At 46.6% G+C, this 259,463-nt stretch overlaps 1 protein-coding gene across 1 annotated transcript; it reads left to right on the forward strand.

The window, feature by feature from the left end:
• Positions 1–36,376: 36,376 nt before the first annotated feature.
• Positions 36,377–243,573, forward strand: CFAP107 (cilia and flagella associated protein 107). The gene is made up of 4 exons (XM_085615135.1): positions 36,377–36,626; positions 178,228–178,341; positions 226,182–226,353; positions 242,796–243,573. Exons 1-4 carry the CDS (start codon positions 36,522–36,524, stop codon positions 243,077–243,079), a joined length of 675 nt encoding a protein of 224 aa, XP_085471261.1. The 5' UTR covers positions 36,377–36,521; the 3' UTR covers positions 243,080–243,573.
• The last annotated feature ends 15,890 nt before the right edge of the window (positions 243,574–259,463 follow it).

Consider the following 259,463-nt stretch of genomic DNA (forward strand, 5'->3'; position numbering starts at 1 on the left):
CCCAGGGAAAACATGGTTGTTCAAAGAGCGAGGAGGCAACAAAAGTAGGGCTTCAATGGCAAACACTGTAATGTGGCGCTAATGTGTTTAGGTGTGAATAAATCAATATGGCCACCTTGCTTTAGTTAGTTATTTTTCATATTTTGAATGTTTTATTTCTCTCTACCCTGAGGCTGCACTTAGAAATTGGAAAATGTCAGCAAAAGACTATGTTTCCAGCAAGTGTTTTTCTTTTTTGGATCCATTTCACAAGGAAGCAAATAAACGAAAGGAGGAAAGAGAAGGTAATACCTGTTTCTTGAAGTCTCCGACCGGTTTTTACTACATGAGGAGGAGCGAGACAGAGAGGAAAGAGGGGGAACAAAGGAGGGGGGAGACAGGTGCCAGCACCGGGAGAACTGGACTCAAGCAGTGACTTACGACAGAGCACATCTCACAATCGGTTGAACATTATGAACTATCTATCTATAGCACCTACTGAGACTTAATGCCCATTGCTTATATCATTAAGAAACGAAAGCAGGATGGTTTAAAAAGACCACGTTTGTGAATACAGAGCCGCGCGCGCAGTATGCATTTTATTTTCCAATGCACGCAAAAACATTCTTCAAAGAGCGAGGAGGCAGTCGCGAGGGGGGGCGGTTGCGAGGGGGGGTCGCGCGGGGGGGGGTCGCACAGGAGAATACAATTAAAATTAAGACGAAAACTTACCTGACCGCCTCTGCTCCTGGTCTGTGTTGGCGCCTCTGCCCTCTTCAAACAGGAACAGCACGTCAGCACTGGAGTGGCAACCCCTCAGCCAATCCTGGCGCTGCTGCAGCGCCAGGATTGGCTGAGGGCACAGCTTACGTGCGCATGACTGGGCACGGGCTAAAAATTAGCTCACCTTGCCCACTCATGCGCACTTGTGCTGCAGTGCTGCCTGTCCCTGGCTGGTCTGACAATGCATGTCAGTCAACATGACGCCGGACCGCCCACGGTCCGCTGTCATGCTGACTGACATGCATTGTCAGTTCTCCCTCGGCGTCTCGGAACTTAAGTAAACTAAGTTCAGAGATGCCGAGGGAGCTGCGGGCGCGGGCGGGGGGGGCAACGCCCCAATGGAGGCACCGCCACTACGCTGCCGTCAAACCTGCACTTTCCGGTATTGCCCAAATCAGCAGTCTGGGTGCATAAGGCGTGCTTCGTCTATCTTTGCAGACATTTAGAGCCATATGCAATAATGCACTGTCCGTGTCCGACAGCGAACATCGTCAAAGAACCTGTTCAAAAGGGGCCAGACCGCCAGTCCATCTTGGATTCCTGTACATTGAAGTGGTGGTGCAACACCAAGCCATTGCATCAGCCACTGTAACTGGGCCGCAGCATAAAACAGTTCATAATCCAGGGCACTGAGACCCGCCCTCTTCCAAGGGCGAAAATAATTTACTGAGTGCCGCCCGTCACCCCCTTTCAAGCTTGTCAAAACACCCCGTAGATCCTTAAAGAAAGTCTTCCATATAATAAATGTGAGTGCACCAAAGAGGGGACTAAAGTGGACAGACGATTGGCTAGAATTTTGCCAAGAACCTTGTAATCAAGGTTTAAGAGGGACAGAGAGTAATAAGAGGTCACATTTAAAGGGTCACATCTAGGTTTGGGAAAGACAACAAACACTGCTTCCTTCATGGAAGCGGGAAAGGTCCCACCAACCACAGCTCTCTCATACCCCTTCAGCAGATGAGGGGCCAACTGGACAAGGTAGTGCGCATAGAATTCAATCAGAAACCCATCAGTGCCTGGCACCTTCTCACGGGTTATCTGTGCTATCGCCCCTTTCACTTTTTCTAACGTAAGTAGGCTATCTATCTCCTGTCGATGAAGGGGGCTAACCGTGGGGGTGTTTATGTGTGCTAAATACGCAGACAGCTCATCTGGTCTTACCACTGTGGAGTTCCTATACAGACCTCTGTAATAGTTTTCAAACGCTCCATTAATCACTACTTGAGTATTCACCACCCGCCCCGTCTGGAGTCAGAATGCAGCAATCGGGCTTCTGGGGGTCTCTGAATGCAATACCTGTGCCAATAGTTGGCCGGATTTGTCCCCATGTTCATGTTGTTACTGCAGATAGACCTTATAATGAAAGTTGGATTACCTGCCCACTTGCTGTCTGTGTTCTTTATGCAGGGCTGATATGGCTACATGCCGATTACAGTCAGTCAGACACTCTTTCCCTAGCCCCCATGGCAGTCCTCTACATTAGTCACTTCTGCATTCAACCCCTTTCGCACATCATACACTGTCTTCATGCACAGTCCTCGTAAAACCACTTAGGATGCATCCCATTAAACCAGGGCATCCATGGCCGTCCCTTCATTATCCTGGAAATAGTGGCCTATGAGTTCACCGATCTGGGAACTGAACCCTGCATCATCCAAGGCAGTGGTAGGTAAGCGCCAAGTGGGAATCTTCTGCCTGGACCTGTCCCACCCAAGTGAGATCAGTAAAGGATTTTGATTCAAGGTATTCTGCTCATGTATACTGTGTGACCCACACTGGTGGCGCAAAGACCATGTCCAGTCTAGAGTGTAATTAGTGCATGTACTGCCGAAAAATTGGTAGTACTCCCTATCAGCTAGGTGCAATAGTCGCCAGATCTCCCTCACATGTAGATCACGAGTCCATGGTGTTCAGGTGTTGTGAGATGGTACAGGATTGCACCCCTGGAAGGGGGCATGTGGATCTATCTACTGCTACATCTGGGACCCCAATGTAGTCCCGACACCAAAGTGTGTGTGCCTGTGGGTCCGCCAACAGGGCGGTGTCAAAGTCATGAAGAAGGCTGCCTGACCTTCGGTTGGGGCATATACTGCCACCTGAGTTAAGGGAAGCCCGTCCAGTGCCCCTCCCACCACTGCATAGCGACCCTCCGGGTCTATTTTAGTGTGGGACACCATAAAAGGCACCACTGGGGCCACCCACACCAGCAGTGAGTTCCAATGTTGTGAGGTGTGGCTACTGGAGACAAACTTAATGGACCATGCACTGCTGCAAATAAGAATAAATCCTGTTAACATATGAGCCCATGCCTCTCACGTTCCACGTAAGGAGCCTATATTCCTGCAATACCATGGGTAAAGTACCCTACATCTACAGGTCATCCCCAGTTGTAGAAGCCAAAAGTGAGGCGCCAACATCCACAGACATACACATGCGTATCCAAACATAAGCAGTACATCAAATTCCCTTCCACAGAACACCGTGTAACAGTGCACCACCTGGCCACAAACCCCATAAAGTATTTAAAACAAACAGAGAAACAGTCCTGCAAATGGTGTGGGGTAATACGTGGTAACCAGAGAGTGTCTCAAAAATAACCATAGCACCTCAACCATTACAGAACTCATCCCACCCGACTGCCACAGCATGTCACGGTCACCACTGTGAAATCTGGAGCAGTCATTGCAACAATAGCAGCAACCTTCCCCACACCAAGAAAAGGATATGGTAACAACAGAGCCTTCAGCGACGCGCGAGCGCGCGATCCAAGATGGCCACCGCCTGAAAGTCTTTGCGCGTTTTAAGCCTGTTTTCCGGTCAAAAACGCCGATTTCTGTCAGAAAATTGCCCTGGAGGAGGTCGCTGCATTTATAAAGGACTTACCAGTATTGTGGAGCAATTTCAAGAGTTTCTGCACAGCGGAAGTGGGTCGTTTCACCGCCTGGTTCCTGCTCCTTGCACAGCATTCAGGTACAGCCAGGCTTTCTGTCAAGAGAGCGGAGCGAGCTTTCAGGAAAGGGCCTGGCTTGGGCCTAGCCACTCCCCCAACCCATTTTAGCTGCTGCACCAGTCATTTCTTGGTTATTTCCACAGCTTTCACTTTTTCATTCGTTATTTTGCTTCTGCACTTATAATTCTAACTCCTTTTCACTTGAAAATGTAAAATAAAAGTTCTATTAATAAAAGGAGGCAGCAAGTTTCTCCTCCTCCTGCTAAATCTAAATTAGTGGAGTCTTCTGAACCCTCACTATCTTTAATATTGAAGGAAATTCAGGCACTTCGTGTCAATACAGACACTATTGCATCTGAAGTAAAAAAAAAACATGGCCAGCCTGTCAATGAATATATGAGATAATTCCATCAAAATACAGGATAATAAGGTCAAAATTGACTCATTTACTCCACTTGTGGCAAACATTTCACCTATGTGCTCAACATTATTGGACTTGGAAAATTGTAACAGACAATATAATCTACGCATATTTAATTTACTTGAAAATGTTGAGGGAGATAACTGTAGACTATATTTGGAGAACTTATTACCTGGTCTTTTACAAATTAAATTTTCAGAAAAGTTTGAAATTGATAAAGCTCATAGGACTCCCTCACATAGGAACCCTAAACACACAAAACCGCGACAAATGATTTTCAAAGTTCTTCGACACCACCATTTGGTTCTAATCAGAAAAGCAGCTAGAGAAATACCTTAATTGATGGTCAATGGGAATAGAATATTTATTAATCAAGACTTCGCCAAAGAGACTGTCTCAATTCGCAAAGAATTCACTGCTCTTCGTCCTCAACTACGAATTCTAGGCTACAAATATGGTCTCTTTGATGCATCGACGATGCGCATTTGGAAGGAAAGTTTTTCGAAATCTTTTCAGCATCCAGAAGATTTGAGACATGTTTTGGATCATCAGTCACAGCACTCTATGGATACCAATGACTCTGCTACTTGATTTTTGCCAGTTATGCCTTTTCTGACACAGTACTGAAATTTCTCTATGATATGCTCCAGTGGTTCCGCTCATGCTTGTAAAGCGTGTGTGCATTTCACATTTCACATTAATGTCTTCTGTTTGTCGTTTTTCCATGTTTTTTTATTTTTCCTTTCCTTCTTCCTTATCTGGAGCTACCTTTTTCTCATTCTCTTGACCTTCTTTTATCTTCTTCTTCTTGAACTCTTTATTCCTTTGTTCTATTATGGCTAATATACATAATATTAAAGTAGTTTCATTAAATGTTAAAGGATTGCGCCATCCGGTTAAGCGTACAAAAATTCTAGGTTATCTAGGTAGTTACAAAGCTGATGTTTGTTTTATACAAGAGACTCATATAGATGATAACATTTTAGATTATATGAAGAAGAAATGGGTAGATGCTATTGTCTCTTCGCCTGCCAATGGTAAAAAAAAAATGGTGTAGCTATTTTCTTTGCAAAAAAACTACACTGTCAAATTTTGAGTAAAACTTCTGATAAGGATGGTAGATATATACTCGTTAAAATTAAAGTTCATGACTCATTTCTATTTTTATTAAATGTTTATGGTCCTACAGCAGAGGACCCAGTTTATTGGACTACTCTTCCAACTGAGGTTCTAAAGGTCGGCAATGCCCCTTTAATTGTTGGAGGTGATTTTAATGTTATCTTTGACCCTTTATTAGATAGATTATCTCTTACTAAGTTTCACTCTTCTAAAGTTTATTTCGCTTTCAAATCATTTATTCAAGCCACTAAGTTAGTTGATATTTGGAGGTTACATTTTCCTACAGAAAAATGTTTTACATTCTTCTCAAATCCTCATAATTCCCATTCTCGAATTGATTGTTTATTGGTCTCCAGGCAACTAATTAGTTCAATAACTACTCCTAGTATTGGTAACATTGATATCTCAGATCATGCTATGATTTCTTTTGGTTTTGAATTTGGAATCAACTTATACTAAACAATCTAGATGGCGAATGAACACTGGTATAATTTTAAATTAGTATAACAAGCCAAAACTTTTAGCTGCCATTCAAGAATATTTTATACTTAATCCTGAAGGTTCTGCTTCTATGATTAATAGATGGGATGCTTTCAAAGCTTATATTAGGGGTGTAACAATATCTATTATGGCTCACGAAAATAAATCCTTTCATGCTAATGCTAAAAACATACAAAAACAGATTGCGAAATTTGAACGGCTTTTTACTGCATCCAACAATCCTCAATATAAATTTAAACTACAAAAATTGCGTTATGAATTTAATTCAATCCTTAGTAAAAGAGCAGGTATTCAAATCTCTAATGCCAAAGCCAGATTTAGCTTTAATGCCAATAGATCCGGAAGACTATTAGCTAATTATTTGCGCATAAAAAAAGATAAAACTCAAATCAATTCAATTCATGGTCCACATGGTAAAATTGCTCTCTCTCACAATGAAATTGTTAATGAATTTTTGAATTTCTATTCTGCATTATATAATAAACCCGATTTTCAGGTTTCCTTAATCGATTCCTTTTTAAATTCCCGTGAGTTACACAAGATTTCACAATCAGATAAAATTGGACTTGATGCACCCATTACTAAAGATGAAATCCTATCAGCTATAAAATCTCTTAAAAAGAACAAATCTCCGGGTCCTGATGGAATTCCAGCGGAATTCTACAAAGAATTTCAGTCACACCTTTTACCTTTTTTATACCAACTTTTTACATTTTTTGGATCCACAGGATCTACTTCTGGTTCTTTTACAGAAGCTTTAATTATAGTACTTCAGAAACCAGATAAAGATCCCACCCTTGTGTCTAATTATCGTCCTATATCCTTAATTAATCAAGACTGTAAATTATATGCTAAAATACTTGCTACTAGATTGGGCCCCATATTAGCTTCTATTATACACCCTGACCAATCTGGTTTTATGAAGAATAGATACTCTGCTAATAATACGAGAACTTTGCTACATATTATTGAACATAGTCCTACTTTATCGGTGCTATCTGGAATTTTAGCCTTAGATGCTGAAAAGGCATTTGATAAACTCCATTGGCAATTTTTATTTCATATGTGTTAGACCTGTCAGCCCTTTGGGTGGTCCCTCCTCATCATTATTTATTTTGTCCCACTTTTGCCTCAAACCCTGTTATAATTTTTCCTTTTTGGGAACCACCAGACTTTTTAGTGTTGATGCAGGGTCAGGGAGCCATTTTCCCTACCCCTGGAACTTCTGTCTGAGGGCCTGAGACACAAAATGGTGGCCACCCATTGTCACCTGTGACATTACCAGAACCTCCTGGAACATTCTAGAACCCTGTGACAGTGGGAGGCAGTTTAGAATGTTGGGAGGCCATCTCAGAGTGGCAGTTGGCATCTGACTAGAGAAGAGAGAGGACAGATATAGAAGGAGGTCGGAGTAAGGCAGCAGGGGTGGAAACCAGTGCTTGGAGTGGGGTTCAGAAACCCACCCTTGATACTAGTCCCTACTGACCAAGCCCAGCCTAAAGCCCTGTGTGGGACCAAGACCAGAAGAACCATCTTAAGGAACTGAACATTTGAAACAGGCCTTAAAGAGGAAGAACAGCAAGTTCCTGACCTGTTCAGTGGTGTCCTCCTGGAGTCCTGACGTCGAGAAGCCTGGAGACCTGGGGCCTGAGGTAGAGAAGCGGCGCTGACAGAAAGCAGACGTCGTACCCGGAGCCGCCAGAGGTCGAGTGAGGGCGCCGACGGAGGTCGTGGAGCGGCGCCGGAGGTCGAGTGGAGATTCACCCGAGGTCGAGGTGAGGGCGCCGACGGAGGTCGTGGAGAGGCGCCGGAGATCGAGTGGAGATTCACCCGAGGTCGAGGTGAGGCGTCGACGGGGGAGTGAAGTCCGCCCACCGGAGACGCCGGAAACTGAGGTGAAGCGCGCCGGAGGTCGGAAGTGGAGATCGCACTCCGGAGACACCCGGAAGCGGGGAGGTCGTGTCCCTGCGACGCCGGAAGGCGACATCGAGACGAGGCCGCCCAGCGACATCGAGTCGAGACCGCCCAGCGACATCGAGTCGAGACCGCCCAGCGACATCGAGTCGAGACCGCCCAGCAACATCGAGACGAGGCCGCCCAGCGACATCGAGCCGGAGCCGCCTCACGACATCGACACGGCGCCGAGCGGAGCCGATCATCGTGAAAAGGGCAGTAAGTGGTAGAGGGGGCGTCTGAGGCCCCGTGGAGCCCTAAAAAGACCATTCTAGGGGCTAGAGGGGTGTTAGAACCAGCCTGGGAGTGCCAGGGGTGAACTAAGACTGGTGCAGTGACATCTGTGAGGGGCTGTGTAGTTTGGAGGGCCAGATCTTTAGGTTACCCTGGTTCTGCCTCAGCTTAGGCCCCAGCCTTGACCAATCTAGGTGGGACACCCCCATGCCATCCAAATGACCACAAGCTGTGTATGGGCAAAGTAAGACCAAGTTACCTCATGAAAATGATCTGATCTGTAATTGTCATTGATTGTTTTACCTTATTTATTGAGGGTGCTTTATTTATTGTCTTCCACTAATTTATTCCTGCACTGTATTTATTGTCTGACTGTATTTATTTGCCATCTGTATTTATTGCACATCTATTTATTCTTTGCTTAATGAGGACCTGAATCTATTTATTGAAATTCCAAAGTAGCATTGTTTGTTTGACCTGCTCTTTTAAAGGAAAATCGTATGGTATTGTATTTATGTAATGAAACCTGCAACTAAGAGAAAATGAGATAAAGACATATATATTTTCAACTTGACTTGCATAATTTTTACGGTGTAGTGTCGTTTTTGGAACGGATGAACGCATGGTTATTGTGAGGGTGTGACGTACGCTTAACACGGTGCCTGACCCCCAACCGCTCGAGCCAAGCTACCACTGTGCTGGGAACCTGGTGACTGCTAACCCGGTTGCCCGGTTTCCAACATAAAATTGGTGTTCAGCGGTGGGATAGAGCTGTGCTTGCGTCTACTCGACAATAACTATGGGTAGTCCATAGGCCTACACCGGGAGTTTTCTCCAAGCGGACTTCCTAATTTTGAGTTTTGTTTTTTCCAAATTTACTTCTGGTGGTGGGAGGAGGTATTACAAAAGGTACCCCCCTGCATAGCTTCTGTAAGCAACTGTCTTCTATCCTGAGTGGGCAAAATGGAGTTTGTGTTGGAGGATGTGGAAACTTACACTGTGGCCCAACTCAGAGAGTTTTGTGAGCGAGAGGGGGTGTTTTGTCCCCAAGGTGCAAAGAAGGGTGAGCTCCAGACCATCTTAAGGGCTTGGGGGGAGGCATGACGAGAAAGTAAGGTTGAGAAGGAGGATAGGGATGGAGAGCCTGTCAGCGAGGGGGCTGGTTTGTACCAATCTGAGGTGGGGAACCTATTAGAGGGGCCCAGAACACTTTCAAGGAAGGGCAGCAGTGTCTCTAGTGGCGGCTTATCAGAAGCAGTATTAACTGACCGGAGGGAGAAAAGACAGCTCACATGGGAGTTGGCGAAGCTGGAGAAAGAAAAGGAGGAACGGAGGATGGCTCACGAGTTGAGGCTCAGGGAGATAGATCTCCAGATCCTACGGGTCGGGGCACACACTGTTCCTAATGGTGGCAGCGAAGAGAGAGAAATCACCAGGGAACCCAAACCCTATCTGCCAAAAGACATAGTAGCCAGCTATAGTGCGGGAGATGATATCCGCCAAGTGGCTAGCGGCTTATGAGGTCTCTTTAAGAGCCCATGGGGTTCCAGAGAAATATTGGGGAGGGGGATTGTATAAATACATGCCTCCAGCTGGCAGGGATACATTATTGGCCCTAGAGCAGGATTAGCAGACCCACTACCCCATCATGAAAGTGGCGCTCGTGAGGAAGTTTGGACTAACACCCGAGAAGTACAGACAGAAGTTCCGGGGTAGCCACAAACTGGGCACACAGAATTGGGTGGATTTCCTGGACTATGCAAAGAAGGCATTAGAGGGTTGGATACAAGGCAGCGAGGTGAGGGACTACAAGGGGTTGTTTGATTTGATGTTGAAGGAACACCTGCTTGAAAAATGTTTCCCTGACCTGCGTCAACACCTGGTGGATAGCAAGCTGACCAATCCCCGGAAGCTTGCTGAGGAGGCGGACATTTGGGCTAGTACCCGGGTGTCCACAAGGGGGACTGGAGGGGACTCTCAAAAGACCAGACAGGGCGCCCCCCAGAAGAAAGAGGGAGGGGAAAAGAAAACGGAGTTCTCTAAAGGCCCCCAAAATAGTTTCCAAGGGAAGGGAACGGGATTCACCCCTAGGGATAACCCACCCAGAAACCCTAATCCTGGCCAGAGTCAGCAGCCAAGGGTTGTCCATTGCTTCGAGTGCGGTGGTGTCGGACACTATAAGGGAGATGTGAAGTGCCCGAAAAGACCACCCCCTCCCATCGGAGGAAAGGCCCCCGGAGTAGCTAGTGTAGTGCTCGGGGAGGAGATGCCCTTAGATAAGGGAAGGGAGTGGGCGGCTGTCACTTTAGTGTCCCTGGGAGAACGGGAGATGGTTCCTAAGATCCAGGTGCCCACAAATACCACAAAGTATGGGCAGTGGGTCACCATCAACGGCCAAAGAGGGGAGGCTCTGAGAGACACAGGAGCCAGTATGACTATGGTACGTAGCCAACTGGTGTCTCCAGAGCAGGTGATTCCCGATGTACTCCACCCTGCCGCGATGGCTGACGGCAGAATGGGCCACTATCCGGTGGCCGAAGTTCCATTTGAATGGGAAGGGGTTGCAGGGTTGCTTCGAGTTGCCGTAAGCCCTGCCGTGCCAGTCGATTGTCTGCTGGGGAATGACATGGAGCATAATGCTTGGAAGGAGGTGGAATACCGGACTCATGCTGAGATGCTGGGTACACCTGACTGGGCCTGTGTCAGCACAGGGTCTGCGACTACCCGGAGGGGGAGTTCGTTTAGGCGGGAGCCTGGAACAAAGGCACCGCCGGCTGCCGACCAAGGGAAGAACCGAGCGCAGGAGGAGCCTGCCTCGGCATCCGCGCCCCGTGTGACGGATAGGCCACCGGAGGTGGTGGACCAGGAGTCCGCGGAGGGGGATGTTACCGAACTGGAGAACCTACCCATCCCGGCCGAGTGGCACGTGGAGGGAGGGCCGACCAGGGAGGAATTCTGCAAGGGCCAGAGGGAGTGTCCTACCCTTGAGGGACTGAGGCGACAGGCCGAAGCCCAGGCAGCAGGGAACGTTGAGGGGAACTACAATATTTACTGGGAGGATGGCCTCCTCTACAGTGAACCCAAGGCACCCATGCACGGATCGTCAAGGGCCTTGGTAGTCCCTCAACGTTATCGAGCCTTCCTCCTGGAATTGGCTCATGAGATCCCCTTGGCAGGACACCTGGGGCAAGACAAGACCTTTGCCCGGCTTGTCCCGCACTTTTATTGGTCTCAGATGAAAGTGTCGTCCGACACCTATTGCCGGACGTGTGTGTCTTGTCAAGCCAGTGGGAAAACAGGGGTGAAGCTGAAAGCTCCCCTGGAACCACTTCCTGTCGTTAGCACCCCCTTTGAAAGGGTGGGCATCGACATTGTGGGTCCATTAGATCCGCCTACTACAGCTGGTCACAGGTTTATCCTGGTTCTGGTGGATCATGCCACACGGTACCCAGAGGCTATACCTCTGAGGACCATTACTGCACCTGTTGTGGCCAGGGCCCTGATGGTAATCTTTACCCGAGTGGGTTTTCCCAAGGAAGTTGTGTCCGACAGGGGGACCAACTTCATGTCAGCATATATGCGGGCGATGTGGAAGGAGTGTGGAGTGACCTACCGGTTCACCACTCTTTACCACCCCCAGACCAATGGTCTGGTGGAGAGGTTCAATAAAACCTTGAAAGGCATGATCAGAAGTCTGCCTGAAAGCCTGCGGAGGAAATGGGACGTCCTCCTACCCTGTCTATTGTTTTCTTACAGGGAAGTGCCACAGAAGGGAGTGGGCTTCAGCCCCTTCGAGCTTCTGTATGGGCACCCTGTGCGTGGACCTCTCAGCCTGGTGAGAGACGGATGGGAAAGAACTCCCAGAAAGCTTCCCCAGGATGTGGTGAGCTACATGCTGGCCTTCCGGAGCCAAATGGCTAAGTTGTGGAAGCAAGCTTCTGACAACTTGGAAGCCAGCCAAGCAGTAATGAAGGCGTGGTATGACCACAATGCTCACCCGGTGGATTTGGAGCCTGGCCAGAAGGTGTGGGTGATCGAACCAGGAGAGCTTAGCGCCCTCCAGGATCGCTGGTCAGGACCCTTTGAGGAGTTGGAGAAGAAGGGTAAGGCTACCTACTTGGTGGATCTGAAGACCCCTCGCCAGCCCCTACGGGTGCTGCATGCCAACCGCCTCAAACCCCACCATGAGAGGCCCGAAGTCATATTGCTGATGGTGACTGACGGAGCAAAGGACGTGGAAAGCGAGCCTCTCCCCGACTTATTTGCGTCTCAAGAGAAGGATGGGTTGGTGGAGGGAGTGATTCTCTCCCCGTCCCTAACTCCTGAACAGCAGGAGGACTGCCGCCAGGTCCCGGGGCAGTACTCTTCGTTGTTCTCCCTTGTTCCGGGTAGGACTCACCTGTGCGTCCATGATGTGGACACAGGAGACAGCCCACCTGTGAAGTCAAAGATCTACCGGATGACAGACAAGGTGAAGGCCAGCATTCACAGTGAAGTCACTAAGATGCTGGAGCTAGGAGTGATTGAACCTTCTAGCAGCTCCTGGTCCAGTCCGGTGGTATTAGTACCAAAAGCTGCACCACCGGGAGCCCAACCGGAACTGAGGTTCTGTGTGGACTACCGGGGACTGAACTCAGTAACCAAGACTGATGCTCATCCGATCCCGAGAGCGGATGAATTGATTGAACGGCTGGGAGCTGCCCAATATCTGAGTACCTTTGACCTTACTTCCGGGTACTGGCAGATCTCTCTGACTGATGGAGCTAAGGAAAGGTCAGCCTTCTCCACGCCCAAGGGCCACTACCAGTTCTGCGTGATGCCCTTTGGGCTCAAGAACGCACCTGCCACGTTTCAGCGTCTGGTGAACCAGATCCTCACTGGAATGGAGAGTTTCTCTGCTGCTTATCTGGACGACATTGCCGTCTTCAGTAACAGCTGGGAGGATCACTTGCGTCACCTGCAAGCTGTTCTCCAGGCCCTGAAACACGCTGGTTTAACGATCAAGGCCAGTAAATGCCAGATCGGGCAGGGGTCGGTAGTGTACCTTGGACACTTGGTGGGTAGGGGAGCGGTGCAACCCCTCCAGGCGAAAATCGAGGCTATCATGGCCTGGGAACCCCCCAAGACTCAGACTGAGGTCCGAGCTTTTCTGGGCCTCACCAGATATTACCGCCGCTTTGTGAAGGGGTATGGTACCATTGTGGCCCCCCTCACGGAGCTCACGTCCAAGAAGCAACCTCGACGGGTAGTCTGGACGGAGGCTTGTCAGCAGGCCTTTGTGAAACTGAAGCAAGCCATGTGCGAGGCCCCGGTCTTAAGGGCCCCAGACTTTTCCAAGGAGTTCATTGTCCAGACGGATGCATCGGAACATGGCATTGGGGCAGTGTTATCGCAACTCAATGAAGAGGGTCTGGATCAACCCGTGGTCTTCCTATCCCGGAGACTACTTCCCAGGGAACAGAAGTGGAGTGCAATAGAGCGTGAAGCCTTTGCAGTGGTATGGGCTCTGAAGAAGTTGCGGCCATACCTGTTTGGCTCGCACTTCCTAGTTCAGACCGACCACAGACCCCTTCGGTGGCTGATGCAGATGAAGGGGGAGAATCCCAAGTTGCTAAGGTGGTCTATCTCCCTACAGGGAATGAACTTTCAGGTGGAACATCGGCCTGGAGTGGACCATGCCAATGCAGACGGTCTCTCAAGGTATTTCCGCCTTAGTGATGAGAACTCCCAAGGGGTTGGGTAGCTCTCCCCACTTTCAGCTGGGGGGGACGCGTGTTAGACCTGTCAGCCCTTTGGGTGGTCCCTCCTCATCATTATTTATTTTGTCCCACTTTTGCCTCAAACCCTGTTATAATTTTTCCTTTTTGGGAACCACCAGACTTTTTAGTGTTGATGCAGGGTCAGGGAGCCATTTTCCCTACCCCTGGAACTTCTGTCTGAGGGCCTGAGACACAAAATGGTGGCCACCCATTGTCACCTGTGACATCACCAGAACCTCCTGGAACATTCTAGAACCCTGTGACAGTGGGAGGCAGTTTAGAATGTTGGGAGGCCATCTCAGAGTGGCAGTTGGCATCTGACTAGAGAAGAGAGAGGACAGATATAGAAGGAGGTCGGAGTAAGGCAGCAGGGGTGGAAACCAGTGCTTGGAGTGGGGTCCAGAAACCCACCCTTGATGCTAGTCCCTACTGACCAAGCCCAGCCTAAAGCCCTGTGTGGGACCAAGACCAGAAGAACCATCTTAAGGAACTGAACATTTGAAACAGGCCTTAAAGAGGAAGAACAGCAAGTTCCTGACCTGTTCAGTGGTGTCCTCCTGGAGTCCTGACGTCGAGAAGCCTGGAGACCTGGGGCCTGAGGTAGAGAAGCGGCGCTGACAGAAAGCAGACGTCGTACCCGGAGCCGCCAGAGGTCGAGTGAGGGCGCCGACGGAGGTCGTGGAGAGGTGCCGGAGGTCGAGTGGAGATTCACCCGAGGTCGAGGTGAGGGCGCCGACGGAGGTCGTGGAGAGGCGCCGGAGATCGAGTGGAGATTCACCCGAGGTCGAGGTGAGGCGTCGACGGGGGAGTGAAGTCCGCCCACCGGAGACGCCGGAAACTGAGGTGAAGCGCGCCGGAGGTCAGGAGTGGAGATCGCACTCCGGAGACACCCGGAAGCGGGGAGGTCGTGTCCCTGCGACGCCGGAAGGCGACATCGAGACGAGGCCGCCCAGCGACATCGAGTCGAGACTGCCCAGCGACATCGAGTCGAGACCGCCCAGCGACATCGAGTCGAGACCGCCCAGCAACATCGAGACGAGGCCGCCCAGTGACATCGAGCCGGAGCCGCCTCACGACATCGACACGGCGCCGAGCGGAGCCGATCATCGTTAAAAGGGCAGTAAGTGGTAGAGGGGGCGTCTGAGGCCCTGTGGAGCCCTAAAAAGACCATTCTAGGGGCTAGAGGGGTGTTAGAACCAGCCTGGGAGTGCCAGGGGTGAACTAAGACTGGTGCAGTGACATCTGTGAGGGGCTGTGTAGTTTGGAGGGCCAGATCTTTAGGTTACCCTGGTTCTGCCTCAGCTTAGGCCCCAGCCTTGACCAATCTAGGTGGGACACCCCCATGCCATCCAAATGACCACAAGCTGTGTATGGGCAAAGTAAGACCAAGTTACCTCATGAAAATGATCTGATCTGTAATTGTCATTGATTGTTTTACCTTATTTATTGAGGGTGCTTTATTTATTGTCTTCCACTAATTTATTCCTGCACTGTATTTATTGTCTGACTGTATTTATTTGCCGTCTGTATTTATTGCACATCTATTTATTCTTTGCTTAATGAGGACCTGAATCTATTTATTGAAATTCCAAAGTAGCATTGTTTGTTTGACCTGCTCTTTTAAAGGAAAATCGTATGGTATTGTATTTATGTAATGAAACCTGCAACTAAGAGAAAATAAGATAAAGACATATATATGTTCAACTTGACTTGCATAATTTTTACGGTGTAGTGTCGTTTTTTGAACGAATGAACGCATGGTTATTGTGAGGGTGTGACGTACGCTTAACACGGTGCCTGACCCCCAACCGCTCGAGCCAAGCTACCACTGTGCTGGGAACCTGGTGACTGCTAACCCGGTTGCCCGGTTTCCAACAATATGCTATCCTCATTTAATTTTGGAGACACTTTTATTCGCATGATTTCAGCTCTATATTTTGCCCCTACTGCTCGTTTATTTATTAATGACCAAGTTTCAACTCAATTTTCACTTTTTAGAGGTACAAGACAAGGATGTCCTCTTTCTCCTCTCTTATTTTTAATTGGCATTGAACCTTTTCTTAACTTAATAAGAAATTGTGATAATATTAAAGGAGTGATTATTAAGGATGTTACTGTTAAAACCCTTGCTTATGCGGATGATGTGCTTTTATTTGTTAGTGACCATATATCTTCTTTGCCTTCATTAATGGATATTATAACAAAGTATTCTACAGTTTCTGGATACACTTTAAACACCAACAAAACTGATTTTTTCCCCTTAAATGTTTATTGCACTCCTGATATGCTTCCCATGCATGAAATTATTTGGCAAAAGAATAAGTTAAAATATCTTGGAATTTTATTTTCCTCATCCATAAAATCGACAATAAATTTAAATTGTGATTTCATCCTAAATTATATTAAAGACAAAATGTCTAAATGGTCATCATTACATCTTTCATGGTGGGGTAGGATGGATTCTATTAAAATGACTATATCTCCCAAAATCTTCTATACCCTTGCCATGGTTCCTACTCAATTTCCTTTAAAGTTTTATAAAGATGTTGATACATTTTTGTCAAAGTTTTTATGAAACAACAAATCTCCTTGTATTAATTATAAAAAATTAAAAGTTCCTAAACTTAATGCTGGATTCGGTATCCCAGACTTTTTTCTTTATCATAAAGCTTTTATTTTAAAACAAAGCTCATTATGGTTTAATCGCTCCTTTTTAAATAATCCTCCTGCATGGCTTTGTATTGAGAAATCAATAGTACATCCATTTCCATTACCTACTTTGGTGTCCATGCATAACAATACTCCATTTTTTCAAAAATCAGTTATTATTAAATCCACTAAAATGTTATTTAATGATCTTGACTTAATTTTTCTTTTTCCCATGAACAATACTGATGAGTTATCACTATGGTATAGTAATGTTATTAAATTAAACAGAAATATTAGTTTCTGGTTTTCATGGATTAAGTCTGGTATTTTTAATCTCAAAGATGTTTATTCCAATAATACTTTGATTTCGTTTGAAATGTTGCAAACAAGATTTGGTTTATTTAAGTCTGACCTTATTAAGTATCAATATTTGTGCAATTCGATTTTAGATTCCTTCCCCAATGCTATTCCTTCTAATGTTACAGCTGATTTAGCAATTTATATTCAAACAGTTTCAAAATCATCTCATGGGGTTTCTATTTTATATAAAAAATTATCAGATACTCTAGGTAGCAATATAGAGATGATTTCCACTTTTTGGAACAATGAACTTTCACTTCCTTTATCTACTGACACATGGAAAGATATTTGGCTTAGTAGTATATCTGGTTGGCTGCCTGTTTCAATCTACCAAACTAATTCTTATATCCTCTACAATCGTTTATGGACTCCATCACGTTTATTCCAAGCTAAACATCTCCCCTCTCCAGATTGTTGGCATTGTAAATTACATCCAGGTACATTACAACATATGCTTTTTGATTGTCCTTCGGTTTTTAAATTTTGGTCTGAAGTTTGGGATATCATAAAAAAGATTTTTAAACTTCAAATTGATGTTTCCTATCAATTAATAATTTGTAAATCTGCTATTCTATCACAAAATTTACATGATTTAGAAAGCAAACTTTTCAATTTCCTTACCTCAGCTGCTTTAAAATTCATTACTTTTTGTTGGAAAGATGTTTCTATATTATCTGTTAACGCTTGGTGGTCATGGGTTATTTTTTCTAGAAGAGGTGCTCAATTATCCATGAATGGTATTACTCACAATTCTTTCTCTTATCAATCTTTTTGGTTTCCGGTTGATGTATATTTATCCTTTTAATATTGTATTAATAATTTTAATTCAGATTTTTACTCAACCAGATTATTCTTATTATGAAATATAGTAGCTCTGTATTCATCTTATGCATTAGTTGTAATATTTGTCGCCTCCCTCCCCCTCCTTCCCTTTTCCCTTTATGTATCTTTTGAATATGTAATCTCTCACTACCTATTGTAATTTTTTAACGACTTTGGTTACGGTATGCATTGTTATTTAGGTATTTTATGTATTGTCTTTATTAGTTGTATATGAACAAAATTCAATAAAATATTTTGAACTAAAAAATAAATAAAAGAAAAATAAACAAAGCCTTCAGATCAGATCAGTCATCATCTGGGTGACCTCAGGTCCCTCTCTCTGTCTCTGGCAGGGAGCCACCCAGTGAGTGTGTCTTTGAAGAATCCCGGGCGCCACTGCTGGTGCCAGAGTTGAGGGAACCTACCTGCACCTGCGCAGTCACCACCAGAGCTCTCTCTTTTGCTGCCTGTTCCCGGGAAGGGCGAGAGTAGGACTTGCTAGTCGATCCACACCAATTCCGTGCCAGAGTCCACCCTTCTTCAATGTTTGGCTGGTGTGATGGAGGATGTTTCCCTTTGGACTCCAACCAGTCCCAGGTCTCATGTGCATATTGGAAAAGGAGTGCCCTATCCCAGTCCATGACCTTGAGTTTAGCTGGAAAAATCAATGCGTATTTGAGCTCTATCTCTCTAAATCAAATTTTCACTGTGTAAGAGGACGCCCTTAATTTTTGAACATCAGCAGGTTATTCCTGAAATATTGTAATCACCTTGTTTCCACTTGCTATGGGCCTTTGGTGCAGGTGATCTGTAGTATATTATCTCTCTCATGATAGTTGAACAGGTGTGCCACCACCGGGTGTGGAGGCGCACCTGGCAGAGGTGACCAGGCTAGCACACAGTGTGCCCATTCCACTGAGAAGAAGATAGAGGTTTTCCTCCCAAGAATTGTTTGTGCCAGCCATTGTTCCAGATACAGATCCATACTCTGCCCCTCAATCTTCTCAGGCAGACCCACCAACCTAATGTAATTCCGGCATGGTCGTCATTCTGCGTCATCAGCCCTGCATTTCAGGAGGTCCACTTCCCACTGCAGAGCCACTATCTTGGTATGTGTTTTCGACACAACAGGTTTCATCTCCGTTATGGTTGCCTCATGTTTGGATACCCTCGCTGTCAATTTGTTATGGTGTTCACAGATATGGCCCATGTCGATATTCAAAGTGTCCAGTTTTGCTGTACAGCAGCAAGTAGTTCTGTGAACTTGGTGTTAGAGACCAGTAACATAAGGTCAGTGTTGAGGGGTGTCCCCGCTGGGGCAGTACCCGGCTCTGACAAGGAAGGATTCTGTAAGGTGTCCCTAATTTGGAACTTTTAGGGCGTACCATCATGATGCTGACAGAAGAAGCTATGGAACAGGGAAAGAAACTCACGGGCCATCTGCAACGTTTTGCAGTTGGAAGGGCACAGTCTCTCTTCCGCCCTGTGCGACAGTACAGCTCCAAAGGGAAAGCAAGGCCCCTGGCATGGCCGGTGATGGGACTAAGACCAACCCTCAATTCGGTACGTAGGCCTCTCCGTAAAAATGCAGTGGGACACACACTGTACCAGAATGTACACACCCGGACCCAAGGGTGGCAGCGGCTTATTGGTAGAGTCCAAGCCTCTCATGGCTGTCCCCTCAATGGCTCCCTGAGGGCCAGATGGTCACTTCACCAGCACACACTCCCCCATTAACAGTGGTCCCCCCCAAAAATAAGGTGGTAATTAAACATGGGACCCTCCAGATAGCACCCTCAAGCAGGATCGCCCCCAGTTCAGTCGCTCATCCCAACTAAGTATACAGCAGTTACATCTGCAAGGGGGAGGGGGAAAGCACAACTCACCACTGCAGTCCACACTTTCCTTCTAATGACACAATAGCTCGTGTGACTTCCCTGATTAAGAGGCTCGCTCCCACACACCCATAAAAATGTCCCAACAGAGGACTGTCCAGTGTTCTGGTGGGGGTGCCAACCAGTGTGCCCCCTCCACACGCTCTCTAGCAAAGTTGGGTGTATCTGTAAGGAGCCCCTCAGCCGCAGGCCTGATCCACAACAAAGACAATGGGGATTCAGGGGCCTCGAAGTCCAGAGTGCCAGCTGTGTGCGGTCAATTCTCACCAGGCCTCAAAGAAGCCCCCACTTTCACGTTGAGGGGCCACATATGCAGTTAGACCAAGGCATTAGGGGATAAACGTAGGCCACAGGCACCCCCAGATGTCATAGTGAAAGGGGGAGGGGGAATAGGGCCGACTCACTGCACAGGCCCGCGGCCCGCTCCTGGCAGCAATGTGCTCCTTGCTTCCCACCAACTCCTCAGGCACTCCGCTTGTCACCATCTGCAACGGGGGCCTGCAGCAGCCTGCCGAGAATAGTGCTGCATCACACCTGTTACGGTTGCCGATGCTTGCGGCTCAGCACCGCCTCGTCTCCTTCAACACCACAGGGAGTGCAGCTGAGACATCGATTGTAAAGCATTGAAGATAATGGACTCTCCAAGGTGTTGAACTCACACATTGTTGTTCTTCAATATTAGTACTGTGCGGTTCCTCGCCTCCGCAGAGGTGGACTACCTATGGAACTGCTGGTTGAGAGGTGTGAGGCAAGATTGATAACGACCTAATAACAGGATTATAGATGATGCAATAACCAGAACACTTCCAGGTGACACGTGTTAAATTTGTCCATTGGTAACTTATAGATATCTGTCTCACGGCTTTCTATGTTGGAGCCTCTTTGATGCATCTGTCGATATTGCTATGTTATGCAGTATACTAATGATGACGGAAGTTGTAATCTTGTGGAAACCAATAAAGTTTGTTTAAATAAAAAATAAATAAAAAAATAAGACATTTTTGAAAGACACAAAAAAAAAAAAAACCACAGGGAGTGCACCGTAAATCTAACCCTCCCCAGAGCAGCCACAAGGTGGGCACTGTTTAGGGCAAGATTTGCGGCAGGTGCTGGGAGCTTGCGTCTATGCGACGGCTTCTGCCACTATCTTGGCCATGCCCCCTTGTTTGGCCCACTTAACACGATAATTAGGCAAGCGCACTGAGTCCTAGGCCTGCTCATGATGATTGATTATAGTGCTTGACAGACCTTTTTCTCTGGGTTCAGGCAGAGTGCAGTTCCACAGACCCAGTTGTGTAAAGCTCTGCCACCTAGACCCTTGTACTGATATCCCAGGCACATGTGGAGTGTGTGTACATGAAGTGTAGATAGTAGCAGGACTCTGTGTTGTTGTAGGTAGATTGGAACTGAGACCAGCTTGCTCCATTATGGATTGCTCTTGGTTTTACACTGTACAAAAGGAAGGATAGAGATTAGCCAGTCCGTGGATGTGCATTGCTATAATTCCTGAAGCTGATGGGAGGAGCCCTAGGCACTGAAGTGTAGGAAGTGGGAGACTGGGCTGCTTTTAGAAATTCTGTGAGAACCTTTTAGCAGGGGATTGCTGATTAGTTCTTCTGGAGCACCACCATTTGATTACTGGTGGGGGTAAGAGAGTGAGTGAACACATTTTGTTGATAGAGAGGGAAGTTACTAGGCAGGTCATGTCCCTTTGGCCTATTGCTGAATGCTACTTCGGGAAGGTTGACAGCAAGGTGCCGAGGTTGCACATTCATTGTGCTCATGTTTTGGGTGCTCATGTTTGAAGCCAGCTTTGTCACTGCCTACGGTGAGAGCCATCACTTTTCACCTAGACTGTATCTGTACTGCAGCTAGAAAATTGAATTTAAAAAAGCAACCTCTCCAAATAATTTTCTATTCTTTGGGCACTGGAACAACATCATTTGTTTGGAAAAAACAATCTAAATGTGGGGTCCAAATCATCTCACTTTGTTCCAGTTCCAAGGAAAGAGTGCTCTGTAGAGTACTTGAAGAGCTACTGTGATCAAGGGCTGATCTGTTGTCTGAGAGCCAGTCTCCCAGAGGTGAGGGAACATCACCTAATGTCAGAACAACTTGCTAGAGAGCTATGGGTCTGCCGTGTGGCCAGAAGCCTGCCTGCCTGACTGCTCAGAGAGGGTAGGAGTGTGTCTTGTCCTGCAAGCGAAGAAACCCCTGTATTTCCTGAATGGTTTCTAAGGCAAACTATGTGAAACATTGTCAACTGCAAGCAACAACATGCTTTCCGGCACTACCCGAGAGACCTGTTTTGCTACTGCCCTTAATATGCTGTGACTCCTGCGAGGCGGGACAACACTGTAGTATTTGAGGAGCCCATCACTCTGGAGGCTGAGACTGCCAAAGATGAGTGACCACTGTAAAGGTCTGCTATGCTGTTCTGCATTCAGCATCAAACCCAAAGAGGCAGGGCCATTGCTTGCAATCCTAACTGGTCGACCTCCAAAAGTGCCCCCCCAACCCCTGCAGTGGACTGCATCCAAGCAAATAGGTAACATTAGCCCTGAATATAGAAAGTGAGAGCGTGTGTCTTAGAAAAATAATGTACATATTAGGGAAATGAATGATTGTCTTTAAGAATTCTTTTTGATCAAGTCACAAAGTGACCTATAGGTTTCTGAACACAGAAGTTGCTTGCATAGTGTAATTGTGAGCTCACACCTGTGGCAGATTCTTGCCTAAGATCTTTTTAATTGCTTCTAGAACTAAATAGTGTGGTATGAGATATCTGTAAAACTTTGTGTTAGACCTGGCACCTTGGCGTGAGTTTCCCTTCCACTTTTTGCTGATGTGCCTCATTGTGTTTTGTTGGTGTTAGCCGCTCAGGGCACTGTACCACTGCTAATCAGTGCCACAGTGCAAGTGCTCCCTTTTGAAAAGTGTATACATTGATTGGTGTCCATGTTTGGCTTATTTGGTTTACTATCAGCCCCTTGTGAAGTGCACCAGGAGTGCCAGGGCTTGTAAACACAAATGCTGCTGGTGGGCTTGCAGCACTGGTTGTGCCACCCACAGAAGCGGCCTAGTAAAATGTGTCTAAGGTCTGCCACTGCAGAACCTGCGTGCAGTCTAGTACTGTCGCGCTGACTGCGCAAGTGCACCCACTTGCCAGTCCCTAAAACCTTCCCTTAACTACATATTAGTCACCCCTCTGGTAGGCCCAAGGGCAGGGTGCATTGTAGGTATAAGGTAGGACATGCCCTGATGTGTGTGGCATGTCCTAATAGTGAATTACAGCCATTTTCGTTTTTCACTATTGAAGGCTACCTGCTCTCTATAGGCCAGAATGGGCTGCTGGAATTACTACACGTTGTAATCCCAGTGGACTCAGAGAGCATGGTAGAAAGTCAAGTTTAGTATGCCTGAACTCAGAATAATAAAATACTTCTTTTAGTAAAGTTTATTTTAATATCCTGTGTTTGTAAATACTACTTTTAGAAAGTTAGTATTTACTGACCTGGCCATTTCAGTCCGCCTCTGCTGTGTGTGTGTTCTGCCTAGTAACAGTAAAGGAGCAGGGCTGGGGAATTCCAGGAGACAGGCTGGCTGCCAGGTGGTGGGTAGAGAGATTACACCAGGATGGGTGGGAGGAGTACACCTTTGACTCTGAATAGACCTGTGCTCTGCCACCACAATGCCGGCTCCGCTCCCTGTGGAGCGGCTGATGTCTCTGCCCTGCTGCTGAAAGGAAAGAGCAGAGTCACCACAACAAAGTGCTCCAAAACTGGACTGAGCCAGGCCCAGGCCCCCTGGTGACAAAGAACAAAAGAATTGTGCTATAAAAGAAGGAGCCCTGCTCCTAAGAAATCAGATCCTGTTTACGCCAAGAAGAACCTCTGCCCGAAGAGAAGGACCTGGGAAAGCTACATGGAGGACTACTGTCTCTGACCTGGGAGACTGGCCTGTGGTGGGTGCCTTGCTGCAAGAAGGAGAGGAATAGACTGAGAAGGACTCTTTGAATCAACTTGTGCTTTGTGAACAATCTCCAAGGGCTTGCTTGTGAACTTGCCCCCTGAACTGAGCCCCAGGACCACTGGGCTCTCTCCCCCTTCAAAAACGAGCTGCTGGACTGCCTGTGCTCGTGCCCCGCTGTTGCCGTTGCTGAGTGTGCCTTGCAACCGTTGTTTTGCCCTGAAGTGCCTCGAGTCCGTGCTGGTGCCACCCGACCCTGCGGGCCTCCACTGAGTAAGCCGTAGCCTGCACCGTGTCCCACTGAGGCCGCCCTGTATCTGACTCGCTCTCCCCTTCACGTCTGAGCCGCACCGCCACTGCCGACAGCCGCCACGACCTCGCAGCGCAAGTCCGAGAAGACGACTCTGTGCGTGCACCTACAAGCGTATCTCCGCACTGTGTCTCGTCCCTCAAGGCCGCGCCGCACCTGAAGAGCCGCCCTGTACGACCCGTACCGGCCGCTAAGTGCCGCCTTGCTGCCCCGGGTGAAGTAGCCTCTGCCCTGAAGGAATCTCCCCCTTTGCTGGACTTTGCCGCAGCCTGACTCCGCCGCAGCTCCTCCGGAGGTCCCGCCCCAACGCCCCGCATCGCGGCGCTGCTGAGAGCCGGACCCGCCTGTGAGCTGCCGACGACCGCCCGTTCGTGGCCCCGCATCGTCCCAAGTCACTGCCAGGTATTTTGTGCCCCCGCATTGGAAAGTACGCGCCGCGGATCAGAAGGTCCGTAACACAGAGACCCGCTCTGCACAGAACCTGACACGAAGCATTTCTTAAGAGAACTCTTGATCCAAACCAGTATTGTGTGCATCTAAAAACGTTATTGACGGTCTTGTACTTAAGCCTGAATAAGAATATATCTATTTTCATAAAGTCTACATATTTTTATAAAAACCCGACTGGTGTCCCTCTGTGGTACAACTGATGTGTTTGCTGTGTGGATGCTCTCAAATGCTTAACCGTATACCGCCTGGGGATTAGCCTTGTCTGCTCGCGCCACGCAACCTTAAGGGTGAGCAGGGGTTATTCTTAGGGGTAATCCTACGCCCTGACTAGAGGTGACGGATCCCTGCTTGTCGCCAGCACTACCAACGCCAACCAGGGGATCCCATTTCTAACATTGGTGGCAGCGGTGAGGATTTCTCGAATTTGCATTTGGTGTTTACACACAGTAAATAATTAGTGTCCACATAGTGAGTTCAGACCAAATAACGCAGCCACATACTGTTGAACGTTTCTGTTGCTTTGCCAAGAACCTCCATTTATTTTTGAATCATGCCTGGCTCCAAGTCTGCAGAGAAAGCGCCATCCATAGTCCTTAGTGTGAGTGACATGGAAGACTTAGAGTGGGATGAAGAGAAATTGGAAAGCTATACGGTGGCACAGCTGAAAGGCTTTTGCAACAAATTTGGAATCTCCAAAACTGAATTTAGGCACAAAGCTCAATACTTAAAGGCGCTGAGGGCCTGGATTGAATCAAGGGTTACACCTCAGGAGGTGGTACCAGTGGAACCAGCAGAGAGCATTCATAGTTTGGGCAGAGGCCTGTCAGCAGAGGAGCTGGCAGACAGACAAGCCACCAGGGATCATGAAATGAAATTGGCCGAGCTGAAATTAAATGGCCAGTTGGAACTAGAAAACAAAAAGATGGCTCTAGAAGAAAGGAAAATTCAGATGGAGCACAACATGAAAATGAGGGAGTTGGAGCTGAAAGCCAAAAGTTTGGAAAACACTCCCTCTGGTGGCAGCGCAACGCCGGTGCAGGTAGAGTCAAGGGTGTACGTGCCCAAAGATGTAGTTAAAGAGTATTTCAAGAATGATGACATAGGGCAATGGTTCCGGGCCTATGAGGTAGCCATGTCCTCCCACCGGGTCTCTGAGAAAGATTGGGGAGCGGGGCTGTGGGGGCGGTTCCTCAGTGAGGGGCGGGACACACTCTTAGATTTGCCCTCTGATGTCTATAACTCTTACCCCCACATGAAGGAAGCTTTAATGACCAGGTTTGGGCTTACCCCTGAATTGTATAGACAGAGGTTCAGGGGGTGTACCAAGATTGTGGGGAGTACGTATGTGGAGTATGTAACCCTTTTCTGCAGAGCACTGGATGGCTGGGTGAAGGGTAGCAAAGTGAATGATTACCAAGGTCTCTTTGATTTAATTGCATGGGAGCACTTGTCCCTTAATTGTTTTCCTGAGCTGCGCCAACACCTGATAGATAGAAAGCTGACTAACCCTAGGAAGCTTGCTGAAGAGGCGGACTGCTGGGTCAGCACCAGGGTCCACAAGGGTCAAGTGGGAGACTCCGCCAAGGGTGGGCAGGGTCCCCAGCAGAAGAGTGGGGGGGGACAGGGGAAAACAGAAAGGGTTTCCAAAAGGCCCCCAAAGTAATACCCAAGGGAACCAGTAGAAAGGTTCTCAGCCTCCCCCACCCCTGAAGCCGACAGGGGCCCCGACAGGTAAACCTGTTCCCAAGGGGTCCCCTCAATGTTATAAATGCGGTGAACTAGGTCACTTTGCCAGTGATCCCAAATGTCGCCAGTATGTGAAACCAGCACCCACTGGTGCTCTACCGAAGCAAGTGGCTACAGTAGCCTTTGGGGAGGAGGTAGAAGTCCCAGGTGGGTGGGACCCCGTCCAACTGACCTTAGTCTCACTAGGAGACAGTGAGATGGTCCCAAATGCCGACTTGCCCTCTAACACTAAGAAATATGGGCAAGTGGTGACCGTCAATGGGAAGAAGGTAGAGGCTCTTAGAGACACAGGAGCCAGCATGACTGCAGTGCGGCCTGGTATCTCAAGAGCAGGTCGTACCCCATGCCTATTGTCGGGTTGTCAATGCTGACACCACAGAGAGTCATTGTCCAATGGCTCAAGTTCCCTTTGAGTGAGGGGGGTCTCTGGTACTCTGCAAGTCGCTGTGAGAACTGCCATGCCTGTAGACTGTCTCCTAGGGAATGATTTGGAGAGCTCCCCTTGGGAAAAGGTGGAGAAGACAGCTCACCTGCAGATGGTGGGCTTACCTGATTGGGCGTGCGTGACCACCCGGTCGATGGCAGCCAGTAGGGGTGTTGAAGGGACCCTGGAGCCTGGGGGAGAGGCCCAGGATCCGGCTTTAGGGAGAGGGCACAGGAGGCACGGGAAACCGGCTCCTAAAGTTCCCACGGCCCAGGAGGAAGCAGACCTTGAGGGGGATGCCCTGGAGCCTACCGGGGAACAGATAGCCGAACTGGGGGACCAGCCTGCGCTGACCCATTGGCAGCAGGAAGGAGGCCCCACCAGGGAGGAATTCTGCCGGGAGCAGAAAGAGTGCCCCTCTCTAGTGGGTATGCGGCAGCAGGCTGCAGCCCAGGCCAATGGTGATCAGTCCGGTACTCACTTAATCTACTGGGAGAACGACCTCCTGTACTCCGAGCCTAAGGTTGCTGAACCTGGGTCAGCCCGTGCGCTGGTGGTACCCCAGAAGTTCAGAGCCTTCCTACTGGGGCTGGCTCATGACGTTCCGCTAGCAGGGCATTTGGGGCAGGACAAGACCTTCGAAAGGCTTGTCACCCACTTTTATTGGCCTCAAATGCGCAGGAGTTCTGACACTCACTGCAGGACATGCCAGACTTGCCAGGCAAGTGGCAAGAGTGGAAGGAAGCTGAAGGCTCCACTCCAACCTTTCCCTGTGGTCAGTACCCCATTCCAGCGAGTGGGGATTGACATTGTGGGGCCACTGGACCCCAAGACAGCCATGGGCAACAGGTTTATCCTGGTCTTGGTGGACCATGCCACCCGGTACCCTGAAGCCATCCCTTTGAGGACAGTGACGGCCCCCGTGGTGGGACGGGCACTGATGGGAATTTTCTCACGAGTAGGATTCCCTCTAGAGGTGGTGTCTGACAGGGGGACCAATTTCATATCGAAATATATGAAATCCCTTTGGCAAGAGTGTGGTGTGACATACAAATTCACCACCCCTTACCATCCCCAAGGAAATGGGTTGGTTGAGAGATTCAACCGAACCCTAAAGGGCATGATTATGGGTCTTGAGGAACCCATGAGGTGTAAGTGGGACGTCCTCTTACCATGCCTTCTCTTTGCGTACCGTGAGGTGCCACAGAAGTCTCTGGGGTTCAGTCCCTTTGAGCTTCTGTATGGCCACCCCGTACGAGGGCCTCTTAGTCTGGTCAAGGAAGGCTGGGAGCAATCTCCCAGGAAACCTCCCCAGAATGTATATAGTTACATGCTGTCCTTTCGGAACCAGACTAGGCGTTTCAGGCAACTTGCTGAGGCAAATCTGGAAGTCAGCCAGGAGGAAATGAAGCGGTGGTATGACCAGAATGCCACTCTGGTTGAGCTTCAACCTGGTCAAAAGGTATGGGTCCTGGCCCCTGTGGAGCCTTGTGCACTCCAGGACAAGTGGACAGGACCCTTTGATATTGTGGAGCGCAAGAGTTCTGTCACCTACTTGGTGGACTTGCAGTCTCCTAGGAACCCCTTGAGGGTCCTCCATGTCAATCGACTGAAGCCCCACTTGGAGAGGTCCGAAGTGGGCATGCTCTTGGCCACTGATGATGGGACGGAGGAGGAGTCTGAGCCTATTCCTGACCTCCTGGTAGCCTCAGAGCGAGACGGGTCAGTGGATGGAGTTAACCTCTCACCCACCCTGACCCCTGAGCAACAGGATGACTGCCGCCAGCTGCTGGGGCAGTTTCCTGACCTGTTCTCCCTGGTTCCTGGTATCACAGATTGGTGCGTCCATGATGTGGATACAGGAGACAGCTTACCTGTGAAGCACAAGGCTTACAGGGTAACTGACAGGGTCAGAGCCTGCATCAAAGAGGAGGTCTCAAAGATGCTTGCTCTTGGGGTAGTTGAGTCCTCCAGCAGTCCTTGGGCCAGCCCAGTGGTCTTGGTCCCAAAGGCTGCAGCGCCGGGTGCCACACCCGAACTCCGGTTCTGTGTGGACTACAGAGGACACAATTCAGTCACAAAGACTGACGCACACCCCATCCCCAGAGCTGATGAGCTCATCGATCGGTTAGGGGCTGCACGGTACCTCAGCACGTTTGATTTAACGTCTGGGTACTGGCAGATCGCCTTGACTGATGGGGTCACAGAGAGGTCCACATTCTCCACACCAGATGGGCACTACCAGTTCCGGGTTATGCCATTTGGGATGAAGAATGCCCCTGCCACCTTCCAGAGGTTGGTCAACCAGGTGTTGGCTGGGCTGACCGAGTTCAGCGCCGCATACCTGGATGACATCGCAGTGTTCAGTGGCACATGGAAAGAACACCTGCAACATCTCTGGGAAGTGTTGATGGCACTGCGCAAGGCAGGCCTTACGATCAAGGCAAGCAAGTGTCAGATCGGGCAGGGTTCCGTGGTGTACTAGGGACACCAAGTAGGGAGCGGCCAGGTGGCGCCCCTACAACCCAAGATCAAAACCATCCTGGCTTGGGAGCCCCCAAAGACCCAGACGGAGGTGAGGGCCTTTTTAGGACTCACAGGTTACGACATGAGGTTTGTCAAGGGGTATGGCAGCATCGTTGCCCCCTTGACAGAGCTGACTTCGAAGAAGCAGCCCAGAAAAGTGATATGGACTGACACCTGTCAGAAGGCCTTTGACACCCTGAAAACTGCCATGTGCACGGCGCCCGTGCTCTTGGCTCCTGACTTCTCCAAAGAATTCCTAGTGCAGACAGACGCATCAGAGCATGGTGTAGAGGCTGTTCTCTCACAGATAACTGAGGAGGGCTGGGACCAACCTGTAGCCTTCATAAGTAGGAGGTTACTTCCACGGGAACAAAGGTGGAGTGCGATAGAGCGAGAAGCGTTTGCTGTGGTTTGGGCGCTGAAGAAGCTGAGGCCCTACTTGTTTGGGACTCACTTCCGGGTTCAGACCGACCACAGGCCCCTCAGATGGTTGATGCAAATGAGGGGTGAGAACCCAAAACTGTTGAGGTGGTCCATCTCCCTACAGGGTAAGGACTTTACGGTGGAGCATCGCCCTGGCACAGATCACGCCAATGCTGACGGTCTGTCCAGGTTTTTCCGCCTTAGTGAAGAGGAACTCCCTGGGGTAGGGTAGTTCCCCCCACATTTCAGCTGGAGGGGACACGTGTTAGACCTGGCACCTTGGCGTGAGTTTCCCTTCCACTTTTTGCTGATGTGCCTCATTGTGTTTTGTTGGTGTTAGCCGCTCAGGGCACTGTACCACTGCTAATTAGTGCCACAGTGCAAGTGCTCCCTTTTGAAAAGTGTATACATTGATTGGTGTCCATGTTTGGCTTATTTGGTTTACTATCAGCCCCTAGTAAAGTGCACTAGGAGTGCCAGGGCTTGTAAACCCAAATGCTGCTGGTGGGCTTGCAGCACTGGTTGTGCCACCCACAGAAGCGGCCTAGTAAAATGTGCCTAAGGTCTGCTACTGCAGAACCTGCGTGCAGTCTGGTACTGTCGCGCTGACTGCGCAAGTGCACCCACTTGCCAGTCCCTAAAACCTTCCCTTAACTACATATTAGTCACCCCTCTGGTAGGCCCAAGGGCAGGGTGCATTGTAGGTATAAGGTAGGACATGCCCTGATGTGTGTGGCATGTCCTAATAGTGAATTACAGCCATTTTCGTTTTTCACTATTGAAGGCTACCTGCTCTCCATAGGCCAGAATGGGCTGCTGGAATTACTACACGCTGTAATCCCAGTGGACTCAGAGAGCATGGTAGAAAGTCAAGTTTAGTATGCCTGAACTCAGAATAATAAAATACTTCTTTTAGTAAAGTTTATTTTAATATCCTGTGTTTGTAAATACTACTTTTAGAAAGTTAGTATTTACTGACCTGGCCATTTCAGTCCGCCTCTGCTGTGTGTGTGTGTTCTGCCTAGTAACAGTAAAGGAGCAGGGCTAGGGGAATTCCAGGAGACAGGCTGGCTGCCAGGTGGTGGGTAGAGAGATTACACCAGGATGGGTGGGAGGAGTACACCTTTGACTCTGAATAGACCTGTGCTCTGCCACCACAATGCCGGCTCCACCCCTGTGGAGCGGCTGATGTCTCTGCCCTGCTGCTGAAAGGAAAGAGCAGTCACCACAACAAAGTGCTCCAAAACTGGACTGAGCCAGGCCCAGGCCCCCTGGCGACAAAGAACAAAATAATTGTGCTATAAAAGAAGGAGCCCTGCTCCTAAGAAATCAGATCCTGATTACGCCAAGAAGAACCTCTGCCCGAAGAGAAGTACCTGGGAAAGCTACATGGAGGACTATTGTCTCTGACCGTGGAGACTGGCCTGTGGTGGGTGCCTTGCTGCAAGAAGGAGAGGAATAGACTGAGAAGGACTCTTTGAATCAACTTGTGCTTTGTGAACAATCTCCAAGGGCTTGCTTGTGAACTTGCCCCCTGAACTGAGCCCCAGGACCATTGGGCTCTCTCCCCCTTCAAAAACGAGCTGCTGGACTGCCTGTGCTCGTGCCCCGCTGTTGCCGTTGCTGAGTGTGCCTTGCAACCGTTGTTTTGCCCTGAAGTGCCTCGAGTCCGTGCTGGTGCCGCCCGACCCTGCGGGCCTCCACTGAGTAAGCCGTAGCCTGCACCGTGTCCCGCTGAGGCCGCCCTGCACCTGACTCGCTCTCCCCTTCACGCCTGAGCCGCACCGCCACTGCCGACAGCCGCCACGACCTCGCAGCGCAAGTCCGAGAAGACGACCCTGTGCGTGCACCTACAAGCGTATCTCCGCACTGTGTCTCGTCCCTCAAGGCCGCGCCGCACCTGAAGAGCCGCCCTGTACGACCCGTACCGGCCGCTAAGTGCCGCCTTGCCGCCCCGGGTGAAGTAGCCTCGACCCTGAAGGAATCTCTCCCTTTGCTGGACTTTGCCGCAGCCTGACTCCGCCGCAGCTCCTCCGGAGGTCCCGCCCCAACGCCCCGCATCGCGGCGCTGCTGAGAGCCGGACCCGCCTGTGAGCTGCCGACTACCGCCCGTTCATGGCCCTGCATCGTCCCAAGTCACTGCCAGGTATTTTGTGCCCCCGCATTGGAAAGTGCGCGCCGCGGATCAGAAGGTCCGTAACACAGAGACCCGCTCTGCACAGAACCTGACACGAAGCATTTCTTAAGAGAACTCTTGATCCAAACCAGTATTGTGTGCATCTCAAAACGTTATTGACGGTCTTGTACTTAAGCCTGAATAAGAATATATCTATTTTCATAAAGTGTACATATTTTTATAAAAACCCGACTGGTGTCCCTCTGTGGTACAACTGATGTGTTTGCTGTGTGGATGCTCTCAAATGCTTAACCGTATACCGCCTGGGGATTAGCCTTGTCTGCTCGCGCCACGCAACCTTAAGGGTGAGCAGGGGTTATTTTTAGGGGTAATCCTACGCCCTGACTAGAGGTGACGGATCTCTGCTTGTCGCCGGCACTACCAACGCCAACCAGGGGTTCCCATTTCTAACACTTTGCTTGAGCCCAAAGTTGTGTTTTGCAGAACACTGTAACTGAACTCCCTTTGATGTGTGGATTATTTTGTTTTGCTGTGAGATTAAAGTATTTCTCTTTTTAAAAAGACAACCATTGTACTAGACATTGAATAATTGCATCTGTTGTTTGACTCATTTTGTTTTAAGTCTGTACCTCCCAACAGTTACTCCTGAGACACCTTTGACTGGTATTGTTCAGTACCCTGAGATTCAAGTGTAAAAGGGGTGTACTAGTCTTAGTATGAAGAACCACATTCTTATCTTAATTTAAAACACGGGAACCTCCAGTGAGAAAGCACCAAGGGGCATATTTACAAGGGCACTGCACCATAGGAGAGCAATTTTGTACGAAGCTGCGGTGGAGCAATGCTCTGCTCCACTCTAAACTGTCTACTAAGAAATGCTCGATACTCTCTGTTAGACCTGTCAGTCCTTTGGGTGGTCCCTCCTCATCATTATTTATTTTGTCCCACTTTTGCCTCAAAACCCTGTTAGTATTTTTCCTTTTTGGGAACCACCAGACTTTTTTTTTAGTGTTGATGCAGGGTCAGGGAGCCATTTTCCCTACCCCTGGAACTTCTGTCTGAGGGCCTGAAACACAAAATGGTGGCCACCCATTGTCACCTGTGACATCACTGGAACCTACTAGTACCTTCCAGAACATTCTAGAACCCTGTGGCAGTGTGAGGCAGGTTTAGAATGTTGGGAATCCAGCTCAGAGTTGGCAGTTGGAGTTGGCAGTTGGCACCTGACTGGTGAAGGGAGAGCAGCACAACACTGAAGGAGGAAGGAGTGAGGCAGCAGGGGTGGAAACTTGTGCCTGGAGTGGGGTTCAGAAACCCACCCTTGATACTAGTCCCTACTGACTGAGCCCAGCCTAGAGCCCTGTGTGGGATAAAGTTAAGAAGAACCAATTCAAGGACCTGAACAGCCGGAACAAGCCTTGAAAGTAAAGAACAGCAAGTTCCTGACCTGTCTATTGGTATCTTCCTGGAGTCCGACGCCGAGAAGCCTAGAGACCTGGGGCCGGAGGTGAAGAAGCGGCGCTGACTGGAAAGCAGACGTCGTACCCGGAGCCGCCAGAGGTCGAGAGAGGGCGCCGACGGAGGTCGTGGAGACACCAGAGGTCGAGGAGGAAGTCACCTGAGGTCGAGTGTGCGGCGTCGGCGGGGGAGTGAAGTCCGCCCTCCGGAGTCGCCGGAGACCGAGGTGAATCGTGCCGGAGGTCGGGAGTGGAGATCGCACTCCGGAGTCGCCGGAACCTGAGGAAAGGAGCACCGGAGGTCGGGAGTGGAGATCGCACTCCGGAGTCGCCGGAACCTGAAGGGAAGAGCACCAGAATCCGGGAGTGGAGGTCGCACTCCGGAGACACCCGGAAGTAGGGAGATCGTGTCCCTGTGACGCCGGAGACCGACATCGAATCGAGGCTGCCCACTGACATCGAGCCGAGGCCGCCCGCCGACATCAATCCGGAACCACCTCACGGCGTCGACAGGAACTGACATCGAGCCGAGGCCGTCCGCCGACATCGATCCGGAACCGCCTCACGGCGTCGACAAGAACTGACATCGAGCCGAGGCCGGCTAGCGACATCGTACCGGAACCGCCTCACGGCGTCGACACGACTCCGGCGGAGTCGGAAGTTCATAAAGAGGGCAGTAAGTGGAATAGAGGGCGCCTAAGGCCCTGTGGAGCCCTAAGAGACCATCCTAGGGGCTAGAGAGGTGTTAGGACCAGCCTGGGAGTGCCACGGGTGGACTGAGACTGATACAGTGACCTGTGTGAGGGGTTGTGTAGTTTGGGAGAGCCAGATTCCTAGATTACCCTTGATCTACCTCAGTTTTAGCCTCAGCCTTATCCAAGCTAGGTGAGACACCCTCAGGCCATCCACATAACCACAAGCTGTGATTGGGCCAAATCAACCCTTAGTACCTCACAAATGTGACTTGATTTGAAAGTGTACTGATGGCTTATATTTATTGAGAGTATTGTATTCTTTGTATTTATCCTATTTATTGTCTCACAGTATTTATTGTCTCACAGTATTTATTGTCTCACAGTATTTATTCCCTTACAGTATTTATTTGCCTATGTATTTTATGCACATCTATTTATTCATTGATTATTTATGATCTGAGCTTATTTATTTGACCTACCCTTTTTACAGAAGAAGATTTGTGTACTGTAAGTGTGTTATTATTTATTTAACCTGCAACTAAGAGAAAACAAGATAAACACAGAGATATTTTCATAAATTTTTACGGTGTAGAGTCGTTTTTGGAACGGATGAACGCATGGTTATTGTGAGGGTGTGACGTACGCTTAACACGGTGCCTGACCCCCGACCGCTCGCGCCAAGCTACCCCTTGTGCTAGGAAACACCGGGTGACTGCTAAACCCCGGTTGCCCGGGGTTTTTTAACACTCTCTAAGAACAAACATCACATCCACGACCTTCTCACTGACGTAAACCAGAAATACTATTCATAACTGAATCATGATTGAGAGATGATATGGCTCCAGTCCTAAAGCTGTTCCTCTAGGCTATCAAAGGATTACCCAAAATCAAATAGGAAGTTAAGGAGGTGGCCTAACAGGCAAACATTACATATCACTAAAGTTAATAACATCTCCATAAACAATTGTGAGGCCCTTTTCACCAGATGCAATCCTACACTGTCTTCCTCCTGTGACTTCCTTCTCCCTTACATACCTCCACCTAGAAAGGGGGGTTAATGGGGCAATCCGGTGCTCAATCTATGTCTCCCCAATTTTATAACTCTGGATGTAGGTAGTGCTCTAAGGGAAAGGGTGTCACCCCAGCACACTAGATATTCTTAAATAGAAACCTAGGCCCTGAGCACATACACATGAGTGTCCAAAAATTTGTATCCAAAATGGTCTCCACAACTTTAATCTTTTCAGGCAGACTTTATTTTATTCATGTAGTCACATCAGCCTCACACCAGTCGACACGTGTTTCGTCTTTGGGTTCAAGTCACCCTACGACTTCTTCAGGTTTTGATGACAAGTCTGATCTACTATTGCTAGGCTTTGGGTCAAAAATTAACACAAAGACGTTATCACGTGAACATGTCTTTATTTCTAAAAAAAAAAAACACGTTGCATGTGTGCTGCAGTGCACAACACACATCCTAAGGTGGGGTCTTTCTAAGTTTGTCTAGGCAAAAGAGTTTGTACTGTAAAAATCCTGTGCTAAACAGTGCACATTCACCTCTGTTCCATGATTTATGGGCATATTAACAAGGAACAGGGAAAATTAACACTAAGGGCGCTTAGCTTTACGTTTTTCAACGCCCGCTATTGCTGGATAATATCGCCTGGTTATCGCGTTATTAACAACGCTAAATGCCTAGGCGATAAAAAATCCAGCGATAGCGGCATTTTGGGAGGTTATCACTGGTAATGCAGCGATAAAACTACAAGGATAGGGATATCCTTGTTGATATCCCATGGTGGACTTAGCCATGTAATCCACCTCCCATTGGATTACATGGCTAAGTCTGAAAATTAGCAGACGTAAAAAAGCAGCGTTAACCGTGGTTAGCGCTGCTTTGTTTGTCTCTAACAGGGTTAGCGTGAAGCTTGATAATAGGAGAAATTCTCCTATTATTTTGCTCTGGAACGCCCACTTCGCATCTCATTAGAGATGCAAAGGGAAGCGTAGTGAAAAAGGGTGCTAACATGAGATTTTGCACGTTAGCACCCTATTGTTGATAGGGCGATATTTTTATCTCCGATTCTTTGGCTTTTAAAGCCAAAAAAGCGGAGATAAAGCCCTTGTTAATATGCCCCTTTAGCCTTTATTCTTTGATGCGTCGATCGTATACACTCTACGTCATGGTATAGGTTCCCCTCAACCCTATCACGTCCTCCCACCATGTCTGCTGCTGCTCCATGTTGTGTTTACTTTTCCACCTTGTATTTTTATGATGTGCTCATTCCTTGTAACAGGTCTCGCGACCTTCCTCGCGCTGTCCCCTGGTCGCGAGCCTTTGCCCATGGTTCTATGACGTTGTGGAACCTTGGGCGAGGGTGGCGGTTGGGAGACAGTTGGAGAAAGACTGTCGTTCGTAGCAGACGCCTATTGGTGTCAGGGCTTTTACCACAATAAAGACTGCTTCACGTAACTGTTCATCTTCGAGTGGTCTTTACACTCCATCCTAATTAGAAGCTCTAAGAGTTTGAAATGGAATCTCCGAGGACATACCTGGCTTTTCACCTTTTTAAGTTATTTTAAAAGAATGTTCCACCGTTGCGTATTGGTGAATGGTACGGTACTAGAAATCAGCACGATAACGGTATAAAAAAACAAATAATTATTTGTATTTCGGAGGGAGCCCAGGTGAGTGCCTGTCCTGCAGTTTGTACATTCGAGAGAAGTATGTTCAAAGATCAGAGCACGCCGTGGCCTGCAGTGTGTTTTGGCTCTTTCCGTTGCCATGGAAACTGTAAACAATACCATCATGAATGGAGCGGAACACCAGAGAGCTTTGCTAGATGCGGCCTAGAGCGTATGTGCGAGGCATCGAGTCCGGTGCATATCTATAGACCACCGTCGGCTATTGAGATCGAAGACACTTTTCCAGCTCACCGAGGCAATACACAGCTTCAATATGGAAAGAGCTGTCTGTCCACAGCTCTCCCTTCCTGGATGGAGAGTAGAACAGAAGTACTCCAACAAAGTCCTGGTTGGAAACTGGGTGGAAGAAAGACACGAGGTAAGCTCCCTGAAATGCATTAGCCATTATTAGCAGTCCCAATTTATTTGGGGCACACACACCACAGCTGCTAGAGTGGTCAACCGCCCCGTTTTCTCTGGGCTTGCCCCCCGTTTGAGTGGCCTGTCCACAGTATAACCAAGGATTTTCGGGGCCCTTACCAATATATAAATTTAAACGCTGCAGTTTTGAACAAATTTGATTTTTAATACAGATATCCTAATTCAAGCCTGCAATGTGCCAAAATATTGAATTTTACTTAAACTTTCAGAAATGGGGTCACACAAAACAGCTGAAATATGTCTTGCTCAGGGGCCCCAAAAATCGAGAGAGAGAGAGAGAATGAATGAATGAATAAATAAATACTGGGAGAAATCTAACTTCTTGTGGGGGCCCTAAGAAATTATTCACTTTGCCATGCCTCAAAATGTCTTTTCCTGTCCCACAACCCAAACTGAGCAGGTGTAGGACCCCAAATGTCCCACTTTTTGCCATTCACAAGTAAGTTAAAAGAAATTCTAATTAGGAAAACTCTAACTGGCCATGTGGGATCTTGAGCAGCTTGGCAGTGTGTCTATTCTGTCTTTCATTCCTAAATGACCTGTAAAAGAGGTGCGCAGGGCCGGCTTTAGCACTGTTGGCGCCCGGTGCGACAATCATTTTTAGCGCCCCCACACCCCAAGACCGCCTCATTGGATTCTCTCACTACCATTGGCAAAAGTGCCCCTCAAGTCTCTAATCATAAGTTATTGCTAAACACATCAACCCCCCTGAGGACAGCGCCCTCTCCATAGGTCAGTGCCCAGTGCGGCTGCACCAGTTGCACTGCCCTAAAGCCGGCCCAAGAGGTGCCTGTTTGTGACTCAGACCGGTCCTAGGAATTTTCATCTGGATGGGCCAAGGGTTACTTCAGGTGGGCCAATACGGGCCCAATTTTTGTCAACTCTGTATGTAGCCTTCAAACCTAAGATTTTCATTATGTCTTCTTCCAAACAGTCATACAGTGCGTCTAGAGAGTTATTTGAGAGTAAGAGCTGATGTCTATACTCAACAGCCCAACTCATAATTTCCAGCAGGCTAGGCTTTAGCACCAGCACCAGGATTCCAAGCAGACTGTAATAGTAGTTAAATGTTAAGGAGGTCCCTGTTAAAACACCTAAGCCATGACATTTTGCAATTAGGAAGACTGGCCCTGAAAGCTTAACCCGGGTTTGAGCCTGAAGCCGGGCTCTGGTTCAGCTTTAGGTCCTGTTGGAACTTCGAGCCCATAATGAGCCAAGCTTTCATGTACCTTGTGCATGCCGCCCTCAATCTACCCAGGATGTGGCATTACGGCAAGAGCTTCCAAGTTTGGAACTGAACAAGCTAGTTTTGAGTCTTGTGGTTTGCTCAACATCTTGTGATTACAGGCAAATCTTCAGTTCCTAAAAGAAATGCATTTGACCTTGTAGAATGTAACTGGTGTTCATGTAAAGCAATTCAATATCTCCAGGCCGAGTTCACACTATATAAAACAAGCATTTGCAATTCAAACGGTCTTGCCTTTGGGACCTTATATGTATTTAGCTATGCAGCACATTAGCCGGGGTACTGAAACATCTACTGTTCTTTACATGGAGGAAAAGTAAGCACCAAACTGCGTGACACGTCAGGTATGGGAACACACGGAGAGAAATATTGCCTGTTTTTAATATAAAATCAGGGCCTTCGGTGGTCATATCATTGAAAATACAAGATTTGAAAAAAAGATTATTGTCTATGGGTGCTCGTGGAAGACAATTTCTATGGACTGGAATCTAAAGAATGCTAAAGTGATTCTGGTATTTTACTGACCTCTGCTGGTCGTTTTCTATCAAGAAAGTTAAATAGAGGCAGTTGACAACATTTAAAAAAAAAAAAAAGTCCCACAGCAGAAAGCAATTCTGGTATTTTACTGACCTCTACTGGTCCTTTTCTATTAAGACAGTTAAATAGAGGCAGTTAAACAGAAAAAAAGTCCCTAAGCGGACGCAGGCAAGTCCTAGGGCTGATCTCCAGAGCCCAGTACATACTCATATAAGTATATACTAATATACAAGTATATACTAAAGTATATACAAGAGTTCTCGAATGCTCAACCTAAATGGCAGAAAACTGCACAAAGTTGTAAAAAACAAAGCATTACGTAAAAAAGAGAGACACATAGGTAGCATTTAGTGGCTGATTTGCACAAAGTGAAAAAATAAAACCTGGATAAACTGGAGCTTCCCCACTCGAATTGTGGGAGCCTGGGCAAATATTTTATTTCACCAAAACTTGTTTTTCTTGATATTTGCGCATGAAAGCACATTCAAATACACAAATCAGAAAACCAACTATACAAAAACCTATTGTGTTTGATTTAATAGACTAATGTTGCTGTATAATAATCTGGGCCACCTACAAGTTCCACATGACAACTGTCTTCCCTCTTGGTTCACTAATGGCACTGTTACCAGTGTGAGGACGGGGTAGGAATGACTGTAAGCTCACTTTTAATAAGTACTTCTCAGTGCAGCACTATAATGTGACATTAATGTCAAAGCTTCCATGTGTTAAAGAAATTTAAAAAGAAAATTAATTTTGAAGAGATTGTATAATGTTTGATATGATGTTTGTTGTATGGTTCACATAGCAAATATTTTCAGGGCTCAGCTTGTGCATGGGCTCTAAGGTCCAAGCCAGAGCCTTAGCTCGACTCTCCCTGTTAAATTATTTTCTCACACACCCCTACCCCCAAAACACACCACTCAATTTCAGTTTTAAAGACAGTGGACAAAACATTTCGACATTCTGACGTTGAAATTGAGGAAGCACTTAAGAGGTGCCTTCTCTATGCCCTCTTCTGCAGTGACAAGATGGGCCAAAGGTCATGTTTGGGTGGGCCTAGGCCACCCTGCCCCCCTGCTAGAACCGGGCCTGTTGTGACTGGGAGGAAAAAGATTCAGCACAAGTGGGTCCTGCCCAATGGTACTTTAAAAGGTTTTCCCTTTAAAGGTGGCCCCTGTAAAAAAAGCTAATACACAATGTGGACACCTGCAGTGACAAGGCCATGAATGTGTCAATGAAAGGCTGGGGACCTGGCCTCAAACTATGCCTTTCCATCAAGCCTGTTTCAAAGTGCTAATGTATTGTCTGATAAATGGACAAGAGCAGAGGATCAGTATGACTTGCCCAAGATCAAACAGTTCGTTAAAGTAAGCGACCCCACACTCCAGCATAGTAGTAGTTGGTCAAAGGCTACAACTTTACCATCATATTATGTATCAGAGAATAGAAAAAGAGCCTGGGTATTGTACCACTTCTCTAGGTAACAGCCAGTCCAGTTTTCTAACCGTACACTTACCAGAAGTGTTTAGACTGATTCTGTATACTCCAAACCTTTCCCAAAAAGTAAGTGAAGTGATAGCCAACAGCACACACGAGTTGGCCAAATCAGGAGACTGGGATGGAAAACCATGTATCCTAGTTCCCCACTTTGAAACTAATCGATCAGACCACAACTGGTATGCAGCGATTCTGAAAGCAAGGCCAAGAAACATTCCTTCAACCCTTTTGGAAGAAATGTCAGAATGTTAATGGCCTACCCAGATTACAATACAGGCCCACATTTACTAATATTTGGATTCCTAGTTACCAAGAATAACATGCACACCCTCCCCCCACACGGGTGAAATCGCATAGGAGTATGGACAATTGTGATCCGCAGAGAAAACTGTTTAGAACATGTTTGGATGTATGAGGAAACATCAGAGAATGTGGGATCCATGACATTAGTGAGCAGGCCTCAATGGGCAGGGATGAGGAAAGTAAACTTGCCCAAATGTCAATTACACATCTTCAACCTAGAGACTCTGATGAGGAGACTGCGGGAGAAGGGAGGGACTTGGATGCAGCAAACGTGATGTATTTCATAATACATACCACACCTTGTCTGATTGTATGCATAATACCTGTATTGATAAAAATAATAATCACCAGCGACTCTTAATTTGAGATGTCATCAGTGATGTCAGGAATGAAGTCACTGATCATGTCATGAGTGATGTAATTTGTGAAGTCATAAGCAATGCATTGTGGGTGAGTAAGTTATGGTTAGGCCCAGTAACTATAACTGCTGAATTTCACTGGTTTTGGATGCGTGAAATCTGAACCTATCTATAACATCCCTGCAACCTTTGGCTTTTTCTGTGATTTTTTAAGTTGTTTTCCATTCTATTTCTTAACTCTAACCTGTAACCTTTGAGAGTGGGTGTGTGAGGGGCTGTATAGGTCAGTGAGTGGGTGTGTGAGTGGCTGTATGGGCCTGTGAGTGGGTGTGTGAGTGGTCTTGTGGGTGTGTGAGTGTCTGTATAGGTGTGTGAGTGGTTGTATGGGTCTATGATTAGGCGTGTGAGTAGCTGTATGGGTCAGGTACTGGGTTTGTGAGTGGCTGTATGGGTCTGTAAGTAGGCATGTGAGTAGCTGTATGGGTCAGGTACTGAGTGTGTGATTGCTGTATGGGTATGTGAGTAGGTTTTTGAGTGTCTATATGGGTATATGACTGGGTGTGTGAGTAGTTTCGAGGGTGTGTGAGTGGCTATATTGGTGTGAGTGGGTGTATTGGTCTGTGAGTGGGTGTGTGAGTGGGTGTATGGGTCTGTGAGTGGGTGTGTGAGTGTCTGTATGGGGGTATGATTGGGTGCACTTAATTTTCAGGGTGTGTGAGTGGATTTGTAAGTTGGTGAGTGGGTGTGTGAATGGCTTTATGGGTCTGTGACTGGGGGTGTGAGTAGCTGTGTGGGTGTCTGAGTGTCTGTGTGGGTGTGTCTGCGAGGCTGTGTCAGTAGAGGTGTAAGTGACTGGGGCAGAACAGAGCCTCAAGAAGTACAAAATCTGCTGCCTATATATATATTTTTGGTTGGCAGAAATTCTCACCATCTTATAAATGCTCACTAAGAGTCTTAAAGGAGCCAAGAAACATATACAACTGTCACCATAACAGAGGCGGAATGGCATATATTAAACAACTTATACGAAAATGAGAGAACAGTGTTATGTTTGTAATTTTTATTGTTAAGTTTTAAAAACAAGAATTGGTCATATAATTTATTGTCAATTCTATGTCTGCTTACATATAACAAAAATAACGAAAATGAAAATCAGGCACCAAAAAATCTATGTAACAACCTCTGATCATACAATCACACCTTCACTCATTCATACATCATTCACATACAAAAAAGAAGCAACGTCACGAATAGTATCAATAGTCTGAAGAACAAAATATATAAAGTTTTCGAGAGAGCCTAGCGTTACCATCAATTCTTTCATTGGGGTAATAATAATGTTTCTCTAAATATCACAAATTGAGGATTTCTCCACAACCTCTGGTCCTCCCACCTTGTCTTCAGAGTTTGTGTCAGGACCAGCAGAGCAGGCGCAACAGTGATCCCCAAGCTAAAAGGAGTAAGATTGGAATCTAAGATGGCCGCCGCTGTTGGAACGTTTGGGCAGCAAGTTAGCGCTCTAGCGTTCCAGGTCAATCAATAGGATCCAGGTGTCAGCCCGGTGGAGAGGCGCACTTCACCGGAGTCGTGAGGAGAGAGAGTCGTAGTTTGTGCCATTCGTCTGAGAGGAGAATTCGACGTCAAGTTTGAGAGGAAAAATAAGTCCAAGTTTCCAGAGCACTAAGTAAGACTGTTCCGTAACTCCCCTCGGAGTATTCTAGTGAGAGTTACTTACCTACAAGAGTGAACTTAGCGGAGAAAGACGAACTCATGTTTATCTCGTTATACTAGAATAATCTGTCATAGTATCAGTACCTGTTTCTGAAGAGAAGCCTGTGAGGAGAATTTTCAGTGACAACGAGATTTGTAATAGTATCAGCACCTGTTTCTGAAGAGAAGTTTGTGAGGAGAATTTTCAGTGACAACGAGAAATGTAATTCTTATGTACCTCAGTAAGAAGTCCAGTCAGCAGTCTGAGAAGGAACCCGACTTTCTACCACACAGGGAATTGCCTTGAACTGATATTACCTCAGGGTAGTGAAATAATAGAGCAGTGCGCAAAATCAATATAGTGGGGCAGAACCCTTCAGAGTAGCGATAAAAGACTCCTAAGAAGCCTCTTAGGAATCCTTCCAGTTGAACAACTTCACGAGGAGGTATAAGAAACGAAAAGACATGGTAGCAGTACTCTTTAAGTAGAAGAAGAAGAAGTACTCCCCAACAGAATCCAGTTAGAGGCGCCGTCAGTGGTATTTAGGGTAAGCAAGTCAGTAGTAGCAAGAAATAAAAGCCAAGTAGAGGGAGAGAATAGGATAACTAAGAAAGATCATTTGTATTGCAGAAAAGCTACACCACAAGGCGACACACCACCACACAACAGAAGAGGAGCATCGGTCACTAACGCTAGGGTGGGTATAACCTAAGAAAGGTCACTTAGGGCATAGTAGAGAAGAGATTAGAGTAGGGCGCTTTTTAATCATTATTCTTTTCCTCACAGTACGTCCGCTTCTACCACAGCAGTGGAAGATAGGAAGAGCGACAACACTCAAGAAAGAAAAAGACGTAGTGACTGTCTCTTCTCTGTCCAATTCCCCTTTCCCCCCACCGGTTCACTTGGGCTTACTTGTATCAATCGACGAGTGGCCCAGAGAGCTGGGAAGGGGCGTTGGGAACTTTCTGCTCCCGAGCGAAACCGAAGAGCACTGAGCCTGACAGAGTGAAGTGCCCACGTTTTTTATTCGCTCTTGAGCAGAATGGCTGAAAGTTTGGACTTGAAAAAATTAGGAGAGGTTTTAGAAGGAATCCAAAGAGAGTTAATTTCCGTTAGGGAGGAGAATAGGGAATTGCGAAAGGAAACCACAGATTTAAACTTAAAAATGAGTGGCATAGCCTCGGACCCGAGTTTTAGGTACCCAGTTAATTCAGAAGGAACTACCAGTGAGTCTTCAGGCACTCAGCCTAAAGTAACGACACAAGTAATCCATTCCTTGTCACCTGTAATCCCCTTGGCGCCCCCAGAGCGTTTTAGTGGAGATCCCCAGAAGGCACAGGTATTTTTGACCCAATGCACGTTACATTTTATGTGTCGTCCGGCATTATTTCCTGATGCGCAGTCTAGAGTGGCCTTCATATTGTCGTACTTAAGTGGAGATGCGGCGTCATGGTCAATGCCTCTGGTCACCTGCAACGCTCCATTGTTATACGATCTGGATGAATTCAAGAAAGAATTCCTTCGCATTTTTGACAGAAGAAGAGTATCCCAGGCCACCGACAATGAACTATTGGAAATTAGACAGGGAAGCAGAGACCTAGTAGCTTACTTGGCTCAATTTAATAAGTTGGTGGTTGAAACGGAATGGCCAGACAACAAGAGAGCTGCTGTGTTTTATCGAGGCCTAAAGGACGAGTTGAAGGACGCATTAGCACAAGTACCCAATCGACCCACGGAGATATCAGCATTGATCGATCTAGTTTTAGAAATTGACTTCCGTCAAGGAGAGAGAAGAGGAGAAAGGAGGCGAGATTATCGTCCAAGTGTGCCTCGGTTTGATCGGGTGAGAACAGAAGGCAGTAAGGAAGGTGACGTTGCCCGTGGGGGAGAGCCCATGCAGATTGGGACAATTCGAGGTCCACTTACCAAGGAGGAGAAGGAAAGAAGGAGGCTGAACAAGCAATGTTTATATTGTGGAGGATCTGGGCATTTTGTTCGGGATTGCCAGAAGAAGCCCAAGCAGAAGCCGGCGGGAAACGCCTCGCACCACCAGTAAGCGGAGTTGGACTGGTGGTTGCAGATGAAGAAACAGCTCCAAATGCGCATACCCTGGCGAATACCTTGCAGTCAGCAGCTCCGCACTTAATCTTAATGATGACGCTACGTTACCGAGAACAAACGTTACGGCGAGTCGCAGTGATGTTAGACTCGGGAGCAACCGGCAACTTCTGTGACCTGAAGTTCGCGGAAAAGATTGGATTGAGGGCCATCAAGAAGGAAAGAAGTGAGGCTGTTCGAGCAGTAGATGGCACGAATCTTTCATCTGGACCCATAGTGAGTCATACTGAAGTCGTGGAGTTGGAATCTGAAGAAGGTCATCGAGAAGATATCCAATTCAATTTGATTGATGCTCCGCAGTTCCAACTAATCCTGGGGTTACCTTGGCTGACCGAACACAACCCTACAATAGATTGGGGAGCTCGAACGGTGTCCTTGAACTCCGAGTATTGCAAGGAGCACTGTTATTTGGGAGGTCCCGGACATCCAGAAAAAACCCAGGCCCTTCTTTTAAGTGAAGGAAAATCCACAATCTGTGTGATCAACACCGTAGAACTACCAGAGGAATATGAAGAGTACCAAGATGTATTTAGTGAAATGGAGGCGGAAAGACTCCCTCCGCATCGAAGCTTCGATTGCAAGATAGAGTTGGAACCCGGATCCAATCTTCCATGCAGTAGAATCTATGCTCTAACTGAGAAGGAGGATGAGCACTTGAAGGAGTATCTGCACAAATATCTGGAGAACGGTTTCATAAGACCGTCACAGTCCCCCGTGTCGTCGCCACTTTTTTTTATTCCAAAAAAAAGTGGGGAATTAAGAACCTGCATTGACTACAGGGCAATAAACAGAATAACGGTTAAGAATCGGTATCCCTTGCCCTTAATTTCTGTATTGCTGGATCAGGTGAAGGAAGCAAAAATTTATACAAAATTAGACTTGAGAGGGGCCTACCACCTGGTCCGAATACGGGAAGGGGATGAGTGGAAGACGGCATTTCGGACAAAACATGGCCTATTTGAATATCAAGTGATGCCGTATGGCCTATGTAATGCCCCAGCAGCTTTTCAGCATTTCATCAATGACGTTTTGAAGGAGTTTATCGATCGGCATGCATTGGTGTATATAGATGACATCCTCATTTATTCGAACAATGTGGAAGAGCATGAAGAGCATGTCAAGAAGGTGTTGCGGAAACTGCGAGAGCACCGTCTTTATGTCAAGCTGGAAAAATGCGCCTTTGGGGTATCATCCGTGGAATTCTTGGGTTTTGTGCTCGCCCCCAGTGGGGTGACTATGGACGAGAGTAAAATCAAGGCAGTGCTGGAGTGGGAATCTCCGAAGTCCGTGAAGGAAATCCAAAGCTTTATCGGATTTGCAAATTTTTACAGGAGGTTTATTCAAAATTTCTCTCAGAAGTTAATTCCAATGACAAGGCTGCTAAGGAAGGGCGTCAAATTTGAATGGTCAGAGGAGGCCGAAGAGTCATTCAAACAGTTAAAAAGAGATTTTACTTCCGCCCCAATTCTATTGCATCCAGATCCATCAGAGCCATTTTTTGTAGAGACAGATGCCTCCAATTGGGCCTTGGGAGGAGTGCTATCACAGAGACACAAATCAACTGGTCAACTGCACCCAGTGGCCTATCGTTCGAGGAAGTTGACGGCACCAGAAGTTAATTATACCATCACGGAGAAGGAGTTGTTGGCCATCAAGGATGCCTTCAAGGACTGGAGACACTACTTAATGGGGGCCAGACACGTGGTGACCGTCTACACGGATCATCGAAATCTGAAATTCTTGAAGTCTGCGAGAACTTTGACACCAAGACAATTGAGATGGTCATTATATTTTGCGGACTATGACTTCATAATTACTTACCGTCCTGGGGCTCAGAATGGTAAGGCGGATGCCCTATCTAGGAGGGGAACTGAAGAAGTCATGGAGGAGGTTAAGGATCAGACCATCATCCCTTCCGAGAAAATAATTGGAGCAGTTTTGCGAGAATCACAGGACAAGAAGAAGCAATTCGCTATGACCAAAGAGGAACTGGAAGAATGGGTGAGAGAAGATTCTGGTCGAGAGGTTCGGGAAGGCTTACCATATCATCATGGGGTCCTTTACTTGCCGACAACCGAAATGCAGCAACAGGCCTTGAAGGAAAGTCACGATGATCTGTTGGCAGGCCATAAAGGAATAACTAAGACTGAAGATCTTGTGAGGCGACGTTTTTGGTGGCCCAGTTTGGCAAAGGATGTGCGACAATATGTGGCCACTTGTGACATTTGCGCTAGAGGAAAGCCGGAAAGACAAGCTCCGCAAGGGTTACTGCAACCTTTGCCTACACCACCACACCCATGGCACACGATAACCTTGGATTTAATAGTAGATTTACCATCCAGTAAAGGTTATGATACCATTTTGGTGTGTGTAGACGCATTTACTAAGATGGCACATTTTGTACCATTGAAGGGAGTACCCACGGCCGTAATTCTGGCGCATGCCTTTAGCCAACACATAGTTCGAGCCCATGGCATACCCAGGGTGGTGATATCCGATAGGGGATCCCAATTTTTATCCCATTTCTGGAAGGCCTTCACTAAAAAATTAAGTATAGACTCTCGGTACACGACTAGTTATCACCCAGAGACAGATGGCCAAACGGAGCGCACAAACCAGGAGTTAGAGCAGTATCTAAGACTCTGCTTATTAGAACAGGAAGGAGACTGGCCGGATTATCTGTGGGCAGCGGAGTTTGCCCACAATAATGCAAAAAACATGTCCACAGGTTATTCCCCCTTTTATTTAAATACAGGAAGACATCCCCATCAAGCTGTAGATTTTCAAGAGGTAGATGTTCCAGCAGTAACAAATTTAGTTGATCACATGACAAGAGTGCATTCACTAGCCACAGACAATTTAACCAAGGCAAAGGCGACTTACAAATTCTATTCTGATAAAAGAAGAAGGAAGGAACCTGATTTACTAGTTGGAGAAAAGGTTTGGCTAAACACAAAGAACCTTAGGCTCAAGGGGGTTAGGAAGTTCCAACCCAGATTTATAGGGCCATATGAAATTGAGAAAAAACTAAGTACTGTAAACTATCAGTTGAAGTTACCCAAAGGATTGCGGGTGCATCCCGTTTTTCATGTCTCCTTATTGAAAAAGGTTTCAAGAGGCCTACGAGTTAAAATACCCCCAAAACCAATCCAAACTGAATTGGGGGAAGAATTTGAGGTACAGCGAGTCTTGGATTCCAAGATACGAAATGGCCAAATGTACTATTTATTGGATTGGAAAGGTTATGGGCCCGAAGAAAGAGCGTGGGAAGTTTCTTCAAACATCCATGCTCCTCGTCTGATTAGGGAATTTCACAGGAGATTTCCTAATAAGCCCAGGGTGGGAGGACGCCCTTTGAGAGGGGGTACTGTCAGGACCAGCAGAGCAGGCGCAACAGTGATCCCCAAGCTAAAAGGAGTAAGATTGGAATCTAAGATGGCCGCCGCTGTTGGAACGTTTGGGCAGCAAGTTAGCGCTCTAGCGTTCCAGGTCAATCAATAGGATCCAGGTGTCAGCCCGGTGGAGAGGCGCACTTCACCGGAGTCGTGAGGAGAGAGAGTCGTAGTTTGTGCCATTCGTCTGAGAGGAGAATTCGACGTCAAGTTTGAGAGGAAAAATAAGTCCAAGTTTCCAGAGCACTAAGTAAGACTGTTCCGTAACTCCCCTCGGAGTATTCTAGTGAGAGTTACTTACCTACAAGAGTGAACTTAGCGGAGAAAGACGAACTCATGTTTATCTCGTTATACTAGAATAATCTGTCATAGTATCAGTACCTGTTTCTGAAGAGAAGCCTGTGAGGAGAATTTTCAGTGACAACGAGATTTGTAATAGTATCAGCACCTGTTTCTGAAGAGAAGTTTGTGAGGAGAATTTTCAGTGACAACGAGAAATGTAATTCTTATGTACCTCAGTAAGAAGTCCAGTCAGCAGTCTGAGAAGGAACCCGACTTTCTACCACACAGGGAATTGCCTTGAACTGATATTACCTCAGGGTAGTGAAATAATAGAGCAGTGCGCAAAATCAATATAGTGGGGCAGAACCCTTCAGAGTAGCGATAAAAGACTCCTAAGAAGCCTCTTAGGAATCCTTCCAGTTGAACAACTTCACGAGGAGGTATAAGAAACGAAAAGACATGGTAGCAGTACTCTTTAAGTAGAAGAAGAAGAAGTACTCCCCAACAGAATCCAGTTAGAGGCGCCGTCAGTGGTATTTAGGGTAAGCAAGTCAGTAGTAGCAAGAAATAAAAGCCAAGTAGAGGGAGAGAATAGGATAACTAAGAAAGATCATTTGTATTGCAGAAAAGCTACACCACAAGGCGACACACCACCACACAACAGAAGAGGAGCATCGGTCACTAACGCTAGGGTGGGTATAACCTAAGAAAGGTCACTTAGGGCATAGTAGAGAAGAGATTAGAGTAGGGCGCTTTTTAATCATTATTCTTTTCCTCACAGTACGTCCGCTTCTACCACAGCAGTGGAAGATAGGAAGAGCGACAACACTCAAGAAAGAAAAAGACGTAGTGACTGTCTCTTCTCTGTCCAATTCCCCTTTCCCCCCACCGGTTCACTTGGGCTTACTTGTATCAATCGACGAGTGGCCCAGAGAGCTGGGAAGGGGCGTTGGGAACTTTCTGCTCCCGAGCGAAACCGAAGAGCACTGAGCCTGACAGTTTGCACCAACGCGCGTTTCAATGATTACCCCGAATCCAGGTAGCACCTTCCTCAGGGCTCTAAAAGCGTAAAATAGGTCAGAGGGTCTTGGTGATGTACAATAAATGAAAAATCTCTAATAGCAAAAACTTTAAAAATCAAGAAGATAATGAGACCATAGCCACAGAATGGGAATATCTTGGGAAGCAAAAATGGCTGTAGCGTCTCACATACACATGCAAAACTAGAAACAGCTGGGCACTTTCTTTGGGAAATTGCGTAAAGATTAATCAGCCGGCTCCAAAGTTATAAACATTTCAAAAAATGCTTTGACAATAGAAGCTAGGTCCTAACCATAACTTCCTACTGATGACCACCAGTAAGTCATAAATATATATACACACACACATCAATCAATCCTCCACCATCAAGGATGTCACATACTCTCCTGAAAGTTCAAGTAGCCGGAGTCTTGATCACGGTAGGGAAAGTGAAAGTGCCGTCAGTTCCACTTACCCTACCGTGATCAAGGCTACCGCTAAAATGCGTTGGTGAAGTTGATAATCTATATGGAAATAAATTAATTGAACTTTCAGGAGAGTCCATGACATCCTTGATGGTGGAGGATTGATTGGCGTGTTTATTAGGATTTCCAGAACCCGAAGCGGACCGCCGCTTTTAGAGCCCCTGGACTTCGCCTTTTCTCTGTGCGTATATATATATATGACCCTGTCGAAGGCTCAGGCCGAAACACCTAGGTCTCTCACTGCACTGTCGGTGGCTTAATATAAAATAAAGGACTTACTTTGAACCTGCAAGAACCTGGCTGTGCTGTTTTTCTTCCATGCCCTTGGAGTGGGGGGCTGCAGACGGTAAAGAAATCCTGGAGATATATATATATAATGTATATATATATATATGTAATGTATATATATAATGTGTGTGTTTATGTATATATATATATATATATATATATATATATAGACGTATTTCGCCACTGCAATCCACAGCAGAGAGACGATGCAGACCCAAAATCAGTGCTTGAAGTGATGTCTTTATTTAAGGACCCGTTTTGTCCGCCATGACGCGTTTCAGCCTGCAAGAGGGCTTGATCACATGACGCAAACATGAGGAGGTACCGTATTTAAAGTGCCAAGTGCATAGTTCAAACTGTCACATGTTTCATAGACATAGAAGAAAATTAAACTTATATGTCGGAAAGATTGTAAATCCATTGTATAAAATACATATAGATCCAAATGCCATTTTTAAGAATACATGTCCTTGTTTTCTAAATAGCAGAAGGCGCAGATGAATAATAAATAAATGTAAAATACATTAAATGCGCTTGAAGAATTTTTACAAAATGTGGATTGACTTATTTCACTCAAAATATTGTTAAGCAATATGGCCATGTTAGAATTTATAATCAGTTTAACATCATAGATATAAAATAATTAGACCCTAATGGGTATATAAATATGATGATAAAATTTGAGACCGGTAATAATCATGAGCTAAGAGACGGCTAAAATCATATATATTCAGCTGTTTCTATAAATACAAATAGGTGTTTAAAATTTGATATATATACACGAATAAATAAACACATAGATCTAAGTACATCAATATATATAAATAAATAAATACCTAGCCAACGTCTTCATAACAACACAGTTGGATATCAGAGAGTACATAAATAGACAATCAAATAAAGTCCAACATTAGAATCAGTACTGCAATGATTTCATGTCCCAATGTATATACATAGCCAGAAATATCCGAATGAAATAGAACTGCGCATGTTTATTCACAAATTGTCCAGCCACCGCCTAATATGGCAGATATGTAATGTGACATTGAAGATTATAAATGTTAAGTGGAGTGTGAATAATAAAAAAATAGAAAATACAAAAAATTATGTGTACTAAAAAATGTTTACACATGGGGGAGGCTGCATTGAAAGGTAAGAGATCTAAAAATTAAGCGCTATGTTGAAAATCCATTCGCTAGACAGACTATTTTATAGGCATGTAAAAACATCCTCGCTAGCGTTGAGCCCATTGGGGGTCTTGGTATCTAAGATCAGAATGTAACGAGTTTCCAATGCTCTAAGTTGAGCTTCACGATCACTACCACGTCTAAGTGGCATGATGGAATCAATCACAAAATATCTAAGGAGTTCCGAGTTGTTGTTATGGAACTCCTTGAAATGACGTGCCACCGGGTAAGTGGTGTTGTTACCCTTGATGGCCCTTATGTGCTGGAGTATCCTCTTGTGAACCTGCAATTTAGTACTCCCAACATAACGCAGGCCACAAGGACACTCCAGCACATAGACTGCAAACTCAGACTTGCAGGTGAGCAACTTTGGAATAGGAACAGGGGTATCTTTAAATGGAATAGAAACAGATGTTTTATTGATTCCCTGCCTGCAAGCTTTGCAGGAGGTGCATTTAAAGAATCCCTTCCTGCATTTGATCCAGGATCTGTTAGTCAACAGTTCAGGGCTACTTTTCACCAAGGCATCACTCATGGATCTAGCTTTACGAAAAACGATGTCTGGTGTGGCAGGCATCATCCTGCCTATGACAGGATCATTACGCACCAGGGTCCAATTTTTTCTGAAAATTTTACGTAGAGCCAGGTGTTGCCTATTGAATGTTAATATTAGTCTGGTAACTGTCTGGTCCTCTTTGTCTTGCATGGATTGTATAGATTGTTTATTCTTAAACTCCACATCCATCAATCTTCCATTAGCCCTACTTATTGCTTTAACCACCAATTGCTGCGAATACCCTCTTGCCAGAAACCTTTCTGTGCCATATTGCATTCAAGCTGAGTACTGCAAATACGTCTTATACGCAGCATTTCCCCGAAGGGGATGCTGCGTATAAGGTGGCCAGGATGGTGACTAGAGGCGTGGAGCACGGTGTTGCCTGCAGTGGATTTTCTATAGAGTCTAGTCTCCAATTTGTTGTTCAGGATGAAGACTTCTACATCTAAGAAACAAAGCCTAGTACTGCTGGTGTTACCTGTAAAGTGTAAGTTGATACAGTTATTATTGATAGTGTCAATAAAATGGAGGGCCTGCTGATTAGAACCTCTCCAGATTAAAAACACATAGTCAATGTATCTAACCAGTGTACCACCTTGTCAGAAAATTCCTCCCAAAGTCCCATATGAAGACAGGCATAACTTGGGGAGAAGCAAGCCTCCATGGCTACACCTCTGATCTGTTGGAATATTTGACCAGAAAACATAAAAAAGTTGTTGTTAAGGCAGGTTGTAATCATAGATAGAAGCATTTTGTTGTGATTAAAGAAATGCATAGACCTAGTACCCAAAAAGTGTTGCACTGCCTTGATACCATCCTGATGGTGTATGCACGTATACAGTACGGTAACATCCAATGTCATAAATAGATCATCTTCTTGCCACACGACCAATTTCAATTTTTGTAGAAAATCACCAGTGTCTTGTACAAAAGAAGGCAAAGATTTGACATGCTCCTGTAGGAATGCATCGACATATTTAGAAGTATACTCTGTAAGACTGAATTTCGCAGAAATAATAGGCCTTCCCGGCGGGTTTTCTATGTTTTTGTGTACTTTTGGAATAAAATACATCACCGGAATGACCGGATGATCATTTAAAAAAAATGTAAACTCGTCTTGACTCAACAGGCCCGCACTTTTCCAAGCCAATAGTTTGGCATAGAAGTCATACCAAGATTGCTTGACAGATCTAATGTCACTTGTTTTATAGCACTGTCGATCATTCAATTGGCTATAAGCCTCTTCCAGATATAAGTCACGAGGCCATAGTACTACGTTGCCTCCCTTGTCTGCTTGTCTTACAATTATGTTGTTGTTGGACTGGATCTTCTTCATTAATTGGATATAATTGTTATTCTGTACATTAAATTTATTGCGCACCCGGTTGATGGAGCATAATTTCTTTAGTTCCACAGTGGCAAGTTCATGAAAAATATCCAAATTATCATGGAGTGTAACAGGAGTGAAAGTAGATTCGGGTTTACATTTGGTAGTATCAGATTTATTCAAGATGTTACATTCTTCACTGCCTGTACTTTCCTCATGTAAAGATTGTAAGTCCTTTAACAACGACAGGTCATTAACCAATAATGCAGGTGACAACGACAGAGATGGGTTTTCTACATTAACCACTGAAGATGATTTGTTGCCTCTTAAGTGATGAAATTTGCGTAATTTTCATTTTCTAGTAAACTTAAAGAGGTCAATGCGAGTTTGTGCATAGTCAAAATCGCTGGCTGGGCTATAAGATAGCCCCAATGACAAAATTTGCAACTCAGTTGTACTCAAAGGTGTATTTGTAAGGTTGATGACAGAGTTGGACAGTGGACTTACTTGCGGTTCCATTTTTTCTTTGTAAACACTCGCTTGTTGTTTGTATTTGAGTTGCTGTTTGCGGTGACATTGCCTTCTATATATAATTAAGGCGGAAATTAAGACTGTTATGCATGTAAAAACTTGTGTTTATTTAAACAAATACTGGTTTGCACAAGTAAGCCCATCCAGGGCTATAAGTTTGTTGAAACAAATTTACGTTTTGATTCATCTATTTTGCTTTGTTGTAACAAACAACATGTTCAGTAATGGCCGACACCAATGACCAAAGTATGGTTGGTGTCCTTTGTTTATGTTTAACAGTGGATATTGATTTAAGCATGTCTCAGACCGGCGCCGGCTACCATTGACAAAGGCGATAGCTGAAACGCGTCTGGTCGTGTGAAGAACCCATTAATAAACCTTGGGTTATCCATTCCTGTGAGTGCTTGGTCCATTCATTTGTGCCGTGAGCTATGGATTGCTGATCCGTGTGGTTTCCGTCACCGCACTATTAAAGCACCCGATCGAGAGTGCAAGGGAGTTAAGGCGGGGATTGAGCTTGATATATATATATATATATATATATTATCTACTGGCGGTCGCCAGTAGATAGTTATAGTTAGGACCGTGTTTCCATAGGAAATCTCAAAATTCTATTTTGAATAACTTTGGCACCGATTGACGAATCTTCGCGAAATTTTCAAAACTAATGGGGCGCTCCGCTCCGCTCCTACCCTGAAAGTCTCGGGGTGATTCGTCAAGCGGGGGCCGAGAAAAAGGGGGGGTCCCAAAACTCATTTTCCCCATGGATTTTTCCATAGGGACTTTAGTCGCAGCTACAGCCCGAACGGCTGAACAGAATTACGTGAAATTTGGCAGAGAGGTAGCCATAAGGTCCATGAAGTGCCTTTTGCAGGTTTGGTGTAAATCTGTTCAGTATTTTCTGAGAAAATAGCATTTAAATCAATATATATATCTATACGCGCGCAGCGTGCGCGCTGGGTGCGCGCACCTTTCCGTGCGTGAGCGCAATTCTGATTGATTGGTAGATCTTAGTAAACATTCGAATCGGTCGAAACCAGGAAGTGTCGGCCGCCATTTTGTCTCTCGCACTCTGAGGGGGTGAAAAACTAATGTGGAGAACGTGAAAAGGGGGCAGCGTGGACACTTCCCGACCCCCTAGCCATGGTCAGGGGGTCCCAGAAGAACCATCCAAACAGAAAAAAATCTGCGAAGTTCGCGCAGCGTGCGCGCACTCTGCAATTTTGTGGAAAAAACAAAAAGCACGGCAAGAAGAGTTATAGTTGCCTGCACTAACTATAACGGGGGAATTTCATTGGTTTTTTATCAGTAAAATTTCCGCTAACTATAACATGTGTGAAACCTATGGTTTTTTCAGTGAATTTGCAAGGTTTTTTAAATGCTAATTCCTAACTATAACGTGTGTGAAACCTATGGTTTTTTCAGTGAATTTGTACGTTTTTTTAAATGCTAAGTTACTTTACGCCATTCGTGGCGTGCGCGCCCACTTAACGCAGTTCGTTCCGTGCGCGCACGGTGCGCTTCGCGCACCGTGCGCGCACAGTGAGCACTTTACGCAGTTAGTGCCGTGCACGCACGGTGGGCACACGGTGCGCTACGCGCACCGCGTGCCCACGTTACGCTAGATGGGCCATGTACGCACGATGTGCTTCGCGCACCGTGCGCACATGGAGGACATATGATGCACTTCGTTTTGAAAGGTAATATTTTAATTTTTCGTATATTTTATAAGCCATGCACAAATGGTGCCCTTCGGGCACCATTTACACACGGGGTGGAGAGAGTGTGGATAATTTTTTTTTATTATTTTTTTAAAAAATATTTTAGTTTATCTCATATCTAATAAGCCATGCACAATTGCACACGGGGTGGAGAGAGTGTGGATAATTTTTTTTTTTTGTAAAATTTTTTACCGTACGCGTACGGTAAGCGTAATCGGCGAAATTACCGAAAAAATAAAAATTCCGTTTTTGTCCTTGGGGGATCCTTGGGGACTCCCTCAACATGGCTATGTGTGTGGGAGCTGTCTAAACAGCCCCTTTACATGTTTTTGGGCTTTATATTTTAGAAATCACTCTCAGTGCGAGAGAGAAAATGGCGGCCGCCGCTTCCTGGTTTCGGCCAATTCGAATGTTTACTAAGATCTAAGAGCCAATCAGAATCGCGCTCGCGCACGCCACCGTACGCGTACGGTAAGCGTACCGTAAGCGCACCGTAAGCTGGCTCAGATATATATATTGATTTAAAGGCTATTTTCTCAGAATCTACTGAACAGATTTACACCAAACCTACAAAAGGCACTTCCTTGACCTGAGGACTACCTCTCTGCCAAATTTCTAGTAATTCTGTTCAGCCGTTCGGGCTGTAGCCCTGTCTAAAGGTCCTATGGAAAAATGCATGGGAAAAACACGTTTTGGGACCCCCCTTTTATCTCAGCCCCCGCTTGACGAATTCCCCCGAGACTTTCAGGGTAGGAGCGGAGCGTAGCGCCCCACCTATTTTGAAAAATTCGCGAGGATTCGTCGACCGGCGCCAAAGTTATTCAAAATAGAATGTTGCAGATTTCCTATGGAAACGTGGTCCTAACTATAACTACCTACTGGCGACCGCCAGTAGGTAATATATATATATATATATATATATATATATTCACTGAAAAAACCATAGGTTTCACACATGTTATAGTTAGCGGAAATTTTACTGATAAAAAACCAATGAAATTCCCCCGTTATAGTTAGTGCAGGCAACTATAACTCACGCGACCGCAATCCTCTGCTGATGCTAATACTGTATTTAGACACTTATTTGCCCATGTCTTCTTCCATACATTTTTAGCTATACATATATTACAAATATTTTTTTTTCATAAAGACACATATGTCATCAGCAGAAGATTGCGGTCGCGTGAGTTATAGTTGCCTGCACTAACTATAACGGGGGAATTTCATTGGTTTTTTATCAGTAAAATTTCCGCTAACTATAACATGTGTGAAACCTATGGTTTTTTCAGTGAATTTGCAAGGTTTTTTAAATGCTAATTCCTAACTATAACGTGTGTGAAACCTATGTTTTTTTCAGTGAATTTGTACGGTTTTTTAAATGCTAAGTTACTTTACGCCATTCGTGGTGTGCGCGCCCACTTAACGCAGTTCGTTCCATGCGCGCACGGTGCGCTTCGCGCACCGTGCACGCTCAGTGAGCACGCGGTGCGCTTCGCGCACCGCGCGCCCACTTTACGCAGTTAGTGCCGTGCACGCACGGTGGGCACGCGGTGCGATGACAAAGCAAGAAAGCACGTCAACAAATCTGTTTCTGCTTTCCTCCGTGACTATGGTATGGGTGCCATTTACCACAACAACTTGCGTTATGACATGCAAGACATTTATAGAGGAGATGGTGTGCACTTCAATGATGAAGGGAACAGAGTCTTCCTCTTGAACCTTAGACTCTGCATCGGTACTTACTTGTAGGTACCACTAATTAATCATTGCATAAACACAACGGCTCTTTTTAGAGCCCCCTAATATCTAAACACTTAAATCTGATTTTCATTTTTTTTTTTTTTTTTTTCTTCCGTACGCTTACCGTAAGCTTACCGTACGCGTACCCCGTGATTTTTTTTAAAATCAATAAATGTTTTCTTTGTACTTTACAGTCCTTCTTTGACCCCCTCTCAAATGTAAGGGGGTCTGTAACTCTCCTCATTGCCCCCTTTTCTTGTTTTCACTCTTTTTTTTCTGAGTGAAATACACAAAATGGCGGCCGCCGCTTCCTGGTTTCGGTCGATTCGAATGTTTACTAAGATCTAAGAGCCAATCAGAATCGCGCTCGCGCACGCCACCGTACGCTTACGGTAAGCGTACGGTAAGCGTACCGTAAGCGGGCTCAGATATATATATTGATTTAAAGGCTATTTTCTCAGAATCTACTGAACAGATTTACACCAAACCTACAAAAGGCACTTCCTTGACCTAGGGACTACCTCTCTGCCAAATTTCGAGTAATTCTGTTCAGCCGTTCGGGCTGTAGCTCGTTCTAAAGGTCCTATGGAAAAATGCATGGGGAAAACGCGTTTTGGGACCCCCCTTTTATCTCAGCCCCCGCTTGACGGATCCCCCCGAGACTTTCAGGGTAGGAGCGGAGCGTAGCGCCCCACCTATTTTGAGAAATTCGCGAGGATTCATCGACCGGCGCCAAAGTTATTCAAAATAGAATGTTGAGGTTTTCCTATGGAAAAGGGGTCCTAACTATAACTACCTACTGGCGACTCGTAAAAAACCAATGAAATTCCCCCGTTATAGTTAGTGCAGGCAAATATAACTCACGCGACCGCAATCCTCTGCTGATGACGTCAGATATTACACCACTGATGACATATGTGTCTTTATGAAAAATAAATATTTGTAATATATGTATAGCTAAAGATTAATGGAAGAAGACATGGGTAAATAAGTGTCTAAATACAGTGATGTAATATCTGACATCATCAGCAGAGGATTGCGGTCGCGTGAGTTATAGTTGCCTGCACTAACTATAACGGGGGAATTTCATTGTTTTTTTATGAGTGAAATGTCCAGCTAACTATAACATGTGTGAAACCTATGGTTTTTTAAGTATATTTTTAATATATATATTCACTGAAAAAACCATAGGTTTCAGGGGTTATATAGTTAGCAGGACTTTTCACTTGTACAAAACCATTGAAATTCCCCCGTTATAGTTAGTTCAGCTAACTATAACTCGCGGGCCCGCAATGCACTGCTGATGAAGTCACATATTACATCACTCATGACATGGTCAGTGACATCACTCATGACATCACTGATGACATCTCAAATAACATCACTGATGACATCATCCAGTGAATGTCTGTTTTTCTGAAAATTAAATATGTTTTATATATGTATATCTCAAGGTCGATGGAAGAATAAATGGGTATATAAGTGTCTAAATGGATGATTTGTTTTTGAAAAATTGATTGTGTAACTGACTGATTAACCCCTTGTGTGCCACGCCCGTTCCCCGCCCTGTGCCGGCCGTTACATTAGCGGGCGGGGTTCATGACGAGCTGGACTCGTCATGGGCACAGCGCAACCGCGGCCCATGACGAGTCCAGCTCGTCATGGGCACACAAGGGGTTAAGTGTATCATAGTGAATACATGGCTTAGTGAGTAATGTTTAAATATGTAAATATCTTTATCAGTCTCTCACTTTGTATATAAGTGGCTGCATGGGTTGGTGAGTAGCTACATGGGTGTCTATATAGGTTATTAGTTGTTTTTTTGAGTATCAGTCTGAGTGTCTGCATGATTCGGTGGGGGATATTACGTAGTGCATAGGTGCATGAATGAGTGACTCACTGTTTGTATGTGTTGAAGACAGCATGTGTACAGGACTGTATGGGTGGATGAGTGTGTGTATGGGTGTGTTAGTGAGTGAATGACTGTCTCAATAGTGTCTTTATGAGTAACTACATATGTTTTAAACTAGTATATTTGACTATTGGTGTATATAAGTGAGTATATGTGAGAGTGAGAGATTGAAAGAGTTCCTGTATGAATAAGTATGTGTTTCTAGAAGTGATTGTTTAAAAGACTAAGTATCTGTAAGTTTCCATAGAAGTAAGTGTGGTGGTGTGTGTATAACTGTATATGCAAGTAAATGTATGTTTGATTCTTTATTAGCATGAGTGACTATGTGTGTGAGTAACTCTATGGATGAGTGGCATTGTGTAACAGGATGTATAGGTGTATGAGTACATATGATGAGTGAGTACATGTATGAGTGACTGTATAGGACTGTTGGTGAATGAGTGGATGTGTATGTGGATCTTAGAATTACTGAAGAGGTTGTTGTAACTGGTATTGGTATGTCCATTGTTTTGAAAATTTTAGTCTCTATTTTTGAATGTGTGTATCAAAGGTTATATTAGGGTGAGAGGAGGTCTGCAACTCTATCACAAGGATGATGTCATCAGTGATGTCATCAGTGATGTCATTTGAGATGTCATCAGTGATGTAATGATTGATGTCACTGACCATGTCATGAGTGATGTAATATGTGACGTCATCAGCAGTGCATTGCGGGCGCGCGCGCGAGTTATAGTTAGCTGAACTAACTATAACGGGAGAATTTCAATGGTTTTGTACAAGTGAAAAGTCCAGCTAACTATAACACCCCTGAAACCTATGGTTTTTTCAGTGAATTTCTGAGGTTTTTTAAATGCTAATTCCTAACTATAACGTGCCTGAAACCTATGGTTTTTTCTGTGAATTTCAAAGGTTTTTTAAATGCTAATTTCTAACTATGCCTACAAAGATAGGACATGTGAAGAAAGAAGAAAAAATGCACAGAAAGAAAAAAAAGAAGTGCAGAAAGAAGCAACAGAAGTCCTCAAAGACGAAGAAAAGTGCAGGAAGATGGATAACGTGCAGAAAGAACAAAAAGAAGAGCAGAAAGAATCCTTGTTGCAAAATCATCCTGTACCCTCAACTTTTTCAGACGGGCACTGGTGGTAACTAAGTCTGACTAACCAGTCCTAGAGCCAGTGCTATGTTAAAAGACACTTAGAATACAGTGAAAACACCTACATACACTAGGGAACATTATGCGTTGGGGTCCCCCTGTGATTAGCATGACCTCCTCTGTAAGCCCCTAGTATATAATAGGACAGGGGGATTAAAACTACCTCTTAAAACAGGCTACAGGGCGTTTTTGCACACGTTAACTCAGGCCCCGTCCCCTCCCTTCACCACTGTGTAAACACGCCCTGTGTCCGTTTTTAGTTGGGAGATTAAGTTCATTTGAATCCTGAGGGTCCCTAGGGTCCAACTAGCCCACTAGGTACCTCCAGTAAGTGCCACAGAGCTGCATTGCAGAGAGGTGTAAAAAGTGGCAGAGCCTGGACCACCTCTCTGCAATGCAGCTCAGTGGCGCTTACTGGAAGCACTTGGTGGGCTAGTTAGCCCCCAGGGGCCCTCAGTATTGAAGGGAAATTATATCCCCAATTTAAAACGTGCCATAGTGCGTGTTTGCACACGTCACCTCAGGCCCCGTCCCCTCCCTTCACCACTGTGTAAACGCGCCCTGTGGCTGTTCTAAGTTGAGAGATTAAGTCCCCTTGAATCCTAAGAGTCCCTAGGGTCAAACTAGACCACTAGGTACCTCCATGAAAGCGCCACAGAGCTGCGTTGCAGAGAGGTGTAAAAAGGGGCTTGGCCTCAGAACACCTGTCTGCAGCGCAGCTCCCTGGCGCATACTGAAAATGCCTGTTGGGCTAGTTGGCCCTCAGAGACCCTCAGTATTGAAGAGGAATTAATTCCCCAACTTACAACTCGCCAGGGGGCGCGTTTGCAGAGTGCTGCAAGGAGGGGGCGTGGCCTCCGGTAAGATGCCAGTCTTTTATTTATTTTAATTTTTTAAGAAGGGGGGCTGTGTGGTTCCCCTTCTTATTCTAATTTATTGGCCCTGATGACCCCATCCCCCAGGGCCTGTCTCCTAATTATATTTTTTTGACCCCAATCCCCAGGGCTGGCCACTGTTTTTTATTATTTTTAAAAAATATATATTTATAGACACACCTAGGACATGCTGGACAAACCGTACGTACCTATCACCATGACGATTTGAGTGATATTCATTAAAAGGCGACTATGCATACAATGAATCCACATGGAATGTATTTACACCACTAGTGAAGCTCTGACATGTCTGATGCCCTACCGTGCCTAATCCCGGTAGCCACCCTTGTCGTTTATTTATACAAACATGGGTAGCTATTGACGGGCACATTTAATACACATGCACACCAAGCCATTCAAAGGGGATTCAACAAAAATTCGACCAAAACTATGTAAGAAACCCCTCTCACGGTTAATAAAACACACATCCACTGCCGGATGTGTAATACTTTTTATTTTACTCTCTGGAAAGGGGACGAACATCACTTGAGAGTCACAGCGCGCTCCTGGCAGAGCCCAATGCTGTGTTACACCCACCATTGCCTGCCGAGTGCCACACACCTCTATGTTGTATTCCACCAGCTAGTGCATATGCTATGACACTCTCTAGCCCATGTGCACTGTAACACCACCCCGTGAATATGTCATGCCACACTTGTCTTCGCACGGGTTATATTGCCCCATCTAACGTGCCTTCCTCGATGCCTATGTTATAACGCACAGTGCTATGCCATACATATTACAATCTGGGATCCATATCTTTGTCACAGTGCATATGCAACGTTATACTCCCCAGCACATATTTTATATTACAACTTTAGAGACTAGTTAGGTTACACAACACTGCCCTGTGCATATTACACTCCAAGGCGCACATCGCATAGCACGCGCTAGTGCCTGTGCTATCTCGCGCTCTCCAATGAATCTGTCATTGCGCACAATGTATTGCATATTATATTTCACGCACGGTTCATCTTATATCACACTTTTTGGTGCATAGTTTATACCATACACTATATCTAGTTTTCATTTTCAATCGTGCTCTCAGGACTATGTTCTATATAACACTGTGTTCACCTACCCTTTTCACGGGCATTACATTTTGCGATAGGGGGTGGAGGGTCAGGGTGTGTTTCTGCCAAGTGAGCCCGGAGTCACAGTCACAAACGTCCTCTTCTTCCTGAATAAAAGTGAGATTATGCTGCATACTTGTTCATATTTTAAGTAGTTCGCACAGACACACGTTTTAAAAACAATAAAGTTCCTAATACCCGCCTTCTCTGAACAGTTAGCTTGCTGCCCCATCCCCCTCCTCCCTATCCTCTGTTGTGTGAATCCATGGACTAGCCTCCTCCCTCCTGCCATGCATGGTCTCATGTGCTGCCACTGCCCTCAATTTAGTATGATGTACCAGTCCCCTCCTCCTGCCCTCCATTGCCCAATTCTATGCCCCATCATTGACATCCTGCTTAAACTCTGTGCTTAGCTTGCTGCCCCTATTCTCCTTCCCCCTGCCCTCCGATGTCTTTGTGCATGCCCCTGCTCCATCCTTTTTGCCCACTATGTTCCATGGACCTGCCACTCCTATCTACTCTGAGTGTTCTGTTGAGCTGCCACTCCCCTCCCACCTGCCTAGCATTGTCAGATGACTGTAACCTGTCCCTGCCACCTCCACCCTGCCTGTCCACATGCCATGCCCCTATCCTCTTCCTCCTGTCCTACATGGTCCATTGTACTGCCACACCCTTCTGCCCTCCCTGGTCTGTTGTGCTGCAACTGCTCCTCCTGCCTGCCCCGTGCGGTCTGTTGTGAGGCCCCTTCCCCTGAACTTTCTTGTCTGTGCACAGGTCCTGACCCTCCCTTCTATCCTCCATCGTCCTTTGTGCATGCCCCTGCACCCTCCTTCTTGCCCATCATAGCCATTGTGCTGCCACTAACCCTCCCACTTGCCATGCATGGTCTTCTGTGCTGCCATGGCCCCTCCCACCTTCCCTGTGTGGTCAGTTAGCTGCCCCTGACTCCCTCCCACCTTCCCTCCATGGTCTGTGTGTATGCCATCACAGTCTCACTGTTGCTCTTCATGGTGTGTCTTGGTTCTAGTGCCCATCCTGCCTGACCTCCATGGCTATCTTGCTGCTCCTGCCCTACCCCCTTGCCCCCAGCCCTCTGTTTACATGTGCAGACCCCTAGTCCCTCCCTCCTGGCTTGTCTGTTCCATTGTAATGCCCCTGATCCATCCCTCCTGCCCTTTATGGTCTGTTATGCTGCAGCTTTCTCTCCTGTCTGTCCATTATGGTCAGCTAGCTACCATTGCCTCTTGCCCCTCTGTTCTCTGTTGTCCATGTGCATGGTCCTGTCCCCTCCCTCTTGCTTTCTATGGATTGTTGTGCTGCACTCCCGTCCCGCATGCCCTGTGTGGTGTATTGTGCTGCTGCAACCCCTGATGCCCGCCCTGCAGGGTCAGTTTGGTGCACCTCTCCATGTCCCTCCTGTCTTCTGTTATCCAAGTCCATGTCCCTACCCCATTTCCTTCCATGATCCAATGTACCATACTTGCGAACATTTTGAACTTGGTAAGAGGGAGATTTTGGAAAAAAACTGGGGTATTGATTTTCCCCTTTGAGTTACATTGAAAAAGAGGAGATTGTAGACAGGAGACAGATCAAATAAAGCCCATTTGAGCTTAAAAACATTGGACGTTTCCTGGCTGAATCGGGTCTGTTGGCATGTATGGTTGTACTACCATTGCCTCTTCCTTCTGCCCACAATGGTCTATTACATTGCCACAGCCTCTCTTGCAAGTCCTGTTTTATTGGTTTGTTGCCCCTGCCCCCCTTTCCACTGCCCTCCATAGTCTGTTGTGCTGCCACGGCCCTTCCTGCCTGCTCAGTGTGGTTAAATTGTTGCCTTTGCACCCTCCTACCTGCCTTCAATTTTCAGAGTCCGTGCCCCTGGCCTCTGCCTCTCAACAGTATCCTAATGAACAACTAGATTGCTAACATTCTATATTTATTACAAAAGTGTGGAACGCCTGACGTCATCTTGATGTAATCAAAACTGTAATACCTAGAGCATTTCCTTTAGAAATTACATATATGAGAGGGTCTTATTGGCATCAAAATTATGGTTAGTGCTCTAAAAGACTAAAATAAGGACATATTTTCTGAGTTTTCAAATAGCGACAAAGCACTTTTAAATTATTTGTTATCTTTATGTTTTTTTATCCAGTTGACCACTTGATTAAATGTTGCACTTAGGGGAGAGGATGTGGTGTTACTTCCAGAACTGCAGACTTTGCAACTGGGGAACCAGGTTGGAGTTTCTGCTTCAGCTCCACATTCTGTGATTCTGGTCAAATCACTTAGTCACAAGCCAACGAAGTCAGTGTAGTGTCAGCAAGGCACTTACCATCCAAAAGGCACGGGTCTTCAGAATCGGAACCTGCCCAATATGTTATAGGGAGGAACACAGACCTAAGGAGGTAATACAAGTTATGTATGAAAGCCCTCTCTCACCAACCTGGTTGGTGACATGCTTCATCATCGGGCTCCACTGGGTATGGCCGAATGCCATCCCAGTGTGCTGCAACGCCAGGTTACTGCGGAGCGGGATTTTGTGAGGTGACAGTGAATTTAAAATTCCCAATTGAGTCAAAAAAATCATTTAATAGTTTTGCTAATTGGAAAAAATTAAAAAGGAGTGAGGGTCAAAAAAATAACAGACCGGGTTCACTCCATGGCGGTCAACATGTTTCTGCCTTTATGTGTGTTCGACAGGCTTTCATCAGGACCAGAGTGGAAGTGTGGGAGCCCTGGTGGTATGAACGCGCTAAGGTTCACCCTACCGTGGGCTGTTGTGTGAAAAAATATATAAACACAGTTCAAAATCCGCCAAGTGATATAGTGGTGGAGAGAAACGAGTTTACTCTATAATGAAAAAAGACATACAAACACAAGACAAAACATAAAAGAATTGTAAATGTGCGTGGTCAGTTCATAATAAAGCGCCACAGCTACAGGCTCAAACATAGTGCATGGATGGGACTGTGCCAATAATAAGTACCTCAGGTGCAAAAAGTTGTGCTGTCCGTGCACCTAGAATTTAGCCAGATACTAGTGTCAGGGAAGTAAGACATGACTTCGCCTGAATAGCGTGACTAGTACTGTATATCGAAATATACGTGGAGTCTAGATGCTACGTGAGAATCTAAAACAAATGAGGGCCGGGAGGTTAATGAACGTGGCCCGTGTATCATTCCTGGGAAGTAGAAATGCAAGAGGGTGGAGAAAGATTCTTACTGTGAGGCAAGACCGTTCGTCGCCTCAGGGATCCCGGGGTGGGGGTGCGAGCAATATGGCACACCCTGGAGAGGAAAAGAAAGGAGAAATGGCCACGAGCGGCTGGGTAACACACACACTGACTGTAAAGAACTGAAAACAACACAATAAAGAGACGGGGGGCGGGAAGTTCACTTACGCCCTCGCTGCTCGGCACCCGTTAGGAACCTGCAATGCCTCAAGCCACCGGGTCCAGGAAGTGAGGAGACCAGAAGCGAGTCACATATGAGCAAAAAGGAAACCTCAATGGGTCGGAGAAGAAAAGTAAGCCCATCAGTGATAGGGCAAAACATCCAAAGCTGTGCGATGATTGGCTGGGCCCCAGCCAATGGGATGTGTGGAAAGAAGAAGTTAGCCAGGGAGACTCGACCGCTGATTCCTTTGACAAAATCATCAATGAAAACTTTATGCGGTGTTTAGAGAACGAACGTTTGACACGCAGGCGTCACTGGGAACGTGTGCCTGGGTGGATGGAAGCTAAATGCAGAGTAAGCAGACGGGGAAGCAGTGGAACATGGGCTAAGTGCTCAAATGAGAGAGAAATGCTAATGCCAATGCGGGAGACAAAGTGTGCAGGAAACGCTGCATGTAATGTAGGGAACCCCAAATTGCTAGGCTTAGCTGGTCGGGTGAAGGGGTCCAACACAAATAAGCACATAGAAGGACTATGTACTTGGTGGATATGTTATGCAACCACAAAAAGTGACCGTATAAGGTCCAGCCGAATTGGTAAAAAGGCCTAAGTGGACTATGGATACCATGTAAGCGATGCAATCATGAGTACATGCTTAAAGTATGTTGACCCAGGGTATATTATCATTGAGATCCACGAGGTTGGTGCCCAGACGGTACACCCATCTTTGTTCCTTCTCGAAAAGGATTTTTTGAGTGTTTCTGCGTGTTGTGATCTCTTCAATTACCGTCCAGTGTAGGTCATTAGTGGTATGGTTGGCAGACAGAAAATGTTCACTTAGTTTAGTAGTGACTCGTTTACACCTAATGTTGCTCCGATGTTCGCAAATACGGAGTTTCACTTTTCTAGTGGTCATCCCTACATAGCGTAGACCGCAGGGACAAGTGATTAGGTAGATGACATTAGGCGTGTTGCAATTGGTATCTCCTTTTTGGGTCCAGACCTTGCCTGATTCCAGATTCAGACTGGTAGTATGAGAAGTCAGGTGACATATACTGCAATCCGAGCAAGGGAAATGGCCCGTAATCTTAGGAAGACCCCAAGCTTCTGTAATGGATCTTTGAGCAGTGTTAGGTTGAATGATGGGGCGTGTCTGTACCAGGCTGCTCCGCAGGCTCTGTGCTCGTTTAAAGGAGAACAAAGGTTTTTCCCATCTCCGGTTGTTGCTGTTGATAATTCGCCAATGTTTCATGACGACTTTCTTCATGGCATTGGACAGGGTGCTGTAAGTGGTGACGCATGTGAGTGGTATGGACATGGCGTCTTTGACGGAGTCCTCCAGAAGGACTTCTCTGGGTTGGTTTCTGGCCCGTTTATAACTTCTGGAAAGAAGGGGGAGAGGATACCCTCTGGCTGTCATTTTAGAAGTTAGGTCACTGGATTGAGCCTTAAAATCTACCAAAGAGGTGCAATTCCGCCGGAGGCGGAGGAATTGCCCGTAAGGCAGATTCTCCCTCAGTGCACGAGGATGGAAGCTCGTGAACTCAAGAAGGTTATTTCTGGAGGTAGGTTTATAGTGTGTCTTCGTGTGAAGAGATCCAAGTTTCTTAGTGATCAGAACATCAAGGAAAACGACTTCATTAAGGTCATAGGTGTACGTGAATCTCAAATGTGGATCCAAGGTGTTAACCCACTGGAAGAAGGTTTTGAGGGCGTTGATATCGCCGTGCCAAATGAGGAGCACGTCATCTATATAGCGTCTCCATAGGCCTATGGAGGGTAGATGAGGATTGGAATCAGGGAGGATGAACTTCCGTTCGAAATCGTACACATACAATCCCGCTACACTGGGAGCAAAGGTACTCCCCATGGAAGTACCCGTGGATTGCAGATACAGGTGTCCCTGATATTCAAAAAAGTTCCTTTTCAAGGCCAGAGTAGCACATTGGATAATAAAGTTCTTAGATGTCCTATGCTCCCAAGGATGGGAATTGAGAGATTCCCCCAGGACCCGGATGGTCTCATCCTGGGGGATACTGGTGTATAAGCTCTCAATATCCAGTGTGACCAAGATCGTGTTCTCTGAACATTGAATACTGTTCAATAGTTTGAGCAGGTCCTTGGTATCTTTAAGATACGTGGATGATTGTTGGACCAGAGGCTTGAGGAAATGGTCGCAGAACCGTGATAATGGTTCCAGGAGAGAGCCAATCCCTGACACAATTGGGCGCCCAGGGGGAGGGAGTCTGCTCTTGTGGATTTTGGGGAGTGTATAGAAATATGGAATAGTACCCTGGCTCTCGGTAAGGAATCGTGCTTCTGGTCTAGTGATGATGCCTTCTGTGAGTGCTTCTTCGACTATCCTCTCGATCTGGTTTTTAAGATCATTAGAGGGGTCGCTAGGAAGAGGTGTGTAATTCTTGCGATCACTGAGGAGTCTACGGCACTCATGATCGTAATCAGCAGTATTCATTAGGACCACTACTCCGCCCTTGTCAGCCGGTTTGATGGTGAGATTCGGATCCTGGCGTAAAGAGTTGATGGCTCTGAATTCATCGGCTCTGAGATTCTTGAAAATGGGGGGGATATCCATATTCTCAATCTCAGTAAAAACAGCACGTTCAAAGGTTACAATCTCCACTGGTATAGTGTGTGGGGGAGGGGTGAACGTTGACTTAGGTCGCAGAGGTGTGTCACCTACATCAGAATCTACTACCTCTGAAGTATGATCCTCAAAAAAGGCTTTCAGTTTCAATTTTCTAAAGAAAGCCGAGAGTTCACAATGGAGGCGGAATTTGTCGGGACGGGCTGACGGAACAAAGCCCAATCCCTTTTCCAGTATTGCCGTCTCATCAGTAGCGGTCCGCGGAGGGAGTTCTGTGGGGCGGTGAGGCGGGGCAGGGGAGGGGCAGGGTGGGGGAATGTAAACACCGGAATATGGATGATCGGAGGTAAGTACACATTTAAATAAATAAAACGAATTTCGTTGCGCGCGCTGCATCGCAAAATGCGATGCAGAGCGCGCAAAGGAATTCGTTTTATTTATTTAAATGTGTACTTACCTCCGATCATCCATATTCCGGTGTTTACATTCCCCCACCCTGCCCCTCCCCCGCCCGGCTCACGGCCCCACGGAACTCCCTCCACGGACCGCTACTGCGTCTCATGGGTAGTTAGTATCTTATCAGATAAGTTGACTATTAAGCTGTCGAGGTGCTCGGGCCTGCGATCGTTTGATCCTGTAGTTGTTTGCTCCGGGTGTGGTTGCCCACCGGGTCGTCTTGTATCCAGTGGACCCTTTGGTTGGGCCCTCTCCGCCGACCTTCGCCCCTTTGGCCTCTCTCTAAAAAAGGAGGCTGTGTAAAATGGTTATGTGGATACAGCGGGGCCGTGTACGCAGGGTTCCAGCCCATTTGTGGGTTGAATGGGTAGTGGAACTGCATCGGATGTGTCCCCATGATACCTTGTTGGGGAGGGAAATTCAACCAAGGGGATTGATTGAAGGGGGGGGCGTGTTCTACCCCTTTGTCTACCTCTCCTCGCCTGTCTGAAACTGTTATTGCTCGAGCCACTACTATTTGATGAGTCATCATCAGAGCCATAAGTGTAGGTCTCGTTTTTTCTCCCCATGTCTACAACCAAAATGAATTTGTTCTTGTGTGATGTAACCAATGCTCATGTAAAGCACTCCAATACCTGACAAGTCTGCACTATATAACACTGCAAAAACACAAAATAATAAGTGTTTTGCACACTTCTGTCATTGGGCTATATTTGGGCTACATCTGGGTGATTTTGGGCTACATTTGGGCTCTTTTGTCTCCGGTGGCCATCTTGGGAGATTTATTTGTTATGAAGTTTCCTAATTTCCTCATGTACTGCAGTCTCCTCAGTAGGAAATGCTTTCAGTTTTTTACTTTGATTCCATCATGAAGGTATTCAGATATGTCACACATTTGCCATAAATTCTGAAAGTTAGCACTCGAGTTGCTCATTAGATCACTGTAGTAAAACTACTGTTCACCATGGAAGTCTGCTCCTGGTATTAAAAGTGCATGTTTCAGTCTGCATGTCAGAATTTTTTAATGAAATAGAAGAGGTTTTGAGAAGTCACTCAAAATGTGCCCTCATTTTCTTTCTTCAGCATTAATCATAATTTCTATGGCAAAATTAATTAATTTTAAATTAAATGTCTTAAGTGTTACCAGTTTATTCCAATCAAGATGGCTTCAGGTGTGCCATACTTTTGTCATAATGAAGACAGTAAGCGCTCTAGTTGTTTTTAAGAACACTCTGAGACATTCTGTCATTGGGCTATACTTGGGCTACATCTGGGTGATATTTGGGCTACATTTGGGCTCTTTTGTCTCTGGTGGCCATCTTGGGAGACTTATTTGTTATGAAGTTTCCTAATTTCCTCATTTACTGCAGTCTCCTCAGTAGGAAATACTTTCAGTTTTTTACTTTGATTCCATCAAGAAGGCATTCAGATGTGTCACACATTTGCCATAAATTCAGAATGTTAGCACTCTTTTTGCTCATTAGATCACTGTAGTAAAGCTACTGCTCACCAGGGAAAACTGCTGCTGGTATTGAAAGTGCATGTTTCAGTCTGCATGTCAGAATTTTTTAATGAAATAAAAGAGGATTTCAGAAGTCAAAATGTGCCCTAGTTTTTCTTTCTGCAGCACTAATCATACTTGTTATGGAAAAATTAACCCCCTCATTTTGTTCCTTTTTAAATTAAATGTTTTAAGAGTTACCACTTTAATCCAAGCAAGATGGCTTCAGGTGTGCCATACGTTTATCATAAGTAAGACTGTTAGCGCTCTAGTTGTTCTTTGGAACACTCTGGGAAGCTGCAGTAGAACACAAAGGAATCAACTGACAGTCTCTGCCCTTGTTGGATGTACATGTTTTACTGAGAATGTCAGACTTCATTCTCACATTTCTGAGAAAGATAATGTGAATTTACAGAAAATAAGCTCTCAGTTTAGCTTATAGATCACCTTCCAAACCTCTGTGGGAAAAGCATGAGAAAATATTTTTCTCTCAATCATGATATCCCAGCAGAAGGCTTTTTCACATGGTGAAATCACCTTAGAACATACCACAATTCCTAAAATGAGTATGGTACCATCAACAAATGATTTATAATGTAACTAAAGTCTTAAAACCTTCTATTAACTGCAATGCTTTTTAATGAGGTGCTATCATGTATATTGGTCTCAAGATGGCTGCCAACACTTCTTGGATGAAGTGCTGACAGCCAATCAGATCTCAGGATGAGATGTGTGGTTAGGCTCCGCCCACATATATATATGATTTTACTTTTGATTTTCTCAGGAACTACTGAACAGATTGACACCAGACCTACAAAAGGCACATCCTTGACCTGAGGACTACCTCTCTGCCAAATTTCAAGTAATTCTGTTCAGCCGTTCGGGCTGTAGCTCGGACTAAAGGTCCTATGGGAAAATGCATGGGGAAAACGCGTTTTGGGACCCCCCTTTTTTCTCAGCACCCGCTTGACGAATCCCCCCGAGACTTTCAGGGTAGGAGCGGAGCGTAGCGCCCCATTAGTTTTGAAAATTTCGCGAGGATTCGTCGACCGGCGCCAAAGTTATTCCAAATAGAATGTTGCGGATTTCCTATGGAAACACGGTCCTAACTATAACTATCTACTGGCGACTGCCAGTAGATATTATATATATATATATATATATATATATATATATATATATATATATATATATATATATATATATATATATATATATATATATATATATATTTATATATTTATATATCAACCACCAACTCCAATCTTAGACAAAAGAAAGGACACCGACACCAACGACTTCACTGAATTCACAGGTTTAATGATCTCACTCCATTGCTACGCGTTTCGGCATCACCTGCCTTACTCATGCAATAGGAAACTAGTTCAGTGTGTAGGTTAAAATACAAAAACGTAAACTGCAATTAAAGGTCACATGGTTTTTCGCACCAATCACTGGCTATTAGACATGAAGAAAAGACTTCACATTTAGATGTGGGATTTTCTCTGAATACATTCTTTCATGTTATGTTACCATTTTTTTGTCTGAAACAAAACTTTATCCACACAGAAAATGTCCAATACCACATATTATTTCATATTTGGTATGCAATCTTTCTCTTGACTGTTAAATACATATATGAAAGTATAAATATGTGAATATATATATAAATAAATATATGCGCGTAAAATAATGGGACATTATTTAAAAAGAAACTACATCGAAAGATTCTTATTTTAAAAAAAAGTTCCCAATAAAACTCCTTCAATGTAAAAATTATTTTACAATGATAAAGTGCCTTAGTGCTTATCTCCTAATATACGAATAAAGTGCAAGTGCAAAAAAAGTGCAAAAACCATTTCACGTATCGCATAATATTTAAGAAGATGTAAATTCTTAATCTATGATCCTGGGCAAGTGCCCAGCATGCTTAGCCCGGAAAGTATATTTATCACAAACCTTTCAATATGCAACTAACTAATTCATAATTCCTCATTGCCAGTGATAAAATCTTAACACAGTGTCGTCTTTTAACACACATTGCCAGCCAGTGGATGTTTTTTTACTTCAAAATGAAGTCTATCAAGAATGTAAAGTCTCCCGGGTAACAATTTGTTTACTTCATTAATCTTATCATATCGATGATTTAAACTCATAGTTTTCACTTTATCTTTGTAGATATCTGTCAGTTTGTTGCTTCTTTTCATTCTGTTCTCCATTACTCAACTTTCTCTCTCTGATCTTTTCTTTTTATAAGAAACATCTAAAAGGCAAACCAAATTAGGGATTTAAAATGACAAAGAGCATTGCAGTGAATGCCTGTTAAACTTAAAACAGTATCTTATACTTATACATAGATAATTGTCAACATTTCCATCCTTAGTAAGTAAAAATTCCATGTTGCATCATAAAGAGCTACCACGATGATTTTATCTAAATGGTTTACTATGTACAAAAAGTGCAAGTGCTTCTATATACAAGATCTCATGAATATTGATCTATAAACCATCCTCTGTGGCACAATTTCTTATTGAATATGGCAAACAACACACAAATTGTTATAGAATCCCCGAGTCTCAAACACATGATTTCGACTGGACTGGCAATATCAGTACGCACACTTTAAGAAAAAATTAATAGAACAATATCAATTTTAAACAGATAGTGACCTTAATAAAATGTTTACAGAATTGTGTTAAAATACGAACACTCAAAGGATCTGTCTAGTTGAATTTGATTTATAAATGAACATGTAAATCTTACTCAGAGTTTAGACCAAGCGGCATCTTCGTGTTGAATAGAATAATGTACCTTGATTCCAGTAACATAACTCATTTTCATTCCCATTGTGAATCTCATGAATGTGTCGGGCAACTGCATAGTTGTGGTCTTTGTTATTTATTGCCCTTAGATGTTGCAAGATTTGAATATGAACCATATGTATCGTGCTGCCGACATATAGCTTGGGGCAAGAGCATTTTAGAATGTAGACTACAAACTCACTTCTACAGTTGAGCGAGCATCTAATTTTCCATGGATTTTTTATCAATGTGGATGTGACCTGTGTTTCATTTTTCCCAAATTTGCAGGCTTTACATTTGAGACATCGATGAAAGCCTGGACTGGGTTTGAGCCACATCTGTTTAGATTTTAGTTCTGGGCTTGTTACCACCAATTCATCTCTCATCGATTTAGCCTTTCTAAACGTTAGCAAGGGTCTATTGGGAATAAGGTCGTTCAAAATGGGATCTCCTTTGAGTAAATGCCAATGCCTAGTTGGACTATGTCTAACGTCAGCCTGGTATGCTGAAAAACCAGTTATTAATCTTATAGCCTCACCCTTTTCTTGTTTCGTTTTGGCAGTTTGCTCATTAGGTGTCGTAAGAAGTTCATGTCTTTGCATGCCCTCAACTTTTTTCATAGCCTGATTTAAGGTTTTAGCCTCAAAACCCCTCTGTAAAAATCTTGAATTGAGCTCAGTTTGTGCTTTAGATAATTCGATGTCCTCACTGCAGTTTCTTTTCATTCTGATATGTTCTCCATAAGGAATGCTCTTTTTTAAACACTGGGGGTGAAAACTCCCCGCGTGTAGAATCGAGTTTCCTGCAGTAAGTTTCCTGTAGGTTTTCGTATGAATGCTCCCATTCATAACATAAACTTCCAAGTCTAAAAAGGGAACTGATGACCTTCTTATGGTTTCCGTAAATTTAAGGTTTAAATCATTGTCATTGATAAGATCAATGAACTCCTTTGCATTGGCAGTGGTCCCATCCCACACCATAAACAAATCATCAATAAATCGGGCCCAGAAGATTATGTTTTTCTCCCAGGTCGTTTTGTGCAAGACTTTGAGCACCTGCTCCTCCCACAACCCGTATGTAAATTAGCATAGCTGGGGGCGAAACAGGTGCCTATCGCCGTACCCTGTTGTTGCTTGTACATGTCTGCTCCAAAAAGGAAAAAATTATTTGTGAGGCACAGTCTACACATTTCCAAAAGCATCATGGAGTATTGATAAAACTGGATTGGTCTGGTTTTCAAATAGTGTGAAGTGGCTTTTAGACCATCAACATGTGCGATACTGGTGTACAGGCTTGTTACATCCATCGTTACCAGGGTATATGTTTCTTTCCATTTAATCTCTGCAATATTGCTTAAAAAGTGTCCTGTATCCTGAATGTAAGCAAGAAGTGATTTGACACACGGTTGTAAAAAAGAATCTAAATATTTGGAAGTAGATTCAAATAAGCTGCCTATAGCAGAGATTATCGGTCTCCCTGGTGGGATTCTTTGGTTTTTATGGACTTTAGTGATTAAATATAGCACGGGAGTGACAGGGTTATCAATCTTCAAGAACAGAAATTCTTTTTGAGACAAAAGGCCCATTCCACGCCATCTGGAGAGGTCTTTATGATACTTTACTTTAACCTCATCTAGATTACTGGCAGGAACCTTAAGATAACTATTAGTGTCTCTTAATTGAGATTTCGCCTCCCCGTTATATGCCTCTAAAGACCAGAGCACCAGGTTCCCACCCTTGTCTGCCTGTCGAATTACAATATCAGGGCTTTCTTTAATTTTGGTCATGATAGTGTGATATTTTCTTTCAAAGTCACTGCAGTTCTTTGGGAAATTAGTACTCGATTTTAAAGAAATAGCCTTGAAATCTTTAATCACACGGTCAGAAAAGAGGTCAATGACATCTCTAGGAGTGTTGGGGATGAATGTCGATTTGGGCCTGAAGTTAGTATCTGCAGTGTCAAATAGATTTAGACCTATTCATCTCTCATCGATTTAGCCTTTCTAAACGTTAGCAAGGGTCTATTGGGAATAAGGTCGTTCAAAATGGGATCTCCTTTGAGTAAATGCCAATGCCTAGTTGGACTATGTCTAACGTCAGCCTGGTATGCTGAAAAACCAGTTATTAATCTTATAGCCTCACCCTTTTCTTGTTTCGTTTTGGCAGTTTGCTCATTAGGTGTCGTAAGAAGTTCATGTCTTTGCATGCCCTCAACTTTTTTCATAGCCTGATTTAAGGTTTTAGCCTCAAAACCCCTCTGTAAAAATCTTGAATTGAGCTCAGTTTGTGCTTTAGATAATTCGATGTCCTCGCTGCAGTTTCTTTTCATTCTGATATGTTCTCCATAAGGAATGCTCTTTTTTAAACACTGGGGGTGAAAACTCCCCGCGTGTAGAATCGAGTTTCCTGCAGTAAGTTTCCTGTAGGTTTTCGTATGAATGCTCCCATTCATAACATAAACTTCCAAGTCTAAAAAGGGAACTGATGACCTTCTTATGGTTTCCGTAAATTTAAGGTTTAAATCATTGTCATTGATAAGATCAATGAACTCCTTTGCATTGGCAGTGGTCCCATCCCACACCATAAACAAATCATCAATAAATCGGGCCCAGAAGATTATGTTTTTCTCCCAGGTCATTTTGTGCAAGACTTTGAGCACCTGCTCCTCCCACAACCCGTATGTAAATTAGCATAGCTGGGGGCGAAACAGGTGCCTATCGCCGTACCCTGTTGTTGCTTGTACATGTCTGCTCCAAAAAGGAAAAAATTATTTGTGAGGCACAGTCTACACATTTCCAAAAGCATCATGGAGTATTGATAAAACTGGATTGGTCTGGTTTTCAAATAGTGTGAAGTGGCTTTTAGACCATCAACATGTGCGATACTGGTGTACAGGCTTGTTACATCCATCGTTACCAGGGTATATGTTTCTTTCCATTTAATCTCTGCAATATTGCTTAAAAAGTGTCCTGTATCCTGAATGTAAGCAAGAAGTGATTTGACACACGGTTGTAAAAAAGAATCTAAATATTTGGAAGTAGATTCAAATAAGCTGCCTATAGCAGAGATTATCGGTCTCCCTGGTGGGATTCTTTGGTTTTTATGGACTTTAGGGATTAAATATAGCACGGGAGTGACAGGGTTATCAATCTTCAAGAACAGAAATTCTTTTTGAGACAAAAGGCCCATTCCACGCCATCTGGAGAGGTCTTTATGATATTTTACTTTAACCTCATCTAGATTACTGGCAGGAACCTTAAGATAACTATTAGTGTCTCTTAATTGAGATTTCGCCTCCCCGTTATATGCCTCTAAAGACCAGAGCACCAGGTTCCCACCCTTGTCTGCCTGTCGAATTACAATATCAGGGCTTTCTTTAATTTTGGTCATGATAGTGTGGTATTTTCTTTCAAAGTCACTGCAGTTCTTTGGGAAATTAGTACTCGATTTTAAAGAAATAGCCTTGAAATCTTTAATCACACGGTCAGAAAAGAGGTCAATGACATCTCTAGGAGTGTTGGGGATGAATGTCGATTTGGGCCTGAAGTTAGTATCTGCAGTGTCAAATAGATTTAGACCTATCAATTCCCCGATCAAAGAGCCATCATTACGATCATTACATGCACCTTCTCCCTCATTTTGTAATTGGTGTATATATATATATATATATATATATATATATATTTATAAATATATAGTTAAAGTTAGCTCAAGTAACTCTCACTAATGCCTTAAAGTAACTATAACACGCCCACACGCCATGCACAGTATTGTTTACAATGATGGCATTTCAGATGTGATTAGAGATGATATAACTGTAATCAGTGACTATGTCATGAGTGATGTAATGAGCGAGGGGAAAATGAGTGCAGGGTTTGGAAACTGCAGCTGCTGGGGCCACTGCAGCCAGTGCAGGTAAGAGCGGGGTGGCTGGGTTGGGGGAGGATTCGACAGACGACCACAAGGGAAAATTAAATAAATAATTCATGTTCCCCTCATCGCCTGTCGCATTAAACCCCCCCCCCCCCCCCGGCCCCAATATTGAGTAGTTCCCACAAATCTATATAGGATCTTTGCATTTTAGACAACATTAAATACAGGATTGGTCTCTAGACTGATTCCAGGCACCCCCAAAGGATATGCTAGTCTGTAGACCAGCAAGCTCACAGTGCCACTATAAGCCCCGCAATCTAACCAAGGAGCGAATAGTTTTTGGCAACTATCAAACATGACTACCCTGACCCCTCAGGAATCGTGGAAACAGTACAGTACTTTTCACTCATACACTCGGTCTCAGAGAGATATACAGAATAAACGGAGGGGACGTTTTTAATAAGCATTTGTTGAACCAGTGTCATTCTAGTATAAAATACATGTGCTGCAACAACCTTTAGACAGAAACAAATACATACGGTTGGAAGCACCAGCAGAGTAAATGTAAGGTAGAAATCTACCATGGTGCTAAAACAATTAACATTTGCAGGCATTGACATACATGGCAGAATTCAGGAGTGCTCCTAAGATGCAAACCCTAACTGAATGTATCTAAGTGTACCTAACAGGTATGTAGGTGTATAGCCAAGAATCACCCTAGGAAAGAGCCAATCCTATTACCTGATGGGAGAGCATGAAGGACTCCGTCTTGGTCTCGAGTTGAACACTCCGCAAGGGATGTCAGACCGCTGCGTGCTGGAGTGTCTGCGGGCAGGACTTCAGCGTCTCTTGTCAGCAAGTCAGCATGGAAGCTTGTCTCCTCTGGTTTGCCTGAAAGGTACCCTTAGGGGTTCTACCTAGATGTGTCATGGTACTGTTTGCCTGTCGGCCAAGAATGATGATAGTGGTGTCTTTTGTACAGAGTTATTATGCAGAAGATGGTAATCCTGCTGTGATACTAAGAATCCACATGCATTATAAATGAGGCTAGTTTTCTAAGAAAACCACACAACATTTATTTGGCACCTAACTAGGTAAAAGGTCATCACTAAAGCCATTATGTAGAGCAAGGTAGAACAAATGTAGGTAAAAAGTCGTGCAAGTACCTAGGCCTATATTGGGGTACATTGGGGCTCATAACACCCACTCCTCATCCGACTGGACAACAAAAATAACAAATGCCAAATTATGCCTGTTTAGAATCTTAAAAGACATAGTTAAAATATGAGTATAAAAACATCTAAAAACATGGTATGTGTTAAAAATGATGCAAATGTTAGAAAAGCTCTATAAGTCTTCTAAATAGTCAATATACTGTTAGACCAACTGATCACGCCAAAAGCCATAGTGCTCAGTGAGAGCAATAGAGAAAAATAAAACAAAAATTATGTTGTCTAACTCTAATTTGGGTTGTTTTGGAAAGAGCGGGGGCTGGCCGGCACAGCTCGCGGTTGGGGGTCGGGTGGTGGCTGGCAGGATTCTTTAAAAAAATAATATTAAAATAAAACATACTTTGCCGCTCCTGCCAGGTCCCGCGGCTCCTCTCCTGCTGCCTGTGTCTGACTCCAGGTCGCAATAGGAAGCAGAAGGCCAGGCTCCCACCCCTAAGCCAATCACAATGCTCCAATGGAGCGTTGTGATTAGTCTGAGTGCTGTGACACGGCGCTCAGCCAGGGGCTGTAGGGATGGGCATGTTCTTCATGCAGGCTGTAATGCAGCCAGCATGGAGAACAGGGGAGTGTGCATGACTGTTTTGGGCAGCCGACCAGACAGTAAGAGAGTCTGCCACTCCTCTCCTGCAGCTCCGCCCGCTCCCTCACGCACTGCCACAGCAGGAGGAAAAAATAAAAGGACAATAAGATTCCATTATTATCATTTATTTTTTCCTATCTTTGCTGCTCCTGGCAGAGGGGCGATGCTCCACCACCTCAGCGGAGGAGCCGCCACTGGGAAAGAGGCCAAATTGTTCCCATCACACGGAGAGCCAAATGTTTATGTGTCCTGTGTGGGAGATGCAACATCACTGCTGCTTGCTTTCGCAGATGACGGTCCCTGTAACACCTCTTGGATCAGGTCAATAGAGCAAATGTGATCTTCTCCAATTCCTACAGCTGCTGCTAAGGAAGTACTCAAAGCCTGTGAGCCTGTGATAGAGCTGGTGTTCATTTAGACAGGAATGGAAGCATCCTGTGGGAGCTCTAAGAATGCTGACATCAACATCGGAATATGCTGAGGACACTGCAAAACGTGGGCCTTTAATGGGTCCAGAAGTACATCCACATCCGGTATCACAACCGATGAGTGTGAGACATATGTCCAACTCGCATTCGTATCCGCAGAATAGGCAGAATAGGCAGCGGAGCACAGGCAAGACGCAGTCAACCCAGACTGATCCAAACAATAGGAACCAATGTTCTCTTAGCTCCCGAAGCCAAGGTGTGTTCAGATGAAGTACCATGCGTTCACGGCATTGTTGAAAAAAGGAGTGCTTTTTCCATCTCTTTAGAAAATGGGACATCCATTGCGTAGCAGAAAAATTAAAACCAGGATACCCACTACAAGTAGTTGGACCAGCAGAAGCCCTCCAAAAACTCTTCCTAATACGGAGGGTACAAATACTGGAATAACTCTGAAGTTTGTCTGAAAGGTACTTAATAGTCCAAAACCTATGCTCTTAAATAGGTGTACTATCCTACTCATATCAGACATGTTAAAGATATAATGTACCATTTCTACGAAATGGAGCGGGAAGTTAGTTCAGACTAATGTCTGTATCTCAGCCGAAGACCTTGCAACCTGGAGATCAAAAGTCTCTTGGGCTAAGGTTAAGGCCACATTCTTCTGTAAAAGAATGGCTTTCAGTCTGCTCAGACAATCAAACCGTATAAGGGGAAACATTCAATAAAGGCCACAGCGGTGCCTCCCTGACTGTGTGGGCCAGTGGAAACAATACTTGCATACAACAAGTAACCCTGGAACTTACTGTGACAAGATATGCGATTCCTGGCAGCATCCCACAACAACTTTGATCATTCAACATCAAATGGCTTCCATTCTAAAGTAGTTTGAATACCGATGAATCATGACACCTGGGGATCCTTTCGAGTGACATGATAGCTTTGCAACCGAAGCATTATAAACTCCATGAAACTTAATATCCTAACAAATTAGAGACCCGCTTAACAAATTCTCACAGTCTGAACCGCTGAGAAAGACTTCAGTGTCTCCATTCCTGCATCTAAATCTGTACAGTAATTCCCAAGATTCACAAATGTATTCCTTACCCACCGCTTTATACCTGCCTACTTGGTGATACTGTAGACAATATTGAAGTTGGATTGTAGTGACTGGCAGTGTAATATGGCCATGGATCAACCATTCTGTGGAGGGTGACTCAGCCACGGTGAAAGGTAATTGGTCTGATTTTTCTATGTGCAGCATTGTATACTTCGCATCTCTCCATGCCATTGTTGTCTGTCTTTCTGTTAGATTATATGCAAAAAACTGAGACGTACTTTTGATATACCGCCAGGACACATGACCAGAGTGCAACAAGTGTAGTGTCCAGCTCAATAATAGAATGGAACGCAATTGCGATTGCCCATGCTGAAGAATAGAAAAATCCTGTTCTATTTTATCTATCGCAGACGACACAATGTTGCCCAGTGAATAAATCTTGGATGCTAGTGTAGTCATACCATTGTGGACCACTGCTAAAGACGTTTCTAGATTAATCTTGTGAATCTCACGCAATCTTTCTGCAGCTTCCTGCTGAGAGAATTTCCAAACTTGATTATAAAGAGCATATAAGAAGCATTTTTGACGTGGTTTCTGGGGACCTAACAAAAAATCTCTAAGATCCATGTCATCCAGTAGCAAAGACAAGTGTTGTCACCTGGGACAGTGTTGAGGTTTTTAGCCACTCTAGGCATAACTTCCTAACACTGTAGGATGTCATCACCATAGTTCCCTCTAACATGCGCGGGCACGCGCCCGCACATGGAGCCTTCCACCAGCGCGCACACACGCTTGCAAAGCGTGCAGGTCACCAAGTGCCCTTTCCTCAAACCAATTTGCTTAATGACATGATGTGGAACGGTGGTAAAACTGTCACTTTCTTGGTGAAGTGCTATGAGCAGTGGTGGCACCTTTGAAGAGCCAGACAGAAGAGCAGCTGTTACGGGCACGTTAGAAATCTCAGACCGGAGGCAACGGGTGGCGCCTGTTGAGAGTCCCTTCACTGTGTCGATTGGGCTGCTGATGTTAAAGAGTCTGATCATGACGTGGCTTCTTAGATCAGAAGCTGAGGCCAAGTATCCCAGTTTTCTCTGACTTTGAAAAGACAAGCTGCTGTCTCTGCTGCTTTTTGTGTTGCTTCTCTGAACCTACTACAGAGATGAGGAGGAACCGGCGCCCTTGTGCACTTAGCTGCAGTGGTGCAGAGGATGCCCTTTTCTGAGCCACTATGTGCTTGGACACTGGTGCTCAGAACTTGAGACCACCTACCCTGTTCTCCGGGTGTGCACGCACTGACCCTCAACTCTGCAGCTGCCTCAGAAAAGGCAGGCCATAACACTTTGCTGCTGCCTTCAGCAAGCTTCGTTTATATATGCATGGAAGGCTCTTTCCCCCGCTCCGTTACATGCCGGCGGCTGCCTCAAGAATGTAAGCATTCCCAGGCCCATAGGTGTTGACTTGCGGGGCTGCCGTCTATTGGGCATGATTAGAGTGTCGCATGTTGTGCGCTTACTGAGCAATTCGAAAGCACCAGAATCTGTCCTGTTTCCATTCCTGCATCATTGTCCTTGAAAGTCCATGCTGGCCGTATGAAAAGAGGCGTTTAAAAGTGCTGCCAGAACGTGCAGCAGTGAGGGATTGCCCTAGAGGCCGAAGCAAGACAGGTTATGCACTCTGCAATCATCACTGCAGAGCACCACCTGTCCCCTCCGCCACGCTCGGCCCATGAAGACCCCATGGATCCCATCCTGGCAGTAAATCACTTGGCAGCACTTGTCATTGGTGAGCTGTGCTGTGAGTGTGTCATGGTGGAGTGGGATAGGCCAGTAGCCTCGCCAGCTTTCCCAGTAAATTATGTTTTAAAATTCTTCGAAGACCCACGCATGATAAACTGGAAGTCATACAAGATAGTTCGTATTCATTTTAACACTGCTTTGCTTTATTTGTTTACTTTATGAGCCACGGACCATTAAAACAGCTATGGAACACATTTTAAAGTGCTTTACTCATATGTTTTAAGTTTTAAATATGCGCTGATATGAGGGAAAAATACAGGCTTTAAGGTATTTAAAACCTTTATGCTTGTATAATTATATACGTGTCAGGCCAATAAAACCCTATTGGCTGATTCTGGTGGATGTACATGTAGCTAGAATGGCTTGATCTATTTGGGTTGTGTGAATATTTATGGCGTTTGAACAGAACGGCGCAGGGCTGGGATGTTCAGGCTGGGAATGGGGCTGGACAGGACCAGGTTGGTACTTTTTGGGGGTTAATGGGGCTAGAATAAACCTGGCAGGGCCACACTTGTTTTGGTGAATGTGTCTAGAATTGCTTTAAATTGGATGGGCTGGCTCTGAGCGATGTAAAGGGTCACAGTGCATTGAGCAGGGACAGTCTTGCTGGAATTGTGCAGGGTTTGAACCCTGGGTTGGACTCGCTGTTTCTGATGTTGAAAGACCTGATGCTGTCAGTGGAGTAAGGATGTACTGGGTTGGATCGGGCTACTTTGAATGGGTGCTTCTCATTGCTCAGAAGTTGGTAATTTGGGATATTTACCTTTTTATTGGGACTTCATTGCCTAGTTTTACTGCCAGGGAAGTGTCACTTGTGTCAGCAGAATGTCATTTATAAGTTCACTAAAACCATGCAAATGTCGCACATAAGCAAATGAAAACTTGACAGCTATGAGATTCCTGTTAGTGCCCTTCCATTTTTGCATCAGTTTTAAGATCTTTTTTAGCGTTTCTCGTTGCTCAAATGGGTGCCATTTCTGATATTTATATGTTTCTTCATAGCTTGAATTTTGCTTGCGAGAAAGTGTCATTCTTAGTCATTGAATGTCACTCATAATTACCCTGAAATTATAAAAATGTCACATATAAGCAATTTGAAACCTTGGCAGCTATGTGAGCAGCGCTGGCGGTCTCACTCCGACTGCATTCATGGCTGCACCGCGACACTCCTTCAGCGGCCGTGCAGGTCCTAATGATCTTAAGGGGGCCGCAAAGGCTACCGGCTGTACAAACTGAATCTGCGTGCTTCCTGGGCCTTGGCTGTTGACAGCCAAATTAAGTCACGAGGCTCAATCTCGATGTCACGTCACTGACTTTAGCCGCAGAGTGACAGAAACACATTGTAGGCAGCCCTGACTGGCCAGAGCAAGTTGCCTGAACCAGCCCCCAAGCCGCAAATCCTGTCGCAGCAATGTGTTGTCAGCTAAAACCAAATTACCAGTCACTGGTACTTAAGCAGCGCTCCGGCTGGAAAGCTGAGTAGGCGCTATCATGCGTGACAATGCATCTCAGTGCGGTGATGCGGACCACCACACTGAAATGCGTTAGTCTAACACCTGATGCATGGTACTTGGCAGGGCTGAATATGTTGCACATTACAGAGCTCGCAGCTCCTGCTTGCTTTTTTAGTGTCAGGGGGATGGTCAGATCTGCCAAGACAGTATGGAATAATGGCAGTGCTTCTGTCTGTGGAACAGGGGAGTCAAGCTCGAGTCCAGGTTTGCATAAAAAAAAATGTTTGTGCTCCCGCTCCAGAAAAGCTTCTGAAATGCCTTTATAATAACCAAAGGCAGTGTTAGCCTCCAAGGAAAATTGTTGCCGAAGTGTGCACTCTGGCCAAATCCCCCCATCCTTCATATGTAAAAAAAAATGAATGTGTATTTCTGTAATGCAACTGGTGCTCATGTAAAGCACACCAAGTTTGTGCTATTTAAAACTTAAAAAAAAACTATCAGCAGCAGCATTTTGGGACACAATGCAGTAATTCATGTATTCTACACAACATTTATTTATTTATTGCAGTTTACATTTCATCCATAGTACGCGCTGTTGCTCTTGTTATGTGACTGACTGTTTCTTAGTTCATGTTTTTAACTACTTACTTTTAATAAATACTTCCTATGGTGTATGCTTCTTCAATTTCCCAGTGATGTGATAAAGATAATGAAACAGCCTTTCCATGCTGCTGTCCTGAGCCAAAGCAGATGCCATATTTAAAACAAGCATTTGTAATGCAATAGTTCTCCCAAGGGTATTAATCTATATTCCAGAACTGTCTCAAGACCCTATTATATGTGTGTAATGCACTTGTTTTCGCTCTTGTTGTAAACTGAAGCTTGGAGTGGGAATTGCCACTCGCTTGCATGTTCAGTTGGATGGCACACATAGCCTTGGTTGCAGCGCACATGGACCTAGCACCGCCGCACACAGAGGAAAAATATTAGAGGGGACATTGGTCACCACCCCTGGGTTTTCTCGTTGTACATAAAATTGGTCAGGCCTATGGATACTAAAACCTTTGGTGGTACCATTGAATCCTGACTGACACCTATTTGTGTCGATAGGACAAACCAACCATTCCTTCCAATTGGGGTATGATGAATTGTATGAACCATCATGTATAATGTCATCTAGCGTATCCTCACTATGTTGTGTATAGTTGTGCCACACCTCAAAGTATGTAAGTGAGGGAATCTGAGGTGTGTTCAGGACCTTAAACTTGGCTAGTCCAAGAAAGGAAGTCTGTTGCACTGTGTTGTTCAGGAAGATAATCTGCTGTGGTATAAGACATGCTCTAAATAATGCCTCAGTTCCCTGAACTTGCCAATCTTTAGTCCCCCAGGCAGATTTTGTGTCTATGGTGTCCCTCCAAAAGTCGAAAACCTGTAAAGACATCTGGGAAATAAAGAGGGAGAGTATATCTGTTCCGTGTTGGTGAGCGTATTTTTCTTTGCGGGTGTAGGCGCAACCATATAATAATAAAATGTCGGGTCTGAAGTGTTATACCCAGAAAAATAAGCAAAATTCTGTGCAAATGTTTGTGAACTACCTTTTGGTAGTGTTGGGCAATGTTCCCACTGATAAGTGAAAACTTTACGTGAGATACTTGCTTTGTGTAAGAAATGATGACCATAGTGTTGGTAACAATACATGGTGTCAAAATCAGATGTATCATCATACAAATCGTTACTGGAAAATGCAGCCGATTGTTCTAAATCAGACAGCATAGAATTTACAGTTTCAAACTCCCAATCATCAGAAAAAGTACTAGAGGTGATGATATAATTCAAAGAAATTTTAAACACTTGTGATATTTTCAAAAGTTTAGTTGGACCAAATACAGCATACGAAACCCTATCCCAAACTATTCCTTCAGGAACGGAAACTGCTGTAATTTGCACAAAGGACAGGTCTCTTTTTTCCCAATGAGATGACTTATGTGGTTTCAGGACCAAGTTCACATGTTGTACTGCAGAGCGTTCTGGGAGATAGTGTCCATTCAGGAGCAGGAAAAAGACAGTTATCCAGTATTAGGGGTGTCTTTCATAGATTCACATGCCTGAATCATTCCCCGTCATCGAGACGGGAGCCTCCGGTACATAGAAAAGTAATGTCCTATAGACATACATAGAGAAAAGATAGGCCTAAGGGCCTCCCCTTAGTAGCCTATCCTTGTCCTTGTGTAAAAAGGACCAAACTCTTAGAGCCAGCCAATCAGCTATCACCTCCCTCTAGAACCTTCCTGACAGGAGCCTCAGTCCCTCAGATTTTCTACCGCACGTTGTGCTAGGGAGTCTCCAGCCTGAGTTCTTCTCAGGATCTCTTCAAAACCAACTTGTTCACTTTTAAAAGTGAGTTCTTTCTTCAAAAACTTGAACAGGATTACTTCAAGCCACTTATCACTGCAGTAAGTGATTTATTTCTTCAAACTTCTGGCATGTCTGAATCCCAGAAGAAAGCCCTTTTCAGGGCCTGCTCTTCATGTGGGAAGAAAAGGCTACATGTCGATGACAAGCATGACCTCTGCCTATATTGCCTTTATCCTGACCACATACCTAAAGACTGTAAGATATGTAGGTCTTTCCCTCACAAGACCTTGAGGGACAGAGAGGGTCGCCTGCTCATCTGGCTGGACAGGCTTAAGGAGAGGGAATATGTGGTATCCTCAGAGGGAAGCTTTTCAAGGACCTCTGAAGTCTCCCTGAAGAGGCCAAGAGTGGCGTCTCCTGGCTCCTCAGACACTCCTCCTATGAAGGCACAAAAGAAGTCTTCAGAGGCAAGATCGACGAAATCTTCAGTGTCTGAAAAGGATTCTCAGGCTTTTAAGAAGCCTACCCAGTCGTCCAGCAAACTTGCGACATCCTCCTCAGCGCAAAAAAGAGTTGTGGCGCCAGTTTATGTCTCCACAGCGACGACGACTGTGTCAACGACGACAGCGTCGTCGGTCTTCTCGTCGACGACGACCACTCCTTCATCGTCGTCAGCAGGTAAACCTATTCCATCTATAATACTGCTGAAGCCGTCGTCGACGTCCAAAAGCTCGTCGACGACGAAGATTGCCCCGTCGACGATGACATCCCCGATGAAGAGCCCCCCCGTCGACGGGAGTGTTGACGACGAAGGCGTCGACGACGAAGACGTCGACGAGCGCATCGTCAACGAAAGCATCGTCGACGAAAGCATCGTCGACGAAAGCATCGTCGACGAAGGTCATGCCGTCGACGAGAGTATCGTCGACGGAGGAATCGTCGACGACATTGGTCATTTCTGAGCCATGGAAGAAATCCAAGCTGGTAGAAACGTCGTCTATGACCCTACCACCGTCGACAACACCAAGAACGACGGCAGGGGATCCTGCAAAAGATTCTGTGTCTGGCAAGCTGACCAGGAAGCAGATTACACCAGAGACAACGTCACCAAGTAAGGTGCAAACTCATTTGCCTACGGAGATTCTCCAGAGTGAGGAATCTGAAGAAGAACTCCTGGATCAGGCTACTTCCCCTTCAGACCTTCACGTGAAATGTCAGAGCACGGACGAAGAACAGGAGGAGATGAGCTACCAGGAACACTCTTTCCGAGCTCAGGTTCGCACGGAGGTCACCCCGATGGTATGCCTTCCCGTTTCAATTGTAAATGACCTTAAATACCTTATCCAGGACTACAAACAGCGTTTCCCGGATTCACCGGCAATTGAGACAGGGGGCCCGACGCCTGCTACAAATACACCAGCGGCAGCCCCAAAACAGACACGGCCAACTACTCAGGTCCGCCATGAGAAAGTGCCACCTCAGGTGATAGAATCATCAGATGAGGAGGCTGAAGAAATGGAAGAGGGGGAAGTCCAAGAAGACCACACGGATCACGATGAGGAGGAAGAGTATGTGGCATCGTCCCCAGCTTCACCCCAACCGCGCCAAGCAGATTCACCGCCAGTGGACATTGGCGGTTTCCATAGAATAGTGGAAAGAGCAGCGAAGCGATTTCATATGGTGATCGAATCGACTGAGACCGAGTGCTTCTTGCATGACTTCAAGGAGCAAACAAAGAAGACAACGAAGTCGATCCCAATAATAGACTTTCTCTGGGACCAGGGAAAGAAACTGATGCTGACGCCGGCCTCTGTACCTGCGGTTGTTCCACGCCTGGATAAAAAATACAAGGCTCCAACCACGGCGCCTGCTTGCCTTATTGGGCACCCGAAACCGGATTCGGTCGTAACCCAGGCGGCCCAAAAGAATTCTTGCAACCCTTCCTCTCCTCTGTCAGCCCCACCGGACAGGGAAGGCAGGAAGTTGGACACAATCGGTAAAAGGTTTACTACGACATCGGCCATGACCATCAAGGTGGCCAACTCCATAGCCCTGTTAGGGCGTTATAACCGCCAGCTTTGGGAGGATATAGCCCCATATATAGCGGAACTGCCAGACGCAGTTCAGGAGGAGGTCAAGGCACTGCTTATGGAGGGTCAAACCTCGGCAGCTGAGATCATTGATTGTGCGATAGATGTGGCCATGACGGGCTTTCGTCAACTAGCTGGGGCAGCAGTCCTGCGCCGTCAGGGATGGCTTAAGGCGACATCATTCAGGCAAGAGGTGCAGACGAAGGTGCTGGACATGCCCTTCGACGGCCAACACCTTTTCGGGGACAAGATTGACGAGGCGCTCCAAGCGATCAAGAAAGACACTGATACTGCTAGAGCACTTGGTACTTTGCAGGCAAGGAATCAGTCCTTTCGAGGCAACAAATCCAGGGGCCAGTCCTCCTACAGGGGATCCTATCAAAATAGGTCCTCGTATTCCTACCAGAATAAATCCCAGTACCAACAGAAGCAGCAACAAGGTCGTCAGACTTCTTATGGGAGATCAAACTTCAGGGGCAAAAACCAGAAGAGGGGCACTGGCGGACGCAAGTGACCAATTACTTCAGCCAGTCCAGCAACTATATCCCTCTTTAAAGATTGGAGGAAAATTGACCCATTTCCTAGAAAATTGGCATCTCATCACCACAGATCGCTGGGTACTCCAATTGATAAGATTCGGCCATTCCCTGGAATTCACCACCATCCCACCTGCAACCCCTCCCCGCAGGCTTCCGCACAAACATCTACGACTGCTGCTCCAAGAAATATCTGCGATGTTGAAGAAAGGAGCGATCGAGCGAGTTCCATCGTCTCAAAGAGGTAAAGGATTCTATTCCCGCTTCTTTCTTATACGCAAGAAGGAGAAAAAGTGGAGGCCCATACTAGACCTCAGGGCACTCAACTCTTTCCTGAAGAGTCAGTCGTTCAGGATGGTGACGATCCAAGAAATACTAGGCATTCTAGAAAAAGGAGATTTTATGACATCTTTGGATCTCCAGGATGCCTGCTACCACATCCCGATACTCAAGGGGCACAGAAAATTCCTAAGATTCGAGGTGGCAGGACAGCACTACCAATTCAAAGTCCTACCGTTTGGCCTCAAATCCGCACCACGGATTTTCACCAAGTGCCTCTCACCTGTGGCAGCTTTCCTGCGTCAAATGGGTCACCAAGTCTTCCCCTACCTCGACGACTGGCTGGTAAAGGCACCTTCAGCTGCAGGCGCGACCGCATCCTCCAACGCCTGCACCAATCTTTTTCAACAACTAGGATTGACTCTCAATCACGAGAAATCCTGCATGTCCCCAACAAGAAACATCACCTTCCTCGGGGCGACCTTGAACACGGAATGCGCAAGGGCATTTCCTTCAGAGGAAAGGAAAAACAAAATAATATCTCTGACCACGGCTGTGGCATCACAGAAGTCCCTAAGAGTTCGAACCTACAAATCACTCCTAGGAATGATGTCTTCTTGTATACTCCTCATCCCTCACTGCAGACTCAGGATGCGTCCATTGCAAGAAGCCCTCACGAACCAATGGACACAAAGTACAGGTTCTTTCGAAGACATTGTGAAGATAACACCGCAAATATCCAAGAGCTTGGAATGGTGGAGAAATCACAAGAATTTGTCTATAGCACTGCCATTCCTACTTCCAGCAGCACCTCTGGTGATCACCACCGATGCATCCCTGGAAGGCTGGGGAGCCGTCCTACAGGACCTCCAAGTAAGCGGCAAATGGACAAATCAGGAGAAGCAACTCCATATCAATCTTCTGGAACTGAGGGCTGTGTATCGGGCGCTAGAAGCCTTTTTACCACGGATCCAGAACTCCCAGGTGCTCGTCAGAACGGACAACACCACGACGATGCACTATCTCAACAAACAGGGAGGAACGCGTTCGCTCACTCTATCACGCGAATCGCAAAAGGTCTGGAACTGGCTTGTACTCCAGGGGATCACGCTCAGGGTGGACTATGTCCCGGGCAAGGACAACACCATTGCGGACGCCCTAAGCAGACAGAAATCCCTCTCCCACGAATGGGAGCTCGACAAGAGTACGCTGGATCACATATTCGCAGAATGGGGAGTCCCAGGAATCGACCTGTTTGCCACCAAGGAGAACGCCAAATGCCCAAACTACGCAAGCTGGCGTCCCCAACCAAGGTCACTCTGAAATGCTTTTTCCATAGGTTGGTTCAGCGTATTCGCGTACGCTTTTCCACCATTTCCGATGATTTCCAGGGTTCTCAGGAAGATGAAGGCGGAGCCCTGTACCCTGATCCTAATTGCCCTGTTCTGGCCGAGGCAGCACTGGTTCTCGGATCTTCATCGCCTCTCCATCAGGACACCGATTCGTCTGAAGCAGCACCCGAACCTGCTGACAATGTCCAACGGGCAGGTGCAATACCCGAACCTGCAATCGCTCAGGTTATCGGCCTGGCTCCTGAGCACAGAGGGTTCTGTCATCTAAACATCCCGCAGGAATGCAGGGACGTGCTGGCAAAATCAAGAGCGGATAGTACCAACAAGACGTACTCTCTCAAATGGAAACGATTCTGCACATGGTGTTTAGAGGAAGGCCTGAGACCACTCCATATCACACCCGTACAGATATTGCCGTATCTACTACACTTGACACAGTCAGGATTGGCGCACGCATCCATAAAGGTGCATCTGGCGGCCATTTCACGATTCACCAGGACTTACAAAGGACCTTCTCTCTGGTCCAATAGGTTTATCAAGCAGTTCCTAAAGGGACTATATAGATCCTTCCCAAGACCTAGACCGGTCCCACCGACATGGCACCTCAATTTAGTCCTTAACCAACTCATGAAGCACCCTTTTGAGCCCATTCATCGAGCATCCATCAAGTACATCTCATGGAAAACGGCTCTGCTGCTCGCTCTAACATCTGCCAGGAGGGTCAGCGAGCTACAGGCTCTATCCATTCAGGAACCCTTCATGCAGTTCAAACAGGACAGGGTGGTGCTGAGGACAAATCCCAAGTTCATACCGAAAGTGCCTTCAGACTTTCACCTTAATGAACCGATGGTTCTACGTTCCTTCTTTGCAAACCCTACCACCGCAGCAGAAAGGACGCTACACTCCTTGGACCTCAAAAGGTGTCTAAAATTTTACATAGACAAAACAAAGAGCTTCAGGAAGTCATCACACCTATTTGTGGCCTACAGTAGGCCAAGGATGGGTATGCCTCTAACGAAACAGAGCATCTCAAGGTGAATCTCCTCAGCGATAGCATTCTGCCATGACGCGGCCGGACGGCCTTTGAGAGCTAAGGTTGCAGCGCATTCCACCAGAGCGATGTCCACATCAGCAGCGCTGTTCGCTGGAGTGCCGATTTTGGACATATGTAGAGCGGCGACGTGGAAGTCACCGCACCCCTTCTCCAGACACTACTGCCTGGATGCTGAACTTCTGAAGGATGCAGCAGTGGGCCAGGCGGTGCTTCGCCATCTATTCCAGTGAGGTGAGCCTTCCAACATCCCGCCATCCTGGTATGCACATCTCTTGCTGCTATGATGTATATCGATGTACGCCAATGTTTCAAAGTCGCATGGTAGTATGTGTATTATCTAAAATGACTATATGGCTTGATTACATCTGTGATGTGCATAATGTATTGCTGACTACTCTGATTCAGGCATGTGAATCTATGAAAGACACCCCTAATACTGGATAAGAAACGCGTTACTTACCTGTAACAGCAGTTATCCAGTATTGGTGTCTTTCATAGATTCACATGCAACCCTCCCGCCTCCCCTGGAAGGACTCACGTCTCTCTCTAACTGTATTACGCCTAACTAGCTTGGTGCGTACGAAAATCTGAGGGACTGAGGCTCCTGTCAGGAAGGTTCTAGAGGGAGGTGATAGCTGATTGGCTGGCTCTAAGAGTTTGGTCCTTTTTACACAAGGACAAGGATAGGCTACTAAGGGGAGGCCCTTAGGCCTATCTTTTCTCTATGTATGTCTATAGGACATTACTTTTCTATGTACCGGAGGCTCCCGTCTCGACGACGGGGAATGATTCAGGCATGTGAATCTATGAAAGACACCAATACTGGATAACTGCTGTTACAGGTAAGTAACGCGTTTCTTACTACACCTATCCAGAGGACTAGGAAAAGGAGACCAATCACAACCCACAGCTGTAGCCAGGGAGAAACAAAGTAAGTCTTTTTCAGCCAAAAGTAGAGATCATATATTTTTTCTTTGTGGGAAACAGAAGCTGGCTGTGACTCAGGTTCACTTGGATCCAGAGAAAAGGTATCAAATCAATGAAGTAGCCAGACGCAGTCCGATCTATCTGTGGTAGCTCAGCAGGTTTTGTTGAACTGGCAGATCACTCGTTTTGAGACATATTCACATCAATGTCGGTATTATGCCGAATTGAGAAGTTTGTTTCATTTGTATTTTGCGGCTGTTCAATTTCTTTATGGCGAGAAAGCAAAAGACACACAATTGATGGACGGAAAGCAGAACAAATCAAAACATTCACCCCTAGTCAAGAGATCTGGGTTAAATCCATCATTCTTTTGCTCACCATGCCACCCCAGTTTAGACCTGGCCTTATGCAAATCAGTCTTGACCCTGTGCCTCATGGGAACAGTCCAGCAAGAACTGCCAAGCCAGGTCCTCCCTGGACCGGAAACAAGCATCCTAGGACCGGTTTCGGGGTTTCACCCCTCTTCAGCCAGGATAGCTTGAAACCGGTCCTAGGATGCTTGTTTCCAGTCCAGGGAAGACCTGGCTTGGCAGTTCGGGCTGGACTGTTCCCATGAGGCACAGGGTCCAGACTGATTTGCATATAGCTGGGTTCAAACTGGAATGGCATGGTGAGCAAAAAAACGATGGATTTAGGCCAAGATCTCTGTACTGGGGTGAATGTATGACATTGTTCTGCATTCTGTCCATCAACTGTTGTTTTTGCATTTGTCACCCCGAGTGGGACGGGTATGCTCAGACGTGAGTCCCGTGCTCTCCATGCCACTGGAATCAAGCTATCCTGGCTGAAGAGGGGTGAAACCCTGAAACCGGTCCTAGGATGCTTGTTTCCAGTCCAGGGAGGACCCGGCTTGGCAGTTCGGGCTGGACTGTTCCCATGAGGCACAGGGTCCAGACTGATTTGCATATGGCTGGGTTCAAACTGGAATGGCATGGTGAGCAAAAAAACAATGGATTTAGGCCCAGATCTCTGTACTGGGGTGAATGTATGACATTGTTCTGCATTCTGTCCATCAACTGTTGTTTTTGCATTTGTCACCCCGAGTGGGACGGGTATGCTCAGACATGAGTCCTGTGCTCTCCATGCCACTGGAATCAAGCTATCCTGGCTGAAGAGGGGTGAAACCCTGAAACCGGTCCTAGGATGCTTGTTTCCAGTCCAGGGAGGATCTGGCTTGGCAGTTCGGGCTGGACTGTTCCCATGAGGCACAGGGTCCAGACTGATTTGCATATGGCTGGGTTCAAACTGGAATGGCATGGTGAGCAAAAAAAACTATGGATTTCGGCTCAGATCTCTGTACTGGGGTGAATGTATGACATTGTTCTGCATTCTGTCCATCAACTGTTGTTTTTGCATTTGTCACCCCGAGTGGGACGGGTATGCTCAGACGTGAGTCCCGTGCTCTCCATGCCACTGGAATCAAGCTATCCTGGCTGAAGAGGGGTGAAACCCTGAAACCGGTCCTAGGATGCTTGTTTCCAGTCCAGGGAGGACCTGGCTTGGCAATTCGGGCTGGACTGTTCCCATGAGGCACAGGGTCCAGACTGATTTGCATATGGCTGGGTTCAAACTGGAATGGCATGGTGAGTAAAAAAATGATGGATTTAGGCCCAGATCTCTGTACTGGGGTGAATGTATGACATTGTTCTGCATTCTGTCCATCAACTGTTGTTTTTGCATTTGTCACCCCGAGTGGGACGGGTATGCTCAGACGTGGGTCCTGTGCTCTCCATGCCACTGGAATCAAGCTATCCTGGCTGAAGAGGGGTGAAACCCTGAAACCGGTCCTAGGATGCTTGTTTCCAGTCCAGGTAGGACCTGGCTTGGCAGTTCGGGCTGGACTGTTCCCATGAGGCACAGGGTCCAGACTGATTTGCATATGGTTGGGTTCAACCTGGAATGGCATGGTGAACAAAAAAACGATGGATTTAGGCCCAGATCTTTGTACTGGGGTGAATGTATGACATTGTTCTGCATTTTGTCCATCAACTGCTGTTTTTGCATTTGTTCAATTTCTTTAGGCACAAGTTCCATTCCATTGTTGATAACTCCATTACTTCGTAAAGTAGAATCGTCAAATGTTATTAGTCTTTCTGTCTGAACCACCTGTATGGTAGCGAGAGGAGATCGGCGGCTACCAAGGAGCCCATGCGGCCTGCTATTAAGTATTGGCCACATAGTGCGGTTTGATCAGATCAATTGAAACAAATCTCTTTTCTTTCTTGCCGGCAAGAGGCGAAAGAAGTACCATTCTTGTTCCTCCAACAGCCAGGATCTGTGACTGGGGGTGAGTGTTTGAAAAGTTTCAGCACTCCGTCCATCATCTCCTTGTGTTTGCTTTGTTTGCCCTAGGAGGACAGGTACAGGCGTTCTGTAAGATGGCCCAAATTATTTTTTCTCCACAATCGTTTCTCTGACAAGGTACTCTATCTTTAGGACTCAGGCAGGTCTTTCCGGAACAGCTTTAACTTGTGGTAGTGCGTTTTACTGCGATGTTGTTTTGTAATGCCCAGAATTCATTGAGCTCCTGTAAAACAGCCAAATGTTCATTGACGTCAAATGCTGCCACAATCAAGGTCGGGTACCCACATTCTAGTCTCAAACAGGACCTCATATGGAGTACGGCATCCTAGAGAACTTCTTGGCATGTTATTAAGTGCTCTCTGGACCCATATAAGTGATTGACCCAACTGCCACCCAAACCTAATACCCTTGTGTAATCCTGCACCGTCCCCGGGTGGGATTTTCTAATATGGCACCCAGGCTGAGGCACAAGGAGAATGAGGGTAGCGGTCCAGAGACAGCATGGGACGTGATGTGGTCACGTTAAGAGGTGTCAACCAGTGGAGGAGCGGGCAGAGAGCCGGAAACGGAGGAGGTAGAGGAGAACTCCGAACCGAGTGCAGGAGCGACAAGCAAAGCGAACCAGCTGACGGACAACATAACCGGATGAGAGATGCCTACCCTCGAGGACACAGGAGGAGTGCCCAAAGATCAGTGGGAAGATGCTGAGCAAGAGGAAGCAGCGGAGTGATGAGGGATTCTGCCTAGCTGCAACGCCAGTCAGTCAAACCGACCCGGAGAGGAAGAGGGCGGTGACACTCCCTCTGCCACGACCCTGGAGGGCCGTGGCTTACCGCAATTACCATTCTATAATTTCTTCACATTTGGCAGGTGGCGGTTGGGGCACAAATAGCTTTACACTACACACTATCATTCCAACTCCACTTTACGGTAATTGCACTACCCATGCCCTGGGTGAGGATGATGGTGCACGTATCTCCTGTTGCTGACAAGCAAACCTGATTATTGTTTGTTTTATCCCAAGGGACGCATACAAACCCCTCCCTTTCTGAAGGGACTCAAAGAGGAAGCGGAGACAATCCCAGCAAAGAACAAAGACCTCCTGGTAGGAGAGAGGGCCGCTCCGGATGTGCAGTGAGTGAACTGGCCCTATTGAGACTGTCTACCCCTTGTTGTTACCTGTTTAAAACCTTCCCAGGACTATCCCCTGTACTCTTCTCCTTGTGACAATTAAAAAGACGGTAACACCCCATTTCTGCTGGGCGTCCTGTATGACCAAGTGACCACACCTTGCTGTTAAGAATTGCTTTAAGTCCCGGTTTTTCCTCTCCACAATCAAATTTCCTTCAGGATGATATAGAGAGGAGTACCACAAGATCATACCCAAACTTCCCATAGCTTCTTTGTAAGCCCGAGAGCTAAATGCAGGGCCATGGTCAGAATGTAATGTGCCAATTGATTGCGTATGTCCCTATGAAGACCCGCAAATCCTTTATATCAGTTCGAGCTTCAGCCGAGCGCTGGGGCTAAACCCACAGGAATCCAAAGCATGAATCCACTGCCACCAAGATGTACTTGTAAGCCCTGTCAGATTGTAAGGGGCCGCAGTGGTCCAAATAGACACATGCGAGAGGTCTGTCTGATACCAGTAATGGTGTCTGTGGTGAACGTGCTATGCTGGAACCTTTCATATGCTGACAGAAGTCGCACTTAAGGACAAAGCCATAGGTCTGCTTGGTAAGACCTGGCCACCAATAATGTTGTTTCAATAATGAAACTGTTGCAGTAATATCTGCGTGTGCTGAACTCAGACCCTTGTGTGCAGCTAGTATTAAACCTAATCTGTGATCCATGTTTGATATTACTCTATTCCCCACTCCTGGAATTTGAGCATACGGAATATTTTGCTCATCTAATTTGGAGGAGTACTTGAGTGGAAAACCTTTGGGCAAGGCTGACCTGTTATTGTGCGTGGCGATGACAGCTACCATTATCTGTCCGTCTATCCTTGTGCTAGAACGAGTGATTACAGCAATGGCAGCAGTTCTCACTGTTGCCTTGGCGCTTCATCAGCCAATGAATTCTCTTCAATGTGCACACCACCATGTTGATGACTCAGCGTATGAATCACGTGAGCCCGCGGCAAGCCTTTTTTTTTTGCTCTGCCACTTGTTCCCAAAACAACTTTATGCTTTATTGTGCATCCTTTTGAATCTCTGAACCCATTCTGACCCCAATAGTGAAGATGTTAGTTGTATGACTTGACACAGTAAAGTAAATCGCACACAATAGTGTGGGGAATTCCTGATCCGTATTTTTTAGTGCCAGTAATAGGGCTGTTAGCCCTGCCAGCTGTGCCGTGCTGCCGCCTGTGTCTGTGTGTTGCTAGGACGGAACTTGCCGTCCCACATACGTCCTTTTACAATTGCACATGCAGTGCTATGTTGCTGTTTACTTCCTACGGCAGGGTGAGTTGATCTGTCAGTGTAAATCATGTGTTCATACTGATCTAGAGGCATTATTTCATTTGAGGAAAGACATTCTTGTTCGTTCTACAAGAATGCTTGTGTTTTTAATGTAGAGTCAAACTTGTAGTCTACATCTGTTGCAGTGAGAGACATAGCCCACTGTATCCATCTTGGATGCAGTGCTTTTGGGTTTAGAATGCTTGTTTTTGTAACAACCTCTAAGGTTGGTACTGAAGTCATGACAATTATTCGTTTCCCCTGAGCTAGTGTCTTTCTCTCACTACAGTAGTCTGTACTGCTGTCAGTTTTTTTTCAGTTGATGCAAAGTGCGTATCCGTGTTTGTGTACAAATGAGATTTGAATGCAATGGGTACAGTTTCACCTTCATTGAAGGTGAGGTAAGTGTACCCGGATTGACTTGCGATTAAATGGATCACCAAATCCGTGGTGTTTACACATGTGTGGGAGTGTTTGGAAGCTATCATGTCAGCTTTTAGGGATTGTAGTATTTCAGTGTGTTCCTGTGTCTAATGTTTAAGTGAGAATTCAGGTCTAATTAAGTCGTAAAAAGCTTTTACTTTTTACACGTAATCCAAAATGTATGTTCTGCCAAAATGTAGGAATCCTAAAATGGATTCTAAGTTTTTCATAGTCTTTGGAAGTTGGAGCAGGGCACATTTTTCAAAAACAAATGGCTGCTAGGCTTTTCCTTTCACGTGAGAGCTCATATCCCAAAAATAGGACATTGAGGTGGGCGATTTTTGATTTTTAAAGTTAAATTTGTAGCCCTCAGGGCGAACCCCAGAATTATGTTGTTCACCCTGTTCAAATGATCCAATAATTCATGGTTCATCAGGTATATATCGCCTACATAGGACAATGCCTCCTCATCAAAATTTTGATGCAATCTACAGAATTGTTGGTGAGAGCCTATGGCCAAAAATGCTGTCAAATATCTGCTTTCAGGCGCTATATTTTGGCAAAAGAATCCATTTGAGAAATCTAGTTTTGCATTTCTTCCACACAATGTTATTCATTAGCTCGGCACTGTTTGCATTTTGTACTGCAAATGTTTTTGTGCATGTGTTTAAATGCCTGTAGTCTAAAACTAGATGGTATGAATTGTCTGGTTTCATTACGAGAAACAAAGGATTGTTCATAGAAGAGGTGCAATTTTCAATCACACCTTGATATTCAAGTTGAGCTAAGATTTCCCTAACTTGTTTTTTCACATCATCTGTGGAATTGGAGTCGTTTTTACTGGGATTTCATGGTGAGGTGACTCAGCATCCCACCCTACATGATTGTGGTATAATGCAGGAGCAGGTGCTACTGCCCACTCCTGAATTTTTGAATGTTTTTTTTTTTTCTTTTTTTTTTTATTTTTTTTTTAAAAACCTTTATTCGTGCATCTTAAAAGAACAAATACGGGCCTACAACCGTCAGGCCGGCCACGATACAGTAAAGCACTGATACCCACATTACAGCCCCCGTGCATCAACGGTCAGGATTAACAACAGGTTATGAGTCACATACTGGAGATATCTTTGAAACCCGGGGAAGGAGAGGTGAAGGTTAATTTTAAGTTTTTTGATAATTTTATCAGAGAAAAAAGTCAATGAAGGATAAGAGCAAAGTAGATTCGAGTCCGCAAGATAGCTTCACCACACGGGCGAGCAGCAACATCAGTAAGAACAACAATGGGAGTAAAATCTCAATCAGTGAGGCGGTGCAGAGATATATCAGGATAGTCACATGAGCAAGTACGCGCCCCTCCAGAGCCGCCCCCACTCGATCCACCCCACACCCGGACCCCGAATCGAAGAAAGTAGAGCACAGAGACATAAAAGAAGAAAGGCCCATAGAACTAATTGAGAACAGAGTATTACCCCCCCACCCTACACCAATGCGGAGGCTACGGCCTACCCCCCCCCCAGCATAGTGCCTGTCGCCCAATGAACCCGAAATATAGAGAAGAGAGAAAGTAGGAACAGAGTAAAGAAGGGAAGAAAACAGAAAAGAAGGTGGGGAGGAGCCCACTGGACACCAGAGCGCCCCGAACCATCAGCCAGTTATGGCCCCCACACACTGAGAGCCCTCTACGCCAAAAAACGGCATGCAAAGATACCATGGCACCACAGTTTAAGCAAGGGATACAAGTCGCGACGAGTGCGCGCAAAACATACATACAGTCCCAGTCCCAGGCCAGCCCGTCCATAAACCATAGCGATAGAAGTCAGTCTAGCCCTGGCACGATCGCGGGCTTGGGATTAAACCAGCTCCTGCGTGAAGGCCCCGTGTCCCGAGCAGACAAAGACAAGATGGCCGCTTGTGAGAGGATGGTGAAGTAGGATCACGAAATGGCCGCCGACCACCGATTGAGGTCCCTCGTTGCACCACATAAAATCCAAACCTGGCAAGTAAGGTACAGGAGTTCCACAAAAAGGCAGCAGTGGGCCACCGCGGACGGTCCCTCGAAGCCGTTAGGTATCGCTCAGCAGGATAGCCTCGCGGACGCGGTGAGGCAGGGAACAATGAAGCAGGCAGCCATGACCAGGGGGACAAAGTATCCGCAGTTGAGGTGGAGAGCGGTGGACCCTGGGCGCCGGGAGCGCTAGATGAAGGCACCAGTGTAGCACAATCATACACCGCCGCTGCGTCCCCGCAAGAGGACAAGAGCACCGGGAGACCCACGCCCTGTGGATGACAAACAGTGCGCTCACGGCCCGCAGCCGACAGTATGGGGTCAAACCTCTCACTCAGCGCCTGCAGGCCAGCGCACATCTGTAGTTGAAAGTCCCGCAGGACAGCCAGAACGGAGCCGCATGTCAGCGGAAGCTGGGCCCCAACATCGGCAGCAATCCGGGACGGCACTGTGGAGCTGGTGTCCGGAAGAGGGAGGGCGAAGTGGGCAGCGGGCGAGACCGGAGTATCACCCCCCAGCCGCGAGCAGGCACTCAACGCCATGTTTTGCCGCTATACGGTGCAATGGCCAGGGGGGGGGGGTCGTGGCAAGGGGTCAATTCCCCTCAGGTCTACGCCGCAACAGGAAAGGCCGACAGTCGCTTATCTTCTCGCCGGTCCCCCTCGCCGCTGGCTAGGCAAGAGGCAAAGGGGGCAGCAGCCCCCCACAGCTCGGTCCTCAGAGCGGGGCAGGAGACTCACCGCACCGGGGCCCACCCCACAGCTCCAGCCCGTCAGGCACAGGGTGCAGAAGGTGTCCGGCCGTCTCTCCCCGGGCTCATCCGGCAACGATCCATGGTGCGAGGCGAGATCGGGACCGCAGGGGCTCAGGTTAGCGCTAGCTGGTCCGGTAACTGCGGAGCTTCCAGGAGGCCGGCAAAGGCCGTAAGGGCGCAGGGTTTCAGTGCCGAGGACAAAAGCACCCAGAACTCGGGCATCCGGGCGGGTTGAGACTCCGGGAAAGCAGCAGCGCGGTCAGCGCGTCTTCGCACACGGTGCACCTCGAGAATCGGCGAGGATGGGCATCAGGATAGTAGTCCGAGGCCACGGACCGACGGAGCCGGGCGCTCAAGCGTCTGCTCCGGTCGCCATCTTGAATTTTTGAATGTTTTAGTGATTCTGGAACAAGGTCGGAGAAAGCTGGTAAAATTACTGCTTCTCCTTTCGGGCACTCCATAACGAACTCAGATGGCCAATCGTTTTCAGCCAAAAGGACATCATATCCAAAAGTGAGGTTCTCCCAAAAGAGACCTTTCACTTTTCTAGAGATAGCCCCCTCCATTTGGAGCGTTATTTCATATTACTGGTACCGTACACTTACCCTAGTATCAGGTATTTCCATTGTGATTTTTGTTCATTCAACGCTGCTGTCACCAGAAATTCCATCAGGTTCTGGTGAGCTATTCTTACTTCTGGTGCACTGTCTAACATCATCAGAACCCATTCCCCGTTCAGAAGTTGAGTCCTCAGTAGCCTTAGCATTTCTTATTTTAAGATCAGCTACTTTCTTCTTTTTAAATTGAGGTTTGCTTTTGGGTTTATCTTCTTTTTTAATAATGTAGTCTGAAGTGCGATGTGTATATCTTGGCTTATATATATGGTTAGAAGCACCAGCAAAGTAAATTAAAGGTAGAATTCTACCATGGTGCTAAAACAATGAATATATGCAGACATAGAGATACATGGCAGTAATAATGAGTGCTCCTAAGATGCAAACCCTAACTAAATGTATCTCAGTGTACCTAGCATGCATGTGGCTGTATAGCCAAGAATCCCCCAGGAAAGAGCCAACCCCACTACCTGATGGGAGAGAACGAAGGACCCCGTCTTGGTCTCGAGTTGGTCTCCTCGCAAGGGATGTCAGACCTCTGCGTGCTGGAGTGTCTGTGGGCAGGGACTTCAGCGTCTCGTGTCAGCTTGTCAGCATGGAAGGTTTTCTCCTCTGGTTTGCCCAGTGAAAATGTGGGACATATATATACCCGAAAGGTACCCTTAGGGATTCTACCTAGATGTGTCATGGTATTGTGGGCCTGTCGGCCAAGGATGACGATAGTGGTGACTTTAATACAGAGTTTTTGTGCAGAAGATGGCAATCCTGCTGTGATACTAAGAATCAACATGCATTTTAAATGAGGCTAGTTTTCGAAGAAAACCCCACAACATTTATTTGGTACCTAACTAGGTAAAAGGTCAGCACCAGAGGCGTTATGTAGAGCAAGGTAGTACAAATATAGGTAAAAGGTCATGCAACTACCTATGCCTATATTGGGTTACATTAGGGCTCATAACACCACCACTGTTACCTGCACGGGCTGCGGGTGGCCTAGGGGGAGGGGGTTGGGTGGTGGACTGACCAGACTGCTGGCTACCTGACCCAAAGGTCTGTGGGTACCATGCACTTGGCCATGTAGATGCTGGGGAGCATGCACAGCTCAATGACTGAGAGGGAATTGGCATGTTTGGAAGACCCTTCCGTAGCCACGAAAGGTGTGAAAGGCAGATTAGGGGTGACATGGGGCCACAGAAAGGCCCAAGGACTTGGCCATGGCCTGACTGTCCTTGAATCGCCACAGCGCAGAATCCGCCTTGTCTTCGAAGAGACTAGTGTAGTGCCATCGAAGGGCATGTCCATAAGGGATGCTTGGACATCTCCCGAAAAGCTAGTCATCCTCAACCAGGCATGGCACCTCAGGAAAACGGCCAATAAAACCACTCTTCCCAGAAAGTCAGTCATGTTAAGTCAGCAGCAGATAGTGAACTTTACTGCATCTCTCCCATCGGCAAATGCTTGAGAGAGGATGGTCTGGGCCTCCTCCGGAACCTGTGACAGCACTTGTGCAACCTTGTCACATAGAGTGTGGGAGTAGCGGCCCAATAGGGATGCGGTCTTCACAGACTGCAATGACAGCCTGGCAGATGGAAGCATCTTCTTCCCCTAGGGAAGTGGGGCAGTGGCTGTGAGCAATCATCCTATTCACAGGAGATCCTCTGTTGCGTTTGGACAAAGTCCCTAAAAGGATGTCAGTGAGGACGTCATCCAAAGGGAGTAGCGGTTCAGATGAGCAGGCTAGCAGTTGCAGCACCACTGTCAAGATGTTAGTCTTGACTGCCACTAAGGGCAACTGAAGGTCAAGAACCTCAGTTGCTTTCCGCATCACCATTGCGTACGAAGATGCCTCCTCCGTAGCCATGATAGGGGACAAAGCATACCAGTACCTGGAAGGTATCCAGTCCACTAGCTTTACCCAGTTCCTCACACCAGTCCATGCTAGGGTCCTCCTTATATGGCTGAAATTCTTCATGGTACAGCGACCCGTCCCATTCTTCCCCTAGTCCTAGCCCAAGGGAATAGGGCTGAGGCTCCAATCAAGAAGGTAAGGCTCCTGTCAGCGCTGGAGTCGGCTTTGGGCGACAACTACCCGGCTCCGTATCGAAGTTAGGTATTACAGTAGGAGGGCGCTGCCAGCGGGCGCCAGGGGAGTTAGCATCGAGACCGGCATCGAGGAAGGTAGAGTTGGTACGACCAGCGCCAGTTCAGATCCAGGGCTGGATCCATGGGGGTCCACTGGACCCAGAGCCACCAGTGCTGAACCAGATAAGGTTCCCTCTGACCCTGCAGGGCCTGTAAGCACGACAGAGGGGTCTGGCCACCCAAACGTGTGGTGCATGGCCTCATAGAACTCTTTTAGTTGGGTGGGGGTCGCTCCGGTTCCCAGAAAACTCTGAGAGGCATATCCCAGGCCTTGAATATTGACGCTCCTTCATCTCATCGGTCAACGGACGAGGAGAAGTCAAAGATGACTACAACTTCTTTTTGTGCCTCAATTTACCCAATTGTCTTGGGTCTTGGAGTGGGATGAGGACCTCGAACTCAGAGACACTCCTGTGACCTTCCTATGGCCCAGGACCTTGATTTGCACAGAGTCACATGCAAGGCCACCATAAGCTTGAGGGATCACTCCTACAAGACCTTTGGTTTCATGGTGAGGCAATTGGAGCACAATTTCGTGGTCACACTCCAAACACCACAGGCAGACAAGGCGCAGGTCCGTCACTGACATTGACCAATGACAGGCTCCACAGGGCTTGAATCCTGTCTTCCTATATGACATCCAGCACACCAGTAGGACAAAACCTCAAAAAACACAACAGAACGTCAAATAAATCCAGTTGGACAGTCAAAGAGAGGTAGCTCTTCTTTGGGTCAGTTTTGGCTGGCGCGGAAAGAAAAGAACTGACATCAGTGCGCCTAGGTGGCGCCTATATAGGTCCCATAGATGTCACTTAGAGCGTGGATGATGCTGACGATGCACGCGGAGCTGAACGACATCACCTACTGGTGCACATAGGTACTGCTCACGAAAAATCTTCAAAGGTAAGAGATCTGCGGCTAGAAATCTCTATAAGATCTTTATTTTTTCAGTGTAATATTGCAGTGCTACACCCTCATTTCCACATGCTCTTCCTTCTTTTATATGTTAAAATTTGAAAATTGTGATCTTACATGAAAGGCATGATCTTGATCCAGCTTGAACCCAATAAATTGATCAGGGATAAATATTCAAAAACATTTCATACTTTGGCCCATACACATTCACCCAAATCCCTGATGTGCTGGAGTCAAGTTTGTTAATTTTACTTCAATTTTCTCTTGTTACTCAGGCACAAAATTTAAACGTCCTGTACTTTTGCGTATTGAACAAATAATGATCGACTTTTCATCTATTTGGTCGATGGACCAATTAGTTGAAGAGTTGATGGCAATGGTAATTCTTAAAAATCATTAATCATAAACTGGCTAAAATAATCACAGACTCTCGGTGAGATTTAATAATTTGATCTAATAGCAATAAATGTTCATAGCAATCACTTTCATAGATTCAAATACTGGTAACCTCATGAGAGAGAGAGCAACAATCTAATCATAGCAAAAACGGATCTATCTTTTCAAATATATGTTGCAAAGAGTGGATAGACGAAGAGTTGTTAGATGCAAGCAAAATTTATCAATTTTTAAACCAACAATTCAGAGGGAATAGGTGAAGAGACAAAAATTGCAAAGACAAGAATACGACTGCAAAATAATTTCTGCAATTTAGATCAAATACAAACCCAGAGATCTGTAAGGAAAAAACCACCACCCAGGCATAGGCAGCAGTGGGGGACCCCTGAACGAAGAGTCAGGGATCAAAGACTCAAGAACCAGGACAGGGACAGGACAGGAACAGCTAGACCTCTCAGCAAACCGACGAACAGCGACACATCCCTCACTCAGACACCTTGAGCGTAAGCGACCTAATCCACACCCCTAAAGTACCTATTCTTATACCCTAAATGTACATGTCCGTCCCACAATAGTTGCTAAGTTCACATTTTCTAGCTGAAGGATTGGTTGGGTTCTAGGGGTGGGATGTCACCCCACTATGAAATCATCTTCTTTTTACTACACCCTTGTTCTAAACATTTTTGCACATAGTCATTAATACCTCTTCTCTCTCATGAGTACACATGCAACAATTTATTGTACATTTTAATAAATTCCACAACTACAGGTTCTGTTCCCTTGAAGACACTGGCTTTGGCTGTCTTTCATTGTTTTGTCCTTCACCAGCTCAGGCGTTTTTAAGCTTTGCAGAGCAGTTCAGTCAAGTGGTCACAGGGTTCCCTCTCACTTCTAATTCCACCCGCCCTCGCTTAGGCTAACTTTAAAAGATGGAGACCTCGTCCATTACTAAAAGAACGGAAATCAGACATTTATTAATTATGTGATAATGCATTTTCACTGTTTACCACCCACCTTAACTCTACTTCATATTAATGGTTAGCCTAGCATAGCATAAGCAGGAAAGCTGCATTATTTATTAGGAAAAAGCAACATATGGCATGCTTTTTACTAAATACACATGCGGCTTTGCCATGGAAATCTTCTTAATTTCTTCTAAACACAAGATTAATACATTGCCGGTTATTTATGCATTAATTCTGGTTAGTTCATGCATTTTGCAAAGCAAACTTCCCACATGTAGTGTAATTTTGCACATTAGTCGCTCTAACACTACTTACTGTTAGTACGTATTATAGGGGTGTTCAACTGAGCAGGTTTCTTTTGCGAAATCCTACTCCATCAATCCCCCCTTTGATGGCTTTTAGGAGCCATCATAAATACTCACTATACCGAGTGCCACCTTTCATTTTATCTAGAATTTACTTTCTCTCTCTTCTTTTATGGCACCCTCATCTAGCTTTTTCATCATATCATAGTATTCTCCATTTATCTCTTCTAACTCTATCTCTTCTCTCTTTCTTTTTATTCCTTTTCTTTTATTCTTTTTGTCTGTTGCATCTTTTCTTTCTCTTATGCATTTGCAACACTTATACGCTGTTAATATTACTAGAGCTACTATTGCTACTGAAAGTATTGGCATTATTATTTTTCCTAATAAACTACTTCCAAAAGTAGAAAACCACTTACTCACAGCAGAGAAACTCTTACCAAATTTCTCCCAAACACTGTCAACCTCCAGTTGGGTTAAATCATTATGTATTTTTGTAATATTGCTAATATATCCTTCTATCCCTTTACTTTTATCCAGGATATAGATACAGCAGTGTTGAATTTTCAACATGCCACAGACTCCACCCTCTTTTGCCAAAACTATATCTAGGGCAAGGAGATTTTGCAAAACCATTGATCTGATTGCCACCATTTCGGTATCAATCATCAAGAAACCACCAGCAGTATCCGTTGATAAACAATTTTTGAATTTTGTGTGAATGCTAAACAACTCCAACTGATGGTATCAGTGCACCAAAGATATCACCTACTATTTCCGAAAAACGTGTTCTTTTACTACATATTAGTCCTTGTTTTACTTCATTGACATTATTGTCCTTACGGTCTACATGGTAGACTTTTGGAAAAACAATTCCAAAATAACAGCTACCAAACCAATGTGCAGGTAACCTATAATAGGCTTTCTTACCACACACATAATAGATTCCTGGGAAAACAGGATAGGTTCTACCCTTTAATACCCATCCTCCAGTAATTTGGAAAGTGTGCTCACATTCACTAGTGCCAATGAAATAGTTATTATAATTAGTCATTGATCTAAACAAACATAGTTTCCCTTTCTGTGACCAGTCCAGGGACATTGCAGCATATGTCTCTTCCTTCTCATAATTTATTTCTCTAAAAGCAAAGGTGGTGCTTGTAATTTCTGTTCATCAGCTTTCTTTTGGAAACTTGCTCTTCTATTTTCTACCATGTCCAAGAATAATCTCTCTTCAACAAGTAAGCTACATGTTAAGTTATTTTTGTAGGCATATTGTACATCTAAGGCTTTAGTGATATGGAAGAATTCTCCCATATAGCATGCATTTTTACCACTTACTATTATATTTAGTTCCCTTACAATTGGTACTTCTGAAAATACTAAATCTATATCAGTATATTGATACTCCAGCTTACCTGTCATGTAGAATAGGATACTGAGGACACTACATGACACACCATATGTTAGTGAATGGTGGTGATATGTTACACCTTCCGAGACAGACGAAGGTAATTGCATGCAGACATAATAATCATTCACATTCATAGTATTAGTATATTCATACAACAACTTGGTAAAAACATTTAACGAAAAACCACTAATTGATTTGTCATGATGGAGAATGCTTCCATCCATTTGGTCTATATCTGTAGTCATTGGTGGTTTAGAAACATCTTTCATTCCTTCATTTTACACATCATTAGTATTATTTCCATTGTTATTTGCATGAAAAATGGGTATGACAACAATTAACAATATCCATATAAATGTTAATAGGAAAACACTGCATAAGCATGTTTTAATACATATACGTTTTAGACTAGATTTTGGTTGTCCAGTCACTTCTGCTTCTGCCATTTTGATATACTACAAAAACTTAACAATCCTTCTAGTCGATAATCTAAAAAAGAAAATCGCGGGAAGATCTATATGGACTCTTTTCTAAAAAAATTCTAAAAATAGATGGTGTGTAATCCTACACTCAGTGGCTTTCTTCTTCACCCCTTTCTTTTATTTCAGTCCTTTGGTCTTTCTTGAGTCTTTAATTCAAATTCAACTGACAGTTTTCACCATAACCTCTTCAGTTCCATTTAAGGTGGTCTCAGTTTGTTCTCATCTTCCTTTTCAGTGTCACTACTGTTGTTTTCTTCATTTAGACCCAAACTGCTCTGGTCTCTTCCTCAACCTTCTCTTTACTATTCTATACTTTATTTTTCTTGCTCCACTTGACCAAATGTCTCCTTTTCTAGGTCTCATTTTCTGTACTACCCTTTCACCTTCTGTATTTTGTTCACCATTTCTTTTATTTTGTCTTTTATCCTCTTTTCTCTGCTTCCTCGTATTTCTGTTTCCCTAGTTTCAGCACTTGTTTCTGATTCATCAGTGCGTTCACCTTCTTCTATCTCATTTGTGACTTTATTCTCCTCTGGTCCTACTTCTGGTTCACCTGCTCTTTCTCTTTCTTCTGTCTCGACAGCTGTTTCACTTCCCTCTGGCTCAAAGGCAACCTCCCCTTCTTCTGACTTGACTCGTGCTTGGCTGTTCATCATCAAAATGTTCATCACAATCTATCACTCCAGACTCTTCAGCTTTGCACACTTCAGCTGCTGGTTCTTGATTTTGATTTACCAGTTGCCGTTCTTCAGGTCTTTCAATTGGACTTGGGACTAAGCGGGTATGGCTTGCATGTATCCAATTTGGCAAGCCAAAACACTTCACTGCTGTGGTCATCACCAATATGATCTGGTAAGGGTCGCTCCACCGGGGTTCTAGGCACGTTTTCCTCACGCGCTTCTAGACTAGGACGAACTCACCAGGATTCAAATCATGTGCTTGGTTCCGCTGTGGCGTTGTGGCATCTCCTCCAACCTGGCGAGACTCAGAACGCACCAGGTCAGCCAATCCTTCGCAATAATCTAGCACACAATCATCAGACCTATTCATCAGTTTGTTGCAGGTAAGTATGCTTGTCTCATGGCTCTTCCCATTAACACTTCATGGGGGCTTAATCCAGTCTTTTTGTGAGGAATACTTCTAAGACTCATCAATTCAAGGGGTAAAGCGTTAGGCCATTTCAGTGTTGTAGATGCACATACCTTTCCTAATCTAGACTTTCTTGTGCCATTTATCTGCTCAACAATACCAGATGCTTCTGGTCGATAGGCACAATGCAGCTTCTGCTCAATTTGCAATGCTGCACAAATCATCAGAATTATTTCATTATCGAAGTGCAATGCTCTATCTGATTCCAAAGTGACTGGAAAGCGAAACCTAGGGATCAGTTCTCTCAACAACAACTTAGCCACTGTAAGGCTATCATTCATTCTCGTTGGATATGCCTCTACCCAGCAAGAAAACAAACAGACAATGACACGGACGTATTTCAGCCCATTACATGGTGGTAACTCAATGAAGTCAATCTGAAGTCTGGTAAAAGGTAGGCCTGGGAAATTTCACGTTCCGCGGAGAACGCAGAATTGCCAAACATTCTGCGGCTTCGCTGAATTTTTTGCTTGTTCGCGCTTTCAAAATGTGTGTTCGCAAGATATTTCCCCCCGAGCACACAAACAGCATTCGCGAACAGGAAAAAAGCATCGCAAACGGGCAGAACAAGCAATTCCGCGGAGCTTTGCGTAGCACGACTTGCAAATTCCGCCCACCTCTAGTAAAAGGACCTCCTGCTTTCCCAATTACATCCCAGCTTACAACTGGCTTTCTTCCTGGATTTTGTTTTTGGCATATGGCACATCTTTGACATAAACATTCTGTGGTGACCCTGAACTTTGGATTATACCGTGTCTGCTTGAACAGTTTAACCATTGCATCACTTCCAATATGTGTAAGTCCATGGTACATCCTGGCCATGTGGGGAAGTAAAGAATCTGGTAATACTGGTCTTCCATCGTGATAAACCCATACCTCATCTTCTGCATTTTTCCTACAACCTGTTCTACTCCACTCTTCCTTTTCCTTATCACTGGCTTCCTCCTGCATTTGCCTTACCTTATCACAAGTCTCAAATGTGGTTGTGAACATAAGGTGGCATTCGGTATTTCCTCTTTCGATTGACCTGGTTATGGCCATTGTATTTTGTGTACAGAAATGTGCTAATTGAGCTGCGTATCTGTTGCCCTTTGTCACATCATCATCTCCCGATTGATGTGCAGCACATTTTACAACTACAATTCTTTTTGGCAACTGCAAAGCATCCAATAATTCCTTTACAGTTTTTCCATTCCGAATTGGGGAACCTGAGGAAGTTAGAAATCCTCTTTGCATCCATAACTGACCAAAGTCATGTACGACTCCAAATCCGTACTGATTATCGGTGTAGATTTTTACTTTGAGACTTTTTGCCAATTTACATGCTCTAGTCAGAACAATTAACTCTGCGACTTGAGCGGAGTTTACCCCCTTCAAACAGGTTGCTTCTAGTGCTCCTGATAAGGTGCAGACACCATAACCACCACACAATTCACCCTTTTCGTTTCTCAACCATGATTCATCCACAAACATATCACAATCTGATTCTTCCAAGGGTTCATCCTCTATATCAGGACGTGGCTTAGTACAGAGTTCTGTCACTTCCAGACAATCATGTTCTGCTTCCTCTCTCACCTCCTCACATATTGAATGTAATAAAAATGTAGCAGGGTTCACAGTAGTGGATCTCACCACCGTCACATTTTCAGCACCTAGAATCACTCTCTGATATGTAGTCAGCTGACTAGAGGTCATATGTTCAATCAATGAATCAATCAGTGGGTTTATAGAGCACGCTACTAACCTGTGAGGGTCTCAAGGTGCTGGGGGGGCGCAGCTCCAGATCAGTCGAAGAGCCAGGCCTTGAGGTCCTTCCTGAACATGTGCAGGGTCGGGGAGCGTCTGATGTTCACAGGGAGCTCGTTCCAGGTCTTGGCTGTGCTGTAGGAGAAAGCTCTCTCGCCTGCTCTGTGTCTGCGGATACGAGGGACCTCTGCCAGGGCGAGGTCGGTGGAGCCAAGGTTCCTCTTGGGTACGTGGAAGGAGACTCTCTCATTGAGGTATTTGGGTCTGGTGTTGTTGAGGGATTTGTAGGTGTGGACGAGGAGATTGAAAGTGACATTCTTCTTTTGCCAGTGGAGGTCTCATAGGTGTTGGGTCTTGATCTCGTGTCGTGGTGTTCCAAGGACGAGTCTGGCTGTGGCATTCTGGATGGTTTGGAGTTTGTGCAGAAGAGTTCTGTTTATTCCGGTGTAAAGGGCGTTGCCGTAGTCCAGTCTGCTGGTGATGAGTGCGTGGGTGACGGTTCTTCTGTACTCGGGGGGATCCATTTGAAAGTCTTGCAGAGGATGCGCAGGCAGTTGAAACTGGTGGAGGTGACAGCATTGACTTGGTGGTTCATGGAGAGGGAGGAGTCGAGGATGATGCCGTAGTTTCGTGCGTGGTCTGTAGGGGTGGGTGGCTTCCCGAGAGCAGAGGGCCACCAGGTGCTGTCCCAGGTGAAGGTGCACGGGCCGAGGATGAGGACCTCGGTTTTCTCTGAGTTGAGCATCAAGCAGCTGTCTTTCATCCAAGCTGCGACGTCCTTCATTCCTTGGTGGAAGCAGAGTCGGGTGTCTTTGGGGTTCTTTGTGAGCGAGAGGATGAGCTGGGTATCGTCGGCGTAGGATACAATGCTGATCCCATGCTGTTTGACGATGGTGGCGAGGGGGGCCATGTAGATGTTGATAAGCGTCAGGCTGAGTGATGATCCTTGGGGTACTCCGCAGTTGATGTCGGTGGGTTTGGAGAGGAAGGGAGGGAGTCTGACCCTCTGGGTTCTGCCGGAGGGGAAGAATTGGATCCAGTCGAGGGTGGCTCCTTGTATCCCTGCGTCGTGAAGCCTGGTTGCGAGCATGCGATGAGAGACGGTGTCGAAGGCTGCGGATAGGTCTAGGAGGATGAGGGCCGCGGTGTGTCCCTGGTCGAGTAGCATGCGGATGTCATCCGTGGCGGCAAGGAGGGCGGTCTCGGTGCTGTGGTTGCTGCAGAATCTGGATTGTGAGGCATCTAGGATGGAGTTCTCTTCAATGAAGGCGGTCAGCTGGGCGTTCACGGGTCTTTCGGAGACTTTGGCCGCGAAGGGGAGGAGAGGGATGGGTCGGTAGTTTTCAGGGTCTGTTGAGTTGGCCGTTGGCTTCTTGAGGAGGGGTTTAACCTCCGCCCACTTCCAGTCGTCTGAGAAGATGCCGGATCTGAAGGAGGCGTGGAGTAGTCCGTCCTAGTTCGGGTGCGATGGTGGCGGCGGCCCTGTGGAATATGTGTGATGGGCAGGGGTCTGTTAGGGCCCCTGAGTGGGTTTTCTTCATGGTGGTGGTGATGTGATCGATTGTGGCGGGATTCCAGGTCATGACGTTTGGCTTGTCTGCGATGGTGGAGAGGGGAGTGGTGTCTGGCATCTGTTCGCTGAAATTGTCGTAGAGGGCCTGGATCTTCAGATGGAAGTAGGAGCTGAGCTTGCTTGTCACAGAGTTCCTGGGAGGGTGTGACATCCGTGGCTTCGCTGGGGGGTTTGGTGAATTGCTGTATAACGTTGAACAGTTCCTTGGCGTTGGTCGCGTTGATCTGGACTTTTTCTCTTATGAAGGTCCTTTTGGTGTCTCTTATGTGCTGGCGCTCCTGTGGTTATTCTATGCTTCTGTGGTTTTCTGGTTTCTCCAGGTTTTCTTTAGGTGTCTGCAGGAGCGCCTGGCTTCTTTGAGTTCTCTGGTGAACCAGGCGGCCTTCAGAGGGCATTGTTTGGCGGGTGGTGGAGGGGTGCGAGCTTGTTGGCGCAGCAGGAGATCCAGCGGTGAAATTCTTTGGCTGTGGAGTTGGTATCGGTCGTGGCGCTGGGGGAGGGTCTTGGAGGAGGGTGCTGTTGAGGTGTTCCATTGTGACCTTGCTCCAGTTCCTTCATGGCTTGGGTGCGGTGGTGGTGTTGAAGGTGAAATGGACGCAGTGGTGGTACGTCCAGTGGGGCTGGATGGTGTGGCTGAATCGGATGTTAGTTCCTCCTGTGAAGATGGGGTCGAGGGTGTGGCTCTATGAGGGGGCGTGTTGACCAGCTGCTTCAGTCTGAGGTTGGCAAGGTTATCGAGGAGAGTGGTGGAGTCGGGGTCGTTGCGGTTGTCGAGGTGGAAGTTAAGGTCTGCGAGTAGAATGTAGTCCATGGAGGTGATGGAGTGGGGTGCGGTGAGCTCGGCGATGGTCTTCGTGGACTGGGTGCGGGGTCCCGGCGGTTTGTAGATGAGGGTGCCATGTAGAGTGGTCCTGGGGCTGGTCTGGATCTGGAAGTGGAGGTGTTCTGTGTTGGAGTGGGGGTCACTTGTGCTGGAGGTGGAGAGTCGGAGGGGGGTCTTGTGTGCGATGGCGAGTCCTCCTCCTGGGTGGTTGGGGTGGTCCTTTCTCTGAATCTTGTAGCCGTCTGGGATGGCAGTGGCGATGTCGGGCCAGAGGTGATGTTGGTCCAAGTTTCCGTGAAGAATGTGACGTCGGGTGAGAGGGTGTCGATCAGGTCCCAGATCTCAACGGTGTGTCGGTGCAGGGATCGTACATGAGGAGGATGCAAGTCAGGGTTTCGGTGGTGCGTGCATCGGGCGGACCTTCGGCGGTAGTGGGGGCTTTGTCGACGGTGAAGGATCTACGGCAGGGTCTGCATGAGAACTGCCCGTGGGTGGGATTGGGCGATGATCTTCCGCAGTCGGGTCATCTCTCGGGATTGAGTGCGTGGAGGGTGGCGGAGTCGTAGTGGAGGGACCAAGGGCAACTAGGGTTTCAGGTGCTGCCCGCGGTCGGGTTGCAGACGGGCGCAGACGGGCTTGCCTTTGTCACGCCAGAGGCGCGACCGCACAGCCGTCTGCATTCTGTAGGGGCAGGGAGGGACGCTCAGCTGGGAGGCGGGAAACGGGTGAGGGCATGGGGAAGGGGCTGCGGGTCAGCAGCAGGGGGAACCAGGGAGAAAGGAACGGTGAGGGGAGGGCCAGGGGAAACAGTGACGCGCCGATAATGAGTAGGGAGCAGAAAAAAAAATAGAACACAACAATGCAGAAGTCAGAGGTCACCAAGTAATTGAATATAACTACCGCGATGCAGAAGAAAATAAAACACAACAATGCACAATAATGGGAAGAGTCTGAGAGCGGGTTAAAAGGATCTCAACAGACTGTGGTACATACACCTTAACTGGGTAACCCATCACAATTGCTTCACTCTGTTCCAGACTTACACAAGTGGCGGCTACTGCTTTTAAGCAGCCTGGTAATGCTGCAGCCACTGAATCAAGGGTAGCAGAAAAATATGCTACTGGATGTCGTACCATTCCGTGTTTCTGAGTTAAGACTGCAAGTGCACATCCATCTCTCTCACAACAGTACAATGCAAATTCTTTAGTATAATTTTGCATTCCCAAAGCAGGTGCTGGACAAAGACGGTTTCGTAATTTTGAAAAAGATTCCATACTTTCTACGTCCAACACAATTGGATCTTTCACATCCTTTTGTGTCAACCTCTGTAGAGGTTTTGCAGTCAGTGAGAAACCGCAAATCCACTGTCTGCAGTATCCAACCATTCCCAAGTACACCCGCACTTCTTTTTGATTTCTGGGTGGATTAATTTTCTTGATCACACTGATTCTCTCTGGCGTCACCTTTCTGACCCCTTTTTTCAATCTTATGACCTAACTACTGAACTTTCTGTTTACAGTATTGCAATTTAGATGGTGACACTTTATGTCCTCCTTTTGCTAAAAGGTTCAGTAAAGCAATTGTGTCTGTTACACATGCTTCTCGTGTTTTTGATGCCACAAGTAGGCCATCAATATACTGAACCAAAACAGAGTTTCCAGGCATAACCAAAGTCTCCTAACATTTTTTCAAGATCTGATTAAAGATCGAAGGACTCTCAGTGTACCCTTGAAGAACTCGGCACCATGCCAATACGCAGCGGTCGGATAGTGGCGGTCAACTTTGTGGCGGGTTGTGCTGCCAGCAGCACCGCCGCGATGTCCAAACAGGCATGTCCTGCATGTCCCTGCACTGTGTGGCAGGCACTGCACAGTGCCTGCCACCTGGTACAGGGACATGTAGGGGGTACCATGGGTGCCTCCCAGTGCAGCCACACCCCCCCCAACACATTGGGGGTCCGCAAAGGACCCCCGGAGACATTCTCCGCATGCCTTTCCACCGCCGCCGAAAGCTGGCTACCGCCGGCATCATAATCGTGCCGGCGGTGCTTGGCCCTGATCCGCCACAATTGTAGCAGTCCAGCTCTGCACACCAGGCAAGCGGGCAGACTGCAACCGGTGGAAAAGTGGCGGGTGGGAAATCACACCACTGCGGTCACGACCGCAATTCTAATCGGACCGGCGGTGGTCAGGGCTTTGATGGCGGGCAGATGTCCGCCGCCGTTCTAGCGGTTGGTACAGCCTGCCCGGCGGAGGACATCCGCCCTCCATCCTAATGGACCCCTTAGTACCTGTCTGACTCCTGCTGTCAAAACTGGATATAGACCTTCGGTCACTACAGCCCTTCTCCATCTTTTCATTTGATCTTCTTGCCTCTCAAACGGATATCTAGGCATAAAACCTCGGATTCTCCTACCACTTATATCCTTCTCTCGCTCAAAAGCTTCTACTTCCCATTCTTCCAACTCTTCATACTGGGTAAGTCTAGGATTTGGCTCTAGCAAGTTCTTCCTATTTATCAAATTCTGTAAAATTCTTACATTGAATGTACCAAACTCAGGGAAAACTAACATCCCATCATCCCTCGTATATTTCATCCAGTTTTCTAACCAAACACACGTATGGTACCCTCGCTCCATCATCATATAAGAGGCAGGCGTTTTTGGGGGTGGAATTGGAAATCCCTATCTCGTCACAATTTGTTTGTCTTTCTTTAAGAAATTCTTTATTGTCTTTAGCAAACCCATTTTCAGACTCTTCTACTAGTATTTCTCAACAAACAAATTAACAACACTTCTCCGTAATCCTCCTTTTCCTATTTGTTAAATTCTGTCCTATACCAGTGCGACTCACACAAACCAACCAATCACAGCTCGCTACGTATCTACAGTCTCAACCAATGTCAGCGCGACTCACACCAGCTAACCAATCGGAGCTTTGTTCACACCTGCTATCTGACCAATGCCAGCGTGGCCTTTTGTGACGTCAGTTTTTACTCCTTCTACTGACCCTCACTTTACAATCTATTCTCTATACACCCCCGCTGCTTTGTCCAATACCAGCGTAGCACTCTGTGACGTCAGTATCACTCCTTCTACTGACCCCTCCTTCACAAAATCTTACGACAATATTTTTCTAGATTTTAATTTAAAAAATCGGTTAATAACAACATAAAAAGACAATGCTACCTTGTCTGGTCCGCTAAATAAAGAGAAGTCTTCACTTTTCCCTGAAATCCTTACACTACAAGTAATAATAACGACCAGCGTTATCTCAATTCTCTAACAAGCTCCGAGGAGACCTGTTACTCCTCTAGGGATAAAGCTGAAGTTTCACAAGAGGTCTTTTTTGGCATAAAAAGGTGTCTTGTTACTCCCCCGGGAATACTGCCAGTTTCAAAAGTGGACCTTTCGCTATTTCAGACACTCTACTTACATACTAATTTTTCCCTAATTATAACACTGACAGCCCTATGTAGCTTTGCAGTATTATTACAACAGACAAAATACTTCTGCAGTGTGATTTCTTTACCACACTCTTCTTCTGCCTACTTCAGGCAAATTCCTTCCCGGGATTCCTCAGGTAACTCCATACCTGCACTTCTAGACAACATAGACCAGGACACTAAGGGGTCTATTATGATGGCGGGCGGACATCCGCCTGCAATCGCAACCCTGAAAACCGGCGGTCCCATTAGCATGGCGGTGACGTCTGTGGCGGTGAGAATCTCCGCCCCCACTTTTCCGCCGGTACCAGTCCACACGCATGCCTAGCGGGCGGAACTGGGCCGCCACAATGATGCCGGTGCAGGGCCAGGCTCTGCCGGCATGATTATGATGCCGGTGGCAGCTAGCCTTTCTGCAGCTGTGGAACCGCCACGGAAAGACATGCAGAGAATTGCGGGCCCCCAATGTGTTGGGGGGGTGTGTGGGTGCACTGGGGTATCCATGGTACCCCCTACATGTCCCTGTACCAGGTGGAAGGCACTGTGCTGTGCCTGCCACGCAGTGCAGTGACATGCATGACATGCTCCTTTTCACACCGCGGCGGTGCTGCTGGCAGCAGCAACTGCCACAATGTTAATCGCCAGAATCCGACCGCCGCAGTCGGATTTCGACTGCGGTGCATCCTAATTGGACTGGTGGTAATGCCGCGGTCCTTGCGGGCTGTCTTTTCCCGCTACCATGGCGGTCGGGGAGATTTTCCGACCACCATCCTAATAGGCCCCTAAGTCTTCATGCGAAGACATATAATTAATATTCAATAACCATTACCAAACTATAAAATTGATATGGGATACATATTCAAAAACATCTCATACTTTGGCCCATACACATTCACACAAATCCCTGATGCGCTGGGGTCAAGTTTGTTAATTTTACTTCAATTTCCTCTTGTTACTCAGGCACAAAATGTAAGCGTCCTGTACTTTTGGTATTGACCAAATAATGACTTTTCATCTATTTTGTCGATGGAGCAATTAGTTGAAGAGTTGATGGCAATGGTAATTCTTAAAAATCATTAATCATAAACTGGCTAAAATAATCACAGACTCTCTGTGAGATTTAATAATTTTATCTAATAGTAATAAATGCTCATAGCAATCACTTTCATAAATTCCAATACTGGTAACCTCATGAGAGAGAGAGCACCAATCTAATCATCGGAACAACAGATCTATCTTTTCAAATATACGTTGCAAAGAGTGGATAGACGAAGAGTCATTAGATGCAAGTATAATATATAGATTTTTAAACCACCAATTCGGAAGGAATAGGTGAAGAGACAAAAGATTCAAAGACAAGAATACGACTGCAAAATAATGTCTGCAATGCTAAATTAGATCAAATACAAACCCAAAGATCTGTAAGGGAAAAACCACCACCCAGGCCTAGGCAGCAGTGGGGGACCCCTGAACGAAGAGTCAGGGATCAAAGACTCAAGAACCAGGACAGGGACAGGACAGGAACAGCTAGGTCTCTCAGTAAACCGACGAACAGCGACGCATACCTCACTCGGACACCTTCAGCATAAGCGATCTAAATCACACTCCTCAAGTACCTATTCTTATACTCTAAAAGTACATGTCTGTACCACAATAGTTGCTAAATTCACATTTTCTAGCTAAAGGATTGGTTGGGTTCTAGGGGTGGGATGTCACCCCACTATGAAATCATCTTCTTTTGACTACACCGTTGTTCTAAACATTTTTTCACATAGTCATCAATACCTATTCACTCTCATGAGTACACATGCAAAAATGTATTGTACATTTTAATAAATTCAACAACTACAGGTTCCATTCCCACGATGGCACTGGCTTTGGTTGTCTTTCAATGTTTTGTCCTTTGCTTTTTCAGCTTTGCACAGCAGTTCAGTCACGTGGTCACATGGTTCCTGCTCGCTCCTGATTTCACATGCCCTCGGTTAGGCTAACTTTAAAAGATGGAGAACTCGTCCATTACTAAAGGAACGGAAAACAGACATTTATTAATTATGTGATAATGCATTTTCACTGTTTACCACCTACCTTAACTCTACTTCATATTAACGGTTAGCCTAGCATATCATAAGCAGGAAAGCTGCGTTATTTATAAGGATAAAGCAACACACACCATGCTTTTTACTAATACACATGCGGCCTTGCCATGCAAATCTTCTTAATTCGTTCTAAACACAAGATTATTACATTTCCGGTTATCTACGCATTAATTCTGGTTAGTTCATGCATTTTGCAAAGCAAACTTCCCATCGATCTAACACTATTTACTGTTAGTACCTATTATAGGGGTGTTTCATTGAGCAGGTTTCTTTTGTGAAATCCTGCTCCATCAACCTACTACATTTAATCCAATGACATTATTTATTCAATTTGGTTTTTCATAATTTGTTTTAGAACAATGTTGTTGTCATTGATGAAAAAAGCTCTGTCAAATTGAGAGGACTGTATGAATAAATCTTTTTTTAACCATTATGGCCATATGTTCCCATCTCCTCGGAGATTATGTTGAAATGAGGGTGTAACACTGCAATATTACACAGTGAAAAACATAATGAAGTATGAATGAGGATGTATGAATGTATGAATGGGTTTGACTTATACAGCAATGACAAGACACTTTTAAATCAAATGAATTATACATTGTATATAGATTGATAAATATGTATTTATGTCATTTCTTTTTTGATACAATAAACATACTGAATCTAGTTTAGTATCTGGGTCGTGTCTGGTCATCAAGTTTTGAAGCCCCCATTTTAATAGCATGTTTAAACGTATAGTGGCCTAAGTATTTTCTAAGGTTTCTAAGGCAATTTCTCTTTTGTCCCTGGCTTAGGAACTTCATTCATTGTAAGGGAACCCCTATATATGTACATTAGCTTCTATTTGCAGACACCAAGTTGAAAGTAGCCATTCTGCCGCCCTTCGCATTCTGAGGTCGGACTGCAGCCCTACTTTCACCATTCCAGTAGCTAAGTTTCTGGGTGCCATGTGGATACTTCGTAGAAAGTCACTCCCCAACCTTGAGACGCCATACTGATTATTATGTTTTATCTCTGTTCTTGCAAATTAATTGCATGCTGTAACTTTAAATGGCCTTCCTTGTACCATTTTTGTGTTTTGTATATCCAATTTGTCATTTTAATCTTTATCATATTAATTTTGGCACATTCCCTATATAAACCATGGATTGTTTATGTTGTAATGTACTGTTTAAATTATTTATTATGTATTCGTTGTTATCTGCATTTACACTTTTATGGCCCTAGAGGCTGAAATAAACTAACTTGATGATGATGACTGGTAAGTATTACTTAATAATATGTCAATACACATATATGTTGTGTTTGCTTTTAAAATACATGTAAGTAATGTGTTATGCCCCTTTTTGTACATACTGCATTGCACACAAGCAACACACACCTCCTATTGAATGCACACCCACAGGCACCATGAGCACAACACCCACAACCACCACAAAAACATATTTTTTAAGTGCCAATACAGGTGTGCTCATTTTACTTTGATAAGTTGTAAAATGAACTGTAATGCATTACAAATAGGAAACAAATTGCATGTAAGAGCAATGTAAAAATACATGAGGCTAAAGCAATTGTCAACACATGATTAATGGTAAGACAAGTGTAAAATAAGCTTACCTTAGATCTCGGCGATAACAGTGTAGAACAGCGTCGTGATCAAGTAGTACCAGCAAAGGGAGGACCTGGACAATGGGGTTCAAGATGGAAACAGAAGTGGAAAACAGGAAAAAAGGTAAGTCAACCTCAATTCCTTCCATTCCACCAACTCAAAGTAAGAGATGTCTCCGCCATGGTTACCTCAACGGTAAGGCAAATTGTGATTGACCCAGCGGGAATCTTGGCTGGACTCCTGCCAACAGCTGCTTCTGCCTATGACGCAGTAGACGCCAATGAAAATTCCTGCCAGGTCAGCGGCACTTGGGCAGTTTTTCGTCCATGGACTCGCTAATATCTAAAATAGAGCGAGCGGATCGCCAAGTAGGCGGGCGGTGATAACGTCGAAAAAGTGACAGCGGGACCAGATCCACCAAGATCTAAATCAGGCCCTTAATCTCCCTGTTCCTAAATCCAAAACTAATGTGTCCTTGTGTAATGTAACTGATGCTCATGTAAAGCACTATAATATCTTTGGGTCAAGTCCAAGCTGCATTAAACTGAAATAAACAGTTTAAAAATTGTCTTTTGCACACCTCTGTCTTTGGGCTATACTTGAGTTGTGTTTGGGTGGTATTTGGGCTATATTTGGGCTCTTTTTTCCTTTAGTGGACTCTCCCTAACATCCTCATTTATTGCAGTTTCCTCAGTAGAAAATGCTTTCCAACTTTCTTGATTCAATCAATAGGGCTTCAAGACTGCCACATGTTTTGTCATCAGTAAGACTGCTAGCGCTCTAGTTGCTCTTTAGAACACTCTTGGTGGCTGCAGTAGAACACAGGGGAAACAACTGCCAGACTGCTGCTATTGTTCCAAAGAGGGCGCAGCGCAGAGCACAGACTTGCTCTTTACGTGCGAAAAAGGCTGCTTTATTGAAATAGGTGCACCTAAAAATGTGACCCTTGGTCTTTGCCTTACAAAACTACACCTCACAATACATTTGTTCGCCTACTTGCCTCCTTCCCCACCCCTAAGGTTCCCCCTTTATATCCTTTACTTGCAACTTGGTCATTAACTGTTAAACTTTAACCCCTAAAACCTCATACCTAGTTATATAAAGATCTACCTATCCAAGTATCTCCTATCTTAACTGCTTCTTCCCCGGTGTAACTTGTTCACAACCGTAAACTTAACCTGTAACCATATAAAAACTAGCTACCAAAATGTCACTCAAAAAGTCCTAACGCCTCATTGACTTCTCTGCCACCCCCCCCCCCTTTAGAAAGAGCTAGGATATCTCCTAATGTTCAGAGCCTTTTCCAGAGCATTATTTATCTGAATTAAATACAATTCCATCCCGAATGCGAGACAAATGCACTCCGTCACTTCAGAAAAAATCCATTGCCGCAAACCTCAACTCAGGGTTCTCTTCCAGGGGATCCTCATCAATAGTCATAAGCACTGAATATTCCCGCCCATGTGCGGGGACCCCGGAAATAATAAAATTATATATGTAAAAAACATACATATATACAGCTCTGTATATGTATAAACATATATCATTTTTTCCAAGCAAATGCAGCTCCCATAAAAGGCTAGGCAATGTAAATATACACATCCAATAACACACATATATATATATATATATATATATAAAGGTATAACAATACACCTAAATCTCTTTTTTTTTTTTTTTTTTAATGAGGTAAACACTCATGAGAAAGCAAAAAATAAAGAGAACAAACTGTGGAAAAACACAGATGTACAACACATTGCCAGCCTGCAGGCTGCATTGCAATATAATACCATAGAGACTAAAAAGCCCTGTACAGGTAAAAACTGGCACCGTGCCTTTAAGGCAGCCCTGACTTCAATATCCCATCATGCCTCAGGGGTGACAGTTAGGTCAGTTGTTCTTTCCGGCTCCTTCAGTCAGGACCCTGGAATTCAGCTCTCTTCTTTTTTGACTCTTTAGTCAAGAATTATTACTACTTTAAGATTTTTTGGACTTCTTCTTAGAACTTCTTTGAGGAAGTCTGTATCCTGTGATTTTCTGACTGACTTTTTTGCTATTTTGTCAGAAAAAATGCCTTCTTTATTTGTTCCTTGTCCATCTTGTGGAAAAAAGAAGGCGGCTTCAGACACACATGAGGTGTGTATTATCTGTCTGCCGGACTCTCACTCTCCAGCAACATGCCATCATTGTGAAGACCTTTCCAAAAGGACTTTAAAGGAGAGGGAGAGGATTAGGCTGTATGGCCTAGCAGAACGGTCGACGTCGAAGCAGTTGGTCCCTGTTTGCTCCCCATCGACGTCGGGCTCGGCGTCGAAGACTCCAGCGGCGGGATCGTCGCTGAGAGGTGAGGAGTCAAGGGGAAGTCATGCTGCAAAGAGAAAATCGTCGTCGACTTTAGATTCAGCGTCGAAGCGGATGCGTTCGACGTCGACGGCGTCTAAAAGCTCGGCGTCGAGGACTCGGCGCCATAGTTCAACGTCGAAAAAGCATCTGTCGACGTCAAGAGAAGATCGATCGACGTCTGCGCAGAGATATCGTTCGTCGTCGAAGGAAAGACATCGTTCGACGTCGAGGTCGGCGAGACATCATTCGACGTCGCAAGAAGTATGTAGACGATCTCCACAGTCGACGTCGAGACCAAGATCGCCGTCAAGATCAAGATTGCCGTCGAGGAAACATCGTTCGACGGCGAAGAGGCTTTCGACGTCGTCGGAGCATTCGACGTCGAGACAGAAGTCTCCGTCAGGAGTGACGTCGAGGCAGACGCCTCCGTCAGGGTCGACGTCGAGGCAGAGGCCTCCGTCGGAGTCGACGTCGAGGCAGGTGCCTCCGTCGGAGTCGACGTCGAGGCAGGTGCCTCCGTCGGAGTCAACGTCGAGGCAGGTGCCTCCGTCCTCAGAGGTCTCCAAAGCTTTGGTGAGGTACATGAAGCCTCCGTCGAAGATAATCTCGACGTCGAGACAAGAAGCTCGGAGCCTCGAAGATTCGAGTCAAAGATCTCCGGTGATAGGCCTATCACCGTCGAGGCAGCCCTCTGTTGAGGGTACGCAGGAGGTGTCACATATTTGCCTCACGATTCGACCAGTCTCAAGGCGGAAATCTCCTCATAGACTGATATATACGACTCCTGAATCACCGCGTCTCATATCTATCTCGCCTTCAGGATCAGAGGGCTCAGGTTCAAGATCAGAATCACCAGAGCTTGTGCATCAATCTCCAGTACCTGCAAGAGAAAGTTCGCAGGAGGAGGACAATGCTGTACCTCAAAGTCCCGTAAGGGAGATGCCTCAGGACCCTGCTATGCCAGACGCAATAAAGGCATCGCTAACAAGAATAAGGTGCGTGGTATTCCCAGCGACACCGATCAGACCAAGATCTCGAGAAAGAGAATCCCGAAGTCACTCTCGAGCACCAAGAAGGCGATCCAGGTCTCCCTCCCGCAGAAGAGAGTCGACCAGATCAGAGAGAAGGCGCCGTAGGACCCCTTCTACCTCCCCTTCTTCCAGATCATCCAAAAGGGATTATTCACCGACACTCTCGGAGACGCCACCCTCTCGGGTATCTCCGGTAGATGATATTTCTACGTTTCAAGAAGTGTTGTGTAGAGGAGCTACAAAATTAAATATCCCTATGCCGGTTCAGGAGACAACTTCATCCATAATTTTTGAAACTCTTCATGAACGCACAGTGTCACGCCCTTTATTGCCGTTAGTCCCCGGTTTGCTACAACCGGTAATGGATATCTTTCTCACACCAGCAACCACCAAAACGGCGCCGGCGAGAATTCTAAAAAAGTACCGTCCAGCTCCGGAGGATCCTCTATTCCTTAAATCGGATCCTCCACCGGACTCTGTCATCACCGCCGCTGCCAGGAAGACACATGCAGTAGCGGGATCTTCAACGGTACCACCAGATAAGGACAGTAAAACACAAGACTCCTGGGGGAGGAAAGTTTGCGGCTCAGCATCCTCAAGCCTTAAGGTGGCGAGTGCCTCGGCGCTTCTGGGGCGCTATGATAGGTCATTATGGGACTCTCTGCAGAGGTTCATTGACAAAGTTCCATCAGAGGACAGACGGGACTTTGAAGAGATTTTGCATGAGGGGAGTCTGGTTTCTAACCAGATCATAAGTGCAGCGGCAGACGGGGCAACACTGGCAGCGCATGAATATGCACATGGAGTCACAGCCAGAAGATCATCCTGGCTTAGATTGACGGCCTTGAAACCGGAAGCGCAGGCAAGAATTTTAAATCTGCCTTTCTCCGGTAGTTCTCTTTTTGGGTCCCATGCAGACGAAGAAATGGCCCGTATGAAAGCAGAGCTGGAGACCATGAAAGCTGTCGGGCTTGAAAAGAGAAAAGAGTTTCGACGCCGCAAGGGAAATGACAGGCGCAGTTACCAACAGAGGGTTCAAACCCCTCATTGGCAAAAGAACCAGGACCAGCAAGGTCAAAAGAAACAGCAATACCAGTCCCGCAAGCCATCCAGGGGACGAGGTAACAACAGGCAGTCTAATGCTGGAAACAAAGCTCCGGGGAAGCAATGAGAAGCCGCTTCCTCCGATGCTGTCCACCGCTCCGGTGGGAGGAAGTGTTGCACATCATCTTCCAGAGTGGCAATCCATCACAAAGGACAAGTGGGTACTGAATATACTGCGTCATGGGTACTCGCTTCGTTTCAAAAGTCACCCCCCATCGATTCCTCCTGTCAATTCATCCCAGCATCTAAAGCAGCTCAGAGAAGAGGTAGCGACGCTACTACTCAAATCTGCAATAGAGAAAGTGCCCATAAACCAGAGAGGAAAGGGAGTTTACTCCAGATACTTTCTCATCCAAAAGAGGAGTGTGAAGGTAGAGTTCAGACCCATTTTAGACCTACGGATACTGAACAAGCACATAAGAAAGGAAAAATTTCGCATGCTGGCGCTCCACCAAATATATCCTCTTCTCCGGATGGGCGATTGGATGTGTTCACTGGACCTTCAGGATGCATATTTCCATATTCCCATCCTAAGGAATCATCGAAAAGTTCTCAGGTTTGTGGTAGGCAACTCTCACTATCAGTTCAAAGTCCTCCCTTTTGGCCTGAAGTCAGCTCCTCGAGTATTCACAAAATGCGTGGCAGTAGTAGCGGCTGCTCTGAGACGCGCAGGAGTCTTCGTCTATCCCTACCTAGACGACTGGCTAATAAAGGGCTCATCACCACAGAATGTGTGGTCACAGCTGTCGCTATGCCTGAACTTATGTCGCAAGTTGGGTCTCAGAGTGAATGTCAAAAAGTCAAATTTTTCACCAACGCAGAGGATCCACTACCTGGGTGCAACTATAGACTCCGTAGTAGGAAAAGTGTTTCCTTCGGAGGAAAGACAGTCATCCATTATGCTAAAAGGCAGACAGATCATAACCAGCAATCTGTCGTCGGCAAGGCGAATCTCATCTCTGCTAGGGGCCATGGCATCCTGCATCTTCCTAGTGCCCAATGCCAGGCTAAGGATGCGTCCTCTCCAGCAAGATCTCGAGGACAAATGGGATCAAAGGAACTCCCTGTGGGAAGAAAAGGTTTGCCTCTCCTCTGCAGCCAAACAGTCAGTCAAGTGGTGGCTGAAGCCAAGGAATCTACAAGTGGGGATCCCCTTCCATTAAGAACCCCCAACTCAGACCTTAATCACCGACGCATCCCTTCAAGGCTGGGGTGCGCATTTCGGGTCTCTGCAAACTCAGGGACGGTGGTCCAGCAGCGAACAGTTGTACCACATCAACATGCTGGAGCTCAGGGCAGTCCACCTAGCCCTCAAAGCGTTCCTGCCTGCGATCACGACGAGTACCATTCTAGTACAGACGGACAATACCACCACAATGTACTACCTGAACAAGCAGGGGGGTACTCGATCCAGAACGCTCTCGCTGGAAGCTCAGTCCCTGTGGCACTGGATCCTAGCAAGGAACATCTCATTGAAAGCGGTGCACCTACCAGGAGAACTCAACGTGCAAGCAGACTTGCTCAGTCGGCATTTTCAAGAACCAGAGGACTGGGTGATCAACGACGAGGTGTTAGAAGACATCTTCGAGGAATGGGGGCGCCCGCAAGTGGACCTCTTCGCGGACGAGCAAAACACAAAATGCCGAGGCTTCGCCTCAAGATACCATCGACCAGGATCCCTAGGGAATGCCCTTTTGATCAATTGGTCAATGACATTTGTGTACGCTTTTCCGCCTCTCCCACTAATTCCCAAGGTGGTGACCAAGCTACAGAATTCATCTGCCAAGATGATCCTCATAGCACCGGACTGGCCGAGGCAGTGGTGGTACACGGATCTCCTACACATGTCGATCCGCCCCCACAAGCGGCTGCCGTACAGGCCGGACTTGTTATCCAAGATGCAGGGGAAGATTTACCATCCCAGCCTTCCCTCGCTGAGCTTAACAGCATGGCTCCTGAAGTCCTCCAGTATGGCCATCTGAACCTCCCTCAAGAGTGTATGTCCATACTGAAGGAAGCCAGGAGGCCTTCGACAAGACACTCCTACTTCTGTAAGTGGAAAAGATTTTATATATGGTGTGCTCAGCATCATTATGATCCCACTAAATGCCAGGAGGATGTAATTTTGCCCTATCTTCTACATTTAGCAAGGGCAGGGTTGAAATTTTCATCCATAAAGGTTCACCTAGCAGCCATAACAGCATACAGGCGTTCGCCTTCACAGCAGTCATTTTTTAAAGTGCAGGTAGTGAAGGATTTCTTGCAAGGACTCAAGAAAGTCTATCCCCCTGTTAGATCTCCCTGTCCTTCCTGGGAGCTAAACTTGGTTCTGTCGAAGCTCATGGGTTCGCCTTTTGAACCTATTCATAAGGCTACCCTACAGCACCTCACATGGAAGACAGCATTTTTAATAGCCATCACTTCAGCACGGAGGGTCAGTGAGATACAGGCCCTCTGTTCTAAAGAACCCTACACAATTTTTCATCTAAATAGGGTGGTGATGAGAACTCATCCTTCGTTTCTACCCAAGGTGGTATCGGAATTTCATGTAAACCAAGCCATCTCCTTACCAACCTTTTTTCCCAACCCCTCCTCTCCGACAGAGAGGGCGTTGCATTCTCTAGATGTCAAAAGGGTCCTAAAATTCTACCTAGATAGGACTAAGAATGTCAGGAAATCTGATCAATTGTTTGTGAACTATGGGGTTGTCCGTATGGGCTTTGCGGCTTCCAAACGTTCCATTGCTAGGTGGATTGTTTCAAGTATTACATTGGCCTACCAACTGGCTCAGAAACCATTGGGGGCGCGCCCTAAAGCGCATTCGACAAGAGGAAAAGCGGCTACCGCGGCTTTTCTCAATAATGTCCCACTCTCCGAGATCTGCAAGGCAGCCACTTGGAGATCTGTCCACACTTTTACCAGGCATTATTGTCTGGATTCGGACACCAGAGCAGACACTCAAGTAGGACAAGCCTCCTTGAGGAATCTGTTCCATACATAATCATTTTCATGATTCTCTTTCTCCATGGGTGATACAACCTTAGTTTCATTTGCCTGCAGGTGGAAGGGGAGCTTGCTACTCTATTCAGTGCTTATGACTATTGATGAGGATCCCCTGGAAGAGAAGGGTAAGTTACTTACCTGTAATCCTAGTTCTCTTCCAGGGGTATCCTCATCAAAGTCATAAGCAACCCACCCACCTCCCCAGGCAAATGAGAAGAAGTGTATTATTCATTATGGAAAGGATATATCTTTGTGTTTAGGACTACGGTCCCGCAAAGAACAACTGACCTAACTGTCACCCCTGAGGCATGATGGGATATGGAAGTCAGGGCTGCCTTAAAGGCACGGTGCCAGTTTTTACCTGTACAGGGCTTTTTAGTCTCTATGGTATTATATTGCAATGCAGCCTGCAGGCTGGCAATGTGTTGTACATCTGTGTTTTTCCACAGTTTGTTCTCTTTATTTTTTGCTTTCTCATGAGTGTTTACCTCATTAAAAAAAAAAAAAAAAAAAGAGATTTAGGTGTATTGTTATACCTTTATATATATATATATATATATATATGTGTGTGTTATTGGATGTGTATATTTACATTGCCTAGCCTTTTATGGGAGCTGCATTTGCTTGGAAAAAATGATATATGTTTATACATATACAGAGCTGTATATATGTATGTTTTTTACATATATAATTTTATTATTTCCGGGGTCCCCGCACATGGGCGGGAATATTCAGTGCTTATGACTTTGATGAGGATACCCCTGGAAGAGAACTAGGATTACAGGTAAGTAACTTACCCTGCCCCACGCTACCAAAACCTTCTTCCCTACAAAAGTTATCATGTAATGTAATGTAAAGGGAATTGTTCGGTGCAACTGTTACTCAGAAAAGTGCCCTGGCGCTCTGCATAGATAATGGGAAGCTGGGAATCAAGGATGCAGAAACATCTAATTAAACAAAAGCTATGTTTTTAGCTTTTTTCTGAACAAAAGGGGCATGTTATGCATCTTAACTCCAGAGGGAGGCTATTCCATTAAGAAGGGCCCAAGAAAGATAAGGACCTTCTGGTTATATGGATCCTAGGAATTTTGGTCAAAAAGAGCTTAGCAGAGGGCAGACTTCTGGGAGGAGTATAGAAACAGATTCTCACTCTCAAATAACCTGGGCCAGCCCATGCAGTTCTCTATGGACTATCAGCAAGTTCTTAAGCCAGTGCAATTCTCTGAGAAATGTAGATATATGCATTCTCAGACGTAGACTGAGCACCGTTCAGGCGGCTGCATTCTGAACTAACTGTAACCTCCCGAACAAATAGTCAGGCAGGCCTAGATGTAGTGCATTCCATAGTCCAGTCTAGGTGTAATTAGAGTCTTGGCCACCAATTTTCCGTCCGCCAAGGACAGGAAGTGCAAGAATTTCCTCAGCACGCATAATATGCCTAAGCAGGTCCCAAATACTGCATTAACTTGTGAGAGAAAAGAAAGTTCCCCATCGAATTTGATGCCTAAATTTTTTACAGAGTTAGTGTGAATAAGTGGTGGGGGAGGATCTTTTGTCCAAAAAGTCTGCCAAGGCTCTTCTAATCTTAAACAGAAGAAGAGAAGCTCTGTATTCCCCACTTTACATTTCAGTTGGTGGAAGGAGAGCCATTGAAAAACTTGGGTCAGACAGTTTCTGATTTTCTCCCTATTAAAATGCTTGATCTCTGCCCCATGAGAATAGCAGCTGGGTGTCATCAGAATAAGAGACTATGGGGGTCATTATGATAGCGGGCGGATCGCCACCGCCCGTATGGCGGTGGTGATCCGCCCGCCAAAATCTACCGCCCGCATGACTTTTCCCCCGCCACATTACGATGGTGGGGGGGACCCTGGCGGACGGGAAGACCGTCTGCCGGTTTTCCGCCGGTTTTCCGCTGGTAGGCAATCCGCCCGATTTCCTACCAGGTGGAAAAGCCCAGGAATATGGTGGTGGTGCCTTGCAGGCACCGCCATCCATATTATCTTCATGTCGGTGAACTGCCTTTCCATGGCAGAGACTCTGCCATGGAAAGGGAGGCGGTTTTGTCTTTGGGGGCCCGTTGCATGCTCCCAGGGTGTTCGGAGGGGTGGGGCGTGCACATGGGGGTAGCATTTGAATGCACAAGGTGGCAGGCACCGCGCGGTGCCTTTCACGTTGTGCATTCAAATGCACAACATGCATTTTACACATTGCAGCGGGTGCTGCTTGCCATTGGGATGTGCCCGTCAGTCTGGCGGGCGCATCCTAATGCCACTTGCGGGACCACCGCAACAATGGCGGGCGGTCCCGTTTTCCGATATGGTGGCGGGTGGACAAAGTCCGCCCGCAATCGTAATAGGCCCCATAGTTAGCACCAAGGGTCTCAGCTAAGCATGCTAGGGGGGCAAGGTATATGTTGAATGGAGTAGGGCTCAAAGCAAAGCCCAGAGGCACTCCTGCCTTGAGACCTTGTGGTTCGGCAGCGGAAGGAGGACACCACACCTCTTGGCCCCTATCTTGTCCCTGTTAATCTTTCTCCGTGCCTTGTCAATTGCGGTATGTTGCTCTGCCCCCCTCCACTGTCTCCGCGAAATAAATTCTGTCCACATGACAAAACATCCTGACTACTGCTGCCATATTTCCAATAAATCTGTCTTTGTTTGCTTCAGCAACGCTTACCCCTTGCACACCACCAGATCATTGTCCTCCAAATGCAAAATCAAAACATTTGCGCAAATGTGGCACTTCATCAATTTATCCAAACATGGAAGGAGCTCGTGCCAGCGCATCCCATATTTTCTGTGCCAAAAAACTTTAAACAATGACTAGTTCAGCCCAAGGTTCAGACTTTTCCCCTGCTGTACTTCTTGCCGCTCAGCCCATTTAATGAATGATTGTCGTATTATCCAGATGGTCAGATCTGTCGCATCCAGTCCCACCACTGTACCTGAAAAGACACAAATCTAAGAATCATGGAATTTTCATTTTGTCATACCCAGGCCCCCCCATCCGGACATTCTGCGAAAACAATCAGAATTCCAATGACCCAACTACATCATACTATCCCTGCCCCACCCTTGCTGTGCAGCATCAGTGGCCCCCTGATCCTAAATGAGTGAGTGCCAAACTTGGTTCACTGATAGAATATCGACGCCCAAAATATCCCATACACAAATATCTCATCATAAATATCGATGTCAAAAATATCAACATGCTATATTTATAATGGTAAGTATAAAAATATTGATGTAAAAAATATAGAAGTACAAAATATCGATTTTGTTATTTATATAAACTTTTAAAAAAATATTTAGATTTAATGTACATTTTAACAAATATAAGAACTACATTTAATTAAAAAAATGTAAGCATACATTTATAAAATGTAATATATATATATTTACTTTAAAACAATTAAACTATTAATTGTAACTTATTTTATCATTAAAATTACAATAAAGATATATATTTACATACACTTATAACATAACATCTAATAAAACAAATTATATTATAAATTGAAACATTAAAATATTTATTAGTCTTTAAACTTAAACTTTGCAGTCCATTGAGTGCAACAGCAGGGAAAGTGTTGGCTAGCGGATGAGTAGAAATTACTATTGCCACTCCAGTTAGTGCAGCAGTAGGGAAAATGTTGGTTAGCGGACTAGTAAAAATAACTAATCCCACTCCAGTGAGTGCAACAGTCAGGAAAGTGTTGGATAGCGGAGGGGTAAACATTACTATTCCCACTCCAGTTAGTGCAACAATAAGGAATGTGTTGGATAGCAATTAATATTTCCACTGGAATCAGTTCAAAATTAAAAACAAACAAAATATCAACAACAACACAAAAGATTTAAAAAAAATATATAGAGAGAAAAATATTAAATATTACAAAAGATAGAAACAGATTATAATGTTAACAAGATCTAACAAATACCTAAAAAGATTATTAAAAAATAATAATTTACAAACAAAAAACTATTTTTTAATAGAAATTATTTATAAACAAAAACATTATTTATTACATAAATGTAATCTTTTTTATTTTCTACCCTATAACACCACACAATTCACAACACACATCTATTTTTTTAACATAAAATTATTTATCAATTAAAGAAATTGTATTAATTAAAAAACTAATTAAAACAGATAAAAATTAATTTACTCCCCAAACATTACCCCTATAAAACCAAAACCCACACACAAAATAAAAATAAAGAATTACCACAAATATTTATCAATTGATGAATTATTATTAATAATCAACTAATTATTAATTAATTAAACATAAATCACTTTCCACCCTCTACCCCAATAAACTCCACAACCCACACCTAGAAATCATCACACAATTTCCATAACTAATTTTACATTAATAAATTAATATTAATCAACAACTTATTAATTTAAAATAATGTACTTCCCTTTACCACTATAAACCCCACAACTCACATGTAAAATTGATTACACAATTGCCATATTTAAATTTTAATTAATTAATGAGCATTAATTAACAAACAATTATGAATTAATTATAAATAAATTACTTCCCACCCTATTCCCTTATAAACCTCACCACCTGCTACAGAACTAAAAAACGCAAACTTTCATTGAAATAAAATTAATAACTACTATTGGGCCGATTCCAATTCCGGCCGCAAAATGTACGGACCGGAAACGGAGACTGACTGACACGGACCGGCGCCGTACGACCCGTGCAGTACGATGCAACACGTGTGAATTACAACCGACACGTAGGGAATACAAGCCGTACGACCGAGCCATAGGAAAACCGGTGATTCGCACGGAAACCGGACACGATTCGCACCGACCGACACGCACCAGGAATGAACCCGACCGACACGTACCCGCGATGTCCGATCCACGCAGTACGATGCAATGCGTGTAAAATCAGACCGACTCGCACGGAGTCCAAGCCGCATGACCGACACGCACAGAAAACAGGGACCTGAAGCAATAGAGATCCCCGCGACCGACGCGTATGAAACACAGAAGAAAGTCAGTGTGAAAGACCTGGAGAAGCCCGCACGAGCCAACATCAGCGTCCGTCTCGGTCAGAAGAACGTCTCCTTCATGCCTAGAAAACCCAAAAGAAAAAATACAAAAAAAGGACCAAACAAGCAATGACAAAGTCAATAAATATAAAAAAAAAAAACTTGGACCAAAGACATACCCACAACTCCCCCTATATAAAGGACACTTATCACTACCATGATCCTTTGAAAATTCAAGAGAACAGCCAGCAGAGAACACCATCAGACAGCAACCACAGACACACTCACAACTCACCCATCACACAACTTCACACCATTAGCACCTCACCAAAAGCACTCACACATACACCTAGCAAAACTGACACTCTCCCACCCTCACTTGCACACTCACACACACATCGCCCATCACCATGCCCCCAAAGAAGAATCCAAAGTTCACAGATAGTGAGTTAGAAGTGCTGGTCGATGGAATCATCAGAGTAGAGCCACATTTGTTTGGTACATTGGTCCAAAGGACCCCGATGTCACAGAAAACAAAGTTGTGGGCGAGGATTGTGGACAAGGTGAACGTGCAAGCACCAATGTTGCGCACAAAGGATGATATCCAGAACAGGTGGTATGACGTGCGCAGGAGGGTCAAGAAACTCATCGAGAAGGATCATGCCTTGAGTCAGCGCACTGGTGGTGGCCCTCCTGCCAAACCAGTATACTTCAGGTCCTGGGAGGAGAAGGTGTGGGACATCCTACCACCAGAGAGTGTCCATGGTCTATCAGACATACCAGAGCCTGGTGAGTACACAACCAATATACTCAATATTGTGTGGCAAGGGGACAGTGAAACCATGCACCGTTAGCAAAGCCTCAGTAACCAATAGCTAATCATCCCAAGATGTGTATGCTAGTCAGACAAACACAATACCTGCCATCTCATAGTGACTTGTAACTGTGTCATGACATGTACAAACCTACCAACAAATGGAGCAAGACAGTGGCACAAAGCTAAATAAACACTGTCAGACAGTCTGCCACCACAAACACACTACCTCACAGTGCATCTGACTGACAGGAAGGAATAGTGGGTATGCAGGTGAAGTGAGTGTATCCAAAAGCATGATGGGGTTTGGTGTCACAGATAATGCTCCCCCTCGGCCCATAAAGACCTCTCTGAACTATGCCCACATCACAGGGAGTGGAAAATGACTGACAAGATGGCTGACACTGGGTCCTGCTGTGGGGAGCACAAGGCCCTGGTAGGGGTTGTGTACAAATCAGAAGCAGGACACCACTGCCTGACATCCTGAAAGCCAACTTGCACGCCCTCCAATGGAAGCACGTTTCATGGTGGGATGTCTGGCCGGGCGGATAAGAGGACTGACAGCTCTGACCATACTTACCAGCATATGTAGACACACACACCCCTCAACACAAACTCCACACAACTCACTGGGTATAATGCATTGACTCACACTGTAGTGAAATATCACCCAAAGATACACCGCACTGGGTTCTGCCGTGTGAAGCACAGGGGCTCTCTTTGGACTTGTAGCCAAACAAACACCAGGGCTTCACAGTCAGCCAAAAGCATGATGGGAGTTGCAGTCACAGACAATCCCCACCCACCCACAGGGAGTGGAAATGGACTGACAAGATGTCTGACACTGGGCTCTGTTGTGGGGAGCACAAGGCCCTGCTGGGAACTGGGCACCAACAAACACCAGGACTGCACTGACTGACATCCTGAAAGTTAACCTGCATCCACTGCAATGGTGGGACGCTTCATGATGGGATAACTGGCCTGGGGGAGAAGGAGGTCCTGACTTGAAAACAAATAACACTGATGCTGGCCATACACACACCGTCTATGGTAAAACACATTGCACACATGGTACCAGTCACTCACAAAGATAATGCCCGGGCAAGAGGTCTGACACATGGGCCTGATAAATGATGTGGCTGAAAATCACACATATGCACTGGCCAAACCAAACACGGTCGCACACACAGCCATTGCAACTGTATGTTCAAACTCACTGTCTGGGGATGCAGTGTCCAGGGGTGCCCCCTGGCCTGGCTGTGGAGATGTGTCTTGCAGATGACAAGTGTGGAGATCCATATATAGTACATTGCACATTGCACAAAATACACAGGAACTCACATATACATAATTGACAGGGGACATCTGACAGTGAATGGAATGGACACACCATTATAGCCGACACCGTAGCATGGTCTCATTCACACTCTGTGCTGTTGTGAGCTGCATTCCACTCCTACATCGTGCTGCAACATATGCATCCTTCACACAACAGACCTCTCACTGACATAGACACTGTAGACACAAGGTCTAACCTGGACTGCATTGGAGGAGACATGCTACTCACATCAGCCAAACCGCAACACACACAACACCGGCTCTCACTGTCATGAGCATTGAAAAGCCAGAGTGCTTCCTTGCCCAATCCATGTCACCATGGAGAACATTGACAGGTCAAATCACATATGCACGTACAAAACTCAGCACCAGACTCATTAACGATGGTGACATCATCACTTGTATGAAATGAGATGGGAACAAGGAACACTGTAAAAAAACCACTTTCTCCCAAGAGATCACTGGCATACCGGACTGTGACCATGTCGTACCAATACACCAATGTGACACACAAAGACTAGCAAAATCTGCAACCACACATGCCCCAATCTTACAACATATCCTCAGTGGAATTGCACGTATGTCCTTGTTAAAGGTCAAATGTGTACAGGGATGACACACCTGTGTCAGCAACGTGATGGCCCTTGAGTAGTAATGGCCATGTACAGCCAATTCTATACATGAGCTGGTCATGCACACACATCGACATGCACATTGAAATGCTTCATGTTGTCTGGGCAATGTGCCACAACAGTATCAATCTCTGTCCGTGACAACTTTGGACAAAGCAGTGTACAGGCATGCATCCTGACGTACAGTAGCAAATGTCATGTATGTGAACCATTGATGCCTGTAGAAACATAACTTACATTGTGTGTCTCTTCCAAACACAGGTGGTGCTGGGAACATAGCAGCAAATGAAGAGGAGTCCCTGTCCCAGGCTCCGGTGGACCCTCAGCTCTCTGATGTGGATCAGTCTCTCTCCTCTTTGGATGATGAAGAACAACCTGGCACCTCCCGTGTGAGTCATCATGCAGCACCAGCAGTACAAACATCTGCACCCCCTGTACCCACGCCTCCAACATCTGGCAACAGACAGGGCACCCCCGCCAACACGGACAGACCAAGGACACAGAATACCGACAGCACAGGGACACAGGACCCCCAGGAAGCTACGGACAACACCACCAGTAAAAACACTCAAGGGGCCCAGTGTCACCTGTGCGTGCCGCCGCAGGTCCTGCCCGTGTGGCTAGGGGTGGTGGGAGGGGTGGTAGGCAGAGGTCGCAGCTTATAGAGGGGTCTGGACTGCATGATGACCCCCAACTGGCAAGCATCATAGATGCGTACCAGGATAGCACCGGAGAATTCGGCCAGGCAGTGGGGATCCTCAAGGACATTCAACAGGAGCAGGCTGCCCATCATGCTCGCATGGAGTCCAAGTGGGATGCACTTACTGCGGTGCATAGGGACATACTCGCATGCCTCTGCCAGATAAGCACAAACATGTCCACACCTCCCTGTGTGGCCACAACATCTGTTGCCGCAAGATCTGCCAGTGCTACAGGGAGGGAGAATGACTCTGGCGGAGAGTCCTCTGCACCGCAGACGCCTGCACCTGAGGATCCCCCCGAAGAAAAAGAGGGGTCATCCGAAGAAGGACAAGTGAGACGCAGATGGCCATGAACATCCCCCAGGGCCTCAAAACCTGTTCTGGAAAATGTTCTGTGTGCGCAAACAGTTCACCTTGTCGTATCTAACCCAACTCGCCTACATGACATGGAGGGTTCATGTTAGTCTAATGTAGCAGATGACTGTGGACTTTACTCTAGACATTTCAGCTACCAACACTTCCAACTCTACTGTGAACTTTGGATTCAAAACCCAATGTACAGCACCCACCATCCTGTGCACTATCCTGACACATGTTTGTAAATAAACTCACCAGTACACTATACTTGCCTCTGTTGTGATTCCAAGTTGTTATGTGTCATGGAGATGTTGATCTGCAAAAGAACACAGTGCATGCCAAATACTACAGCAATGTGATCAGCGTTATGTGAGTCATGGTGATGTGACACATGTGAGGGAGACACACCACTATGGCACCACAACACATACTCACCAAGGCCATGTAACTCATCCCATACAATGATGTTGACCTGAAATACAGTGGAATGCACAGACACCACACCTATCCACAGTCAGTGCCAACAAGCCCACAGGTGAGGTAAGCAAATGTCTGTCAGATGTGGGAAGACAGACAACGCACATAACAAAGCGTAGCACAGGTTCATTACACATCATCAACATGTTTATTCCACAACAGTTGCAAGGTAATTCTACGTGACAGTGGATACACGGTCACAAAGTGTCGGAGAATTGAAGTGTGTGGTACATCACTTGATGGGAATCGACAACTTCCACCCTGGGGTTGGCTTCTGGGTGTTGGGGGTCAGTGTTGACCAAACAACAGGCAAAGTACCCTGGGAAGGACAGACATAAGACACAGTCAAAAGCACAGCAGAACAGGAGAGAAATGCAATACACATGCACAAACCATGTCAAAAGAAACCTAACAGAAACAAGTTAGCATTTCGACACTGTTGTGGAGTACAGACCACCTGAAAGGACACGTCACTGAACGCATCCAGTCAAGTAGCACACAGACACACTCAAACAGCAACAGAGCAGCCCCAACACATTTCAGGCTAACTCAATACATTGACATAACAACCCTGTAAACTCACATTCAGGTGAAGAAGTTGTTGATGAGCTGTGTGCGGGCGTCACCCTCATCATCATCATCATTGGCATCGTGGCCCAGGCCTGGATCCTCCACAGGTGGCGGATGTAGGTCATCGTCATCCTGGATGAGATGCAACTTCTTCCGCACTGCCATGTTGTGTAGAATGCAGCATACAAGGATCATTTTGCACACCTTTGCAGGGTCATATGGGAGGGCCCCTCCGGTCTTGTCCAAGCAGCGGAAGCGGCTTTTCAGGAGACCAAAGGTCCACTCAATCACCCTCCTGGTCCGACCATGTGACTCATTGTAGCGTATCTTGGCTGGTGTCACAGGGTTCCTGAGGGGAGTCAGCAACCACGGCATGTTGGGGTATCCGGAGTCACCTACATATAAACAATTGAACAATTAGCTGAGTTTTGAAAGAGGGTGGAATACAACATTGCCAAACACACACAATGGTAAACAGTCAGTACACACCGACAAACCAGGCACGCTGGTTTGGCATCTGTGACATCAACGTTGCAATGCGACTACTCCTCATGATGTAGGCATCGTGCGCAGAACCGGGGAAACGTGCACACACATGTGTGATACACATGTCTGCAAGACATACCACCAGATCATTGATGGAGTGGAAATGTTTCCTGTTCCGGTATGCCTGCTCATGTGCCCGTGGTGGTACCAGGGCCAAATGTGTACCATTATAGATCCGATGACGTTCAGCATCCTCCCCAGTGTATAAAAAGCATCCTTTATGTCAGTGAGTTGACCTGGGCTAGGAAACTTGATGTACAGGTCAAGGAAATGCAACATCCCCTCCAAGACATCGCGTAGCACACGACTGAACATAGTTTGCGACATACCACCAGCAGTAGCTACAGTGTACTGGAAGGTACCAGTAGCAAAGAAGTGCAGGGCTGCCATCACCTTCACCCCTGGGGTCAGTGCTGTAGGGTATGTCTGGCCAGGTAGGAGATCTGGCGCCAACTGCTCCGCCAACTTCTCAATCAGTGGCCTGGTGAAGCGGTACCGTCGGATGCAGTCGCGTTCCTGCATGTTTTCAAGGTCTGGGAACGGTCTATGGACAGCTGGTGCCCTGCAGTACAGAGATGAACAAAGGAAGATTGTCGACTCATCCACCCATGTGGGTATGACCAAGCAAAATATCACATGATACATCATGACAATACACAATGTACTGAGGTGTGAGCTGTTGGGTGTGGACACATATGTCACCTACATGCCCATCACCTCACATCTCAAGTCCACATGTCTACATAAGTTCCATGTAGTGCAATCGCCAATCATTGGGCTGTGTCACAGTACCTATATACTGCTGTCACGTTCCAAACACACACCAAAGTGACAAGTGATGCCTGATGTCTCCCAGGCATCACAGCTCTTTGACATGCAGAGACCCAGGGTCCCTGTATTGCCACATGGACACTGGCATGACATGGCGTATCATGTACACGCTGTAGGAGAGTAGGATCTGCTTCACATGGGTACCCCCACTTTTTGCTGGTGTTTCACAGTTTTTTTTATCTTAGTCTGGCTGTGGCCCTGCTAATCAGGCCCACAGCCTAGCTGCTTCCTCTCTAAAATGGTTTCCATATACATTAGGTACATATCTAATTGGATTCTGGAGTGCCTTATAAGCCCCTAGTATTTGGTATACTATGTACCTAGGGCATAGGTACCTCTGAGGCCTACCAGGGGCTGCAGCATGTATTATGCCACCCCTGAGAAGCACTCCAAAATGGCACCACAGGTCTGCTACTGCAGCCTGGGTAAGGGTGTGCTTGCACCCCTTACTGTAGTATAGGCTGCCTATATCCACACATATGTACAGACACATATAAACCTATAAGCCAATCCTATGGCAGGCCTTGACAATCCTGAAGGCAGAGTGCTTGGTTTTGTGTGAGAGGGTGCCCAAGCATGAGCTGATCCCCTCTGCAGCTTTCGGAAATCCTTCCTTATAGCTGTTCTGTGATACAGCCATACCATATACTCTTAAGTGCATTATAACCTTGCGGTAAATGCTAACTTTGGGATGGCTGCATCAAAACATGTTGTGTTTGGTGTCAAATGCTTTGGAATACTACCCCCCCCACCAGTTCTGACGGCGGGGGTAGCATTCCACCCTTCTAGAGGGAGAGACATGTTCACACTGGCTAAACCCGGTAGGACTTTCCTGAGCCCTGGCATCACAAAATGGATGCCTCTGCCACAGACACGGGTCTGGCCTCCTGCTGCTGACCGAAACTCCAGCAGGGGAGGCCTGGACAATAGGTTTCCTATCAAAGGCCTCCCTCCCCAGACAGGCAGATGTGTATTGGGGCTGGGCGGGAGCACTCTCTGGTGCTTTGAAGTCCTGCACTGGGAGCACGTTTGGTGTCCCTGTGCATAGCCTAGTTCAAACCGGTTACAGGGGCTACCTGCCCCTGCTCAGACGCAAAACTGGACAAAGGAAATGGGTGTAACCACCCCTCTTTCCAGGCCCACCCATAGGTGGGGCCTTAGAGTTAGTCCATCCCCTAAACTTACTATAAGTATAGGATCCAGTCCCTAGGACTTTAGATTGCCCTGGACGGAACTCTGCAACATATAACCTGGACCTTCGACATTCTACTTTAACTAGAAGACTGAAGAAATCTCCCTTGGGGTCAAGGAGTGACTCCCCTGCTTGACAGGCACCAAAGAAGCAACTGACCGGTCTGCATCACTGAAGCTCCTGCTGGACGCCGAAGTCTTTGCATCACCAGAGGTGGATTTCCAGACTTACCCAAGGCTATCCTGAGTCCACAGCAAAGCTGAGGCCCGTGGCTATCGTGGGTGACGTGGAACTGTGATCCCTGGACACCTTGATCTTTTGCAGCAACACTATCTTCCTGGTCCTCCTTGAAGTTGTGCTTTGGTTTCCGAGTAGCCCCAGCCTTGAGCACCTCCTGCACCGAAGATTGTTGGCCTCCACTCCACGAGTGACCCATGGGCCAGCTTCAAGTGCGACCGCTTGAGGCTCCTTCGCGATCACTAGCCCGTTGGCTAGCAGGTCCCCATGAAGGCAACTCCTCCTCTGCTTGGGCTTTCCTGGTTGCTCCAGATGTGCCCTGACTTACCCTTGCTGGGTGGGTCCTTCAGACCTTGCTGGTCTGCACCGCAGTCCTTTCTCTGAATTCCAGTGACTTGCCGTTGCCAAGGCTTGTTGGGTCCAATCTGGTCGCCGACACCGCAGCACTCGACAAACTTTATGGGACAGCTCGAATCCGGCTCATGGACTTTGTCGAGGCCTCCTGGACCTCGTGGCTGAAGAGTCAAGACACCCATCAACTCACCTGAAGCACCCGACATCTGTGGGCATTGGTCCATTTTGCCCTCGGTCACTGGCAAGTGACCCAGACTCTTTACCCTCTGCTTTCAGGTTCCTCACATCCTAGATCCGGGCTTGGATCTCTTCGGAGACTTCTCCTCTTCACGGCAGCAGCAGTTCTTTGCAGGCTTCCATTGAAATCGACGACGTGACCCGACACCAAAAGACACCTATGCACCCGGCTTCCCTGGGTGAGGTAACTCGAGTACTCTGGTGCTCACGTGGGTGCTAGCCCTAGAACTTCTTAAGTCCAAAAGGGTTTGGTCCAGACTGGATTAGAAGTGTCCCTAATCTTTAAATTTCCAACCGCGACATTGCCCATAGAAGATAACGGGAACCTGCGGTTGTGTTTACACACTGCATACAGTCACCGTGGGTCCCCTGTGTCACTACCTTGGGTGGTTCCTTGGGGTCCCAGCGATTCTACAGGCTGTAGGCCTAGTGTCTATTCCAGTTGTGGTTCTTATACCACTTTTTTGGTATATGGTTTGGTACGCCCCTAGGGCCCAAACGTGTATTTGTGCTATTACTGATGCTTGCTCACTTGTAAACTAAGTACTTCGAACTCCAGTCTCATAAAGAGACTAGAGGAGCGTGTTTTATTTTAAATATATACCTGCAGTGGTTGTCCTTTCATTTGATCATTCAAGAGATTATAGACTGGTAAAACAAGCTGCTTTACATTCCTTCAAGACTTAGCCTGAAGGCTGCTCTCCATAGCTACCACTAGGATAGCTTTCAATAAAGGTTGTCTTTAACCTATCACCATAAGGGGTTGTTCGGTCTGATACAAGGTGCCCACTAGAACTAGTGGACAGCATATATCAGGCCACCTTCTCACACACGCCACAAAACAACCATGAGAACCACAGGTAGTGGCCACTGTTGTCTCTGCAGGCCCTACATGGACGTCTCGTGGACACACACACAACATCAATGTTGATGCACAAACCACATGGATGTGGAGACTGTCTCCCATTGGGCATATTTGATCAGACATCTGAGACACAACATGCACACAGACTGTGGGTGTACATCAGAATTGTGGCTATGGGTCTCACTGTGACGTAGATACCATCACACCCAGGACTCGGGGTGTATGTGACATGTCCTAAACATATCCAACCAGCAACTGTGTCCATGACTCATGCCCATAACTGTACAGTTGCACATCACAATGGTAATGTGCACAACACACAAAGGATTCTGTCCCCATGAACACATGCACAGCCTGGGAGTGGCTGCACCAAAGTGCCACACAACAAACCAAATCTTGCCCCCCCACACACACAGGTAATGCAGCCTTACATGCCATGGGACACAGTGTGGCACATGCTGTAGTGTGGTAGGTGTGCACCTGAGTCCCTGGCAAGTAATTGTGTGTGGAAGCTGTCAAAAACTCACACCAATGTCAACCGACGCGGGTGACTTCTACAGAGACGCATTGCACAGTTCAGGACCGAGCCGCGCACATGCTTAGCCATTGACTGCAATGAGAACCGATGCGGGTGACTATCATGCATACGCGTCGTGCAGGCATGGACCGAGCTCTGCGCACACCTTGGCCATTGAATCGTATGGAGACGGGTGCGTGTGGATTTTCAAACTACGCGTTGTACAGTCAGTTGAACGAGCCGTGCGCACCCATTGGCTCTGGACTGTCATGGTGACGGATGCGGATTCAAAACTTGTACGAGTCGTGCGCTGGATATTTAGTTGGATGCCTACAACAATGTTGCTATCTCTAGGGTTTTATGAAGGTGAAGATTTGAACGATGCGGAAGACGTGTACAAGTCGTACAATTCCATGGATTGGCCAGATTCATAGAAGGCAACTGTGTTGGACCTATCACTTGGGACACATGGCACAGATTCTGCCTCTGCAGCACAGATATAAGGCTGGCTGCCCCCCAGGGAGCTCATTTGCCTGCACTACATGCTACTGGACCACATCTCTGCTACCACTGCTGCTGTCTCTGCATCCTCTGGCTACTGCTATGGCACGTACTCTGGAGAGGGCCCCAGCCTTCACTGAGGAGGAGAACCAGGCCCTGCTGGACGAGCTCCTTCCACAGTACTGCAAGCTGTATGGGAAACCAGGGGAGCAGCTGAGTGTGCAGTCCACTGCCTTCCTAATTGTGCATGCTGTCTGACTAGCAGTACTAGCAGTGTGTACACCATGGCAAGCGTACTCACCGAGTACTTTCAACCCCCAAAGTGTGTAGGTACATGTGATGAACAGGTGTCCTGCAGCAAAAGTGCATTTGTGCAAGCTTCAACTTCCCAGGCTATGTTAACATGTCAGACATGCAGGGCATTTGTCCATTTCCATGGGTGCACTACCTATGTAACTCATTTTCCTTTGTGATGACGACATGTATATCCAACTGTGTGCAGCACAAATATGGGGCATGTGTGTTAAAGGACTTTTAAGTTTGTCATCCTCACAGGTTGATGCCCACCAGAAGCAGGAGATCTGGCTGACCATCGCCCGGGCAGTTCGATCAGTGGGGGTCTACAAGCCCTGGATCCGCAACTGCCAGAAGTAGTGGCAGGACCTTCGGGGCTGGACCAGGGGGATTGCAAGGGTCTAGCTGAAGCTGTCGCCTCCTCGCAGGAGGGGCAGACACCGGACCCTGACCCCCCATATGCTCAGGATGCTGGTGGTGGTGTTCCCGGACCTGGATGGGCAGCTGAAGGCCAGACAGCAGCAAGGAGACGGTAAGTCCATGCCTAATCTGTGTACTATGTCTGACATGCTATTTGCAGTCTTTTGGCCTGGTCACACTTCCACATTACGTAGGTCTTGTAGTCCAGGACTCATGTCCCTCAATTGTGTGATGCACCCTCCTCATCTGATCCACAGGTGTGGACCCTACAGTCTGTGGCTTGTGTCACTAGGGCACTGTGTCCCTGCAGTCAGCTATGCTTCAGGTTCCGGACAGCATCTGTTACCGTGACTCTGTTGTGTGTTTCATGGGTGGGTCAATTGTTTACACAATGCCTGAGATCTGACATGTGATCTGTGTGTGCCCTTGATATGTGTTCCAATTGCTGGTCTGACTTGCCACATGTGCTTCGGGTATTTCAAACATACCCATGCAGCAGGGGACTCCAAATGTTGGGCCTCAGGAGTATGTATATCAAGTGTGTCACACTTGCTTAGCCACCTGACTACTGTCCAGGGCTATACACTGTTTCACGTAGACCTGGGCAGTCATGCCTACTCAGGGGCATTTAGAAACACTCTGTAATCCCACTCCTGTGTATCAACTTACAGGTTGTGCTTAGTGACATGTGCCTTCAGGTGTCTGCCTCTGTGTCATTGTGGTGTGGCTTCCTTTTCAGGACTAGTGGGGTGTTCATGAGTTTGAGGGTCAGCAGGACATCTGAGATGTGACTATAGGAGACGAGACCTGTGTGACATATAGGTGTGTGATCACTTGACAGTGCACAATGGTGTATGCAACTGTGAACTTCAGGCAGCTGTGTTTCATGCACATCAGACTGTGATGTGCTCATGTACAGGGAGTTGTGTTCGCACAGACTCATATGTCTGTTTTGTATGATGTGGGGTAATCTGGGTCCGGGATAAGTTGTTTGCAGTGCACTTGTCAGCTGCAGAGTTTGCTTTACACATGACCTATGATTGTGACACAGTACATACTGTGTTGTCTGGATGCCCTGCCCCTGTGACAGGAGACAGTGATGACTGACTTTCCAGGCACGCCTGTACCATGGCATTTAACTTGCTATGAGTGATCATGCATTGTGGTCAAATGTGCTCCATGCACCCCATTGTGGCATTGACTATCAGGACATGAGAACATTATAGTGTGTGTTGCTGGTATGCATCACAAGCATGTGAAATGAGACTGGCCATCCCTTCTTCCTGACACCTGTACTGAGTCAGTGGCAAGAGATGTGATGTGTGTATAGTAACATACTCCTACGTGTTCACTTGCATGTCCAACAAATGTGTAGGTGGTGCATGTCTGCACATTGGGGTATTAGCATCCAACATGCAACAGACATATGGGTGCAAGTCCAGGAGGGATATGAGTGCCATGGTTGATAGTGAGACTGACAATTGGCTTATTCAAAACAGTGTGAGCACTTTGAGCAGTGTTCAGCTGATGATGCCAGGGCTTGCCCTGTGATGTGCTGTACTCACTGTGGTGTGTGTGGTCAGTGCAGGTGACTGATGTTGTTATTTTGTTCCTAATTCTATCCAAATACATCCACGGCCACAGGAGGGGACAGCTCCACGGACCAGGAGGAGCCACAGAGCCAGACTGGGACAGAAAGCGAGGAGTTGGAGGGACCCAGTGGCACGGAGGGTGAGTGGAGCCACACCCAGGAGTCCTCAGCACCATCCACCCCAGCTGAGGGCCACAGCAGCTTGGAGGATGACTCCCTTGTGGAGGGGGGTGTCAGCAGCCACCAAACCCCAGCTAATGAGGCTGTCCCCGCCACCACCACCATCACCACCCTCCCATCGGCTCCCATCCCAGAGGTCCATGAAGGCTCCCGTGTTCTGGAGCATGTCTCCTTTGTGCCAGGCACCGCACCCCCTGCCGCTGTGTCCCTGCTGCCCTGAGTGTGGAGTCTGTGGACTTGCTTCGACAGATCCATGTAGGGCAGATATCAATGCTGAGTGTCCTCCATGCACACACCAGTATTTTGACACAACTGGTGTCGTTCATGAAGGGCATTTCATCAGGCATATCTGCCCTACAGAGGACCAATCAGTTCCTTTCGTCCTCCCTGACGGCAGCAGTGTCCCTCCTCCAACAGTCACTCACCCCTCCTACCCCTGCCCCATCCACGATTCCTAGCACCCTACCTGTCCCAAGCACACACACAAGCACATTCACCCAAACCCACAGACACGGGCAGCACACAAACACCCAAACCAAGGTCTAGACATGCACACAAGCAACCTTAGGGGACTAATACCACACTCACAGGGGATGGTTTGCAAACACACACACAGGCATCCACAACCACTCCACAGTCCTCCGATACCTCTCCCTCCAAGACCCCTTCCCTTGCTTCACCTGCAACCCCATCTCCCAAGAAGCTCTTCCTCTGTGACCTTGGCCTCTTCCCCACCGATCCAGCAGATCCAGCTTACAAGGGGAAGAGGAAGTCCCCACACACAGAGGGGAGTGCCCCTCACACCCGTACACCCTCCCCCAGGTGCAGTCAGACTGAGGCCCCCACCCGCAAGTCCCCTCGAAGCTGGAAGAGCAAGACCCCACCCCGCCCCGCAGCTCCACGACACAGTCTCCGTCCTCCATCCCCAGGCCACCACTCCAGAGGTTCCCCCGCCACACCCTGCCCCAGGTTCTCCCACCCACAGATACACCATCTCCAAAATGCTCAGGCCCTCCCCCCACCACTTGCTCTTCCACCTCCACCTCCCCTGGTTAGACTGTTTGTGCCACTGGTGTGGGGACCGTGGCCCCCCCTCTGTCCTGCCGACCTCACATGAACCCCATGCCGCTTCCATGGAGTTGGGCACTGCAGTGGAGTCCGTGACCACCCGGTCTGACTTGGGCACTGCAGTGGGGACCCAGTCCAATCCATCTGACCTGACCACTGCAGTTGTGCCGGCACCCACCCCATCTGACTTGTGCCCCACAGTTGTGACTGCACCCACTATGTCAGACACCTCCACTGCAGTTGCCAGTGACTCTCCTTCACCCACCACCCCTTCACTGCCTCCTTCTGCTGAGCCCTGATCCTGTCCCTGCGGTGCCTGGCCTGCCCCCATGTATGCCCCTCCGAGTGGATGTCCCCTGTCCTTACCAGTGCAGGCAAGCAACGTGTGACAGTTGTCACTCAAATCACATTGTTGACATTTGGATATGGACTGGCCATTGGCCTTTGATTTGAAAGGACCTTGCATTTGCATTTCAATTTTGATGAATTAAGCATTTTTATTTATCCTTGTGAATTTTATTTAGCTGTACATTATGTTGATGATGTTTACCATGACCTTGCAGTTATAATGCTGGATTTCCATTGTTGAATACTGAGGTGTTGATGTGATGTACTCCATGTGGTCCATGAGATATGTATCCTATTCTGGTCGGTATCCATGTCATCCTTTGCAGCTAGCTGGGTGTGTCATGATTAACAATTTGTGAACATTTCTGTAAACATTTCATTTGCATGGTCACATCTGTGGCTTGCACACATGCACATATGATGTGCTTCCCATTGTCCAGTTTGTCTATTTCCCTGACTGTGGGCGCATCTCCACTGGACCTGCAGGTGTGGACATCATTGGTGTAGGAGCAACTGTGTCCTCTGTGCAACTTGCTGGACATATGTATTGAGTATGTGCAGATGACTTAAGGGACACTCCCGTACCCAGGCTGTTGTGAACAGAGCCTTCATTGGATGGTAACAGATGGCTGACTGACCAAGTGTTCTGCTGACATGACTGAGACCTGCTGGGACTATGTTTAGCACAGCTGAGCTTCCACAGGAGTTGAGTCCCCTCAAGTAAGTGTGTTGTTCCGTGACATTGCCTGGGCCCATGGTGTGTGTTGTGTGAGCATGTGTGTGTGTGTCCAGATCCCTTTTTATACACAGGCAGTGTTCCCTTGATATGTTCCTGTTGTTGATGCTTGCTGAGTTGTACTGTGTTCATCCCAAATCTTTGTCCTGGGCTACCAGATGTGTGGGTGCATGACACACTACTGTTAATTGGTGTTTCATCATTGGGATTTGTCAGTTTGGAGTGGTGATGATGTGGTCAGGCGCAGATGGGACACAGTCAGGGGTCCCGAAGGCACTTGTTCGTTCGCAATATCATGTAGTTGTCCCTAGGTGGTACCTTTCGGGGATTGAGACATGTGTATGTGTGTGTGACTGCTCCCACTCGTCAGGTTCAGGGCTGCAATGTTGGCAGGTGTCAGCATGTGTGCCATGTGGTTCTCCTTGGCTTCTGCATTGTCCTGGGACTGTGGCAGGGATTCCGAAGGTTATGGGGGCTTTGACGTCATTGCCATGTACCGCATACTGTGCAGTATGTCTGTCATTCACCAGGGTTGTAAACAGTCCTTGTGTGATGAGTCTGTGCACCTTAGTTCCTCCCAACATCAGTGTGTTTGTCATGGGTGCATGTGCAATGTCACATGTCCATGTGGGCTTCACAGATGCACATTGGTGCAGTTAAGGGTGTGTGGTGTTGAGATTGGACAGATGTGAATGTGTGCCTCCTGTTTGTCCATGGATGACGGGCCATGCTGAGTGATTTGTGTTTGTGTAGGTGTGATGTACGTTTGTGGCACAGGACACGTCTGGGTTTTACAGTTTGCACGACATCTACCTTTGTCATCACAGTGGACGTATCATGCATGCTTGTGTCACCCAATGTATGGTCCCGGGGGGTAGTGCTGTTGTGTGTCAGTCTCTTGCTGTTTTAGTTGCTGTTCATTCCAGCTTGTGTCACATGTGTCTGTTGTGCTCCCTCTCATCTCACAATGCCTGATTGCCCACTATGGGGGGCCCAATGATGGGTTACTTTTGTATGGCACTGTGTCCACATCTGTCTCACTGTGGTTCAGCCCCCCTCATGTGTTGTGTAGTTGCCTGGGGATACTGACACACACACACACATGTTATGTCAGATGTGCAGTGTGAGGTTGCCTGTTCGTGTTTGTGCATCTGCACCAGTGCATTGGTATAGCTGTTGGGGGCCATTGTCTGAATGTTGTTTTTGTGATTTTCCCTGCAGTCCCTGTGAGTCATATCACATCATTCTGCACATTCATCCTGGTTGTTAGGTCCCATTGCTGCAATGGAATGGGAGTTTGTGACCTGACACCTACAGTCTTCACAGGATATTGATTTGTGTCTATTTTCGAGATGTGTGTATGCTGTGTGATGGTCACTTCTGCTTTTGTGTCATTGTACACTGTATGCAATGTCAGCCCCCATGGGTTGTGCTTGACTGCACATGGCCGAGAGTATGTTAGATTTTCACAGATTTTGGACCACTTTTGGGGGCAACCCCGTGCTATGTAGACTGTCTTTTCCCTGTACATGCACCAATCGAGGTCTTTTTTCCAGTCTACAATCTTAGGTGCATGCGCCGCTCCCCAGAGCTGTGCAATATTCCTTTTGGCTACCATCAGCCCAAGTGTGACCTATTGCGTTAGGTAATTGTTTAGGTCTGTCGGCTCCCAGATGTTCAGGAGGCACCTACGAGGCTCTGGTCGGAGAGTACCTGCCGGCACTTCGTTAAGAACATCATGTATCTTTCGCCAGTAGAATTGAATGTGCTCGCATTCTCAAATTATGTGGATAAATGTGCTTAAATGTGCGCATCCCCTTCTACAGTCCCTTCCCCCTGGGTACTCCCATGTGTAGTAGTCGTGGTCCCGTTACATAGACTCTCTGGAGAATTTTAAGTTGCACTAACCTGAGACGTGCTGGAATTTCGACCTCCCTCGGGGAGGACACTGCTTCCTGCCACTCCTCATCATCCACTTCAATACCATCCCCGACCAATTTGTCTTGCAGTGCGTGTAGGGGGTTTTCCATGTTATTAATCAGCTTTTTATAGATTAGTGATATTGTTTTTTCGGGTAAATGACCATCAAGAATCCTGTCTTCCAGTGGGGAGGCTTCAGGAGGGGAGGAGCCCCGTGGGAGTATTGATTGGAGTGCGTGTCGAGCCTGAGTGTATCGAAAGTGTTCAGAGCTAGCCAGTTCGTGTTGTTGTTAAGGCGTGGCAAAGGGCTTCACCTCTTTCTTGTCCCATAGGTCTCTGATACGTGAGATCCCAAAAAGTTCCCATTTGTCAAATCCCTTTGATTTCCATAAGTCACCCAGCATTTGGGAATCCTACAATGGTGTAGCTAGTGTGGGTCTCTGCCCCCATCCAAGTGATCTGTTGGACGCATGCCAGATATCAACTGAGAGTTTAGTAGGGCCTGAAAGTGGGTATCTACCCGGCTTTGAATAGAGCACTCAATGGTAATTCCCCCCTGGGAGGAGCCACCTGTCCATGTTGTATCCGGGGTCATCAGGGCGACCATAGATGCCATGATTAATAGCCGCCAAATGTGCTGTCCAATAATATTTCTTGATATCAGGTAGGCTGATACCCCCATCATACCAATTGAGAGTGAGTTTATGTAGTGCGATACGTGGTTTCCCATCCCACAATAGATCTCTCTGGAACCCTTCGATTTCTTTAAAGTATGAGTTTGGGACCGGGTTGGACGAGTTTTGCAATGCATATAAAAACCGGGGTAGCGACATCATTTTAAAAAGAGGTGCTTTGCCCAGCAGCGATAGAGGAAGTGTCTGCAAGTCGATATTGTTGACCACGATATTCTTGCTGTCGATGTTTCTGTATCACAATATTTCCAACTTGATATTTGTGTATGTCGACATTTAAAACTCAATATTCTGTCTGTACACCATCAATCTCTTCTGAGGACTTTCTTTTTATATGAGAAAGTTATCGATGATGACAAGTACGTGGGCAAGCTGGTGAGAACCTGCCAGTTGCTCGTCCGGTGTAGAGCACGTGAGATACTTTCTCATTTCTCCACACCGTTTCTATCACTTTCTCTTTGTCATACACATACACTCTAGTTTTTAGTGCTGTTGGCTGAGTGATCTGACTGACAACTGTTTTCTCCCTTAGTGGTAGTTTTAAATTATTAAAGCATTTAGGCACAGGGGATTAGGTCAGAGTTCATGAAAGAACATCTGAGTTTGGGAAAAGATAAAAATATTGCCCCACAGTAATCCTACTCATTTATAAAAAGTTGATGAGAGTGCCCATAAGTGCCAGGTCTTTGTTGTTTGATTAGACTCCCCCAATTGTGACAACGCCCGCCGCATAACCTTAAGCAGTTGAGCAGAAGACACCACTTCTCCGGATGGCCTGCAGAAAACCACCCCATAACCATGGCCTGGCATATTTATTAGTCCAAGACCCCAAAGAGCAGGGCACAAAACCAGATCAAGGCATGCTGACATCAGTACCACTCTTCCTACACACATTTAATCTGTCTTGGAATATCTCATTGACACTGCCACAGAAGCCATGCCTCTGTCACCTAACCCTGCATCCTTCCAATCCAAACCTTTCACCCCCTTCCTCCCGAAAAGCATGGACACCCTGTAAGCGCTGAAATACATCCAGCACAGTAAGGAGGAAAACAACACTTCTTCTCACTACCCTTGCATTACTCCGGCAAAACCTGAACGTCTTTGCCAACAGCGTCCTGAACCCAGGCCTCCTGACTCTAGATCTGTTCCCTGACCCCTGAGCCCACCCTTTCATCATGCGCCTACCGAGTTCGACTGCAGAAGGAGCATAACCCCAAAACAGCTTACCCATAAAGGCAATCCCTGCCAATTTCCCAGCAATCGTATGCTTGGACAAACCTTTCCCAATCAGTGTCAATATAAATGGACATCTTCCTCCCTTGCCCATGAATCTGACCTCCTAAGTGCACCCCCTCCAAAACCTCCTGCCAAGCTTTCCCACATGCGTTTCTAGTGGACACGGCCAGAGACCCTACCACCAACTGCAGCATCCCATGGAGCACATCCCTACTGGCACCGCTGTCTTGGCACTGTCTGCCTCTGTGGCCAGCCCATGGAACCTCCCCCACTGTGAATGAGACAAAGCATCCACAATGTCGTTGTCCACCCCAGGCACATGTCTGGCTTGAAGCATAACATAATGTTTCAAACAACTCATGATGAAAACTCGCAGCAGCTTGAGCACGTGTTCCTCCCTAGCTGACTGTCTATTGACCAAGTGTACCACTGTCATGTTGTCCACCCTGAAAATGATCTTCCAGTGTGACAACTCCTGTCCTCACACTGTGACCTCTCAACCACCAGAGAAAAAAATGTAAAGAAAGCGATACTCCTGCCTTCATGTTTCCAATGGTCTGGCCACTCTTCAGCACACCACCTATCCCGCCAATATAAACCAAAACAGTTTGATCCTGCAGCATCAGAGTATATTTGTACATCCCATTCCCATTCTTTGGGCGATGTCAAGGGAATGCCATTGAAATCTTCCAGAAACCTGCACCACATGCGTAAATCTTCCTTTGTCCCTGCAGACAAACGCATGTGATGGTGTGGTAGCGAAAGCCCTGCTCATCTTCTACAGAATGTCCTACCTGTCTGTACTACTCTACACGCAAAACCTGTACTTCCCTGACCGTCACCTTTGATTTAGCCAGCATGTTATTCAGCAGCATCTGCATATGAACTTTTTTATCCATTGGAAGGCGTGGCTCCATTGCCAAAGAATCCAATTTGATTCCAAGGAATGACAACACTGTGCTTGGACCTTGTGTCTTCTCTGGTGGCAATCCTAGTACACCCATGAGCTCTTGGAACCTTGTCAACTGTTGCTGACAAACCGTCAAACCAGGTTGGCCCACCAGGAAGAAGTTGCCAAAGTAGTGTGTTACTCTATCTTTCCCTGTGTGCCAGGAGAACAGACATTGCAGGAATGAACTAAAACACCCAAACAAGGCACAAGAAATAGAATATCCCATGAGCAATGTCTTGTCCACAAATATCTGCCCATCAAACTGAATGCCCAATAACTGGAAGTCATCAGGGTGCACCCTTAGTAGTCGAGAGGCATACTGAATGTCACATTTGGCAATCTCTGTGCCTTTACCCACTCTCTCAACCAGTCCCCTAGCTACATCTGCAGATGAGTGCAAAACAGACGTGAGTTCTTCCGAAAGAAAATCATTGACAGAAACTCCAGCTGGCCAAGACAAATGTTGTATCAATCTGAATTGATCTGACACCTTCTTTGTAACAACCCCAATGGGGAAATGATCAAATCTCTGATTGGCCAATTCGTAAATGGGCCCTCCGTTCTTCCCTCTGAATCTTCTTTGAGCAGCTTCTCCCACACCACTGCCTAATGAGAATTAACTGACTTGAATTTCTCTGCCCACCTGGTGGACATCATTCTTTTGTACCCTAGTCTTAACCCTTCCCAGAAGCTTTCAATTAACAAGATCGCATCCTTTTTGAGGGGGTAGTAAGCTAACCAAGTATCCAAACAATGCTGGTTGACTGGAGTATGAGCCTTTTCCCATTGAGCCCTGTGCCCTACGACCTACCCTGGCCCCTGATGTCTGGTGTCCCTGCTGGCTACTGTAGTGGTCAGGATGCTGGTTCCCTTGTCCAAACTGCAGTCCTTGACCGTTGTACACTCCTCCGAAACATTGCACCAGCGGGTAACACTCATGTTGGAAGCTGCAATACTCTCTTGTGCAGAAACTTTTGTTGAAATCCCAACGGGCCCCCTGATTATTTTTTGACCATCCCATACCCCCGCAGGTGGGGTGGGCTTCAAAGGGCCAGTAAAATAACAGGAGACCGATATCCATGTATGTGTTTTTCCCAAACTTAACTGTGCAGCAATTTCAGCATTTCCATGTATTTCCCTTTCCATATTTTCTCATTGGTGGCCAACATAAGATGCAACCCCAAGGGTTTTGTCAACCCCATGTAAGGCAGTTTCTTTATTTTAATCTTTTGGCTTTCCTTCACTTCTTCGCCCTACTCCTTTGAATTGGCTTCCCCTCCTTTCACCTGCTCCTCTATGCCCACACCTGTTTCTTTGACACACAAACCTTTTTGTAGGTGAACCGCTCTGTCATCCTCTGCTCCGCCTACGTTAACCCCCACTGACACCTTGTCATTTGCGCACCTTTATATATCCATCCCTCAATGACTTTACCTTCTGTCAAGGCTGGCATCTGCAGTGGATCCAGCTGCCTAACCAGCCATGAAAGGGCTTGAATGCCATCTGCCTGAGCAGGGTATCCTTCTCCTTGTTTCCGAGCCTGCAACAAACTAGGCACAACAACTTTACTGTGACCTCCTCGGTCACCCTGCGCTCCCCCATCATCTTCTTCAATTATTTCTCCCTCCTCTATGCTCCTCTCATCATAATCCACCTATATGCAGTCCTCTTCCAAGACCCAAGGACCTGCCTGCGTTTGCACCTGTGCATCAGCACTTCCCTGACATTGGGTACCAGCGGGCCACATGCCACCCTTCTGTCACAGTCTTTTGTCCCTGTTGCCCCGCAGTCCTCCCTGCTGCCTCAGAGACTGCATGGACCCAACTTGGATGTTGAACTGCAGAGGCCACCTGTGACCTCTGTGTGACAGCGTTGTGACCGTCCCTCCCATAACTCCGGCTGGCCATTCCAGACTGTGCCATCCCTTCCCCTGAGGGTATTTGAGCTGCAAGTGACTCACCCGAATCGGCCTGACCACCTGACCTCTGCGCCTGAAAATAAAAGTAAGGTCCGGCAAGCCAGGGTTAGCAGCCCTACCTGCCACTACCCTCCCTGCTGCCGTATCCACTGCCAGGAGCCTCCGCTGCCAAGTTCCTCGTCGGGATCAGCACCCTCCCCACCCACCCACCCTTCCCCCTCTACCTGTATGTGTTGTTACCCCAAACCTCTCCCTTCCACTGAGTGTTCACCCCATCGCGCCAGACCTCCACCCTCTACGTCCCTCCAGTACATACATACCTTGGCTGGGGGCACACGTTCTACATCCCGCCCTTCCATGGTCCCTTCATTCTGATCCTCGCCTTCACTCCAGACCAGCAGGGCTGCCACCAAGGCAGACGCTGTGCCTCTCTGCTGACCTTGCCCCTTATCCCTTCCATCCTCCCCATCACCCCTGCCGAGCCGGCAGCTGCCTCCTGGTGCACTTTCGGCTTCCTCCCCCTCTTCCGACCACCTTTACTGTACCCCCATGGGGCCCTGTCCAGCCTTCCCCCGAATCCAATTATAGGAGGACCCCACCGAGGCCCAGCCCTGCTATCCTCTCCACCGGATACCACCTCTATGTCCAGCCCCTCAACACCTTGAAGGTGGTGGGGTGTAGATTCCCCCACCTCACCTGGGCCAGCTTCTCCTCCCCACCCTACACCCAAACTCAGTCCCAACCCTTCCCCCAACCACCCTGCATTTTTCTACTCTTGCCCCCATGCCCTAGAGACTGGGGTCACCGCTCCCCTCAACTCCACTATTGGCATAGGTCTCTCATTGGCACCCCCAACCCCTCCTGCTGCTCAGCCAGGTGCCTGTCCTCTTCTTACCCCACCTCGCAGTCCTGCTCAACCCCCGCGAGCCACCCCCACTGCTTCCAAGCACGTCATGTAGCAGCCCTGCCCTTCCCAGCATGAAAGTGGAGAGCGGGATGCCGCGCGACACCCCGCACCCTACGCCCGCCTGACTTGACACCAAGGACCGCTCCTTTACCCCTCCCGCAGCCCCTGGTACATACCTTGACAGTCTTCATCATGTCCCTTGACTGCGGCAGGCTACAGGCCTACACTGCTGCCGCTACACCACCAGAGGCCAGATGCGCAGGCCGCACCACTGTGCGAACTGTCAGGTCGATTAGGTCCATGCGTCCAGCTTCCTCTAGCAGTCACATGGCCGCCTGCACTCGCTGGTCGGACATATCGGTCCGATCGGAAGATATCCTCTCAACTAAAGGTAACTAAACTGCCTGACAATTGAAGACATAAGCCTCAAGGAAAAAAAGCCTATATCCCCTAAAAGGCCGGCTGCTGTGTTACCTTACTCAATATGGTGAGATGGCGCCTAAAATGACCACATAAATACCCCCCTAGCCCACCAGCCCAAATTGTGTAGCCCAATTGGGCCTGAGCCATACTATTGACCCAAAAACCACTGGGGGTGCAAGCCTCCCGAGCCGTCGGTTGCCCCCAAAAGCCCCTTTGGAGGCACATGTTTTACTGAGAATGCCAGACTTTACTCTTACATGGCTGAAGAATATGGTGTGAATTTACAGAAAATATGCTCTCATATTAGCCTCTGGAGCACCATCCATAACCTTATCGAGAAAGCATAGTTCATGAAATCCCAGCCTTTTTCAGATAAATTCACCTTAAAACACACCAATATTCCTAACATTAGTATAGGACCACCAAGAAATGATTTATATTGTAACTAAAATCTGCTATCACCCTTTATACATGCTCCTTTTTGTGACCCTCAAAACCTGCAATTCATTATAATACATTTCAATGGGGACCATGTCCCAGAGTCCTTTAACGGCTGCCACAGCACGTTGTCCATGTTGTAGCCAGCCAATAAGGGGGTGAAGGTCCTTTTGGGACCCCCTCACCCCACAATACCTTTGGGGTCTGAATGTGCTCACCCTCCCCCCAAACATTTTTAAATTAATTTACAGGACACAGGGTCAAAGCCCCTGAGCCTTGTAATGGACACAAAACATATTGTTTAGGTTGTCATCAACCAATCAGGGATGACTAGTCTTCTTTAAGCATATCTAGACACCAACTGTCCAGATATCTCTGCATTTTCAACCTTCATTTCTCAAAAACTACTGAAAGGATTTACACCAAATCACAAAAGCACATTTTCTGGTGCATGATCTAGCTTCCTGCCAAATTTGGTGTAATTTCCTTCAGCAGTTTTTGCAGTTAATAAAGTCCATGGACAATGCATGGGGATTTTGCATTTTAGGACCCCCTTTTTTCTCGGCCCTTACTTGATGGATCACCCAGAAAATTTCCATGCTCAAACTAAGGAAAAAAAGCCCTTTTTTTGAAAGTTTTTTGAAGATTCATCAAATAGGATTAAATTTTAATATACTATGAATGCATGCATAATTATATTTGATCTCGCTACTATTTAGCGTTTCCCTGTGTACATATGTTAGACCTGTCAGCCCTTTGGGTGGTCCCTCCTCATCATTATTTATTTTGTCCCACTTTTGCCTCAAACCCTGTTAGTATTTTTCCTTTTTGGAAACCACCAGACTTTTTAGTGTTGATGCAGGGTCAGGGAGCCATTTTCCCTACCCCTGGAACTTCTGTCTGAGGGCCTGAAACACAAAATGGTGGCCACCCATTGTCACCTGTGACATCACTGGAACCTACTAGTACCTTCCAGAACATTCTAGAACCCTGTGACAGTGTGAGGCAGGTTTAGAATGTTGGGAAGCCAGCTCAGAGTTGGCAGTTGGAGTTGGCAGTTGGCACCTGACTGGTGAAGGGAGAGCAGCACAACACTGAAGGAGGAAGGAGTGAGGCAGCAGGGGTGGAAACTTGTGCCTGGAGTGGGGTCCAGAAACCCACCCTTGATACTAGTCCCTACTGACTGAGCCCAGCCTAGAGCCCTGTGTGGGATAAAGTTAAGAAGAACCAACTCAAGGACCTGAACAGCCGGAACAGGCCTTGAAAGTAAAGAACAGCAAGTTCCTGACCTGTCTATTGGTATCTTCCTGGAGTCCGACGCCGAGAAGCCTAGAGACCTGGGGCCGGAGGTGAAGAAGCGGCGCTGACTGGAAAGCAGACGTCGTACCCGGAGCCGCCAGAGGTCGAGAGAGGGCGCCGACGGAGGTCGTGGAGACACCAGAGGTCGAGGAGGAAGTCACCTGAGGTCGAGTGTGAGGCGTCAACGGGGGAGTGAAGTCCGCCCTCCGGAGTCGCCGGAGACCGAGGTGAATCGTGCCGGAGGTCGGGAGTGGAGATCGCACTCCGGAGTCGCCGGAACCTGAAGGGAAGAGCACCGGAGGTCGGGAGTAGAGGTCGCACTCCGGAGACACCCGGAAGTAGGGAGATCGTGTCCCTGTGACGCCGGAGACCGACATCGAATCGAGGCTGCCCAGCGACATCGAGCCGAGGCCGCCCGCCGACATCGATCCGGAACCACCTCACGGCGTCGACAGGAACTGACATCGAGCCGAGGCCGTCCGCTGACATCGATCCGGAACCGCCTCACGGCGTCGACAAGAATTGACATCGAGCCGAGGCCGGCTAGCGACATCGAACCGGAACCGCCTCACGGCGTCGACACGACTCCGGCGGAGTCGGAAGTTCATAAAGAGGGCAGTAAGTGGAATAGAGGGCGCCTAAGGCCCTGTGGAGCCCTAAGAGACCATCCTAGGGGCTAGAGAGGTGTTAGGACCAGCCTGGGAGTGCCAGGGGTGGACTGAGACTGATACAGTGACCTGTGTGAGGGGTTGTGTAGTTTGGGAGAGCCAGATTCCTAGATTACCCTTGATCTACCTCAGTTTTTAGCCTCAGCCTTATCCAAGCTAGGTGAGACACCCTCAGGCTATCCACATAACCACAAGCTGTGATTGGGCCAAATCAACCCTTAGTACCTCACAAATGTGACCTGATTTGAAAGTGGTCTGATGGCTTATATTTATTGAGAGTATTGTATTCTTTGTATTTATCCTATTTATTGTCTCACAGAATTTATTCCCTTGCAGTATTTAATTGCCTATGTATTTTATGCACATCTATTTATTCATTGATTATTTATGATCTGAGCTTATTTATTTGACCTACCCTTTTTACAGAAGAAGCTTTGTGTACTGTAAGTATGTTATTATTTATTTAACCTGCAACTAAGAGAAAACAAGATAAACACAGATATATTTTCATAAATTTTTACGTTGTAGTGTCGTTTTTGGAACGGATGCACGCATGGTTATTGTGAGGGTGTGACGTACGCTTAACACGGTGCCTGACCTCCGACCGCTCGAGCCAAGCTACCCCTTGTGCTGGGAAAAACCGGGTGACTGCTAACCCGGTTGCCCGGGGTTTTCTAACATAATTGGTGTTCAGCGGTGGGATAGAGCTGTGCTTGCGTCCACTCGACAATAACTGTGGGTAGTCCATAGGCCTACACCGGGAGTTTTCTCAAAGCGGACTTCCTAATTCTGAGTTTTGTTTTTTCCAAATTTACTCTGGTGGTGGGAGGAGGTATTACAAAAGGTACCCCCCTACATAGCTTCTGTAAACACCTGTCTTCTATTCTGAGTGGACAAAATGGAGTTTGTGTTGGAAGATTTGGAAATTTACACTGTGGCCCAACTCAAAGAGTTTCGTCAGCGAGAGGGGGTGTATTGTCCCCCAGGTGCCAAGAAGGCTGAACTCCAGACCAGCTTGAGGGCTTGGGGGGAGGCACGACGGGAAAGTAAGGCTGAGCAGGAGGACAGGGATGGAGAGCCTGTTAGCGAGGGGGCTGGGTTGTACCAACCTGAGGTGGGGAATCTGTTAGCGGGGCCCAGAACACTTTCCAGGAAGGGCAGCACTGTCTCTAGCGGTGGCTTATCAGAAGTAGAATTAACTGACCGGAGGGAGAAAAGACAGCTCACATGGAAGTTGGCGGAGCTGGAGAAAGAGAAGGAGGGACAGAGGATGGCTCACGAGTTGAGGCTGAGGGAAATAGATCTCCAGATCCTACAAGTCGGGGCACACACTGTTCCTAATGGTGGCAGCAAAGACAAAGAAATCACCAGGGAACCCAAACCCTATCTGCCAAAAGACATAGTAGCTAGCTATAGTGCAGGGGATGATATTGCCAAGTGGCTAGCGGCCTATGAGGTCTCTTTAAGGGCCCATGGGGTGCCAGAGAAGTACTGGGGAGGGGGATTGTACAAATACATGCCTCCAGCTGGTAGGGATGCATTATTGGCCCTAGAGCAGGATGAGCAGACCCACTACCCCACCATGAAAGTGGCGCTCATACGAAAGTTTGGACTAACACCCGAGAAGTACAGACAGAAGTTCCGGGGTAGCCACAAACTGGGCACACAGAATTGGGTGGATTTCCTGGACTATGCAAAGAAGGCATTAGAGGGTTGGATTCAGGGCAGTGAGGTGAGGGACTACGAGGGGTTGTTTGATTTAATGTTGAAGGAACACCTGCTCGAAAAATGTTTCCCTGAACTGCGTCAACACCTGGTGGATAGCAAGCTGACCAATCCCCGGAAGCTTGCTGAGGAGGCGGACATTTGGGCTAGTACCCGGGTGTCCACAAGGGGGACTGGAGGGGATACTCAAAAGGCCGGACAGGGCGCCCCCCAGAAGAAAGAGGGAGGGGAAAAGAAAAAGGAGTTCTCTAAAGGCCCCCAAAATAACTTCCAAGGAAAGGGAACAGGATTCACCCCTAGGGCTAACCCACCCAGAAACCCTAATCCTGGCCAGAGTCAGCAGCCAAGGGTTGTCCATTGCTTCGAGTGTGGTGGCGTCGGACACTATAAGGGAGATGCGAAGTGCCCGAAAAGACCACCCCCTCCCATTGGAGGAAAGGCCCCCGGAGTAGCTAGTGTAGTGCTCGGGGAGGAGATGCCCTTAACTAAGGGAAGGGAGTGGGCGGGTGTCACTTTAGTGTCCCTGGGAGAACGGGAGATGGTTCCTAAGATCCAGGTGCCCGCAAATACCACAAAGTATGGGCAGTGGGTCACCATCAACGGCCAAAGAGGGGAGGCTCTGAGAGACACAGGAGCCAGTATGACTATGGTACGTAGCCAACTGGTGTCTCCAGAGCAGGTAATTCCCGATGTACTCCACCCAGCCGCGATGGCTGACGGCAGAACCGGCCACTATCCGGTGGCCGAGGTTCCCTTTGAATGGGAGGGGGTTGCAGGTTCACTTTGAGTTGCCGTAAGCCCTGCCGTGCCGGTCGATTGTCTACTGGGAAATGACATGGAGCACAATGCTTGGAAGGAGGTGGAATACCGGACTCATGCTGAGATGCTGGGTACACCTGACTGGGCCTGTGTTAGCACAGGGTCCGCGACTACCCGGAGAGGGAGTTTGTTTCGACTGGAGCCTGGAACAAAGGCACAGCCGGCTGCCGACCAAGGGAAGAACCGAGGACAGGAGGAGCCTGCCTCGGCATCCGCGCCCCGTGTGACGGATAGGCCACCGGAGGTGGTGGACCAGGAGTCCGCGGTGGGGGATGTTACCAAACTGGAGGACCTACCCATCCTGGCCGAGTGGCACGTGGAGGGAGGGCCGACCAGGGATGAATTCTGCAAGGGCCAGAGGGAGTGCCCTACCCTTGAGGGACTGAGGCGACAGGCCGAAGCCCAGGCAGCAGGGAACGTTGAGGGGAACTACAACCTTTACTGGGAGGATGGCCTCCTCTACAGTGAACCCAAGGCACCCCTGCATGGATCGTCACGAGCCTTAGTAGTCCCTCAACGTTACCGAGCCTTCCTACTGGAATTGGCTCACGAGATCCCCTTGGCAGGAAACCTGGGGCAAGACAAGACTTTCGCCCGTCTTGTCGGACACTTTTATTGGCCTCAAATGAAAGTGTCGTCCGACACCTACTGCCGGACATGTGTGTCTTGCCAAGCCAGTGGGAAAACAGGGGTGAAGCTGAAAGCTCCCCTGGAACCACTTCCTGTCGTTAGCACCCCCTTTGAAAGGGTGGGCATCGACATTGTGGGTCCATTAGATCCGCCTACTACAGCTGGTCACAGGTTTATCCTGGTTCTGGTGGATCATGCCACACGGTACCCAGAGGCTATACCTCTAAGGACCATTACAGCACCTGTTGTGGCTAGGGCCCTGATGGGAATCTTTACCCGAGTGGGTTTTCCCAAGGAAGTTGTGTCCGACAGGGGGACCAACTTCATGTCAGCATACATGCGGGCCATGTGGAAGGAGTGTGGAGTGACCTACCGGTTCACAACTCCTTACCACCCCCAGACCAATGGTCTGGTGGAGAGGTTTAACAAAACCTTGAAAGGCATGATTAGAAGTCTGCCTGGAAGCCTGCGGAGGAAATGGGACGTCCTCCTACCCTGTCTATTGTTTTCCTACAGGGAAGTGCCACAGAAGGGAGTGGGCTTCAGCCCCTTCGAGCTTTTGTATGGGCACCCTGTGCATGGACCTCTCAGCCTGGTGAGAGACGGATGGGAAAGAACTCCCAGAAAGCTTCCCCAGGACGTGGTGAGCTACATGCTGGCCTTCCGGAGCCAGATGGCTAAGTTGTGGAAGCAAGCTTCTGACAACTTGGAGGCCAGCCAAGCAGTAATGAAGGCGTGGTATGACCACAACGCTCACCCGGTGGAATTGGAGCCTGGCCAGAAGGTGTGGGTGATCGAACCAGGAGAGCTTAGCGCCCTCCAGGATCGCTGGTCAGGACCCTTTGAGGTATTGGAGAAGAAGGGTAAGGCTACCTACTTGGTGGATCTTAAGACCCCTCGTCAGCCCCTACGGGTGCTGCATGCCAACCGCCTCAAACCCCACCACGAGAGGCCCGAAGTCATCTTGATGATGGTGACTGACGGAGCAGAGGACGTGGAAAGCGAGCCTCTCCCCGATTTATTTGCGTCTCAAGAGAAGGATGGGTCGGTGGAGGGAGTGATTCTCTCCCCATCTCTAACTCCTGAACAGCAGGAGGACTGCCGCCAGGTCCTGGGACAGTACTCTTCGTTGTTCTCCCTTGTTCCGGGTAGGACTCACCTGTGCGTCCATGATGTGGACACAGGAGACAGCCCACCTGTGAAGTCCAAGATCTACCGGATGTCAGACAAGGTGAAGGCCAGCATTCACAGTGAAGTCACTAAGATGCTGGAGCTAGGAGTGATCGAACCTTCCAGCAGCCCCTGGTCCAGTCCGGTGGTGCTAGTACCAAAAGCCGCACCACCGGGTGCCCAACCGGAACTGAGGTTCTGTGTGGACTACCGGGGACTGAACTCAGTAACCAAGACTGATGCTCATCCGATCCCAAGGGCGGATGAATTGATTGACCGGCTGGGAGCTGCCCAATATCTAAGTACCTTTGACCTTACTTCTGGGTACTGGCAGATCTCTCTGACTGACGGAGCTAGGGAAAGGTCAGCCTTCTCCACGCCCAAAGGCCACTACCAGTTCTGTGTGATGCCCTTTGGGCTCAAGAACGCACCTGCTACGTTTCAGCGTCTGGTGAACCAGATCCTCACTGGAATGGAGAGTTTCTCTGCTGCTTATCTGGATGACATAGCCGTCTTCAGTAACAGCTGGGAGGATCACTTGCGTCACCTGCAAGCTGTTCTCCAGGCCCTGAGACAAGCTGGTTTAACGATCAAGGCCAGCAAGTGCCAGATCGGGCAGGGGTCAGTAGTGTACCTTGGACACTTGGTGGGTAGGGGAGTGGTGCAACCCCTCCAGGCGAAGATCGAGGCCATCATGGCCTGGGAACCCCCCAAGACTCAGACTGAGGCCCGAGCTTTTCTGGGCCTCACCGGATATTACCGCCGCTTCGTGAAGGGATACGGTACCATTGTGGCCCCCCTCACGGAGCTTACGTCCAAGAAACAACCTCGACGGGTAGTCTGGACGGAGGCTTGTCAGCAGGCCTTTGTAAAACTGAAGCAAGCCATGTGCGAGGCCCCGGTCCTACGGGCCCCAGACTTTTCCAAGGAGTTCATTGTCCAGACGGATGCATCGGAACATGGCATTGGGGCAGTGTTATCGCAACTCAATGAAGAGGGTCTGGATCAACCCGTTGTCTTCCTATCCCGGAGACTACTTCCCAGGGAACAGAAGTGGAGTGCAATAGAGCGTGAAGCCTTTGCAGTGGTATGGGCTCTGAAGAAGCTGCGGCCATACCTGTTTGGCACGCACTTCCTAGTTCAGACCGACCACAGACCCCTTCGTTGGCTGATGCAGATGAAGGGGGAGAATCCCAAGTTGCTAAGGTGGTCTATCTCCCTACAGGGAATGGACTTTCAGGTGGAACATCGGCCTGGAGTGGACCACGCCAATGCAGACGGTCTCTCAAGGTATTTCCGCCTTAGTGATGAGAACTCCCAAGGGGTTGGGTAGCTCTCCCCACTTTCAGCTGGGGGGGACGCGTGTTAGACCTGTCAGCCCTTTGGGTGGTCCCTCCTCATCATTATTTATTTTGTCCCACTTTTGCCTCAAACCCTGTTAGTATTTTTCCTTTTTGGGAACCACCAGACTTTTTAGTGTTGATGCAGGGTCAGGGAGCCATTTTCCCTACCCCTGGAACTTCTGTCTGAGGGCCTGAAACACAAAATGGTGGCCACCCATTGTCACCTGTGACATCACTGGAACCTACTAGTACCTTCCAGAACATTCTAGAACCCTGTGACAGTCTGAGGCAGGTTTAGAATGTTGGGAAGCCAGCTCAGAGTTGGCAGTTGGAGTTGGCAGTTGGCACCTGACTGGTGAAGGGAGAGCAGCACAACACTGAAGGAGGAAGGAGTGAGGCAGCAGGGGTGGAAACTTGTGCCTGGAGTGGGGTCCAGAAACCCACCCTTGATACTAGTCCCTACTGACTGAGCCCAGCCTAGAGCCCTGTGTGGGATAAAGTTAAGAAGAACCAACTCAAGGACCTGAACAGCCGGAACAGGCCTTGAAAGTAAAGAACAGCAAGTTCCTGACCTGTCTATTGGTATCTTCCTGGAGTCCGACGCCGAGAAGCCTAGAGACCTGGGGCCGGAGGTGAAGAAGCGGTGCTGACTGGAAAGCAGACGTCGTACCCGGAGCCGCCAGAGGTCGAGAGAGGGCGCCGACGGAGGTCGTGGAGACACCAGAGGTCGAGGAGGAAGTCACCTGAGGTCGAGTGTGCGGCGTCGACGGGGGAGTGAAGTCCGCCCTCCGGAGTCGCCGGAGACCGAGGTGAATCGTGCCGGAGGTCGGGAGTGGAGATCGCACTCCGGAGTCGCCGGAACCTGAAGGGAAGAGCACCGGAGGTGGGAGTGGAGGTCGCACTCCGGAGACACCCGGAAGTAGGGAGATCGTGTCCCTGTGACGCCGGAGACCGACATCGAATCGAGGCTGCCCAGCGACATCGAGCCGAGGCCGCCCGCCGACATCGATTCGGAACCACCTCACGGCGTCGACAGGAACTGACATCGAGCCGAGGCCGTCCGCCGACATCGATCCGGAACCGCCTCAAGGCGTCGACAAGAACTGACATTGAGCCGAGGCCGGCTAGCGACATCGAACCGGAACCGCCTCACGGCATCGACACGACTCCGGCGGAGTCGGAAGTTCATAAAGAGGGCAGTAAGTGGAATAGAGGGCGCCTAAGGCCCTGTGGCGCCCTAAGAGACCATCCTAGGGGCTAGAGAGGTGTTAGGACCAGCCTGGGAGTGCCAGGGGTGGACTGAGACTGATACAGTGACCTGTGTGAGGGGTTGTGTAGTTTGGGAGAGCCAGATTCCTAGATTACCCTTGATCTACCTCAGTTTTTAGCCTCAGCCTTATCCAAGCTAGGTGAGACACCCTCAGGCCATCCACATAACCACAAGCTGTGATTGGGCCAAATCAACCCTTAGTACCTCACAAATGTGACCTGATTTGAAAGTGGTCTGATGGCTTATATTTATTGAGAGTATTGTATTCTTTGTATTTATCCTATTTATTGTCTCACAGAATTTATTCCCTCGCAGTATTTATTTGCCTATGTATTTTATGCACATCTATTTATTCATTGATTATTTATGATCTGAGCTTATTTATTTAACCTACCCTTTTTACAGAAGAAGCTTTGTGTACTGTAAGTGTGTTATTATTTATTTAACCTGCAACTAAGAGAAAACAAGATAAACACAGATATATTTTCATAAATTTTTACGGTGTAGTGTCGTTTTTGGAACGGATGCACGCATGGTTATTGTGAGGGTGTGACGTACGCTTAACACGGTGCCTGACCCCCGACCGCTCGAGCCAAGCTACCCCTTGTGCTGGGAAAAACCGGGTGACTGCTAACCCGGTTGCCCGGGGTTTTCTAACAACATAACTAATGTATGCATTCGTTTTTCCTGGTCTTTTTGTCTTACAATGTATTTTTATTAACCAGAACTCAATGCTGGTGAATCATTTTGGGCAGTCTGGGAATGCCAATATGATCAACTTGAAAATGCCAGCGTTTTGGCTGGTATTTTTGGTCCAGTCACACAAACAGGACCAAAAACAAAAGGCACTTTCGATCTGGTCTATCGAAATGTCAGGCTGCCTAAAAGGCCTTTCCAACACTATTGGTAAATAAGACCGGCATGATGACTGAGATCCTGAAGCTGCAAGGCCATCACACTAGCAAAAACGTTTTATGACGTTATTTTTTTGGAAGAGGAAAGTCAATTTTAGGTCTTTGATACAACCAGCTTTAGCTCTTTGCTGTTGAAGACGTAGTGTCTACAATACACTGTCCATGAAGTGGGTTTTGAGTCAGCCTCTTGCTTATGATTCCAATTATTTCCTGTTTCTCAGTTTCCTGCTTCTTATTTGATTACCTTCCCCCCTGTTTGTCCATACTGTGGAGCATTTCTTCTTTAAATCCTTTCAGACCCAACAATTTGCTTACTTCAACTCCTGACAAAAGGGGCTATTTTTCAGTTTTCTTTTAGCATTCCATTAGACTGAATCACTACTGTGCTCTGCAATCCCCATTTCTTTATTCCCCCTTCCCACCCTTAATCACCTTTCATCATATTATCTCCCACCTTTACTCCATAGGTAGGTCTTGCGTAAGGCCAAATTTAAAAAGAAAATCCTATGCTGCACCACAGCGAAACTCTGGGGTGAAAAATATAATATACGGGCAATTTAAAAAATGTATTTCATTTGAAAAATGTATTACAAATATTTTTATGTAAATTGGTTTTATGTATTTTCATGAAATGTAGAAAAATGTTTTTAAAAATTCAACCGCACTGTTTAATTAATTTAGAGTTAAAGCATAAATTAATTGGAATGTAATACATTTAATAGAATTTTGTTTTCTGAAGTTTAATTTTAAAATTACATTTCCACCTAAAGGATATATATGTATATGTTTTAAAGGTACATTCATAATTATTGAAAGTGATGGATGAATATAACTAATTAAAATTAATTTAATGATTTTTTAATAAATGGTTTCCGTATTTTCTAAATTCAAAATAGGTTATTCTAATATTTTATAAACGAATAATAAATACATACTGTTTTAATACATTTTTTAACATGAATTTAAATGTATTTATATTTTTACAAATTTTGTTTAGTTTAACATTATTTCCTGTGTGGGTTTATTTTAAATCCCTGCTTCCATTATTTTCTTTTGGAGTGTGTTGCAGGGGCACTGGTTGACCTTGTGTAGCTCTGGACATACTAAAAAAAATTTTTTGTAGACGCTTACACTCGGAATTTGTGAGTACAGAAAAGTTGTAAATTCAGCTCACAAGTGTAAATTTACTCAAAAGTGTAAGTTACCTTTGCAAATCAGGCCAAATATGTTCAATGTCAGAAATGTTGAAGTGAAGCAAATCATTTAAATATTATACAAAATGAAGCGCATAAATATATATATATATATGCATAGAATATTTTGCATTATTTGCACAATTGCATCTGCACTTTATCTACGCACATTGCACTTTTTCATGACAAATGACCACCAGTAATACTGTGTTTTTCTTTGCAATCTACTATATAAGCGCATTTATGCGGATATCATGTGCCATTTTCAATGCACACTGACAATAATTGTTTGATATAAAATTAACAAAATATATAGCATGGCAACTCACAATGTAATGTTAACACAAATTTGGGCAACAAAATGTAAATACTGTAATTATACCTCCCGTTATTCGATTTATATATATCAAATTGTGATTTAGAAAACAGACTATCTTTGTTAGCTATATGTAGTGTGTCCTCAGTCTTTAGTTTCTAATCACATGGTGCTGCAAAAAGAAAAAAATCACCAATTAAATTCGTGCAATGTACCCTTTAAAATGGATGCTCTCTCATTTGCCTGACGATCTGTGACCAAGGGCGGACGCCCGAAACGCGTCAGATTTGGTGAACTTGCCTTTTTAATAAACTTGCCGAAAGAAGACTGGGACTTGCGTGGTTTTTCCTCGATGCTGCCTGCCTGGCGGTTCTATGGTGAAAGACTTCTGTTTGTGCATATATATATATATATATATATTCCAAAACAAAGAGATACAAATTCCGGGGCACACTTTCAGCGGGTGCTCTGCATACGGGCCGGATCCTGACCACAAAACAACTTATTCTTTTCCAAAGATGCGGCACTCAGGGAGAAGGTTAGTCAAGAAATGTGTTTATTAACACACAGCTCAACCAACGCGTTTCAGCCTACAAGGCTTTGCTCACGGTCAGTGAGTCCTTCTTCTATGGCACTATTTATACGTCCAATTGGCCTTAATGTGGCATTATGGGCATTGTAGTGCAATGAAATACATGATTGCATTTTTAACACAAAAGGAATCAAAATTAATACTGTAATTACAGGAAAAGACGCTCTTTGCTGTAATTAGTGAGTAGGGGTATAGTACCCAGCAATTGTCATAATTAATATTTCATATATAAGTATTCAGTATTATTAATGGCAACAGCGTCATAGTATTGATGTCAACTTAGTATATCTGTATAGTACATTATTAGAAAGAGCAGCAAGAGTATGAAATTTAGGATAGGGTTAAGAAATTAAGAGAGGAGAGAGAGTCAGGAATCGATATGGGATTGAAAATGTCAATATATAGTATTTTTATATAGAAAAGATAAAGAAGATGAAGTGAGATAGAAGAGGAGGGAGATAGGGGGAAAAAAGTAATGCTAGTGTCTTAATTCTCATGGGTAGTAAGTTCATCAATGTTCATTCCAGGTGCACATAAAGTTCTTCATCATTATTCATTCCTCTCGGTGTTTTAGTTTGTAATTTAATGATGTAGCGGGATTCCAGATGATGTAGTTTTTTGGTTCTGTTGCCACCTCGTTCATTTGGTATGATGGTGTAAATCCCATAGTAGCACATTGCTCGCCAATTTCCGTTTTGGCACAGTATCATATGTTTGGCAGTTGCATATGTGATGTCCTTGTTCTTAACAGCGCGGATGTGCTCGAGGATACGCTTTTTTAACGGGCAGATGGTACTTCCTACGTATTTATATCCGCAAGTGCACTCAATGATGTAGATGGTAAATTTAGTATTACAAGTCATTCTTTTCTTCAGTGTTATTATATTCCCATTCGGCTCGGTGATATTTTTTACATTTTTGCCAATTTTGCATGCTTTGCATGAATTGCATTTGGTAAACCCATTCCGTTGTTCTACCAGCCAGTTTTTTCTTCTTGCACGAAGTGGCTTTTGACGAGCATGTCCTTTAGGGATTTAGTTTTCCTATATGTCACTGTTGGTTTCACTCCGACTAGTTTGCCAATATCGAGGTCTTTGGTAATCAGATGCCAGTGTTTCCTGATCTTACTCATGATAATCCCGCTCTCTTTACTATAGGTAGTAATACATCTAGGGACTTGTTTGTCGTCTTCAGGTATAGATTTCATTTTAGGTATTAAGGTGTCTGCTCAGGTTTTGTTGTCAATTCTCTTTTTGTTTTTCTTTAGGGTGGACTCTGTGTAGCCTCTCTGTATGAGTCATTCCATAGATTCACGTATTTTTGCTTCTGCATCTTCTGGTCGCGAACAATTGCGTTTAAGTCGAATGAATTCCCCATAGGGGATACTGTCCAGTAGGGGTTTTGGGTGGAAGCTAGTACCATGTAGGATACTGTTCGTAGCTGTTTCCTTCCTGTAGAGAGTTGAGTGGATCCGGTCATTTTCGATATAGATCAGAGTATCGAGGAATGGAATCTCTGATCTACTCGTGTTGCATGTGAAGGATAAGCCAATCTCATTGTTTTTCCGTTTTTGAAAATATTTCTGAAAGTCCTCGTCCGTTCCATTCCAAATCAGGAACAGGTCGTCGATGTAACGGACCCATAATATGGTCTTATCCAATTCATCTTGATTATCCGAATCCCAGACTATGATCTTTTCCCACCACCCCATGGTGATGTTGGCATAGTTCACGGAAAAGGAAATGCCCATTGCTGTTCCACACATTTGTTTGAAAAGTTCTTTATTGAAACAGAAGATGTTGTTAGTGAGGCACATTTCAATCATACTAAGTAGCATGTATGTGTGTTTCATTTCAGTAATTTTTCTTTGTTTCAAGAAATAAGTGCATGCTTTCAGGCCCACCTCATGTCGTATTGACGTATAGAGTGACACCACGTCTATGGTGATTAGAAGGAATTGTTTATTCCAAGAGATGCCATCCAGAATACGTAAGAAGTCTCCAGTATCTCTGATATAGGAGCTCATGCTCTCTGCTATTGGGGCAAGAAAACAATCTACATACTCCGAAAAGTTTTCATACAATGAATCGCATGAAGATACGATTGGTCTGCCCGGTGGGTGATTCAAGGTCTTATGAATTTTAGGTAAAAAGTATATGGTCGGTATGACCGGAAATTCATTTGTTAGGAATTTGAGTTCTTCATCATTGATCAAATTCTCATTGTGCCATTTTGTCAGTTTTTCTCCCACATCATATATCATTTTATTCATCGGATTGGTGGTAATCCTATTGTAATTTGAGATGTCGTTCAATTGTCTGTAGGCTTCATCTAAGTAGTCTGCAGTATTAAGGAGTACAGTGTTGCCACCTTTATCCGCAGGTTTTATAGTTAGGTTCTTATCTTGCATTAGATTTTTGATTGCTTCCCGTTCTTTTTTAGTCAGATTTTCTCTTTGGGTTCCATTTCTGGTATTTGAAATTTTATCCAATTCTTCAATTAATGCCTCGCTAAATTGGTCAAAGCGATTCCCAGGGGGTAGAACAGGACAGTATTTCGATTTTTTCTTTAGCCCACTTTCTGTTCTTTTGTCTGTTTCTATTGACAAGTGTTCTAGAACTTGTTCTTCTGTCATGTCGTCATCCTTTAGGTCATATAGAAGATCGAAGATAGTTTTTAAGTCAGTTGCTTGATCAATATTAAGCATTGGTTCCAAAATTGATGTAGTCTCATCACTTGGTGCTTGTGCACTCATAGTTTTCTTGGAGATTTGATTAGCGTGAACTTTAGCGAGTTTGAGCTTGCGAATATACTTATATAGGTCTATTCTCACTTGTGTGTGATCAAAGTGGCTTTCTGGACAAAATGATAATCCTTTGTTCAATGCAGATTCTTCTTCCGGTGTCAATATGTGTTTCGAGAGATTAATGATTAAATTGACATCATTCATTTTCGGCTTCGTAGCGGATATTGTCTTCTTCCGCTTTGCGCGTCGGGTTTTTCTGGTGCTTGTAAGACATTTTCTCCCCTTCCTCGTCCGCGATTCGGATACCTTCCGCGGCCTCTTCCTCGTGGTAGGGTTTGGTCTACATGCATCAGGCGCATTTCCTCTAAAAAATTGGTTTTTGGTCCTGGTGTCGCCCCGATGTTCAATTCTCCTTCACTGAGGTCCGATTCACTTGCGGTGGTACTGTCAGTTGTTCGGGGGGTCTGTGCAGGATAATTTTTCTTTAGAGTTTCGAACCGTTTTGCAAATGTTAGGATTCTTCCATGTCGGTAGTCTTGCTCATCTCTTATGAATTTACGTTTTTTGCGTTCTTGAATTTCATTCTCATATTTCTCCAACCTTAGTTCCATGTCTTTGTGTAATTTCATGACTTCCTCCACATTGGGATGTGCTTGTATTAAAGTCTCCATTTCTTCTAAATGACTTGTTATTTCTAGTAAGTCAATATTAGCGTGTTTAATCAGGATTCGCATCATGTTCAGGGAGCATTGGGTATTATTTTCTGCCCATTCTTCTAATAATTAAATTTTTGTGTCTGGATGTGTTGGCATTGTAAAAATGCGCAGCCCTCTCGGGATTCTTTTCACTTCTATATAATTCTCAAGGGCAAGTATCTCCCAACTCTTATTTATTTCCTTCTTATATAATCTTTCTGCTTTATTGAATTGTTGTTTGATCGTTAGATCAGCTGATGATATCGTTTCACTGACAGTTATCTCCTCTACATTTTCAGTCACTTTAAACAATGTTGCTGCTGTTGTTGCTCGTTTGCCTTTGCGAGCTTCCATATTCCTGTCTTTACGGATCAAAAACACTTTGAGCTATGTGTTTAAATATCGTGCTTGTATTCACTTTGATCTAACTCCCTTGCCGTTCTGAGAGGAGGCTCCTGCTGTATTAATATACAGATCGGGTCGTTGGCGTCCTACTTCAAACGATGGCCACTTCGGGAAATGCGCTCAATAACAGGCAAGTGTCACTCACCTTGGTGAAGGCTCCCGTACGGGCGGCGTCCTCCGGCTCCGTCCTACGGCGCTTCGTTCCCCAGGCAAGTTACTTCCTTTCAACGTAGAGGCGCGCACTCTCGGGTGCTCCCAGATTTCAAATATTCCAAAACAAAGAGATCCAAATTCCGGGGCACACTTTCAGCGGGTGCTCTGCATACGGGCCGGATCCTGGCCACAAAACAACTTATTCTTTTCCAAAGATGCGGCACTCAGGGAGAAGGTTATTCAAGAAATGTGTTTATTAACACGCAGCTCAACCAACGCGTTTCAGCCTACAAGGCTTTGCTCACGGTCAGTGAGTCCTTCTTCTATGGCACTATTTATACGTCCAATTGGCCTTAATGTGGCATTATGGGCATTGTAGTGCAATGAAATACATGATTGCATTTTTAACACAAAAGGAATCAAAATTAATACTGTAATTACAGGAAAAGACGCTCTTTGCTGTGATGTCATCAGTGATGTCATTTCAGATGTCATCAGTGATGTCATCAGTGATGTCACTGACCATTTCATGAGTGATGTAATATGTGACGTCATCAGCAGTGCATTGTGGGGGCACGAGTTATAGTTAGCTGAACTTACTATAACAGGGGAATTTCTAGGGTTTTGTATGAGGGAAATGTCCAGCTAACGATAACGCCCCTGAAACCTATGGTTTTTTCAGTGAATTTCTAAGGTTTTTTAAATGCCAATTCCTAACTATGACGCCCCTGAAACCTATGGTTTTTTCAGTGAATTTCAAAGGTTTTTTAAATGCTAATTCCTAACTATGTCAGGCCTGAAACCTATGGTTTTTTCAGTGAATTTCAAAGGTTTTGTAAATGACAATTTTGAATGTATTAATTGTTATACTGATTTTTTTGGATACTGATTTACTGTATTTTTTAACTATTTATTTTTAGATATATTTTTTTTAATTACATTATAATTACATTATACATTACAATACAAAATATACTTTCTCAGAATGAATTACTTTAGTTTAAATACTTGGCAAATAGGCAATAGACTTTTAAGTACAGTAGTTACAGTTGTTGCAATGGGCAACACAATTTCAAACACAAAGCAACATTGAGCTCAATGTGAATTTCTAGTGAAATGCAATTAGTTACTTTATGGATTACTTTTCTAACCACAGGACTGGATCCTAGATTCAGTCCTTGGACATCTCCTGTAAACAGTTGAGTAAAAGCGCTTTGGTTACAGTAGTTATTTTTAAGGAATATTATTGTATTTTAAAAGTTGACACTTAGAAATGTTTTCACATAGAATCACCAATGTTATCCTATGGCAGAAAATTCACTTAGCAGGTAAGTAGTGTTATCATTACTTTTTCTTACTCAGTGGTGGATCCTGGACCCAGCACTGGCCAACCTCCTGTAAACAGTTGAAAGAATGTGTTTAAGTCATACAGACGATTTTTTAGGAATATGTTTAGTTTGTGAAAATAGACACTTTGAAACTTTTCTGGTGAAAACCACACAATGGATTCCTATGGAAGGAAATACAAGTTACTGGTAAGTACACTTAGAATTACTCTTCCGGGTCAGTGCTGGGCTAAAAGATGCAGCCCTGGGTTCTCTCCTGATAACAGGTGAGTAAATCGGAATTCGTAGTTCGGCTGATTGTAGAGGAATATTTGTACGTTTCAAAAATGGACACTGAAAATTTTCTGGTGAAAACCACACAATGGATTCCTATGGAAGGAAATACAGGTTACTGGTAAGTACGCTTAGAATTACTCTTCAGGGTCAGTGCTGGGCTAAAAGATGCAGCCCTGGGTTCTCGCCTGATAACAGGTGAGTAAATCCGAATTCGTAGTTCGGCTGATTTTAGAGGAATATTTCTACGTTTCAAAATTGACACTTAGAAAATTTTCTGCTGAAAACCACACAATGGATTCCTATGGAAGGAAATACAAGTTACTGGTAAGTACGCTTAGAATTACTTTTCAGGGTCAGTGCTGGGCTAAAAGATGCAGCACTGGGTTCTCTCCTGATTACAGGTGAGTAAATCGGAATTCGTAGTTCGGCTGATTTTAGAGGAATATTTGTAAGTTTCAAAAATGGACACTTAGAAAATTTTCTGGTGAAAACCACACAATGGATTCCTATGGAAGGAAATACATGTTACTGGTAAGTACGCTTAGAATTACTTTTCAGGGTCAGTGCTGGGCTAAAAGATGCAGCCCTGGGTTCTCTCCTGATAACAGGTGAGTAAATCGAAATTCGTAGTTCGGCTGATTTTAGAGGAATATTTCTACGTTTCAAAATTGACACTTAGAACATTTTCTGCTGAAAACCACACAATGGATTCATATGGAAGGAAATACAAGTTACTGGTAAGTACGCTTAGAATTACTTTTCAGGGTCAGTGCTGGGCTAAAAGATGCAGCACTGGGTTCTCTCCTGATTACAGGTGAGTAAATCGGAATTCGTAGTTTGGCTGATTTTAGAGGAATATTTGTACGTTTCAAAAATGGACACTGAAAATTTTCTGGTGAAAACCACACAATGGATTCCTATGGAAGGAAATACAAGTTACTGGTAAGTACGCTTAGAATTACTCTTCAGGGTCAGTGCTGGGCTAAAAGATGCAGCCCTGGGTTCTCTCCTGATAACAGGTGAGTAAATCGGAATTCGTAGTTCGGCTGATTTTAGAGAAATATTTGTACAATGGTAAAGGAAGGGGGTGGGGCCTGTGGTGACGTGTGCAAACACGCCCTGTGGTGCGTTTTAAGTTGGGGAATTAATTCCTCTTCAATCCTGCGGTCCCCTGGGGGGCAACTAGCCCACCAGGTACCTCCAGTATGCGTCAGGGAGCTGCGTTGCAGAGCGGTGTTCAGAGGCCACACCCCTTTTTACAACACTCTGCAACGCAGCTCCGTGGCGCTTCCTGGAGGTACCGGGTAGGCTAGTTGGCCCCTAGGGGACCTCTGGATTATAGAGGAATTAATTCCCTAAATTAAAACGCGCCACAGGGCGTGTTTGCACACATATCACCTCAGGCCCCGCCCCCTACCTTCACCACTGTGAAAACGCGCCCTGTGGCGTGTTTTAAGTTGGGGGATTAAGTCCCCTTGAATCCTGAGGTCCCCTGGCGGCCAACTTGCCCACCAGGTACTTCCAGTATGCTCCAGGGAGCTGCGTTGCAGAGCGGTGTTCAGAGGCCACACCCCTTTTTACAACACTCTGCAACGCAGCTCCGTGGCGCTTCCTGGAGGTACCGGGTAGGCTAGTTGGCCCCTAGGGGACCTCTGGATTATAGAGGAATGAATTCCCCAACTTAAAACGCGCCACAGGGCGTGTTTGCACACATATCACCTCAGGCCCCTCCGCCTACCTTCCCCACTGTGAAAACGCGCCCGTGGCGCGTTTTAAGTTGGGGGATTAAGTCCCCTTGAATCCTGACGTCCCCTAGCGGCCAACTAGGCAACCAGGTACCTCCAGTAAGCGCCACGGAGCTGCGTTGCAGAGAGGTGTAAAAAGGGGTGTGGCCTCATTACACCTCTCTGCAACGCAGCCCCCTGGCGCATAATGGAGGTTCCTGGTGGGCTAGTTGGCCCCCAGGGACCCCCAGTATTCAAGGGGAATTAGTTCCCCCTCTGCAAACGCGCCAGGGGGCGTGTTTGCAGAGTGGTGTAAGGAGGGGGTGGGGCCTCCGGCCCGATCCCGATCTTTTCTGCCGGCAATGCTTTTCGACATGGGAAGCAGCTAACATACTGCTCCCCATGTGGAAAAGCAATCAGCTTTGCTTCATTGAAGCGAGAGCAGGTTTCCCCGCTCTCGCTTCAATGAAGCGAAGCAGTTTGCAATGACAGGGTGGGAGCCACGAGGCTCCTGCCCTGTCATTGCAAACAGCAGTGTCCCGGGGGTGGGCACCCCGGGACACTGCAGGAGCCGGCCCTGGGGGGTGGCAGTCCCCAGGGCCATCATTGGCTCCAGGAGGGGGGCCGCGTGGCCCCCCTCCCACACGGACAAGTTGCCCAGGGGGGTGGCGGTCCCCGGGGCTGGGGGGGCCTGAGAGCCCCCCCATCGCAAGTACTTTCAAGCCCCAGGGGGTGGCGGTCCCCGGTGTTGGGGGGGCTGCGAGCCCCCCCACCCATTTTCTATAAGCCCCGGGGGTGGTGGTCCCCAGGGCTTGGGGGGGCCGTGAGCCCCCCCATATAGTATCTCTGAGCCCCGGGGGGTGGCGGTCCCCGGGGCAGTGTGGGTGGGATTGGGACCCCCCCACACTTTTTTATTTCTGCCCCCGGGATTTGGCCCCCCCGGGGGCCAATTACCAAAGAGGCGCTGGAGCCCGCGCTTCTTTTTTTAAAATTTTCGGCCGAAATTCACGCTGGGTGCGCGAATCTCGCCGATTTTTTAAAAAAAATATATACTTTTTTGGGCCCTGGGGGTCCTTGTGGGACCCCCTGAGCAGGCCTAGGGGGTCAGGGTGTTTCTACCCTGCCCCCTTGTCGCGTTTTGCACCTTTGTTTTTGTGCTTTCTTGTGCCTCGGTTCTACCGAGGCACAAGATGGCTGCCAACACTTCCTGATTCAGAGTGTTGGCAGCCAATTAGCATTCAGCTCGTGCTCGGGAGGGTTCGGGGAGGGTGCGGGGAGGATCCGTGGATCCTCCCCGACCATAGATATCACTAACTTTTAACTCTAATTTTCTCAGGAACTACTGAACGGATTTACACCATTTAAGCAAAAGGCACGAGTCTGAACTGAGGACTACCTCCTTGCCAAATTTGGTGTAATTCCGTTCAGCAGTTCGGGCTGTAGCTGCGACAACAGGTCCTATGGGAAATTGCATGGGGAAAACGCGTTTTGGGACCCCCTTTTTTCTCGGCCCCCGCTTGACGAATCACCCCAAAACTTTCAGGGTAGGAGCGGAGCGGAGCTGGCCAAAAGTTTGGAAAATTTTGCGAAGATTCATCAACAGGCGCCAAAGATATTCCCAATAGAATGTTGTGGATTTCCTATGGAAAATAGGTCCTAACTATAACTATCTACTGGCGACCGCCAGTAGATAATATATATATATATATATATATATATATATATAGAGAGAGAGAGAGAGAGAGAGATGTAGAAGCTTGTTCTACTTGATTAAAGTTGCAAGTTGCAGTTTCGAAAATGAAAATGAAACGTCGCTTTTCCTTCTTCTGTTCTGTTTTTCTAGACGAACAGTGATAAGAAGAAAATAGATATTTATGTAAATATGTTTATTTTTCCACCCTTCAGGTTATTATAGAAAAGATAGAATCTGTCTTGATGTTTCTGCACATTCAAGCTACTATGTTTTTTAAATCTTACTTGTATTAAACTGATTCTAATATCTTTTTTGCCACAAATATTTAACTGGTTTTTGCTGTGTTTAATTTTGCACTAGAGATTCAATTTGTATTCTTCATGTTTACAAGCATCCAATCTGTTTCACATGAAAGAGAAGCACACCAAGGATTTCAATATTTTGTGGGAAGGGTGACAGTGTGGCCATGTGTTATTAGAAATAAAGTACCCTCTGATGTACATTGTAAGGATATTGCAAGTCCTCTTATAGTTGCATGACCTTATAAAGGAACTCAGCCTTTGGCCTCATTTCTCTATATGGTTACGGAACTCCTCAGTGACTTGCAGACCTCGAATGGCTGATATAGCCCACTAGGGAGGCTATAAAGCTATTACTACCATCTGCCCGTTGAGGACAGAATGTTCTTATTGAAAACACAAAAGCTTCCCTCGAGACTTAGGGAGTTTACAACCCCTTGCACTTCTGAGACTTCAGACACTTTCACAGCTTTTACTGTGTGTGTCTGGCCATTAGTAGCACACGTGCATGCACACACCCACGCGCACACACACACGTAGAAAATGCTGTAAAAGAGGAAACAGTCAGATCCCTTCTCCTTGAAGATTGCCAAACTGTCATCATTTGCGGACTGAGGGAGACAATAGCTGAGCAGAATTTCACACTCCCTTGTTCTAAGGCTCCAGTGTTACTGTGAGTAGGAGGAGGAGAGAAGAGGGGGAGGGTTGCTGTGTGCCCTGATGTACAGGCTTTGCCTCTCACTTTTACCTGCCTAATCCACATATTCGGAGTGGCAGGGGAGAAGGAGAGGCAGAACAGTTGATGAGGACATTGTAATATTGAGAGCAGCGGTCCTATACCAGCTTTTTAGGCTGTCGCTTTTCCACGGTCTTCAATTCCACTGCTCAAATGGAGGATAAATTCTGCCTTACTAAGAGGGTCACGGTTTAATGATTCACAAGATACAGATCTCCTGAAGTATTTTTACTGTCCTCATGTTCCAGACCTTTGGCGGATCACAGATTTTTTGTGAAACTTTTTTTTTCATATTTATTATTTTCCTTCAGAAAGTCTGATTTTTCAGTCACATCCATACTCTAAATGAGGTCCAATATTTCCCACCACCCAATAAAGGCGTTAAGAAACTCCCTTGAGTACTGAGAAAAAAAAGCTGCTGTCGCAGAAGAATCACTAACATTTGTGCTGAGTATTGTGAACTGCAGTCCTTTGCCGATTGCTGTATGACTAGGCTTGCGATTTTAGACAACCATAAGGTGATTGTGCATCAACCTGCGTATCTTTACGTACGTGAGCATATGCCTACACCCATCATCAATTGAACTAGTACTACAAATACATATGGTAATCTTTAAGTCTGTGCCCTTTTTGAGATGTCACATTTCATGCTTTGATTAATTTTTGTGTCAAATTATTTATTTGAAAGGTATCTGTTTGCCAAATATGAATCGTTGATCAGATTCTCTTTCAGCTTCGAAGCTTGATATACTTGTTTCTTTTATTAATATGTATAGTTGGCATTTGGCCTTTTAAATGATCAGTTTAAATAATGTGTATCTGAGAAATTGAAGCCACTGTCACAGCAGAAACGAAATATTTTGATGTTTAAAGCCATGTGTTATTTTTTCAGTTTATGAGGAAAGACTATGGACTTGCAAAGAGCTGTCAGAAGATCGACTTCATTCCGTTTCCTTGTAGCAAACCAGATACAATTATAACAAGATCGATCAAGAGGAGATTGGAGGTAATTAGAAGAGTGTTTTACTTCTAATGTTTATTTCACAAAATATTTTAAATAAGAAGAATTTCAGTGAGGAAGCAAATTTAGAAAGTGTGCCAAACCACCTGTTTCGAAAGGATTCCCCTTTAACCAGCAACAGAGAAGATTTTGAAAAATCATGGAGCCAAATGGCCCGTTTAACAGCGCAATTTTCCTATACGTGGCTAAAACTCAAATGTTTTACTGACCGTTTTACAAATACTGGTACTTTATGGCTTCCCGAAGAGCGCCACCTTCCATATGTTTTTTAAAGGGTCTGCCTTTAAGACCATTTTAACAAGCATTGCTAAAGCCTGTAGGTCCGACTAGTATTTTTTGTTGTTGTTTTAAATATTGTACAGATTAAAGTAACATAGGAGAAGCTTATTGTTTTGGGTGTTTTATTGTGACCTGCACCATTAGAAATCCTTATTTTTGAAAAAATGACAGGTGCTACTTTGCATTTTAGAATGTTGGCGTAGTCCTCTGTGTGTTGGTATGTGTATATTGTTATATGACAGTGTGTGAGATATGTGATTTTGTATTACAGTCTGTAAATGCATATATAAGTGTGAGTGTTATGTGCTCTCTGTATGCTTAGTTGTTTCTATGTATGCTTGTTTTTATACAGGACAAGTTGTGTCTCTGTGTATTGGTGAACAAGTTACTTACCTTCGGTAACATCTTATCTGGTAGAGACAATATCTAGCCGCAGACTCCTTGCAGATTCACCGATCCTCCCTGCTGTGTGGATAGAGGGTCAGGGCTGATCCCTTTCAGGGCCCTAGTTTGGCTCCGCGCTTCTGGTGTGGAAAGTCATGAAAAGTAACTGATGTCAGCACGCCGGGGTGGCGCCTATATAGGTGACAAGGACATCACTTTCGGCACGGATGCTCCCGCCACGCAGAGCCGACTGACACCACCTACTGGTGTGCATGAGTACTTTTCACAGATAATCTTCCGGATCCAGTCTGACGGCTGGGGAAATTCGAGGGTAAGGCATCTGCGGCTAGATGTGTCTATCAGATGTATGAATGTAAGTTTGCATGTTTATTTCTCATTATGTCTTTATTGTATTGTATTGTATTGTATAAACTCTTATAAAGCGCTGTCTGCCACCCTACGGGTATCCTGGCGCTGAGAGACTGTAGTAACCTGGGACATTAAAAAACAAAAGCAGATGGAACAAGAATGATGCGTTCTATTCTCTGCCAAAATGCCAGGTTTTAAGATCTTTCCTAAAACTCAACAGCGTTTTGGCTTGACGCAATTTTTGGGGGATCTGATTCCAGAGGCGGGCTGCCGCCGTACTGAAGGCCCTACCTCCCATCTTGGTAAGTTTTACTCTGGCAACAACTGCCAGACTTTGGTTGGAGGATCGAAGAAGTCTCTTTGGTTCGTACCAAGACTATCTATCACACAGAGGTAGCGGACCAATATTATGAAGGGCTTTGTAAACCGTAACCAGTGACTTAAACTCGATCCTTTTATTAACAGGGAGCCTGTGAAGGTCCCTCAGCGCCAGCGTTGCCGAAGAGTCATGTTGTCTCCCCAGGGCCAGTTTAGCTGCAGTAGACTGTATTCTTTGCAACCCCTGTACAATATACAGGGGAGCACCCAAGTACAGTGAGTTACAATAATCCAGTCTACTCAGGATCACACTCTGGACCACCAGGGATCTTGCCTCATTTGGGAGAAGCGGAAGAATTTGACGAAGGGCTCTAAGTAAGGCAATACAGGTTCCAATAGTCTTATTCGCCTGGGATTGCAACTGGAGATCTTCGTCCATCATGACCCCCAGGTTACGGACTGTTTTTACTGCCACTATCGGGGCGTCTTCCGGTAAGAGCCGGAACTCGCCCAGGAGATGTTTATGCATTCTGGCTGCACCGCAATGCAGTAACTCTGTTTTTCCGGCATTCAGCTGCAGTGAGTTAGCTTTCAACCAATCTGAGACTTTCCTCATACATGCCTGGAAAGAACTCAAAGGGATTGCATGCTCTCCTTCCATGGAGAACATTAGCTGAATGTCATCCGCATAATTAACCACCTCGATCCCGTAAGATTTTATTACAGGGATCAGGGGCCCCAAATAAGCATTAAAGAGTATAGGGCTGATGGCTGAGCCCTGGGGTACTCCATGGCGAATCGGGGCCCAAGGGGATACGAATGGCGTCAAGGTCACTGCCTGTTGACGATCAGTCAAATATGACCGTAGCCATTCCAAGGCACGACCTGTCACCCCCAGACCCTCTAACCTTGCCAGCAGCACTGAGTGACTAACCGTGTCGAAGGCTGCCGACATATCCAGCAACACCAACATAGAGGATCAGCCCCTGTCGGCTCGCATTCGAAGTTTGTCCAGAACGGTTATCAACGCAGTCTCCGTCCCATGCCCAGGCCGGAAGCCAAACTGGTCCCTGTCTAGGATCAGATGTTCTTCCAAAAAGTTGGACAGGGACTTACTGACCAGTTTTTCCAAGATTTTAACTGGAAAAGGTAAAAGGGAGATTGGACGGAAATTAGCTGGCAGGGATGGGTCAAGAGAGGGTTTTTTCAAAAGTGGAGTGACTATCGCTTGCTTCCACGTGCTTGGTACAATACCTTCACTCAGGGATTGGCAGCAAATCTGCCACAGGTCCGGAAATAGATCGGGACCGAGCTCCTTCCAGACCTTATGAGGAAGGGGGTCAAGAGGCGACCCTGAAGATATCTCCCGCGCTATCTCATTAAAGGAGTCCTCCGTAGGGGATTTGAAGTGGCTCAGAGAGAGATCTCTCCTGATATCTGCAATGGTCAAGGAGGACTCTGTAGTATTCTGATCGAACCCACCCACGATATTGTTGACCTTGTCAACAAAGAACGTAGCAATTTCATTGCACAGATTTTGTGATGGCTGGACGGTGCTAGCCAGGCAACCCGGATTACTAAGGTCTCTAACGATATTGAAGAGCGCCCTGGTTCCGTTGGATGCCTGCAGGATGGAACTAGCATAGAATTGCGACTTGGCCTCCCTGATAGCTGCCTTTTATTGATGTTGTTAAATTTTTAGGGCTTTTCGATCTACTTCCAGGTACTGCCTGCGCCAGCTTCTTTCGGTCTGTCTGCGCGTTAGGCGTAGCACTTTTAGCTCCTCACTGAACCAGGGGGCTGATGGAGTACTGCGCACTCTGAGGTTTTTTTTTGGTATGTAACCTTCCAATACTAAATTGATAGAGTTGCTGTATCTGGTATAGTTCTCTCCCGGCGCATCTTTTGGGTCAAACATGTTAGATCTTGAAAATAGAGGGGTCATACCTCTCTTGGAGAGCTTAGCCCAGTCTCTTCCCCATCTAAAGTTGGCTTGTTTGTTCCCAACTGGTTTGTCCTCTTGTGTACTTATCCTAAACTGTATTAAATAGTGATCAGTCCAGTTTAATGGGGCGACACTAATTACTTCTGTTTCAGAGGGTTTGGCGAATACCAGATCGAGTGTGTGGCCTCCTACATGTGTAGGTTTTTGGATAAGCTGATGGAGGTCACAGTTCTCACAGGTGTAGTTCAAAGCTTGTAAATGATTCCCATAACTCCCTGTCTCCCAGAGATTAAAATCTCCCAGAAGCAGCAGTCTAGAGTGTGTGGATGCCAAGGCAACAATGGTGTCCAATAGCGCCTGGTGGTTAGCGTCCATACCTGGAGGCCTATAGCAAACCATACCAGACAGCATTCTCCCCTTAGCCTCCTGTAGGGAAAAGCCCATAATCTCGTATCCTGCTATGGCTTCAATCGGCAGTGTGGCACAATCCCACTGCTTCTTAAAGTTTAGCCCTACTCCTCCTCCTCTCCCCGTTAAACGAGGTTTCTGGAGGGTTTATGAGTTTTGATATGTGTGGCTGTATGTTGTGTGTTTGTATGCATCAATTTGTGAACGAGACTGTGAGACATTTTATGTCTTTATTAATTTCTGAGAAACTTTGCATATGCATCAATGTATGTGTTCATGTTAATATTTTTATCTGTGTTTGTGTCTCTTTGCATGTATCTTGGGTTTGTGGATACATGTATGACTTTAGCTGACTGTCTTTCTGTACATATGTGCCATGATTCTTTCCCTGCCCTCTCATGCCTGCCACTAGAGAGCTTTCCAGTGTTGAACTAAGCTTTCTCACATTATACTATATCTCTCTCTATTCGACTCTCGGACAATATTTAGAACGCGCCATTCATTTCAGATACGTGTTAGGTCCTGTAACAGCCAGAATGTTGAATTAGCAGGGGCCTATACCAAGCCCTCCCTGTCTTTCCTGGACTCATTTGTCACCAGTCCTCCAACTGGTCCACCTTATCTCCCGCTCTCCAACACTCTCTCACTTTGACTCTCACTCTCTTGTGCCTCTGTGCCTTTTGCCTCATGCTTCTCTCCCTCTTGCTCTACTGTCTTTCGTGCCTTTTCACTCTTCGTTCTTTCTGCATTTTTCCTTTTGTGCATTTTCACTCTTTGCTTGTTTAGCCTCTTGCTTTTTATGCACTTAGTGCCTTTTTTTCAGTTTTATAAAGCGCTGACTTGAGTCGAAGGTGTTGGGGCAGTTTATATGCGCACCAGTTACATTACATCAGAACACATTCATTTTTTGTAGGCATGGGGAGATTTAGGGCCTTATTATGGCTTTGGCGGTCTTGGAGTGGGCATCATTGAGCAGAGCCACCACGCTGCCACCCTGCTCCAGGACCGCCAAATCCATAAGAAACAGTCTGCCAGATTATGACTTTTTAAGTCTCTGTTGTGCGGTCCTTTGGCGTTCACACTGCGATGCCTATAAAAAAGGTACCGCAATGGGAACGGCAAAGCAAGTTCCTGCACTGCATGGACTTGTAAGTCCATGCCCTGTGGGAACTGGGCATGCATGCAGACAGGGGGGCACACCGTGTGCCCCCTGCATGCACCCCATGTCCCAGAGGTGAGAGGGGGTCCTGTAGGACCCCCTTTGATTCCTCTCTGCCACAGTTTTTATGAGGGGCCCCCAGCCATGAAAATCATGGTGGAGAGGAAACTTGTAATATGCTTGACAGGGTCGAAGTGGCCCCACCAAGCATTTTGCAGCCTCAAGACTGCCGCAACACCACCAGGAATCACGGATCTCTGGCGACAGCAGGGGTCCCATGGTAGTCCGACCACCCTCTTTGTAATAGACCCTAAGTGATTTGCCCAGAATCATAGGATGTTCAGCTGATGCCGAGACTCACACCGGATTCCCCAGTTTCAAAGTTGGCAGCTCTGTCCATTATGCTACATCCTCTCCATTATTTGCTCTTTCGCTTTTTTCGCTTCTTGCTTATTTGCCGTTTTCCTCAGATTTTTGCTCTTGCCCTTCCCCTCATGCTCTTTAGCCTTTTGTGCCTTTCTTTGACTTTTGGCTCTTTTTTGCTCTTTTCCCTTTTGCTCTCTTTTCTTGTGTCATTTTGCGATCGCTTCGGTGCTTTCTTCCTAGGCTCCTTTTACTGCTTCCCACCTCCTGTGTCCCTCTTTCCTGCCCCGCTCCTTACCTGTTCCTTCCTGTGCCAGCAACCCTTTCCACGCTCCTGCTTAGCCCTTCGCACTGCCCCCTGTGCTCCTTACCATGACCTATTTAATGGTGGCCGCAGCACGGATTCACTCAGTGGGTGCCAGCTAGCTCTCCAAAGGCAAACCTATCTGCGCCTGACCATGCCTGGACCATGTCCAGCACCAAAAACCCTGGTCCAATCGCTCCCCAGCAGTATTCCACAGCATCCCTACAGTCACTCAACCCAGGACTCCTATCCCCCTGCTGCACCACAATGCACAACATAAGAGCCTACAATTTCACCCATTGCCGTTTCATGTGCAACAACCCACCCACTACACTAGCTCCATCTACACGCCCCCAGTGTACACACAGCACACCTCCCACTATCAAACACTCATCTAAAGACAAACTTTCATGCATGCTCCTCAACACCCTCTCGCACAGCAAACAGGCCATGGAAACCCCTGCATCCTATCGGATATGTGGCTTACCACCTAGTTGGCACCTGACATCGCCACAGCCATCCAAGCAGGATACAAGGTTGCACAACAAGACCACCAACACAAACCAGGAGGAGGAATTGTGATGATTTTCAAAGAAACCATCAGCTGCACCACAACCACAGAGAATGCAACCCTCGTTATGGAGTACCTATATTTCAAACTGCGAGTCTCGACAACCTTCTCCCTAAACATAACTCTTGTCTACCATCTGCTTGGACTACGAGCAAGTTTCATTACAACATGGCAGATTTCATTGTTCCTCTCACCATTGACTCTAAAGCCTACATCTTTCTAAGAGACCTTAACTTCTATCAGGAAGACTGGAGAGACCCCAGCTCCACCACTCTGCTTGAAAGCCTAGGAAACCCTGGACTGACACAACACTTCACTGAATCCACATACTCCGTCAGACATACCCTCAATCCCATCTTGGCCACTTTCAACGGCATGAAAGTCACCACAACCAAGCCTCTTTCCTGGACTGTCCATGCCATCTTCCACTTCCAGATAAACAACATCCCTAGCCAAACAAAACCTGCCACAACCAACTTGGCCAGCCTCAGCTAGAGCAGCATCCCGGAATCAAAGTGGTCCTACACCCTGCGCATTAACTAACCCAACCCCACCGGAAACATAAACAGCATAATCAAACAACTTGACAAGTTGGTCACAGACTGCGCCAACTCCCTGGCACCCTGTAAACAAAACAACCAAAAGAGAACCCAGAAGCAGGCAAGTTGGTACACAGAGGAACTCTATTCAACCAAACAATACTGCTAACAATTGGAAAAAAGATGTAGAACAACTCACAAAGAAATAGAAATGAACTCCTTCAAAGTGGCACTGAAATGCTACAACCAGCATATCAGAGAAACCAAGAAGAATGCACTAGATGAGCGCAGAGGTAAAAGATGCAATAGCTGTAAAGAGATCATTGAAATTGTCAAGACTTCACCGAACCAAGCTCCACCACCAACAGCATCACCCCCTCCCAAGACCTATGGGACCACCTATGGGAAATATTCAGCTACAAATTCAATACTATCTATAACAATTTAGACCCTCAACCCTACCTCAGCAGCCTCGCTTCCAGCCAACCCACAAAAACCTCAGAAGCACCCGACTACTTGGAAAACAATCACCACGGAAGAAACAGCCAACTTCATGGGAACCATCCACTCCAGGGCCCCAACAGACCCTTGCCCCCACTACATCTGCAAAATGGGCACCTCTCCGATCAATCAAGTGCTCCACTGAACACCTCCATCACCACTGCAATGTTCTCAAAGGCCTTGAAACATGCAGCGGTCAATGCTCTGCTAAAGAAACTGTTGGCATGCCCCACCCAGACAGCAAACTACCGCCCAAACTCCTTACTACCTTACCCAACCAAGGTCTTGGAGAAAATCAAAAAACAGGCAACTTGCCCCCTAACTCGACGTACACCAACCCCTGGACACAACTCAATCAGTCTTCAGACCCAATCACAGCACAGAGACTGCACTCAAAGACTTTGTCAAGGCAAAAAACGAACTGTAACTTACAGAATAATGAGCACGTAACTGAACACGGACGCTGTCGATTATAATCTCGAAATTCAACGTATCAAGGTTGATTAATTGGTTGTTTGGAATTCAACTTGGTTCTCCAAATATACTTTTAAGATTTGTGAGGAATATTCTGGCGACAATGTGAGCAAACTTTTACATTTGCTGTAAGGGATGCACTATTTGGTCATAAAACAGTTTGTTTTTTGCCTTGACAAAGTCTAAGGGGAGACGAAACACGTGTTGGCAGATCTGTTTTGGATGTATCATCAAAGAAAAATAAAAAGAAATACATTTGTGAAGACAAGCCAATGATGTGGAGTCTGCTGTTTTGAGCAGCATTGAAGAATTTGTAAATACACTACTTTTCACTAACAAATGTGTGAATATTGGTTTGGTATCAAAGAAGCCATCAGATTGCTTATACTTCAATTTAATTTGTTTTGATAATTTTAAGGGTGTGCTGCAGATTTCTTTCAATTGTTATAATTTTGCTTACCTAACCCTTGGGTTGTGGCATTTGGTACCTTTTGGTAGTAGGTACTAGAAAGAATGGAATAGCACCCCGATAATGTTAGATACCCACCATAATGTTAGACATGATCACCTTTGTGGTGTCAGGAACTTAAGGGGCAGGGATCACTCACTCGGAAGGCATGTTCTTTCTGCAGCCATTCTGTTGCTCATCAGCCAGATATCCCCCACTTATCGGCTATGGTGGACCAGCTTGTAAAATTGGAGCTACATATTGATATTCCAGTTTGATGGGAGTGGCATTTGGAACATAGGTGGTTACATACTTTCCGAGTCTATTTTGATTTGTCTCCTGGTCTAATGTGCATTCACTCTTGCCACCCACCTAGCAAGTTGCTAATATTAGTTTATGAGATTAACACTTGCCTTTATATAAGATAAGGATGCTCCAGTATGACAAGGATGCACACCATCATGTTAGCAATGACAAGCATAATGCAAGTGGAGGCCCCAGAATACCGCGAGAGCTACCATAAGGCCTGGTGTGGGTTACTTATTCTTGTGATGTGTAACATAACACCACAATGGCCACCATTCTGCCAGAAACTGCTGGAAAAGGTGTGGCGCAGCGGCCAGGGTGCCTGACTCCAGACCACTGGGTTCACGGTTCGAACCCCAGTGCCGGTGGCAGGTTAGCCCAGCGCCATGTGACTCTGGGCAATAGCTCGCTTAATCTTCCCGACGGCCCCCAGCGCCGGGACACCTCTTCGGAGGTAGCTGTGCGCTTTACAAATGCTGGTATTTAATTTCATGTTTACCTTCATGTCAGGCTCCAACCATCATGTCAGATATGCTCAACATTCTGGTGGACACTAGCACATGCACATAGATAGAGTGATACACACATTAACATGGAAACATATACACAAAGTCACAAACACATACTCAGGTACACAGACAGCACAAGCTCACTAACATACATAGCCCCTGAACCCCATGGTCTGCTACTCCAGTCCAGGTGGATGGGAATTGTTGGACTGGCTAACTCGTGTCACTCTGCGCCTGCTCTGAGGTTCAAATAACAGGTGCTATTATTAAGTGGCGGATTCCTTAGCTTTCTCCTTCAGCATCTGTATAGATTTTTCTCCTGAACTAATATGAATTTGCTTCTGCAACCCAAGTAACAACCTGATAAAATAGCTTATGAGGATTGATGCCTTCTGCTAACATCAGCTTTGATACGCAGGTCACCAGATCAAAACTTGGCAAAGCCAACTCACCCCTCCATCCTTTCAAGGTTGTTAAATTGATTGAATCTGACTCTTTGATAGCCTCACTCAAACGTTACAGACTTAGAAGGCTGCAGCAGGAGAAGCAACCTATGAATTTTTGGTCCCCCTTAAGATGCAGAGGATAATGCTCCCTCCATGATTGCCTTCTTGGAATTGTGGCCTTTCATCAGTGCTCAACATCACCTTCATGCAGAACTTGAGCTGGAGCAGCGGTGCGGGCCCACAGGATTCCTAACTTTAAACCCAAAATTGTCTCTCACCCAAGACCACTAATCTTCAAACTGTTCCATCTTCAACCCATCTGAGCTAATCTTGGCCCACATGAGAAAGGTCAAATTCCTTACCTGGGAAGGAGCAGGAATCTCAATTTCACAAGACATTGCGAGAAACACAGTCCAATGCAGAAAAGATGTATTGGCGGTAAGGAAGTCTCTCAGAGATAAGCTTATCCAATCCTCCTTTGTGGACCCCTTGAAATTAAAAATATTTTTCAAGGGAAATCACACGTTTTTACGAAGCCTGCTGATCTGGAGAATAAATCAGTGACTCAGATGAAAAAAGGTGATCCACTCACCTGAACGTTCTGTTTCCATACTATGAGTTCCACATTTCTGTAGTCTGAAAGTATGCCTAATCTTTGTTTCCTTACAACTGATTATGGTCACTTGCAATTTCACAACTGGACACAGATATCTAAAGTTGGCTTGTTTTCCTCATTGCTAAGTTTTGAGTTTTAGTCATATTGAGAATTGTTCATATTGGTATTTCGTGGTCACGATGCTGTGCCACTAAGTCTTATCAACTAAATGTCACCTGGCTTATTTGTTTTGTTGCTCCTCTTCCATCGTATGGGCCCCCCTACCTGACCAATGATACGTAACCTTTAGCAATGCGGACATCATCATATACTGATACTCACAGATCCATTTGCACAGCAACTGTCATGTAACCTGTTATATTTGCTCGGTTTATTGTAATGTTATGGTCATGTCATGAGAGTGTCATAATGTAGACTCCTCTCTTAGTTAATCTCTTGGGATACTCCTTTCATGTCCCATTAGCAATTTCACTGCTTAAACTTGCTCATGCTACTATTGTAACATGAAGGAACACACCCCGTACCAACCTTGGTCTCCCCTCTGTCCCTTATCTGACCTTGTCTCTTTGAGACACTTCCACCATCCTCGGGTGGTTTTGTATTCTTTTATTTATCTTCTTTCTCTTTCTACTTCTTTCTCACCAGAATGGTCTATTTGTGTTGTTCTCGTCTGTTTGATGTTCTCTTCTAGTTTCTACCATTATGCTTGGTACTGCTTCTTAGCCAGGAGGCTGAATGAGTATTGCACTCAGAATACATCTTGATGTTGCTACTCTGTTTTCACATCTCTTGTGTTTGAGTTTAGAGATTTCTTGGCCCCTAAATGTCAGCAGTGAAGGTGATCTCTTTAAACATTAAAGGCTTAATCCACCCAGTGAAGAGACAGAAAATGTGTGACTACTATAAATAACTGGGGGGTGACTTGGTTTTTCTCCTAGAAACAAAAATTAGTTATAAAGAGGTGCTTTCGATGAGACAAGGTTGGGTTGCGGCTTTACCTTGACCTGCAGCTGTTTCAAAGAAAAAGTTGTACACTGTATTCTATCTCATCAGGTCTTTCCATAATTTCCTCTGAGCACGAAGATGAGGGTAGATGATTGATAATACGCCTTCTCCAGTATTGGGGTGTCTTTCATAGATTCACATGCTTGAATATTCCCCGTCGTCGGAGTGGGAGTCCCACGGTAAATAATATAGCAATATATACAGCCATAATATATATATATATATATATATATATATACATATACATAAGTAATCATATAAAAACAGAGATATAAGTAAGTGATAACATCAAGAATGTCCCTATATGAAATCTCCATAGAGATACATGGAAAGAGAAAAAAGACATTCACAGTCTATCTCTGTCATTATGTTAGTCCAAACTACGGCCAATCAGGCGTCAGCTCCTCTCTAGAACTTTCTCCTCAGAGCTCCTCACCTTAGATTTTCTACCGCACGTCGTGTGAAAGGGAGTCTCCCTGAGCTCTGCTCAGTTTTTTCTCTTCAGGATGACTTCAAGTAAGAAGTCTTTGTTTAGACCTTGTTCTTTTGTGGAAAGCTACGTTATTCTCAGAAGATCCACACAGTAAGTGTATTTACTGTCTTTACCCTAACCATGAAGTGGGTGAATGTAAATTCTGTAGAATTTTCTACAAAAACTCTGAAAGACAGGGAAGGCCGTCTCTTGTTGTGGCTCCAGGGACTTAAGGATAAAGATGAAGTAATTTTCTGAGGTAGAAAACTTTACTTCTGGCCGTTCCCTCACAGCCTCTAAACGCAGTAGTGTACAGGAGTTACCTGCTCCATTCCTTAAAAAGAAGAAAATGTCTCTGACTATGACATCTGCCACTTCTTCTTCATTGAATACTGCTGTGTCGCCCACGAGACTTAGTTCTCAGGCTAGTGAGGTTTTCAACTTTCCAGTTTAAAAAAGTTTCCGACCGTCTACGATGGCTCCGTCTACGATGGCTCCGTCTACGATGGCTCCGTCTACGATGGCTCCATCTACGATGGCTCCGTCTACGATGGCTCCGTCGACGATGGCTCCGTCGACGATGGCTCCGTCGACTATGGCTCCGTCGACGATGATTCCGTCGACGATGATTCCGTCGACGATGACTCCGTCGACGATGACTCCGTCGACGATGGTTCCGTCGACGATGGTTCCGTCGACGAGGGTTCCGTCGACGATGGTTCCGTCGACGAGGGTTCCGTCGACGATGGTTCCGCCGACGATGGTTCTGTTGGCAATGATTCTTTCGATGGTGGTTCCGTCGACGATGGTTCCGTCGACGATTCCGTCTACGAAGATGTCTTCAATAACCTTCTATGCCTCAGAGCCCGTTGACTGCAGTCTCATCGGTGAAAAAAAAAAAAAGGTTTAAAAAAGACGACTTCTGCACAGAGGTCATTAAAAATCCAAATCTCTTCCACATATACAGCGACTACTTCGTCCTTTGCTGCTGTTCCTTTATTACCATTACCACCGAGTACTTGACAAGATATGTCAGGTGAGGTTTTATCGGTGGAGGATTCCCGCCTTCCTTCACCAATGTTTTACCACTGACTCAGATCAAGATTCAGAAGAAGGTTTAGCTGAATCGGTTGGGACGGCACACAGTCCCTTAGATTTAGTAATAAGATGCCAGGAAGATAATAGTGATGATGAGGAACAATTTTATCAGGAAGAAATTCCTAGGGAAGACAAGCTGCGACGCTACCATTGTCACTGATAATTAATCTGCAACTCATGTTGGACGACTATAATCTGCGTTTTTTTTCCTTTATCACCACAAGTGTCTGTGGTTCCGCTTATTCCAGTGGTGCCAACAACTATATCGGAACCGGTACCGGCTCCAATACTTTCTGTGGTAATACCTACAGTACCGCTGAGACATTCTTCAACTCGGACAGTACCTCCTCATGATACTGAAGAAGAAGAAGAAATTCCTCAGGACAGGGAGGATGGTGAGATTCTCGATGATGGTGGCGATGCTGATGATGATGATGGTATGGCGGAGTGGGATAACTATCATGCCCAAACACCATCTCCCTCTCCGGTGCTACCTGGTGACTCACCACCTGTTGATATGCAAGTTCCACCAGTTAAGGGATAGGACAGCACAAGGGTTCAAATTAACGAAGGATTATTTCCGGTACGATTTCAAAGATCAGCCTGTTAAACAAACACATACAATCCCTATAATCGAATTTATTTGGGAGGAAGGCAAAAAGATTATGAAGGCCTAAAATAGTTTTCCAGCACGGGTGTCTAGATTGGAGAAAAAGTACAAATCACCATTAGGAGCACCAGCGTGCCTCACTGGTCAAGTGAAGCCAGATTCTGTAGTCACACAGGCAGCGCAACGCCGGGCTAGAAACCCTGCATCTACGATCACTGCACCACCTGATCGTGGTGGATGTCGTTTGGATGCCATAGGGTGAAAATTCTCTTCGATGGCTTCCACCATGGTGAGAGCGGCTAATGCTTTAGCCGTCCTGGGTCGTTAGGACCGTCAAGTATGGGCGGATATGTCAACACTAGTTGAGCAACTGCCGGAACCGTCAAAGACCATGGCATATGACGAAGAGGCTTTACTCGGACATCATGTGGATGAAGCTCTCCAATCGATAAAGAAAGATACAGACACTGCTCGCTCTCTGGGCACATTGCAATTTCGAAAACAGCCCTTCGGGGTGCACGCGGACGCGGCACCTCCTCTAATTTCCGAAGAGGAAACAATCAATATCGACCTTATAACCAGGGTTCAAACCGATATTCCTCTAACCAACAGCAAACTTCTCGACAGCAGTCTTCCAAGACTTACAGAGGAAAATCCTCTTACAAGGGTTCCACTCCTAAGAGACATGACTTGTATCAGTCCCAGAAAATTGGAGGTCGAATCTATCGGTACTATTTTCAATGGTCCTCCATACAAGGAACCGGTGGGTTTTGGAAATTATAGAAAGAGGTCACACTTTGGAGTTCATCGAATTCCCTCCACCCATACCACCTACCGGACTACCACCGGCTCATATCAAAGAACTGTTACAACAAGTTCAACTTCTATAACACAAGGGAGCCATAGGAGTAGTACCAAGATCTCAAAGGAGGGAAAGGATTTATTCCCGATTCTTCCTTATCACCAAGAGGAAGGGGGAATGGAAGCCCATTCTAGATCTGAGGGCTCTCAGCAGGTATCTAAAGAAACAATTTTTTCATAGGCGAACGCTTGTAGAGATCTTGCGATTATTTTCACAAGGACATTTCATGGAAACAATCGACCTCCAAGATGCATATTTGCATATCTCCACACTACGACAACATCGGAAATTTCTTCGTGTTCGAGTGGATCGAGAGGATTTTCCAGTTCAAAGTATAACCAATTGGACTACGCTCGGCCCCTCGAGTGTTTACAAGGGTGCTAGCCCCTGTGGTAGCGTCCTACGTTTCCAGGGTGTTCAGATCTTTCTATATCTGGACGAATATCTCCTAAGATCACGATTGAAAGTTCAACTTCTACAACACACACATCTTTGCCAGGAGGTATTTTCGCGCCTTAGGGCTCTCCATAAATACCACAAAGTCCCATCTACAGCCTTCTCATCGCACGGATTTTCTGGGAGCAACTTTAGACACAGTGTCAGCAAGGGCACTTCTCTCCCAAGACCGTCTTCAAAAAATTCTCCGACTGGTAACCCTTATCAGATCAAAAAGATCCGTTTCTGTAAGAATATTGAAGTCATTTCTGAAAATGGCGTCATCATGCATTGCATTGATCCCTCATTACAGATTACAGACACGCCCCATCCAAGGAGAACTGGATGTCCAAAAACGCCAGGTTACAGGTTCTTTAAACAATGTTGTAAACGTCACAGATCGGATGAGGTTGGCGCTAAAGTGGTGGACACAACCGTTAAATCAAACGGAAGGCATTTCTTTTCTGACAATGATACCAGACATGACAATAACAGACGCCTCTCTGGAAGGATGGGGTGCTCATTTGGAGGATTTATCAATAAAAGGAAAATGGTCAATATGTCGGAAAAAAAAAAAAAAAAAACAACAAAAAAAATAAAATAAGATAATAATAATAATAAATAAATAAAACCTGCCACGTCAACAGGTTGGAACTCATGGCTATATATTTCTGTCTCTCAAAGCTTTTCATCCTTTAATCCAAGGAGAATCAGTCCTGATACAGACAGACAATACAACCTGCATGCACTATATAAACAAGCAGGGCGGAACAAAATCTCCGAAACTGTCTCGACTAGCTCAGTCGATTTGGGATTGGTCTGTCAACCATCGCATCATGATTGCAACAGTTCATCGACCGGGGGTATCCAATATCCTGGCGGATTCCCTGAGCAGGTCCTCCTCTTCGACCCACGAATGGGAGTTGCATCAACCAACTCTAGAGAGGATATTTCAACGATGGGGTCGCCCACAGCTGGATCTCTTTGCCACACTAGAGAACCGGAAATGCCGAGATTACGCAAGCTGGCATCCCCACAAAGAATCTCTGGGCAATGCCTTTTTTGATGAACTGGTACAATCTGTTTGACTATGTTTGTTCTTCCCCCAATCCCACTCATACCTCGAGTTTCTGTTGAAGATGCGGAGGCAACCTTGCCATCTACTTCTATAGCCCCCCGTTGGCCTCGACAGGCATGGTTCTCAGAACTACTCCTACTGTCTCAATGCGAACCAATCCTTCTACATCCTCGTGCAGATCTCTGACGATGGACAAGAAAAAAATAAAAAAAAAAAAATAAAAATTATCATCCGAATCCCTCCTCACTGAGCTTATCAGCTTGGAACCTGAGCACTGTGAATTTGCCCATTTAGACATTCCACAGGACTGTAGAGACATTTTGGCTCAGGCGAGGGCTCTTTCTACGGTGAAAACGTACAAATTAAAGTGGAAAAGGTTCTCCACTGGTGTGCATCTAATGGGGTGCACCCGTTTTCACTCCAATCCAGAACAATTGTTACTGGTTTTTTCTTGCATTTCGCTAACTCCGGATTCTCTCATGCAACCTTTAGGGGTTTTTTCTGGCGGCAATTTCCCGTTTCCGTCAGGATGGTTCAACTTCCCTTTGTTCTTCAAGGATTATCCATCAATTCTTCTAGGGGTTATTTTGCAAATTTCCTCCTGTTAGACGCCCTCCTCCATTGTGGCATCTGAACATCGTATTGGCTCAACTAATGAGACCACCGTACGAACCGATTCACAAGGTCGAGTTGAAGTATCTAACATGGAAGGTGGCTCTTCTTCGGGCGCTAACGTCTTCACGTCACGTCCGTGACATTCATCCATTTACAATAAATCCACCTTTTTCCTACAGTTCAAACCAGATTCTGTAGTATTGCGTACAAATCCAACTTTCTTGCCGAAGGTGCCTTCAGGCTTTCATATTAATGAACCAGTGATTTTAAGAACTTTCTTTGCTAATCCGCAAACTCCTGCGGAGCAGAGATTACATTCCCTGGATGTGTAACGATGTTTAACATTCTACATCAGCAGAACGGCTGCTTTACGAAAGACTGATCAACTATTCATAGCATTTGGACGCTTTCACAAGGGTCGTCCAGTGACAAAACCAACTATTGCACGTTGAGTTTCAGCTGCCATCGTCTTCTGCCATAAAAAGGCAAACAAGCCATTGCAGTCACCAGTGAGGGCTCACTCCACCAGAGCAATGTCTTCCTCAACTGCTTTATTTGCTGGAGTGCCTTTGCATCAGATCTGCAGAGCAGCTACGTGGTCGAGCAGACACACGTTTACAAGACACTATTGCTTGACAATCTTTAAACGAGGAGTATGCTGCAGTTGGGCAGGCAGTGCTTCGCAATCTTTTTAGATAAGATGAGCCTCTTCCTTCCCTCCTCCATATTGTTTCCATTTATAATTGACATAATGATGCATTTATACTGTTACAGCTATTCTGTACTGTCATATGCATAAGAAGATTGATTGTCATTACAATTTCAAAGCTGTGTGATCATGGAAACAATGATGATTGTTACTGCTAGCTATTCTATATTCAAGCATGTGAATCTATGAAAGACACCCCAATACTGGAGAAGAACAATTGTTACTTACCTGTAAACAGGTGGTTCTCCAGTATTGGTGTCTTTCATAGATTCACATGCGACCCTCCCTCCTCCCTTCAGAGGCTCTCTTCTCCTCATACAGTCTAAAAGTCACTTTGGTGCTACGAAAATCTGAGGTGAGGAGCTCTGAGGAGAAGGTTCTAGAGAGGAGCTGGTGCCTGATTGGCCGTAGTCTGGACTAACATAATGACAGAGATAGACTGCGAATGTCTTTTTTCTCTTTCCAATACTGGAGAACCACCTGTTTACAGGTAAGTAACAATTGTTCTTCAACATGCTACTCAAATTTATACAGCCAATATTTATTGTCATAATAGAGATACTCGATAATTCTGGTCAAAACGATCAGCTAAATTATCCCTACTACTCAATGAGGCATGTATTTTACTGGGGGTGATTTCAACCTCCCTATTGAGCCTCTTCTGGATAGATATCGCATGTGTGCTTTTTTTTTTTTTGGTTTCGAAGACCTTTATTACAGCATTACACAGTATCACAGCTCCGCGCCTACAACCTCACGGGCCGGCTACAGTCAACAAATCCCCCCTTTTACTCTTGCATACATACACAGCCATATGACCGACAACCCGGAGGTCCGGCGGCCAGGCCCTGCAACACATCCTGTATACCAGCCCTGCTTGATACACATCAGTCCAAAGGTCCATGCATTTATTTTTGTTTCCCTTTTTTGCTCCTTCACTGTATAGCAACAGCGAAGGTACACTTGGGGTATGGATGTCCAGAATCCGAATGCTAAACAGAAAGTCGAAATTGCCATAATCCTGCCGGGCATACAGCTGTAGTCACCTACAGAACAGGGTATTAAGCCTGATAGGCCCCTTGAACATGAGTAACCCCCGCCCCAGAAGTCATGAGAATAAGCAGCAATAACGGGCTATACGTCAAGGAGACAGTCAACAATGCCTGCAGCTCAGAATACGCCTGCCATCCCTGTGGATTATCCGCTATGTCACACATGGAGATATTTACACCAGGTCCACATCCCCCCGCACCTCCCAAGTTAGACCCCTTGCCTTGCAAACAGGCTATCCACCACCGTCTCATCAGCAGCGCCACCAAAGCCATAGTACCGCCTTCAGATAGACCATCTCAACACTATACCACAATCCCCGCCAAACTGACTCATCAACCCAGCAAATCCTTAAGGAGCCGCGCCTACGTTTTTGGTATATCCGCAGGGTTCGTAACCGCTGCTACCCGATTTCCGACTGAGTTGGCATGAGCTGCCAAGTAGTCTCTGAACGGATCCCATATGTCCCTGGCCCTACTACTCAATGGCTGGGTGTCGGCATAGATCGTCTTCTGTTCTTGACAATATAGTAAATCATCTATCCACTCCTTAAATTTCGGTGCACGGCCCCTCCCCCACCTACATGCAACCCTTCGTTTAGCTAGTAAAAGTGCAATGTTTCCAAATTTCCGGTTCACCTTGGGTATCTGCATAGTATATCCCAGCAGCATCATGAGCGGGTCGCGTTCAATAGTTTTTCCCAATATAGCTGTCAGTGCTGTGTGTACCTGCATCCAATAATCAGCCACCCTTGGACACATCCAAGCCAAATGTAAAAAACCGGCCCCTTCTGAGTGGCAGCGCTCACATCTATCATTGTCCGATAGCCGGAACCTCAGCTTTCTTTCGGGCATGCAGTACAATCTCTGCAAAAATTTATAATGGATAATCCGTAGTCTGCAACTGGCCGAAATCTGCGAAGTGAGCTCACAGCAATACGCCCACTGCGCCTCCGTGATGTCCCTGCCTATATCAACACACCACTGCCTGAGCGCTCTACACTCTCCACTCCCACTTTGCTGTCGGATACTACGGTACAGGTTAGACACTAGATGCCTGCCATCCGCAGAGGTAAGCAGAATTTGCAAAGGCAGTACTATTTCAGGTTCCTCCGGAAACTGCGGTATAACAGCCCTCAATCCCTGCCGCAGCCGGATATAGTAAAAGATGTCTAGCGGTGTAGGCCAACACCCCTGAAACAATTGTTCTTTCGTTTTGAACTGACCGTTCAAAAATAGATCGCCCCAGTAACGGATTTTCATCTTAGTGCACATCCCCTGGAACCCCCCTTCCTGCAACAAGGACAGACCCAGATGGTAAACTAGCGGCAAGGTCGGTGCATACAGGAACGGAAGTGCGATCCTGCGTAGGATCCGCTGCCACTCATCTATCGTGCACGTCACCGTAGTAGCCGGCATCTCAATCACACTTGCTGGACCCTGAATAATACCCTTCAGTGGCAGAGGTCGAACTATCCAATCCTCCACAGCCAGCTGCGGCATGAATGTCGTAGGCGCAAACCAATGGTATGCGAAATGGGCCTGAGCACTTATATAATAAGCTAGAAAATCGGGGACATCAAATCCCCCGCCAGTATATGGCTGGGTAATAAGCGACCACGCCAATCTAGGTTGCCTACCTGCCCAGAACGACCTTAACAGTACGGGATGTTCTGGAACAAGTATAAAAAACGAGGTAAAACCACCATTTTAATTAGGGAAGCTCTGCCAGCCATGGTAAATGGTAAAGAGATCCACCGTGTCACATCCTCTGCCAGTTTAGCAATGACGGTACCATAATTCATTCGCAACGTCCCCTCCCTCAGCTTTGATACCTGGGTCCCTAAATAACGCAGATCCGAGTCACACCATTCAAGCGGATAGTCCAATGAGAATCGGGCCACCGCAGGAGTCAGGGGGAAAAACTGCGATTTCTACCAATTGATTTTTATACCAGACATTCGACCGAACACCAAAAATTCTCTGAGCAGCGGATTGAGGTTAGTCTGCGGATCCACCACATACAACGTTAAGTCATCCGCATAGAGTGACACATCTATCTGATGTTGGAAACACTTAAAAGCACTTTGCTTGTGTATCTGTCAGATACGGCATGCTAAAGGTTCAATCGCTATCGCGAATAGTAATGGGGACAATGGGCACCCCTGTCTGGTACCTCTGGTTAAGAAAATCGGGTCCGACAGCTCACCATTAATCAGTACTCTCGCCGACGGTGCAGTGTAAAGCAACTTTATCCATGCCACGAATATTTTTGGAAACCCCATCCTATACAAAATTGCAAACAGGTAGCTCCACTCAACCGAATCGAATGCTTTGGTGGCATCAAGGAATATGGCAGCTACAGGTAGTTCTGGCGCTATGGTATGAATCAGAGAGAATAGGGTTCGCAAATTACTGGCCGTAGATCTCCCAGGGACAAACCCAGCCTGATCCGGAAGGGCTATCTTAGTCATTAGCAGAGAGAGCCAGGTGGCAAGCACCTTCGCCAATATCTTAGCGTCACAATTTATCAACGAGAGCGGCCTATACGCATGCAGTCAACAGGGTCTTTACCTGGTTTCAGCAATGAAGTAATCACCACCTCCCTCATTGAGCCTGGCATAATTCCCATCTCCAGAGACTCCTCATAGACCTCCTTGAGCACTGGGGCCATTATATCAATATAACATTTATAAAATTCCGCCGGCAGCCCATCTAGGCCTGTCGCTTTACCATTATTAAGAGACATAATTGCCTCTCGTATTTCATCAAGTTCAAACGGGGCTCCAAGGAACTGCCTATGGTCGTCACTCAGCCAACATAGCGCCACATCATCCAGGAAATCCCCAAATAGGACCTCCCCAGCACTGTGTGCAGCATATAACTCCTCATAATGTGCAGTGAATAGGCCTAAGATACCCTTCGTATCCTGATGCGTGACACCGTCCGATGTACGTATCTCCAATATGTGTGTATTGCATCACGGATGTCGAGCGATCTCTGCTAAGACCCGACCCGGTCTCTCTCCCTCACAGTATCTTCGAGCCTGCCAATATTTACCTCTATCTGCTTCCTTTTCATATTGCGTGAGCCTTTCTCTAAATTCCTTATGAATGGGGCCCATCGGCTCCCGGGCCATCCTAGACTCCAGCTCCTTAAGTTCTGTCTCTAGCTTCGTAAGCGCCCCTCGTATGTCTCTCAGTACCCCAAAGCTCTTTGAAATGTAGTATCCTCTGATCGTCACCTTAAACGCCTCCCAGATGGTATCCACACTATCTACCGATCCTTCGTTGCGAGGGAAAAACTCTGCGATCTCCTCTCCCAGCTCTGTTTTAAACAGTGGATCCAAAAGTGCTGTGGGTTGCATACGCCACGTTGGTGCAGCCCTACCATAGCCTGGAACTGCCACCCGAACCAGAACCGGACAGTGATCCGAATAGGACCTCGGCAAATGTGTAACTCTACCCAAGTCAACCACCAATCCTCGAGACAAAAACAGTAATCAAGTCTGGCCCATGTGTTAGCGTAAGCTGTAAAATGTGTACCCTCCCGAAGCCCAGCATGCACGAATCTCCAACTATCTATCAGACCCCCTTCCTCCAATATACCCGCCAGAGCATCCCGCGCACTTTTGTTGTATTGAGGGCTACCGTCAGACCTGTCCAATCCTGGGACCATTGCAACATTAAAGTCTCCTCCCCATATAATATGCATTGAACCAGTGCTCAATATCTTTCCCCACAGCTGTGTGAAGAAAGCGGGCGAATCTACGTTAGGACCATAACAGTTTACTATTGTGACTGTGTCAGTGCCAAGCCTGCCCCATAACAAGACAAATCTCCCCTCTGCATCCGTATGCTCACCCAGTTTCACAAAAGGCACCGTTTTCTTAATTAAAATCGCCGTTCCCCTGGCATACCCTGAATACGAAGAGAAACTCCGTACCGCCGCCCATTTGCTAGCCAAGCCATAAGTAGAACGGGGGCTAAGATGCGTTTCCTGCAATAGTGCGATTTGTACCTGATGCTGCTCTAAATAGGCCACTACCCTCCTGCACTTTCTCGCATCATTTAAACCTCGCACATTCCATGATAAAACTGTGATTTTCACCATCCGTGCAATATCAGCCATTACTCATCAAATTCCCATAATCCGAATAGCCACATGACGTAAAGTACGGCCCCTGTCCCATGAACCCGTTTGCGTATCAAGAGTAGCCACAGCAACCATAGCATTGGACTTTCATGAACAAGCAAATCAGCATTCCAAGCAACTTCACCCACCACCCTCCACTGTATGCAAACACCCCACAACTGTCCCGAATCTCCCTCCCCCGTACACGAACTCCAAACATCCGGCCCTACATCGAGCCCCATATACCCTCCCCGCTCCCACTGAAGCAAACCCCAACCTGCCAGCCATGTCCCCTCCCCTTCCCTCCCACAAGTGCCCCAAGAACTAGGGCTAATAAACTCCCCACACAACAAATATACTCTAGGGTATTTCCCTTCAGGGAGCATATCTAGGTGGCACCACTAATTCCCCTCATTATTGCCAAACTCACAATGTGACTCGTAGTCTGGCCTGGTGACCCAGAGGGGTGTCCGGCGCTATAACCATAGGCAACTGAGGTACCTCATCAACAAACAGTTCTAGCAATAGGCAATAGAGAATAAACAATACACAGTATAAACGGAGAAGCGTCCCAGAGTGCGGAGTTCTCAAAAATCCCACCCACCACTCCACGCTCACAAAAATTAAGGATCAATCAAATTTCGGAGTCCAGTGCAATGTCTTTCTCAACCAAGATCCCCATTCGCATCTCTCGTGCACCATACTCATATAAACCATAGTGACAACGTGCGATCAATGTTCACCCCACTCACTGTTCACCATCCACCATTTCCCCGTGCAGTGGGTCCGGCTCTTCTTCCGCTCCATCAGCAGGCCTGTGAGCACGCTTATAATGCTTGAGAAAATCCTCTACTTGCTGAGGATTCGTGAAAAATTTCTGTCTCCCCTGGTACGTGACTCTCAACCGAGCCGGGTAGAGCAAAGCATAGTCCAGTTGCAAGTTGCGCAGCTTGGCCTTTACAGCTAGAAATTTCCTACGCTCCTCTTGGACCAACGGAGTGAAGTCAGGGTACAGAGTAAATGAATTTCCATCATATGATAGTGTGCGCGTGCCGCGAGCCGCCCGCAGAGCCGCATCCCGATCCCGATAGTTCAGCAGCCGGGCTACGATTGGTCTGGGGACCGTACCCGGTTTTGGTCTGGGGCCCAGGGCACGATGCGCCCGTTCCACTATAAATTGGGGAGAAAAAACGTCAGAACCAATCGCCGCCAATAACATCTTCTCCACGTACTACTCCATTTTGCCCACATTGGTCATCTCCGGAATACCTACTATGCGGACATTATTACGTCTACTTCTCACCTCCAAATCCTCGTTTTTAGCCGCAATAACTCGCAGTAGGTTGTCCATTCTGGAGAGCCGCGAGGCGTGCTGCGTCATTGTGTCCTCCGAATCCGATATCCGCTGTTCCGCTCCTTTCAGACGTTCCTCATGAGCATCCAATTTATGCACCACAGCATCCATGCGCGACGACATCCTATCGACTTTGTCAGCAATCGTCGCAAACCCTTGGCACATCTCGCGCAAAACATCATGTAGGTTAGTCGCCGCGTCTGGCGAATCCCCCGCTGCTTCACTCGTTCCAGCCGGGCTGTGAAGCACTTCACCAGGTTTGGTCGTCTTCTTGGTAGAGTCAAACGTGAGCTTGGGCTGTCTCGTATCCGTCCTGCCCATCCTGAACGTCAGCCCGTACAGTATATCACACTGTGAGGATGAGCACCCTTCAAGTCCCCAGCCAGCAGGCACAATATGATGCAAGCAGCAGGATGTGGTAGGGGAGGGAGAGGATACTCCAATAGCAACGTACGGTAGGTTTCCAATGCGGCCCCCAGTCTCAAGTCTCAGGCCCTCAGGCCAGGCAATACTTCATTCCCCTCACAGTCAGTGGCGTCGATTCATAGGGCAGTGCACTCTGCTGTTGCCAACAGCGGACCCGAAAGGGACGCAGCCACCTCCCGATCCAAAATGGCGCCGATCCCCTCTCTCACCCTCCCGGCTCCGCTTTCCAGCCCCAGCAGGCCAATGCAAGTAGTTTAAGGCAACGGAGCCCCGTGCAGCTCTCACGGCACCTCAGGCAGCTCCAAGGAATCCCGGCATAGGTCGATGCACCACAGTCGCAATTCCAACTATCAAGTCTGGGGACCTCGGCCACGTGCGCTCTCACCAGCGCAGCCCAACACACAGCACCAGCGTCCCCGAAAGTGCCAGTACTGGCTTCGGTGATGTCCCCCAAGGGAGTATGGTCATCGATAGTCTATCCGCGCCTGAAGCCCTCAATCCCAGGCACCACGTCACCAGTCCGCCAGCGCAGCTCCTCCACACAATCCTGCCGCGGTCCCCGACAATGCGCAACCCCCTCGTGGGGGATCTCTTCAGTGCCCCGTTGCCTCTGGGAAGGGAGGGGGGGATCGAAGATTCACCGCCCCAATCCGTCAAGCGGGAAAACTGCTCACCAGATTAAATGCGCCTCCACCAAGTAGAATTCAGGGCCTTGTATAACCCGGGCTGCCTCGGCACTCTCAGCATCAGCCCCCGGCACGCCCGTCTCAGCCAGTACTCCAAGGGGGGGGGATCCCCCGCCGTCACCACTCCCAATAATGTCCTTCTCAGAGTTCCAGAGCTCTGACTTTCCCACCGGTGTGGTGTCTCAGGGTGCGCCGCTCACCTCACTCGATCCGGAGGCCTACGGCCGTGAATACCGCCTCGGCCTCGCCTGGGAACAGCGGCCTGCCACTCGCCTCGCTTCCTCCAGACGACCCGTCCGTCGGAGCTTCCGGGTCGTCTCTCTCCCGCTGCAGCGCGTCAATACCACTCAAACTCGGCAAGTCGACGTCTGAACCCCCTCTAAATCACCTCGTTCAATTACAGCACCAAAGATTGCCTATTTAGGATATTTATACGGATAGTTGTCGCCGGACTGCGGGAGCCCTACACAAAGGCTACCATTCGCTAGCGCGCCACCTAGCGTCCCCCATAACGCATGTGTGCTTATAGGCAATCCTGTGCATACAAGAGCATGCACAATATGTTTTTTTCCCATAGCCTGTCGGATATGTGGGAGCTTCATAACCTGACAGACAGGGACCTTTCTTGCTTTTTTTCCCCACACAACACTTTCTTGCGGATTTACTACTTATTGGTCAACCCCTCACTATTGTTACGATCTTTGCCTGGCACAATTGAACCGATTCTCATTTCAGATCATGCCGCAATCACAGTCTCCTTACAAAATAACCCACCCCAACTAAGTTCCATTCCTGCTGCATGAACCCTGAGGTATTGGAGCAGGCAGAGGATGTAGAGAGTTGGAAAAAAGGAAATAAGCAATGTAATTATGTTTAACTCAAACCATGTATCTTCCTTCATAACCTTCTGGGACGCCTTAAAATGTACTATTAGTGATAACATCAATCGCATGACAAAAAACCGAAATAACATGTTACAATCCCTAGCTAAAGAAATGAAAGAGATAGAATTACTATTCAAAAGCTCCAGAGACCGCACTATTGTGCCAGCCCTCAAATCTCTTCAATACAAATATATTAAAGTTGTTAGCAAATGTTCTCACAAATAGGTTCATGCCCAAACAAGAAAAAAATTATTCTATATCAATAAGGCGGGAAAATCTCTGGTGGCTTACTTGAACTTTAAAAGAAATGCTACCCATATCGCCTCGGTTAAAGACTCTTCAGGTCCCCTGAAAAATAAAACAACAAGGGCCTTATGTAGGTGGGCTGGCATTTACCACTTCATAAATACCGAATCATACCGATTCGGTATTTATGAAGTGGTAAATGCAATGTAGGTAATGAGTCGGTAAATATTACCGAATCGGAAAAATTCGGTAATTACCGAATCGGTATTTACCGATTCGGTAATGAGGCATACCTTCCCATTGATGGGAAGGTATGCCTCATAACCGAATCGGTAAATACCGATTCGGTAATGGGGGAGCACATGCAAGGGTGGCAGGGTGTCACATTGACACCCTGTTGCACCCCTGATTCGGCCATGTGTGCACATGTGTCGCACATACATGCCCTAAGGGCATGTATGTCTGCCACATTGCACACTTAAACGTGCACAAAAATGCTTTTTTTCACCTATTCGTCATTTACCACCAACCTTTAGTTGGTGGTAAATAACGAATCCCCACACCCACCACACACTCCCCCTACATCTCATTTCATGATTCGGTATTTACCGAATCGGTAAATTTACCGAATCGGTAATATTACCGATTCGGTAATTTTACCGATTCGGTAAATACCGAATCATGAAATTCTCCCCCTACATCTCAAAAGCCAAAATACCGGTCGGTAACGGTATAATTACCGAAAATCGGCCGTTACCGACCGGTATTTGGCTTCCTACATGAGGCCCCAAGTATTTTATAAATCTTTAAGGAATGTTATCCTTCCCTATATAATCCCTCTAATCCCTCTCCTAGGTAGTCATATCTAGAGTTCTTAAACTCTCGTCCAATAAAGGAACTTGCAGAGCCCTATAGACTCCAACTGGTGAAGCCAATCGCTAAGAAGGAGATCCTGGAAGCAATCAAACTTATTCCAAGTGGTAAAGTCACTGGTCCTGATGGCTTTCCAACTAGCTTTTACAAAACATTTGCTGACAGCCTGATCATCCCATTGGAGATTGTGCTTATACATTTCCCATCATCTGGTGTGGCATCTGGCTCAACGGCTGAGGCTACAATTGTTGTCATTCTAAAAGAAGGAAAACACCTTCTGTCTCCTAAAAATTTTAGACCCATTTCCTTGATTATTATGGAAGCAAATTTATATGGCAAGATACTGGTTAGGCACTTCGAAACAAATATAATTAAATTCATCCACCGTTCCCAATCGGGTTTTGTAAAAGGTAGACTGGTTAGTGATAACATTCATACATGTTTCCATAATATTGAAAAGGCCGCTCTCTCTCAATCTCTCTCCTCTGCTGCTATTAAGGCCTTTGACAAGGTTACATGGCCATATCTTGAAGCAGCTGTACATCGCAACAACCTAGGAGAATGTTTCCTAAAAATTACGATGGCACTTTAGGCAAACCCCACAGCTAGAATCAAAATTAATGGCATTACTTGTGCTCCTTTTGGTCTTCAACAGGGCACACGTCAGGGTGGTCTCTTATCCCCACTCGCTTCTCTAGATTCTCAATGATTCTGATGGTATTCAAGGTTTGAGATTCAAATATACTTGTTTAAAAATCCTGATTTCCTCAAAAGATCCTGAAAATGCCATCCTAGACGTTATCAATGTCTTTTCCACATACTCCGGATACTCACTTTGCATAGATAAGACAGTGGTCTTTCCTCTGAATATACACTGCCTCTCTTCTTGTGTGGGTGTTAGAAAAACACTCCCACACTGGAAGGGTGGTGGTGTTCTCCCAGACATACACTGTGGTAGCTTGGCTCGAGCGGTCGGGGGTCAGGCACCGTGCTAAGCATACGTCATACCCACACAATAACCATGCGTGCATCCGTTCCAAAAACGACACTACACCTTAAAAATTATACTGAAAATATATCTCTTTATCTTCTTTTCTCTTCGTTGCTGATTAAATAAATAATAATACAATCACAGTACACAAGGCTTTTCCTGTGGAAGGGTAAGTCAAATAAATAATACTTCAACGATTCAATAAATAAGGTAGATCATAAATAATCAAGGCATAAATATAAGTGCATTACGTATAGGGCAATTAAATATTATGAGGCCATAAATATTGCAAGACAATGAATACTGTACGACAATAAATACTGTGAAACAATAAATAGGATGAATACAATAAATACAGTGCTCTCAATAAATAATAAAAGCCAACGGTGACACTTGAAAATCAGTTCACAATCCTGAGGTACTATGGGATGATTTGGCCCAATCGCAGCTTGTAGAGTTTTGGATGACTTGAGGGGTGTACTACTTGGCTTGGACAAGGCTGAGGCCTACACTGAGGTAGAACAAGGGGGAATCTAGAGATCTGGCTCTCCCACACTACACAACCCCTCTGTATTAGTCTCAGCTCACCCCTGGCACTATCAAGCTGGTTCTAGCACCTCTCTAGCCCCTAGGATGGTCTCTTAGGGCTCCACAGGGCCTTAGGCGCCCTCTATTCCACTTACTGCCCTTTTTATGAAGTTCCGGCGCCGCTGGAGTCGTGTCGACGCCGTGAGGCGGTTCCGGTTCGATGTCGGCGGCCTCGGCTCGATGACAGTTCTTGTCGACGCCGAGAGGCGGTTCCGGTTCGATGTCGGCGGCCTCGGTTCGATGAAGTCGGGCGGTCTTGGCTCGATGTCGACTTCCGGCGGCTCCGGAGTGCGATCTCCACTCCCGACCTCCGGTGCTTCTTTCCTCAGGTTCCGGCGACTCCGGAGTGCGACCTCCACTCCCGACCTCCGGCACGATTCTCTTCAGGTTCCGGCGACTCCGGAGTGCGATCTCCACTCCCGACCTCCGGCACGCTTCTCTTCAGGTTCCGGCGACTCCGGAGTGCGATCTCCACTCCCGACCTCCGGCACGCTTCACCTCGGTCTCCGGCGACTCCGGAGGGCGGACTTCACTCCCCCGTCGACGCCGCACACTCGACCTCAGGTGACTTCCTCCTCGACCTCTGGTGTCTCCCCGACCTCCGTCTGCTCCCTCTCTCGACCTCTGGCGGCTCCGGGTACGACGTCTGCTTTCCAGTCAGCGCCGCTTCTCCACCTCGGGCTCCAGGTCTCCAGGCTTCTCGACGTCGGACTTCAGGAAGTTACCAGTAACCAGGTCAGGAACTTGCTGTTCTTTACTTTTAAGGCCTGTTCCGGCTGTCCAGGTCCTTAAGATGGTTTTTCTTGCTTTCTCCCACACAGGGCTCCAGGCTGGGCTCAGTCAGCAGGGACTAGTATCAAGGGTGGGTTTCTGGACCCCACTCCAGGCACAAGTTTCCACCCCTGCTGCCTCACTCCTTCCTCCTTCAGTTCTGTGCTCCTCTCTCTTCACCAGTCAGGTGCCAACTGCCAACTCCAACTGCCAACCTGGAGATGCCTTCCCAACATTCCAAAACTGCCTCACACTGTCACAGGGTTCTAGAATGTTCTGGAAGGTACTAGTAGGTTCCAGTGATGTCACAGGTGACAATGGGTGGCCACCATTTTGTGTTTCAGGCCCTCAGACCGAAGTTCCAGGGGTAGGGAAAATGGCTCCCTGACCCTGCATCAACACTAAAAAGTCTGGTGGTTCCCAAAAAGGAAAAATACTAACAGGGTTTGAGGCAAAAGTGGGACAAAATAAATAATGATGAGGAGGGACCACCCAAAGGGCTGACAGGTCTAACACGCGTCCCCCCCAGCTGAAAGTGGGGAGAGCTACCCAACCCCTTGGGAGTTCTCATCACTAAGGCGGAAATACCTTGAGAGACCGTCTGCATTGGCGTGGTCCACTCCAGGCCGATGTTCCACCTGAAAGTCCATTCCCTGTAGGGAGATAGACCACCTTAGCAACTTGGGATTCTCCCCCTTCATCTGCATCAGCCAACAAAGGGGTCTGTGGTCGGTCTGAACTAGGAAGTGCGAGCCAAACAGGTATGGCCGCAACTTCTTCAGAGCCCATACCACTGCAAAGGCTTCACGCTCTATTGCACTCCACTTCTGTTCCCTGGGAAGTAGTCTCCGGGATAGGAAGACCACGGGTTGATCCAGACCCTCTTCATTGAGTTGCGATAACACTGCCCCAATGCCATGTTCCGATGCATCCGTCTGGACGATGAACTCCTTGGAAAAGTCTGGGGCCCTTAAGACCGGGGCCTCGCACATGGCTTGCTTCAGTTTTACAAAGGCCTGCTGACAAGCCTCCGTCCAGACTACCCGTCGAGGTTGTTTCTTGGACGTAAGCTCCGTGAGGGGGGCCACAATGGTACCGTATCCCTTCACGAAGCGGCGGTAATATCCGGTGAGGCCCAGAGAAGCTCGGACCTCAGTCTGAGTCTTGGGGGGTTCCCAGGCCATGATGGCCTCGATCTTCGCCTGGAGGGGTTGCACCGCTCCCCTACCCACCAAGTGTCCAAGGTACACTACCGACCCCTGCCCGATCTGGCACTTGCTGTCCTTGATCGTTAAACCAGCTTGTCTCAGGGCCTGGAGAACAGCTTGCAGGTGACGCAAGTGATCCTCCCAGCTGTTACTGAAGACGGCTATGTCATCCAGATAAGCAGCAGAGAAACTCTCCATTCCAGTGAGGATCTGGTTCACCAGACGCTGAAACGTGGCAGGTGCGTTCTTGAGCCCAAAGTGCATCACACAGAACTGGTAGTGGCCTTTGGGCGTGGAGAAGGCTGACCTTTCCCTAGCTCCGTCAGTCAGAGAGATCTGCCAGTACCCAGAAGTAAGGTCAAAGGTACTTAGATATTGGGCAGCTCCCAGCCGGTCAATCAATTCATCCGCCCTTGGGATCGGATGAGCATCAGTCTTGGTTACTGAGTTCAGTCCCCGGTAGTCCACACAGAACCTCAGTTCCGGTTGGGCACCCGGTGGTGCGGCTTTTGGTACTAGCACCACCGGACTGGACCAGGGGCTGCTGGAAGGTTCGATCACTCCTAGCTCCAGCATCTTAGTGACTTCACTGTGAATGCTGGCCTTCACCTTGTCTGACATCCGGTAGATCTTGGACTTCACAGGTGGGCTATGTCCTGTGTCCACATCATGGACGCACAGGTGAGTCCTACCCGGAACAAGGGAGAACAACGAAGAGTACTGTCCCAGGACCTGGCGGCAGTCCTCCTGCTGTTCAGGAGTTAGAGATGGGGAGAGAATCACTCCCTCCACCGACCCATCCTTCTCTTGAGACGCAAACAAATCGGGGAGAGGCTCGCTTTCCACGTCCTCTGCTCCGTCAGTCACCATCATCAAAATGACTTCGGGCCTCTCGTGGTGGGGTTTGAGGCGGTTGGCATGCAGCACCCGTAGGGGCTGACGAGGGGTCTTCAGGTCCACCAAGTAGGTAGCCTTACCCTTCTTCTCCAATACCTCAAAGGGTCCTGACCAGCGATCCTGGAGGGCGCTAAGCTCTCCTGGTTCGATCACCCACACCTTCTGGCCAGGCTCCAATTCCACCGGGTGAGCGTTGTGGTCATACCACGCCTTCATTACTGCTTGGCTGGCCTCCAAGTTGTCAGAAGCTTGCTTCCACAACTTAGCCATTTGGCTTTGGAAGGCCAGCATGTAGCTCACCACGTCCTGGGGAAGCTTTCTGGGAGTTCTTTCCCATCCGTCTCTCACCAGGCTGAGAGGTCCACGCACAGGGTGCCCATACAAAAGCTCGAAGGGGCTGAAGCCCACTCCCTTCTGTGGCACTTCCCTGTAAGAAAACAATAGGCAGGGTAGGAGGACGTCCCATTTCCTCCGCAGGCTTTCAGGCAGACTTCTGATCATGCCTTTCAAGGTTTTATTGAACCTTTCCACCAGACCATTGGTCTGGGGGTGGTAAGGAGTTGTGAACCGGTAGGTCACTCCACACTCCTTCCACATGGCCCGCATGTATGCTGACATGAAGTTGGTCCCCCTATCGGACACAACTTCCTTGGGAAAACCCACTCGGGTAAAGATTCCCATCAGGGCCCTAGCCACAACAGGTGCTGTAATGGTCCTTAGAGGTATAGCCTCTGGGTACCGTGTGGCATGATCCACCAGAACCAGGATAAACCTGTGACCAGCTGTAGTAGGCGGATCTAATGGACCCACAATGTCGATGCCCACCCTTTCAAAGGGGGTGCTAACGACAGGAAGTGGTTCCAGGGGAGCTTTCAGCTTCACCCCTGTTTTCCCACTGGCTTGGCAAGACACACATGTCCGGCAGTAGGTGTCGGACGACACTTTCATTTGAGGCCAATAAAAGTGTGGGACAAGACGGGCGAAGGTCTTGTCTTGCCCTAGGTGTCCTGCCAAGGGGATCTCGTGAGCCAACTCCAGTAGGAAGGCTCGATAACGTTGAGGGACTACTAAGGCTCGTGACGATCCATGTAGGGGTGCCTTGGGTTCACTGTAGAGGAGGCCATCCTCACAGTAAACACTGTAGTTCCCTTCAACGTTCCCTGCTGCCTGGGCTTCGGCCTGTCGCCTCAGTCCCTCAAGGGTAGGGCACTCCCTCTGGCCCTGGCAGAATTCCTCCCTGGTCGGGCCTCCCTCCACGTGCCACTCGGCCGGGATGGGGAGGTCCTCCAGTTTGGTGACATCCCCCACCGCAGACTCCTGGTCCACCACCTCCGGTGGCCTATCCGTCCTACGGGGTGCGGACGCCGAGTCAGGCTCCTCCTGTCCTCGGTTCTTCCCTTGATCGGCAGCTGGCTGGGCCTTTGTTCCAGGCTCCAGCCTGAACGAACTCCCTCTCCGGGTAGTCGCGGACCCTGTGCTCACACAGGCCCAGACAGGTGTACCCAGCATCTCAGTGTGAGTCCGGTATTCCACCTCTTTCCAAGCATTGTGCTCCATGTCATAGCCCAGCAGACAATCGACTGGCACGGCAGGGCTTACGGCAACTCGAAGTGAACCTGCAACCCCCTCCCATTCAAAGGGAACCTCGGCCACCGGATAGTGGCCGGTTCTGCCGTCAGCCATCGCGGCAGGGTGGAGTACATCGGGAATTACCTGCTCTGGAGACACCAGTTGGCTATGTACCATAGTCATACTGGCTCCTGTGTCTCTCAGAGCCTCCCCCCTTTGGCCGTTGATGGTGACCCACTGCCCATAATTTATAGTATTTGCGGGCACCTGGATCTTAGGAACCATCTCCCGTTCTCCCAGGGACACTAAAGTGACACCCGCCCACTCCCTTCCCTTAATTAAAGGCATCTCCTCCCCGAGCACTACACTAGCTACTCCGGGGGCCTTTCCTCCAATGGGAGGGGGTGGTCGTTTTGGGCACTTCGCATCTCCCTTATAGTGTCCAACGCCACCGCACTCGAAGCAATGGACAACCCTTGGCTGCTGACTCTGGCCAGGATTAGGGTTTCTGGGTGGGTTAGCCCTAGGGGTGAATCCTGTTCCCTTACCTTGGAAATTATTTTGGGGGCCTTTGGAGAACTCCTTTTTCTTTTCCCCTCCCTCTTTCTTCTGGGGGGCGCCCTGTCCGGCCTTTTGAGTATCCCCTCCAGTCCCCCTTGTGGACACCCGGGTACTAGCCCAAATGTCCGCCTCCTCAGCAAGCTTCCGGGGATTGGTCAGCTTGCTATCCACCAGGTGCTGACGCAGTTCAGGGAAACATTTTTCGAGCAGGTGTTCCTTCAATACTAAATCAAACAACCCCTCGTAGTTCCTCACTTCACTGCCCTGAATCCAACCCTCTAATGCCTTCTTTGCATAATCCAGGAAGTCCACCCAATTCTGTGTGCCCAGTTTGTGGCTACCCCGGAACTTCTGTCTGTATTTCTCGGGTGTTAGTCCAAACTTTCGTATGAGCGCCACTTTCATGGTGGGGTAGTGGGTCTGCTCATCCTGCTCTAGGGCCAATAATGCATCCCTACCAGCTGGAGGCATGTACCTGTACAATCCCCCTCCCCAGTACTTCTCTGGAACCCCATGGGCCCTTAAGGAGACCTCATAGACCACTAGCCACTTGGCAATATCGTCGCCCACACCATAGCTAGCCACTATGTCTTTCGGCAAATAGGGTTTGGGTTCCCTGGTGAACTCTCTTTCTTCGCTGCCACCATTAGGAATAGGGTGTGCCCCGACTCGTAGGATCTGGAGATCTATCTCCCTTAACCTCAACTCATGAGCCATCCTCTGTTCCTCCTTCTCTTTCTCCAGCCTTGCTAAGTCCCATGTGAGCTGTCTTTTCTCCCTCCGGTCTGTTAACTCCACTTCAGACAAGCCACCGCTAGAGGCACTGCTGCCCTTCCTGGAAAGTGTCCTGGGCCCCCCTAACAGGTTCCCCACCTCAGGTTGGTACAAACCAGCTCCCTCACTGTCGGGCTCTCTATCCCTGTCCTCCTCCTCAGCCTTGCTTTCTCGTCGTGCCTCCCCCCAAGCCCTCAAGCTGGTTTGGAGTGCACCCTTCTTTGCTCCTGGGGGACAATACACCCCCTCCCGCTGACAAAACTCCCTGAGTTGGGCCACAGTGTACGTTTCTAAATTCTCCAATACAAACTCCATCTTGCCCACTCAGGTCAAAGGACAGTTATTTGCAGAAGCTATGCAGGGGGGTACCTTTTATAATACCTCCTCCCACCACCAGAGTAAATTTGGAAAAAACAAAAACTCACAATTAGGAAGTCCGCTTGGAGAAAACTCCCGGTGTAGGCCTATGGACTACCCACAGTTATTGTCGAGTATACGTAGGCACAGCTCTATCCCACCACTGAACACCAATTATGTTAGAAAAACACTCCCACACTGGAAGGGTGGTGGTGTTCTCCCAGACATACACTGTGGTAGATTGGCTCGAGCGGTCGGGGGTCAGGCACCGTGCTAAGCATACGTCATACCCACACAATAACCATGCGTGCATCCGTTCCAAAAACGACACTACACCTTAAAACTTATACTGAAAATATATCTCTTTATCTTCTTTTCTCTTAGTTGCTGATTAAATAAATAATAATACAATCACAGTACACAAGGCTTTTCCTGTGGAAGGGTAAGTCAAATAAATAATACTTCAACGATTCAATAAATAAGGTAGATCATAAATAATCAAGGCATAAATATAAGTGCATTACGTATAGGGCAATTAAATATTATGAGGCCATAAATATTGCAAGACAATGAATACTGTACGACAATAAATACTGTGAATCTCAATAAATAATAAAAGCCAACGGTGACACTTGAAAATCAGTTCACATTCCTGAGGTACTATGGGATGATTTGGCCCAATCCCAGCTTGTAGAGTTTTGGATGACTTGAGGGGTGTACTACTTGGCTTGGACAAGGCTGAGGCCTACACTGAGGTAGAACAAGGGGGAATCTAGAGATCTGGCTCTCCCACACTACACAACCCCTCTGTATTAGTCTCAGCTCACCCCTGGCACTATCAAGCTGGTTCTAGCACCTCTCTAGCCCCTAGGATGGTCTCTTAGGGCTCCACAGAGCCTTAGGCGCCCTCTATTCCACTTACTGCCCTTTTTATGAAGTTCCGGCGCCGCTGGAGTCGTGTCGACGCCGTGAGGCGGTTCTGGTTCGATGTCGGCGGCCTTGGCTCGATGACAGTTCTTGTCGACGCCGAGAGGCGGTTCCGGTTCGATGTCGGCGGCCTCGGTTCGATGACGTCGGGCGGTCTTGGCTCGATGTCGACTTCCGGCGGCTCCGGAGTGCGATCTCCACTCCCGACCTCCGGTGCTCCTTTCCTCAGGTTCCGGCGACTCCGGAGTGCGACCTCCACTCCCGACCTCCGGCACGATTCTCTTCAGGTTCCGGCGACTCCGGAGTGCGATCTCCTCTCCCGACCTCCGGCACGCTTCTCTTCAGGTTCCGACGACTCCGGAGTGCGATCTCCACTCCCGACCTCCGGCACGCTTCACCTCGGTCTCCGGCGACTCCGGAGGGCGGACTTCACTCCCCCGTCGACGCCGCACACTCGACCTCAGGTGACTTCCTCCTCGACCTCTGGTGTCTCCCCGACCTCCGTCTGCTCCCTCTCTCGACCTCTGGCGGCTCCGGGTACGCCGTCTGCTTTCCAGTCAGCGCCGCTTCTCCACCTCGGGCTCCAGGTCTCCAGGCTTCTCGACGTCGGACTTCAGGAAGTTACCAGTAACCAGGTCAGGAACTTGCTGTTTTTTACTTTTAAGGCCTGTTCCGGCTGTCCAGGTCCTTAAGATGGTTTTTCTTGCTTTCTCCCACACAGGGCTCCAGGCTGGGCTCAGTCAGCAGGGACTAGTATCAAGGGTGGGTTTCTGGACCCCACTCCAGGCACAAGTTTCCACCCCTGCTGCCTCACTCCTTCCTCCTTCAGTTCTGTGCTCCTCTCTCTTCACCAGTCAGGTGCCAACTGCCAACTCCAACTGCCAACCTGGAGATGCCTTCCCAACATTCCAAAACTGCCTCACACTGTCACAGGGTTCTAGAATGTTCTGGAAGGTACTAGTAGGTTCCAGTGATGTCACAGGTGACAATGGGTGGCCACCATTTTGTGTTTCAGGCCCTCAGACAGAAGTTCCAGGGGTAGGGAAAATGGCTCCCTGACCCTGCATCAACACTAAAAAGTCTGGTGGTTCCCAAAAAGGAAAAATACTAACAGGGTTTGAGGCAAAAGTGGGACAAAATAAATAATGATGATGAGGGACCACCCAAAGGGCTGACAGGTCTAACAGTGGGCAATTCGGGCCTATCTTGGAAAACAAGTTAAAATATCTAGGGATATGATTTAATCATGCCTACTCATAGAACAACAATTGTTTTATCTCCTACACCCTGGCCGGACTGATTTTGATGACCACAATGGCAATGAAGCACTCATGTCGCATTATCCTAGACACTTGAACAGCATTAAAACGAGTCAACAAACATCTGGACAGTGATGTCACTAAATAAAAATCTGCCACTCTTTTTACAACCTTCATTGGTCCCGCCTAGGCAACTAAAGGTATTAATTTGGTGGAAGATCTGTACTCTGATAATGGACCTCTTTCCTTGTCTAAACTACAGCAAAATATTCTCTGGCTGAACTTGATTTTTTACAAGTTTCTGAAGCTTAAGGCTAACATCTCTAAACTGAGCCCACTGCAGAATCCAAAACACGTCACCACTCTATGTAAATTCCTTCAGGAGGGGCATGCTGCCTTGAGAATCTACAAAATATTACGCACCCCATTAACAACCTCTCATCTCAATTTCCACATATTTCCAGGCCTAGGACCACGACCCCCTTTCTACACAGATATGGAGAAAAATCTGCTCTCAACTCCTTTGTCACAAACTTACACCCTCGCTGACCAAAAAAACATTTTTGCCTCTCTTTCCCTTTATTGGACTCCGGATAAATAATTTCAAAGTACACACCTTTGAGACAGACACTTGTTGGTCTTGTAAAACTTACTGAGGTGATCCTGAACATAGGTTCTTCAAATGCACCTGCCTCATATGGTTTTGGGAATCAATTCAGTCCCACCTGTGCAAAATGTTCTGTGTCAACATTAACCTAGACTTCATGCTCATTATTCTGGGTCTATATGCTACCCTCAACCCTCTCCGACTATCTGAATTGGATTTAGCCCTTCTGGATCTCCTATTAACTATAGTCATCAAGGTTATCCTCATGGACTGGAAGGATTTTAATCATGTTTCCATCCACAGTTGGTGGTCCAGGGTTATGTATCTTAGGAGCACTCACCCTATAAAAATGTTGATAGAGGGCAACCCTAAAATCCCACAAAAAATATGGTCTTCACTTGACTCTTTATTCGTAACTCGACCCAACCCTCTACATCTCTTGCTTAATGGCGTTATCTGTTCCTCACGCTTGCTCTATGACATGCGAGAATCATAGACTTTCTACCTCCTTTTCTTAATCTTCTTTTATTGTTTATTTCTATATGTTTTTGTCTTCCTATTTTATTTAGGAGTAGCTTAGACTGTGGTAGATTTCAGGTTGTGTTTATTCGTGTACTACCTCATCGACAGGGTGGGGATAGTAATACAGTGTTTACCCTACGGTGACCCTTTATTCATCTACCTGCTCAAATTCTACCATGTGTCATTACCTTAGACCCATTTCCCTGAACGTATGCACTCTTATGGTATATTTCTGTTTATGTATTACGAATACCTTTATTTCATGATGTTTTCTAAATGTTAAATTCCACCATTCTACTAATTTGTTCGGAAAACTCTTCTATAAAAATTTACTGAAATAAAAATGACAATAAATGAATAATTTCAGAGTGTACTTTTTTGCCTTACGTTTCCTTATTCACTTACTTGGCAGAAAGACAATGCCCAAACCTTTGGGCCACATTTATCAGCATTTTGTGAAGGTGCAAAATCAATAAAAGTTACACAAACTGGTACAAAGTGCTGTTGTATAATTTGCTTTCCAGAGCACAGTTTTATTTCCATTGGAAAGTTGCCTGTAAATAAACAAGGGGCGCTTTGCATTACTTTACGCCAAGGGGCTGTCCCATGAGTGGTACATGGGCATTCCTAAGCTGTTGCCCACAAGTTTTGAAGCAAAGCCCTATCTAGTAAAAAACATTGCTTTGTGCCAAAAAAAATACATGCTATTCGGTGAGGCCCAAAGAAGAGAAAAGATTTTCTCCTCCAAACTCTTCACACTTTGAATATTTACTGCACTGTACAGCACACATGCAAAGTGAGAAAAGATATAAAGTATGTCTGAGCCTGGTATTTTTTACTTCCAGCACAAAACCTGTGCTGCACTTTGGTGCAAATGTGCGTGCATGGTGCTAGGTCGTCAGGAAGTGTGGTAGTGCTTGGGAAGAGCCTGGGCCATTTCAACCATTAGGCAAGACTAGGTGGCCGCCTAGGGCGGCAAAAGGGGGAGGGCGGCAAAAAACAAGAGTTTGGGACTCCCCTTGAAAGGCCTTCGACCTTGAAAGCGCATTGGGTAGCGCCTTCTACAATTCGATGTGACGTCACATCACGTCCGGCGCCACGGTCAGCGGCCATGCACGCCGATTTCAGACTTCCGATTCGCTCTCGACCCGATCGGAGTCGGACCTCTGTCTGTGCTCACACGGTCGCACCCTGTGCTGAGCCCAAGGTGCCTGCCCGCTTCTAGGAGCATCCGTTCTTCTGAGAGGTAATGGGGAACATGGGTGTAAACAATGTAACTTATCATTAGGGGTGCATTTGTAGCGACCAAAACAGACATCGTTTGTTCTATTTTTAGCAACAACCTCTTGAAGGACCACATGGACCAAAATGCATTGTAGTAAAATCATGGAGCTTACCTTAATGACCATGGAAAATGTTCGCCATTGACCCGCACTGTATATATATTGATTCTGATTTGAATTTCATGTCGACAAAAGTTGAAGATTTTGTTAAAATATTTGAATATAGTGAATTTATATTTTGAATGAATCAGGCAATAATACATTTGCTTAAATTTTCATGAACTAATGACCGTGTGGTTCACAAATTCATGAAGTCTGTATTGTCGGACACCATGAGACTACTACCCCCAGCATAGGGAGCAGACATAATTTTCTTGTTGTGTGCACATAGACAGAGCACATTCCCCGGTGGTACTAAAGTCAATTTCTAAGATTAACAGTTAATTTTAAAAGAGAATCAGAGTATGCATTTGTAACAATATATGATTAAAACTTTGATAAGTAGCACATTGGAGGTTAATTTCAATAGGTAATGTCCATCAGTGCTTAATCCAGGACTACCATTTCCAGCTGTTTCATTGCGAGATCTGACCTGTTCCAGTCTGGCGATCCCAACCCCCTGACCTTTGGGTGGCCCTGCTGCTCCCAGCATTGGATCTAAGTGGATCACTGTGCTTACTCAGACATGCCTGCCTGGATCAGTTGGCCCTTCTTACGCACTGCACAGATTCCCGCCGAGGATGGGGATGAATGGTGCAATTGAGATATTGTTGGTCAGATTGAAACAGAAGCAGTGAGAGAAGTCTAATAAACAAAAGTGGTCACCCTCATGTGCTCTACACCAGTGGGAACATGTCCACCATGATCAGTAAAAATAAAGAATGCCATAGAGGAACACAGCTGGTGGCCCATTTCGTTTATGGTGGCAACTGCCATCTTTGAAGACAGGATGTCCAGTGATCTCCTGACAAGCAGCAATCTTATAAAAAAGCAGTAGATCTACATCCAGTTTCTTTGCATCAAGGTGGCTGGACTGACCTATCTCACCTCATAAACTCACTTTTTCAAAGACACCTGATCTTCCTGATGCTCCACTGAACCTGTATGTGAGTGATACCAGTCAAAAACCTGCTTTGGGGCTCCCAAACACCATTCCTTTTTGTCTGACGTTCAATTAAGTTTCTGTCCTGTTCGCTCTTCCTATGTAGGTGCATACCAGAAGGGACTGTTGGGAAATTGCTCATTCAGCTTGCCAAATTAAATACAATGTCTTGGTTGGTTGCATCACTACATAAGCCCTTACATTCTACCAGTTAGAGCCTGACAAAAGGTATATAGAATCTTAGGATGCAAGGATGACTAGTTTGTTCTGCTGGTTGCTAAACAAATACAAGTCTCTCTTTGGAAGGAGAATGGGTTAATTTGTTAGGAAGGGGGCAGCGAGCGAGTGAAAAAGAAAGTGGGCGCGACTGGGTTGTGCCCATGGGTGGCAGTGCAGGTGGCAACTAGATGTGAAGTTGAGGAAGTCTCTTTGCTAGAAAACGATGGTTATGGTGTAAGTTCCTAGAGGCTTTGGGGTTGAATGGGTTGTGGCTGCAGACTGTATTGGGGTTGAGAATTTAGAGACATGGCAAACTTGTATGGATTCTCGAGACACATCTTGAGGATGAAGAAGGAAGGTGACTTGAAGGTCTGATGTCAATGGTTTTCTGGCAGTATGCCACCATCCAGTCTTTCTTCCATCACACTATCATTGATGCTGCAAAAGCCTGCTGTGCATTAGGATGATGAGTGAAGAACTGTAGGAATCCATTTTAAGAATGCTCTTTTATGATAGATTACATTATCACTTTCCCACCACATTGGGTTGTGTCCAAGGTTCTAGTTTATGATGTGGTGACACAAAGTATCACCATAACGGGCGTTTGGTAATTGCTACCCAGGTGGTGGATAATGATCCAGTCTTGTATGCCTGACCAGTGAGGGAGATGTTTCAGACTGGTTCTGTCTTTTTTTTTTTAACCTGTGATGTTCTATTACTTGGCCAGGATGAATGTTTATCATTGGTGGTGATGTCTGAAACCAGTCACAAGACACCGCATACTCAAAAATATTGAAGTGCATCTAGGGATTGTGTGTGTCATGTGTATGTCTTTATGCAAAAAGAAAAAACGATGGATTTAGGCCCACATCTCTGTACTGGGGTGAATGTATGACATTGTTCTGCATTCTGTCCATCAATTGTTCTTTTTGCATGTGTATGTCTTCAGGCAAAACAATTTGTATGGTCACTCTAGATTTCCACCTCTGTCCTAGCTAAACAGATCACCTAGTTGATAGTGGGCATTATGTGCTCTGCTTCATTCGTTAGTTGCAGGTACCTGGGTGTGAGGCATTGGTGTTGTATCCTGAGAAATTTCAGGTCTTATGAAAGATCAGTTGGGCAATTGTCCGATCTGAAAGAAACACGTTAGTTAGATTCCTCACCTTAGAATATCCCCAGGCGTCAGACTGGATCCGGAAGATTTTTCGTCAGCAATATCCCTTGCGCGTCGCTAGGCGTCGTCTGCGGCTCCGCGTCCGTCGTCGGCGTCGTGCGCCGGAATGACGTCGTCGGAGTACTTAGATGCCGCCCTCGCGCGCTGACGTCAGTTCTTCGTTTTTCCGCGCCAGTAAGCGCAGATCCGGGAGAGCTACCCCTTTAGTCACTTTTTGACTAACTTTTTCGATCTTTTTTGATCTTGTCAATCGACTCCGGTGCCGGTAGGATGCCTGGTTTTAAAGCCTGTGCTGACTGTAGCCGCCTGATGTCGGTTACGGACCATCACCGCCGGTGCCTTTACTGCTTGGGCCTCGACCACGACGCGGAGTCGTGTTCCGACTGCAAGGCCCTGACCTCGAAGGCTAGACGGGAGCGGTCCCGTAAGCTTCTCGAGATCCGCCACTCGGCTCCGCGCGTCGCTCGATCCCGGTCCAGGCGGAGGTCCAAGGATCGGTCGCGGAGCCGCAGCCGACGTCACCATCGGTCGTCGGGATCCAAGTCTTCGGGTAAGTCGAAGCATTCCAAGAAGTCCAAGAGGCGACACCGCTCTTCGGACTCCCCTCGCCGGTCGCGCGACTCGGCCGAGGGTCAGGGTGGTTCCACCCCCGCGGCTCCGGCGGAGCCGCAGGCGCCGCGCACGTCCCCATACCCGCCGGTCCCTGGGACTGACGCGACGCCGGCGGAGGTCAGTGCCTTCCTCTCGGCCATGAGGATCCTGGCCCTGCCGTCGGCGCCCGCTGGCGCGCCTTCGGGCCCCACGGACCCGACAGGGCTGCCTTGCCTGCCGGTGGCTCCGGCCCCGGCGTCGTCGACTGCTCCGGCCTCGACGCCGCAAGCGCCCGAGGGACCCGCTCCCGAGTCCCTGCCGACGCCGGTCGACCTCGTCACGCCTCCTCCGCCGGCGTCGACTCCGGTGCCACCCCCGACGCCGACGTCGACTCCGCTCGACGTCGGGCCCCAGTTCAGTCCCACTCCGGACCCGGCGCCGCTACGGCGTCGATGGACGCCGCGTTCGGCGCCGCTAGAGACACACTATGTCTACCGTCCGGCTCCGTACCTTCCTCCTGTATACCAGGAATCGGATGATGGGGACAATTGGGAGGGATCCGAGGATCCTATGGCCGCTCAAGCTCAAATGTCACAGGACTGGGCAGATGAACTGGGGGAGGCCAGTGGCCTGGATACCTCTCCAGACACTGGATTTGTCTCTCCTCCGACTGTGGCTTCGGAGGAGGGCGCTGCTTTCTCTGTGGTGCTGCGCAAGGCGGCCGCAGCCCTTGGGCTCGAGCTGCCTGCCGTGGCTGTGAGGACTAACGTCCTCACTGAGGTGCTTCAGTCTGCAGCAAGCTCCACTGAGCCTCTGCTGCAATTCAATAAGGCCCTCATTGACGTTCTACAGGGCACCTGGTCCAAGCCCTCCACAGTCCCTCCTGTGGACAGGAACTTCGCCAGGCGCCACCGCCCTGCTCCGGGCGACCCCAGTTTTCTGTCCCAACACCCTACCCCTGAGAGCCTGGTTATCCAGGCCTCCACCTCCCAATCCTCTTTCCCGACCGCCCCGCCGGACCGGGATTCCAAGAGACTAGAACAGTTTGGCAAGAAGCTGTTCTCCTCCCTTAGTTTGGGCCTGCGGTCTTTGAACACCGCTTGTCTCTTGGACCGTTATTACCACTCTCTGTGGGATGCGGTGGAGGACGCGCTGCCCCTGTGTCCGGAGGAGGTCCGGACACGACTTACCCAGGCTCTGGCCGATGGGAGGGATGCCGCGCGACATGCTATACGATGTGGGCTTGACACCACGGACTCGCTGGGTAGGGCCATTTCTACCACAGTGGCGCTTAGACGTCACGCCTGGCTGTGGTCCACGTAATTTTCGGGTGATGTCCAGAGCACCCTCATGGACATGCCCTTTGATGGCACTCGCCTTTTTGGCGAGAAAGCGGACAGTGCGCTGAACCGCTTTAAGGACTCCCGGGCTACGGCCAAGTCCTTGGGCCTCTCGGCCCCGCGGTCGCAAACTTCCGCCTTTCGCCCCTTTCGTGGCCAAGGAAGGGGTGCCTCCTCACGTACGCCTAGCCACCAGCCGCAGAACCAACCTGCGCGCGGTCGCGGACGTGGTTTCCGCCGAGGCGGATCTGGAGGTCGACGAGGTCAGCCCACATCCACCCCGGCAGCATCCGCCTCAAAGCCTTCCTAGTCTGAGCTTTCAGGCCCATTCCACGCCAGTGGGCGGCAGAGTTCGCCATCACCTCCTCCACTGGCGGTCCATCACATCGGACAGGTGGGTGCTGCAAATCGTCCGAAGGGGCTACTCCCTCCCCTTCGAGACGACCCCTCCAGCCATGCCACCGCAGCACCACCGTATCTCGGGGGATCATTTGAATCTTCTCCACGAGGAAGTTTCGGCCCTCTTGGCCAAGGGGGCCGTCGAGCGCGTTCCGAGCCCAGACGTAGGTCGTGGTTGTTATTCCCACTACTTTCTGGTTCCCAAGAAGGGCAAAGGGGGCCTGTGCCCTATCTTGGACCTCCGGAATGTCAATGCCTTCCTCCGGAAGGAAAGGTTCAAGATGTTAACCTTGGCTCAGGTTCTAGCTGCCCTAGACCCTGGAGACTGGATGGTAGCGTTGGACTTGCAGGACGCATATTTCCACATCCCTGTCCTGCCGGCCCACCGGCGTTACCTGCGGTTCACGGTGGGCCAAGAGCACTTTCAGTTTACCGTGCTCCCCTTCGGCCTCACCATTGCCCCTCGGGTGTTCACGAAAGTGATGGCGGTGGTCGCAGCTCATCTGCGCAGATCAGGGGTTCCAGTCTTCCCCTATCTCGACGACTGGTTGTTGAAGGCGGGCTCGCCCCAGACAGTCGTCTCCCACCTCCAGACTACGGCGGATCTCCTGCATTTGCTGGGATTTTCCATCAACGTGCCGAAGTCACACTTGAGTCCCTCTCAGAAGCTCCTCTTCATCGGAGCGGTTCTCGATTCGGCGCAGTTCCGGGTCTATCCTCCGGAACAGCGGGTCCGGGATATACAGGCCCTGATTCCCATCTTTCGGCCTCTATCCTGGGTTTCGGTCAGGCTAGTGTTGCGGCTTCTGGGGCTAATGGCCTCCTGCATCCTACTAGTGCATCACGCCAGGCGGCGCATGCGGGCTCTGCAGTGGGACCTGAAGTTTCAGTGGGCCCAGCATCACGGCAACCTGTCCGACCATGTCTTGATCTCGGAGGGCACTGCACAGCAGTTGCAGTGGTGGCTCACGGACCGCGATTGGGTCGAGGGCAAGAGCCTCTCCCTTCCCCAACCGGAGCATGTCGTAGTGACGGATGCGTCCCTCCTGGGATGGGGTGGCCATATGGGAGAGGCGGAGATCAGAGGCCTCTGGTCTCCGGCGGAGTCTCGTCTCCACATCAACCTGTTGGAGTTGAGAGCGATCCGACTTGCACTGAAATCCTTCCTTCCCTCTGTCAGGGGAAGTGTCGTGCAGGTGTTCACGGACAACACCACCGCCATGTGGTATTGCAACAAACAGGGCGGGGTGGGGTCGTGGACCCTTTGTCAGGAGGCTCTGCGCCTCTGGACGTGGCTGGAACACCAGGGCGTCACCCTAGTGGTTCAACATCTGGCGGGCTCTCTGAACGCCAGAGCAGACAAACTCAGCCGCCGGTGCATGATGGATCACGAATGGCGTCTGAACTCCGAAGTGGCGCAAGGTCTCTTTCAGCAGTGGGGAGAGCCTTGGTTAGATCTATTCGCCACCGAAGAGAACGCGCAATGTCAGCAGTTCTGCGCGTTGGAATTTCCAAGGCGGCACTCGCTCGGCGACGCTTTTCGTCACGAGTGGAGTTGCGGTCTGTTGTACGCCTTTCCGCCTATACCACTTCTGCCCAGAGTGCTGAAGAAGATCAGGCACGACCGGGCCCAAGTCATCTTGGTGGCTCCGGATTGGGCACGAAGGTACTGGTATCCCGAGCTACTCAGTATGCTGACCGATCCTCCGATACGTCTGCCCCTTCGGGAAGATCTTCTGTCGCAGCAGCAGGGGACGGTCCTCCACCCGAACCTGTCCAGCCTCCACCTCCATGCGTGGAGATTGAGCGGCGGCAGTTGATGCCATTTGACTTGCCTCCTGAAGTCTGTGATATCATTCTGGCAGCCAGGCGTCCCTCCACAAAGACGGTATACGCCTGCCGGTGGAACAAATTTGTGGCATGGTGCACAGCAAAGGCTGTGGATCCCCTTTCCGCCCCTCTTTCTGAGGTTCTCCTCTTTCTTCTTTCTTTGGCCCGGCAGGGCTCTGCCCTGGGCACTCTGAAAGGTTATCTTGCTGCCATCTCTGCCTTCTTGCGGCTTCCTGATCAGCCTTCTCTTTTCAGGTCCCCTGTGGTTACACGCTTTCTAAAAGACATTACTCAAACGTTCCCTCCTGTCCCTTTTGTAATGCCTCAGTGGGACTTGAATCTTGTCTTGACATTCCTGATGTGCGCTCCCTTTGAGCCTCTTCACAATTGTCCTCTTCGTCTTCTGACTCTTAAGACTGCTTTTCTGGTAGCCATCACCTCGGCTAGACGGGTGAGTGAGCTCCAGGCTTTATCTTCAAAACCTCCTTTTCTCTCTGTTCATCCGGACAAGGTTGTCCTTCGGCCTCATCCCTCCTTTCTTCCGAAAGTGGTGACCGTCTGGACCCAAAACATGCGCTCTCCTTTTATCTGGACCGCACAAAGCAGTTCCGGGTGGACGACCAACTTTTCGTTGGATACGTGGGTGCTAAGAAGGGGAAAGCTGTGCACAAACGGACCATCTCTCGGTGGGTCGTTTTGTGCATCAAAATTTGTTACTCCTTGGCAAAAAAGGACCCTCCTGTTGGGCTGCGCGCCCATTCTACTCGGGCCACAGCGGCTACTACTGCTTTGGGACGGGGTGTCCCTTTGCAGGACATCTGTCAGGCGGCAACGTGGGCTTCGCTACACACGTTTGCCAGGCATTATTGCCTTGACAGCCAAGTCCGGAGGGATGGCTTCTTTGGCCGTTCTGTCCTCCAGGACTTTCTGGTGTGATCTTGGTTCGCAGACCCACCACCGGGGATGGTATTGCTTGGGTATCTATTCTAAGGTGAGGAATCTAACTAACGTGTTTCTTTCAGATGAACAAGTTACTTACCTTCGGTAACGATGTATCTGTAAGAAACATTAGTTAGTTAGATTCCTCACCGACCCACCCATCCTCCCCGTTCTGCGAACTGACATCTAGGGTTAAGGTTATCCTTTTCAGGCCCCTAGATTTTATTTTTGGCACCAGTGTCGGTCTTTGCATGGCTCTGCGTTCCTGGCGCGGAAAGCTATGTACAAGAACTGACGTCAGCGCGCGAGGGCGGCGTCTAAGTACTCCGACGAAGTCATTCCGGCGCACGACGCCGACGACGGACGCGGAGCCGCAGACGACGCCTAGCGACGCGCAAGGGGTATTGCTGACAAAAAATCTTCCGGATCCAGTCTGACGCCTGGGGATATTCTAAGGTGAGGAATCTAACTAACTAATGTTTCTTACAGATACATCGTTACCGAAGGTAAGTAACTTGTTCTTCAGTACTTGAAACAGTTCGTAGGTGACAATAATTCTTTTCTGGCTTGGGGATCATTTCATTGGCTGACACAGGATGACATTTAATTAGTCTAGTTATCGATTAATTCAAGGAGACTGCAGGAATTGGCATTGGTCCTTGCCCACCCGATGGTCGGGATGTGCTCTGGTGGCACCTGCTATCCCTGGCAGCACTTCCTGGATCTAGTTCTAGAAGACTTCAGCAACTCTGGGGATGCAGAAACATTGGTATTTGTGTCACCTTATGGCAACTTGAGTTGAGAATATTGTCATGTACCAAGAATCTAGATCTAGCAGAAGCTAGTGAGATCCAGAATTGAAGTAAATCTTTGAGAACTATCTCTATCAATACAGCTAGGTTGGAGAAACCCAACTGAGTATGTCTGTTTTGCCGGCCCAAGACGGCCAGCCTAAGAGACATGCCCACTTAGAAGTGCAATGCTACCTGTTGACTTTAGCCACTGGATCATCTACTGTGCTGGTGTTGCAGCAGTCTTTTTTTGATTGCTTGGTTAGCGAGGTTTATATCTAATGCATTAATTCTTCTAGCCTGGATGACAGGGGGAGAGAGTGATGGTAGTAAAAGGGAGGGGGCAGCATTTTTCAATTATCGCCTAGGGCGGCAAAACACCTAGAAAATGGCCCTGGGAAGAGCATAGCAGCACTATATCTTTGTAGGTAACGGCGCTGTCTTGCTCTCTCACCCAATGTGTTGCTTGCTAAGCTGCATTGTGTCAAATATGAGTAAATCTGCCCCTTCATGTTTATCTTCAGGTTTTCCTGTGATCTATTATCATGCAGTGCTCATGAATAGACATTCTGCTGCCCGGAGTGTTTGATGTCTACAGTGGTTGCTTTGCATGACTATGATTTTGTTTTCTTTGCTATTCCATTACAGGGCATTCCAAGACATCTTCTATTCACGGATGGGGAGCCTAACTCAAAAAATCTAGTGTCGCAGTATGACGATAATTTCCTCAGACATGGGAATTGCATCCTGCCTCCTCTTCGTCACTGGGACAGACAAACCCAAGGATGGATTCCTGAGCGATCTGATTATCCCATTCGAGGTGCATTTCTGTCTCTCAGATTACAGCGTATACAGTATTCAGTAGAATCTCACGATCCACCGAGGTCCCTCTTGTTCCAACTACCAGCATCATTAGTAGATTTTTATGTAAAATTCAAAATGCAACCTTTGAAAACGTCACTCCCGGAGGATATGGAAACATGAATTCCAACCTCAGACATCATTTATTGTCTATACCTCAGCGACGGCTCGTATAGGGCGTGTTACCGGGGCGGTGATGTGGGGCAGAGGAGGGGCAGGGTGGGGGGTTGCAAAATGCGGCATACGGCCGATTGCAGGTGAGTTACGAAAAAGATAAAGAAAACGAATTTTGTTGCGCGCGCTGCATCGCATTTGGCGATGCTGCACGCGCAACGAAATTTGTTTTATTCCTCTGCCCCACGTCACCGCCCCGGTAACTCGCCCTATACGGGCCATCGCTGAGGTATAGACAATAAATGATGTGCACCCCTGTGTTTTCCCTAGCGCTGGTGCCAAAAATAGCTGCCTAGCACCAACACAGACACCCTTGCGCCCTAGTGTAAGAGTGCCTGAGTTTCAGGGATGCTTGTTTATGTGCAGGAAGGTGTCCCTTCATGCACAAAAACAATCATTTTATAATGGAGATTTGCTACTTCTATGTATGCTGCATTCTGCGGCAACAATAGAAGTAGCAAAATGCCATTATTACTGATTGTTTTTGTGCATGAAGGGACACGTGTGCTGCAGAATGCAGCATACGCAGAAAAGCAAAAACGAGGAGATATAAAAGTAGGCGAAACTTGTTTGGCATTTACAAAAATGCTTAAATTTCCCACACCTATCTGCACACTTAAGATACAAGTGGAAAGTCCATAAGTACTTGTTTCAGAGAGTGTAGTGAGGAAAACTAATAAATCGAAGTAGTTACAGAAATATTTTATGGCGAGAGAAGAAAACATTAACAAAGTTAATTTTAAACGTAAAGTTCCTCATCCGATTACGAATCTGCAGTATTTTTGGCTCATTTATGAAATACACGAGTTTAGGGTAAAGAAAGCGTAGGTTTTTTTGTTAATTACAAATATTTAGGTTTGTCTCCTGAAGCTTTCATAAATTACACCTTTTGGGGAAGTAAAAGTTAGTAAACACGACCTACAGAGGGGTCTGTGTGATACAGATCAGTTACATTATTTATCGGAGCATACTCCATTTCACGGTATAATAAACTTCGTTTGCCACGAATGGCAACAAATTATGTACATTTCTTATCAACACATCGCAAAATATGGAGATGCAGATTTATCACTTCTTCACACAGCGTGGTGCAGTAGCCGCAAATGCTGCGCTGCGTGAATAGGAGAGAGACAAATTTACTGAAATATGGCACTCTCCTCCCCTCTTCCTAACGTCAGAGTTGAAATCAGCTGCTGTGCGCCACAGAGACACCTTTGAGCTATGGTGCAAGGGTGCCTCCGTGAATCTAGCATAGGATTTGCACTGGAAGGTTATTCTTCTAGTACAAAATAACCATGCATAGACTGACTGAAACTATTTTCCCTCTTTGTATGTGTGCTGTACAGTGCAGCCCATGTACAAAGACAGAAAAAGAAGGAGAAATAAAATAATTTCTCCTTCATTACACCTACTTCAAAAGGGCGCAGTTTTCTGACGCTAAACCCTGGTCTACTTTATTTAGTAAATTGGGTTTAGCGTCAGAACCCTTGGGTGGATGCATGGTAACGCCCATGCTCCACCCATGGTATGGCCCCCTTGGTGCAAAGTAATTCAAAACAGTGCTATAAGCATCTTTGTGTTACTTTCACGTTACTTCCAGCGCTAAACAAGTTTTGTGCTGGAAAGTAAATCAAAAAGAAAAGATTTTGCGCTGATTTGCGTCACTTTTGACAAGCAAACACAGCATAAAATCCTAGTAAATCTCCCCCTTAGATTGGTATGAATGGATTTTAAAGGGTGCACTGTAGTTTTGCAAATTTTGTGAAATTCTGTTTTTGAATCGCAATTAGTGTGTTTGTTTGCCACATGCCCTCTGTACTGCCTACATCACTATACCTTTGAGATACACTATGTCATTGTTTACCACCATTCCTCTCAAATGATGGGGAATATTTACTAAAGTTTTGCAAGGACGTTACTACATTGCAAAGTGGCGAAAGCAATGAAAAACATTGTGCCAAATTACTTACCATTAAGAAGGCCTCAGTAACCCTCCAGGCTCTGCGCCATGTGAATGCCTGCACAACCATTAGTAAATCTAGGCCAGAAGTATTTTTATACAACAGATATCAAGACCTTAGTATCAAATGGAAGTCAGTAGGAAGAATGCTAACTCTCTCCATATGCCTACTCTTGATCAATCCTGTTGATTATTTGTGATGTAAACTCTTTTGACCCTATTCCTAAAAGCTATTTTGGAGTATATAAGGTCATTTTACTCAATTCACAAACCTCTGTCCCTCACTCATCTTTTCTGTAGGGAGCACATTTCCACAGGTGCAGAGATTTCCGTCCACGGAGGAATACACGTAGTAGGGAGTATTAGATAGACAAGGGCGAGTGGTGAGAATATAGAAAAATAATAATGAATAGGTGAGGTTTAGGGAACATGCCAATACAGAAACACAACTAAAACAAGCATTGGTAAATGCATTAGGTTTGGCATATGTGATTAATAACAAGCAGTTCTTTAGTTGTAAGTTGTAGCTTGCTGAGTAGTTGTACAATATGAGTTACAGAGAGTCTGTTAAAGTATTATAACCTGTTTATGTACAAAAAGGCAATATATTGTGCTGTTACTAGTGGTATAGTGTGGGTAAGTAATAGCAACATTTTGAAAAATTAAATGAAAGAGGAACATAATAGAGCTCATTGATGTAATAGCAATATTATGTGTTTAGAGGAGTTATGACAACCTTTAGCCCCAGTGCCACTGTACCTGCTGTACCATTAAACTCATGACCCTATTGCCTGTAAGGTAACTGCACTTATGACTGCCTGTTTAATAGTAAACTTTTGCAATATTTGGTGTTTAGTGGGGTTCCTAGAGCTTTGGGCCCAGGTGTCACTGCACCTGCTGCACCTTTGAAATCTTGACCCTAGAGCCTGCAAGGTAACTGTGCTTGTGATTGCCTGTTTAGTAGTAAAATATAGCAATATTAGGTGTTTAGTAGGGTGCCTAAAGCTTTTGGTCCTGGTGCTCCTGCACCTGCTGCACCATTCAAATCATGATCATATTGCCTGCTAGATAAATGCATTTGTGACTGTTTTGTTTAGTAGTAAAATTTAGCAATATTTTGGGTTTAGAGGAGTTCTGACAACTTTTGTGCCCTGTGCCACTGGACCTGCTGCACCATTCAAATAATGATCCTGTTGTCTGCAAGGAAACTACACTTGTGACTGCCCTTTTAGTAGTAAAATGTAACGATATTTGATGTTTAGTGGAGGTATGACAACTTTTGGCCCTGGTGCCACTGCACCTGCTGCACCATTTAAATATGGCCCCTCTCAACTGCAAGGTAACTGCAATTGTGACTGCCTGTTTAGTAGTAAAATATAGCAATATTAGATGTTTAAAGGAGTTCTGACAACTTTTTTGGACCGGTGCCACTGCACCTGCTGCACCATTGAACTCATGACCCTTGTGCCTGAAATATAACTGCACTTCTGGCTGCCTGTTTAATTGTAAAATTTAACAATAATCTGTGTATAGTGGGGTGCCTGGAGCTTTTGGCCCCAGTGCCACTTCACCTGCTGCACTATTGATATCATTACCCCAGCGCTTGCAAGACAACTGCACTTCTGACTGCCTGTTTTTGGGCCCGGTGTCTCTGCAGCTGCTGCACTTTTCTAATAATGACCCTGTTGCACTTATGACTGCCTTTTTAATAGTCAAAATTAGCAATATTTGGTGTTTAGTGGAGTTTTGACAACTTTGGGCCTCAGTGCCACTGCACCTGCTGCGCAATTTAAATCAAGCTCCTTTTATCTGCAATGTAACTGCAATTGTGACTATCTGTATAGTAGTAAAATATAGCAATCTTAGGTGTTTAGGAGTTATGACAATTTGTGGGACCGGTGCCACTGCACCTGCTGCACCATTCAAATCATGACCCTGTTGTCTGCAAGGTAACTGCACTTGTGATTGCCTGTTTAGTAGTAAAATATAGGAATTTAAAGTGTTTAGTGGGGTGCCTAGAGATTTTGGTCCTGGTGTCATTGCACCTGCTGCACCATTGAAATCATGACACTGTTGTCTGTAAGGTAATTGCACTTGTGACTCCCTGTTTAGTTTTCAATTTTAGCAATAATCTGGGTTTAATGAGGTTCCTTGAGCTTTTGACCCTGGTGCCACTGCACCTACTGCACCATTCAAATCAAGTCCCTTTTATCTGCAAGGTAGCTGCAATTGTGACTGTTTAGTTGCCAAATATAGCAATATTATGTGTTTAGCAGAGTTCTTACAAATTTTGGGCCTGGTGCTACTGCACCTACTGCACCATTCAAATCATCACCATGTTGTCTGCGAGGTAACTACACTTGTGGTGCCTGTTTAATAGTAAAATAGTCCATAGTTCTTGTATATTAAATGTATTTTTAACGTGTCGTGTTTTCTGCATCATTTAGAATTTGATCATATTGGCCAAATAGATTAAGTTGAAAAAACACAATCCGATAATGCCTACAAAGTGCAAAGAAAGGCACAGACGCATGAATAGGGAATGCAACAAATGTTTTAATGCTAAAGCATCTGCTTTACACAACTAAGTAATAACAAGCATTGGTAATGCATCGGTTTTGCCTATGTAAGTCACTTTTAAGTTTATATTAAAAACAATAGATTTCTCAAGCACAGTGCAAGCGCTGAGCAGGCTAAACCTAAAAAGCAACCATTCCAGCACAGTTAAAAGTGGTCTGTCTTTTCCGTGGGAAAAGATCTTATCTGGACAGTAAATGGGCTTAAACAGTGTGAACAGCTTTAGTAAAAGTGTCGTAAATGCGTGCAGCCAAGGGAATATAAAAAAAAGTTCCACACAAAAGCGCATGAACACAGTAATTTGGGTATGGGAACTGATAAGAGCTCCTTTTTTAAGCTAGATTAAATACAAGAGATTTCACAAGCACAGCGCAAGCGAAACCTAAAAAAGAGTAAGAGGTTTGCAATTCATAAAAATACATAACTACATTTACTGCAGTGGAAATCTAGCTTAAATCTACTCCAGCCAAATCTCGGAGTAAGTCAAGCCCCCCACATGGCCATCCACTTGTATAGCAACTCAATCCTATAGAACGCAATAGAGTCAGCAAATAAAACTGACAGTACCAACACATAAGTACAAATATAAAATATTTTGGGGAATATTTACAAAGAAAAGATGCAGCATGGCCGTGGAAGCAATTAGCAGTGCCACACTGCATCATTTAAAAAATGCAGGGGTGCACCGTATTCACAAGAATATGGCTTACCCCTGTGTTTTCCCTTGCACTGGCATTAAAAGCTGTTCAATGGCAATGCAGACACCCTTGCGACATGGTGCAAGGGTGCCTTTGTTGCAGGGATGATTGTTTATGTGCAGGAAGGGACACCTTCCTGCACATAAACAATAATTAAAGGCGATTTGCTCCTTCTATGAGTGCTGCAGAATTCAGCACACATCGAAAGAGCAAAAAACAAGTGGAAATAAAAGTTTTTTTCCTCGTTGTGCCACTCTAACTCCTGCTTTTCAATGGTGTTAGTTATTGGCGCTGCCTCAAATTTACATTTCCTTGTAAATCTGGGGCAGCGTCAAAAAGCAATGAGTGCTGTGGTGGAACGCCCACAGCAACAGCCATTCCACGCCGCTTGGACACAGAAAACTTTGTGAAAAAGTAGGAAATTAACAATGCAGTGTTAAGCCACGTAAAGTGGCTTACCGCCGCATTGGAATTATGGAGCGGGGCATTGCACCCCCGGAGTGCCATGAAAAGGGATGCTCCAGTAGCACAATGCCCTTGTGAATATGCCTCCTAGAATGGTATGAATAGATCTCAAAGGGTGCGTTGTAATTTTGCTAAATTCAGTTTTTAAATCGCAATTAATGTGTTTGTTTGCCACATCACCCTCTGCACTGCCTATTTCACTATACCATTGACACACTGGGGCATATTTACAAAAAAATGATGCAGCGCGTCTCTTTGAACAATTTAACAGTACCAAGCTGTGTCATTTAAAAATGCAGGGATGCACCGTATTCACAAGATTATGGTGTACCCCTGTATTTTCCCTTCCGCCAGCCATAAAAAAGCTGTCTACTGCCAGTGCAGACACACTTGCGCCATGGTGCAAGGATGCCTGTGTTGCAGGGATGATTGTTTATCTGCAGGAAGGTACACATAAACAATCATTAAATGTGATTTGCTCCTTCAATGTGTGCTGCAGAATGCAACACATATAGAAAGGGCAAAAAACGAGGAAAAGTATTCCTACTCGTTGCGCCACTCTAACACCGGCTTTTCAATGGTATTAGTTTTTGGCGCTGTCTCAGATTTACAGATTCTTGTAAGTCTGGGGCAGTGTCAAAATGCAATGAGTGTTGCAGTGGAAAGCCCACAGCAACACCCATCGCATACAACTTTCAAGCAGAAAACTACGTGAAATGGTACAATATTTACAGTGCGGCGTTAAAGTCATGCAAATGGCTTAGCACGGCTTTGTAAAAATGGAACAGGGCATTGACCACCAGGGCATCATATAAAGAGGCACTCTAGTGGTGCAATGCCCTTGTAAATATGCCCCACTATGTCACTACTTGGCACCATTCCATTCAAATGACTAGGAATATTTACTGACGTTTTGCAAGGACGTTTGAACAAGTTAATTATGTTCGGTAACGCATTATCTTGTAGCGACAGGATCTAGCCGCAGATTCCTTACTTTAGAATCCTCCCTAGGCGCGAGTTTGGATCTGGACATTTTTTTCCCACAGCACGTCCGCGCGCCTGCAGAGGGTGTCGCGCGACTCCGACCCAACGTCGTTCACTGGATGTGACGTCGATGGAGTCCATAAAACTATCTCGCTGGCGCACTGTAGTCAGTTTCTTCCATGACTATTTTCCTGACTTGAAATTTGTAGCCATATATAGAAACAGTCCCTTGAACAGTGTGCTAAAACAAAAGACACACGTGTCAAAGAATTACTGAAGCCCTAACCATAATTCAATATCAAAATATCCTAACATTAACCTCGAGATGACAGAGAACTCATATATCCAATAATCACTGAATTCTTCCTCTTATTTTTTGTTATTTTTTTTTACTATGTGAAAGACCAAAACAAAATAATTGAAACCCAAAAGGACTCAGTTTGCAGAGCGGGGAGAATGGGTGGGTCGTTAAGGAGTCTGCGGCTAGATCCTGTCTCTAACAGATGATGCATTACCGAAGGTAAGTAACTTGTTCATCTGATAGAAACATCTAGCAACAGATTCCTTGCTTTAGAATCAAATGCCAAAGCCATACCATCCCCAGAGGAGAGACTGCGAAATGTAACTATGAAAGGTTTCTTAGTAAGACCAACCCAGTCCAGAACGAGAGAAAAGACAGGACATTTATAATAATGTAGGTGAGTAGAATCATACCCTACCATATAAAGTCCCGTAGAAGGGGCCATAGGTAAATAAAGTTGCAAGACATTTAAACCATGGCAATAATACACCCATGCCAGTAAGACAGAACTGCTTTAGAAGATCTTACCTCACAATAACTGTGGACAGAACCACAGTAACAAAAATTATAAGACAATAAAAGCATGGAGAAGATATTACTCATGACAATAAAACTTATCCATAATCATTTGGGAATATACCCAAGTCCAAACAGCATTGTCGTGTAGTTCCTAAGAATCCCCAAGACCTGCACGTTTTGAATGACCTAAACTGAGGGCTTGGTGTCCCAACCACTTCCGAAAACCCCCACAGGATATGTCAGCCGTTAGACCAGCTAGCTCCACAGTGCCACTACCACCCCCCTGTCTCTTACAGTGGTGTAGGTAGTGTCTGACAACCACTGAACATGACTAGTCTGATTCCACAGGGATCGTGGAACACAGTACTTTTCGCTCAGTCACTCGAGTTCACTTATTCTCAGAAAATACACAGGAGGGCGATTCGGACATTTCAGAAAGTATTTATTGGTCCAGCGCCAGTCTTGTGTAAAAAATATTTGCTGTGGCAATCTGGAGACAGAAGCATAAGAAAGAGATTGCTAGTACCAATATAGTAAATAGTAGATACATTTCTACCATAGTGGTATTAAGATGAACATAAGCATTTCAGATAAAAACAGGGGCACTTGCATATTCCTAAAATGCGTGCCCTAAGTAATTTGCCTGAATGTACCTAGCCGAGATCTGTATATGTAGCATGTATGTGTGTGGAGCTATATATATATATATATATATATATATATATATATATATATATATATATATATATATACAGCCAAGAAACCCCATGGGAAGAACCATCCCCCTCACCTCATGGTTGAGAACGAAGGACCCCGTCTCTGCTTCGTGGATGACAGCCCGCAAGGTTTGTCAGAATGCTGCGTGTCGATGATTCAGCATGCAGGACCCCGTGATCAGCTTGGAAGGAGTTCTCCTCTGATGTGCAGGGGGGAATAAGGGTCTTATATACTAGAGTGGTCACTCCAGGATTTCTTCTAGAATCCATATATTTAAAAACAATCATAAATGTTTTTAAAACAATCATAAATGTTTTTCTAAACAAATGCGATCATGCACAGCTGGCTGTTGGCCAAGGATAGAAAAAGTGGTGACCCTTATACAGAATAATTATACTGTGCCTGAGGACATGTTTCTGTATGTCAGGTACAGGGATTACGATAGAATACTGAGAGCCTGGTGTCGAAGAGACAGGAGCAAGCTACTAGGTAAAAGGTCACCTGTTTAGAATCATTATTTTTGTGTGGATGGGACAAATGTATGCAATAGGGGTATACATGACAGTACTAGCCTAAAAGACATGACAGCATGTTTGAACCTGTGAAACCCAGAAAAGCTGGCCTTGCCACTGGCTATTCAATAACACTTGTAAACCATATAAGGTCAGGACCGCGCTACAAACTACACAGATAAAAATCCATCCTCCATGGGGAAAACAACTGTTCAGATAAAAAGAAGCCAAAGACAAATTAGCCCCTATTTACATAGAAGCAGTCCTCCCATAGAACTAGAGATGTACAAGTACCTTTAGAATATCCCATATATAGAGACGTATACACAAAGTAAAATAATTAAACACCTATGTATCAACAAAATACATTTTATTTTAAAAGATAGATAATAGAGACAAATAATCCGCAGGCAACAGTGACATAACAGTATGTGACTATAGCAGAATCATACCCCTCAGAAAAAGCATCAGCATCCAACCCGTCAGAGTAATGCTAGTTGCCTAAAAGACCACAATTGTAGTATAAAATCGAATAAGATATCAAGAACAAAAAGAAATCTTGATAAGCCTAACTAAAACCTAGGTCTGCACAAGTCCTTGCTTTATGAATTGAAATCATCTACCAATGGTCTGGTAAAAGTTCCACTGAAAAGGACAAACATTAATTTGTCTAACCCTCTAGGAAGCACACTTTGCAATGTGTGAACCCAACTTCCAGCCTCTAAGGCAGAGAATAAGAAAAAGAGCAACTATAGAAAGGTAGATAATGAAAGGAATTGACCTCTAAGAGAGCAATGATCCTAAATGTCAGTAATAAAAGTCTTCTACAAAAGGTAGAAACTAAAAGGTCCACTTCTGTCCCCCTCAAGGATCAACCTATATGAATTCTTCATAGAGAGAAAAATGGTACACCATTAGAGGGAAACGTTCTTCAGAAACAAAGCAAATGTTTAGTAATAACGCACAGCATTATGACAATCCAGAAAAAGGCAACACATTAATAATCTTTTCCAATAGAAGGAATAGAATCACCAGAGATACTATATCTGCCTAAAGACCTATAATAACCTGATAGCATACCAGGAAAGTAAGCAATTAATCATGCTGAGAGAACATGGACATGATCAATAGCACTGGCCATAAGACAGAGCCTGAATAGTATTATAATGTTGTAAAGCTTCACAAGATAAGTGTTTTGTTAATAATGTTCCACATCTAGTAGACATAGAGAACCTCACCTATCACATGAATGTAAGGTAAATACTAAGGATAAAGTATAAGCCGCATAAAAAATAATTTAGGCTACCAGCTACTTCCTGAGAAATATCAGAAGGAATTTTGAGATGGACGCTCGAGTGCTGTATCATTCAAAAGCATAAAAGACATGTTAATATTATCCAAGTGTATTATGAGGGTCTTCACACATAAGTCTCTCATAAAAGGGAACATTATATACCCCAAAGCTCCAATGGGGTGCAAATTCAAAAGTTCCTAATAAGGGGTACCATAATTCACTTATATATGATATCATACAACAGAGAACTACCATACACATGCCCACTCAAACGAGAGACTAAATTTGCAGAAGCTGAGCACAACACACACATACACACACGCATGCATGCACGCACATACACACACACACACACATATATATATATGCTCATTTAAAGATGCTCACGACAGTAGGCAGATAATACTCTACATAGAGTATAGTATATACCATAAGGGTATCACGCTTGAGGCTGAACTCTTCTCCAGAGTAACTCAAACTGTAGGACGTGCATAACAGGGCTCAAATAAAAAACGTAACAAAAATTAAACCCTGAAAAACTATCATCAAAAGAGTCCAGCACTTCTGGGCCTAGCAGAAACACCAAGAAAACCACTTATTGGGGAACACAACTTGTGAAATCCCAACTGTCCGGGGATAAAAACATCAGGTATCAAATAAACCTCATGAACGTACCAGATGAAACATATCATAACTCAGTCATGTAGATGCTCCTCTAAACAAGAAAGAAAACCAAACTCAAGCTTACAAAAATAACTTAAGTGAGCTTATCAGATCTACCAGCTCTGATGCGTCTTAAAACCGAATCAGCTCTTAAAACCGAATCAGCCTGTTCACCAAATAAATGGACACCATCGAACGGCATAACTTTTAGGCCCTCTTGCACAGGTACCGAAAACTCAGACTGACACAGCAATGCACCATAGCTCTACCCACAGAATCAGTAGTGTCCATACAGCATTTAATGGTGAATTTCACCGCCTCCCGGCCAACTTGCACCACCCGCAATAGCTCAATTCTGGCTTCCTCTGGCAGAGAAGGTAGCCTCTTTGCCACTGAGTCCTATTAAGTATGTTAGACATAACACATATGGTGTTAACAGATCTTAAAGCCGAGCTTACAGAAGAAAGTATATTTCTCCTACAACTTTCTAATCATCTGGATTCTTTGCCTAATGGAACCAAGGGAAGGACATTAAGGTAAAAATAAGCTGTAACAGCTTGAACAACCATCCCTTTCGTACAACAGATATCAAGACCTTAGTATCAAATTGAAGATAGTAGGAAAAATGCAAACTCTCTCCATATGCTTCCCTCTTGATCAATTCTGTTGATTAAATGGAATTTAAACTTTTTTGACCCTATTCCCAATACCTATTTTGGAGTATATGAAGTAATTTTACTTTACATATCAAGCAATTCGTTCACAAACCTCTGGTCAGAGATCCCCACCAGAAATCTCCACTGCCCCGCACTTATCTTTTCTGTAGGGAGCACACTGCCACAAGGGCCAAGATATCTGCACACAGAGGAATACATATTGTAGGCAGTGTTCGATAGACAAGGGGGAGTTGTGAGAATATAGGGAAATAATAATGAATTCATATTATTGCCATACCTAACTACAGCGTCACTTTATCCTTTGTTTTTTCAGTAAATGTTCAGGATTTTTGTGTGTGAAGTAAAATATTACTAGGATAGTTAGATATAATTAAATATTATCATAAGTTTTTCTTTTTAATTTTTAGTGGTGTGCTTAGATTTATCAAGTTAGTGCCTTCTAATAATTTTTATATACTTTTTTGCCTTTCCATGGGTCCCACAATACTCCCATGGGACTCCTGCAACCAGTGAGAGTGCCATATGGGTTTTACTTTCTGTTCCTGGTCCAGTAGAAGCACAGCAGAACCTGGAAATTCTAACAATTATTCAGATTTTTGGGGAAAAACGACCTTCTTTTTACTTTTTGAAGCCCTGTGGGAGTATTGTGGAAGTGCTGCGAGACTAACGCAAGACCTTTGCACAGGCATGAAAGACATCTGATTAGTTGAAATAATAGTCACCTTCACCTCACACTTTTCACCTAATTTCTCATTACTTTTTTGGAGTAATAAGAGCTTCTGGTATTCCCTGAACCATTAATTACATTTTTGCAATTTTATTGTTGGGTGCAACGTGACTTCAGGTTAGGAGAGTCAAGAGGAGATGATGGAGCAGAAACCAATGATATCCCACACCACTAAGAAGTTGTATGTTTGGCAATTTTTTGGCCTGCCTCCCGGAGAGAGTTTTTTTTTCAAAACATGTTATTTGTAACACCTGCAAAAAACAAAATCTCCAGCGGAACAGCTACAACTAAAAAGTACTCACATGGTATTTCAGGGGTGTGACAACACAAATGAGCCTTAAACCCATCTTCCCTTGAAGCTGCTTTCGGGAGCTGGTATGGACAGGGATGCACAGGAGGCAGCCACACCAACCTCTGGACCATCAGTTGCAGCAAGAGATCAAGTGCCCCCTGAAGAGCTGCAACACCAAGGAGATATACATCTTCCATACCAAGAAATGTTCATGTACTATAGGAGGAGCAGCAATACCATCTGTGCTGGGGAATTGAACACAACTGTCAGGAACAAATTAGCCTCTGAACACAAATGCCCCAAGGAGAATTAGCTTGTTAGGTTTTTTTATTAATCTCTCCAAGTTTACTTTCTCTCTTTTTGTTATTTTTGTTAAACCCAACAACAAAGTGTAAAAGTACAAAATAAATTAAAATGTTCAAAAAATACAAAAAAATAATTTTTAGAACCAATTTTTCTGTTTTAAAAATAGAAAAACATAATGTTGTATGTTATGTTAGTCTCTTAATGTTAGTGTAGCATAATAGTTTATAATATTAAAAGGTAAGTATATTTTTATGTGGCAGAAAAACTCAAACAAAATAGTTTCTGTGAAATTTTCAAACATTTTGCTTCAGGTTTCCCTTAATTTTTTAACGCAGACCTGACACAAAATTCTAATAATTCTTTGTGCTGGTTTATTACTAATAGGAATTCAATGTAGTGCAATGCACTGCTGTGTATTACTTTGCGCCAAAGGGGCATTCCACAGGTGCAGTATGGGTGTTCCCGTACATTCACCCATGGATTTTGAAACAAATTCCTTTCTATAAAAACTTGTAGACATGGATTTGCAATAAAGTCCTTTGCCTCTGTGATAATGGTGTATGGAGAAATACTTTTATTTCTTTTAATTTATTCCTCTCTGCATGTGTTCTGTATTCTAGAGTACACATACATAGAGGTAATATCCTCAAAGGATGGATTATGTGGCTTAAGGTTCCCTTCCTGAACAAAAACATCACTGAGCACAACATAGACATGCTTGCGCTATAGCACAAGGGTTTCTATGTTGGTAGAAGCCTGTAGAAAGTGTGACAATGAATTGAGAGAACACAACTGGGAACATGACTTGGGATGCCTGGAAGCATAGTAGGGGCTTGGCTATCTGAAGGGGCTTGCTTGTCTGGAGAGAGTGGGATCTCTTTGAAGACTTCTGTAGAAGTTGGAGGCTCAGTGTGCTCATTAGAGGCTTGGACACTTAATGCTGCATGGGTGTCAGGAGTCAAAGGGTGTGCGTAGAAGGGCCTTAAATATCTTATAGGACTTGGCTGTCTGAAGGGAGTAGGCTCTCCGTGAAAACTTCTGTACAAGGTGAAGTGTGTGCGTAGAGGGACTTGAATACCTAATGGACTTGGATGTCTAGAGGGAATGGGCTCTCTGTGAAGACCTCTGTAGAAGGCATAACCTTTGTGTTGCAGGGGCATGGCTATTTAATGATGCTTGGGAGTCTGGAGGTGAAGGCTGTGCACTGTAGGGGCTTGGCCATCTAATATGGCTTGGCTGTCTGGAGGGAGTGGGCTCTTAGTGAAGTCTTCTGTACGAGGAAAAGGTTGTGCTTAGTAGGGACCTGGACACCTAATGGGGCTTGGGTGTCTGGAGGGACTGGGTTCTCCCTGCAGACTTCTATACAAGACAAAAGGTTTGTGTAGTAGGGGCTTGGCCACCTAATGGGGCTTGGGGGTCTGAGGAAGTGGGCTGTCCATCACAACATCTTTAGAAGGTGAAGCAAAGGGTGTACGTAATAGGGGACTAGCTACCTAATGATACTTGAGTGTCTGGAGGGAGTGGTTTCTCCATGAAGACTTCTGTAAAAGGATTAGGCTGTGCATTGTAGGTGCTTGTAGGTAGTGTGCTTGGCCACACGCATCTCATTGATTGTGCCTAAGAGATCGCCAACCCACATAGGGGTGTGTTGGAGAGGCTTGCCTACGTAATGGGGCATAGGTCCATGGAGGAGTGGGCTCTCCATGAGCACTTCTGTACAGGGATAGGGCATGAGTAGTAGGGGCTTGACCACCTAAGTGTGTGTGTGGGTGTCAGGAAGGCGTGGGCTGTCCATGAAGACTTCTGTACAAGGTGTAGTCTGTGCATTGTAAGGTCTTGGCCACTGAAATCTCATCGAATGCACCCAAGAGATCGCCAACCTACAAAGGATCTGGTAAAGAGCGAAAGGTGTGAGTAGTAAGGGCTTGCCCCCCTACTGAGTCATTGGTCTGTGGAGGTAGTGGGCTCTCCTTGAGCACCTCTGTACAAGGTGTATAGTGTGCGTATAAGTGGCTTAGCCACTTTAAAGGGCACCGGTGTCTAGAGGGAGTGGTCTATACAGCAAGAAGTCTGAACAAGGCATAGGTTGTACATTGTAGGGCCTATGTGCTGAAGAGATCACCAACCTGCAAAGGGTCTGGTACAGAGCAAAATCTGTCTGTAGTAGGGGCATGATCACCTAATGGGGCATGGATCTATGGAGGGAGGGGGGTCTCCATGAGCACTTCTGTAAAAGGCGTAGGGTATGCATAGTAGAGGCTTGGCCAGCAAATAAAAATGATTTATTTTCCTGCTGGAATCCTGCACTAAATAGCGATATTTTTTAAAACTTTTAATTCGCTAAAACGGCTAAACATATTTACAAAATCACAAAAGGTTCGCTCTCTGTGTAAAGATTTAGCTTTCTGTTAAATTTGGTGTCATTCTGGTCCTCTGTTTTATCTATATTATTGTCTAATCTTCACAATGGAAATTGCCTGGCAAAAACATTATGGGACCACCCCTTTTCTCTAAACCTGCTTGAAGGACCACTTAAAACTTTCTAGCAAAGAGCTGAGGTGGATGATTTTTTGTTTGGAAAGTTTTATGAAGATTTATCAAACAAACAATGCCAAAGTTATAGCAAAATTTAAAACTCTCCTCCTATGGAGAGTCTGACCTATCTATGACTAAACAGTGGTGACTAGCATGGTGTAAACATGTGGAAAGTCTCTAATAGTAACTTTGCAGTCATGAAATTGGTTATAGGAGACTATTCCCCCTAAATTCTCTGCACAGAAATGGCAAATTCCATCCATGAAAGGATCTCCACTTAGGCTTAGTTGGAGCTCTCTGTATACAGAGACTTTTTTCATGTATACATACCTTTGTGAATAGGGCCTTTGTTTTATTCTGGTAATTTGTGGTGGCCCCTGGCTGCTTTGTATACTGCTAACTGTAGCAGTTTCACTCAGTTTTTGCTCACTTTCTAACTCAAAAAGATTTTGCATTGCTTTTCTGTGATATATATGGGTAGCCAGTCCCTACACCTTGTAACAGCCACATTAATGCTTTGAGTATTCTTAGCAGAAATGTTGAAAATAGTTTTTGACATTATAATAAGTTCTTGGTGCAAGTTTTTGAAGCAGGCACGTGAGAGTTCCGAAGTGAAACTTTCCAAAAATTCTTCCTCTACTTGTGACTTGTTTCGGGGGTATAAACAACCGAAAAATCCTATGGGCTTGCATCAGTAGTGTGCACATGGCAAGAATCCTATACAATCAGCAGTTATATAAAATGAGGAGAGTATAAGAATTTAGATATCTACAGGCATGGAACTTAGTCATTTTAATGGGACCATCCGATGAATGCTGTCACAATGTACTAAACCCTTAGCCAACATTATCAAACAAAGGAATGATCTGAAATGCTTATTGTTGGTGATTGTTAGTAATGCAGGATTGGTTAAAGAGAACTGTTATTTGAACTTGATGTCCCTTTGATAGAGAGGACTGCTGTATTGGTACTGAATAATCATCTTTATTTGCGGTTGCAGCACCACCTACCAACTTTGGCCTTGTTCAAGAGATGTCCAAAAAATGGAGAGCGCAAATGAGTGATGACCTGAGAAGTGTTTATGCTGATTCTTATAGACTACCTCCAAGGTCTGCCATGGCCTTTCCTCGGTTTGCGGTAGCCCCACGAATACTCTCCAGCACCACACATGCACCTGATTACCTCCGCAAGGACCTGGATTTAAAAGCACAGCAAGACCTACAAGTTCCTGACCATGGAGTAAAAATCATCACAGAAGCACCTCTGGTAGATGCGGCCTGTTAAGGCAATATCCCTGCTATGCCTACCTGTTTGAATTACTTACTTTCCGAAAGATCAGTGGATAATCTGTATGCTCCTGTAAAGCCCACCAATACAGCAACATCCTGAGTCACCAGTCCTTACATCACTTATGTCAACCCCAATAAAGCTGATGATGCTGAAAAAAAGTAAATGTTGAAACTAAATACAAAATACACTTTCTACTTGATCTGTGGTAATTGTATAAGGTCAAAAGGTTGTGAATAATGGTGTTAGGTGCTCAAAATAAATAAATGGTTATGGGTCTATTTAAGGGAATTTGCCCAATGGTGGTGTGCCTTTTATCCCTCCTGTAATGAGTGCTTATGCAATGTAAAATTTGCGATATGATAGTGTTTCACCCAAGCAGAATTTGTGTAAATTTTGTGCCTCATTTTCAACAAAGTCATGCAGTGACATCATCGATATTGTACATCGAATTGTGATGCCTTTGAATAAACATTGACAACATTTTTGTAGTTAATACGTGAAAAAGTATACCTCCTTAAAATGTGTGCATGGAGATTAACAGTGTGCATGTGATAAACGCTTGTTGATACCACTGGAACTGACCCCGATGAATACCCCAGGGCAACTGCTCTGATAAGGACAAACGTTCAAGTGGCTATGCAAGCCACTCCCCTATATGTAACGGAGATCACTGAGATGCAAGAACACAAACGGAGAAGGGTCAGAGACTCAAACCAGAAAAAGACGTTGGAAGATGGAGGCTGGAGACTGGCAGTGAGGAAGAACGGCATGGAGAGGAGAAATCCACGACAGGAGAGCCGAGACCGGCAGCCCAAAACGAAACTGTAGACAGCTAGAAGATCTTGAAACCAGAGGACACCGCGAGGATTCAACAGCAGATCCTCAGGCAAGTGCCAAAGGTTTTTTTCAGAGGGCTTGGTGGTGGGCTCACGGACAGGGATATTTGGTTGGGCTCTGAAGGGAGCGTGGTGGGGAGAATGCCAGACTCACTTGGAATTGGCACTTTCTCCCTCTCGTTTCTACTTGTGCTTACTTCCCCACCCCACACGTATCTGGTAGGGAATAGACACAACGGACAAGGTTAAGCATCCCCTCCGGTTTTCCCATGCACTAGTCTTAAAGGTGAAGGTTAACCTAATAGGCCAAACATAAAATACTAAGGTCTTTCCCAATTTGTGTTTTGCCTGAGGGGCAGTTCCAAGAAGGAAGATATCCTGAGGAGAGAATCAAGGTCCACGGGAGAAGACGAAACAAAACCCGGAGGAACCTAAACACAGCATGCAGTCAAAGACCTTGTGTTTTTCCTTGTGAGAGAGGTTTATACAGAGAAAAGAAAAATAAACAAACATTAAATAGAACAAATATCTGGGCCAGTCTATGAACCCCACAACAGTGCATGAAAAAAAAAAAATAAGGACATCATTTAAAGTTTGATGGACTGGGTACTTCACAACAAATGTGGCAGAGTACCACGTCACAGTTGGGTTGACCATCATGTTTCTGCCAGCACGAATCTACACAGATGTCCCAACTGATTTGGTGCACTCTGTGTAAGTACATCAACCCACCGGCCTTATTTAGAGTGGATAGTCTGATGTCCGTTAAAGGTCGAGCCTAGACAGTGCGCATGGGCTATCTTTTTAGACATGCTGTATTCACTCTGTGGGCTCACAGCCCGCTCACTGCTTTTGATTGGCTTAGGTTACTCTGGTACATGCATCAACAATGCCATTTGCGATTCCTTATTAGCGAAAAATAAGGATTCGCAAATAAGGAATAGCAAAAGGCTATGCATGTAGAAATCGCTTAAAAAATAGCGATTTCTAAACATTCCTTAATTGTGACTCGCAGATGGCGACTCGCAATTAAGGAATACCTCCCCATTCATTCCTATGGGCCTAGAGGCCCATAGGAGTGAATGGGAAGACCTTCTCAATTTGCGATTTTCAATTAGAGAATCGCAAATTGCTCATGCAATTTCAAGGGTGTCAAAAGGACACCCTGTTGCACCCCTGAAATCTGCATATGAGTACATCTTGCACACACACATGCCCCAAGGGCATGTGTGTGTGTAAAATGGAACTTTGAAAAATACCCTTTAGTGCATTTTTCAACGTTTTTGCAAATTACCATGAAGTTCAACTTCATGGTAATTTTCTCCCCCTATTAGCGAAATCGCTATTTTTTTTACTTTTAAGTAATCGCAATTTAGAGATTACTTAAATTGCGATTTTTGCATTTGGGATGATGCATCCCAAATGCAAAAATACCGGTCGCAAAGGGGCAGATTCTGAGAATCTGCCTGTTTGCGACCGGTTTTTGCTTTGATGCATGTGGGCCACTGTCCTTTAAAAAACGTTGGTTTTAAGTGGTTAATGTTTCATGTTTATCCCACCTTTTTTACAATTGTTATCTCTCATGGAGTCTTGCTGCAGGACTTGCCCGCTTCCACTTGTGCCATTTTATTTAGTGTCTTTAGAGCTTTTTTAAATTTACAACGAGCACTTCTGTGGGTGGGTGTGTGTACACGCACCTTTTATCAGCACGGCACCCGTTTCACAGACGCCATGCTTCATGTTTGCCATAAATCACCTCATCTCCCTGTGCTGTCCACCACCACCACCGCTGCTGCTTTAGACGGCCCTGTAATTACTTTTTTAATCTTCATTATTAAAACGAATAAAGGTGTCCACCATGATGTGCTTCTTCTCTTTGCAGGCACATACTACTCCGTTTTTGTTACAATTTCTTTTATGTCATTTGTGTAACTTCAGTTATATGGTACACCCCCAAAAAAGCATCAACATCCTCTAAACTGCACTTGCATACTGATTTGAGTCAGGAAGCTGCAGGCACACTAGAGCCGGTCAAAATATCCAGGGGGACTTGAGTCTTTATTGTCAAATGGATTATTTGCCACTTTTACGTGCAGAGGCTCTGTTGCACTCATGGCCTCATTAATCTGCCTCTGTTCATGTTTATTTTCTGTTTGGAAGTTTCAGAACAAGTTGGGCTTATCACAGGTCATATTTCCATCTATATGATGTCTTGCTTCAGCCCCCTTCCAAACTTCAGGTTCTTTCATAAAAAAAATAAGACCAGCATGGTAAACTGCTTGCGTCAAATTTATGTTTTGAGACAACTAAGCATTGTTACTATTGTGTTAGTGGGGTGTTATCATGAGTTCTGCTATAGTTTGAATGGAACAGTTAGGGTATATTCAAAATGCATGCTAAATATGTAACTAGACAGTATCAGAACTTAGGGGCTTATTTACAAGCCCATTGCGCCACAGGTGCGTCAAAAAAAGTGACGCACCTGTGGCGCAATGGGCTTGCAACGGCGCAGTGTGTCTGCCCATATTTACAAAGCCACGTAAAGACACCCTGCATGGCTTTTCATGGCCTTGTAAATTTGGCCACCTTTCACATAGTACTCTGAGCGAAAGGGGCGTTCCATGGTGGTTTCTGTGGGTGTACCCCCGCTACATCCATGGAACCTAACGCATTTCCAGATTTACACGTTTTTTTAAACTTGGGAATGCGTAAGATTCCTACGTCTCCCCAGGGGAAGTGTAAGGGAGGCACAGCAAGGAGAAATACCTTTATGTTTCCTTTTTCAATGTGTGCTGCATTCTGCAGCACACATAGAAAGAGGAAAACACCTCTCTTGATTGTTTTTGCGCATGGAGGTGTCCCTTCCTTCACAAAAACAATCACCCCTACACCTCAGACACCCTTGCACCATGGTGCAAGGGTGTCTGCATTGGCACATGGCACACCGATTGTGCGCCAGCGCAGGGGAAAAGGACAGGAATATGCTGTATCTTGTAGATACATGCAAAAAGAACAATTGATGGACAGAATGCAGAACAGTGGCATACATTCAACCTAGTACAGAGATCTGGGCCTAAATCCATTGTTTTTTTGCTCACCATGCCATTCCTGTTTGAACCCAGCCATATGCAAATCAGTCTTGACCCTGTGCCTCATGGGAGCAGTCCAGCCCGAACTGCCAGGCTAGGTCCTCCCATGACTGGAAACAATCATTCTAGGACCGGTTACAGGGTTTCACCCTCATCAGCCAGGATAGCTTGACTCCAGTGGCATGGAGAGCACAGGACCCTGTCTGGGCATACCCGTCCTACTCGGGGTGACAAATGCAAAAAGAACAATTGATGGACAGAATGCAGAACAGTGTCATACATTCACCCCAGTACAAAGATCTGCCCTAAAATCCATCTTTATTTGCTCACCATGCCATTCCAGTTTGAACCCAGCCATATGCAAATCAGTCTTGACCCTGTGCCTCATGGGAACAGTCCAGCCTGAACTTGCAGATACAGCACATTTCTGCCCTTTTCTTTTGATGCATGGCAGTGCAGCAGGAAGGCGTGCTGTGCTGCCATGCGTCATAATATTGTAAATGAGGCCCAAAGTCTGCCTGCTGTAGTTTTGAAGTTACTGTGTTCCTTTCAGTAGGGCAAGGAGACAAGACGGAGGACAAGACAGAAAAGGAAGTGGAAATCCTCAAGATTGTTTGCTCACACATCCCTATTGATGTCATGCTTCTTCATCTGGCGTGCTCCTCATAGGGCCAGTGCTGCAATGCCATACGGGTCCCATGAAGGGTCGCTTTAGCTGAGATCTTTTTATTGTTTTTACCCTATGATGAGTAGTGTAAGTGTAAGGGCGTCCTAGATGTGTGTGGTGGAATGATAGTGTAAGACCAAGGGGCATATCATCAAGGAGGCAATATAAAATTATCGCCGCTTTTGCGTCCGTTTTTGGACGAAAAGCGGCGATAATTGTATCGCCTTATCAGCAAGGTCACGCATGAATCCTTGCATTAGCTCCCTTTCCCGTAACGCCCACCTTTGCATCTCTAAGGAGATGCAAAGTGAGCGTTCCGTCCCAAAATAACTGGAGAAATGTTGCTAACCGACATTTCTCCAATTATCAATAGGCACGCTAACAGGCATAGCGATAAGAAAAGTAGCACTAACCTTGGTTATCACTACTTTCCTTACACCTGCTTTTAGTTTGACTTAGCCATTATATCCAATGTAAGGTGGATATCATGGCGGATATCATGGCTAAGTCTGCCGTGCCCTATCAACAAGCTATCGCCAAACTTTGTGAGATTGTCGCTGGATTTCCAGCGATAATCTCGCATTTTGGCAGTTAGCACTTGGAATTTTATCGCTTGTGAGATAAGCTTTGCTGATTGCACGCTATCTCAGCGATAAAATTCCACGTTACCCTGCGATAATTATCCTAGCGCTAAGTGCGCTTAGTGATAATTATCGCTGGTCCTTGATGATATGCCCCCAAGTGAGGGAAAGCAAAACTGTCTAAGAGATACCGGAGGAGATTTTTTATTTAATTGCTATTTTGGCACGATTAAAAGACCCTATGAAAGAGGCAGAGGTACTGTAGGGGTGTAATGTGAACAAGTAGCAGCAAAAAATGTGGGTGTAGTCAGGCTGACATGTTTTGCACCCTGTGGCCCACACCTAAATTGGAATGTGCAGAAAAGGTATTCCCCAGTAAAAGGATACCTGGTATCATGGCTAAAAAATGATTGTTCAACCCTTAGGATCAATCACATATGCCCCATAGGTCAGAGACAGAGGTTAGCCCACAGCTACTAAATGGCAAGCGTCCTAAACCTCCTCTGCTCGCCTGGATCGATCCAGTGCCTTTGTACGACGATGCGGACAAGGAACAGTGGTGCTCTGCAGAGGAGTAAATAGATATGCTCCCACATCCCACTGACAAAGGAGTATGATATTACGCAGGCTCCTGAGGGAAGTCACTGCCCTACACTATTCAGAGCAAAGGTGTGGCAAGGAAGCTGACATGCCAGTGGAGAGTAGCCGGACAATACACCAATTTTAGGGTCCTCTATCAACAAGGGAGGCGTACGTTTGTGGCGCTGCCTCAGATTTACGATTTCTTGTAAATCTTGGGCAGTGTCAAAATGCTCTGGATGTTGCATGAAACGCCCCCAGCAACACCCATTGCACGCTCCTATAATGCAGAAAACTGCGTTAAAGGGGACAATATTTACAAGGCAGCATTAAGCCATAAAAGTGACTTAGTGCTGCCTCGTAAATATGTAGCAGGCTCCTGCGCCACGGAATGTCATGAAAAGTGACGTTCTGACGCTTCAAGGGGCCTCATAAATGAGGCCCTTTGTGTTTTCCTGAAGCCAGATAAGCGTGTCACCTTTGTTCATTAGTGATTTCAATCTTTACAGGGGAACAAGATCTCTTTGCACTAATTAAAAATGCAGTCGTCGCCCATGGAGGAGCTGCTTTCTCCACCGCGGGGCCCTACGGAGGCGGGTGCGGCCTTCGCTCACGCGGTGTCCACAGATGTGGACATCCTGCGCATTGGGTGACCCGGTGGCTCCCTTTCCGGAGGACCATCTCTTGGAGGTCCTCCACCAGGGCTCTGGTGGGATGGAAATCTTGCTTCCCTTTGAAGGTTCGCTCCTTTCTTCCTTGACGGGGGCTTGGAGGCGTCCTGCCTCAGGGGACCCGGTGCCTCAGCATCTTCTGCACGGGCACCTCCCGGCGCAGCGTGACCCGGCGTGTCTTTCCCTTCCCCTTTTCCCTCCCTGCCGCCGCTGTTGACTCCGCCGTCCCGAGAGGCCCGCTGGCTGGACTCTTGGGAGCGCAACATGTTTGCCTCGACCAGCGCGGCCCTGCGGGCCCTTAACACCTTGTGTGTGCTGGCTAGGGCCTCCTCCTCGACTCGGCTGAGTCGCTGGGATCTGCAGCATCCCATCATGCATGGGATGGCCGGGAGCTTGCGGAGTTTATTCTCCGCTCCACTCTGGATGTCTCAGAGGTTCTGGGCCGGGCCATGACTTCCTCAGTCGCTCTCCGTCGCCATGCTTGGCTTCAGAACGGACTATTCTCAGAGAATATTAGGGAGCGACTCATTGACCTTCCATTTGATGGCAGCCTGTTGTTCCATGCCCTGGCCGACTCCGCCAGCCAAAGGCTCTTGGTGGGTGTTAGACCTGTCAGCCCTTTGGGTGGTCCCTCCTCATCATTATTTATTTTGTCCCACTTTTGCCTCAAACCCTGTTAGTATTTTTTCCTTTTTGGGAACCACCAGACTTTTTAGTATTGATGCAGATTCAGGGAGCCATTTTATCTACCCCTGGAACTTCTGTCTGAGGGCCTGGAGCACAAAATGGAGGCCACCCATTGTCACCGGTGACATCACTGGAACCTACCAGCACCTTCCAGAACATTCCAGAACCCTGTGACAGTGAGAGGCAGGTTTAGAATGTTGGGAAGGCATCTCCAGGTTGGCAGTTGGAGTTGGCAGTTGGCACCTGACTGGTGAAGAGAGAGGAGCACAGAACTGAAGGAGGAAGGAGTGAGGCAGCAGGGGTGGAAACTTGTGCCTGGAGTGGGGTCCAGAAACCCACCCTTGATACTAGTCCCTGCTGACTGAGCCCAGCCTGGAGCCCTGTGTGGGAGAAAGCAAGAAAAACCATCTTAAGGACCTGGACAGCCGGAACAGGCCTTAAAAGTGAAGAACAGCAAGTTCCTGACCTGGTTACTGGTAACTTCCTGAAGTCCGACGTTGAGAAGCCTGGAGACCTGGAGCCCGAGGTGGAGAAGCGGCGCTGACTGGAAAGCAGACGTCGTACCCGGAGCCGCCAGAGGTCGAGAGAGGGCGCCGACGGAGGTCGTGGAGACACCAGAGGTCGAGGAGGAAGTCACCTGAGGTCGAGTGTGCGGCGTCGACGGGGGAGTGAAGTCCGCCCTCCGGAGTCGCCGGAGACCGAGGTGAAGCGTGCCGGAGGTCGGGAGTGGAGATCGCACTCCGGAGTCGCCGGAACCTGAAGAGAATCGTGCCGGAGGTCGGGAGTGGAGGTCGCACTCCGGAGTCGCCGGAACCTGAGGAAAGGAGCACCGGAGGTCGGGAGTGGAGATCACACTCCGGAGCCGCCGGAAGTCGACATCGAGCCAAGGCCGCCCGACGTCATCGAACCGGAGCCGCCCGAAGTCGACATCGAGCCAAGACCGCCCGACGTCATCGAACCGAGGCCGCCGACATCGAACCGGAACCGCCTCCCGGCGTCGACAAGAACTGTCATTGAGCCGAGGCCGCCGACATCGAACCGGAACCGCCTCACGGCGTCGACACGACTCCGGCGGCGTCGGAACTTCATAAAAAGGGCAGTAAGTGGAATAGAGGGCGCCTAAGGCCCTGTGAAGCCCTAAGAGACCATCCTAGAGGCTAGAGAGGTGCTGGAACCAGCTTGATAGTGCCAGGGGTGAGCTGAGACTAATACAGATGGGTTGTGTAGTGTGGGAGAGCCAGATCTCTAGATTCCCCCTTGATCTACCTCAGTTTAGGCCTCAGCCTTGTCCAAGCCAGGTAGTACACCCCGCAGGTCATCCAAAACTCTACAAGCTGGGATTGGGCCAAATCATCCCATAGTACCTCAGGAATGTGAACTGATTTTCAAGTGTCACTGTTGGCTTTTATTATTTATTGAGAGCACTGTATTTATTGTATTCATCCTATTTATGGCCTCACAGTATTTATTGCCTCACAGTATTTATTGTTTCACAGTATTTATTGTCGCACAGTATTTATTGTCTCGCAGTATTTATTGCCTCGTAATATTTAATTGCCTTTTATGTAATGCACTTATATTTATGCCTTGATTATTTATGATCTACCTTATTTAGTGAATCGTTGAAGTATTATTGATTTGATTTACCCTTCCACAGGAAAAGCCTTGTGTACTGTGATTGTATTATTAATTATTTAATCAGCAACTAAGAGAAAAGAAGATAAAGAGATATATTTTCAGTATAATTTTTAAGGTGTAGTGTCGTTTTTGGAACGGATGCACGCATGGTTATTGTGTGGGTATGACGTATGCTTAGCACGGTGCCTGTTCCCTGACCACTCGAGCCAAGCTACCACAGTGTATGTCTGGGAGAACCCCACCACCCTTCCGGTGTGGGAGTGTTTTTCTAACATAATTGGTGTTCAGCGGTGGGATAGAGCTGTGCCTACGTATACTCGACAATAACTGTGGGTAGTCCATAGGCCTACACCGGGAGTTTTCTCCAAGCGGACTTCCTAATTGTGAGTTTTTGTTTTTTCCAAATTTACTCTGGTGGTGGGAGGAGGTATTATAAAAGGTACCCCCCTGCATAGCTTCTGCAAATAACTGTCCTCTGACCTGAGTGGGCAAGATGGAGTTTGTACTGGAGAATTTAGAAACGTACACTGTGGCCCAACTCAGGGAGTTTTGTCAGCGGGAGGGGGTGTATTGTCCCCCAGGAGCAAAGAAGGGTGCACTCCAAACCAGCTTAAGGGCTTGGGGGGAGGCACGACGAGAAAGCAAGGCTGAGGAGGAGGACAGGGATAGAGAGCCCGACAGTGAGGGAGCTGGTTTGTACCAACCTGAGGTGGGGAACCTGTTAGGGGGGCCCAGGACACTTTCCAGGAAGGGCAGCAGTGCCTCTAGCGGTGGCTTGTCTGAAGTGGAGTTAACAGACCTGAGGGAGAAAAGACAGCTCACATGGGACTTAGCAAGGCTGGAGAAAGAGAAGGAGGAACAGAGGATGGCTCATGAGTTGAGGTTAAGGGAGATAGATCTCCAGATCCTACGAGTCGGGGCACACCCTATTCCTAATGGTGGCAGCGAAGAAAGAGAATTCACCAGGGAACCCAAACCCTATTTGCCGAAAGACATAGTGGCTAGCTATGGTGTGGGCGACGATATTGCCAAGTGGCTAGCGGCCTATGAGGTCTCATTAAGGGCCCATGGGGTTCCAGAGAAGTACTGGGGAGGGGGATTGTACAGGTACATGCCTCCAGCTGGTAGGGATGCATTATTGGCCCTAGAGCAGGATGAGCAGACCCACTACCCCACCATGAAAGTGGCGCTCATACGAAAGTTTGGACTAACACCCGAGAAATACAGACAGAAGTTCCGGGGTAGCCACAAACTGGGCACACAGAATTGGGTGGACTTCCTGGATTATGCAAAGAAGGCATTAGAGGGTTGGATTCAGGGCAGTGAAGTGAGGAACTACGAGGGGTTGTTTGATTTAGTATTGAAGGAACACCTGCTCGAAAAATGTTTCCCTGAACTGCGTCAACACCTGGTGGATAGCAAGCTGACCAATCCCCGGAAGCTTGCTGAGGAGGCGGACATTTGGGCTAGTACCCGGGTGTCCACAAGGGGGACTGGAGGGGATACTCAAAAGGCCGGACAGGGCGCGCCCCAGAAGAAAGAGGGGGGAGAAATGAAAAAGGAGTTCTTCAAAGGCCCCCAAAATAATTTCCAAGGTAAGGGAACAGGATTCACCCCTAGGGCTAACCCACCCAGAAACCCTAATCCTGGCCAGAGTCAGCAGCCAAGGGTTGTCCATTGCTTCGAGTGCGGTGGCGTTGGACACTATAAGGGAGATGCGAAGTGCCCAAAACGACCACCCCCTCCCATTGGAGGAAAGGCCCCCGGAGTAGCTAGTGTAGTGCTCGGGGAGGAGATGCCTTTAATTAAGGGAAGGGAGTGGGCGGGTGTCACTTTAGTGTCCCTGGGAGAACGGGAGATGGTTCCTAAGATCCAGGTGCCCGCAAATACTATAAAGTATGGGCAGTGGGTCACCATCAACGGCCAAAGGGGGGAGGCTCTGAGAGACACAGGAGCCAGTATGACTATGGTGCGTAGCCAACTGGTGTCTCCAGAGCAGGTGATTCCCGATGTACTCCACCCTGCCGCGATGGCTGACGGCAGAATGGGCCACTATCCGGTGGCCGAGTTTCCCTTTGAATGGGAAGGGGTTGCAGGTTCACTTCGAGTTGCCGTAAGCCCTGCCGTGCCAGTCGATTGTCTGCTGGGGAATGACATGGAGCACAATGCTTGGAAAGAGGTGGAATACCGGACTCACACTGAGATGCTGGGTACACCTGTCTGGGTCTGTATGAGCACAGGGTCCACGACTACCCGGAGAGGGAGTTCGTTCAGGCTGGAGCCTGGAACAAAGGCCCAGCCAGCTGCCGATCAAGGGAAGAACCGAGGACAGGAGGAGCCTGCCTCGGCGTCCGCACCCCGTAGGACGGATAGGCCACCGGAGGTGGTGGACCAGGAGTCCGCGGTGGGGGATGTTACCAAACTGGAGGACCTACCCATCCCGGCCGAGTGGCACGTGGAGGGAGGGCCGACCAGGGAGGAATTCTGCAAGGGCCAGAGGGAGTGCCCTACCCTTGAGGGACTGAGGCGACAGGCCGAAGCCCAGGCAGCAGGGAACGTTGAAGGGAACTACAGTGTTTACTGGGAGGATGGCCTCCTCTACAGTGAACCCAAGGCACCCCTACATGGATCGTCACGAGCCTTGGTAGTCCCTCAACGTTATCGAGCCTTCCTTCTGGAGTTGGCTCACGAGATCCCATTGGCAGGACACCTAGGGCAAGACAAGACCTTCGCCCGTCTTGTCCCACACTTTTATTGGCCTCAGATGAAAGTGTCGTCCGACACCTACTGCCGGACATGTGTGTCTTGCCAAGCCAGTGGGAAAACAGGGGTGAAGCTGAAAGCTCCCCTGGAACCACTTCATGTCGTTAGCACCCCCTTTGAAAGGGTGGGCATCGACATTGTGGGTCCATTAGATCCGCCTACTACAGCTGGTCACAGGTTTATCCTGGTTTTGGTGGATCATGCCACACGGTACCCAGAGGCTATACCTCTAAGGACCATTACAGCACCTGTTGTGGCTAGGGCCCTGATGGGAATCTTTACCCGAGTGGGTTTTCCCAAGGAATTTGTGTCCGACAGGGGGACCAACTTCATGTCAGCATACATGCGGGCCATGTGGAAGGAGTGTGGAGTGACCTACCGGTTCACCACTCCTTACCACCCCCAGACCAATGGTCTGGTGGAAAGGTTCAATAAAACCTTGAAAGGCATGATCAGAAGTCTGCCTGAAAGCCTGCGGAGGAAATGGGACGTCCTCCTACCCTGCCTATTGTTTTCTTACAGGGAAGTGCCACAGAAGGGAGTGGGCTTCAGCCCCTTCGAGCTTTTGTACGGGCACCCTGTGCGTGGACCTCTCAGCCTGGTGAGAGACGGATGGGAAAGAACTCCCAGAAAGCTTCCCCAGGATGTGGTGAGCTACATGCTGGCCTTCCGGAGCCAAATGGCTAAGTTGTGGAAGCGAGCTTCTGACAACTTGGAGGCCAGCCAAGCAGTAATGAAGGCGTGGTATGACCACAACGCTCACCCGGTGGAATTGGAGCCTGGCCAGAAGGTGTGGGTGATCGAACCAGGAGAGCTTAGCGCCCTCCAGGATCGCTGGTCAGGACCCTTTGAGATATTGGAGAAGAAGGGTAAGGCTACCTACTTGGTGGATCTTAAGACCCCTTGTCAGCCCCTACGGGTGCTGCATGCCAACCGCCTCAAACCCCACCACGAGAGGCCCGAAGTCATTTTGATGATGGTGACTGACGGAGCAGAGGACGTGGAAAGCGAGCCTCTCCCCGATTTATTTGCGTCTCAAGAGAAGGATGGGTCGGTGGAGGGAGTGATTCTCTCCCCATCTCTAACTCCTGAACAGCAGGAGGATTGCCGCCAGGTCCTGGGACAGTACTCTTCGTTGTTCTCCCTTGTTCCAGGTAGGACTCACCTGTGCGTCCATGACGTGGACACAGGACACAGCCCACCTGTGAAGTCCAAGATCTACCGGATGTCAGACAAGGTGAAGGCCAGCATTAACAGTGAAGTCACTAAGATGCTGGAGCTAGGAGTGATCGAACCTTCCAGCAGCCCCTGGTCCAGTCCGGTGGTGTTAGTACCAAAAGCCGCACCACCGGGTGGCCAACCGGAACAGAGGTTCTGTGTGGACTACCGGGGACTGAATTCAGTAACCAAAACTGATGCTCATCCGATCCCAAGGGCGGATGAATTGATTGACCGGCTGGGAGCTGCCCAATATCTAAGTACCTTTGACCTTACTTCTGGGTACTGGCAGATCTCTTTGACTGATGGAGCTAGGGAAAGGTCAGCCTTCTCCACGCCCAATGGCCACTACCAGTTCTGTGTGATGCCCTTTGGGCTCAAGAACGCACCTGCCACGTTTCAGCGTCTGGTGAACCAGATCCTCACTGGAATGGAGAGTTTCTCTGCTGCTTATCTGGATGACATAGCCGTCTTCAGTAACAGCTGGGAGGATCACTTGCGTCACCTGCAAGCTGTTCTCCAGGCCCGGAGACAAGCTGGTTTAACGATCAAGGCCAGCAAGTGCCAGATCGGGCAGGGGTCGGTAGTGTACCTTGGACACTTGGTGGGTAGGGGAGCGGTGCAACCCCTCCAGGCGAAGATCGAGGCCATCATGGCCTGGGAACCCCCCAAGACTCAGACTGAGGTCCGAGCATTTTTGGGCCTCACCGGATACTACCGCCGCTTCGTGAAGGGATACGGTACCATCGTGGCCCCCCTCACGGAGCTTACGTCCAAGAAGCAACCTCGACGGGTAGTCTGGACGGAGGCTTGTCAGCAGGCCTTCGTAAAGCTGAAGCAAGCCATGTGCGAGGCCCCGGTCCTACGGGCCCCAGACTTTTCCAAGAAGTTCATTGTCGAGACAGATGCATCGGAACATGGCATTGGGGCAGTGTTATCGCAACTCAATGAAGAGGGTCTGGATCAACCCGTGGTCTTCCTATCCCGGAGACTACTTCCCAGGGAACAGAAGTGGAGTGCAATAGAGCGAGAAGCCTTTGCAGTGGTATGGGCTCTGAAGAAGTTGCGGCCATACCTGTTTGGCTCGCACTTCCTAGTTCAGACCGACCACAGACCCCTTCGTTGGCTGATGCAGATGAAGGGGGAGAATCCCAAGTTGTTGAGGTGGTCTATCTCCCTACAGGGAATGGACTTTCAGGTGGAACATCGGCCTGGAGTGGACCACGCCAATGCAGACGGTCTCTCAAGGTATTTCCGCCTTAGTGATGAGAACTCCCAAGGGGTTGGGTAGCTCTCCCCACTTTCAGCTGGGGGGGACGCGTGTTAGACCTGTCAGCCCTTTGGGTGGTCCCTCCTCATCATTATTTATTTTGTCCCACTTTTGCCTCAAACCCTGTTAGTATTTTTTCCTTTTTGGGAACCACCAGACTTTTTAGTATTGATGCAGATTCAGGGAGCCATTTTATCTACCCCTGGAACTTCTGTCTGAGGGCCTGGAGCACAAAATGGAGGCCACCCATTGTCACCGGTGACATCACTGGAACCTACCAGCACCTTCCAGAACATTCCAGAACCCTGTGACAGTGAGAGGCAGGTTTAGAATGTTGGGAAGGCATCTCCAGGTTGGCAGTTGGAGTTGGCAGTTGGCACCTGACTGGTGAAGAGAGAGGAGCACAGAACTGAAGGAGGAAGGAGTGAGGCAGCAGGGGTGGAAACTTGTGCCTGGAGTGGGGTCCAGAAACCCACCCTTGATACTAGTCCCTGCTGACTGAGCCCAGCCTGGAGCCCTGTGTGGGAGAAAGCAAGAAAAACCATCTTAAGGACCTGGACAGCCGGAACAGGCCTTAAAAGTGAAGAACAGCAAGTTCCTGACCTGGTTACTGGTAACTTCCTGAAGTCCGACGTCGAGAAGCCTGGAGACCTGGAGCCCGAGGTGGAGAAGCGGCGCTGACTGGAAAGCAGACGTCGTACCCGGAGCCGCCAGAGGTCGAGAGAGGGCGCCGACGGAGGTCGTGGAGACACCAGAGGTCGAGGAGGAAGTCACCTGAGGTCGAGTGTGCGGCGTCGACGGGGGAGTGAAGTCCGCCCTCCGGAGTCGCCGGAGACCGAGGTGAAGCGTGCCGGAGGTCTGGAGTGGAGATCGCACTCCGGAGTCGCCGGAACCTGAAGAGAAACGTGCCGGAGGTCGGGAGTGGAGGTCGCACTCCGGAGTCGCCGGAACCTGAGGAAAGGAGCACCGGAGGTCGGGAGTGGAGATCGCACTCCGGAGCCGCCGGAAGTCGACATCGAGCCAAGGCCGCCAGACGTCATCGAACCGGAGCCGCCCGAAGTCGACATCGAGCCAAGACCGCCCGACGTCATCGAACCGAGGCCGCCGACATCGAACCGGAACCGCCTCCCGACGTCGACAAGAACTGTCATTGAGCCGAGGCCGCCGACATCGAACCGGAACCGCCTCACGGCGTCGACACGACTCCGGCGGCGTCGGAACTTCATAAAAAGGGCAGTAAGTGGAATAGAGGGCGCCTAAGGCCCTGTGAAGCCCTAAGAGACCATCCTAGAGGCTAGAGAGGTGCTGGAACCAGCTTGATAGTGCCAGGGGTGAGCTGAGACTAATACAGAGGGGTTGTGTAGTGTGGGAGAGCCAGATCTCTAGATTCCCCCTTGATCTACCTCAGTTTAGGCCTCAGCCTTGTCCAAGCCAGGTAGTACACCCCGCAGGTCATCCAAAACTCTACAAGCTGGGATTGGGCCAAATCATCCCATAGTACCTCAGGAATGTGAACTGATTTTCAAGTGTCACTGTTGGCTTTTATTATTTATTGAGAGCACTGTATTTATTGTATTCATCCTATTTATGGCATCACAGTATTTATTGCCTCACAGTATTTATTGTTTCACAGTATTTATTGTCGCACAGTATTTATTGTCTCACAGTATTTATTGCCTCGTAATATTTAATTGCCTTTTATGTAATGCACTTATATTTATGCTTTGATTATTTATGATCTACCTTATTTAGTGAATCGTTGAAGTATTATTGATTTGATTTACCCTTCCACAGGAAAAGCCTTGTGTACTGTGATTGTATTATTAATTATTTAATCAGCAACTAAGAGAAAAGAAGATAAAGAGATATATTTTCAGTATAATTTTTAAGGTGTAGTGTCGTTTTTGGAACGGATGCACGCATGGTTATTGTGTGGGTATGACGTATGCTTAGCACGGTGCCTGTTCCCTGACCACTCGAGCCAAGCTACCACAGTGTATGTCTGAGAGAACACCACCACCCTTCCGGTGTGGGAGTGTTTTTCTAACAGTGGGGCTCCGTCCTCCTCTGCCTTATCCTCCTCCTCCTCTGTCTCCTCCTCAGTGACTTCTGAATTGGGTTGATTCTGGGCCTTCTTAGGCCAGTTGGTCTGACTGTGGAGTCTGTTTTCTGGCTGTTTACGTCCTTCCTTGGGACTTTGGCCTTGTTGGCTGCTGGACAGCCCTTGTGTTGATTGTGTGTGGGTTCTGCAGGTGTTGTTGCGCAGACTTGGCCCTAAGATTGGGCCTTCTGCTTTCCTTGGGCTGCTTGTTAAGCCTTCAGCGGGGGTGTTTTTCTCCCTGTGGCTCTTTTGTTTTTCCTCTGCTGCGGAAGTTCTTC

This window comes from Triturus cristatus, chromosome 1_2, assembly GCF_964204655.1.
Source record: "Triturus cristatus chromosome 1_2, aTriCri1.1, whole genome shotgun sequence".
Lineage (NCBI taxonomy): Eukaryota > Metazoa > Chordata > Amphibia > Caudata > Salamandridae > Triturus > Triturus cristatus.

What these genes read in the sequence shown, in the direction of transcription:
- CFAP107 (XM_085615135.1), top strand. Translation starts at nt 36,522, where the DNA reads ATGGAAAGAGCTGTCTGTCCACAGCTCTCCCTTCCTGGATGGAGAGTA. An exon ending in GGGTGGAAGAAAGACACGAG is followed by an intron (nt 36,627 to 178,227) that starts GTAAGCTCCCTG and finishes TTATTTTTTCAG; the next exon opens with TTTATGAGGAAAGACTATGG. An exon ending in CGATCAAGAGGAGATTGGAG is followed by an intron (nt 178,342 to 226,181) that starts GTAATTAGAAGA and finishes ATTCCATTACAG; the next exon opens with GGCATTCCAAGACATCTTCT.